General features: G+C 30.6%; 15 protein-coding genes and 2 long non-coding RNA genes across 30 annotated transcripts; 7 read left to right on the top strand and 10 right to left on the bottom strand.

Annotated features, from left to right (window-relative positions):
* The first annotated feature begins 3,045 nt into the window (after window positions 1-3,045).
* On the top strand, window positions 3,046-65,519 carry LOC145972882 (solute carrier family 7 member 14). 2 transcript variants are annotated; one of them, XR_014439305.1, is made up of 15 exons: window positions 3,046-4,000; window positions 33,987-34,134; window positions 37,872-38,025; window positions 42,738-42,968; window positions 51,506-51,714; window positions 58,651-58,822; window positions 60,008-60,191; window positions 60,680-60,804; window positions 61,246-61,499; window positions 61,930-62,172; window positions 62,490-62,634; window positions 62,933-63,026; window positions 63,143-63,270; window positions 63,443-64,131; window positions 64,542-65,519. XR_014439305.1 is itself a non-coding variant. In XM_083101907.1 (15 exons), the coding sequence occupies exons 3-15, from the start codon at window positions 33,991-33,993 to the stop codon at window positions 63,820-63,822; spliced, it is 2,463 nt and encodes an 820-aa protein (XP_082958033.1). In that variant the 5' UTR covers window positions 3,046-3,372; window positions 3,463-4,000; window positions 33,987-33,990; the 3' UTR covers window positions 63,823-65,519. The 2 variants fall into 2 exon arrangements, 1 of the variants encoding a protein (XP_082958033.1); XM_083101907.1 differs by having other exon boundaries at window positions 3,046-3,372; window positions 3,463-4,000; window positions 63,443-65,519.
* An 8,894-nt stretch (window positions 65,520-74,413) lies between these two features.
* Window positions 74,414-77,998, top strand: LOC145973352 (protein obstructor-E). Its single transcript, XM_083102644.1, has 4 exons — window positions 74,414-74,569; window positions 76,397-76,675; window positions 76,887-77,280; window positions 77,689-77,998. Exons 1-4 carry the CDS (start codon window positions 74,509-74,511, stop codon window positions 77,744-77,746), a joined length of 792 nt encoding a protein of 263 aa, XP_082958770.1. The 5' UTR covers window positions 74,414-74,508; the 3' UTR covers window positions 77,747-77,998.
* Window positions 77,999-78,626: 628 nt separating this feature from the next.
* LOC145973848 (uncharacterized) lies at window positions 78,627-134,876 on the bottom strand. 3 transcript variants are annotated; one of them, XM_083103448.1, is made up of 7 exons: window positions 133,864-134,876; window positions 113,135-113,195; window positions 88,141-88,202; window positions 87,895-88,018; window positions 86,851-87,019; window positions 84,566-85,256; window positions 78,627-84,323 (listed from the first exon to the last, which is right to left on the bottom strand). In XM_083103448.1, the coding sequence occupies exons 2-7, from the start codon at window positions 113,166-113,168 to the stop codon at window positions 80,307-80,309; spliced, it is 5,097 nt and encodes a 1,698-aa protein (XP_082959574.1). In that variant the 5' UTR covers window positions 113,169-113,195; window positions 133,864-134,876; the 3' UTR covers window positions 78,627-80,306. The 3 variants fall into 3 exon arrangements, with proteins under 3 accessions (XP_082959574.1, XP_082959575.1, XP_082959577.1); XM_083103449.1 differs by having other exon boundaries at window positions 86,851-87,007; window positions 133,864-134,875; XM_083103451.1 differs by lacking the exon at window positions 133,864-134,876 and adding an exon at window positions 131,701-131,738.
* Window positions 134,877-141,152: 6,276 nt separating this feature from the next.
* Window positions 141,153-143,272, bottom strand: LOC145973852 (protein Cryzl2). Its single transcript, XM_083103457.1, has 8 exons — window positions 142,905-143,272; window positions 142,540-142,773; window positions 142,268-142,459; window positions 142,000-142,181; window positions 141,797-141,885; window positions 141,594-141,720; window positions 141,389-141,518; window positions 141,153-141,329 (listed from the first exon to the last, which is right to left on the bottom strand). Exons 1-8 carry the CDS (start codon window positions 143,124-143,126, stop codon window positions 141,276-141,278), a joined length of 1,230 nt encoding a protein of 409 aa, XP_082959583.1. The 5' UTR covers window positions 143,127-143,272; the 3' UTR covers window positions 141,153-141,275.
* Window positions 143,273-143,964: 692 nt separating this feature from the next.
* LOC145973849 (nonsense-mediated mRNA decay factor SMG8) lies at window positions 143,965-148,678 on the top strand. Its single transcript, XM_083103452.1, has 15 exons — window positions 143,965-144,395; window positions 144,543-144,687; window positions 144,769-145,043; window positions 145,185-145,415; window positions 145,489-145,685; window positions 145,753-145,856; window positions 146,016-146,209; window positions 146,291-146,530; window positions 146,631-146,834; window positions 146,906-147,015; window positions 147,081-147,251; window positions 147,334-147,544; window positions 147,643-147,975; window positions 148,063-148,242; window positions 148,400-148,678. Exons 1-15 carry the CDS (start codon window positions 144,355-144,357, stop codon window positions 148,518-148,520), a joined length of 2,757 nt encoding a protein of 918 aa, XP_082959578.1. The 5' UTR covers window positions 143,965-144,354; the 3' UTR covers window positions 148,521-148,678.
* Window positions 145,925-149,269, bottom strand: LOC145973854 (uncharacterized). The gene is made up of 3 exons (XR_014439558.1): window positions 149,117-149,269; window positions 148,617-149,029; window positions 145,925-148,506 (listed from the first exon to the last, which is right to left on the bottom strand). It is a non-coding gene; the product is annotated as an uncharacterized LOC145973854 (long non-coding RNA).
* On the top strand, window positions 148,772-153,503 carry LOC145973850 (protein brambleberry). 3 transcript variants are annotated; one of them, XM_083103454.1, is made up of 9 exons: window positions 148,772-149,003; window positions 149,431-149,832; window positions 150,547-150,732; window positions 150,882-151,104; window positions 151,190-151,486; window positions 151,678-151,890; window positions 152,068-152,298; window positions 152,376-152,664; window positions 152,728-153,503. In XM_083103454.1, exons 2-9 carry the CDS (start codon window positions 149,452-149,454, stop codon window positions 152,870-152,872), a joined length of 1,965 nt encoding a protein of 654 aa, XP_082959580.1. In that variant the 5' UTR covers window positions 148,772-149,003; window positions 149,431-149,451; the 3' UTR covers window positions 152,873-153,503. The 3 variants fall into 3 exon arrangements, with proteins under 3 accessions (XP_082959580.1, XP_082959579.1, XP_082959581.1); XM_083103453.1 differs by having other exon boundaries at window positions 148,772-149,354; window positions 152,728-153,501; XM_083103455.1 differs by having other exon boundaries at window positions 148,782-148,864.
* A 1,105-nt stretch (window positions 153,504-154,608) lies between these two features.
* On the top strand, window positions 154,609-155,770 carry LOC145973853 (cytochrome c oxidase subunit 5B, mitochondrial). Its single transcript, XM_083103459.1, has 3 exons — window positions 154,609-154,792; window positions 155,006-155,076; window positions 155,381-155,770. The coding sequence occupies exons 1-3, from the start codon at window positions 154,711-154,713 to the stop codon at window positions 155,585-155,587; spliced, it is 360 nt and encodes a 119-aa protein (XP_082959585.1). The 5' UTR covers window positions 154,609-154,710; the 3' UTR covers window positions 155,588-155,770.
* Window positions 155,558-158,089, bottom strand: Uri (unconventional prefoldin RPB5 interactor). Its single transcript, XM_083103456.1, has 6 exons — window positions 157,840-158,089; window positions 157,480-157,729; window positions 157,248-157,397; window positions 157,015-157,162; window positions 156,237-156,936; window positions 155,558-156,161 (listed from the first exon to the last, which is right to left on the bottom strand). The coding sequence occupies exons 1-6, from the start codon at window positions 157,897-157,899 to the stop codon at window positions 156,042-156,044; spliced, it is 1,428 nt and encodes a 475-aa protein (XP_082959582.1). The 5' UTR covers window positions 157,900-158,089; the 3' UTR covers window positions 155,558-156,041.
* Window positions 158,090-158,714: 625 nt separating this feature from the next.
* On the bottom strand, window positions 158,715-161,918 carry LOC145973317 (beta-catenin-like protein 1). The gene is made up of 9 exons (XM_083102593.1): window positions 161,757-161,918; window positions 161,026-161,405; window positions 160,615-160,946; window positions 160,042-160,265; window positions 159,784-159,966; window positions 159,537-159,684; window positions 159,235-159,401; window positions 158,958-159,141; window positions 158,715-158,857 (listed from the first exon to the last, which is right to left on the bottom strand). Exons 1-9 carry the CDS (start codon window positions 161,784-161,786, stop codon window positions 158,769-158,771), a joined length of 1,737 nt encoding a protein of 578 aa, XP_082958719.1. The 5' UTR covers window positions 161,787-161,918; the 3' UTR covers window positions 158,715-158,768.
* Window positions 161,919-162,468: 550 nt separating this feature from the next.
* Window positions 162,469-165,120, bottom strand: LOC145973341 (transmembrane protein 185A). Of its 2 annotated transcripts, none has more exons than XM_083102618.1 (7): window positions 164,827-165,120; window positions 164,398-164,743; window positions 164,016-164,315; window positions 163,800-163,923; window positions 163,200-163,425; window positions 163,034-163,112; window positions 162,469-162,844 (listed from the first exon to the last, which is right to left on the bottom strand). In XM_083102618.1, exons 1-5 carry the CDS (start codon window positions 164,862-164,864, stop codon window positions 163,214-163,216), a joined length of 1,020 nt encoding a protein of 339 aa, XP_082958744.1. In that variant the 5' UTR covers window positions 164,865-165,120; the 3' UTR covers window positions 162,469-162,844; window positions 163,034-163,112; window positions 163,200-163,213. The 2 variants fall into 2 exon arrangements, with proteins under 2 accessions (XP_082958744.1, XP_082958745.1); XM_083102619.1 differs by having other exon boundaries at window positions 163,200-163,383.
* A 757-nt stretch (window positions 165,121-165,877) lies between these two features.
* On the bottom strand, window positions 165,878-172,241 carry LOC145972766 (G-protein coupled receptor Mth2-like). The gene is made up of 7 exons (XM_083101676.1): window positions 172,095-172,241; window positions 170,486-171,131; window positions 169,625-169,703; window positions 168,063-168,247; window positions 167,648-167,813; window positions 166,510-166,786; window positions 165,878-166,470 (listed from the first exon to the last, which is right to left on the bottom strand). Exons 1-6 carry the CDS (start codon window positions 172,239-172,241, stop codon window positions 166,567-166,569), a joined length of 1,443 nt encoding a protein of 480 aa, XP_082957802.1. The 3' UTR covers window positions 165,878-166,470; window positions 166,510-166,566.
* Window positions 172,242-173,838: 1,597 nt separating this feature from the next.
* Rps3a (ribosomal protein S3A) lies at window positions 173,839-176,534 on the top strand. The gene is made up of 5 exons (XM_083102849.1): window positions 173,839-173,958; window positions 174,703-174,806; window positions 174,993-175,315; window positions 175,768-175,929; window positions 176,325-176,534. Exons 1-5 carry the CDS (start codon window positions 173,897-173,899, stop codon window positions 176,475-176,477), a joined length of 804 nt encoding a protein of 267 aa, XP_082958975.1. The 5' UTR covers window positions 173,839-173,896; the 3' UTR covers window positions 176,478-176,534.
* On the bottom strand, window positions 176,325-185,811 carry LOC145973446 (putative fatty acyl-CoA reductase CG5065). The gene is made up of 9 exons (XM_083102832.1): window positions 185,671-185,811; window positions 182,897-183,145; window positions 180,005-180,168; window positions 179,594-179,729; window positions 177,920-178,119; window positions 177,537-177,786; window positions 177,254-177,444; window positions 176,928-177,185; window positions 176,325-176,858 (listed from the first exon to the last, which is right to left on the bottom strand). The coding sequence occupies exons 2-9, from the start codon at window positions 183,116-183,118 to the stop codon at window positions 176,723-176,725; spliced, it is 1,557 nt and encodes a 518-aa protein (XP_082958958.1). The 5' UTR covers window positions 183,119-183,145; window positions 185,671-185,811; the 3' UTR covers window positions 176,325-176,722.
* A 5,610-nt stretch (window positions 185,812-191,421) lies between these two features.
* On the bottom strand, window positions 191,422-206,144 carry LOC145973449 (putative fatty acyl-CoA reductase CG5065). 7 transcript variants are annotated; one of them, XM_083102846.1, is made up of 10 exons: window positions 204,005-204,139; window positions 202,940-203,118; window positions 202,410-202,867; window positions 201,505-201,705; window positions 197,421-197,660; window positions 195,065-195,329; window positions 194,067-194,369; window positions 193,139-193,346; window positions 192,754-193,063; window positions 191,422-191,509 (listed from the first exon to the last, which is right to left on the bottom strand). In XM_083102846.1, exons 4-9 carry the CDS (start codon window positions 201,691-201,693, stop codon window positions 192,763-192,765), a joined length of 1,506 nt encoding a protein of 501 aa, XP_082958972.1. In that variant the 5' UTR covers window positions 201,694-201,705; window positions 202,410-202,867; window positions 202,940-203,118; window positions 204,005-204,139; the 3' UTR covers window positions 191,422-191,509; window positions 192,754-192,762. The 7 variants fall into 7 exon arrangements, with proteins under 7 accessions (XP_082958972.1, XP_082958971.1, XP_082958970.1 ...); XM_083102845.1 differs by lacking the exon at window positions 191,422-191,509 and adding an exon at window positions 191,950-192,481; XM_083102844.1 differs by lacking the exons at window positions 191,422-191,509; window positions 204,005-204,139 and adding an exon at window positions 205,769-206,144 and having other exon boundaries at window positions 191,950-193,063.
* Window positions 203,381-204,726, top strand: LOC145973452 (uncharacterized). The gene is made up of 3 exons (XR_014439477.1): window positions 203,381-203,784; window positions 203,868-203,942; window positions 204,333-204,726. It is a non-coding gene; the product is annotated as an uncharacterized LOC145973452 (long non-coding RNA).
* Window positions 206,145-210,413: 4,269 nt separating the features above from the next.
* On the bottom strand, window positions 210,414-216,547 carry LOC145973448 (putative fatty acyl-CoA reductase CG8306). 2 transcript variants are annotated; one of them, XM_083102841.1, is made up of 8 exons: window positions 216,406-216,547; window positions 214,231-214,426; window positions 213,845-214,096; window positions 213,460-213,709; window positions 213,193-213,385; window positions 212,855-213,094; window positions 212,499-212,756; window positions 210,414-212,418 (listed from the first exon to the last, which is right to left on the bottom strand). In XM_083102841.1, exons 2-8 carry the CDS (start codon window positions 214,420-214,422, stop codon window positions 212,280-212,282), a joined length of 1,524 nt encoding a protein of 507 aa, XP_082958967.1. In that variant the 5' UTR covers window positions 214,423-214,426; window positions 216,406-216,547; the 3' UTR covers window positions 210,414-212,279. The 2 variants fall into 2 exon arrangements, with proteins under 2 accessions (XP_082958967.1, XP_082958966.1); XM_083102840.1 differs by having other exon boundaries at window positions 214,231-214,726; window positions 216,406-216,523.
* Window positions 216,548-226,594: the final 10,047 nt, after the last annotated feature.

The following is a 226,594-nucleotide window of genomic DNA, read 5'->3' as shown; positions in this document are numbered from 1 at the left end:
AGAGCCACTGGTTTTTAGAATTTATCATAGGGATGGTAAAAAAAAAAAACAACGCACGTTCTCGAGTATAATCAGAAAGAATTTTAATATTATAGGATCTAATGTATTCTTAATTAAAAATTAAGTAAAATAAATTCCTGCCAATATTACAAATATTTTTTACAGTAATTTTCATAAAAGTAAATTATCAAAATTAAAGAAAAAATATTTTCAGTAAAGAAAAGGAAATTGAAAGAGAAAGAATTATAACAAAAGATTAATTTTTAAATCAACTTTTCTCTATATTTAATATATTTTATACTTGCTTCGCGCAGGATTTTACTCGCGAAAGTAAAGGGAAGATTAGCGGAAAAAAGCATCGCGATGGATAAGAAACTGTCATTGCAGAGAAACGAATGCGTTTATGCGAATGTTGAGAGATCACCCGTTGCAGTAGCGGCCTGCGAGGGTGGTCTGACGTAACGCGTTACGTCAGATCGTGCTATAAAGTTCCAGAGGGATGATGGTGGCGTGCGTGGGGGTAGCTCACCACGAGAGGATCGACGGGGAGGGCAAGCACGTCAATAGGAGAGAATCCCTTGGACGCCGGGTAGGGAAACGAACCCTCAAGTGGGGGATAACTCGTAAAAGCTCGCGGCCATACATAAGGGCCGCAAGAGGGGTAATTGTCTTTCGATCCTCTCTCTTTCTCTCTTCCTCTTTCTTCTCCCTCTCCTCTATCTTTTCGAAATATGCGACTCTTCCGGAAATGCATGATTTCCGGGATCATGCATGAGTTCAGGCGATATATCGTTTCGAGGTCGCCTATGTTTAATTTTCCAAGAAAAGGTTACCTCCTCTCTCTTTAGCGCTTGTTATTTCTCCTAGTCGTATATACATCACTTAGAGTTAACGTCGGCTAAGAAGGGATAAAAATAGAAGGGGATAGAAACTTAGTTAGATTCCAAGTATTGTTTGCTGATATTTATGGAAATGACAGATCAATCTCGTAAAAATAAATTGCCATCAAAATCCATTTATCTAAAATTATTTTTTCTCCATATACCCAGCAAACACCAAGTAACATTTATATAACTGTTATGTAACAGTTATATTGTTGAGTGGGAAATTATAACTAACAGTTATATAACTGTTATTTGGTGTTTGCTGGGGTATAATCTATATATATAAATCTATAATAAAAAATATATAATCGGATATTAATATTATAGCGCATATTTTATTGATATAACTATAACATATAAATATAACATATAACATATAAAACGGCGTGATCGGTAATCGTTGAAAAGCCCACGTAGGATGCGCACCAGAACGGACTCCTAATTTTGTAACGTCCTGTGCCGATGTACACGTCACGTGACGCAACCACCCTCGCAACAGTTTCGATATACATGATTTAGTGGTGTGGCGCTTGCCACAGGATAGAGACCGGGTTCTGTCCATTCACCCATCAGACCCGTCGTGTCAGACACGTCGCTCTAGGCATCAGGCATTTAGATACCGTAAGTGGTTTGCGGCTACCATTGAGCTCGTACATTGGGCGTAGAAAGGAGGAGGGAAGAGGCCGGGAGTCACCCTATAATCGGACGCGACTATAAGAACGGGGATAATGAAACGGGTAGGGAAAATGGCGGGAGGAGAAAGGGTATTATTCTTTGTAGGGGTGGCATGGTCAGTGACGTACGACAATGTCGACGTTATCGTAGATCGACGAAAAAGAGGGAACGGCTGCAAAAAATTGCCGCATGAAACACGACAGTTACAAATTTCTACGACCTTTCGCACTAATAAGAATCACCGGTAATCCCTTTGCTTTTTTTGTAACGTTTCAATTAAACTCGATGCTATTTGAAATAAAATCATAAATTTCTATAATAATAGAATCATGTATAGATCAAATCGTTAGATTTTAGAAAATTTGTATTATGATATATATTTTAGGCAATAATCTCAAATTTTTATGGAATATGTAAATATACATATGTATGCATGTTACTGCATGTGTAATGTCTTGTGTAGAAATAAACTTAATATAATATAATATATATATATATATATATATATATATATATATATACATAATTTAACATAATATATACATAATATACATAATTTTTTGTAATATATATTGGTTAATTTAAGATTAATATATTAATTATTTAATTAATTATTTCATAAAAATATAAAAATTACTCATTTAATTACAATTTGTTGTAAAGCGATGTTTGCTTTGGCTACGTTACTGCGTTTTGCTTGATAAGGGTGGGTTGTCATAATCTCAATAGCGTCTCAAGCGGGTAATATTGGAAAACATCGAATAAAATCCGAATTCAATTCGAAAATTGTTTTTTTGACGCAATTTAAATTTATATTAAAAGAAATGTATAAAGATTAAAGGAGTACTTATCTCTCAAGAAGCATCTAATAACAATTATTGTTGACATTTTGATAATATGGAAAACCTCAAAATTACGCTACTGTGATTTCCCGAACGGAGAGTAAGGGTAATATATTAGGGGCGTCTTAATCGTGAAGGAACCTAATGGTTATGCAGCAAAGTTTATGAATTAAACTTTGTTAGATTGAATTTAGTAGTAGTTTATGTATATTATATTAACTAATACTGTATTTATAATATATTAATATATTAAGCAGTATTTCTTCATTTAACAAGTTCTTCATGAAATCTTTTCTTATTTCAAAAAAGATAATGCTTACGAGATGGCACACACATTCGCGAATACATAAATCTCATTAAATATCATTTTATATAAAATAAAGATAAAAAGTAAATATATTTCACATTTAGTAATAATAATTTTAATTATTTAGTAATAATAAATTTCACATTTTCTTAAAAAATTAATAAGATATATGATAATAAAAAGAGATAACACACATCTGGAGGGTCATTATGAAACCTAATCGCCCACGCTTAAGAGACGCCACTGTTTGGCGGGGTGTCGCGTCAAGGGCGAGCTCTACCACTGGTGGGGGTGCCTCTGGCTGGTAGGGGCGCGTCGCTGCCGACCGGGGCGCAAGAGGGTGGCGGCAGCATGAGAGGCAGAGAGTGTAACCCCACGGTCGCACCGCCACCCGTGCGTCGTCGTACTTAAAATGTGACTCGGGGTAGCATAGTCACGGGGATAGTCGTGCGAGAGTGTAGAAAGATTAGTCGTGGTTTGCACCGGGAGTACATATTAATGTCCGCATCTTAGTTTTAGACAAGAGTATAAAGATATAATAGTGAGTAAGATTTATCCGGGGACGTGCAACGGGGTCTCCGTCGAGAGGAAGACGGAGAGGGAAGAGGCATACAAGGGAGGAAAATCAAGCAACGAGACGGACGAATAATACGAGGACGGCTGGGTAAGAGATCAAACATCCTTGCGCCGGTCCAGTGATCTTGCATATTTCGGAGACCGCCGTTGCGAACAAATACATATCATTTTATCCTAGTTGCAGAGAGATAAAGAGATAGCGAACGAAAAGAGAGAGAGAGAGAGAGTGAGTGATTTGGTACCGAGAGGGCGGAGGACAAATCGAGAAAAAGATCAACGCGATCAACGAACGTTGTCGCGAACTTAATGAAGATACATGGAGAGAAAGATAGAGGAAGAGAGAGGAAGAAACATTGCGAATTCCATTGAGATGCTTATACAAAGATATATATAAATATATAAGTAGATAGATATATGTATACACATGCGCAACGCGAAACGTGTGAGTGTACTTGGCTTGAAGATCATCATCGTCGTCTCGTCGTCGAACGCGTCTCCTTCCGGCCCGAAGGTTCAGAATAGCAAGGATCGTTTAAGGGAATTCCGAAAGTGACTGGCGGAGACGCGCGAAAGGGATTCCCTTCCCGCGTCTGCGAGCAATTACACGCATCATCGTCGTTGTCATCATCGTCATCGTCGCCGTCGTGAACTGTGATTCTTTGTCAAGGGGTTTGGAACAGTGATCTGCAACGACGGGATAGATAGAGGCAAACGGGGTAAGTGATAGTCTATCTCATTTAATTCGTCTGTCTAGGCGTTTTGATTCGCGCGACACACGAAATGGAAGATTAATCGAATTGTAGACCGATTATATCGAAACCCATTGATAATCGGAAACCAATTTATAATGAATCAATTTGGCTGTTCATCCTAAACGTCAGCTTACATCTCTCATTTTTGGAGATTATTTAAATTTAATATCAAATTTAAAATACTTATAATTTGTGTAAATTGCATAATCGCCTATCCCTTTATCTTCTAGACAATTATCTTAAATATAATAATAATTAATATTATTATTATCTTTTCATACAATTGTATTAGATAAACTATATTATAAATTTTATATTTGTGAATTTTAATACATGTATAACTTATATTTTAATATTATATTGAAATATATTTATTCTTTATGTATATATATAACTTTATTAATCTTCTATAATTAGTTTTTAGGGTTTATTTGCAAAAAAAATTAAAACTTTATAAGCAACATTATTCCATTTAATATAATTAATATTAACAAGATTAAATGATTTCTTTGATTTTCTTTTTGCCATGAATTTGTTTAATCGATCGATTACAGATTTATACAAATATATTAATATTTTTAATTTATTGCATATTCTCTTTTTTCTACTCTATTTATTATATTTTTCGATCAAATCAAATCTTTTACAAGTCTAAAAATACCTGGATATTATTTTGTCGATATAATTATGACAAAAATACATTTTAAGATACAGTTTGTGCAATTAAGTATAAAAATATAAACGTTAAATTATCGATTTACCGATAAAATGTAAAAATGTGTCAGTAGGTTAACATAACTTTATACAACAATTAGGAATTTTAATCTTCTAAGTCTTCAATTATATTTGTATTTATTTATTTATTTTGTGTATATTTCGAATAACTTGCATATAGAATATTAATCTACAATACAAAATATTTTAAAGAATCCTTCCCACATATATACACTACAAAATTATTGTTAATAATTATAGATATTAATGTTATCGCTTAATATTGATTTTATCGTTTAATTTATTGAAGTGGGTAGTTCTCAAAATATTTGCGTACTAAATATTGATTCGCAATAAAACATTAAAATTCCTTGTTACTGTACAAAATTAGATCAAATACTGACACTTTATTATTTAAATCGATGAATCAAAATATAAAGTTATATTTTCTTACATTTAATCTCCAGAATTTATTATGTAAAATCTAATTCCATTATCCATCACAAAAACAGTATCCAATTACTTTTACGAATATAATTTGATTTGATAAATTAAAATAACATTAGAAGGAGAAGGGAAAATAGTACGACATAAAATTCTGTGATCGATTGGTCAAACAAATTTGTGGCACAATCGAAAAAACTGTTTTATTAAATTTCGCATTGTCCGCTGTGATAACTGGACACAGTAAAAATATCGGCAAATACGTAAAAATGTCTATAAAAGAAGTATAACGAATAATATTGTGCCTGCCAATACTCTTGTAAAGAAAACGGATAGACAGGCGCTCTAATGTCGTAAAGTATGCGAAAATATTCGAAATATAAATGCATATGTACAAGATGTCGCAGGTTTTCTTCAACTTTCGATTACAAATTATTTCATCGATTAAAAGTCATTTTATTTCAATTGAAATTTTTTCAACTAAAAAAATCTCCGCGTTACAAATTGAAAATGAGGGATTTTTTGCAAATTAACTTTCCATGATGCAATTAAATAACAAAACTTTCGTTTATTTAAATTTAAATGAACTTTGCTTTCTCAAACTATTAAATTTAAGTTTTTCGTTGTCAATATATTAATGTTAAATACGTACAGTAAATGGATTGCTTGGAATTTATCTTTAGAAATATAAATATCTTATCTTGTATTAAAAATAAATATAAAAATATTAAATTTAAACAGAAAATCTATGAATAAGATATAAATAAATGAGCATATGTTTTCCGCTTCTGCTCTTTTATTATTTTAAAGTACACAAGTATCGGCAGTGAATTTAAGTCTTCTTACGCATCTCTTGTTCTTATTTCCGCATCGAGAAAACTATTTCCCGATGTGGCTCGAGCATGTAGAGATTTTCATATCAGGAGGAGCCTGAAAATATCGGCTGCATGTGTACATGACGAGGCACCCTCACCTTTATCGCGGGATTCCATGCACGTCGCGATGTCGTTTGCGCGCGCGATTATGTTTTATATGATTCGTTCCTCCTCTCGACATGAGGAGAAAGTCGTTGATATTAGTAATCGCGTTAATGCAATATCGCAACAATACAATGAACGATATTTTCCTCGCGTTTTAAAAACGCATTTTGCTACATATCTATCGGATCGATCGCAACTCGACTGCGCTCGAGTTCGAATCCGAATATTCACAGGACGCGGAGCGTTAAATATTCCCTTTCGCGAATGCGAATCCGCGCGTCGCTTTTATGAAACTATGTGTGTTTCTGCACACATGTGTATATATGTGTGTGTTTGTGGTATTACGCAGGGTTTTAGCCGAGAAAACTCTAGATACACGAATAAATTATTCATCGTTTGCAACAGCGACGCGATATTTCTAACAACGCACGCGTGACACACTCTGTCTAAACATAGAAACATAACGGTATTGTGCAGAATTACTCGTATATGTGTGTTAATTTTCTCATGAATTCGATGAAAACTTTAATTTCAAATTTAGTATAAAATCGTGCAATTTATAAAACATAATATAATGTTCAATCCTTTTAAGTCTATGCAATTTAATTTTTTTTTAATTACATGCCATTGCTTGTTATAAACAAGCGTTATAAAATATTTATGCCAATTATATGCGTTGGATCTTTTCAATGATTCATACTTTATAGCGTTATAAAATATTTATGCCAATTATATGCGTTGGATCTACCGAATGTTTATGTTGTCACGCTTTTTGAAAATGTTTCTTTATTTTAAGTGGATATTGAATCAATATTATTGTTCTCGTAACTAAATATTTTACGCACACGCGTTATATAATTATATAATTATATAATTCTAAATGCATGACGGATAAGCGATGCGTGTGCTACATCCCAGCAGTTTAACAATGAAATGTTTAATAGCGCACCTGCAATTATATTAACATAGACGTCTGTCACCATTAAACGGTTTAATTTAAATTTATCGTTGGAGCATCGTTCGTTATTGTCGCACGAGTGAGTTAAGTATGTTGGCAATCGCAGAATCTCTACAACGAATCACTGATATAACGTTCCTATTAAACATGTAAGAGATTCCGTTATTATTTACAATTAATTTTTTTTCTTTCGTGGTTATACAGGGTGTCGGGGCAATCTCTTTCCAAAAAGAAGTTCTTGTAGCTTACCTCGAGAGCTTTTCAAAATACTATAATAAAGTATTTTTTCATTGAATACTTTTCGAGTTGTGAGGCTTGAAATAATTTCTTAATTTTACATAAACCATAAAATATCTAATAAAATATTCATTTTTCGATTATTTTACCTTAATACTTTTATGTACAAAATAATGAGAGGAATTAATTGATGTAAAGAAAACATAATTGTTTCGAAGAAAAAATATGTAATATGCAATTAACAATTACATATTTTTTTTCGAAACAATTATGTGTTTTCTTTACACCAATTGATTCCTTTCATTATTTTGTGCATAAAAGTACTAAGGTAAGATAATCGAAAAATGAATATTTTACTAGATATTTTATGGTTTATGTAAAAATTAAGAAATTATTTCAAGCCTCATAATTCGAAAAGTACTCGATGAAAAAATACTTTATTATAGTGTTTTGAAAAGCTTTCGAGATAAGCTACAAGAGTTTTTTTTGGGAAGAGATTATCCTGACACCCTGTATATCTCAAAATTAAGTATGACCTCGCTAATGATATCGAAACAATCATTTGAATGATGAAATCGAATTCTCTATGAATAATAATTTCAAAAAGAACAATGCGAACGGTAAAATCAAGATTTGATACTGTATGAAAGATTTTATGATAATATATCAATTTTCAAGCATTAGGGCTTGTTTACAAATTCTAGAAATTTCTATAAATTCTTATAAATTTCTTATAAATTAATCCTTAATTAATTCTTATAAATTAACATGTATATTAAAAATTTTATTACTGTATTATATATTACAACACTATTAAAATTGTACACGGATTTCAGATTCGCCAAAGTTTCGCAACTTAAACAAATAACGATATATAAACTCTTGATATCTCCTTCCTTCTATCCAAGTATAGTTTAAGTAGGCACGCTCGTAGTGCCTACGGGGTATTTACGGGTTATTTAGTTTCTGCAGTAGTTGCGATACGTCGAGACTCAGATGTGACGTGTTTCGTACTTGACCCAATTTCTTTCAGTTTGCGTTGACTTTAATTCGTGTTTATCTGAAAATAGCGCGTTTGATTAAAATAGGAAAGGTAGATGAGACAGTGATAACTCAATATCGAGAATTATTATGATTATATATCTGATTAATATAATAGAACATAAAGATACGTTTCTAGTTTATATCGTTCTTGTTCTTTTTGATATGTATCATTATTTGTCTGATAATTTGTGTGAAACAGTATTGAAAATGTTTAGCGAATTTTTCTGCGTTTAAAAATGGATATCATGTGCAGCAAAGAATATAATACTTCTTGTTAATTATAATCTTTAATTTTGAGTGCATAAATCTCTATCAGATTATACTATAAAAGTATAAAATTTGAATTGTTTCTAATTTAAAGCGAGATTTTTGTGTGAACATTATTAAATTATTTCACTCGACTAAAATTCTTGATCTAATTGTGGAAACAATTTCCAATCGTGAATTACGGTCTTGACCTTAATTGTTATTCGATTATTTATTTCATTTTGACAATTTATCATCAATTTAAGCGAAATAACCATTTTATCGTGAAATTGAATCAAGAATTCTGTAGATTTATAATGCTAATGTTTAAACAGAAAGATTTAAAAAACATCAAGATGCATTTAATTTTTTAAGTTTCTGAATTCTTGTGAAATATTTGAATAAATTTGAATAATTACATAGCAGTTTGATTTATTGTTTGTATTTTAATAGCGATCGCGATAAACCTCGTGATTGGTCCTCGCGATAGCATGCGTCTTTTAATAAAATTTCACGCGCTTCTATCGCGCGGCTATCTTTCGCGACTAGCGTTAACACGGATCGATCTCGTGAGTTCAGGGTTGCGTTGTAAGGTCTCTTTCTCGCCGAGAAAATCTGCAGCTATACATATATGTATATCGCGCTTAAGTGCTTTCCAGATTCTCTATTCGAGCTTTCGATTGCAATGATAATATAGGTGCAAGAATATCCGCGCCTACGTTATAATATACGAGATAATGTTCGTGTCGGACATTATTAACTGTCGTATCGAATCGATTAGCGATATTAATACGCTAATGCATAAGCCATACGAGGGAAATAACATGCGCGTACATGGAAATTTATGCAGGTTGTCGCATATTCATCCCTTCATCTGCAAAATAGTTAGCGCAGTGTCTTTTTGATTAACTTTGGAATTTGAAAATCCATTAAAATACATTAAAATATTTCTTAAACCTTGAATGAAGGATAAAGTTTCGCGCCATTTGCATTTCGAAATCTTAATTTATAATATCCCGGTATGTTTGATCTACTGATAATGATATTTCTATTCAGAAAAGCAAAGTCTATTCCCAGTATTCCTCGAAATAATTTTTTAATTTCTTCACGTACGTGTGCGCACTCCTCCCTCCACACACATGTGTTATTTTGCGATATCAAAGAATTGTGATAACGTGGAGAGGCCCAATAATGACGAGATAGAGATATTTGAGGGTGAATAACCGTAGAATATTTCGCTGCGACTATTGATTAGGTTGTTCTTGTATTACAGCGTTGTAACAGCATTATCATTCTGCGCTGTAATTGACGCCTGTAGTTCCTCACATCGTTAAACGTTTCACATTTGCATACCGGTTAGTTAAACGCGATAACACAGCCGTTCGCGTAGCCTTCTCTCCCTCTCGAAAATCAACAAGTTTGCGCGCGAATGGATATTTGACAGATTGGCGCCTTTTCCCTTTGTATATCTGCGTTAACCGGAGCGATGGCCGCGTCGTGGCATTTCATCGTTCATATTTGAAATTTCGAGGGCTCGAAAACGTACTGTGCCAATTGTTACGATGAAATACGCTCCATTACTAAATAGTCAATTAACCGTAAATTTGCAGAGAAGATAAAATGACCAAATATTATATATATACAGAGTGTATCTGAAATGATGCACTAAACTTTAGGATCGTATTCTAGAGGTCAAAATAAGACTTTTTTTCTTATGAACATGGGTCTGCAAATGAACCCCCTTCCGAGCTAAAATTCGAAAATGTGTGAAATTGACCAAACACCCGCAACGCAAATTTATTTATCTCTCAAGAGAGGGTGATAGATAACGCCAAAACCTTTCTTTTTTTTTCTGAAATACAGCCAATTTTTAATTTTTTCCCCAAACTTTAGGGGCCTCTAGCTCGGAGGGGAGTTCATTTGCGGACTCATGTTCATAGGAAAAAGAAGCCTTATTTTAACCTCTAGAATACGCTCCTAAAGTTTAATGCATCATTTCAGATACACCCTGTATATATATATATATATATATATATATATATCGTGTAACAAAGAATATGTGATGTATTTTTATATTAATCATGCAAAAAATTTGTTACATGCTGTAAATAACTTTTAAATAAAATATGTCTTTTCTCTCTCATAATAACAAGAATATATTCGAAATGTAAATTTTATTTGTGATATTTAGATATTCAACGCCACACGCTGATTATTTATATTTCACTCGAATTTATACTTATCGATCGATTTGAGTGAATAGAGTACATAATAATGGTTTTCCAGATATATCAATGCTTTCTGAAATAATTTTTTTTTCGTGATATATACGCTATTTAGTTCGCTTAGTAACCTATGCATGTTGAAAAGTAATGAATCCCGAGGTTAGAAGCTACCCAGCGGCATTTACTGTTCCTAATTGTTAATCACTCTGTAATCGTATATATACACGCTCTTATTATTTCTCTACTATCTGTCTCACTTGTTACGATCGAGAAACGAAGAACACTTGCAATATATGTATAAAAAGTCATTAATTATCAAGGTATATTAATTCATCAAGTCGTGAAACGAGTAGAAAGTATGTGTCAACGATGAATAAAGAGAAGAATTTTTATGATACATATAAAATAGATAATAAATATATAAAATTTTTATTCACGGTGCGCAAAGAAGATATCCTAACGAGAGAGAAATCATTTTATAAAAATATGAAATATACACACTGAAATGTACACTAAATTATCTGATTTACTTTAATAAGAGGTTTTTATCAAACATGCATTTTTTACACTACAATAAATCATGTATAAATTTTATTAATTGCTACATTATTTCTTTCTGGACAAATGCAATTTTCTAAGATTACATTAAAAAACAACATTCTATTTTTAACATACTTGTATTAGCTCTCACTTAAAATTACGATTTGAAATGCTTACTTGAAAATGTTTCAACTTTAAAGCGAATAACATTTTCAACGCATATTATATACAAACACCAAGTTTTTATATAATATTTGGCGATAAAATATATTTAAAATTCTCTAGTTACATATTCTAATTCATATCTTTAAGATATAATTTAAAATGCTGTTTATGTTTCATTCTTCGCTACAGCATCACTTATACTTCGGTAAATATTTGGCTCGAGAGGATAATGGATCTCGAAATCTTGATCCTTACATGAATTCCTTGTCTGTATAGTTTCATTAATTTCAACGCGTGACTTAAATTAATCGAATTTTTCTTAAAAGTACATCTTTCATGCGCCAGTCTTTCAAGAATCATTATACTATTGGAAAACAATTGTTCAATTATATTTCGTGCTTTTCACTTTTTGAATATTAGGAATCTCAGATTTAAAAGATTTACCTTTACGTATTTGTTACGGACAATATCCTCAACGAATCATGCTACAATCATAACTGCCATGCGTTGAGAAATCAATAGAAATACGGAGTATTCACTAATTAAATCATCTCTGGTGTATGCCCGACAAAACATTGATTGACGATTGGTAGTCTCGGTAGCGGATTAATTAAATTCCGTTGACGAGCGATAGCAATATACTTGTCATATTGCAAATAATACGTTTTACGATTAAAAGTGAGAAATATTGCAGAGACAATTTATCTGTTAATAATTGCTTCAACACTTTTTCATATTTCTTCAATTACTTCAATTACTCTTTCTCTCTTAATATAATTCAATTTCCAAATTTGACTTGGTATGTATGAATGTGATTTTTAACTAAAATTGATAAAAATTACATACATTAGATACATTTGGAGAGTTATTAAATTTTTTCTTATTTTTTGTTAAGCAATAATAAAAAACATTTTTACAAAATTATCATTAAAATACTATATTATACGCATAGAAGTAAATATCTGTCTTATTAAAAAAGACAGATGTTTGTGTAATTTGAAGGACACAGAATAATATAATGCAGAGATGTTCCTCTTGTCTCCTGATTTCGCGTGTTTATTTGTTCACGTTAAACAGCTTTAATGTAGCGAGTCAAAAGTCAAATTGATTTTCGCATTATTATGTTATTAAATATATATTATTAAATTATTTTCGCAAGAGTTAATGAGATTTTAATCGCTTATAAATATTCTATAGTACATATCCATTTAAAAATGTAAATTATTAATGCCATCTTGTTTTTATGTGTCTATTTATTGGATCGATCAATAGAATCGATATAAAGATAGTTAAAGAATAGCATTAATGTAAAGAAAACACAATCCAACATGTGTTTTCAATTAATAATTACTAAGTGATTACTTTATTTATATGTGCTTGCAGTTCGAAAGGATCAATTATTCAATTATATTAACTATAATTCAATAAATATGAATCAAAAACAAATGTAGATATTTTTAAATATATTTAATATATTTGAAATCTTGTAATTGAAAGCAGCAGAAATAACAACAGAAATAAATCCAATAATGATTAAACAATTTTTTAATAAAAACAATCGAATATTAATTTATTATCAATTTTTTCAAAATTTATTGTGTGTGTGTGTGTGTGTGTACACACACACACACACACACACACACACACACACACACACACACACACACACACATATATATATATATATATATATATATATATATATAAGTTATGTTTGTTAATATTCTATTTTAAATAAAATTATTGTTAAGAGAATTTAATTTCTTGATATGATTCTTATTCCCTTATTTTGTATTTATTTTATATATAATTTGTATATTATTTGTATGTTTGATTTTTTTCTAAATTTTTAAACTCTCTAAAATTCTATTTATATAATAATATTACATCTTATAGACAAGATATCGTAGTGACCGTGCGCGGGTATTAATGAATTAAACAAAAATACACACATGTATTTTTCCGGATGACAAATTGTACCTTATGTTGCTAGATGCTATTCCAATAAAATGTCTCTAATGTATTTACAAACAATATTAGTTGCTTCAATAATAAATTATTTATTATTGAAATATATATAATTATATATAATTCAATAATAAATTATGCAATAGTAAATAATTATATGTGGACAGATAGATATTTATAGTTGATCGACATCCCAAATATTCGTAATTAACATTGTTATTCAATGTAGCTTGAGAAAATATTAGTTAGGAATAATTGTTGAATTTTTCACTCGCAAATCTTGTATATATATATATAATTAAATTATTTTTTCGTAAAAATTAACAAGATTAATAAATTTATATATAAAGTTTTTTATATAATACATAAAAAAACTTTATATTAGCAATATATTTAAAAAAATATATATATAAATTTTAATATAAAAAAGTAATTGAAGATTGCTTTAAATTTTAAAAATCTATCAGCAGCTTAATACCACTCAAAGGAAAATAAATTTTTATCAATACAAAAAAAAATATCACGAATTGTTTTGAAAAATTAGTACATGGGGATAACGAGATTGTAAGATTATAAAATTATTCCTTTAAAATTGATCTTAAATTAGATATTAAATACGGTAACCTCATTAATAATGCTTTAAATGCGAGCTTTTTATCAAAGATCTGGTAAACTAAGAATCTCTCTCCTAAGGTATGATTAATTAACACCCGGAGGCTCTTCAGTCGATAACGAATTTTCCCTCGAGCTCAATTTGCTGGCACTGTGCTCTAACGGTACTTTACTCAAGACTTTGGTGCGTTTTTTTCGTAAGCATCTCTTTTTGTAGGGAAGAGTCGCACTATAAGGGGATTATATCAAACATTTCTTCTTTCGTAACGACCGATAAATATTTCGAATTAATCTTGTTTCCAGCGCGCAGATCTCTTTTTATTACACTACGCTATAAAAGATATTAAATTTATTTTTGTTAATCTTAATTTATATTCTTATTCCAAAAGTAAAATTATTTAATATAAATTGAATGTATTATAATTTTATCATTTTCTAATATAATTTTAAAAAATAATTATATTTTTATGCTGTCCATTAAATCTATTTTGTTTTAATAAAGATTTAAATTATGGTTACACAATATGAATAAAATAACAAAATAAAAAGGTGTTTAAAGTTTAAATTTTTTTCGAGAATTCTTGACTATCTTTCTGCAAATACTTGTAATTAGTTCGATTTTATGTGGAAATATTTATTCGAAAATTAAAAATAGCTATTTGACAGATTAATCAACTTAATAATTATTCACCTAATTAAATTTCTAATTGGATGAGATAAGTTATTTGTGAAAAATCTTGTTTACTTTATATTTATTTTTATCGTTTTTTATTTTTAATTTAAGTTTTAAATTATTTCTTCTGCAGATTTACTCATGTACATCATTTTTTACAAGATCGTGATTTTAATAATAATGATATTAATGATATAAATGCTCTAACTTTTGCATCACAAACATTATATGTATATAAAAAATTGACGTTAGAAATTAATTCCAAGTTTGATATCGATAAATTTAAAATTGACGTTGGAAATTAATTCCAAGCTTAATATCGATAAATAATGAATGAAAAAATATATTTATAGTAACTAGTATATAACGTTTGTGTTTCAGGCATTAAAACACATTTATACTATTATATAATATAATATATATCGAAAGTTTTTATGAAAACGCTAAATTCAAAACACGCACACATATATCCACTCTTTTACACAGTTTACATATAACAAGGTTATTCAATGAACGTAATGACTTTACATTTACAATAGAGCAACGACAATGATCTCATCAACAATAAAATCACTCCTGTCGACAATTTTAGTTAATTTTCTATTCGTGTGCATACTTTGTTGTTCCACTATGTACATGTAAAATGTTTTTTTAATCAAGCTGAACAATATCATTCATTATTTCTCTATCATTCATTAATCTTGCTTTGGAATAAATTATGAGATATATGCAATAATCACATATTGTTTATTTTCTTTTTTCATTTCATCTATTTATTTAAAAAAAAAGTTCGCACTTTTACTTATTTAAAATATCTTATCGCATATATGTATGAACTATTTTATATTAAATATTTTTTTAGAAATATTTTAATTTTTTTAAATGTTTATTTACTATAAAAATTTATTAAAATTGTTCATGTTTTGTTCCAGTCTCTTTCTAAGAATTCGTTCTAAGAATGTGAGACCGAAACAAAGGTTCGTCGTAAACAAGAAAATGTAAAAACTCATGTCTATCTACATACGACAAACATTCTGTTAATTGACGATTTATTAATTAATGTGTTTCGATATGGCTGCATGATTAAAAGCACAGACGCTTTGCAATGTATGTGTTTATGTTACTATACGTGTGTAATGCACACACTGTACTTTTATACGCGGACGGTACAAAGAGAAATGTTTGATGGATGTTTGGTATAATAATTTGATAGTGATTCGATGTAAGTATAATGTAATCACAATATTGATTTTATTATTTAACATACATTTTTAATTACATTATTACTACATAATTTATTTGCAATGCGTCAGTTATTCTTTTGTACATATTTAATAATATAATTTAATAACTATTATATTGATATATGTATATCGATATATATTATCAATATAACATGTAAAATATATATGCAATCATAAAAAAATATATTAGTGCAACAATAAAATTGATACGTAGAGAAGAAATATTTAATCTATTAAGATGATGATGCTTTTCTATTTCACAATATTTTGATGAAGAAAGGACAAAGAATATTTATAAGTTTAATAGTTGTGATTCATCTTTGTTTTAATTGCCGACATAAATTGACTCTTCTGCTCAACTTTAGAATTATTGAAAAAATTCTTAACACTCGAAAGAAAAATGTTAACGAGCGATCGGTCAGATATTTAACGAAACTAATTGATCGAAGAAAAGCCATTATATTCACTAATGATGATCACTCCCGTTCACAGCTGACCCGTTCAATTTGATTCTGCGTGTCTCGGAGCTACGTCCCGTGTTTTCCGCCTCGCTAATTATTATTGCTGATGAATGTGGACGCGCGATGCTGAAGAAACGAACCATGTTTTTTCTCTCACGATATGACATATTTTGATCTAAAGTGCAGCGAGAAAATCTCGAGTTTTTTATCATTTCAATTTTCACAATCGTATTGTGGGCATTAGATTGGCTTTTCTTTTCAAATGTGTTTTTATTATTAATAATTTTATTATTAATTTATTACTAAGTATTATTATTATTATTATTATTAATTTATTATTAATTTTCTTTTTAATTTTATCATTAATTAATAGTTTTTATTATTAATAATTATATATGCAAAAGTTCTTTTTCAAAAATTTCCGATACACAGTCTTTCCATAATTGAAATCAAGTCTATATATTTCATAATTTTTATCGGCAATAAAAGCTGCGTGGAGTAACTTGTATATTATTCACATTGTAAATTGAATCAGAATTGAAAAATATTAACTGCCTTCTATATTGCTCGAGATAAATAACTAATGGTAGCTTTATACAAAAACTCGGGAATGAACTTTCGGGTCGTACATCCATATCGTTATTTGTTCTCATTTACAATCTTTATAACTCTCCATATTTTCCCTCTTCCATTCTATTCACTCATTCCAATATCGATTATAAAGAACGAAACGCGATTATTTTCCACGCTCGCGGGATTATCGCTTCTTTTATTTCCCGTTTGCTCGCGTCAAAGTGAATTATTTCTCTAATTTTACCGCTCCCCGTAAAAGCGATCGTCATCGCGTTGCAAAACTCGCTCTAGAGCGTCGCAAATTGGACTCTCGCTGGTGAGAAACATAGAAAAGCCTCGGGAGAACCGGATTGCCGTCTGTTTCCGTGGCTTGTCGCTCGATTAATTGTTCAAAAGCGAATCAACCGGCAGGCGGGACTCGGGAAACGGTGAGCTCAAATCTGGGTCGAAACATCCGAGGTGAAAAGCCTAAGGGCGATCTCTAAACGGAGCTCTGCGGCTTCATGTCCCGACAGAACACGGATGTACAAGTTGCTACGAATCGCAATGGGATCAACACGTCCGTTCCGCAATTATTCCGTTATTCTCTCTGCGGTTTTCTCTCTTTGCAGCCCCTTTATTTTCCATTAACAGACCGAGAATGAGAGAAAGGGGGATATATTATTTTTCCGATATCTTTACATGGCTAACTAGAAATGCGATAATCCCGGCAAAAATGAATTTGCGCAAAAATTGAGCAAATCCGGGTCAAAGCTAGACTCGAATTCTATTTCTAGTAACGGACTAGGGTGCTTTATGTACCTTACGAGGGTAGTGTATGCGAAGTGATAATTTTAGAGGATGGTAGTGGAAATCGCCGTCGAATCGAGGTTGAATTCGAGCCGGCGAGGGTTCTATTTGCGATACGAGGCGGCAAGATGAAAAGAGCAGAAACGCGAGCTATGAAAGAATGACGAGGCTCGATCGGTCCGCGAACGACCGCGACGCTGATCGAAATGAGGTTGCCGAGTTTTATCCGTGTGCGCTTTTATAGCGAGAGGGACGAATAGAGTCCGCATCCCAGTGATTGCAATGATGATTGCGATGCGAGCTTCTTTCTATTGTGGAGTGCAACGATGCGTTTGCCTATCACAACCGCAGGAAATGAAATCGCCAATTTAATAAGCTCACTTTGCGTGAAATAAATCGTCTACGATAAGCACGAAACGTTGTAAGATGTATATCAGTGAATGCGTACAAGTCCTATTCTAAGATAAGCAATCCCATTTTTTACGGGCGTATTCTACTGATGATTTTTAGGCACAAATCTACAAATCTCGTCCTTGTTATTAGATGTCGTCGTTATCGAAGACAGATACGCTGTCGACGACGACAGCGAATGGATTAAGATTCCGATACGCCAGCCATTTCACGAATTCAATTCCCAACTCGCGATGAGGAGGAAGAGAAGCCGCCGTAAATATATTCGATTCCGACGCGTCACGAGCGAAAGGAAGACGGAAAGGAGAAGAACATGCCCGTGAATTTATTTCTTGCGCTCCGAAGACGGATAATACGTTTCGCGGTTGGCGCTCGGCCAACCCTTAATCGCACCCTCGTTCGCTCAGGCTTTGCGAGCCAATCTGAACCGACCTTCGCGGTGTAGTACGGATTGCGACCCCCTTATACACCACTGCGCTGACCCCGATTCGCCGCCAACGCTGAAGTTACACCTGGTTCGCGATATACAGTGATTTGTACGTACAAGCGACGTGTATCGTAAAAGAAGAAAAAAAGTATGGAGAAAAGGGGAGAAAAAGCATTCGATGAAATTCTACCTCTGATTGAAGTTACTATATTTTACGTCATACGTATTGTTTTAACATAAATTTTTATCGCTATATCTGATTAATATTGCTGCAGAATAAGAAAATTAATAATAATATTAAAAATAATATTAAAAATAATATTAATAATAATAAAATTAATAATGATATTAATAATAATATTAATAATAATATTATTATAATTAATAATACAAATATTATATTTGCAAAGATACAAGTTTGGAGAAGAAACATTTATCTAAATTGAAAATTTGATTGATTTAATTTAATTTTTATAATTCTACGCAGGACAAGAGAGAAGTCTCAAACTTTTTCTATCGTTATATATTTCTTTTCATATATCCATTCTAATACATTCTCTATGATGTATGAAATAGAAAACTGGCTTCAATATTGTCGAGAGGCATCATCTCTCCCCTAATATTCGAGTCACGTCGTCGCCTAGATATTTGCGGAATATTCAGCGAGTAGAAGCATAATTGCAATATCAAAAAATAAAAGAGATCTTCCTCGATATCTGCGAAAATAATTTAAACAAGCTAAAGAGCGTTGTGAAGTTAAAGAATGAAAGCTTTTTCGAACGTTAAATGATCCTGCTGAAGCTTTTTTTTTATCACGACCGATGTTATCTCGTTTTACAGACGTGCATAGTCAACATGCAAAGTAACGATCCGTGCCCTTTTTCGGAGAGAACACGGAGAAAACGATTACGTCCGCGTGCGGTCGGCAAAATGCCAAAGAGAACATGAATAAAGCGCTTCGCTCCTTTACATGACGCGTTACAGTAAAAAGTTAATGCGGGGCTTTGTTGCGGAAACAGTTTAGAAATTAGTAATTAGGTCTAGCCGAATATTTATTACAATGCGAGTGTCATTGCATTGTTCGCTTTCTGCAAAGTATTTTCACATAAAGATATCCATGTGCCAGTGGAATTTTTGCACGAATATTTGAAAAAAAATTCTCGCTAACAATTTTCTTTAACTTTTATATTGTGTTTTATATATGTAACTGTTATTTTAACGCGAGATCAACTTTTAAAAATATTTATGATTTGATTAAAAATAATAGTCATGTTGATCCTTAATTCTTAAAAATATACATGTGAATATATCCGTATTATAAAAATAAAATATATAATAATTTACGAAACAGTAAACGTAATATAAGAGTAGTTCTCTCGAAAAAATTTTTTCTCTAATTTTATATAATAATTTTTTCCACAGTAATAAAATATACAGATTATATATATGCATATATTCTTTTAATTTCAAATGCATTGTTTAAAGAGAACGGTGGAATCTATATATGTAAAATGCAACTACATTTAAAGATTGAATGCTCGTGAATTTTACTACGTGATTAAAAATTGCTTAAAAAATACTGACGTCAGAGAGATTTCATCATGTTCGCAATTTGTTACGATTTTTCGCCATAATTAGAACTGCTCCGGAAATGTGCAATGCCATTTGCGGATCTAAATACGTCTGTACTGCTGCAATATCGTTTTCTTCTAGCGGCGACCTCATTAAACGTGTAATAGGCTCTCGATACAAGTAGTAAGATTAAAGGTATCAAGGACACCCTAAAATTGTCGATCAACGCTGAGTCCATTAAACGCCTCGTAATGCACGGTATATACATATATTTTAAGATTTTATATTCAATCGAAGAAAAAAAATCGAGCGAGTAAATGTCGAACAGTTAAAGTTTCTTTATGTTTTCTTTTTCTTTTTAATTAAATATTTTAATTGTGAAACATTTTTCAATTATACACTTGTAACACGTTTTTATTTATAAAAGAGTAGCGTTAAATATAAAAAATGTAAATACTGAAATAGAGAACTGAAAAATTCTATAGTTTGACAATAATAACAAACATAAAAATAAAAGGACATGTTCAAAGGCAAATGTTATTGTCTCTAATGGAGAAATCAGAAAATTCTTTCAGTTGAAGTCTGTCTATCAAACAGTTAAGTCACTTTAAGAAGATGTATGATCTTTGTTAATTTTAAATTTTATAAAAAGTGAATATGTGTGCGATGAGATTAAATGTGGACGGAAAATACAACTCAAACATTGTTTATGCAGGTATGTATATTGGTATGTTTGTACATTGCGTTGTTTCGCAATGTATGTATATAGATGCGCATAAGAGATTTAATATTATCATTCGATTATACTCGTCCATTCATTATTTTTATACTCGTTCATTCATTATTCGATCACTTATGTGTATTTCAAGTTGAGATCTCATCTTTATTTCTCGCGCATGTCAAAATGTTTTACAAGAGATTTATTCGATTTTTTTTGCAAATATTTATCTCGAGTACGCGTTTACCCTGCATTGAAAGGGAAAATAGCAACACATGCTCTTCACAAACCCTCTTCCGCTTATATAACGTAGCAGGGAACATTCAGTTGTTGACGCGTACCTCTACGTGTTCCTCATTCAGTATATATGAATACGGAATAAGGTTTTTTTTTTAAATACAAATACTAGCTGTCGAATTGGATTGAGAACGCTGTTCTATTTTTAAGTTTCATGAGTAATCGAAAGGTTTATTTACGGATAAAAAATCCGTATTTGTAGAAGCAAATTATTACTTTAACCGAATTTAAATAATCAAATAATTAAATAATTTTTAAATGTATCACAAAATATATTACTTACTTCATTAAATTAATATAAATTTACAACAGATATTTGTGTAGCGTAGTTAAAAAATTATTCAAACAAAAGATAAAAGTTTTCTGATATTTATAAAACAAATAAGTAATTTTAATAACAAAAGATTATATACTTATAATATTCGTATAATATTATTATAAAACTATTTAATTAAAGAATGCTAAGAGAAAGCAATAGAAAAAAATCGATTGTTAGGTATTTTATATAATTCAAGTTACCTTCATAGTTCAAAGCATGCATGGTTAGAGAGAGGCTTTAAATTTTTAAACACGTACTTTGCTTCAGTAGAAGCGATTCCGCGCAAAGGGACATTCCATCCTAAATTTTCTTCATCGTAACTTGTGCACGAGCAGAAAATTTTTAAAACTGACACATCGGGGAATTATACAGCAGGGAATTATAAGACCTCCCAAAGGATCTTGTAAATTTGGTAATAATTCTATTTACACTTTCAAGGAGTAAATAAGTTTTTTAATATGTCAAACCAAACATAATCTTGGACAAAAATATCTAATATATTTTTAATATATTTTAATATATTTTTAATATTTATTATATTTTGAATAAGAAATAAATTACTAAATTGTAAACACATGTGATAAAATATATATATTATGAGTATCATAAAATTGTCGCGTAAAAATTTTTAGTTTTATAATTTTAATGGTAAATTCTTTGACGCGAGAGTAAAGTTACTTTTTTAATTTACATAAAAATTCAAGCATATGAGAATGTAGGACGACATTAATTAACGCGAACATAGTTTTTTCTATTTCTCTAGCATCTCGGTTCTCTTCGAGATAACCGCGTGTCTCTGTAAAAACATAATCCGAGCAAATAAACGAGATGGACAACGCGAGCTTTAAAGTCAGAAGACAATAGTGACGTAGTACAATTGCATTTTTTTTTAAGAAAGGCTCGTGTTTTTAAAGGTAATCGAAAGCATTTTAAGAGATAAGACAGAGAGAAGAATTCTGCTTCTTTTTCTTTAGCTCACGCGAAATAATGGAAAGTTTTTTGTAGCTCGTTCGCGGGAGGATACAATGACGTGAGCGGGCAGCAACAAAGGGTAACAATCGGGGTGGGTGGGATGAAGGAGAAAGAATTTCTAAGCTAGCACGCGAGTATTGTATAACTAATATCGGTCAGATATTACGAGGCTGGTATGCAATTTTATGAAAGATTTGACAGAAAATATTCCAGTATAATGTATATGTGTTTCAGAAATAAGGATCGCTTATTCATTGAAATTGAAATTGAAAAAACGCATTCAAACTGTCAAAAATGAAGATGAAAATCGCGTATAAAAAAATTTTTATTACAAATCTAAATTTATTCTATCGTACCGTTAAAGCCCTTTATTAGATGATTTTCAAATCAATTTCCAGCTTGTTATATATATCCTAGATCAATTTTCTCAGTATTTTAATTTACTTTGTAATCATAATAAAAGAAATCATAATAAATAAATTAACGAAATTTTTTATCACAATTCGTAATCTTGAAAAGCTTAGAGAACTTTGGAGAATTTACAATTAATGAATTAATTATAAATTTGTAAATATTATGTTCTATTTTTATATAACATATTATCATCGAAGAGGACGCTCACTTTACAAATAATATTCAAATCTTTTACTTTAAATGTTCTGAATTGAACATTTTTTTTACATGATTTAATATAAAAGTTTGAATTAAATTTCACTATATATTTTGATTTTGTCACGACACAGAATTATCTATGCACACAATCAAACGAGTGTCATTATTCTCTATTTTCTTCGTAATTTTCATTTCTGTGGGAAGCTTTTCATGCTGTCAGAGAGAAGACAGGAATATTTGATTGTTTGCATTGCGATGTACTTTGTGCAGATTAAAGAGCCGAAGAATTTGTGGCGCAATAAAACGAAAGAGTGAGAATACGAGAAATGGAAGAAAGCTCGAAGATCTTATTCGAAGAAACCGAGCATTTCGACCTGTTATTCAAAAGAACGTGCCAGTATTGACCGAGTGCCCTTATAGAGGATCTTCACGTTCCGCCGCAATGTCGGCCGTGTTCGTTTAATTATCTTCCGTAAGATTTTCCATGAGAACGATTTTCCACAAGAACGATTCCATTACGTTCGTCCGAGAACGATAATGCTCCCTTATTTTATCCGATGCGGTTGGACTGACTATTCATAACCCATTTTTTAACAAACTCAGTATTAATCTTACAAAAATCAAAATCATAAATTATACGCTAAAAAATATTAAGTCAACTTATTTTTATATTTATTCTGTATTGCATATAAAATATTTAAAATTACAAATATTTAATATTTATTTATTTAAAGAGAAATGCAAATTAATTCAGTAAATTAATGCTTTTATATTCTAGTTTTTCTTTCTAATCGCGAAAGAAAATTATAACAAAATGATTAAATTGAAATAATTTTTATCAATAAATTAAAAACAAAATAAGAAATGATTTTGTCATTTTCTTGATCATGTATCATTCTTCTTTTAAAAATCTTCTTTTATTAAAATGTGATTCCAATTTTTTTTGCCTTGATTCTAATTTTGTGTAGTTCTGGGTTAATAGCAAATTCGGTATGTATCATTGATGCGTTACATTCTCACATTATACGTATGTGATCATGGCATTTGCCGAATGGCGTGTTCGTTTTTATGTTCAGATACTATGAAGATGTGAAATTCTGCGTTCCCATAATGTGATTTATGCGTAACAATGGCAGCGATAAAATCTCTTTTATACGATTTATGCTCTTGTTACGAGCAATTTCACAGTAGGACGAATATTTTGCGAGTTGCGTAGCACATCAGCATGAATTACAACGAAACGAACACGATCTGCATTCGTGATAATTGAATCTAAATACCATGAGATCTCCATGTTGAAAGTTGCGAAGCAATCAAAATTTAAATTTGTACAAGTCTCGATTAAACAAAACATCGAATTGTGATTGAAATTGAAATCTTTCTGAGAAAATCGAAGCTGGCGTTGTTGTTAATTAACGTATGATCTAAGCAGTTATGTAATGATATCGAATTTTAGAAACAAAAGTTTAAAAAAAAAGACTGGTATAAGAAATAACGAGACATTGTCGAGGAAAAGAAAAGTTTCAGTTGTTAAAGTTATGAAGCGATACACAGTTCGAGTTAGAGGAACTTCCAATTATCATTCACCCTCGTAAAGTTAAGGGGACTTATTTTAATATGCTAACATATTGTACACATATCTTCTTCTTGAACATTCCAAACTTTAGTGCGATGAAAAGTTAATAATACGATGAATCTGTAGCCGAATCTCGTTATCGGCGCGTGTAATTTGGAGAACGATCACACCGTCGGCTAAAACTTTGCCAGTTTGGCAAATTTATCCGAGCGAACTGGCTGACGCCGCAAAGTTACCTGGCTAGATACTATATAAAGGTGTCTACAGTGCTCCATCTAAAGTACGACCGCGAATTAAGCGTTATTTGTATGCATAAATAGCGGAGAAAAAAAGTAAGAGAAAGAAGGAGAGGAAGAGAGAGGGAGAGAGAGAGAAAGAGAGAGAGGGAGATTATGTTACGTAGTGTATAATATATGTACATATATCTCGGCATCGTGTGTACGAAATTTACCAATTGTTTAATTATATATCAATTCACAGGAAATTTCACAAGTAGATTTAGTCGATTAAATAATGTATACACGAAGTAATCAAATATATGCATAAGAGAAATATATGATTATACCAATCGATAATTCTATAAAAATATAATATATGCATATAATTACAAGACAATAAAATGAAATATATATATATATATATATATATATATATATTATAAATTTATATATATATATATATATATATAAATTTATAAAATTATATATATACAATATATGTATATAATTTTATAATAAAAATTTTCCATCCATCTTTCTCTTTCTTTCTTCCTTTTTTTACATATTCAACTTTACATTCGGAAAATTAAAAATGGATATTGGATTGATATTTACGAGATTCATATCGATCAATATTAATTTTAAAAAAGTTTGGTTACTTTTCGTTGGCCTAAATAACGAGAACATTAAGGTCGTATGGAGCTGAACGTAAAACGCGAAGACAAATTGCCAGGAACGCCGTGTCTTTCGATATTCTCTTAAGAGAATATCCAGAATTCGAAGTAGACTGCCATCCGCACGAGTGAGCTATCGAACTATTAGGATGATGGGATACGATGCGCGTACACATCGACATTGACAAATTACATTGATACATCGTGTGGCATATTCGTGTGTTGATTTTCGAACGCATACAAAGATCGAGCAAATTGTTAACCAATAAATTTGCCAAACGTGTCACATTACAATCGGTTTGGGTTACTCTCACATTGACTCTTATGCATTTATAGAACACATTACATTGTTTTCAATTAGACTAATATTTTTGATAAAATGCAAATAAGTATCAATAGTCGAGTAAAAAATTAAAAATATCTTTTTTTTGTTTTTCCTACATTTTTAAATTTAATTTTAATTTTATGGAATTGAAAATTGAAAATTTGATAAATTTAATTTTGTCATGGCTGCATGATGTATTTTAATATTTATATTTATTACATATTTATTTTAATATCATTTTCTCTATCATCAATTTTTAATTAATATCATTTAATTATCATGTTCATTAATAATTAATTATAAGAGGCAAATAAGAGAACGAAATATCCGCAGATATAATAAAAATAATCATATTATATATCAAAGAGACAAATTTATCTAACTGTATGATGTTTAATCCTAAAATTTAATTTAAAGCTTGCTGTAAACGAGGATTTTTTCATTATTGTTTAACGGGAATTTTTAGAAGCGTGAAAATTTTCCGTTGGATTCCCTCGGTTTTGTATCTGCATATCGACCGAAACGCGGTTAAATTCCCGTTTATCCTTTTTGATAAACAGGCTTTGCCAACCGCATAGTCGTTAATATCGCTTTGAGTCGTTTTATTGCTTTCTGCGCGAATGATCAGAATCGATCGTTAACACGGAGACCGATTTCGTTGAAGTAACATTGCCGATCTACTTATATAATCATTCCCCTATTAAATGTTAATCATGCATATTAATGATTATTAATAACGACAGTAATAATCGTAGGTGTGATTATCTAAATAAAAAATCAAATCGCCTGAATCATTAAACGTATCCGGATAAATTTATTTTAGTCGGACATATAATGTACCTTTTCTTTGTGAAAACATTTCCATATTATTTTAAAAAGAGAATCTCTTAATGATTTTCTCTCTTTCTGCCCAATTATTTATATCTTTCATCTTTTATATAAACACAAATTATTAAGAATATTTAAATATAAACATAATCATGTTTTTGACAATATTTTAATTATACTTAGAAAAATGTGACTTACTCCAATTAATTGCAGATATTTTACTTTCAAATCGATAACAAAATAAAATTAAAATTATATGAAAAGGGAAATATATATGTATGTATAAATATTTTCAATATACATAGATATATATTGGAGAGTTAAATGTTATTAAAAGATTATATGCATATATTATAATGCAACATACACAACCGCGTCGGCTTTTTATAATTTTTATAATCATAAATTATAATTATATATAAATTAAATTATATCAGCTGCACTGAAGAAGTCTATGAATAATTTACTTTATATAGTTATATTGAATATGATTTATAATTTACAATGATATAATCACGATTGCACATATACATAGACATTAATTTTGCTTTAAATGATTTATGTGCTATTCATGGATATTTGATATTGTATATCGATTACAACAGAATCAAAGTGCTTTCGTAAACAAGCATATTGCAACTTGCAACGTGGCAATCTATTTCATCGAGATGCGGTTAGTAATCGAGATCATTGGTTCAGTCCTATTGTGTTCGGGAGAGGTCTTAGCTTTTAACGCGGTTATTTTAATATATACATACTATGCTCGCTTTCATTGGTTCCAAATAACTTTTTCTAGAGCCTGACATTTCAACGTTAAAGTCATCCCGACATGTTATTGATATCTAAGGAATCGGAGAAGATTGTACTAACGTCAGAAAAGGAAATGTCAGCATGTAAAATTCAATATCCAGAATCCAAAAATGCAAATGTGGATATTAGATTTTTTCCTTTCCGTATTGTAAATTTAAGAATAAGATGCTAATTTCTCTCCTGTTCGCAAAAATATGAAAAATGTGAGATTATTTCAAATAGATCGTTGAATTTGTTTACAAAGAAAGCAATACTATTCTTAGCTGTTTGTCATGCGTCACAAAATAATCTAATACTTTCTCTCTTTTCGTGCGTATCTCCAAACAGAAAGAGAGAGAAGGAAATAGATTCTTTATAACATACATTTTTCGTTCCATTGCAAGACCGATATAGGTAACGGCACAGATGAGATTCTTTATTGAATATCTGAATTCTCGAGAGACGCGTAAAGAGAAAAAGTTTAGTAATCGCGAAAAAGTTTGCGAGTTATCGGTACGACTGACTTTTGACAGTGCAGACGATTGCCGGCTGCAATCTCGCAAAATATGCCAGGCCACGTTGCGAATGAGGCAAATAAGAATTCTATGACAGAAAAAATTCGAGTGGCTTCCTTAGTAAAATTTCTCTTGCATATAGATTTTGCATGTGTAGGAATACGTGTATGTACGTGGGCGTGTTGGTATTGGCATTATGGTTGTTTTAATGGCATCGGGGATGTGAACATACCGCGAGGAAGGGATCGATAACCACAAAATCACCAGCTAGCGACCAGCCAGGGTATATAACCAGAGAGTTGAATTCCCTCTTTCATTCTACAAAGTATCTTCTTTCAGGTACAAAGTACAAACGACGTTGTAGTTATAAGGGATAATTTGATTTCGAAGTTAGTCTTATAGAAGGGAGGGTAGGAATTTATATTTAAGATGTGTTCGAGAAGAGAGAGAGAATCATCCCAGAACCGTCATTATACATAAATTTGATATATGTATATATATTTGCGAAATGTAATAAAAAATGAGAATGATTGAAATTTAATAAATATTATTGCTGATTCAACGTGTATATATACACACAGTAGAAAATAAAATGTTAATTTTAACATTTTTCACATGTCCTAGAAAGTCCACTCTAAATTTTAAGTTAAAATAACTCATTCGTCGTATGTCACTTATTGACAAACTAAAAATGTTAAATAATTGACACGATACTTTACATTTATTTTTGTTATTGTGCCTTTAAGTGTAATGTAAAAATAACATACAAATTAATTTAAAATTATATGAAAAAATAGTTACAATAACTCATAAGAATTGTAGGACATTAACATATAATAGTAATTATTTTAACTTAAATTATTTATAATAGAAACATTTGATTTTAGTAAATTTGATTATTTTGTATGTCAAAGTTCAAGATTATTTGAAGATTTACTTTAACTTTTCTTAAAATGTTAAACTGACTTTGAGACATGTTGATTGTTTAAAATGATTATGTTAAAAATACTCAAAATAATATTCCATTTCTAAGAGACGTATACAAAGTGTTAAGTTATAAAGTTGACATAAATGTAACACATGAAAATGTTATAAAAATAATAAAACATATAAATTGTATGTTAATTTTACATTAAAGTACTAATCAAAACGTGGTAACACAAGCAAATTTTAACATATGGACGCACAATTTTTTTACTGTGCATATATATAAAGTTAATTAAAGTTATTTAAATAGTACATAATTTCTAATCGTTGCTTGAAAAAATACAATGTGGAAATTGCCGGTTTATCTTATTAACAAAAAGTAAAAAGTTTAATAACATATTATCGCAATATATATATTGCAGATTGCATACATTATAATCCAAGTATCGATTCTTTCGTGAATGAACCAAGAATTTAGATTAAACGCATTTTAAATAAATTCCGCAGGATTCTATGAGTCTCTTCCTCTTTCACGGAGAATCGTAATTTCCTTCGGAAATTTCGGAATTAACTGACGTGCTGCGCAAAGTGTGAAAAGCTATTTAACACACACGAGAGAAAAATTTCTTCCTTTTGTTCAAAAGAAGCACAATATCACGATTCTTCCGCTATAGTTGAAAAAGGAACAAAGTATCGTAATAAAAAATGTTTCGACTTAAATAAAATTAATATACTAATAAAATTAATATATCTTATTAAGAACGATACACTCACAATTTATTGACGCGAAAATAATTAATCTCAACTTGGATGTTTCTATAATACTGTCGTTTCTTGCAAATCACGTATTGACATAAATATCGCGAGCGCGCAAAACCGATTATTTCTTAGATATATTTTCTTTCTTATCTCTGTAAATATTTTTGTTATGTTTACATTAAATTTCAAGTTTTGACAGAGGGAATTGATTATTTAAATGCACAATATCGTCTCACTTATAGCACATATCACAAGTAATAAATAAATAAAAATAAATAAATAATATTTTTTAATGCTAAGTAACATGCACTTTCTGTATTCGAATATTTGAAAGAAAATATTATCCTTGATAAAAATTCTCGTTGGTCGTGAAATTATTTTATCGCGTTTCAGCTTATGGCGTAATATAGATAGACATGAACTAAATTGTGGAGAGTAATCTTCATCGCGAGGATATCATTATTTCGTCCATTTACTAATGGCACGGCCATTAGTACTGCAGCCCCGATAATTACATTCCTAATAATCAATGTTCATTCATAAAAAGCCACAGTTATTGGCGTTTGCAGTCACTAGCTCGTCCGCAAAGTCTATCGCATTTCTCGGCATTTAATCGTTTATTCATTATTGTCTGCTGTATATTCCAAAAGCGATCATCCCATCGTGAGATTTATCGATTCGCTCGACAAATTTCGTTGCGATTCCTGTCGCCGACACGCGCATCGTAAATCATGTTAAAAGCGATCTGGCTTCCGGCATTTGATTCAGATTATTATCCCGAGCTCGTAGTGGCTTTCACCATTCTGCTCGATGCACGTATTCGAGATGGAAACGCAGAATTTTGGTAGTATAATCACGTAATAGCGCATTTTGCGAATAAATGGCACAAATCTAAATATCTTCTCGTTAAGAGGACTAAATTCGTATCGAGAGATATTTTGAAGGAAAAATCAATTTTATGTGAATTAGACGTGGAAAAAACTACGTTTTTCTGTAACATTAAGCTCACCTCTTCGGAAAGAAAGACAAAAACTGTAGCATTAATGGTAGAATTAACGATCGAAAACGCGAACGTGTTCCTTTTTCATCGCAAATGTCTCGACACGATATCCACGCGATAAGCAGGAACACGAGCACGCGTCGTTCTTAATTAAAAACTCGCGGTATCATGGAGAAAGATCGCATTACGACGAAACAGTATTATTTTCTGTCGTGGATATTGTAGGTTGCAATTTTCCTGTATAGACAGATTTCATTGAAATTCTTAAAATTATTAATGTTTATATGTATCGTATCATATAATATATTATTCCACGTTAATTAATCATAATATTTATACAGTATTGCAATATTAATTTTATAATGGATGTCCTTTACTAATAATACAGAAACTTTAATTTTTATTTGAAGTTGATGAATTTTTCAAAATGTATATTTTGCTGTTAAGAAATCGACTTGTACTAAAGCAAACTCTTTAGTACAATCGATTTTACAACGATGACAAAACCCAACAGAGAAGTGACGTAAAGGAATTGTTGATGTTCCCGACGCGAGATATATCACAAGTAGCATATAAAGAGTTAATTGCATTCTGCCACGTTAGTGCGATTATGCGGAATCCATAGGTCGATTTCGCGGCAAACTTCCAGAGCAAATCGCCCGTTTTTATTATTAAAAATTATTTTTCACGCATAATTTAAAGTAAAATGAAAAAGATTATTTTTAATTTTTTAAATATCATGGACCAATGTATTTCCACTATTATATTTTATTTTACAAATGGAGAGAAAGTTTGAATTTAGTTACTTTTTTTGTAGCTTACATTTGTCAGAATTTGTATAACGTGTGTCGCTGAAATTTCAATTCGACCGTAAAATAAATCTTGTTAGTACAATTTATATTTCTGCTGGGAAATTTCGCGCATTCGTCCAAAATAATACAGATTTCGTGACTCGTCAACATGACATGTCGCACGTGCTGCTTTCTCTCCTTGGTGGTTCTTGAGCAAAATTCTGGACATACCTCGGAAATCTATTATCGAGGAGCGAGTTTGCTTTCAATCTTTCGTCGCGTGTGTGCCGTCTGAATAATTTATTCCTTTTAATACACCGTGTCCCTCATCGTCCCATTCGCTCGTTTGGTGATTATCTCGGCTGTTCGTTATTTGCATAATCCGTCGCGAAAAGTGCATCGCGTCTGCATTACAAACGATGGCCAGATTGCCAGTAGCGCGACTCCTTTCGCTTTAATCGGACTCGAGAGAGTAATCGAGATGAGTAATCGTCCCAATATGTTCGCGATATCCCATTGGAATTATTCACAGGATATCTATTCCAATTCTATTTCCAATTCTATATATATATATATATATGCCATATACATCGATTTATGGAAATATTCCTTTTAAAATAATTTATTTGAATATCGATCTTTTTTTGTAAGTTTTTATCATTTGTTGCATCTTTTTTAATATCCTCTAGAATATTACAAAGCGCGCGCCATTTATTCCCTTCTGTTATAAATAATTATTTGAATTTTAAATTTAACTTTTCTATTTTTAACTTTATTTTTAACTTTATTTTTTTTACAAACTGAAAACTCGCGTGATTTGACAGTCGTAAATAACACGAGTAAAACAAGTTACAGCGCACAAACGAGACAGGAAAAGAGACACTTCGACATGCTTTTTTCAGAGGGAGAGAATATATTAGTACACAATTATATATATGAATTAATATTCCCCCCAAAAAAATAAAAATTAAATTTATTAGAGTTTTAAAGTTGATAGTAAAATTAGGTACATTATACTTTAAAATAGCTATTCTTTGATAAAAAAAATTGTTCTAAATTAAAATTTTAATAAATTTATTATAAATTTATTATAAAAATTATATATATTAATGACAAATAATCTGACTTTTGACAGTTTCGAATAATTAAAATTTTAATGTCGCGATTTTGAGAATTATTGAAAAATTTAATGCGGGGTGACAAGAGCATGCGTGACAATTTTCTATCTTCAGATAAACTCGCGTAAGAGCAACGCTAGAAGAACGTGCGAAAGCTACGACGTTGAGAAGCAGCGCTTCTTGACGGATAATAAATCAATAATTCGTGTACATATGCGACTTCCGACCGTGGGAATAAGCGAGCCGGAGAAAAGAGCATCGTGCACATATGTCACATGATATTTTTTTTCAGAGCTCGTTTGTCTCCGGAAAGGGACGATTTGCGTTCGATTATGCGACAGAGTTAGTCATTTTTTTGCGCCTTTCTTCCAAATCACTTCTATGCGGGAAGATGGATAGAATTCGCGACAATTCTTTTTATAGCGTTCGATTTTGCCAGATAGATATTTTTCACATAAGCCTTTAAAGTTATTCATATATTATCGTGGTAATTATTTCTCTTTCATCATGACAAATTGTATAATCTATTATGCTATTTTATTTTTTTTATAATATAAGTTGAAACGAATTTTATTCTTACTCACTTTTAAAATGCGAAATTTCTGGTTTCTTTATTTTCAATATACTCCATTAAAAATCAAAAGCAATAACCCGGAAGTTTTGATAAACAACATATGACTTGTTTCTATGCTTATTTATTTGATAACCTTTAAACTACTCTCCATAGCGGAAGCTATTTTTAATCTTGTAAAGGGATTATGTACAGACAGATATTATTAACCCTCCGCTGGAAATAACAGTCTTACATATCGTCGCCATTTTTAATTACTTTTTACGCATACGTATTATCCAATTTACATTTCTGATGTGTCTCTGCGGAAAATGCTATTATTTTCATCGTTGTGTATATTTATTTAATTTTTGTTTGACAAAAATTGAGATTATTTACACATTTACATGGATATTTATTCTTTAATTATTATTTCCTCTTTCATTTTATTAACAGTCAGCTGATAAACGCTCGAGTCTCATTTTATTATATTATTTGCGTTTTTTTTGCTGATGCGTTTTCCATGTTATATTTAATGTTTTATATACACATACACATACATATATACATTGCAACATACAGAATATTTGAAAAACATTAATCAAAAGTTCTTTATTATTGTAATATGCCCCCTATTTTGAGTGCATGAATAATTGATCTCTCTCGATTTAATTTGCAGAAAAATGAAGCTCGATCTGGACCGGGAGAAGGGCCTCGAGCTCTTTGGCAAGCTGATACGTACGAAAAACATCGAAAATCTGCAAGGTAATCAGTCCAAAACCGGTCCCGAGCCACTTCATCCAGCCGACTCCAAACAGAAATTACAGGTAACGACAATAATTGATGATATAATTTTTAAAAATTTTTGCAAAGATCTTACATCTTTTGGATTCTCACAGTAATAGTACAGATTTAGTAGGATGTATCTTAAATTGTGAGAAATTTTAACATTGACAGAACTTTTCCCATTTTTATTCACGGTATTGTTAGGTCAGTCATTTTGTTTCTTCCAATTGCTTGCCAGAATTGCCAGAGTTGAATGAGTAAAGGAAGCTAGTAGGGAGCTCAACGTGAGGAGAAAGGCAACTAAAAATAAATGTGTGGAGAGTTAGGTTTAATAGTAGGCATTTAACGGTGAGCATTGTTTCTAATTATCAATTAGAGTGACACGCTGACTATTAGAGCGGCGGAAATAAGAACTGGTTACGTGTACTTATTGATAGAAATTTACAAGAAAATTGTCATTAATCTGACAGAACGAAAAGGGAATTTCTGATAATATCACAATTATAGAAAAATGCTTGCACATAGAATTAAGAAGGAATAGAAATATCGTATGATTTGCTTGAAATTTTGTTTCTAGTGAAGCCTAAAGTTAAACTTAAAATACTTTTTTGTTTTGTTGAAATTGCCTAGGTAGCATATATTAAACTTGCGATATATTAAACTTGATAAATCACGCGTATATAAATTAATTTTTTCGCACTTTTACAAACTGGTGATTTGATCATTAGCAATGTTGAGTAATTTCTCAACGATTAATGCAAAATCCCTTCGTGTAGATATAATCAGGCGATTCGCATCGCGGTATTTCTGTTCGGCTTTCATAGTCTCGTCGCTAAAATAAATACAGTAAACTTTTGCATCTCTAACTATGGTACTGGCCGATGTTACAAAGCCATTATTTTGCATCGGTGGACGTTTCCAGCAGAAGGTACCGCAGTTGCAACGCACATAAACCGTCGCAAAGTTTCCCAATTGCCGATCCACTTTCTGTAGAAAAGTAGCACAAGCTCGATACACATACACAAGTAAGATCGTGGCTGTAGCTAAGGCGCAAATTTTATCTAATGCGAAAGCAGCACGCGAGAAATCCGAATGGAGGCTATCAAGCGACACAAGGGACAAGTGTAGTTCGTTACGCGATAGTCACTGAAAACGGAAAAGTATTTTGATCGACATTGCTTAAATCATTCCTTTGTTCCATGGAAAAAGATTTAATCGCAAACTTCAATAACTTAGTTGAATATTGCTGGAAAATGTATATTTTATTTCGTGGTAGAAAAAAGATTTGCCGAGAATATTTATTTTTCTTCGCGTAGTGACAAATTACGATGTGGATTTTGTCTGTATGCATTGTACATACATGCACAGATATTTTATCGATTTATATTAGATTTGTAAATATTCGTTGTGAAGTTACCCATGTTCATCGAATTAGACACATGTCGTGAATTTTATCCGAAAGTAAATAGATGTTAAAGTACGCGTACACTTTTTCACATTTTCGTCAAACTCATCATTCATTGCTTTCGCCAAAGTACACGCAATTTTAGAATTGTAAGCGTTGCGATCGAACGTGGTAAGCGACATTATGCATTTGGGACGATCTCTCGATTTCCCGCGTGGGGATTTCCGGTCCCGAGTTACTCTTCCAAATTCATTCATTATTTAGTATATTATATAGCTCGCTTCTAACGCGTAAAATACATGGAATTGCGCGCAGAGACGATAATTTAAATGTCCGCGCAGACGATAATATTATTATAATATTAATCCTCTATATACTTATAATCTCAACAAACTCAATTAATTATTTTCCAATTTTATATCTTAAATATTACTTGCCCAAGATAATGCAATTTAAAAAAAATACATATTGAATATAATTAATACTTCAAAAAATTATCTTTTAAAGATGCATCTTGAATTTTCGTACTTGATTCTATTTTTCACGTGTTTAACTTGCATTTGAAAAACTAGATTTTGCAATAAAGCTTATTTTAAAATATCGCTAATATTATCTCAGAGTTTTTCAATTTAAATAGAATTGAAGAATAAATGATCTGTCCTAGATTGGTTTTTCTAAAAACAGCAATATTTCTCGTAGACCTCAAAAATCCTATTAAAATTTCTGTAATTTCGTGCAAACGCATAAATCAGCGTCAATGTTGCGACATACTAATGCAGATACAAAGGTAATAATTCACGCGGGATTTGCATTAATTTACATCGTTGCATTTTTCCTATTTTGAATATGGCGACGATACATTTGGCGGATCAATGTCGGATACTTCGCAAAATTTGACATTGGTCGTGCAAAATGCATTTTCCATCATTATCACGCAATTACGTTTCTCTCTCTCTCTCAATAGAAATTGACTAATTATAATATTACACCGCGCAGATAATTCGATTTACTAGGCATTAGAGATTATGCAATTTTTGCAATTAATGTTGGTTCGATATACCATCTCTTTTTATTGTTATTTTTTATTTGTATTATTTTTTTGATTCAATAACTATTGTAAAAAATGTTATTATAGTGCAATTATATATAATTAAATATATGTGCTCAATGTAAAAAAGTTCTTAATTATAATTATAATCGAATTGACACAAGATTGCAAGATTTTTTAAAATAAATGCTTAAATATCGTAAAGTTACATGTATAATAAAATATATATCATAAAATAATATATACATGTAAAAATAATATATATAATAATATGAGAGAGAAAATATTCTTGAATTACATTGAAAATAAACGAAAAATTGTTCGAGCCTCGATTTCGGCCCGATTATTCATTTTATTACGACTACCAAAAATGTTAATAATATCATACGATGTGCGAAAGAAACTTCACGATTGCTTTATTTTTATCAGCACCAGCATTTTAGCCACTCTCATGATCAACGTGGGAAAGAACCCCTGGCACACTTGGAGGGTTTCGCGTTTATTAATAACTATCGGAGGAAAGTAGTAAAAATGGCACTGACATTCTAGAAAGAAGTCGAGTAGAAGATGCGACTGTTTTTACAAAGATGCGTACAAACATGAAATGCAACGAAAAGATATTTTGTCACACTTTCCTACAAAATAATTCGAAATCACGTCCCGCGCACCTTTTCCTATCGCGCTCGTTATATTATTTACCGTACTGTTGTATATGCTTGTGCTATTGATAATAGTAATTGACGATAATGCACGATATTAAATATCTTTTCGCAATGATTCACCGATTTTTAAAGGTGAAATAATCCGATAAAAATCGCACGTGTGTGAAGAATTTATTGTTTGAAATAAAAAATACGATCAAACAAAATTTCTCCCGGTTAATTATTTTTATTGTGAAAAAATTTAGAAAAAACAATTTTTACGTAGATATAATATTCAAATAAAACAGACCGAAATTGTTTTTTATTTAGGTTAACCGTTTTACAGAGAGAAAGAGAGAGAGAGAGAGAGAGAGAGAGAGAGAGAGAGATAAACCAACAAATTTATATATTTCAGTTTCTAATCTGTAAAAAATGAGTCATAAATGAGTTACAAATTGCAATTTTGTTTTGATGCAGTGAACTGTATTATTTTAAAAAGAAAATATGTTTATTTCAACTCAGTGAAGAGCTTATTTTAAATTTATATAATTAATAAGTAAATTGTAAGTCCGATTATTGGGACGATATTAATTGGAATTTATTTGAAATTATTTTCTGCCATTTATCATTGAAATTTGTTTAAAAATGCAAATTTCCTATACATTTTCCGGTTACTGTTTGCAGAAGTGCCTGACGACTCTGGACCTGACGTCTTTAGGAGTTGGCTCCTGCGTCGGGACAGGGATGTATCTTGTCGCAGGAATGGTGGCGCGCAGCGTTGCCGGACCTGGTGTCGTCATCTCATTCATTATCGCAGCCATTGCTTCCATTTTTTCCGGTGAGTGTATCAGTTTTAAAAGAAAATTGCTTCTCCGTCATTCGACACTTTTAACGAATGCACCGTGTGTGATTCGAAATGTATTAAAAGGTCACACTTGCTTATCGATTGTATTCGCATTTACACCCGTCCCGAATAGTTTGCAAAGTTAATATCAGTGTTATACTGGGGTTTATCGGAAACGAGATATCGTTGTGTTCTATTTAAATTACACAAGTCGTGATTTAATCGTTTCGCTAAGCATCGATTGACGATTTAATCAAAATTGTTCCTCGCGATTGTTTTTTCTCATGGGCTGATTATATCGATTTTCATGCGATCGTGGTGCAATAATAACGCCAATTCTGTATAGTCCACGCGAACGGAATACGAAAACAGGGATTTAATTTTGCTGCGATTCACAATCCTTGTGGTCGAAGAAACGATCGTGAGAAAAAGAGAGAAAAGGGTGGAAGTGGCCTTTATTCAACGGCAGTAAGGGGGTTGCGACTATTTTTACGAACAATCAATTTAACGATGGACAGCTACGTGTGCGCCAACTGTATCGTGTGGGTGTGATGTCAATGCTTCGACGGAGGCGGATAATATTCCTAACTAGACACGATGATGTATGACAGTTTAGGACTAGCAAATATTCAATCGAAAGATCTATCAAAATTAAATGAATCTACTCATCAATATATGTTAATATATAATTATGTCTTTTTTCTCTTTGTTCTTTTTTTCAGAATTACAATTAAATAATATGCACGCGTATATCTATATAATGTGTAAATTATAAGGATTGAGATTTGAAATCTTACGAAAAGACTCTCAAGCCCTCGAATTTCTATATTTTTTTGAAAGATATAAAATATATTTATAAAAAGTAAATATTATAAATATTAATTACATTTATAAAAAGTAAATATACAGTTCTTCTCTTGCTATTATAGTTTATATGTCATAAAATGGAAGAATAAAAGAACGATTTGAAAAATGATGTGAACGGAGTTAAGTCATTTTTCCGAAGAAAATTCAGTTATCTCTCGTAAAATGTGCAACACGTTTCTCGCAATTGTTAGTATACGACGGAGTGACGTTTTTGAGGATTTTCTTGCCGGGGAGCTTTTGTAAGAGATGCGATTTAGATAGCACGATAAGTCAGATACTTTTCTCATGCGTAGAATGCAGTACAAGAGAGAATAACTAATCTGTAGTGTGTGCATGACCAGAGATAAGAACCTTATTCTCTCCGTGAAAATATGGATTTCGGTGGTGGTATGTGATCTGGAAAGTTTGTCTTCCGCGCGACCATATATCATGATATAAATCTGTCGACTGTATAAAACCGCGTGCGAGAGGGTTTAAGTCGCAAACACATAATTCTCCAGAATTTCTCTCACGTCTTGAGCGTTTTCGATGTTATCAGATGCGCAATTGGAGCGTTATTATAGGAGGAAATTTTTCATCAAATCGAAATATTATTTAATAGAAAAACAAGTTAGAAATTGTTCAGATAAAAAATGTAATGCTTTTCCTCTCTTTCTCTTTCTCTTATCTTTAAAATTATCTTTAAAATTATCTTTAAAATTATCTTTAAAATTATATTTTATAATTTTAAATATAATTTTAAATTATAAATTAAATTATATATTAAATTATACATTAAATTATATATTAAATTACATATTAAATTATATATTAAATTATATATTAAATTATATATTAAATTATATATTAAATTATATTTTAAATTATATATTAATTTTTAAACATGTTTAAATATAAGAATCGAAAACTAATAGAATTTATATTCTCAATTGTACATTTATATTTTTAATTTTCCATAGAAACGCTCTTTTAGATATCGTGCAAACAATTAAAACTGAATTAACGATCTGTTTTACGAATAGCTTATTTTAACAAATACTTACGTTTCTTTATAGATACTGTTACAGGTATATAAGCACTTAAATGTTACGTCAGTTTATCGTTACAAGTATACTCGCGCGTTACCTTACTACTCGACACCGAATTCCGGCTATCGTATCGATAACAGTTTGTCGACTATTTGAATATCGATACTGGCGACTCGCACAAAGCGAGCGCCGAAAATATCCCATCAAATAAAACTTATGATTTATCGTACGCGATATGAGGTTCTAAACTGTAAATCACCGTAAACTGTTTCGTGTGTGCTGCAGGCTTGCTGTATTGCGAAATTGCGAATACAAATTTCAAGCCGGATACAAAGGCCGTATCTCAATCAGACTTGTGTTGCTCGTGTTGCTGGCAGTAGATCCTTTCATCGACTGCAATTTAATACCTTAGCTTACGCTCTTCATCATTTTACGTCAATATCCGCGTGTCTTGGAAGCTTTTTTTAAATTTATAAAGTAATTAGACCTAACTTATAATCAATACTTTTTGCCAAGGGATTTTAATGATGTTTTAACTGCATCTTTTATGAGGAAAAGAAACTTAAGAAGAAAAAAAAGTACAAGATATATACGTGGAATATATTATAATAAATTGAAAAGTGGGAAAGAAATATGACGCGTTTCAGTTATCATTTCGTTTGATTGCGGCCATCCTCTCGGCGGTAATTATCGATCTAACGGATAAAGCTCTAATTAACTCAGTATTCAGAGGAATACCGCTGCTGTGTGCGCGAATTAATGGCAGGATTAAAGCTAGGGCATGGCACGTCGTGGTGTTATTTAATTAATTCGTTGCATTGTTAATAAGCAATGCTACCAATGGCGGACATTACGCAGTAGCTGACCCGTAATAATCTCGAAATCAACGCTTTCATTAGATTCTAGATTCTAGATTCTCGCAAAAGGAATCCTCTCTTCTGATTTAAGAGCAAAAGCAATTGATGCAATTTAACGATAAACTATCGTGATTATTGTACGATTATTAATCCAATCTATCCAAATTTTTCTTTTTAAATCTCAATTATAGTTAGTTTTATTCCTCTACATTTTGATAATGAGTTTAATACGTATGAACATGAAATTTTTCAATATAAAAAAAGTTGCTTATATCAATCTTTTGTAAATAGCACAGTTTAATTTCTCTTTACAATAAATGAATATAAATGACATCTAATGATAAAAATATGAAATAAATGAACAATGAGAAATATAAACAAAAAGTTTTCAGATTATATTCTATTTTGTGCACATACAAGTATTTAAAAATATCAGGTGTGATTGATATAATTCGTGATCAATTTATATTTTTTATAATAATCTAATGCAGTTTTATTTTGTATTTTTGTATTTTTCTAAAAGCACATTTATTGTAGATTATTTACATTCATGTTATGTATATATTATATTTATTATAAAAATTAAATCGATATTTATAAATAAACTGGTCACGTTTTCTAAATCGTATCACCACAAATTAAGAGTTTATAAAAATTGTGGAAAAAATATAAAAAAAGCAAAAATTTATTATTACTAATTATTACTTAAAAATATGTTAATAATTATTACTGTATATTGAATATTTTCTTTCTTATCTGTGATTAAAAATATGATTTAATATGAAATATGCATTAATATTATAATATAAACATGTTATTTTTTAATTATTATATGTTAAGTGTTTTTTATTTATTCGTACTATATAAAAAGTCAAATCAATAATTTTGCAATTTCACAAGGGACTTTTTTTTCTTAGATTCGGCGATTTTATTTCAGTCTCTAGATCACAATAATATTACGCGACACATAAGTATTGAGCGTAGTATCAGTGGAGATTGGATTCTTTAATCTTGCTCTGCCGGCATCGTGTATGTCGTCAACTAGTAGAAGTAATAGCGGTAGTTGACAGATAAAACAATGTCAGAAATGCAAAATCGGGATACAATAGTACATTCGCCCGCTGAATATATCCGTTCTAGGTAACGTAGTAACAGTTTAACATTATTAAACTGTAAGGAGAGGAGAAGACAGGGAAAGAAAAAGAGAGAGACTCAGCGTTCATCTCTGAAAAGATGTAAGCGGACGTAAAGCAGATTATGACATTTATATAGACGCTCGCGGATTGGACATGGAGATTTATTCCGTGACGTAATTCGCATTGAAAGGTTGAACCGACATTTAATCAGTTGGTTACATGTTACCGAAGCATAATGATCATCTGTAATGAAAATAATAATACTCTATTGCAACGCAATGGAGGAAATACATTGCACCACGTAACCTACTTTTAGAAAAGCTTTCATAAAATTAACGAATTTAATACATTGATTATTATCATATATTATCATTATTATCATATATTGACTGTGTTCTAATTCATAAACTTTTGTGATCAATACCATTCACATTTGTTAAGATTTTTATTTAAAAGAAATCGTTTTACAGAAAATTTCTTAATCAACTGTTCAATTTTTTTATATTTTTATTATTTATTAAATTCATCGTTAAATATTTTTTATTTGACGTGAGTATGAAATTTATACAAGATGAGAGTCGGAATAATTTTTTCTTTAATAATTCTCGATAATATACTCTTGGGCAAAATTAACGCATAATTTTTTTTTCACTTTTTCTTTAAAAGCTGATATTTAAATTAGATATTTAAATTATATTAAAAGCTAATTTTAAATTTTAACGAAACATTTTAAAGAAAAAGTGAAACAAAATTATGTATTAATTTTGTCCAGGAGTATATTTGACGCTAATATTTCTCTTTGTTTGGTGTGATTACAGGGGCGTGTTACGCCGAGTTTGGAGTACGAGTGCCTCATACGACCGGCAGCGCTTATATGTACAGTTACGTGACAGTAGGCGAATTAATAGCATTCATTATTGGATGGAACATGGTGCTGGAGTACCTTATAGGTACGAGTGCGTGTGCGTGCGCCCTTAGCGCCTGTCTAGACGCATTGGCGAACGGTGCGATCTCCGAGGCGATAGCCAGCAGCGTCGGCACCATACTTGGTGAGTACCCTTTACACATATAAATCATCAATTCCTGTAATTAGAGGAAGGATTAGGATGATATAGATTCGTGTGATTTCACATTTTTTTTACATTTTGTCAAATATCTCTATTTCACTTTTATACTCTAGATTCGACATTTTTTCTCTGTATCGCATTGCTAAAGAAAGATTAAATATTTAGATTATTTTTATTATTATTATACAATCACACAACACACTGGATAATAAAAATGACAATTTTGGTTAAATATTCAAAGTACGTGAGGGATTCAAGCTATAATTCTCGGAATATTCTATATACATTCACCTTGGTCTCGGACGTTTCTTCGCGCGTCAGTAAACCTTAAAGTTTTCCTACCAGTCGCTCGTAAAAGCGTGAAACGACGAGTTGTATTCGTTGGCATCGTCGTTGAGGGCGACGTTGTAGAAATTTACGAGCAAATATCCGTTTTTTCTTTATATTTTTTTTTGTCAACTCCCGTCGCCGGGCTCCCTTGTTCTCTGGCTTAATCGCAAAACGTTCTCCATGTGTCTCTTACAATATGATGAAAAAAAAACGGTAACTGAAAATAGCGAAAAGGCAAAAACGATTTTGGCACTTGATGGATGTCGCGCGTGAAATTACATCAGTTACAAAATTTCCACGCAACTTTAATTGGCGAAATATAAAAAAAAAACGTGTTAGGTGTTAGTAGCAAAATTCGCGTTTTTAAATTTTTAAATTTTTAAATTTTTAAGTTTTTCAATTTTTTGATATTAAGTCAAGAGTATAGATTAATTCTATAAAATAATAAGGTTCGATATATCTTTGATTCTTGAAGATGCCAAATGGTTGAATGATTAAAGCGAATTGTTTCTATACTATTGACTTATTTTTTTTAGAAGAGGGGTACATCAAAAGTAAAGTTTTCCATTAATCTCTCGCTGATTTTCGTCGGATAAAGGACGCTAGTTTGAGAGCAAAAAGTTGCTCGCTAGACAAACATAATACGCTCGTTTGGGAATGTCAACATTACCGGGGTGTAAATTCGAGAAAAATCCCTACGTTCGATCCAATTTTCTTTAATTAAATTAATTTATTGACGTGATCAGGCTTTTTGCTGACGTACAAAAAGGAAGGAATATTAATAATAGCCGCGTTGGATATCATGTTTTTCCTTGTCAGCGGAGTATATCCGGGAATCGTTTTTTTAATTTTTTAACGACAAACGAAGATGATTTTTTGCAAAAAAATTTTGAAATTTCCGTGAATCTTTAATATAAGGCCTTCAATATTAAATATTTAAAAAGGCCATTCACACCCGCACATATAAATTTAACTGTTTTTATTATTTAATCACAATGAAAAGTTTATTTTGCAAAAATTTATTCTGATGAAAAAAAGGTCGAAGAGAATCTATTAGCGAGATTAAGATCAAGGATCCTGGGACACCCTTCAAAAAACTTCCATTAATTTACGACACGCGAAACGCCGCTGGCGAAACGAATTGATCGCGCATACGAGCGCGAATTGTAGACCATTTAATGAGGGTAATTCTCGTTATACGGTCGTTTTATGAATATTTCGCAGTCGGCGGCGCTTAGCAACGACATTAAGCAAATGTTCTCTAATGTGAACGTTGATGTTGACGAAGATATATTGAAAAAACGCCGTGAGCACTTTACGATTTTTAACTGTGGCGTTTCTAGTGAAGAAACTTTACTATTATATATTTTAAAAACAGCTAGATATATTTGGAAATAATTTCCACATAAAAATAAGAAAATTTATTATAATGTAATATAATAAAATATAATATAATAATAAATATACATAATACAATAATAATAATAAATATACATAATACGATATTTTAAAATTCCCTTTACATACATAAAAACTACTCTTTATGTGTCACAGCTGATAAATATGTATTATATATTATAATATGGCATACGTAAAATTTATTCAGGGATTTCTCTAATTAAATGTGAATGTAAATTATGGCAAAATTAATATTGGCGCGCAAGAGAGAGAGAAATTAATATCGTAGAAAACTCCTTTTTGCACAATATCCAGCGAATTTTCTCTGTGCTGCAATTCTTTCGGAATTTCTCGATGTCTGAATCTTTTTCCGCGGCATTGTTAGAGAGGAATCCGACGTTAGAATTCGTCTCTCATTAGAAGAGAATGATTCAAGAGCGAGACGTGAGTGATTTTTCATGTTACGACGTTTTCTGCTTGAATCAACCTTTTTCTGTCAGTCAATTTTACGAGTAATTCACGTGGGATCTTCTCCGTTCGTTCTTGCCAGTTTCTTCGTAGTTGTATTTTCGAACACAGAATATTGTATTGAATACATTCTATCCTATCGATTTTACTTTTGTCGTAAGTTGATACTTTTATTACCCCAATCATTAAATAAAGTATAGTATAATTATATTGAATAGAAATATTTTAATTGCATCACATTTTCTTGTATATCTATAATTCTTGTATAATTTTATGGTAAATTCGTTAACTCGTCCAATTAGAAATCTCGTCAAAAAGCTCAATAATAATTGATATGATTTTAGTGTTACTGAAATTAATTAATTACCAAAATTATTAAAATGCAAATAAGATAAAGATTATTCATTGCTTTGTTTGATGTGAATAAATATTACATAAATATTAAGCATCATATACACACATCATTTTTTATTACATTCATAATTGTTATTAGTATTATACAATATTATAATATCGAGCATAATGTAACTTTTTCGTTATAACATTTTCGTGCAGTGTGTTTCACGTGTAATAACGATATAGTAATAAATTTAAACTTTTGACAGTTTTTAATCAGAAAATCTAATAAATACAAATAATTTCGTATCAATTATATTATCGTATATTGTCGTTATTAATTAAATAATTTCGTGTCAATTATATTACATTATCGCATATTATCGTTATTAATTAACGTCTATTTTACAATTACTGCTTGTAAAAAGAAAAATTTAATTAAACGAGACTTTTTTATGCATGACATTGCATTTTTTCTCACACGATGTATTTTTCACGCAATCAAAGAAGTTTATATAGTTCGCATAAGAGTGAACTTTTATAATATTAACGCATGTTATGAAAACACCACGTGTCCCATAAATCTCGTTTGCATTTTAAAAACTCATAAGAATAAGGTAGTCGAGTTTCATTGCCTTTTTAATGCATGTAGCACGTGAAAAATGTTAATATTGACACAGTTCATAAATTTTGTTAAGCGCTTTTATATCTTGCGAAAGAATATGCGCTTTCAGAATTTGCTAGAGGTACGGAAATATATCGAACATTGAATCTCTCTCTCTCTTTTTCTCTATACTCGATTTGATTATATATATGTAAACATATATTACATATATATAGCTACATGTTTATGCATACGAAGAAGGAAATTTTTATAAATTTGTAAAAGAAGCACGGAGTAATATTAGATACTTTGAATGAAATTTTAACAATCAGTTTATAAGTTGCATAAAAAATTAATAAACAAACTATGCATGAAATTTCTCTGTTCCAGATATTAATATTAAGAATATATTAATATTAAGAATTAATATTAAGAATATAATAAAGAAATATAAAACGTTATAAAAGATATATTAAAATATATTAAAAATAATTCAGATATTAAAGAAAAGTAATAATATCAATAGTATCTCTTGTCCGAAAAATTAATTTTATTGTATACAAAAATTATATTATTTTAATGGTTCGATATAAAAAAGTACTGCATTCTTTTATCAGTTTCTTTGTACGATGTCGCGGTAGCAAGGCAAAATTTCACTGTCAGTAGAAGAAGAATGTATTCGCGGCGACGCGACGTCCGCAAAACTAGTCAACCTTAATTAACTTTTTCTCTCGCGTCGCGTCGGAATTTGCAGATGAGCTTGCAACCCGGCCAGCTGCAAATAATTGCGACATGCGCGAATGTAGATAATTGCTCAAATCGAATATGTTGCTCGCGTGTGCAAAATTTGTTTCTCGGTCGGATTAATTTTGCCGAATATTTATGACGCCGTAAAAGTTGATCGAGATCTTGATGGAATTGATGCAGATAAAAATGCAATTGACTTGATTGAAATAATGCAACAAATTCGATTCAATTATCTTTTTAAATAACATTTTACACAAATATAAACAATACTTGAAAATGTAACAAGAGGCTCTTTTAATGTTTTGCATTTTCTAAAAATCTTTCAAATTATTGCAAATTTTTGATACAATAGGATTAAAATCCCCCTTTATCCAAAACGCTTTTCTATGGGATTTCAGTTGATCTCGATGCTTTTCCGAGGTTTATTCCTCGAACACACTAATCCTCACGATTTCGCCAATCACGAATTTTGTACCTAATCCGCTGACAACCATTCTCTGTCGATTATGTATACCTGTCACGTGTAATTCGCACGTTCCGTGCGTAAGTTACGCATCTCCCTACATACGGTTTGCGATCGCTATACACGTTGCATATGAAAGGGAAGGATACACGGGGGAAAGGGAGAGTGCATGGATCTGGAGAAACGTCGAGCACGAGAGGAAGAGGGTGAAACGATGGAGTTGCGGTGGAGGAGAGTTTGAGGGGCTAGAAAGAGAGGTGGTAGGAAGGAGGAGGAAGAAGGACAAAAGGTTGGGAGGGTGCGAGAGGGGCGCTTGCGCGGATGAGACTAGGTCTGGCACCTGTGGACCTCATCGATCCGAACCGGTTCGCGAACCACACACAACGACTCCCTTTAACTTGTCCACCTGGATATCGCGGCCGAGCCTTTCCGTTCACGTTATCATTGTAATTTCTTCGGTCGGTTCGCATCGCGACCGCGTTGTTTTTCAAGATGTAAGCCTATCCTTAAGATCCAGATAATCGTTTTATTCGCTTTTATCAGCAAAATAACTAGCTTGAATTGTTCAATTTTCCAGACTTTTCAATACATGTTATAATTTCTATCTTTAAATAATTGCAAGTAACGTGATGTAACAAATTTTAAATTTGAGGTAAAAAAGCTCGTGATTGTAAAGAAACAATATCATTACGATATAAAAAGATGTATGTTCTATGTATTTGTAAGGAAACAATATTACTAGGATATATCTTAATAGTATTGTTTCTTTATAAATATATAGAGCGTACATCTTTTTATCTCTTTGTAGAAAAGAAATTGAAAGTTTACAATCGATGCATGCGCTTTCCGTAATGAACGATTCGTTTCGTTCCTCATTTCCTTTATCTCGCTTTATATACTTGTAGTACTCGCAGAATAAATTTTGCGAGAACAGGATCCGCACAGATCCTTGGATAACGTAGATTTTACAAGAGGAATAGTATGAGGTACATGCTTGAACACAACACTGCCTCATAAAATTATTCCACTGACGTTGTTCTCGCGATCGTTAACTGGTAGTTAGGGAGAATACTTAATCAGGATTCTAGTTTCAGCGCGGCTTATGCACTACGACGTTGTTGTAGATAACGGTATCATTGAACTTATTCAACAATGCGGTCATGCTTATATGACATCGCTCACAAATCATAGATGAGGAACGTTATATTTGCGTGACAATTCAGGAAACATTCAGTATAATGAGAGAGAGAGAGAGAGAGGAAGGGGGAGGAGGAGAAATTACGTCTATATTTTCTGATATTAATTGTAACTTAATAAAATAAGAAAAATAAACGTCGAGATATATTAAGACTGAAAATATATACAGGGTGTCAGAGCAATCTCTTCCCAAAAAAAGCTCTTGTAGCTTATCTCGAGAGCTTTTCAAAACACTACAACAAAGTATTTTTTCATCGAGTACTTTTCCAGTTATGAGGCTTGAAATAATTTTTTAATTTTTACATAAACAATAATATCTAATAAAATATTCATTTTTCGATTATCTTATCTTAATATTTTTATGTACAAAATAATGAGAGAAATTAATTGGTGTAAGGAAAACACATAATTGTTTCAAAGAAAAAATATGTAATTTGCAATTAACAATTACGTATTTTTTTTTTCAAAACAATTATGTGTTTCCTTTATACCAATTGATTCCTTTCATTATTTTGTACATAAAAGTATTAAGGTAAGATGATCGAAAAATGAATATTTTACTAGATATTTTATGGTTTATGTAAAAATTAAGAGATTATTTCAAGCCTCATAACTCGAAAAGTACTCGATGAAAAAATACTTTATTACAGTATTGTGAAAAGCTCTCGAGGTAAGCTACAAGTTTTTTTTTTAGGAAGAGATTGCCCTCACAACCTGTATATGGAAAAATATTTTCTCGCAATATATGGCTTCTACTGGCGATTCTTTATTATAAAAAACAATTTCGCTATGAATGTATATTTCTCCATATAATCTTTACTGTTAAAACAGCGACATGCAATTTTATTTTATCTATTTTGTTATCGATCGAATACGGAAACCATGTTTTACAACGTTGCTTGATATCGAGGATCGAGATATAAACAATGCATTCGATTCCAAGGAGATAGAGCTTAAAGCCATTGTCCATTGCCAATTGCGCTCGTAATCAGCATTCTTTAACGTATTTAACGTTTTTATTTCACTTTTTTTATATCGTTTACCATAGGCTTAGAATAGAGATCCGTCCCTGAAAGTTTAAGAACATGTCTGACTAATAAATACTCGTATATTTTGTCGATTGAAATTTCATGAAGCACAATGGGCATCAGATTGCGATGGCAAGCATGCGATTTGCTTTGATGAACAGCGTTACAAAGCTTTTTCCAACTTCTGTAAACCTCGCAATTCTCTGTAAAGCATTCCTTGATATTCGATGTGTCGGTTTTCTCTTCGATTCGACTTTCTCAATATAGCTCAAAGTTCATCCCATTATAAGTTGTATCATTTCAACTTTAATCTCTTTCAAACTCTGTTATCTGTTGTATTTATATATAACGTGACATTTAATCTAATATTAGTAATTATTTAAATATTTCGAGTAGAAAAATCACATCTTATGTTAGAGACAAAAACAAATTTGCCATGTATTTATTAATAAATTTTTAATTAATTTAAATTTCTGTGTCAATCTTTCGACCAACGTATTGCTCCAAACAGTTGTAATTAAACGCAAACGTGCACCTTTGTGCAGACACGGAAATTGAATAGATCGCTTGAACGATCAAAACCGTTTGAATCGTCGAAAATTACCTCTTTCGCATACAACTTGTACAGTAGTACACGACCTATACAATGATGTTGTAAAGAACACGATTGAACAACAGAACTGGGGAATTCAAAATCAAACCTTCTTTGTATTAATAATTATCGTAGAGAAGAATTAGATTGCGATAACAGGTTATTTCGCACCACGATAAAGAAAGATTTGAATGGAAGCCAGTCAGAGAGTCTGTCGATATAAATTATTAATCAGCAATCTCTCAAATTTATCTTAAAAAAACTCTAGCAAAATTGTTTTCTGCTGTTTTAAATAATAACGCAATCTTTATTCATTGCGAAGTAACGTTATCCCTTCTGCAACAATTCAAGACTCTTATAGTATGCCGGAAATACCCTCGACGTTGTTTGTTTTCTTTGCCAGAGATAGGTAGATAGAAATTGGCAGACATTTATACTGTAAGTAAATTCTGAGAGAATTTTAAATTTATAGTCTCGCAGAGATTAAATTTCTATCAATTTCTTTGAATTCGCTGATTTTTCTGCAGAATTGAATACTTTCTCTCTAATGCTTGAATAAAATAGCGAGCTTTTCGTGTATTCGGAAAAAGCACTATTACTTTTCCGAGAATCATCCGATTATCTCCAACCATATGAATTATGTCATTTTTTGCTTGTCGGAAAATTTCCGCGTTGGCATTCCTCTTTCATCTTTCACAGAAATATCATGCTCGAGCGAAAGTATAGGGGAAAAGGTTCGAGTAACTTGAGTAAGAATTTAGATATACATCTTTTTCCACGGGTTTGTTGGACTAAAATGTAACAAGAATAAAGATTTTTGCTCGTTAAACATTTTGTAAAGTGAGATTGGTACTTGAGATAATTGTTTTAATTGAAACTTTCACGTATTCACGTATCTATGACGAGTATTGAAAAAAATTAACGATCCATTAATTTAACACCATTAATTTTATCTGTTAAGTGGTTGAACAGAATTTTGTGCGAAATATTAAAAATGTGCGAGAAAATGTGTAGCATTCGATATTATATACGGAATAGGTATTTTTTATTCTGAATTCGCGGAAAAAATTACATTATATTAATAGCTTGTTAAAAAGTTGAGTTGCAAATCGCTAGCTAACAGCGATAGAATAAATTAAAAAACATTCAACTCAATTAAATTTAATTAACAAAGTGTATACGAGGCATTTATTTAAAAAACAAAATTAAATTTAAGGCATTTATTTAAAAAAACAATAGCGTTTTTCTGATATTCTGCTTTTGCATTTCTTTTTCTGCCTTTCTGAATTATCATATATCCATTTATATCTAATATTTAATATATATAAATTTTGCTCAAGCTTTAAATTGTTCTAGGACGGCCGCCAGATTTTCTCGCGTTCGTCATCACGATACTTATGATGCTGCTAATGGCGGCGGGTGTGAAGAAGTCTCTGGTGTTCAATAATGTATTGAATGCCATCAATCTCGCCGTATGGGTCTTCGTTATGGCGGCGGGCTTGTTTTACGTGGATTCTAACAATTGGTCCGAGCACAAAGGTTTTCTTCCCTACGGCTGGAGCGGGGTAAGTGCAGCATATATGGTAGAAAAGCATTTTTGGCGTAGCGTCTCGAAAAATTTTAAAATTAATAATTAGGCAATAATATAAATCGATAAGCAAAAGAATGAAAAAATTCAGAGAAATACGAAAAACGTCGGTTTGAAAATTCAATTGCGAGAATCACTTAAAATTTGAAAATTTCCGCTTCCTGACAAAATATATATAATATACCTCGCTTATTCGCTTTACAAATTCCATACAAATAATTTCAAAGGATAGTTAAACAATGGCGATTCGCGGTATTAACGTCAGCAGGCTTTATCGCACGGTTCTCATGGTTGACTAAAGAAAAAAAGCAACGAGAGGCTTCTGGAGACAGGATGAAAAAGCTCTCTCGTTTGAAGCCCTCTCGACGTGTCTTTTTCCAGCTGCTCTCATAGATCTGACCACTCGCATTTGTGCAAGCGATAGATAAGCTCGATATTTTAATGTTTATAATTAAGAAATTAAAAGCTTCAGAATTAAAAATATATTTTCACATACATGATAACAGTAAATTAATTAATAAATTAAAAGGAAAAACTCGTTACATTAAAAAAAATATATAGTTCTAAAATTCTACATCGAACACAAAAGAAAGAATATTAAATTTTATAAAACATTTAGATAGTTGTTAAAAAATTTCTTTAGCATATTATGTATGGAGCATTATTTTTTTGACAATATATTGGTGTGTCTTTAGCTACAATTATGTAAATAATTGAAACAATATTGAACAGAAAATTAAAAGAAAAAGTTAATAATGATTTTCACACTAAAATAGATTCAAATGATGCACAACAAATCTTTTAAAATTACAAATTCAATAAGAGGCTACATCTGTATGCAGATATTATTAAAATCTTTCGGATTCACGCTTTTTTTAGGCCATTAAATTAATTTAGCCATTTAAATCACTGCATTCGGTCGAGAATTTTTCGCCCGCGGCTTATAGTGAAATAATGACAAACTTGTTGCACCGAGTCCAGCTGACAAATGTACCGAAAGACAACAGACAAAGACAAGACATCGCGAGAAAAGGGAGAAAATGTGCGTATGACATGAAAATTGACATGAATAAAACTTGATGCGATAGTCAATCAATAGTGCAAGGTAATCCTGAGATATCGGACACCGTTTGAATAACTATCGAAGAGATATAGAGAAGAATAGGACCGGGAAGAAAAATGAGGGTCTGCACATATACTAGTGTTTCTGAACCCGTTCGTGTTTGCGGAGAATGTAAGAGTCATCTACGGGATCATTTGCCCAGCAGAGGAATCAGATTTAATTTACCGCAATTTAGTATAAAATGATATTACAAAATTACAATAATTAATTCTAGCATATTTATTCTCTCATATTAAATTATTTATATAATAAAAGATAAAATATATAATATAATAAAATATATAAAATATACATACAAAATAAAATATAAAATATATAATAAAATATATATGTATGTGATATCAAGAGGATACATCTAGATTCGTTTTTAGAGAAAGAGAGAGAGAAAAGAGAGGGAGGGAAGAGAGACAGATGAAAAAACATTGTTTTGATATTATTAATTGAAAATATAAAATCAGAACACATGCGACTTTTCCTTTCAATCAAATTCATTGTTTGTAGTGCGGTAAAAAATAACTCTCGTATCGTGGACACGATTGAAAAATTGCGCAGATGAAGTAAACGCATAAATCATTAACGATGCATTCACTACGGTATTGTATGATGAAAAACGCGCACTCAGCGAGGGTGCTAGTCCCCGCTGAGCTATTCCCGTTTTGCTGCATCAAGAATAATAATTCGTGCTCCCTCGTGATCCCAAGGGAAATAAATTAAAAATCTGTCCAAACCAGAATGCGCCTGTAAAAACAGATCTGACGATATGTTTCGTTCCGAATGATTTTCTTTCTCTGTTATTAGCGTTATTATTGAAGAAAATTCCATGTATTTTGCAATTGCGGCTTTTTGCAAGTTTGCAGCAGAACTTTAATTTACAATTGTTCGTCTCGTCATGTTATAACAATATTATGAATTTCAAACTAAAATGTTTGTTATAAGATATTATTTTGTTTTTTTATTTCTTATTTATCCTCAGAATGTTTTCGAATCTTTAAAATTTACTTAAATTATCTTTCATTAAATTATCTCTCTTTTAATTTTATTTGAATGATAATTATTTATGTATTATTAAAACGATAAACTCTATTTATATATTTGAATTTTTAATTTATTTATATATATTTTACATTTTCATATTTTACACTTTATTATTTTCGCAAAATACATGAATATTAACAAGGTTTGCTTATTAAATCTGCTTATATGTATAATGGATATTATATGAAATATTGCACATTGCAATACTCTTGTTTGACAATATATTTTTTTCTTAGCGAAATATAACAACGGCAGTTTTATTGTCGACTTTTTTTTATGATCGATTATAACGGACGCTATAGAATTTATTGTAGAACGACGTTGTTTACAATAACGTGCGATGCTGCTTATGATAAACGTGTATTGTGTATATTCGTGCGCGATATTGATGCCACGTCCATTTTTACGCGCGCTTCGAGTAGCAGACAAACCGCAACGCGCCATTATTCCGCATAGGACAAATTGAGCTTCTTTTTTTTGTTGTATTCTGCCTTGTCAACGATCGCCATATGATACGCTGGTACAGCGTCGAATTAAAATGAACGGTGATTCTAGTGCAATCACACACACAACGAGGCTACAAATTCATTTATTCTATAAAAGAGCTGTGAAGTATTCTTTTTGAGTTTTATTGATAAATATGTTGAAAATCGGATGGACTTAATGATGTTCCATTGCGAGATTTGTAAAACAAAACCTAATTTGCCATTTACCAAATCGACAATTTTTACAACGTGACATTATGAAGAAAATATAGATGCACTTTAACATATTCTCTTCTCTAAATTGAATCGATAAATTTTATTCGGTATGTTTGCACTAGAATCTACTCTCTGGACAAATATTGAATCAGTTTTATACAATGATTTGCATTTGCATTTTGCTTTCATTACTTCATTGTTTTTGCACGTGTGTATATCATGCATAGCCGTGTAATTTAATAATAATTATATCTTTATCCATTTGAGTTTAAAATGCGACTCGTGCAGAAAGAAGCAAAATCCTTGACTTTTACAGATTGCAATACCTCGTGTCGCAGATATTCGCAAAATATCCCATTCATGATAAATCAGGCTGACTGCCACGACCGTTTAATCTTGCGATCGTATAACTGGCGACACGAAACGTCGTCGAAATTAATGACTTGCAATTCTTCGCGAGATACATGACGGAGTCTCTTCCTCCAAGTATATACATACATATTATACATTTATATGTTTATATATAATCTCTTTAGTCATTTGACAAATTTTTGTGAATCTTACAGAATTACCATAGCAATACCATTGCATTTATGCGCGCATTTTGGAATTTGCTTATTTAAAGTAAAACAAAATAATTTATATGAAACACACGCATAAAAACATTTTACATGTGTTTACATACATTTACATAAATTCATTTTACATTCACATTTACGTAAACATTTTGTAGCAAATATAGTCAAAAAAATGAACATGAAGAATTAGAAATTATTATGATACGATTTGTTAAAAATTTGTTGTTTGTAAATTGTGACTCCTAGTTTTTACCATCGCGTTTACCCTTCGTCAAATATTAGCAGAGAATCATCAGCTCGGATTAATCAGCTGGATTTCCGAAAGGTGCAGGGATCCGTCCCCATCGTCTGGAAACGGAGACCTTTCCAGAATCTCCTCAAGCAGAGGAGGGTGCCGGGTTTCAGGGAGATATAGACAGTCTATTGCCGGGAAAACTCGGGTTTCTTTGCGACCACGCTCCCTAACCCCTTGCCGTCTATTAAAGTTGGTCGGTCGCGTATCACGTACACCCTCAATTTGAACATTTCCGCCCCAGATCGTGGCGAAATTTCACGATATGGCTATATGCATGAAAGTTTTAGAATATGTACGGAAGATGTATTGCGAGAATGTGAAAAGAAGAGAAATCTCCTTAAAGGCACGACGGATTTCATGAAGGAGATTTCTGCTCCTTTAATATACAACGCTTGGCAAATGTACCAACCACGCATATTACATATTTCCTGTGACATGTAAACGTGCTTGCAAATATATTTGTCGATTATGTAAAATGTAACGCGATAATTGTTCAAAATCACGCATTGGTATTTCTTAAATAAGATACTTTAAATAGTTACATTACACTTTTATTCAGAATTAATGGTGCAGAATTAGAGATTACGGTTTATTGAATGAAGTGCGTATAAATATAACGAGTGCAAGTTGCGCATTTAAAATTTATTTTAGAAAAATATTAGACGCAAAATGTATTTCTAATTTGCTCAACCGCATCTTTCAATGTCAATCTTTATTTTTCATTACGCGACGTTTAATCCCTTTCGTATTTTGCTCTTTTCTCACTCTTGTGTCAGAATGCGCTTGTTTATTGTTGGTTGCGGTTCTGTTGATCTTTAAATGCTCCATTTGCGGACGCAATTCTCGTCGAAACCCGAGAATAAATCAGGCGAAATGCAATACGCAAGGATGCACCAGCTTTCCGGTGTTGGATCTTTCCTCTCTCTCTCTCTCTCTCTCTCTCTCTAAAGATTTATCCTTTTCCTTCCGGTATAATCTATGTTTCCAATTGAGATTTTCAAGAGAAATGTAGAGTTTCTCGAAAATGGCTCATCCTTTTTATCTATAAATGTCCTGCGATTTATATATAATAATAGCCGCATTTGCTGTTGAAAACTGGATGATCTTTCATCTATCAAAATTTTCTCAGACGTCAGTTTTTGCAGTTTTTTCTGAGAAGATCAATATTAGACATAAGGATATATAGGATATTTTTCAAAAAAGTGCACATGCACAAATATTAGCGCTGACTTTATTCTCACAAATATTTTGATAAAAAATTCTAATTAAATTCCTGATAAAAACTGTACATGAGATAAAGACAATTAAGATTAAAATTATTTCCCCGATCATACATAACAATGCGTCTCATTATAATATTTTTTAATTTACTTTATGTCTAATTAACATTTAAAACAAAGTGTAACTTAAGAAATTATTCCGTGATGATGTAGAAAAAGTGATTAATTTTGTCTTCTCTCTCACTTTTATTTCTCGCAACTGAAAAAGATATTGCAGTTTTTAAAAACTACAAATTACAATTATGCCTCATAAAGTGAAATTACAAAAAGTAAGTACAGTTTTTTTTTTATCATTATATCATACAAAGGGTAAATATATTTATAAATAGAAATACCAAAATGTGTGTTTAATTGCAATGAATGTTGTAATTAAATACGTGGGTGAAATAAATATTCCGTCATAATTTAATACTTAAAGATAGTCAAGAAAAAACTCTGTGTAATATAAGGATAAAAGGGTAACGTATGCAAGAGCCAAAATAGGGTCAGCTGTCTTGCTGAAAGATTCATGATCTATCTTAGAAGCCTTTTCTCCCGTGTCCTCTTTCAAGGCATTCTACACCTTTACCGTTCATCTATCGCTTTATAAAAATCCAGTTATCCTAGGCTCTTCCCCCTTTTTGCCTTATAAAAATAGAAAATATCTTTTACTCGGGTAATTAAGTGAAAACGCAAAAGTAACAGCGGGGGCAATTTTCAAGAGTTCGAGAAGAAAAGTTTGCGGAACGTCGTTATGTAATTTCCTTTGTTTGTCTAGAAACTTATAGAAACTTTCGCATAATAATAATAATACCTTTCAAGCATTACTTGGCATACCGTTTTTGCCGATGGATTGCGCTTTTGCGTACCGCACCGCGAGCAATTTCTTTACTTGGCTAATGGAATTCCAGACTAAGAAACACAGGAATTTTAGTATTACTAAAGCATTTGAATGCTCTATTTGCGTAGGTTCACGCCAAAGATCTTTGATCGCAATTTAACTGTGCTTTTGTACAGCACGTGGGCGACAGGGAAACGAAATGTTGGTTATACAACGCCCACCTCTCGTGAAAATTCACAGCGATCTCTGAAACCTCACTGAACCTGCAATCTCCCACGCTCTGTTGGCCAAGATATAAATTTCAGCTTTTTCACTAGTAATCTTCTTTTTTCTTGCTTTCTCTTTTCTCTTGATTTGGAATAATTTAATCAACTTGTCTTTAACGTTGTGATGACATTAGCAATAATTTACGAATCCTTTTATTCATTTTCCTCGAGAGTATGCATCAAGACATAAATAGGTGAATAAATTCTTTTAGATGATCGATTTTTATGCACTGATTATTTAAGCAACATCTTCCCTTTCTTACTTTTTTTTTCGATAGCAGAATTTATTAAAAATTCATAAGCGTGTCGAACAGACACTTTAAATATGTAAATATTTTAATATCTAATACTATTTTAATACTGAGAAAGAGATCGTTTGTAGTAAATCTGGGAAAAGCAGAGAATGCTGATGATAACTGCGAAACAATTCATTCCGAGAAATTAACCGCGTTTATTGATTTCCGGTTAATTATTTTATGTACGCAAACATAAAATAAACGCTATTTTTAAATCGGATAAATCGACGCAAATATTAAATCTTTAATACTAAGTAAACTTTACACAATTTATAATAAAATATCTAAAATGTAATAGCGTTTTTATCTAAAAACCTAGTTTTATTTGACTACGATTTTTATTCAGATTTTGTGATTTATTTTATTTTTAGATCTTTTTTTATTTATTTTATTTTTTCTTTTTTTACTTTATTTATCTCATTTTGAAATCTAATCAGTCTCCATTAGAATAACATTTTAATCAATTTATCACATAATAAATTTTAACTAAATGAAAAATCATATCTCTTTTTTCTTCAGGTTTTCACCGGCGCAGCGACGTGTTTTTATGCCTTCATAGGCTTTGACATAATAGCCACTACTGGTGAGGAAGCGACAAATCCGAAGAAGAGTATCCCGCTCGCCATAGTCTCATCATTGATCATAATTCTCATTGCTTACGTTACCAGTAGCATGGTACTGACACTGATTGGTGAGTAGGCCGTTAAATAATACATAACACTGTTAACATTTCAATTGACATGTGTATTTAGACGATTCGTCCTTGCAAATGCGATAATAAGCCGCCTTTTGTCGAGTAAAATGCATGTGGGATGTTTGGAAAAACATAGAAAGCCTGGAACTCTCAGAGATTTTTTTTGTACCTAGAAAAATTAAAAAATTCTTGAAATTTTTTAAAAATTATAATTTGATAATTTTGCTTTTATTTATCAATCAGCAATTCATTGATAAATCAGGTTATGAATTTGAAATATAATATAATATAATAATATGATAATATATTAAATAATATAATATAATAATATATTAAATATAATATAATAAATATATATATATTTATATATTCATTATATGGAATACAGTACAAGTATAATACAATACAATACACAGTACAAAATGCAGTACATATTCTTTATTGTATTTTTTTAATGATAAAAGAATGAAAAATGTTTATCTCATACAAAACCTATTCACTTTTATTCAATACATTTGCAAATCTAGTACCTGAAAGTACGTAGCTCTGTGTTTTTGCTTCGTACGAGTAAAAAAACATTAGAAAAGATATATAGTAACTTATTTTAAAAAGATACACTAAAGAATGTTTAACATATTCTCTTTAATTCTCTGGAATTTTGAAAAATGTCTGAAATATCAGAGAATTTTCAAGGAATTTTTTAATAAGATTGAATATAGACATCCTGGTATATTTTTGATATTATTTGTGACTTTGAATAATTATTGCTTTAGAATTATTTTAATCACTTTCAATATTTCGTATTCTCTTATATTTCTAATTCTTATACTCGCAAAACGAGAGTCATGGTTTCATCTCTTGGATTTTATAATCGTAGGGGCATTCAATAAAATAAAAGATGTTAAAGTTATTACAAACGAAATTTACTAAAGTTGTGATTATCAAATATGTACTATTTTTATATTTTACATAAAATGGTTATTATTAATATTTTTTATTAATATACTTACTAATTTAATTATTATAATTATTAATATATTATAATTATTAATATAATTTATTTTTATTATTAATATTTTTTAACTGAAATTTCTAGAAATAAATTTATATGATACCGTTTTATGAAACGAAAAGTAAGTTATCAAAATATTTTCCGACATGTTCGACTTGTTCGTGTTTCAGTTCCATACGACCAGGTCGACCAGGATTCAGCGTTGGTGGAGATGTTCGGTCAAGTCGGGGCCTACAAGTGCAAGTACATTGTCGCAGTCGGTGCATTGGCGGGCCTGACGGTCTCCATGTTTGGCAGCATGTTTCCAATGCCTAGGATAGTCTACGCCATGGCTCAGGATGGCCTTATATTTCGGTAATGATTTAAACGTAAATATTGTCGCTTATGTTAAAAATAATATGATTCTTATCGCAAATATAATGAACATAATATAAATCGGAATTATCAAAATATTAACGCAATAATAAACTTTATCTAATGTAAATAAAATTGCAATATAATTTAAACCAATCCATATCGTCGATATAATTTATTTATTTAATATGTTATGAAAATCCATTATATAAAAAAGAAAATAAAAGGCTATTAAAATAGCATAAGAACATCAAAAAAAGAATACAAATAAAAGTAATAAAATAGAATGAAAATAACTTCGATTAAATTAAATTAAAAAAAATATACAAATAAAAATTTAATTGGACATATCGAACGGATTGTTTCAAAATATCTTTAATGAGAATAGGATGATTCATTGTCACATGATTTAAGAGAATGACAATATAATTAATAGACTTATGTAAATTTTTTTAGAGTGATTTTAATGAGAATATTTTTTTACGTAGGAGCCTCAGCCATGTTTGGCCCGCGACGGGCACTCCCGCATTCGCGACTCTAACTTCCGGCATATGCGCCGCTTTTGCTGCGCTGTTAATTCAGTTGGAAGTGTTGGTAGAAATGATGTCGATCGGTAAGATATAATTCAAAATAATTTTTTAATGTCTAACCGAATGAAAAACATTTTTAATACTTTAATATTTTTAATATCGTAAAATTCTTTGAAATATAAAGTGACAAAATATTTCTTGCATGATCTCATCAAACTAAAATTGATTATTATTGATTCATTTTATTATCGATTAATAAAGATAAATCTGTTAATGGCTGTTTAAAAAGCTTAACATTCTCCAAATATAATAAATATATTAGAAATTCATAATACTTTGAAAGATTTTTATTTTAAAAGATATATGTTATACACACTTATACTTATATTTCAATTACAGTAAATGTTAGAGTTTCCTTTGAAATATTGTCTATCAAATTTCCAGCTCAAGTTTCAAGTATTCCCTTGCTAAGAGAAAAGAAAATATTATTTCAATGTTTAGATCATTCACGGCTTATATTTCAGGTACGTTGCTAGCGTACACCCTAGTGTCCACCTGCGTGCTGATACTGCGATATCAGCCACACTCGACCAATCTGGTCGAGTTGCTGCCGCAGAGCCTGAGAACCCCGTGTCGATCGCCTACGAAGGAGACGCAAGGGAACGGTCAAGTATCTTATGGCAAGGAGCTCAGGCCCGATCAGCTTACGACCGCGTTGAATTCGGTCCAAACGACCCAGTCGGAGCTCACTACCACCAACAACGGACAACGTATCACGGTAAGACGTGCTTGGTGTACCACGAACATCTCCCGTGTGATTAAAGAAGAAATTCCAGCTCAACGAAAAATTTCTCCAGTCTTATATTTCTCTCCTTTAGTTTCTATGGATTTGCGTTCTCTGACGATTTAAAAATGTGCATCGGTTCACTTCTATTCTTGATTATTTTCGAGCAATTGCTCCTGAGAGATCTCCCTTTTTCCAATTTTTTAAAATATCCTTTCTTTTCTTTGCACATACATTTTTTTCTTTTTTTTATATATTCATACAGCAAAATTTTTTCTTAAATAAGAGTGGGGCGATTTTATTAAAAATTTTATTTAAAATTTTCAAGATGATGACACTTTTCTCTTTCAATAGTGCAATATCGACCTCGGAGGAAATTATATAGTAAGAATGAGAGTGATCCGAATCTGCATTATTATTACAGGTGCGACGTGTAAGAAGGTGCAATAGCTCGTCGCCGGATTCGGACGACACGTACGGCGGTGAGGAGGACGATGTAGGACTAGGTAAGGACGACCAGTATCTCGTGAGCGACAGGACGGAAAATAAATTCTACGGCAGCGTGCATGCGGCCGCAGCAGCCTCGAGTTGCGGTAGCACTCATCAGTATCCCGGAAACACGCCGATCATAGGACCACCGTTGAATTATCTACAGCGTCGGCTGCAGGTAGGATCGAAATCCAATTGTTAGGCAAAACAAAAATCCTTAGTGATAAAACTCGGAGAGAATATTTTAACTCTTTTCTCTTAAACGTAAATAGAGCTTCTGATACACATTTGAAGAAAATTCTAACTTAAAACTCGCTAAAATAAATAATTTTGATGCTTATGATATATTTTATATCCCTCAATTTTTTAAATATTATTTTGTACGGCTCTAATTTTGTCATATAAACAAGTCGCACGTGAACTATTGTTTGTATAATGTAGATTAGATTATAATAGTTAATTATTTTAAAACTAATAAGTCATGACGCTTCGTAGGCGGCGCAATATCTTTGTCCTGCTATATTTCCATGGGTAGACAGAGGTCCTGCGACAGAAGCGTCAGGGCGTTATGTCATGAAGCTTGTTGGGATCTTATACTTATTGATCCTTATCTTTGACTTGATTATCGTTTGTGGGATGGGTAAGAAATTTACACTCTATATATATGTATAATATATTTATTTATCATGAAATGGATCGAAGTCTTAATTTCAATTTCCATATAAATTTTAATATAATAAAGGGAGAAGGAAAGAAAGATAAATACATATATATATATTTTTTTCATATTTTATCTTGCATTATCAAAAAAATATAGATAATTTTAAAATAATATTAAATGAGGAATCTTAAAAGTTTTTTAAACATTTGATCAATTTCACGAATCAGTATAAATATATTATTGTTTAATTTCATATTTTTTCTCTTTTTTCTTTCAGGTAATATGGGAACATTCTTAACGATACTACTATTCCTCTTTCTCTTTGCCATAATCGGTATACTTCTCGCCATCAGTAGAAAGCCGCAAAATAGGTAAGATTATTAATTCGTAATCTCATATAATTCGCATGATCATAAAGTCTAGCTAAGCGTGAAATAATTTAACGAACTACGTATAATTAATTCCCGGCATTTCTTTCTTGTTTTAGAAGTAGCGTAATGTTTATGACTCCGGGCTTACCTTTCGTCCCCGCGATCGCCGTTACCGTCAACATTTATCTCATTTTCAAGCTCAACATCCTCACTTTAGTCAGATTTACGGTCTGGATGACTCTAGGTACAAAAAAAAATTATATCTTGCTCTTCTAAAATATAAAATTTTATACAAATTATATAGAAAGTTATTTATGAAGAAGAATACAAGTCGATTTTATTATTAATCTTGGATAGCTTAAATAGACGATTATACATTTCGCCAATTAATTAAAATCGCTTCTAACTGTCATCAGGTTTTATCATGTACTTCAATTACGGCATTAAGCACAGTAGTCTGGAGGAGGCCAACGCTTCGGAGAATGTCGACGACATCGTAGTCAGTGGCACGGCCGGCAATATCGAGCTAACCGTCACCGATCACCATCGGCAAGCGCAAAAGCAGTATACGCCAGATCGTAGCATCTACGAGAGTCAACAGTTGGACGCGTTTGGCCAGCCAGTGTTCGGCAGCACGAACTTTGGCGGCACGCCAAACCAGCAGCAGCAGCAGCAGCAACATATTGGAGGCTATCAACAGAAGCAAACGGCGAGCGGCCACCGCATCGACCAAACTGCGTCGACGACGACGACCTTGTTCATCGATCAGGAGAGCTTCCCCACTTGGGAAGATTGAGGAGCGTCGTACGAGCGATGCCGAGCGGATATTAATGTATACATAACACACGAATAGGAAAAAAGAGAGAGGGAGAAAGGTATTATTACACAACGCCTGATAAGCACGTTTGCGCGCGTGATTGGCATCGGATGATGATCACCGGTGACACTAGACCCTCCGGAGATTGCGATGATTTTGGATTCGAACTTTGACGACTGCGCGAGATCTTCTTGGAACGCGACGATCATCTTTCAGCAAATGATCATCGAGAGTCGCATGCGCTTACAATATGGATAGAAAAATTCATCTAGAATGCGTCTTCTAAAGGTATTTAGAAACATGACACATTGGTTATTGTTGACTAATTAATATTTAATAGATTTTTGAATTTAAAAATTTGAAATATTAATCTAATAATGAAGAAATCGTTAAATTTTTTGGAATTTCCTTAGTTTTTTCAATCACAGAGATGTCTTGATGAGAGACAAATTTATATAAATATTCGAATTTGTTGGAAATATTTAATATAATTATATGTTGACTACAATAAGTTGGACTTTGATCGATTTGTTCAAGTTTAATCATTTGTTCTTTTCAAAATATGCGTGATATGATTATTGGGAAGATTTGATCGATCAGTCGAGACTAAAATCCGCGATACTCTGAGGGTCGGACTTGTTGACTACTATTTGGGACGAATGTAGCAAATAATTTTGCGGCAATATTTATTATTCTAGTTGTATAGTACCGTCGTTGCAGGCGAGGAGGAGGAGGAGAAAAAGGGGAAAGGGGAACGCGACATACCAAAAGATTAAAGATTAGAGGGATGAGAGAGAGAGAGAGAGGAATAGAGAGGAAGATGAAGAGACCATTACCATTAATAGTATAAGGCAAAACTTGTGTTTTCCAAGAGAGCGTTCTATAACTGCTAACATAAGTTCAAATTTATCGCTAGTCCGAAGCGAATGCGAGATGAGAATGACAGTGTTGTCGGAGTGAAAGGGTGACCGAAAGATATGAGAGAATGAGAAAAAAGATCAAATGAGAGACAAAATAAAACAAAGGAGAATAAAGCGTGCTTGAAAGAATGATGAGAGAGCATGTCCGAGCGAATCCGTAGAAGAGAACACTTTAATTGAACAAATAAGAAAAAAAAAACAGAAACGTCACACATCTCTTGCCTAACTTTAGTCTTTCCCTTAAAAAAAAAAAAAAACAAGTTTAGTCTAACATATTATAATCGTATACCCCTAAGCTTACTACATACTTACATACGTCTTACCTCGAGTAAATCCTTTGATTATTAATTTACACACAATTTGTATAAATTATCTAGGACTTAAGCGCTCGTCGCCTCCCAACGGATGAAGGATTTAAATTGATATTAACTCGGTTTTGACGGGCTCACTGCAAGAAAAATAGACCTATTAAAAAAATTGATAGAAATAATGAAATTATAATCTAATTCTATTTATCATTCTTTGCCCCATTTTTTAAACAAAAGAGAATATGAAATAAAAAAAAATTGCTTCAAAGATTAAAAAATAAAAATATCAATTCCGAGAAAATAATAAAAATGAGATTTAGAGAGATAGTTCAGTTATCAGATATGTTCAGTTTTACAGAGATTAAATCTATTTTGAATTAATTTTTTTAATATGTCTGTTTCTTGTGGAAAAGCGGACGGACGGGAGACGAGTCGAGAAAGAGAGAAAGAGAGAGAGAGAAAGAAAGAAAGAGAGAGAGTGAGAGAAAGAGAGAGAGAGAGAGAGAAATAAAATTTCATTTTCGTGTACATATCTTCGGTGTTTCGAGACAAACCGTTTCTCCGTACGTACGTGCACAAGTCCGTTGTGCTTCTCTGTCCGCTAGTGTGTTCCGCGCGATGAATCGAGAATCGCCTTCGATACTAATTAAAGTCGGGAAGATGCGCGCCCGTGTCTCCGATTCGAGCAGATTGCTTATTCATACTATGAGTGCCGGGCTAATTAGTTTCGAGATAATACGAGAATAAATCATATGACGTAATTATCCTCTCGTGCTTATTCTGTCTAATTAACACTTATCGTGCAGATATTAATCCTGCAATTTAATTCATGAACCAATCGTGAACAAAGCAAACCGAGATTCAGAAAGGCACAAAAGATGCGACACGCGATTGCGATAAAACGCTGGGAAAGCTATAATGGAACACTTATCGATCTGCGATATTGCGGAACAATCGAATAATGCGACCGGAAGATGCATAAGATTGGTTACCGAGAATTTATCACCAAGGACAAAGCGTGCTGTTGTATAGTTTGAGTCACGCACGGTGTAATAGCGGACGTTTTAATTTTTAATCTATTCTGGTAGTATAGTTTAATTGATAATTTTTAAGAATTTTTTTTTAAAGAATATTAATTATAAATAATTTTATAATAATAAATTGATTTTCTGACGTTTTACATATATTTTTATTAATATTTAAACTCTGTATGTAGCGTGTTTAAAAACAACAATGCGACATGCTTCTCGTATAATTGTCCAAAATGAAAAAAAACTCGGTTTAGTTTCATATTCTCTAGAATATTTTTTCGGAATGCTAAACTTAACTAGAATTTAAAAAGTTAATATTTAATATTTTTCTGACCTTCAAGAAATAAACAAATTTTAGCAAAAATTAAAATATCTAATTTCAAAATGACACTATTTTAATTTTTTCTAAAATTAGGTTCAGAGTCCTAAAAATACATCCTACGAAATAAAACTAGATTGAGTTTTTTCATTTCAGATAATTACACGAGGAGTAGCATGTCAATCATTAACCCATGCGTTTTTAAACATGCTATGCGCTCGTGAGGTTCGTATTGAACAAAAAAAAGCTAAATATCTAAAATTAAAAAATACTGACATATTATTTAAATATCAATAAAAACATATATAAAGTGCCAAGATCAATTTCTAATATTCTTCAAAAACAAAATTTCTAAAAATCATCATGTTAGAATAGAGCTCTTTATTATGACACAAATTACTTTAATCTCAAGATTGTTTCTATCCCTCTTTCCCCTCGAAATGTATAAAGCTATTATATATTGTACGTAGGGAATATTTTCATGTTATTATCGCTTTTCTCTCGTCATTTTTTCTTCTTTGCTCGTAACGGAGACACATGTTGTGCATACTATTCGACATTCGATCGTGCATCTTCCAGAAGAGCATCGCGACGTCGATTGCTCGAACGGGCGAAGGTCGTTGGCAGGTACGACGACTACTCCCCCGCTTTCGCGAAACTGCATTTCTTCTCGTGTCTGTATTTACTTTTTGTCCAGCTGCTCCCAACCACTTTACTACTTCGTTGGGACGCATCGTCCGGCCGTGCGTGGAAATCGCAAATCCCGCGATTCGGCTCTCGAGTGTCGTCCGACACTCTCCGCGTCCCTTTCCCACGTGAACGGAATTCGACGATAAGGCGACGATAGCAGGATCGATCGCTTTAAACGAAATTGCTTCGAGGAGAAACACTGTGATTGAATAGAAATTATCGCGCGTTTAATCGATCGTTTAATGAAATATCGATGGGTCCGATTAAGAGAAAATTGATCATTGTTTATCGTTATAAGGATTATTCTTACGAGAAATAATATTAATTAAATTACGATACAGTATAAGATATCATTTAGCGATCGACAGAAAAGAAATAAGAGTTTACTTGCTCGAGATGTGTTTAATGTGCGTTGAAAAACATTTCTATTATACATGCAATATTTTTCTTTCGTAATAATCAAAACTGCTCTATTGTAATTCTTCGCGTACATTTCGGTCTTTGTAGTAGGAGCAAATTCTAAGGTCGATCGTTCGCCCTGATTCCCTCTTGTGCTCGCGCGTGAATCCGTCAACGGGACCGATTAGGACCGTGATTAATTTCGCTTGCGAGTGAGAAAAGTATATATATTATTACGTATTCTGTGATCGAAATCTCTAACGACAACGGCGAACGTCGATCGTTTCAGGCGTAAAATTGATTCGAGGATCAAAAAAGAAGTGGTACTCGACATGCTACAGGGGCAGGTCGAAAGCTCGCGCGAGTCTCGCTTTTTTATTCTCTACATATTGATCGACGTGATCCTTTCACATATCAGTCTTTATCCGCGACGCGGGAAAGTCGCGGAAATGTTGCGTGATTATATACAGTTAGCCTGCGCTGCATAGAGCGTACGACGTGATATATGTTCCAATATATACGTAGAATACTTTCTATACACACGAGACTGTTCGATTTTTTAGGTAACGGTAATATACATACACACATATCAAAGATATGGCCGCGCAAATTCACGCTCACGCTCCTAATTACAATTTTCATCAATTCGAACATCCATTTTTTTCTCGCTCTTTGTTTCAATTCAACTGATTGTGAGACTCGAGAGGCCCTTTTTAGTCGAATAGAATTTTAATGTAAGAGCTATCAAGATATTCGATATGCAAGAATTATAAAAAAAATTGCAATTAATTAAAGAATCATTGGATGAAAAAATTTCATTGCAAACGGAGCGCCGACGTGAATTTCGCGTTTGCAATGCAATTTACAATGCATGTTCCTTTTCTTTTTATCTTGATCCTCCACCCCTGTAATAATGTCGCGGATATCTTAGGGAATTGTTTTATTTACACGCTGGGTCTACGTCACCGTGATATGATTTTATGAGAAAACTGGACTCCTTACGAATACGATTTACGATGTACTTATATGCGGCACTTTCTCCGAAAGCAAAGCACAAATTCGTGCCGCTTGATCGTTATATATATATTTAAACATATATGTATATCTATACCTTGTATTATATGCATGATGAAAAATATTACTAAGCAATCTTGAGCATTCTCGAAATAAAATTAGCAATCAATACGAGCAATGGAATCGAATGTGTTGGCATTCTCTTGTCCACGGTGACGTAACATGTGTCGCGTGTTGGAAGTTTATTCTGTGAAAGAATAGTGCCTGTACACATCTCTCTCCAGATGTTAGACGAAACGTTAGAAATCCCTTCCTTGAAATGGACAAGAAAATGTGGCGATCGAAATGGCGTACTTAATGAAGGAGCTAATAAAGTCTCATTTTTATGAAAATTGATTTCATCTCGTATAGATAAATTATTGTTATGTCATTAAATAGCGATGAATAAGCGTTTAACAAAGATGGTCCATAAACGCGTGATCTTGCAGTGATGTTTTAAAAACGCGGCGCATGAGTCAATTTTTACATTAAGCTGTAAAAGTGACCTCATATTAAATTATAAAACTAAGAATTATTACGGGAATCTCACTTAGAAGATATAATAGATTACAGTTTACGAGAATTACATTCTGGGACATATGAGAAAATATATGGACATCAAGCGATTCCTATCCTAAATATTTAAATAAGTTGAGAAGTTATAATTTTGCAAATTCTTTTTCGACTTGGAAAAGATTTTAAATTGAACTTTAAAATCAGTTACGTTGCAGCATATAATATGGCTTCCTTATATTTAGCCCGTTAATTCAAGTAAGCTATCTATGCAAATAATGTTATTAGTAAACAGATTATATATTTCGATATACAGAGTGTCCCAGACTTAGCGGATCAGCCGTTAATGGTAGATTCCTGAGTTTATTTGGAAACAAAAATCTTAATACCAAAATGTTGAGGAAGATGTAGTTTCGGCGCTACAAAAGATTAAAGATTACCAATCGGCGCGTTACGTTCTCCTGTGCTCAGAGACATAGCGCATCAAGGGGCCCACGTATAGCGCGATAATATTGATATCGATAGAGAGATCAATATAAAATAAAAAATAGGATTCTGCAATGAGCGCGATTGTGTTTTCGATGCGACAGTAGTCAGTAGTTTGAACATTTTTATGAAGTCTTTCTCAACATTTTGGTATTAGAATTTTCGTCTCCAAATGATCTCAGGAATCTGCTATTAACGGCTGATTCGTTAAATCTGGGACATCCTGTGTATGTTCCGGGAAGAGAGTAAAACCACGTCCGAGCAAAACGATAAAGAGAACGCGATATTTTACTCTTTGCTCTTTTAATTAGTCCTTTGAATTCTTAGATAGGAGAAAATGGCCTATTGCACAGAGTGATGAAACAATGTCGGCCGAGGTACAAACTATAAAGTAAAATTTAAGTCACAGAGAACCCTCTGCTGCGTTGAAACGAAAGCGATCTGAATGAATTGAAGCTCGAAAGATGTCTACTAAGAATCTTTGAAAAAAGTCAAGATATCTTTCGTCGAGTTGTTGTTCTAAAATCTATATAATTTAATCTGACGAAGCATGTTTTATTTAAAAATTTAGCAGATCAGAGAGATTTGCTCGTTTATCCACGTACCTTAAAATAGTAATTCACTGCAGAATACCTTGAGAGTTCAGATGGCTGTAAGTTGAAAGTATTAGCTTCTACGAGAAGACATGACGCGGAGAAATATCGCACTTTCAATAGAAGGAAACTGTGTCACTTTTCAGTTACGAAGAAGTGATTTTACGAATTGATACTATATATCGAATATGTAACATTGAGCAATAATGTTGTAGTTTAAAACGATTCCTTTCCTCTTCCCCTCTTTAAATTGCAACTCGTGAAAAATAAATTCGCGACAATTCTTTTTTTCCATTGCAAGTGTGATATATAATGAAGGATAGAATAAGCAATCGATGGCTAAGAAAAGTTTATTTTCAGGCCATAATAGCGAGCGTGTGCTCGATGTAAATGTACGAATGCAGAGCCAAAGGACAAGTACGTCTTGTAGAAACGAAAAGAACGCTGAGAATGAGAGAAATTGTTAAGAGCCACATAAACATACCTGTAACAAAACTGATTCAAAATAGAAATACAATAGAATAATACTTCTACAAAGCATACAACGGCGCAGCAATAACAAATTTAGCGCAAGTGATATTTACGTTATATATATTTTTCTCTTTGCTCTTGTCTAAAATTCCTACTCTGTGACTTAACAAACTGCACATTTCATTTTTGACACTTCAAATAACAGTGTAATGAAATCCGCTATAGATTCTGCGTTCTGGAAGCTGCATCCAGCATTGCGCGTCAATCATATCTTTGATTAAATAATGATATTATGAAAAAAAAACGGACATTATATCGATATTAAAAATTAACTCGTAGCGATTTTAATCTACATAAGTAATTTGCGACAGCGCGTAACACACTTTGCAAATTCTACGAGTCGCTTGTTACGCGAAACTTACAAAAGTGCATTGTTCCTCGCGTGAAGGCGCGAATGATCCGGGAAGGTTCGAGATTATAAGCTCGGCGAGACGGCGACTTATACAGGGTGTCAGGGTAATCTCTTTCTAAAAAAAAGCTCTTGTAATTTACCTCGAGAGCTCTTCAAAACACTGTAATAAAGTATTTTTTCATCGAATACTTTTCGAGTTATGAGGCTTGAAATAATCTCTTAATTTTATAAACCATAAAATATCTAGTAAAATATTCATTTTTCGATTATCTTACCTTAATACTTTTATGTATAAAATAATGAGAGGAATCAATTGGTGTAAAGAAAACACATAATTGTTTCGAAGAAAAAATATGTAATTTGCAATTAACAATTACATATTTTCTTTTCGAAACAATTATATTTTCTTTACACCAATTGATTCCTCTCATTATTTTGTACATAAAAGTATTAAGGTAAGATAATCGAAAAATGAATATTTTACTAGATATTTTATGGTTTATGTAAAAATGAAGAAATTATTTCAAGCCTCATAACTCGAAAAGTACTCGACGAAAAAATACTTTATTATAGTGTTTTGAAAAGCTCTCGAGGTAAGCTACAAGTGCTTTTTTTTGGAAAGAGATTGTCCTGACACTCTGTACATGTACATCGTCGAAAGGTGGAAATGCGAAAGCGTTCTTTGATGTCGGAAATTTCGTTGAGCGTCATCTTTCTCGCTATTTTGCCGAGAAAATACCAGAAAAGAGTTTTGTTGTCCTTAAGAAAAGCAGAGAGAACGAGGTAGAAAGAGAAAATGAAAGAGAGAATGTGAAAAAGAGAAAGAAAGAAAGAGAAAGAGAGAGAAAGTATGCGAGTGTGAATGATGTATGATATACTTTGTGCATGATGATACACTTTGTTTCTCTCGGGACGGTCGGGTGGAGGGCACTCGAGGTATCTCGGGAAGATATATGCGCACGAGAAGGACAGAATTTTTTCCATGTAATATATATACCCTTACGTAACTATATACGTTGTTTAATATTGATAAGGATCAAAAATAAAAGTGATTATTCAAAAGCTAAAACGCCCGATTATATTGGACATTACATTTCCTACATATACGTGTATGTGTAAGTCGAGACAAACAAGCATGTTTAAAATATAATTATTCCCGAGCCTCGTCATCACAAAGGTAAATTATTATTTACTCGAATCAAACAGATCTGCATACTTTTCGTATCTTTTTTTTTATTATTTCTTGTCTACGATCTTATGGTGTATGTGAAATTTAATTTCTATTAATTAATTTATTTTTAATAATAATTTTCTACGTGAAGTATAAATAACTTTGTGATATAATGAGTATAAAATTACAAATAGAAAAATTAATATTATGAACCTATAATATATAAAACTGCAATTAAAGTGAAAACTTTAATTTCAACACCAAAAGGCAAGTAAATCTATCTATATTTTTTAGATTACTATCAAACAGAAACAAAGTATTTTTTTTAATTAACTAAAAGAATTATCGTGTAGTTTTTAAAAAGGATCGTGAAAAGTTCAATACGTATCTTCCAAATAAGAAAATAAGTAGATAAAGAATTAATTGATGAATATTATAAAAAATATGTATTGATCAATATAATATAATGTTTTTTTGATCTTTTTAATTTTTAGGTGAGTATAAAAGAAAAACAAATATAAGAAGAAAAAAAAGAATGTGACGGATAGAAGAAGCCCTTTCCTCTGCAGCGCGGACAATGCGAAGTAGTAGTGACCTTTCATTGTCAGACTGTCTAGACGCGTCCAGTCAGTAGTTACGCACCCTCATTAGACAGACGATGTTTCTGACGCTGCAAGTGATAATGATGATCAGACGTCGATCTTTGTATTTATCGATTAGTAATTTTTATCTTTATATTCAATATATAATTCTCTCGTTACTGAAATTTCTGACTCATCTGACTCTAATGTCTCTTATGTTGCAACATACGGAACTATCGATATGGCACGTGTTGTGACATGTAAAATATTCGGGGAATTGTCGCCGCTATTTCCGTGGCGTAATCAGACGTTGGCTGTTTTTGCGAGGTAAGACACTTGATGTCTACGATGTTCCACGAGGTAACTCGCTCTCGTCCACACGAGGAAAATGTCAAGGCTCCATTCTACGAAACGAGATAATTCTTTCCTCTAACACGCGAACATTCATGCGGCGCGTCCTGTCCGCTTTTTTAGTGAAAAACGAAAATGAAAAATTAGAATGATTAGAAAGGAAAAAAGATTATATCATGTTTGTTTAAAAAATAAAATTTTATTTGTTTCTTCTCTCTAAGGAAATAAAGATTTATAGACTTGAAATCCGTGATTGCGTCATTTACAAAAATATTTTGTCAAATATTTCGTTTTTAATTTTGTATTTAATTTGGTTAAAAATTTATAGATTTGAAATACGTGATTGTCATTAAAAAAAATATTTTGTCAAAACTACATTTTTGGTGACTAAATAATTGTAATAAATGTTTCTCAATCATGTCACACATTAATCTTATACTAAAATTAAATAGAGTTTCTATATCTTTTCTGTAATATAAAAATTGCTATAGAATGTAACAAAAGAGTTTCTTGTGTCAAGTACACATTAATTTTACATTAGTCTCATTGGACGATAACAATATACCGAATAATTTTTTATGCAAATTAAATATACGCACCAATTTATGCAATTAATACTTTGTATGAATTATGCAAAAATACTACAGTGCGCATAAATACACATCTAAATGCAACGCACATTATAGTCTGCTCTTTGTTAGGAGAGTGACTCTCGACCTGCAATTGCCATCCTCGTGCGAGAAGACGAACAAGGCTAACTGTAAATGGCATTTCTGACATTCATATAAATCCATCATCGCAAGCCGGTGACACGCAACATCTTTTAATAATAGAATATTTACGCTATAAAATACAACATTGGCTATTAATTTATGGTTATTATTAAAAATGACAATATTTAGGACATCTTCGCAAGATGCTTCTTTACATTACATGAAAAATATATATAAACTGATTTTTTATACTGAAGAGTATTAATAATTTTTATTTTAATTTAATTTTGAATAATAAAAATATATATAATTAATTCTTTTATTTCCGCATTAATAGCTAATATTGTTTTTTAACTGCGCATTATATGCGAGTTAAAATAGGCTGCTGAATGAATGAAACTTAGAATGGGACGATTAATTTTTTCAGCTGTGATGTGTCACGTGATTGAAGGTCTTTGAGAGAAGGGCGGGACGATTACTTGTTACGGTCAGCGTTCCGCTAACGAGAAGACGACTTATGCGCGCGAGAGGCCATCCTCTCCCGCTTCTCATCCGAAGATGATAAAAGCATGTTAGGAGGTAGCAGCTCGTCGTAGTCCATCTTTCGGGATCGACCCAGGAGGAACGTGAAACGCATGAATTCAATAACCGACGATGGCCTCGAGACCGATCGTCCATCTGCTAATCGCCTGCGGCATTTTCATCGTGACTACATGTGAGTAAAAAAAAAATTACCCTCTCGTGTTCTTTAACACGGAGAAAGTGAATTCATGTCCTAGTCGACACAGAAGAAGCATCTGTGCTCTTTTTCCAATTATCATTTTAATTCCGCAGTGAAATGTTATGCAATGATACAAGTGACGACGTTTTCTATTATATGTAGTTATTCGTGTAATAAATCGCTTCTTTTTATACAAATTTATTTATATATATGACACAAATTTTAGATACCTTTGATTTTTTCTTTTCTATTAATGAATGATACCATCGTTGAAGATAATAATATCAGGCTGTAAGATTCTTTCAATAGGTCACGATAAATTAAAGCATTGTTTTTAAAGGATTAAATTTTTACACCAAATTGTAATAAATATTCAAACATAATTTCTAGTAATCAAGTATACTAAAATGATAAAAGTATGTAATACAGTGTTTTTTAATTTGCAACTAGCTATTAATATGATTTATCACAGTTTATTAATTAAACATATTTTAACGGTGAATGTTACAGATTTTTCTATCTCAAAAATTATAAAAAAATATATGTATATATTTTTATATAATATATATTTATATATATTTTAAAAAAATATATATAATATATATTTTTAAAACATATATGTGTATTATAATGTTTTAAATAATTACGCTATGCAATTCAAACAAGTTTAATAAGATTGGCTAAGAGCCAAAATGTTTAGGAAAATTCGTGTATGCTCATTCTTATGAATGCAAACGCGTCCTGAATAGTATTTTGGAGCCATGCGATCACAGGTATGCTCAGTCACGAACTGGTGATTTGTATGCGATGTGCTTGCACATTGTTAAAAAAATGAATTTTTTAAGCTTAAAGCTAGACAAGCATGAATACTCTACTATCACGTGGATAAATTTGTACAGCTATATCGAGGACAGTTTGCTCTTAATAAATAAAAATTGTACGCGTTACGTTGTAAGCCCTAGAGAAGAATATTTTTTTATTTTGTTTCTACGAACGTGAAATAAAATGATTAACTTCAACCAGTAAAATTCTTTTTGTCCTCGGCAGACTAAAGGAATCCCCGATAGACGAACTGTTTAATGTTCGTGCTCGTCGGTTTAACGACGGATAATCGAATTTGTAATCAACGGAACTTTCTCCCATTGTTTGCGTTCACGTACCTTGTGCAATTTCTGCCCCGGGAAACATTTCTCGGGAATGCCTGACAGTTTTCGTGCACGAAACTATTGTCGTTGTTTCTCGACCTTTCGTGATATCCTGAGGCTAATATCGAGCTCTCTTTCTAGCTTGGAATATATCGTTTTAATTTTTTATTGGACAATGTCATAAAGAAAGCTTCCCAAATTATCTAATCAATTTTAGTTGTAACGAGAACGTGCAATTTTACTTTTATATTTCTTCTTAAAAAATTTTTGCTTAATTTCTAAAAAGTATTTTTGACTCAATCTTGCCTGCGGCAAAATCGGTTACGAGCAGCACGCAGACATTGCGTAAGCGATGCGCAGGTAACGCTAATGTATGCACATCACACACACACATACACGGCTTCATAGAGGTCGAGTGCTGGCTATCGCCGAACTTTCGCCATCGTGCGATAATCGCATCTTGCCGCGTTACTGAACACGACCCATTAATACTTTCTGGACGAACTCGTTTGACGAGTTTTATGCGCAATATTGGTTGCCGTTTAAATCAGAGTCTTGAGATTTTGATAGTTGAAACAAGTAGATGCTCAACCATGATATAAAAAAATATCTTAGTCTTATTTAAGATAAGAATTTATGCGCGAAATTTTTCTACGAAAGATTTATCGTATTTCAGCGCTCAATCAAACTCCCAGGTTCTCGAATCAGCTGTTTAATAATCAGCTGAATCGCAACCAACAGCAATTTTCGCCGAAAGGTGATATATCTGCATCTTGTCCAGAGAGGAACGGTCGTTATCCAGTACCAAATCAATGCGACGCTTATATCGAGTGTATCAATGGAGTTGCCGAAGAAAAGTTATGTCCTGAGGGCTTATATTTCAATCCTGAGGCTCGCTTCAACTACCCCTGCGGATATCCCATTGACGTAGATTGCACGGGCAGGCCAAATTTGCGTGAGTTACTTACTATTACAATATCAATCTTTCATTCAATCTTTAATTTGTAATTATTTTGTGTGATAAAAATATTGCATTATTAAATTTTAATTCACAAAGTTCGATTCTTTCAAAACTATTGAAGCTTTATTAAATTAAAGATTTCACATAAATCACTCGCATTGAAATGCCATTAAATGATAAAATTTGATTGTTGAATTTCTTTCAGAGAAGGCAAGTCCGACCGAGGATTGTCCCCATCAATACGGTTACTTCAAGATCGGCGATCATCAAAATTGCGGTCAATTTATGAATTGCGTGGACGGCCGGGGTTATGTCTTTGATTGTCCGGAAGGTCTGGCCTTCAATCCGGAATCGTATCGATGTGACTGGCCAGATCAGGTGTCGGATTGCGACGCCGAGGCCTTCCTTGGCTTTCGCTGTCCGGAGGTGAAAAATAGCCCATTCCTGGACGCCGAGATTAAGTTATACCGCAGTACCGTCGACTGTCATCACTATTACATTTGCGTGAACGGCCGTCCACGATTACAGAATTGTGGCACGGGGAATGCCTTTAACGAGCTCATCGATACCTGCGATGCCGCAGAAAATGTCACTGGCTGGTGAGTGATATTTAAGAACATGTGAATAAAATGTCAGTATTGTTTTTCATTTATGAATTCTTTCACTAAAAGAAGAAAGAAGATATAAATTATTATTATCCTATTTATTAGATTGACATAAAAAATAAAATTTAAGTTATACTTTTAAGTGATACAAAATATTCCAAGAAATATTTAAAAAATGTTCATATGGAAGATATATATATTATTATCTTTTATATAATTATCTAATTTATTATCACGTATAAAACATTTATATGTTTCGAAATATTTTAATATTATAATGATTGTACACTTTTTCGAGAATAATCTGCGTGTAAGGTTGCTGACATTTATTTTAATTAATAATACGCAATTTGTGGTTTAAAGTAAACCTAAAAATTTTTTAAGTTAATATGCTTTTTTTAGTGAACACGAAGCGATAGCAAAAACTACTCCCACATATGGACAAGCGAGGCTTTTTTAAATTCAAGTCGAATGAAAAGTAAAAACAATGATAATAATTCCAAAAGAACAGTAATCAAGAGCTGCAAGAATAATAAGGTGTATATCAAATTTCAATATGTAATACGATATATTTTAATACAAGAAAATTGCATGGTTAATGCAAATGATTGCATATATTATCGTATATATTAAAAATGCATTATACTAATGGAGGATATATATAAAAGATTCAATTACAATTTATAATAAGTATATTCGTACAAATCATATATTATATATGAGTTGATGCCATAAATAATGTATATATTAATGTATAAATCTCGTTTCCTCTTTTAAGTATATGTATTTAATGTAGAATTGTAAAATTCTTAATAAAAATGTAAAAATAAATATTCCTCCATCCCTCCTTTCTGCATGTCAATAAATAGTTTTTGCATAAGATTATTTTTTATGAAATGTAATATTACATATTACATAGTTACATACATAATATTAAAATTTTGAATTTAGTGCTTTGGCGAAATTAAATATTTTAATATAAATTTTATTGAATTCGACACATTTTTAACAATTATAGATAAAATCTAATACACTTTAAGATTATTTTCTATTTTCAAAACAAATCGTATCAAATTTTATGATATATTTAACAATTAAAAAAATAAATAACGTCAGATTGAGTTCCTTCTTTTCGAAATAATAAACTTTTGTGTATATGGAAAAAAAGAAGTTTACAGAAAATGCTTTAATCTTTGGACTTTAATAGAATATTATTTTTTGAGAAAATATTCGATAAAAATAAATCGAAAGGATATTAGGAAATTTTTCTCTAATTCATATACAGGAAAAAGGAAGCACAGTTTGGATTGATGAAAGAATGAATATCATAGGCACATGTGTGCGTATAGAATATACAATTATTATTGACATAGTACAATTGCTTAGAAAATATAATAGCTATAGTTTTTTTTTCGAATATTATACGTCATTGCGTGCACGCGCAATATGTACATATGTGAAAATTATCAACGAGTTACACACTCATTTTAGCGACACGTACGAATTTCCTAGACTCTATCTAAATCGCTAGATAGTCCCGAAATGAAAAACAGAATCCGCAAAAATATATATCTTTATATAATATATATTTATCTACGGTACTCTGTGTGACTCGTTTTCACTTGTAATTAAAGCGCATTAATTAATAGTAGGAAATTATAAAAACATGAACGAAAGATTACGCGAATTTTTTGTGTAATCAGCTTTTTTTATGATACATACCGAACAATAAAAATGAATATTAGTGAACATACGCATACTTAAATATTGCAAACTATAAGTTCGCAATCTTTCTTTCTTCGACTTTCTTACATGTAACATTGTAACGCATTTGTTAAATCGACTACGTCTTGCACGCTCGTTACTTCAAAATATCTACGTTATATCGAGCTAAATTCACATCTAAAAGATGCTTGAGCAACGATGTTACGTCTTATTGCACTTTTTTGGTACTACGAGAAATTGATTCGAGGAATTGATACAAGTAGAACAAACAAGATGAGCGTTTACATCCACGATATTTTATTCATAGGCACATTTTACTACGCGCGATGATTAAAATAATATTATTTATATATAAAATTTTATGAAAAAAAATTTCTTATCAAAACGCGTCGCGTTAATTGCATATATAAAATAAAATTTTATATAAAATAGATTATATAAAAATAATTTTATATAAAATTTATATAAAATTTTTTATATAAATACTTATCAAAGATGAGTGATATTCGGTGTGAAAATATTTTAATTAAAAATATTTTCATACATTTTTAAGCGCATACCACACATTCTAACGTGCGAGGTATCATTGATTCATGACAAGAATTGGTGGTCCGAGACCAGGAGATGCAGAGGGTATATTTTATCAAAAATATATCTAATATTTTTTTTATCTCGATATCGAATAAAATTATTCCTTTGATCAAGAAAAAAGCAGTTGTTTCCGGAAAAATATAAATATTGCGCTACGAGCGAGGTGCTAAGAGTAACGAGAGTAATCGTGGCGTAGTTTTTTCGGCAATATTCGGCAACGTATTTAAAAATTCACGCGTTATTGAATCAGTCGCGCGAAGGATTAAAAAACTACTTTACGATCGCGCGATCGCGTCTTCGCTTAAAGTCTCTCTCGCGCCTCGAGAACAACCGTAGGAACCGATTCTTCGCTCTTTGACTTAACATTAACAGTGCCGTGCAATTGTTTCAGGTGCACGCACGAAATTCGCACCGCATCAGCTGCATCGACGATGTGCTTCCTCGTTTCTCACTTGATCCGATCAGCGATCGCGGGCCGATTGAATCGACATTAACTTTAATAAGTGTGAATCCAGCGCGAGGCGCTATGGCAATAGGGCTTAGGAGAAGAGAAGGGCCCTCTTCTTTGGGGCATGCTTACGTGTATTGCGCGTTAAAAAAAAAAGAGTTATAAATATACTACGTAGAGTCCTATGGAGGATTCACGAATTACCAAAATCAACAAAGTCGAGCGTCGAGGAAACACGGCGGAAAGGGAAACGCTCTCACCAGGATCGATTCCGGCACTTCCGATTGCGCACGTCGTGACGGCAGCTCTGCGTCTCCTCGTCGAATGCCGTGCCTTCCTCGCATACGAACCGGAAGTCTAGCACCTGCCGCGAGGTGAAGCCGGGCGAGCAATAGTGAAACAGTCGACAGTCCCTGGCATCGCCGTAGAAGCGATACATCTCCTTCTCCAGGCAATTGAAGCTCGCATACTTCCGCGAGCTGGAGAATTTTCGGTTACTCGATCGAGGAATCAAGGATTCCGTCGTCGCCACAGGATCGGCGTCTTCAGTTTTCAGCTGGACGGTGATCGAAGTCGAAATCGTCGAAGTTGGAATCGTCGAAACTGACGTCGGATGTTCGGAAGGAGTTTCTGTAACATACTGTTGATGGTCTTTGCCGGCTGTCGTCGTGATCTCCACATCTTCTTCAGGGTATATGTCGGTACTCGTCTCTTTGTATTCGGTGTATGATTTTTCAAGGGGCAATGTTGTCAGGGGCAGCGAGGTCGTCGCGGAGATATCGATCTTCTCTGTAGTTTCCTGCGGCTCAGTTTTCACTTTTATCGTTGTCTGCTCGATAGGAGACGCAAGGGTAGTCAGTCTAGACAAGAGATAGAGGGTGGAAGTCTCGATCTCTCTTGTTGCATCGACATGCTTTGAAGAGTTGACGGGGGAATTTTGCTCGGTTGGGCTTGGAAATTGATCTTCCTTGTTTGTCCGATCGGTCTTCGCCGAAGAATCAATAGAAACAGGATCGTTCGCCTCCAGCTTACTCTCGAGAACATTTTCCTCGCTTCTACCAGACTCCGTTGTCATTGCTGCCATCGTCATTGTTGTCACGTCATTGGGTTCTGTCGTAGCTTCCGTCGATTTTTCTGTATTTAATTTTTCCGCAATCGAAGCGCTGGTAGTAATAGTAGGTTTACGCGTCAGAGTGAGTTTCCTAATCACCGGCTTCGGCGCCAGGTCGTTATAGGACTTGGGCGGTTTCGCCGGTTTCGGGTTAAATAAGCCCATCCTCGATTTAATTACGACCGGAACAGGAGTCGTCGTAGGAGGAGTGTAAGCGTAAATCCTCCTGTTCCCGACGGGTTTGAAAAGTTTCGGCGATGTGGGACGAGTGGTAGTAGTCGTCGGTCGAGGAGTAGTCGTAGTCGTAGTCGTAGTCGTAGTTGTAGATGTGGTTGCAATCGTACTCGTCGATGGCATCGTTGTAGTAGACACTGTTGTGCTCGATGCTGTTGTAGTAGTTGACAAAGTCGTAGTCAAACTTGCAACTTTTTCGAGACCTGCAACTTCCGTGACATTTTCTTCAGGTTCCGTCTGTGTTTCTGCTTCGTCATCGATCTGATGTGTTTCGAAATCATTTTTCTCAACTTTCTGTTCCGTAAAATCATTCGATTTAGTCGTAGTTTCCATTTCTCTGTAATTTTCCGGCTCGTAATTGTCATCAATATAATCATGCGAATTGTCTACAATTCCTTCCCTTTCGAATTCCTTCGTTCCCTTCGTCGTCTTCGTATCGTCGTCTCTATCATCCGTCCTCGGTAATTCGTCCGTGAATTTTAAGATGCCTTCAGTGCTGCCTTGGGTGTCTTCAGTCGAATCCATAACGTCCTCCTGAGAATCGGTGTATTCCTCGGAACTCGTGTAATCAATAGACATTGTATATTCCTCGGTGTTTTCCAGTCCTTTGTAATCTTCTTCGGTGCTGGTATCGCGCGAATTTTCCGCAGACAATTCTATTGTATCCGGATACTCGTTTGAATCTTCGTAATTTGTCTCTTGATTATATTTCACAGTCGAATGTGTCTCTTCGTCCAAATCATCAGTGCTCGTCTTCTCGCTTGAGTCTTCGTGATAAGACAGCTCTTCTTGTCCCGAATCGTTCTCGCGAGAAATCACGGTTTCGCTGGAGGAAATCTTGTTAGGTGTCTCTTCGGAGCTCATTTCGAACTCTCTCTCTTTTGTATTCGCGTTGAACTCGTCTTCATCCAAAGTTTCGTATTCTCTTGAGAAAAATTCTTCATTGGACTTTTCCTCTTCAGAAACGTGAGTAATTTCCGTCGATTCCGTTTCCATTGCGCTTTGCGGATTCTCGGTAAAGTTTGTGTCTTCTAAAATAGCATATTCAGTTTTCTGCTCTGCTTCTACCGATTGATTTAGAGCATCTAAATCTTTCGCGCTCGTTTCCACAATTTGATGATCGAACGATCGCTCAATCTCTTTACCTTTTCCGACGTCGTTATTTTTGCTGTCTTGCAAGCTTTTCGAGTACGCGTTGCGTTGATCAATCGTTCTCGTATCGATTTCTTTAAAAGTTTGCGATTCTGGCTCTTCAAAAATGTGGCTATCGATTTGCTCCGCAACTTTCGTCTCGAAAAGTGCGACAGATGGGGTAGTAGATGTGGTAGTAATAATACTAGCAATAGTAGTAGTAGTCGTTTCATCCATTTCGTCTTTCTGTTGAATCGTCTCTGTCAGTTCGATATTGTTCGTTTTTTGCTGCTTTATTTTCGAAGATATGCGTCTTCTTGAGGTTCTCGCTCGAGAAACCTTTCTTCTCGGACCGGACTTTCTTTCTCTAGAATCCTTAGCATTTTTTCGCTCAATTGTTTCTTGTGGAACTCTCAGTTGTTTCTCTTGGTCGGTTATGAAATCCGTTCGTTTCTCCGATTCATCTTTTGTCAAGTGTCTTGTCAGCTGTTCGTTATGTATGACTTTTTTGTCAATCCCCGATATATCACGCAAGTCAGATTTACTTTCCTCTTCAATAATAATCTCGACAGGAGCGTCAGTCTTGGACATCTGGACGAAATCAGAATTCGTAGTTTTTACTTTAAAGTCATTATCGGAATCAAGTATTATTACGTCTATATCATCCTTGAAAGATTTGTTTTCTTCAGAACGAGCGGTTGTAAGTTCAACGTTAGCTTCGAATTTTAATTTGTAGTCCGATTCTGATGTATTTTTAATATGTTTTTTCTTGTCTGATAATTTTTCAGCATCAGCCTCGACATTTGAAGACAAATCTTCGTGACTCGATTTTGTATCCTCTTGTTCCTCATCTTCTTCTTTATCAAACGCTAAATGTTTCGAAGCGTCTGTCTTTAAATCTTCTAAAACGTCCACTTTTTCTATCGCGATATCTTTCGTCCGTTGTGCAGATTTCGCGTCGAGAATCTCGCTATCTTTCGCGACGTGTTTAGCAGTATTTCCAATTTCATCAGCAATATTGCGAAAAGCATCCTCGTCCGCCTCGTCGCTGAATAGGATATCTCTAAACTTCATCAGATTCTCCCTAATAGCTCGGAAATCTCCGATCTCGACACGTGTATCTTCCACGTTCGTCGCTTCATCCTCGTTCCGACGCGATTCACTCCTTCGTATCGCTTTAAAATCCCCATCTTGACTATTCGCGCCGTTGATCAAATGATAGAGCTGACCGTGAGATCGTTTCCTACGCGAGAGTCGTATCTTGTCTATCGCGCTTCTCGCGACCTGCCGATTCTTGGGTATTTTCGGAACATCGTGGTAAAACGGATCGAAGGACTCGTCGCCCTCCTTGTAATCGTCGTAACTGGCCGGTATCGTCGGCAACGGCAACGTCACCAATTGCGTGGTGTTTAAAGGCCTACCGGACTCGTCGCTCACGCTTGCCTTTGCTGTGACAATCACCCGCGATTGCGACGGCAACAGCGGCGACGGATTCTGCACAATTCTCTGAATATCCGCTGGTGGTAGATTTATAGTGATCTGATGGGGCTTGAGCTGCGGTACCGTCACGCCTGGCGAATTCACCCGGTGAATGCCCCGTTGGGTAACCGACTGCGAGGGTTTCGGCGAAGGTCTCGGCGTCGGATAAAACGATCTGACAGTCGTCTCGATAGTCGTTGGAGATGTTGGCAAAAAATTGTCGGATATCCTCTGCTGCTGCGACGTTTGACTCATCTTCGTCTGCGTACGAGACGACTCTTGCAAGCTTGGAACCGGAGATATCGTCAACTTGGATACCTGAAATAAGAGGTGAAACGAATTTTTTTCTCCATTTCTCTCTCTCTTTTTGATAATTTCATTAAAAGTTCTTTATTGAAGTATACATTGCCTTCGTATTACGTTAAGTAAATTATATAAATTCATTTATATCGTAAATGTACATCTCATTTAAGAATATTTTTATCGAAATTTAAGTTAAAAAATCTTACTGAAATTCAAATCAAAAAATCAAATGCAAAAATTAAAGAGAATTATTGCACCTTTCCCTTATTAGTCGGTTGTATCGCCTCCAGTAACCCTATACTTTCGCGATCATCCTCGTCGCGATAGTCTGCGGTCTCACGCGGATTATTGCTGTGCACGGTGAACTCGGTGGTGCTCGCAATGCCGTGATTATGAAAGATAGGGTTGATCAAGGCCGGGCTGTTAGCATTACTGTTGAGCAGAGTTTGTATCGTAGCGGAAGACGTATGGTACAGCGGCGTCACGGTCGATGCTTCGTTGTGTTGAATGATCTGCGGTGGCGGACCCACCGTCGAGGTGTATCTGATCTGCGCGTGGATCTGCGGAGACGATGTCGTCGAGCTGACGGCGCCCTGACTGCTAAACAGCTGATATGACGTAGCCTGATTGTTGACGCGCTCGCCGCCGTTGTGGAAGATGTACTGATGATGGTAGCCGCCGTTCTTGTCATCGTACAGCGACTTGGACTGACTTGTATGGACCTGGGGGAACGGCGGTTGGGGCTGATAGTGCTGCGGATAACCAGCCGGATGTTGGAAGGAACCGCTCGCGACGGTGGTGGATGATGGCTTGCTGGACCGAGACGTAGTCATGGGGCTGGGGGTAGTCGAGGTTGTGCTGGGTCGCGCCGAGGTCGTTCGTGGCTGATGATCCTCCGCTGGGTGATCCGTAAGAACGTCCTCGCCGTCATCATCGTTCTCATGAAGGCTGCGAGTGGAGAAGAGAAGTAAAAGAGTAGTCCATAAGAAGCTTAACCAGTTGTTACAGGAAATTCAACCGTGAGACTTGTAGGCTGCGGTTTCAAGTGTCCAGAAACGTGGATAAAGCTTGAAATTATCAGAGAACAAATTCCCGACGTCGATAGCAAGAGAGCCGCGTCAGAATGTCGCGGTGAGCAGAAATCCCAAACGCATTCCTGAACCAGTCGCACGCTCGTGTTCGGGAATAGCGCGAGATAGCTGCTTCCAGGTAACGACCGTTGTTAATCGGACGACACTGACGGATGATAATAACGACATTAACCGTATAAGGTCGCAGACGGAGAAGCGGGGTAAGGAGAGTCGCGCGGGAAACGAGATTTACTTTGGCTAAAAATAGACGGCCGTCAATGACTAAGCAGCCGCGTCGTCGAACGGAGCGTATAAATTTCGTCGCCGTGACAGTTCATCGTTACAATTTTTTATCCGCGAATACATGCATGCACTATCGTCCAGTCGACGCGAGAGGAGAGGACTCTGGCACATTCCTGAGATACCGGCCGCGAGTGAAGGAAAGCCAGTTGAAGTATTTATGGATGCCCAAGTATCTACGGGCATGCCTTTTATAGCCCGCAATTTTGCGCTGTACGTCCGACTCGTCTAAGGTATAAGGCACTTAGGGAAAAATGCATACGCGAGTTGCACGAATTGAAAATATGCGACTTAAAGGCTGAAGGGGACTTTGAAAGCGTGCCGTATGTTTTTTTTTCATCGCAACATTATGCGATTATATCTCTAGGCGTTGCTTCGGATACGTTGCATAAACGAAACGAAGCGAGAAAAATGTAGCAACGAAAGCCAAGCGAGGATTTTTGAAATTTGACTTGATATTACATCACACGTACAGGATGTTCGGTAACATTTGCGCGAATTCAATTTTGAAATGTATTGATAAATTTAAAATTGATTTTTCTCTTCCTTTTTTTTAAAAAGAATTTCTTTTCGATAACTTATATTTTAATTAATAATTATTTAATTAATAATTATATATATTATAATTAATAATAATTATACATTTCTTAATAATTATATATTTCTAAAAAATTAAAAATTATATATTAGCCTTAATAATTATATATTTCTAAAAAAATTAAAAAAATTAAATTTAAAACAAAATTTTTAGACTTAAATTTGGAATAGTGAAATTTCGTTATTTGTTTATATCCAATAAATTTATATAGTTTTAATTACATATATTCATTCATACATTTTACAAGTTATAAATTAAACGAGATATATTCGGTGTATCTATCATTCTACGAGTGAGCTGTAGTGATATTAGAATACTTTATATGTGACCGGCAAAGCAATCAAAGTGTGCAATAATTTATTTCATTCGATAGTTTCTGCTCGCAGCGACTTGCGAAATCGGAAAATCGATTAGAACGACTAGTTTGGAGAGCATATCACTGATATTATTTTTCGCGAATCGCCGAATTGTCATTAACCCTGTGTCACCTGATCGATAATTTATCTTGTCATTGATTTGCCGGAAAACTTGATTTATAAAGTAGAAAGAGCGAGATTGCAACATGGATTTTTACCTGAGCGTCACGGCGTTATTGCCATAGAGCTCCAGATTCAGATTGTAGAATCGCTCGCTCTTACTGCAATCGACTTCGTCGACTCTCTCGCAGACTCTGGTTTCCTGGTCGAAGACGGTCCCATTCAGACAGAGGAACTTTATATCCATGATCTCGTCTGAAACCAGATCTCACGGTGAAGAAGAGGGTATCATTATTTGGGGATACTCTGGGCTCTCTAGAACGCGTTCGTTGGGTTAAAATTTCACCGAGACACTTGTATTTTATTATTCGTTTCTTGATCATTAGTTAAAAGAAAGGTACCGTACTTTCGAGCGCGATTTTTCGCGTTAAAATTGCACATTCGAGTTTCTACTAAGAATACAATAAACTATCTTTGAAGAAACGCGTGTCTTGTTCATCTCAAAGATATTTGACAAAACTATATTGATCGAACTTCCAGACAAAATTATACACGTCGCGCTCACCTCGCGATCCAGTCCATAAAATCCATCTTATACAGGTAATTATGCAAATCGTTTTATATGTCAAGCGTTCACGATATCACGACGAATGATCATAGTCGGCTCCTTCTGCATCTCCGGTTGAGAGTCGATCCAGACTTGTCGCGGACACAGATCCGGTATATTAGAATTAGAAGCGGTAATTAATAGTGGTGCGAATCTATTTAAGGCCGTCACGCATATCGATGATAAGTAGATCATTTCGACAAGTCCGGCCGAAGGTCCCGTCCAAGTTTCGTAATCAATCGGGAGATCGTTTTACAACGAGAATGTCACGGTCGCCGAGGAACGTTTACTGACCTAAGCCGAGAGTCTGGCTTTGACTCGTCACGAGAAGTCGTTCGCGAATACAATCTCGAGAATTCAATTCTCGTTAACTGGAATTAACGTTCGTTACTTTTCTGCCGAAAAAGCGGAGAATTTATAATTATATATAATTTAAAGCATTTAAAAGGAACATTTTTCTATTATTGAGGTTTTTATTTTATAGATTTTGATTTTTATATTTGAGAATTTCGTAATCTTTGTAATGCAAAGTTACCTTTCTGACCGATGGTGCAGACGTGAAACATTTGACAGCCCGCCTCGACATCCGCGTAATATCCACCAATCACCTTTCCTTGACACGAGAAGTTCGTCTCCGGTAGGTTGTCGAAGTCCAGATACTTGAAAAATAAAAAATCCGGCGAGTTAGCGAAAAGAAAAATCAGATTTTCATTGCGACGAGTCAAGAAAAGTTTAAATAAATGATTTTAATTTCATTTAAATGAGTTTCGTAGACACTTACGCCAGGTTCCCCCGCGCTGCATAATAAACGGCCATGATGGAGATTAAGGATCGACACGAAAACTGAAAAACAAAGAAAAAAAGAAATATGAGGGAACAGAAATTTTCATTATGCGATTATTTAAGTAAAAATTTAAGTAAAAATTATTAGATTTAAGTAAAAATTATATTATAAATTTAAGTAGAAATTATATTTAAGTAAAAATAATTTTAAGTAAAAAATCCAAAATATTAGAAATATTAGAAATATTTAGAATTCCTTTGAATACTCGTTCAAAGTGAATTTTATCTTTCAACTAATAGATTGAATAAGGAAAAAAATTTCGCACACATTGTTCTAATCCAACATAGCTTTTACAAAATTTAACGTTTTAAAATTTTATGAAAAATAGCAATACATTTCTATTTTTATATTGTTAGAGTATCATATTTATATATTTCTTCAGAGCTTGATTCTCGCTTAAAGTATGTTCTCTTGTGCTATTGGAGACATTTAAATCCAATACATAATATTCGTGTTATTATATATCGATGAAATAATAAAAGAAAAATTATTTTTTCTAAAAGATAAAATCCTGCTCGCCACCGACCTATTCGGTGCAGCAGTAATTTATGCAGTTGTGCAATCGTAGGTCCAGGGTCCCCTGTGAACCCCGGTTGCATTAGTTGCGACTATAATTATGTACAACTATCGTCACGCATCGACGATAGGTTAATGCTCCAGAAATTCGAGTTTATAATTTCGATCGACTTATATATAACTCATGTATAACATAATTCTGCGTAAATGTAACGTTACGTAAACGCGATTAGAGTAAAGAAAAAAATTACATCAAGTCAGACATAGATTAATGAGATACGGTTAAATGGATATTAATTAAGATGAGTTTAAAATTAAGCTGAATCTAAAAAAGCTGCAGAAATAACAATAATTGCATTTAAAAGCAAATCTATTTTGTATTATATAGATAATAAAATTTCTTTCTTGGTTCTCTATTGAATATTAGAGAAGCTTCGTGAAAAGAATAACAAATTAAAATATAATCAAAAAGTAATAAGATACTAGAATAGACGACTTTCACCTCGCTTATCTAACACGCGCCACAGACAGGTGTTAATTGTTACCGTCAGATTAAATTATATTCGTCACGCTGACTCTGTCCCGTGCTCAATTATAGTTCGCTAATAATTTTCTTTGGTTATTCAAATTGCAATCGGTATTTTTTATCAATAAGCATTTATATAACGCGACTGTATAATTGATTTATGGAGCATAACGCTTCATTAATAACGCTTCGATGCAAAAGTATAGTATATTAAAGATTTATAAATATACATATACGATGATATCTCAGATAGATAATTAGTTTTATTTTCTAGAAACATATATTAAATATTTAAAACACAAAATAAAATAAAATAAAATATTAAAATAATAAAATAATAAAATAATAAAATATTAAATAATTATTTAGTCAGATATTAAATAATTATTTAAATACTACTGTCCATTTTTTAAAATGCAGATTTGCTTATAAATAGGATATCCCCCTCGATCATTTCAATTATATCATGTTTATATCATAGTTAATATCATAGTTTGTCAATTATTTCTGAACGTTTAGCTTCGTCTACTCCACAATTTGACTAGGAAGTTTTATCTTATAGCACATAAATCGCACCTGTTTGCGCTGTCATGCTTGATAACACGCTTGATCGGGATATGTCGCAGCCGTTTCTGTCAAATGGAGAGTCGAGGACTATCCGGACTCGATAACTTACGAGCGACTTTTAATTTCCATATGTGCAAAGACGAACAGACCTTTCACCGAGTGGCGCTTGTAAAATATATACCCACGTGCTCCAGCGCGAGATTGTAAAATCGTTCGATCTCGATACATTCGATGATGTAATAATTTCAATAAAAAGGCGAAAGGAAATGAGAGAGAGGGAGAGAAAGAGAGAAAGAGATGATGTAAGTCGGCGTGAAACAAAAACAACTGCACGATAGTTAAAGTACTCTCTCATCGGATGTTTCGCCAATTATTTTTTACATATGCTGACCTTTCGTTCGACGATGTCTGACCGCGACGTCATGCGACGTTAGTTTCCATCAGTTTCACCGCGGCCAGCGTCGTTAATAATGCTGCATAGCTTTCTCGAGGTGAAAGAATATTTATCTTCGTCGATGTCATCCGAATCGGGAGTATGATAATGAAGACATTTGATGATTTCATAAAACGTAGACCATTTTTGCGATTGATATTCTTCAATGATTGCTTGACATATCCTGCTCATGTATATCGCAGCGAATAATTTGTCTTACAGAATGAGTAGAACTCTCTTTCTCGATGTAAATTCTATTCTCACTGATTATTTTATATCAAACTCGGCGCTAAATAAAATTGTTATGCTTGGATCGTAAAAATTTATAGACTTTTTAAATGGTTCGACTAACACTACATGTTTATGTATTGCAGAGATAAAGTCTACGGACTTCCGGATGCTGAGAATGAAAGGGATATATGGATCGATCCATGTAAACGCGTCTCGTATATAAGAAGCTAAAAAGGGAAAGGAGGAAGAAATGGAAAGCGCGATCGTGGCGCACACACGTCAGGATTCCATGCTAGAAACCGAAATTTCATAAATAATTCCTGGGGCATACCGCGCTCGGCCGACTGTGACGAAGTTCTTTGAAACTCCTCTCTGATTTTTCTGCTCTAATCTGGTTGGTCGTCCATGGACATTTGCTTTCATTGATCGCGAACAACTCGATATTCTACGCTTGCTGCACGAAAGATCGCGAGTCTCTCCTCATTTCATTTTGCGCCACTTGGCATTCGAAAAAGTTTAAACGTTTAAGTCATTACGATCATGATTTCATAATCTGCCGGTATTTTGAATTGGTGTCAAGGAATTTTTGCCCACGAATGTTTGCGCAATATATTAATATTGCAAATTAATAACTTAATTTAAGTATGAAAAAAGATTTGTTACGATTTCAAAAAACAAAAGAAAATAAGTGATTCCATCTTTTATTTACATTATTTTCAATTTGAGAAGAATATATACATATATATAAATTAAAAATAATTGTAATAAAATATAAAAATATTTCACGTGAGAGAGAGAGAATATTAATCTGTCAAGGAATTTTTGCCGAATGTGCTCTACATTAAATATTGCAAATTAATAATTTAAGTATGAAAAAAGGAAGAGAATTTATTATAAATTCACAAAGCAAAAGAGAGAGTCAATCTTTTATTTATTACAAAAACACATAATTGTTTAAAAAAATATGTAATTGTTAATTGCAAATTACATATTTTTTCTTCGAAACAATTATGTGTTTTTTTACACCAATCGATTCCTCTCATTATTTTGTATATAAAAGTATTAAGGTAAGATAATCGAAAAATGAATATTTTACTAGATATTTTATGGTGTAAAATTAAGAGATCATTTCTCAAGCCTCATAACTCGAAAAGTACTCGATGAAAAAATACTTTATTATAGTGTTTTGAAAAGCTCTCGAGGTAAGCTACAAGAACTTTTTTGGGAAGAGATTGTTCTGACACCTTGTATATATATATTGTTTTCAGATTAAAAATAATCTAAATAAAAGATGGAAGAGATGGATAAATTATATAAATAATTGGAGTAAAATATAAAAATATTCGACGAGAGGATATTAATCCTTATAAGAGGACATTAATCCTATTTGAAAAGGCCAGGTATAAATAAAAGCAATTTGTTATGATTTATGTGTCTGCAATATATATCGCGATGTCGTATTATATCAATCACAATATGGAACTCGTATAATATAATTACACACACATATTTTTAGAACAATTTATTTTTCCACAAGGGCATACAAAGTGACGTATTTATTCCACCGTTGCGATCGACGTGATCGTTAATCATCATCATCGGTTATTTCTCGATGCCGTGGCTGGAAAACCGATGCTGTGGTACGATGTAAGCACGCGGTAGAAGCGCACGTGGCGCATTACATCGCGGCGCACGGTAATAATAATCACTTCAGCTTTCGTTTATCGCAATTTTCGCTTAATGGCATACACTGGCTACGGCGACCGAGGGGAAACGATTCCGTTGTAATGCATAGTTGCTGTGGCACCATCGTGTAACGTCGTATAGCAGATGTAAAAGTCCAGATACGTATGCATCAAAGCGGGAGCTTGCTTGCTTTTTTTTCTCACCACATAAGGTATGCACAGACGTGCACTGCGTAGAGGCGTAATTCCCGAAGAAGAAGCGCGTTGAAGCCAGGTGATATAACCCTTAGCGCGTAATACCTGTGTGAATCTCGTGACATTTAGATCTCTGCCAGAGCTTGGCCGGCTCGTTACTCGTCTTCGCGTGCGCGCGCGGACTCTTGACAATCTCTCTCTCTCTCTCTCTCTTTCTCTCCCCGCGATTTCGTCAATAAATTATCTTCGTATCATTTATCCACGCGCAGAGTGATCTCGATGAGTGGACCGTTTCATAAGCCCATCAGATGACGCGAGAACGGATGAGCACAATGTTTCTATCTTTATGACGTTTGATTATCTGTGATTCATGCCGAGTGTGCAATGTGTTAATTAAATAAAATAGCGATCATTTGAATATTTCAAAGACGTTGCAAAAGTATCAAAGGGCAATTAAAAAGTGTGGGAATCTATTTTTTTCTCTCTTCTAAATTGGTAAGATTCAATATCTTTTAATATTACGAAGAGTTTATCTTATTATGAATATACACATATTTGATAAAATTATTATGCATTTCGCATAATTAATCAACCAGATGTTTTAATGAAAATAACAATTTGTTATTTTTGCTTAAAAATAAATAAAAAAAATATTCATATTGTCTGTACAGGAGAACACATGGTGAGATAAATTTCTCAGATAACTAGAGAGACTAATACTCGATTTATTGTTGTTGCAGCGCGCATATCGCGATCGTGTTAGACAAAGCATTAAGTCATAAGGTTACCTTCGCGAACAACTTAATTAATATCGACCACCGCGGATCTGCGAGGAATCGAAAGTAAGCGTGCTCGAAATGAACCGATCGAATATTGAGAAACGATTCCGCGAATCGAGGAGCTCCTTTTGTTGGTGCCGATAATAATCGGGTGACTCCACGCGATAAATGCAGATTTATACGCTCTCATTCGCGGCTAATTAACGGTTAATCAATGGCCGGGTCGCGAGATTCATTTCGCCCGCGAGCTTCCGCAACCCTGTCCCGGTATAGTAATTAATTTCGCTCTTTCCGCGAATATTAAATGCGCCTTCATGGGAATAAATCGCGAATGCGTCCTCAGCATCGTCGACGAATATTGCAGACCATTCCTGTGAATGTTAATAATAATCTGATTTTCCATTCTTTTTTTTCGCACGCTTGGAAAGAGATAAAGAAACGTTAACTTTGTGATAGGCGTCTTTACAAGCAAATTTTATTTATAGTGACAGAAAATAATTTTTATCAAGCCTTTTACGTTCGCGCATTATTAAATTATTTATGAAAAATTCAAATTATAAGAATATTTTTAAATTAAAATTAAAATTTATTTTAATCTAAATTTATAGTTTATCCCAATTTTTAATATATATCAATATTTTTTAATTAATATAAATAAAATTTTTAAATTTTTTATTTATATATATAATAATAATAATATTATAATAATAATATAATAATAATAATATATATAATAATAATAATAATATTATAATAATTATAATATTATATATCAAAATTTTAAATTTAATCAAAACAGAGGTGGTATTTTACATAATAATATTTCAACTCGCATTCATGTCTTGTTCAACTTTGTAATTGTGATAGATAACTGAAGCTTCGAATGTATACGCGATGCGTCTCGATTCCTCCGCCTCTCCTTCTCGAAGGAAGACATCCAAAGTACCGATTATCGCAACCTAACCGTTCTTGCCATTACCGTGATATTACCGTTACAGTAGCGTCACTCCAAGGCAGGTTACTCCATCGGGCAGGAGCATTGCTCAATTCCCTCCGGCAGCTCATCTCGGAGCCGCAGTTTTCCTTCTCGCGATCCCTCGACCAAGCCGTATATTATACTTTTCACGCGCGCGGAAACCATTCTTTACGCTGATTACTGTGATTGCGAATGAAAGAAAATCAAATTATTATCCCGAACGCGCGGCCAATTATACGAGCATCTTACTACCCTGTCATCTCGTTTCTATTTCGGCAATATTCCGTAATACTTGATATTATACGAAAATGATTAAGAGCCTCGCGCATAAGTTGATATTGCGCTTCATTAATTAGTACTTGGTTGCAATTAGACTTAAAAGCGAACAGTTCGAACGCAGCAGTTACTCTCGGTTGCATCTGTAAATAGAAAAAAAATTTTTTTTTCTTTATAAAATATGAATTTTTACGAAAAAAACACAAGCCTCATTGTTGAGTTATTTATTTTCAATATTTGTTTTCTATTAGGAAAAAAACGGTTTTTATCTTTACTTACATCTATTAAGCTTAAATATTACGCCATGTAATTTATTTAACTTCGTGTAATTAAATAGTTTGATTTATATCTCTAATGAACTTAAAAGATTTTTAAAAATATTTAAAATATATATTTAAAACATATATATATATTTTTTTTCTTTTTATTATTTTTTATTATTTTTTTCGCAATCAAAATTTAATAACGTTACATAACAATGCTTATCTCTATATTTATCCATTTATAACTCATTCGCTCCAGTCGCGATGTAAGCGTTTCTACACGTATCTACACGATCTCTGGCCACCTTGAGGATGACACGGACGAGGAAGCACCGTGATATGACCCCCGCGATTTTATTACAACCCGAAAGGGCACATCGATGTATTATGAAATCGCGTAAAAAGAGCACCTTTCACCTTCCGAGAGCTTATAGATCGTCTTTATGTCGATACGTCCGTGCCTCCTCAGTAATTTACAATGTGTATCGACGTTCACAAAATTAGATATTTTCTCGTGTACAATAGTGCATCATCGATCTTTTTAATCGGGTTTCGAATTTTGTTAAATAATTAATTAAATACCGAATGCAAAATTCATTGGAACAAAATTTATATTGGATTTTGACCGAGTACAATATTATTTCGAATAAATTTATATGGATTTTGATGGATACAATATTATTTTAAAATCTTGTTATCGGAAGATTTAATTTCAAAATTTCAAGAATCGTGCAGAAAAGAGCAGCAATCAATGGAATTTATATGAAGTTCAATATTATATTGTAGACTTCGATGGGAATATTACTGAATTATGCGATAATATTTATTATTGGAATCCAATTATTCCATCATTTCGTACATATGTGAACACAAGTATTTTATTACAAATTACATTATTAATGAATAATTTGACGCAATTTTATTACAGTTTTGCTGTCTGTATACGTCACGATATTATGCCAATTCCATCAATGATCCGTATGATGAGTATTCATTACGCGAGAAAGTATTTGAAAAACTGATCCGGGAAATTGCGGATTGAATAATTACAGCCGGAGCAGCTTCGTGGATGATGCACTTCTTACGAAGAGATCAGTGCTCGAGATGCATAATTTTGAAATGTTTCAGATTTGACAAGAAAGGAGAAAATAATCATAATACATTTCATATGAATTTAATTGAATCAAGAAGATAAAGAAGATTAAGAAAAAGGATAATGCATAATCTATACATGTTAAAAAAATATCTTCAAATTTCAAATGTCTAAATTACTTATTTCTTTACGTCGCAATTGCTTTGTACAACATCCGTAGGTAAAGTGTTTAACAGATGTATAAAGTATATCTTGCTGAAAACGATTTTAAACTATATTTTGCAACGATGCTCTTTATTCCAACGAAATAAACGATTATATTTGCAATATAAAATAGTCTTAATACAAATAAAGACTTTCTGAAAATAATGAGAAAGACTTTATTGCAGTGTTAAAATTTCTAACATAGTTGAATGCACAAAGGAAGGCTCTTGTACCCGGAAGCTGTTGAAATTGGAAATCACCGCGAAGGCGTCCTAGACGAAATCGTTTATCCAATTAAGATGTTAATAAAGGCTGTCGAAGATTGCTTCATTTCCTCGTGAGTTGCTCACTAGTTGCTGTTACTTTTTATTTGCAGAATATTATAACATCATGGAAATTATTTGTTTCAAACGAACAAAAAATTTCTCTATTAATAACAAAAAATAGTAGATATAATAAATATCAAATAAAAATATAGTAATAATTTGTAAAAAGTATATATGCACATATAATTACATATATGATGTAAAATAAATATTTAAAATACATAGCATATCTAAAAAATTGAGACCTATCCATATGGATCAAGTTGTATTTTAATGACTTATTTAATTCGTTATCTAAGAATATTGCCTGAAAAAGTTACAAATCATTCATCAGGGAGTAAAAATGAAAAAAGACTAAAACAAAATTGGGATGAAAATAAAAATGAAAGTGAACCGTCTGCAAAATGGATCATTACAAAATCGAAGCGTGATAGTAAAGAAATAGGAAGGTCACGGATTAATTTACTTTCTACTTGTCATCTTGAAATAGTACGCGGTTAGTCCTCATGAAGATAGATCATTTCTTTCTTTTCGAAATAAAATTCGTAATAAAAGTCGAGTTATTTTAAAAGATTACGAGATTTAATGTGACAAGAAATTAAGATTTCTTCAGATACATATATTTAATCCAAAACAATCTACAGATGCAAGTAATATCATCATTTATTTATCTGCTCGATTCGAAATTGATTTTCTCGGAAATTCAAATATTATTATAAATCAAATATACATATAACATGCCACGCGCAAAAAATACCTCAACACATATTTGAAGTTCTTTTAACGTAAAATTTTTTAACGTAATTTTTCTTTATTATATATATATTTTAAAATTATTTTTTCATCTTTGTTCCATAATCTTTCATAAAAGAACAACTTATACGTATGATAAGTGTTCACTTGTCGTATCTTGTTTAAGGAATTTCCAAGCATTTCTACGGACACGTCATCGGATTGCGCCGCTTACAATCACCTAATGCAGCGAGGAAATTCGAAGGAAGAAAGGAAGCAGTTAGTTTCTTTAGCGAGATAAACGAGCTGGTATTAAGATCGAAAAAAGAAAATAACTCTTGCACAATTGTACATTTGTAAACTTATGCTGTTTACAATCTCGTAGATGAAAATCTGACTGAAAAATAAATAAGTTTCGCGATATGATGGGGAAAAATCACATTGTGTCATCTCATGTCAATGTTAATGCGTTTACGATTGGAACATTGGAATTTCAATCTACACACGTATATGCGAGGAATGCAAGTATCAAAGAAAATAAGATAAATGGACAAGTTTCAACATCGTCGTATGCACAAAACGATGGAACAAAAATTTTCTTGTAAAGAAACTCATATAAGTTTGTCTGATGAGATTGTAATATGAAGAAAAAAGTAAGATTTTATCGTATCATCGTGAATAAAAAATATTTCTATTTCTTTATAAAGCAATAATTAAAAAAAATAATACATTTAGTTTGAAATAACAATTATTATAAAATTTATTATTTATTATTTTTATTATTGCAATGCAAAAAATGCAGTGTTTCTTCAGATTTACGATCTTGTTTGACACATCTTAGGCCTTTTGTCAATTTCATATATGAAGCAGCAGAGAAACGAAGAAAGAAGATAATAAAGTTCCACGCGCGTGCATTAATTGAAATTATTGATCATTGTACGATCACACTCGAAATTTCTCACGATCATGCTCGGCCAAATATATCGATGATAAATCGCGTCGAGTAATAATAACAACTTGACAGAAAAATTTCATGGGGATCGCTCCTAAATACAATATTGTAACTTGCATAATTCCGTAATCGTTGACCTCCGCATTGACTGCAACTCGCAAGAGTGTCAGGAGTAAATGGACGATAAGATTACATACACATACTTTTCTCATAATGTCAAGGTTCAATTATATTTACAAGGCGAACATTCAGATTCGATAATAATAAGCCATACCGTTGCACGTGAATTTGCAAACTCGTATTCGGCCTTAAACTCGAGGTAACGGGATGTATCATTCATCATGTCTCGTAGTATGCTAACAGAATTAAAAGACATAATTTGATATTTTTTTAAAACTTTTTTATTAATATTTTATTAACTTTTTATTAATTTTTTACTTATATAAATCCATTTTTTTCTTTAAACAGCTTTAGTTTTCTTAAGAGTGCATTTTTCTTTTCAAAAATAGTCAACAAGATTCCAAATGTTAATACGGCGCCATCAAATTCTTCTCGAGAGAAGTGCTTTCTTTAGCTTCTAGAGCGTGTCAAATAAAAAGCTATTAACAGGAAGAAAAAGTCAAAAGAAGTAGCCACGAGCAGAAATGACTTCTGTGTGTGAATCAACTCCTGGCATTTAAAGAACTAAGCTTATATAGTTAAAGGAAGAGAGAGGAGGATCGCGGATGAAGAAGAAAATCAGAAGAGGTCACGGCGGTCCAATCGCTTAAATATTTATGAGAACGTTCTCCATTCGAGACGAGAGCCTAAGCAGCACCACCCGAATTCTTGTCCTTTGTAAACTTTCTCCCGAACACCTTATGAGCCCCTTCTCTATTCCTTCCACTTTTCCCCTTTGCCTTGATGACAGGAAATTAAAATATTTAAAGACGCGTTAATGTTTCCTCTAATTTTATTGAGATGTCTTATGAGTTTTTCGTGGGATAAATGCAAGAATGCATTTTAAATAGCATAAAATTAAATTAAACACATTAGCAAAAGCAAAAAGTGTAATTCATTTTTTATAATAGAGTATAACTCATTGCTTGATAATAGAAATATTTTGAGCAAAATCTATTTTGTTGCGAATGACATTAAAAAAATATAAATGAAAAAAGTCGTCCTCTCTCTTTCGCACTCCTTGTCCTTTTTACGAGACATTGTCTTCTATAAATAAGATCACGTTAGCATAATTATGCGCCCGAACAATCAAGTCGGAATGTTCCTTGAATGGAGACGATGTCAATCCAGGTCAAATGACGTTTATCTAGCATAAACGAGATGAGACGAGCACAATAAAAGAATATTTCGAACCGCACGTGTTTTAAAAAAAAATTTTTAAATAAGAAAAATGAAAAAAAAAGAAGAAATATAAAGCAAGCAAAGTATTCTCGCTATAACCGAGAAGATTTTGACGTCGAAATAATGATCACGATTTTATACAATATTCTTCTAACACTCAATACTTGCTTGTGGATCTAAATCCATAAAAAATAATTAGCTCGGGAGTAATCCATCTTATACACGTTCTTACTTGCGTATAATGCACATGTTTGGTTTGCACGGCGAATATTTCTCATTTGCTGATTTATCGTTGATTTAAAGCGCAACTTCCGACTCGCGGAAATAAATATACCGTCAGATTTTTACTCGACCGTGTATAATCATCATTAAAATTCTCCTTCGAATCATTCAATCTGTTATAGAGGAAAGAAATTAAAAAAGCTGACAACGCAAATGCTTATGATAACTATTTTCGCCATTTTGGAGGGATAAATCGACTCCTACGATAATTACAGAGAGAAAAATGTAGAAGACGGATATGTGAATTAGATGGATTATCTCTCGGCGCGTCCGCGCTTTCTTGGACACTTTGCAATTTGTTTCGCGCGGTGCTTCATTTTTGCACAAATTAAGACCTAATGATTCACAATCGCGAGGCGACGATAGTCATCCGTGTAAAAAAAAAGGAAAAAAAAACACACGTTCCGCTTCCCGATCGATCAAACATACGTCGCGGGAAGTGATATCGCCACCGTGTTGCATAGGGGAAACACGTTGCATATCACCGATTGCATTCGTGCGAATCCTGCGTAACACTTTCTAGAGTCGATATTACCCGGCTCACCCGGACGTTATATACCCGCGAGAGACGTTGGAATAAATAGAACTCGAATGTAACAAAATGTCCCGGTCACTTGAGTTACTAGCGTGACGGCGACTCTCAATTACGCGACTGTGCCAATGCACTTCTGTCGTTTCCAGTTCATTTCTCGCCGGCACGAAACTAAAATTGCACTCGTTTTTGATTCCTTTAAAACGAGACTTTTCTTACGCAAGAGGCGACAAGTTGATTTATTAATAAAAACTATTTGTAAAAATTTTTTAAAATATCAAATATCATTGTTGACATTATCAGAACTTAATTGGAGCAAGCAAACTTGGCTCTATTTTGCAACGGCAATTTTTTTCGATCTGATTCTTAAGTGGAGAGAAATCTTAGATCACACGCACACGTGCAATGTATCACGTTTGAGAGCGTACGTGCAACGCGAGAACGAAGTCATTGCTATTCGAGATGGAGAGGGAAGGAAACGGAAGTCCTCTATTATCCCCAAGACATCGGATATACTCGGATCGTAGGATATTCTGTTTCAAATGCCGACACGCTACTACGAATACGAAAAGTCCTTTTGTGTACCTTTGATTTCGCCTCGAAAATGTAACGAACAAATTCGGTATAATAAGCACTCGTTATATAAATGGCTAATATTTTAAGGGACGATAGGTAAATAATAACATTCAATTAAATCTTCACTAAACAATGCACCAAAATTTTTATTTTTTTAACAAAGCAATTTTAAAAAATATAATTATATTGCCCTTTTTGAAAATTATTATTAATCATATTATGATTACTACATAAGTGCATGTGTGTTCAAATTTATATACGATAAAATCTCTCATATTTTTTCATCATCACTAGAATATTATAGCACGAGCCATTTATTTTATTGCCATATTTACAAATAATAATTATTTCTCTAAATAATAATTATTTCTCTAAGTAATAATTATTTCTCTAAGTAATAATTATTTCTCTAAGTAATAATTATTTCTCTAAGTAATAATTATTTCTCTAAATAATAATTATTTCTCCAATAATACTTAACAAATATATTTCGATATTTGCAATTTTTCATCGATCTAAATTTAATTTACTATTCACTAGGTGAATAATAAATTTATGGGATCACGCAATAAAAGACGCGAATCGCAGGATCGAGTGATTAACGTAATAAAAGTTACGTTATATATTAATCGTTTAAATAATAAATACTATGTAATTTTAAAAATATAGGCTATTACATGTGTATAGCATTTTATAGCATATAAAATATTTCGGCAACAAATTAATTATGTTTGGCCTTGGCATCGTATAACGCGCTATTATTTACATATGACGCGACCTTGTTATCATTCGCTCGGCACTCGAGTATACTTTCTCTCTTTAAAATCTTTCTCTTTCTCAAATATATTTCGATACTTCAAATTTTTCACCGATCTAAATGTAATTTGCTATTCGAATGAGAATACAGTAAGATAGGGATCACAATCGAGGATTAACATAACGAGAAGTTTCATTGTTAATTTGCTTTAAATATTATAATTAATTGGTTAATTCCCAATAAATAACACTTGATTGTATCGCATGATTTTTTATCAAAGTATTTAATTCGCGCGATTTATTTATTCCACGTAAAAATATATGATGTCAAATAGTTATCAAAGCGACAAAAAGAAAAGAAAATTAAAATTTAATAAAACTTACTTTATAATTGATTTATATAATAACTTTGTTACAATCCTTATCAAAATTTATCCATTTAATTTATTGCATTTCGTTCGACAGCGACGATTTATAATAAAATATTGTTGACTTTTCCGACAGGCACGTGACGATACAAACGTCTCATTCAATGACTGATGAAATGAATGACATATGAGGTTGCGTCTTCCGAGAAAACCCATTCAACGCGTTACTGTTGGATAAACAATCGTGTGCAAAATGCGTCAATTGCATATGCAAATACCCCGCCATTTTGTCAAGACGTAGACGCGGTGATTAATCTTCATCTGGTGAGAAAAATCACCCGATTATTTGCCTCTCGAGTTATTATCGTGTGACATTAATCGCGAAATCTTGTAAAAACACTCGGGAATTATTGATCGTGACAACTGCACAATGAAAACACAATTGTCAAAATATTAACATCGATTCGCATAAATTTTAATCCAAAATATTCCATGGAAAAAATTTTATCGATAGTCTGACTTGTTAAAATGCAAAATATCATTTTTAAAATTTATTCAGTAATTATAAATATATGCTTATCCTCATTATTTAATTCCATGATAATGTAATATGTAACATATGCAACGAGCGCCCAATAAATCGACATACGTGAAAGTCGCGCGACTGCTCCGAGTCATACATTTCGATTTGCTTTAATTACGAAAAGTTATGTGAAATCGATCGTTTCTATAAGCAAGCAGTGCGCGAAAAGCCGGTCGCGAGAGTTTATCTTATAGTAGAGGAAGTGGATTTTTATAACTGCATACACTCTAGACACTCCCTTTCGACGGAATGTCCTTCGCATCGTATCTGTCATTGTTCCTCGCGCTACTTCTTGACCGTTCATTTCTTCGATCATCATTACACGCTGCATTATAAAGCGCATTATAAAGAACAGATTAAAAATGATGGGAATAATAAAACAAAATATTGAGGCAAAATTTATTCAAAATTTATTCAAATTATTTTACAATACTTTTATAATTATTTACATTACTTTATTACATTATTTTATCATTATTTTACAATTATATTAATTTTATTTGATTATTTTATTAATTTTATTTTAATTTTATTAATTTTTGCTGCAGTAATCTCAGTTGCTTGATATCGATTGTTTGATATGATAGCTCTTCAAAATGATTCTTCTTGCATAGTACATGTTGTTTTAACAAGTCTATAACATGCGGAAATTATTTTTCCTATTCTGCTTCTTCGTATGTTAATCGATAAACTCGGAAAGAACGGAATTTATAGTGAAATAAAATCTGTTACGAAGGAACACGGTAATTTAGGCTCGCGAAAGGTTAATGCGCCTTTTAAGGAAACGGTTCGTTCGCGAGGAAACGAGAAAACGAGCGTGATACGCACGTGGTGCGGTATGCACGTGGTAGTGCAATTTTCATTGTAATCGATGTATTTTTCCCCGCATTTCACGCGGCTTCGACTGACTCCTTTACACATCGCATGCTCTATAAAGGGAAACCCTTCCATTAACCGCATGTCAACGCGCCGTGCAAATAGTTCTCAGGAAATAGCGTGAAAACGACGTTATTTTAACCGGTGAATTGCGAAATTTTGCTGATATCGCACAAAAATACGCCGTTGTCGCGCGTGTTGCAAAAAAATACACGAGATTAAGCTGTAAAAAAACGTGAAAGGCGAGGCTAACACACATGGGCGTTTTCTGTCAATTTTTAATTTTCACTTTCGTTTTAAATTCACGCGGTTTTCTTTCATCTTCTCTCTCGTTACAATCATCGTATTTCTCGCGTAAAAGAGATTTCTCGCGCGTATTAATTCACGAAGTGTGTCTCATTTCTTAAACTTCAAGTAGCATGCAATTTCCATAAATGAGAGCGACAGATCGAGAGATCTTTTTTCACGATTCTTTTTAAACATTACTTCGTAAATATATGAAAAATATTAAGTGATTTTTTTATAAAATTTATACATACACTGAGTCGTTTTATCATCCTTTTTTTTATTTTTTTGAAGTCAAATCTGACTCTATATCGCATCCTTTATTAAAATCGATAATAATCGTCTGGTAGTTTTCACGGCACCGATCATGAGATGAAAAACAAAGACTACCTGTTTCCGTGAAAGAAAAAAAAAGAGAGCAACTAATAATAAGCGGCGAAATTGTGCATGAAAGAAGACTCTATTGTCTTTCTTTCGGGCATTATGCATTAATTAGAATTGTTCATGCTTCAAAAGGGGATATTAATTGGATAGTCTTCTTTCCCGGGACTATTGATACGTGACGCCATATATTTCACTTTTTATGAATTCAGTTTTGCACACACAATAAAAATTTGCATAGCTTCTTATTGTTCGTGTGTGTTTCGTCGAGAATTTCCCATAGATGGTACACTTATCCGAATGATCAATTTGCGTTTAGAAATCTGAAATGTATTCGATGGAAAGCGTATAAAATCTTTAAAAGCGAATATTTTCCTTCCAAGAGAAATTTTAAAAAGTAATATATGAATTATTAATTCATTTCTTTATTCAGGATTTTATAGCCTGTCAATCACTAGATGTTATGAGTGAAACAATTTTTAAAAACTACATACATTTAGAGAAATAAAGTAAAATATACAACAATATACAGGGTGTCAGGGCAATCTCTTCCCCAAAAAAAGCACTTCTAGCTTACCTCGAGAGCTTTTTAAAACACTATAATAAAGTATTTTTTCATCGAGTACTTTTCGAGTTATGAGGCTTGAAATAATTTCTTCATTTTTACATAAACCATAAAATATCTAGTAAAATATTCATTTTTCGATTATCTTATCTTTATACTTTTATGTACAAAATAATGAGAGGAATCAATTGGTGTAAGGAAAATACATAATTGCTTCGAAGAAAAAATATGTAATTTGTAATTAACAATTACATATTTTTTTTCGAACAATTATGTATTTTCCTTACACTAATTGATTCCTCTCATTATTTCGTACATAAAAGTATTAAGGTAAGATAATCGAAAAATGAATATTTTACTAAATATTTTATGGTTTATGTAAAATTAAGAGATTATTTACAAGTACTCGACAAGTACTCGACAAGTACTCGACAAGTACTCGATGAAAAAATACTTTATTATAGTGTTTTGAAAAGCTCTAGAGATAAGCTACAAGAACATTTTTTGGGAAGAGATTGACCTGATACACCCTGTATACACGCATCATTTAGTAATCATATTGAAGCCTCGAAAGAATTGATTAAAAGTAGAATTTTTAGATCGTGTGTAATAGTTGAAATCTCGCGGTGATATAAGCGCTAGGCAATTAGTCAAATATGCTAAAAAATGTCTCGGAATTTCAATGGAAGTATAAATAACGGCCGCAGGATATTACAAACCGGCCAGTGTGACCGGAATGCAAAAATTGAAATTAATCTCCCGGTAATGGCGCGCGCGCGCGCGCAAGACAAGGACGCGTTTAAGGCGCAACTTTTCCCTGGTTATAATAACGAGAGCCCGGGAGTCAATAACATTACGTTACAAGGAGAAAAACGTGAAAAGAAATAGCCTTTCCGCGGTTGTGGTTTCGCGCATGTAAGTGCACAGGGATAAAAATACAATCTCGAAATGCGCGTGTGAGGGCAACGACCTTTTCCTCTCGCTATCGAAAGCATAGATTAAGAATGAACGGATATCCGAACTTTGATAAAGCTTCCAAATCGAATTGCAATAATGATGAGTATATAACTGCAAACTTCGTTAATTTTTTTCAGATGTAATAATAATAAAATTAAAAACCACTTTTATTAGAATTCAGTAGATAATTTCTTCCTGCTTAAAATTGAACTTTTCTATAAAAATTATATTATACATAACGAATATTTTTTTTTTATTAATAATTGCCGCTTTATTTAACAGTTTTGTCTCTCCTCTCTGCAATTATATTGCATCGCTGTTGCATCGAGAAGCGATGAGAGAAATTTTGAAGGGAAAGGCGGGAAAGAGAAAAGGTCGCTGCATGCAAAGTTCGAAGCCTCGGTGAAAGAAGCTACATTGTATTGCCGTGTCGACGGATATTAATTATAATCAACAGGAGAAGACGGACGCGCAGCATTTCCGTTCATGCAGCTTCCTGCAGCGCTCCCAGCTTGAGAATAGAGAGAGAGAGAGGATGGAAATTTATTAAATAGTTCGTGAAATCGCGTGATTATAAATTCTCAATTCCAGTTTAAAAAATAATATAAATAACTCTTTGTAAAATTTTCAAGTCTCAATTATTTCAAAAATTATTTTATTTAAGCTTTTATTTTCCTATTTTTAAATAAAAATTCGGTTGTAATTTCTTTTTACCGCATGTCAATTGATTATAGAAAATATTAAAAAGGAAATTAATTTTACAAGATTAGATATTTAATTTTTAAAATCAGAGATTAATTGTTCATTTTTCGTAATTTCCTAGATTTAAATTCTCCGCCTGTTTGTTCGAAAAATCGCTGAAAAGAATACCTGACGAAGAAGATGCATGCTCATATCTAGTCGACACATGTGCACGCAGATAGATATCCGTAGTTAGTTATAGATATCCCGAGCCATATTGAGGATACCATGCGACGTGATTGACATTCAAGAAAGGAGAAGTTCATTCTCTTTCTTTCGTGGAAAAATATTTTTTTCTAAATATTTTTTCTAAATATTTTTTTGTCGCTTATAAACTTATAAGTGTCTTGAGAAAGACAGCTAGTCATCAATTGTTTCCTAAAAATGATACATTATTACGAATTATATTTAATAAATTTTAATTTAAAAAACTAAGCCAAGCGCACACGCATTTTATTCGAACAGATTATTATAGATATTTATGCTTTGCTACCTAATATTTGCAATAATGAGATGTGTAACGTTAAAAAATTTTTTATTGGCGAATATAAGAGAAACTCTTTCACCACAATTATTATTTCGCAAAGATACCTGGGCGTTGCTACCGCAACCTAAGAACGCGTTTTACGGATTGAGTCGATTGACCTACATTTAAGAAAAGAAAGTATAGTGGACGAAGGTGTCGGGAAACATTTCATTTATATACATTTGTATCGCTCAACTTTGTTATACATATTCATTATCTAACTTTATCTTTAGTATCAGTTTTCGCAGTTTGAAATCATAAATTATATCTATCAATAAATTCATTATTTATATACATTATTTATATAAAAATCATTATTTATATACAGATACTTATTTAAAAGATCGATAAAAGCGAGAGTTTTCGCGACTATTTTCTTTTGACTAGAGTTGTAAAAGGTTTTCTCGTACGAGAAATATTTCTATAAGATTTTCGATTTTGTTTAGCACTGTTCCACATCTCCATAATTTCGACAAATTATTTTCTTTCTTTAAATCGAATTAAAAAAAAATTATTTTGCAATAACCGTCGGTTTAAAATTTGCTTTAAATCATTCATGTTATATGATTCATATTAGTCTTAAAAGACATTTTATTTTGAATATATTTTTTCTATGAAAGTAAGGGATTCAGTATTTATACGATATCGATAAAATATTTTTATAATGCTTCAAGTGAATTTGAATAATTAAAACACAAGTTTATATTCTTTATCTTTCTTTTATTCTAAATATATCAGCTGCTTGAATATTTGTCCACTTAAAACCACTTCAAATTCTAATCAAATTCTGATTAATTTAATTATCTTAATGAATTTAATTAAAATTGCGTGCCGCTAAAAAATATTTTTAACTTCTTACATGACAACTGTAAATTACTAAGCTAAACTTGAACTGGTAAAATGAATTACTAAAACGAATATAATGCAAAATATTCATTTCGAATAGTGCATCATCGATCACTTTTAGTCTCTCGATTTTAAACCTTGTCCGAGATAAGAGGCTGCCGAAAAGTGCGTGAGCGACAGTATACGATAATTGTCCGACCACGTGACAGAGTGAAATTAAGATCGTGACTGACTAATGTGTGCTTACGTGACATCGGCACCAAGAGAGACACGCTTCGAAAGGTCTAACCGCATCCTTGCGCCGGAGTTACGCGATTACGTAAGAAGAAAAGTGAGACACCGAAAGAGAGAGGGAGAGGAAAAGAGGGAGAGGAACATTACGAGAGAAAGAGAAAGAGAAAAAGAAAAATAAGTTCGAGAAAATATGTATCAACGCGATCAGACGATAACTCGTATCAATGTAACCATGTTGGCTCTCGATTTTTGCAGATCTATCCGGTGCCTGTTACGAGAATGCATTGCATACACATTCCATAAAAAAAGATAATATTACGACATTAGTAAAGTAATAATTATTCACCATTACATGCCATTAAAATTCGCGACTTATAAATTTAATGTCTCTTTATTTAACATCTATTTAATTTTATTTCTCTCTGCGAATAATAAAATTAAATTAAATTAAATAAAGTAAAATTTTAATAATAAAATTAAATAAAGTAAAATTTTTATAAAAATAACGAGACGATTGTATGAAGTAAAAAATTATGTATACATTTTCGAAATTACGTATATATTTCAATTGAACGTTTCTTATTTGAATGTGACGCTAATTCAGGTACAACGACAATCGTTGTGTTCGAATCAGATGTCTGCGTTCACAGAATGAATGTGAATTTTCAATTATTGCGTATTGCAATCCGATCGAACATGAACGAAGTGAAAGCCAATCATTTGCATTGTACGTCAAATGAAAAAAGTATTGAAGATTGCACAGAATTACATAAAAAAGAAATTCATCTTCGCATCATTGTAGTAACACGTAAACTTATATTCGCGCGATTAACTGACAGGAGATAGAAGCCTTAAGATTAGAGATGTAAAGAAATCTTTTCTTTTTTCATTGAAAAGAAAAAACAAATTTTATTTTTTTTAATATAATATTATTTTTCTTCATATTTTTTGTTAATATTGTATAATAAAAAAAATTAAAATTCTTACGATATTAATTTATCTTTTTTAGAAAGTAATTTTAATGAATTAATGAGACTTTTGCGACAAATTAAACACATCAAACACATGAATAATTTTCGAATAATTTTCAGTTAGATGTATAACAAATGTTTTCTTATTACATCTAATTAAAAATTATATCGTGTTTGATATCGTGGTTGATTCGTAAAAATTTCATTAATCTATTAAAATAATTTAAAAAAAAAATTACTTAAAAATATCAGAGCTTTAATTTTTTATCATATTAAAATAGTCTAAAATATATTTTTAAAAATTATCAAATATGGTTTTATATCTACGATAAAAATAATTCATTCAAATTCAATGTTTATTTGTTTTTAGAAAATTTAACTAATTAAAAATAGTAATTACATAACATTACTATATAACCAATTGGCATGCGATCTACATTTAAAATAATGATTAGTTTAATCTAAAAAATCGAAAGAAATGAAAATAATTAATTTGCAATAATCAAAATATATATAAAGATGTTAAATATTTACAAAAAAAGCAAAATTTAAAAAATAAAACATTTTCTCTCTTTCTTTTTTATATTTATATTTCTACTGAAGATTAATTATTTTTCCTACCTCTTCACCTTCTAATCTAACTGTTACATAATTGCATAAGTAATAAGGAATAATATCAATGAGAAATGACATAAGCGCGTCACGGGGCTTCCAGAAGAAGACTAAACAACTTTCATTAAATGGCATTTTATTAAACGATTACTTCAAATTTTATTGTACTGGTATAAAAACTGGTAAAATAAAATTTCAATTGTCAAGAAATAATGTTTTTTACTAGATTAATATTGTCGCTGTATAATAAAATACGTCACATAACGGAATCGTAAATGATTTTGCTGGCGCAAATACTTTGCGTGTTTTCCGCATTTATTTTCTATTTATTTTCGCGATGCGAGTTACCAATATGCTTCACAGTAAACGGCAACTTTCTTCGTACCTGCGGGCAAACGAGTTTCCATCAACGAACGCCCTCGCAGGTGTTAAACGCAAGAATGATTGGGTAGCGATCGATCTCCGTCTACGAGATGAGCAACCGGCTGTGTCTTTTCTCGCCAACTATTTGACCTCCTTAACTTGGTATGTTTTAACTTAAAGTAAAGATTGAGAGAAGTGCGTGGCCTGTCTCTCTCCTCTTTTTATCTTGCCGCCGTCTTTTGCGTGGGCTGAAAATGCAAAACGACTTTTTGCGTGAACCATCTCTTTCATATCTTTGTATAATACTTTTCGCGTTTCTCCGATAGATGAACTCCACGTTTATTGCCCATTTCTTCTCGTCCCATTTCATTTTTATATTTATTATAATCGATTTGTGACCTCGTGAGGTTTTTCTTGCCATGTATGTGTTTAATATTTAGAGATCATTTGCAAAATTTCGACTATATTTAATTAATACGATACTACAATTGAGAAATGTGCAAGTAAAATTGTATATTTTTAAGTCTCTTCCGCAATTCGAAAGTACTGGAATACATGGGAAACTTGGATCAATTATAAATCTGAAATTTTATGCAACGACTCGGTGTAAAATGTCGGAAAATATGCGGAAAGGGGAAATTAAATAACGCATACATATTAATTAAAGAAAAACATAAATGAAATTTACGGAGATAATGATATATTTTGCCTGCTTTTCTGCAAATTTATCTGTGTAATGCGATTGAATCATAATCACGTAACAGAAAGAATTTCGCTGTTTCAAAACATAATTTCTCTTTATAAATTTTTCCCTAAATTTTAATAAATTACATATGATTTTTAGATTAACTGCATTAAAGAATAAAATGTTTCTAAAACATTTGAATAAAAACTAAAAATGATTTTTCTACTATTTGATTTTTAATTATCTCTTTTTACCTCTCTCTCTTTTAGTAAGATTAAAGTTAAGATTTGTCAAACAAAGTTGCATGGCGTCTTAGCGGACGGAAGTTCGTAAATTGTCAAAGAAAATTTTCCTGTAGGAGAAGCGAGCTACAATAAAACGCACAAACAAGTGGATGATGCTCGGACATCCCACGTGTTTCGACCGCGATGCATACGTTTCTTGCATGGATATCCCACGAGGCCGCATTCCGTCGTCGTCGGGGTTTCAATAGACAGTATCTTTTATGCGGAACGTGTAGAATCGTACATATATCTGCTCGATGCGTCATACAGCCGACTCGTCTCGATTATTACGAGCCCATATTAGCAAAATGTAGGCGTTTGATTCCAACCTTTATTTATCTAGCATCAAGAAGAATTTAGGAAGAATTAAATGACCGTCTCTATAACGCCAAGTCTATGATTAATTTAACGATACGTAGGACAAATCAAGAGATTTTTTTCACGATTACAAGTAATAAATTATCATTTATGAAATATAGAAGAAGACTTAAATATAATTTCATTTTTATACAAAAATTATATTATAAAATTAATTAATAAATATTAAAAATTATATTAGTTTTAAATATAATTTCATTTTTATATAAAAATTATATTTTTTCAACGAATTCAAAATAATAGCTTGTCTTCAAAAGAAGAATTCATTGCATTATTTTGTATTTTTAAAAATTCTATTAATTATGCTTTCAAAATGTCTATCTCATTCTGCCCTGCAGATACGCGACGTGTGAAAACATGTGGGATTTCCATTTTATACTTCGTGGTCTCAGCTGGCAATCTGATGAGGCGCTTATACGATTTATACAAAATGCCTGTGGTATGTCGTATTATCTTTTTGTCCTCTGACTCTCGGTATTGATTGCCGTGCGTTCCTTTACTATAATCCTCGCATAAATTTACACGTTCAACTATACTCTTACCTTAACGTGATTTCGCTACGACAGCTATTGCTCAGCCCTTGAAAATTATTTCGTCGTATAAGACTTCTTTTGCTTAAGTCAACGTAAATCAGAGTCTATATTACACGTTGGGGAGAAGAAAATGACTGAATTTGTATCTTATGATTCGTCGGCAAGCGATAAAATCGCAAACTTTGCGATGAGTATCGATGAGCTCCGTATTGAGTTTCAATTTCCTTCACGAAGATCAATTTCACGATCTGGATTCCTGAACAAACACTTTTTATTTATATATCTTTATGATATTAATATTCACATTTCTCGAGTGTCTATTCAAATCTTATAAAAAAATTCCTTACAAATTTCCTTTTAAATATTTTTGTTCAAAATTTAGCAAATTCGAAAGATTATTTTAAATTTTTTTATACAACTTTCTAAAATAAATTTCACTATGACATTCACTACGAAAGAAAAATATAAAACCTCTTAAGTTTTAAATTTGTGAAGATATTATTGAAAAAAAAATAACATTCTTAAGATTTTTCACTTGCATAATATTTTCATTTTTTATTATTATAAATTACAATAAAAAATATATACTGCATATTCAATATTTTGTTAAGATATAATATATAAATAAAGATAAATAGATATTTATAAGTTATTTTAAACACACATAATTTACTTGCAATATAAATGCAAAATTATTAAAGAGAAATTTTTTTTTTTAATTTCGCGAGTTTCAATAAAATTCCATGAGGATTCTCTGATTTTTCCAAATACAAAAAAATCCAATACAAAAAGAATTCCAGGTTTTTCATATTTTTCCAGGGAACGAATACCCTGTTGTCTTGCGCGAGGAGATTCATTCGCGATTCTCGCGGTGTTTCACATTGCTCTTCCCCTCTCGTGATTCATTCGCGATTCCCGAACCGTACCAGCCGATTACTCTAGCTGCCTGTTTACGTTCACGTAGGAAACACCTTGGTCTCGGCACGAAAACCCAGTTAGCGAGTTGGGCGTTTCTCGAGGACGATTGTCGATCACGAGTTAATCCGCGCTAAGTTAATCCTCGGAAACGACGGAGACTGATTTTATCGTGGGACGCGCCGAGTTTTATGCATCCTGCCCCCGCGAAGGATGACCGGGAAAAATGTCGTCTGCATACGAATACGAGGGTGAGTCAAGTGTAAGTGGTAAAGTCAACTAATAAAGTTGCAAAGTGTGGAAGCGAAAAATTAGTGACAAATAATTTAATCTCCTAACTAAATATTATTTCATCCTATATTTTAATTATATTTCATCGATATTTTGCCTAAGAGGATATTTTGAAAAAATATTTTATATTTTTAATAAACTCTACATCTCTATTTCTTTCTTTATACTCAATAAATTTATATTCATAAATGTACAAAAGTTGGATAATAAATAAAGTTTGCGTTTTATTCATTATTATTCCAATATCAATTTATTCGCTCATTAATTTAATTCATAGAGAGAACTGCAAAACTTACCCTGCAGCAAAAATCCATGCAGCGCGAGGTTCATGGCTACAATATGATTGATTTCTTCAGCCTGAAAGAAAAAAGAATAGATAGAATTAATTTTCTTGAAATAGTTCTTAAAGAAAGAATTAGAGATTAAATATTTTATAAATATTAAATATTTATGAACATGAAGTACAAAAAATTAATTAGCCGTATAATTTAATTACTCTGCCTATAAATTACATTGAGTTATTTAATACATTTATAAATATTAAGTAGAATGCGAGAATATATACATTTATATTTTTAATAATACATAATGAATAAATAAGATCTTTTCGTAAATGAAAAGAGAAAATATCCGATACATTGAGCATAAGGTTGGAAATAAAAGACGAAATAAAAGTCAACGACAAAACGCTAATGTCGTTCTAGCAATTTACTCTTAGAGGATAATAACATAATAACGAGCTACGCTAATTGCTACTAAATCGCTCGGAGGCGTAAAAGAATAACTGAGGCAAATAAACTCTTCCCGCCGGAGACTCTTTGTGTGCTCTTGCGGACGGTCAGTAGCTTCAAAGGATGTGTGACAACTCCACCAACATGGTTGGTGTGTCAATATTTGTCTGGAAGCTTCGCTGAAACGAAAGGAAATGCCGCAGTCTGATATCTCGATGCCGCATATATCGATCGAAAATACCCCCTAGTATTAATTAATTATCTGCCTACTAATTAAGTGTAAGTTGAGCAATTTTTTGCGGCGAACGAAAGTCCTTGGAGATATAGTCGGAAACGCAATTAAAAAACCATTCGACTAATGCCCTGTAGGTCTCATAATTTTATTGGAATCAAACGATAATTTGATTAATTCTTTTTAACTTTATAAATATTTATTGCATTACAACACAAGCAAGTTAATTTGCATTTAATATTAAAATTAATATTAAAATTGCCCCAAACAAAAAGACATTTTTCAAATTAAATCTATTTATTCTCGAGCTTTATGTCTTCTTATTTATTTAGCAATTAAAAATTTGAAAGAAGCGCGACAATCATTAAATTCAAGTCAGATAGCTTCGATATCGTCAAAAAAAATTGTCCGTCCACGTGTTGGATTTCTATTTGCACTGTCCTATTTTGTTGATTCCGTCATTTCGTACGTGCAACAAATGAAGAGTAAGATCGCGCGTGCATACGGAAGAAAGTCCATCGGAACAATGGCCGTTCGCATTGCAGAAAATAATTCAGGTCAAGCGTGTTATAACGGTAGTTTTATCCATCGTCGAAGAAACAGCCGTACGGATTTCTGGCGACCTGAATTATTTGCGAACGCACTAATTACATAGTCGAAAAACGCATGTTACTTACTCGAGAAAGCGAGGGAAAATTATTATCCGGATCCTACGGATCGGTGAGTACCTTGCCGAAGATCCACTCGAACGTTAATAACTTTTCTCGTTCTATGAAAATTTTTAACAGCAATTAAGATATTCGTTTCATTGCGCAACATAACTTTCTCTTTGTTCATTCGTTACTTTTAGACCAGCGCGTGCACGCGCGATTGCTCTTCTAATTATTTTCATTAAGATCGCTTGATTTAGATATGTCAATTCTTCGTAGAAAAAATATTAATAATGTAACATGTTAGTTTTTAAGCATGATTTATGGTTTATTATTATAGACACCACGGATATTTATTTGAATTTATAACTATTTTTTTTTATGTATAATCATTTTTTATATAATAGTAAAGTGCATCTATTATGTATAATCATTTTTTTATGTAATTAATAAAGTACAGAGATAAAAATAAATTTTTATTTTAAAATTGCTAATTTTTTATTATTGAAACAAGTAAGAGAGCGTCAAAATTTATTTATAACGTATGTAATGTTTGGTCTATTCGTTCGCAATTAAAATTATCAAAATTATCAAAAAACAAAATCAGGAATTATCTAGAACAAAATATAATATTCATTTGGAGCGAACAATATATGGGAATTGCCTACAATTCTTGCAAACATTTCAATAAGAACATTTTTTTTAATTATTTCATAAAGTTTATCATGAATAAGTTATTGAATAATATATTGAAAGAGAACTGTTTATTAAATCGTATTAATGCTTTCTTGTTTCTAGCTTCATATCCATATATATGACATGTATATTTTCTTTATTTCACTTTCATAAAAATGATTTTAATTTCTTATTTATGAATCTTTTCTATTATACATGTATAAGCCTCTGTAGAAATTATCTTAATTCTCTTTGCTATTTTTTTTAAACATTTCTCAATATATCAAAATAACTTTAAAAAATCTAAATCTCTCGAAAGTGTTTCTTACATATATAAATCATAATAATTCTTGCAAATTAGTCAGAATGAATCAAAATTTTCAAAACTTTCACGATAAATATTAATTTAAGCATCTATATAAATATCTATATAAATCATCTTGGCGTGTTTTGATAGGAGTGGAATCTAATATTTCACTGCTAGAAAATAAAAATATTTAAATTAGAGAAAAAAAAGAAGAGAGAATTAAGTAATATTTAAATTTTACTTTTATAAGTTTTCTACACTTGTCTCTCATTTTCTACATAATTTCAGATATCACGTTTTTTGAAAGATATTAATACTTTTGAGACATTTTCTGATGTAGAAAATTCAAATAGCTTCAAGGTCGAATTGCACAAGCGCGCAGCTGCGGCGCACTTTTTACGCTGTGCGCTTTATTGCAATGTAAAAGTAGCGTGACGTTTATCAGATGCCCATTTATCATAACGAATCGTGGCCGTCATTCGATAAATGGAGTCGATAACATAGTTGCAATCGGTGCACTTCTTCGATATGTTTTACGTGGCAGTAATGAATGACGGTGCGATTCAATCATTCTCGAACTGAGATTTATTCACTCAGCCTTCCTTCGCGAAGGCGTACGTATTACAGTTTGTTGGTCGACTCGAGATATTCATTTAGCCGTTTAAACTCTACCCGTATGGTATGTACGCGATCATTAAATCGGAAAAAATAGCGAGGCTCATCATGCTCTTGCTCTACGATCGACCGGTTGAGAACGCACCTCTTGGAGTAAATCAATCACGTTATAGCGGTGCTATAAACATACGTGGATCGAAAATATTAATAATACTATCAGGTTCTTTGCTTACGATTTTCCACTCATCGTGATTACATGCATGATTTTCTGCAAACAATGCATAGCAAATCAACTTTTTCTCTTTTTAATTACTTATTTATTTAAATAAAAATATGTCGAATTTTTAACTCTCTCTTATGTCATTTTTTTTTCAACAACAAACTGTCATGTGTAAATAATATATACGGTGTGTCATTACATGCGATGCGCGTGCTATTTACGTGCGATTCATAAAAAGCGTTTCTGTTCAGTTTAGGTGCACTTTCCTCTCGCGATTCCTAAGAGAGACGATATATTTTCACCTTACGTAAAATCGGCACATCGGCCCTCGGCACATGGCTCTCGTTTCCACAGCGAGAACGAGACTTTCCCCGATTCCGTATCGCGCGATATGCATGTATGCATATCGAGGAGACGATCGGCCGCACCTTTAGTCAGACCGGATTTCGCGGCCGATTCATGATCAATTGCACCGGATCGACTGCCCACAAATATACGTCTTATTACTTAATATTCGTCTATTTAGAGTATATACCTCGGAATTCTCGAAGTTTAAAAAATTACTATTTCCCTGCTGTGATAAAATCTGATTTTTTGATGAAGAGAAAATTCAAAATTTACTAAATGACGTCATTTTATGAATTTTCAATTTTTTTAGAATCCAAGATATGTCCGTTTTATTAAGTAAAATCCTTTCTATTTCTTTCGCTTCAGATCTTGAATTGAGCAACTTTGCACACTGCAAAACAATTTTTTTTGGGAGCGTCTTCATCTTTGTTTTATATTCTTTAAATTAATTGATTTTTTAAGCAATTTATATTTTAATTATAATTATATATTCAATATACAGGGCAATCTTTCCCCCAAAAAAGCACTTGTAGCTTACCTCGAGAGCTTTTCAAAACACTATAATAAAGTATTTTTTCATTGAGTATTTTTCGAATTATGAGGCTTGAAATAATCTCTTAATTTTACATAAACCATAAAAAATATCCAGTAAAATATTCATTTTTCGATTATCTTATCTTAATCCTTTTATGTACAAAATAATGAGAGGAATCAATTGGTATAAAGAAAATACATAATTGTTTCGAAAAAAAAATGTAATTGTTAATTGCAAATTACATATTTTTTCTTCGAAACAATTATGTGTTTTCTTTACACCAATTGATTCCTCTCATTATTTTGTACATAAAAGTATTAAGATAAGATAATCGAAAAATGAATATTTTACTAGATATTTTATGGTTTATGTAAAATTAAGAGATTATTTCATAACTCGAAAAGTACTCAATGAAAAAATACTTTATTATAGTGTTTTGAAAAGCTCTCGAGATAAGCTTTTTTTTGGGAAGAGATTGCCCTAAACACCCTGCATATGTAATAAATGTACAAAATTTAGAATCAATAGTTAAAAAAAAAAGAAAAAAGAAAGAATCGTAAAAATCCTTTCAGGCCAAAAGAGAAAAGTCCCTTAATTTTGCATTACCACTTGCACTCGCAATTAAATAAAATTTTTAATCCATTTATTTATAATTTATAATATATAATAAAGAATTTTCCATAAAATATATAATATACAATAGAATAAATATATAATAGAATGATACTAGTTCACACACAAGATGAGATAATTCGCTGCATGAAAAAAATAAACGACGAAAACTATAACTTTTATCATTAGTTAAGCACTAAGATGTTAGGAAGCTAACCATTCCCTTGTTTCTAATTAGTAGTCTTCAATCTGTCGATTCTAATTTTACGCAGAAGAAAGCGAATTCGAAATCGCCCGCAATGTCGCGTTCTGCATACATTAAAATCGCAGATTCCATCTTTTCTCCGAGAGTAGAAAATTCAAGTGCTTAGATACAGCGAAATATTCTCGCTATATAAAATAAGAAAAAAATATCGCATAATTGATTTTGGATGAATTTATGTTCAGCAAAAATCTCATCAACCTCTTATGGGAATGAATGCAATATGAAAAGTGAAAGAAAATGCGAAGAGGCTAACGTGATTCGATTTACGACAATGCAATTATCTTTTATCGCATGTGCACGCTTATTCTTCACGTTAGTGAATTGCATTTACCATTTACGTCGTCGGAATAGTATTGCTTTTAAGATACTTTACATTCTCCTAAATCGCATTGGGATGAAAACGAAACCGCTCGGTTTACCTACGGAATGTCACGATCGGAATAAATTATTCCTCCCCGATTCCTCGACATGAGGAAGACTTGGTCGATCTCAAAGAAATGTCGAGCTAATGATCATTACCCGCCAAGTGATGCTTTTTTTGTAAATCTCTAATAATTTTTTAAGACAATTAATTATTACTATTAATATTATTATTATTAATAATTAATTTATTAAAAAATATAATGTTTTATTAGATGGATATATTAATATTTGTATTAATTATTGTGAAAATTTTAATATTTGTAAAGAAATAAACAAAGTGCAGAAATAAAAGAAGTTTTTATCAAGAAAGCTGAAAAATAAAAAATAACTGGAATATAGTGTTGAGATTAATTAAAAATGTAAAAATTTTTTTTTTTTCTAGTAAGATATGAAAAGATGATAGGAATTATTATAGAGATATATGAAGTATTGATTTTTTGTAATAATCTTATATAAAATATACTGCATAACGCATGTATATATCTCTCAAATTTCTCAAAGATCTCCATATGCTAATTCATTGACGAGACAATTGTTGTAGATCGAATCGATCCTTCAATCATGTTACTTCCATCATCAGATTACGATAGAGAGTTCAAAGCGTCCTCATTACCCGACTTTGATTGCAACTCAGTCCGCACTGATCGAGACAATATCGCCGAGGCAAATCAAACCCCAAATAATAATGACAATAATTCTCCGATTACATAAACGAACGCCGCGAAACAATGTAGTCTTTCACGCGGCAATTTTATCGGGGGATTATTCGCTGGCCGTGACAGCTTGGATTAAGACAGAGTTGGATTGCGCATTCATCGCAAGCCCGAACGAGAAAACGAGAAGAAGACGATTCCTCGTGAGTGCATCCTGAACTTTCTAAACTGATTCGATCATTTATTCCCTTTTGCACGCTTCTTTCTACGATTCGACTCCACATATCGAGATAAAAATCGAGGAATAGCGTTTCTTTGATAAGAAAATAATTAGGTATTTTTTCGATTAGAAAATAATTAATAAGGAATAATTAAAGATTAAAAGCAATGTGTATAAAATATAAAAAAGCATGTATTGTGCGGATTTAAATATATAATAAATCGAAAATATTATATATTGTTCCGGCCAGCAATATCCCCAAAAAAATGGATTTCACTGTCTTCTGGCGATTTACTTGGACGATTACGCGTTTCGGCATTACATAGGATCGATTTCCAATTACACTTCAATTTCCGCGTTTCGGATCGCCCGGAAATTCGACCGGAGATTCGCGTGTCGATCGTATCCGATACTCGATGTGATCTGGACCTGGTACTTTATCCCTTTTCTGGATTAGCGGGAAGTTACGAATTTCCTATCGAGATAACGGCCGAGATTTAGATGCACGATTTAACTTCCTCAAAGAATCGGATGTGTGAATTCTGGGATGTATTCAAAAGCCATCTGATACGCAGTGTATCCTTTTGTGAACAATCACACGTAAAGGAAAGATGGTAATTAATCAGGCAATTTGACTTCGTTGTAAGATATATAAATTTAATTATTAATAATTATTTATACTAAAAATTAATAATATATTTTAATAAGTATTTAATTATTTATAATATTTTAATTTTTATAATATTTTATTTAATTTTAATCTTACGTTATTATTAATTTATATTTCTCTAATTTTTTTTAAGTTATTAATAATTTATTTGAATATTAATAATTTATTTTACATTAATGTTTAATAATATGATTATATAGATATATAAGTAATAAATGTTTATTAAATATTTAATATTTAATTTATGATATATAATATTATTAATATTTAAATAATTATTTATTGATAATATTGATTACTAAATTTCATTAATTTTTATTTTTTCTCATTTTTTTTCCATTCACATATTTTATTTTTTAAAACTTATAATTTACATTTTTATTCAAAAATTTACTTTAACCTATAAAATAATTGTGAGTAAATAGTTGTGTGAGAGGTGCACGCTCGCAATAACCCTGGTACTTGATTGCATCCTTTTCATCGCGGCTCTACGAAAGAGATTTACGATATCCTCATGCGAAACCGGCGGCCGAAACTGCGGAGAATCGCCGTACGCGATTCTCCGCCTCCGCGGGAATTAATACCGAACTTTCCTACGGTCTTTACGTAAGGGCCCAATTATACGGTTCCCCCTCCGCCACGATCGGCTCTCGTCAGTGTAAGATAATGAGTGGTTACGCAATATTTCGGGCGCGATAAATCGCGCTTGGAGCTACGACCAATATAACAAAACGGGAATCATATTTTCCGCCGGCTCCTAAAAATTGCTCGGCTCTTTCCTTTCCGCGTACGCGTTCTGGCTTTAACTGCGTTAACGACCGCATTTAACGGATGCAACATACGTGCCGGTGCTGTATCTCCCGAGAAAATCTCACCGTCGCGGCAGCGGAGAGAATCGTGATTTATCCGTGGATCCATAAATCAAGCGCTGCTCCAGATCCCGGATAATGATGATTCTAGTCTTAGATGAATGGACAAGAAAAAAGATCATGAAAAATCCTCCAGGTCAATCACCGTCCTTAATTATGTTACTGTAAATAACGACTCACGAGGACTCCAAATTAGCATTTATAATTATATATCCTATGTTTAATATTATCTGTATTGATGTGTATAAATATCTGTATTGATTTTAAATTTCGCTGCATATAATGATTATAAATCACCATTATACTAGAGATGTAAATAGAAAAAAAAACTAAATTTTTTTCTCATACTGTTCTTCTATATTTGCGAAAAAAGCAAGTTCTTTTTTCAAAATTTTATTTATTTCACTTATTTATTTTATTTTTAATATCTTTACTATCATTAAAGAATACTAATCTCTTACAATCTTCTTTTGTCCATTTGCAATTCACAAATATAAACATCTTATTTAAAAAACTAATCTTTTTATTTTTTATTTGAACTTTTTGAAAACAATTTTAATAAATTAATAAGATTTTCAAAATCTTAAAATACCAAACATGACATAATTCGGATGATTTTTTCAATTAAATGTATAATAAAAATTTTCTTTATGTATTTATTTCTGAAAAATGTTCGAATCATGTCGTGCTTGTTGTAATTTGCGCAAAAATCTCATTAATTTGTTAAAATTTCTTACGAAAAAAGATAAATTAAAGAAACATAAGAATTTTATTTTTTTTATTCAACAAAAAATATGAAGAAAAATAATATTAGAAAAACAATGAAAAAAGTCAAATATGTTTTCTTTCTATTAAAATTTTTTACATCTCTAATTGCACCAATCTTTGAAAATAACGTGTAGTGTCATTTTTCTCGTTATTTCGATATTTTTAATGTCTCTGGAGAAAATTTGAAATAAATGAAAATATTGTAGCGCCACGCGTGAAAGATCATTTCTTCGCAAACGTGGCGTTTTCATGGTTGACCGATCAAATCGATCTCCAATATTATATCGCAATGGAGTACCAAGTCGGTGCTATCGATATAGCTACGTACATTCTCTCTAAACGTTCACCGTCCCGTTAACCGATTGTATTTGCTCTTTTTTTGCGGCTTCCGCGTGGCCGTAACGAGCTATGTCATTCGCTATATTAAAACGTTCCCGCGGTCGACAGTAGCCACCGACCAAAGATCTTTGCCCGTCACAATGCACGATAAATAGCGCGACATCCTTTTTTATTAACCGTTACGTGAAATGCATCTTAACGCAAGATCGTCATTATGTCATTTTATTCGCAAGGATTTTATTATTTTGAGACTACTTTCGTAAGAAAAAAGAGATCTTTGATATAAAAAAAGTCGATTAAAATATATCAATTCTATTAATCCAAAGTTTTTATTGAAACTTATTAACATATAAATTAAAAATTTATTAACATATATTTTCATCTCTTCTCATTTTTTAATTCATATATTTCCATCTCTTTTCATCTTTCTCCAAAAAACAGATTTAAAAGGATTTATTTCCCCTATTTATTACTATTGGCGAGATTATTAGTCCGACCAATAAATGATATGCTGTACAATAAAATTATTTCGGCAAAAAAAATCATGAAATATAATGTAGGCGCAAATGTTTCATATAAAAAATCTAATTTATATTGATGCCTTGACATTATCTCGCAATTTACACCATTGCTTGAAAGAGACTGCTAAAGTAGAAATGTCATTGTGTGGTTAATATATCTTTTCGCATTTACGTATAAAATATACATATCTGCATCATTCATATCTGCTTCATTCTCTAAACCACAAACGGGACATTTATCCCGCTAAGTCCGTGACAGTGATTACCTTAGTATCAAGGCCCAGGTGGATGAGATAATAACAGAAATATTGCATGTACACAACATGAGGGATACTTTCAAAAATTTCTATCATAATACGAAACAAAAATATATAATCTATGTCATAATTATATATAGATTAATTATAGTACTGCTCAAAAGTATTGCATTACTTATAAAAGCAGGGAAATTGTTACTTTAATGAACAAAAACCTGTATAAATATTATCAAGTTATATTTTATTATTATTTCATATAATTTTTAATATAAAAATATAATGCTTTAAAAATTAAAAATTAAAATTAAAAATATAAAAATTAAATAAAATGTAAAATAAAAAAAATAAATATTAAATAAAATATAAAAGTCATAATAAGTAATAGCAGAAATATTAAATTTTTAATTCTTCAAAATAACCTTTCTTTGCTTCCAATGCTACGCATACGAGTACACTTAGCATTCTTGACGATAATTTCTCTAAAATTGTTACCAATATTTGATTTCAATATGCTTGCAAATACCTCCACGATTTTTGATTAATAAGTCTCATTTTTCAAACGCCACTATCTAGTTCATCTCACAAATTCATTAAAGTAACAACTTTCCTATTTCTTTAAGTGATGCAATACTTTTGATCGGTACTGTATCTCTAGAATTATTTTATTGTACTGATTAAATCCAGCATGCCATATGGCTTAATTTATTATCATAGCATATTTTTGCCGTGGAATTTCTGCGCTATGAATAGATAATGAATGCATAACGAGAAACTTTCGCGATTCGCAGAATCTAAACGCCCTTCGAGCGGATCGCAATGAAATGGCGAAGGGGTTGAAGTCGATGCGGGAAAGTAACCGACACGGCGAGTCCTTTTATTACGTCATTACACCTACACCGCATATGTGACGTAAACGAATCGTGTGCATATTAATCTGCATTTTTACGGCGCGTTTCCTTCTCCGTTCAGACGCACTCTAAACGCTGGAGAATTTATCATAACCGCCTTCACTATTCGCCGATTATATCATTGGGAAATCGGCGGAACGAAGCCATAATGAAAGTACGACAGCCCGTCGCGGAAATATTTGCAGCGCTAATAATCGCGCCGATAATCCGCCCGTCAGACCATAAACAACGTGGGATGAATAAAATAGAACGGATGAAGATGTCGCATTATGCAAATTTGCTAATGACAGTAATTACGTTGACAGAGTTCACGTAATGATGCGATTATCATCCGCCCTCGATGAATCGGCGCCAATTCGTCTCTAAACAATCGACGTTTCTTTCCGTAGAGAATCTACAGGGTAGACAAAATAATGTGAATACCTGAAAAATAAATACTATATTTGTTTATTAATAAGATATTGGGCCATCATTTGTCTTTAATATAGCTTTAATTCTCCTTGGAATAAAATCATGCAATTTTTGAATAGTCTCTAGTAGAATATTGTCCCATTCTTCTCTCAAATAATGTCATTTTTCATGATAATAACATACACACAGCTAGAAAAATTCAATCTTGATTGGAGCATCAAAATGAATTTCTTCTCTAGTCAGTACAATTATCCAATTTAAATATCATCGAACCACTATGAACAATTTTGGAAAAGAAAGTGAGAAGCAGATTTCCTACTCCAACATCTCTAAAGCAATTGACAAATATTTTGATAAAAGAATGGGACAAAATATTCCTGAAGATTATTCAAAAATTTCATAATTTTATTCCAAGAAGAATTGAAGCTCTATTAAAGGCAAATGGTGGTCTAACATTTTATTAATAAACAAATAAATTGTATTTTTCTATGAAATTACAAGAAGCAAAAGAGAAGAAGCAAAAAAAAAACAGAATAAAAAAGTTCATATATCATCAAGTTTTTCAGCAGCATCAAGTATCGTCTGAATAATTGACTGTTCATGCTCCAACAATGATACTACAGTAACATTAGCATTGCTTTATTCTCTTTCTATTTTCAACTGGCAATTATCGTGACGTTAAATCGAATCCATTTCTTCCTTGGACGTTGCTTGACGTCGAAAATAATTTGACATTATCCAATGACCCGGCGGCCTACACGACGATGACCACGACCATTCGAAGATCGCAATCGTCAGCGTGAAAGTAAAAAAGTACCGTTACGTTATCGATCGTACTCTGCACCTCGCTATCTCATTATCCTTATTATATGCTATCCCAACAATTTATCGTCGTCGTACACAAATCACCGGCGAATGAGTAAAGTACGATCGAGAGAGATTCATGAAACTCTACGAGAAAGAAAGCCGAATTTAATGACCGTTAAACTATGGATGAATACTTCCTTCATACATGGCCATAATTATCTGCACCGACTTTAAAGTGAAGAATACATTTCCATGTACATTATATTTTTCTTTTTCTCTTACACACACACATATACAGGGTGTCCCAGACTTAACGAATCAGTCGTTAATGGTAGATTCCTGAGATCATTTGGAAACGAAAATCTTAATACCAAAATGTTGAGAAAGATGTAGTTTCGGCGCTACAAAAGATTAAAGATTACCAATCGGCGCGTTACGTTCTCCTGTGCTCAGGGACATAGCACATCAAGGGGCCCGCGTACAGCGCGATATCAATATCGATAGAGAGATCAATATAAAATAAAAAATAGGATTCTGCAGTGAACGCGATTGTGTCTTCGATGCGACAGTAGTCAGTAGTTTGAACATTTTTATGAAGTCTTCCTCAACATTTTGGTATTAGAATTTTCGTCTCCAAATGATCTCAGGAATCTGCTATTAATGGCTGATTCGCTAAGTTTGGGACACCCTGTATATATATATATATATATATATATATATATATATATATATGATTTATGTATTAAAATTATATTTCTCGTGTAAAAATTAATGTTGCGCGAATATAAATCTCTCCTGATCATACATCGCATTAACAATATTTATAAAAAATGGTAGCAAAGCGAATGAGACAACTTTTTAGCAGGTGTGAGCAGAAATTTAAAGCGTATTTAGAATATATAATTTCGATAAAATAAGCTATTTAGATAATCGCCGTAAAATATACTTAGAAAACATAATGATAGATCTATGCCATATCAAGCGGGCCAGCGTGACGAAAGCTAAACGTGCGAAGAAAGTGTATGGGCATATTTTAACGTGCACAGTTGTCTCTAGAACCAACGGTCCATTTATGTTTATCAGATCTGATCTCGTATCGGTCGATCACGCGAAACTAGGAGTCTTTCGAAACGCGAATGTTTAACGTAGCGAATAAAAAATAAAAAATTCAACATAATTATTTATTCCTTAAGGGACGAGTTTTTTTTAAGATTTCTTATCTATTATAAATATTTGCTTAAATTATGATGTGTGATTAAAAGTTTTTTCACAATATTTTTAGAAAAATATAACAGTTTAATCTTGCTAATTTAATACCTTAAACATTTCTTTAGCAAGAATAATTTTTAATATATTTTTTTACTTAATTTATAAGTTAAAAATATCTAATTCAGATTCTTCTTAATATTATGTAGTAGAATATTAATTTTAGAGTGTCTATTATACATACATTTTATACACATTGAATAAAGTTTCATAAATGTATAATTTGTTAAAGAAAGAAAGGATCTTGAAAACTTTTAATCTAGTTTGAGATGATCTAGATAAGGAAGCTCCGAATAAAGCACGTCAGGACTAAATAGTTACGCTAGATTATTCGGTACATTTTGCAATAGGGTCAAACTCGTTGCGAAAGCAACAACTCATCAATGGCATCTATCTGTCGCATGTCCTTCGTTTATTCGCGCCACACGTAACGATGCACGCATAAATCTTTAATTCCGCGACAGCCGTTAAATTGCAAAATGTAATCAAAGAACCGACGTGCCGATTGGTACATTAAAAATAATTTTTATTGAAAAATAAATTTTAAAGTCTGCATTAAAAATACAGAATAAGGAGACGGCTTTGTACAGAAAAAGCTTCATTCGCAAGCTGCAAAGATTAATTAATAAAAGAATAGAAAAAGATTCTAGGATAAAATTCTCGGATAATTCATAAATTTTCTAATTTATGAATTAATTTATAAACTTTCGTTTCGACACTATGGTCAGAAAGTTGTAATTGACAGTTTTTTTCACGATATAATAAATATTTCTTATTTTTTAATGCTTTTTCTGTTAGAATTCTTCAAAGTTACATTAAGGTTTCATGTATTTTTTTCTTTATTCTCTATTAAATTTAAAATATAGATGTTTTAAAGTTTCAACATTTTATAAAATTATATTGCTGCACCTCAGCAATAATGATAGAAAAGAGTGAGATCGATGGAATGCTATAATTAAAACGAAATATGACAGCTTGTGAGATCACACTTGAAGATAATGTGTTGGTCTCAACAATAGTCCGTTGCACATTATGTCCAGAGCGCAAACAACGCGATAGAGTTAATAGAGTGATAGCAGCCAAGTAGATAGGAAAATCGCGAATGCTATGTAACGTTCTTTTCGTAATACGGCACACTCGAGAAAGGATTAACAATACATTTCGCGCGTGGGTAGTGTCGCAAAGGCGCTCTTGCGTAACGCGGTATCGATTATCGTTAGAGAGTTATCGATTGTGCACCGATCAATTGATAAAAACCGCGAGCAAAAGGGAGAAATGGTCCGGAGAGAGAGAGAAAAACGAAAGGAAGTTAACTGAGTTTTTACGGCTCGGAAGAGAGATTGTCGTTCGATTTGCAAGGGAAGATATCTCTCATTTTTTTATTCATGCGCTATTTGTTTCCCGCATTATAAGAAAATGGAATAAAGTGAATTTTATCAATGACAAAAAATTCATATCAGAAATTTATATCAGATTTATATCATATTTATATCAGATCAATTTATATCAGTAGATTCGATAGATTTAAAAAAAAATTAGAATGTAAGTAAATTAGAGTATAAATACATATAACAAAAAGAGAGTGTAAAGAATAAAAAATATATATTTGTCTGTAAAAGAACTATGATGTCACAAATGGTGTTTAGAAAAGTTTTGTAAAAAAAAATTGAAAAGAACAGGCGAAAAGTTTCTCTCTTCGAAAAATTAAGCGATATTTATAAATCTTAAAGAAAATCAGTGCGAAATTTAATTCGCGCAAAACGTCTTTATGAACACTTTCCCCATCGCGGCCGCGAAATTCCTGCGCGATGCGTTACACAAGTTTTAAAAAGCGGCATTTTATTGCGAGGCTCGGTGCAAAATGAGATTTGCGAAATTAGGGCGAGTGCATGATCCTATAGTATTCGCGTCGCTTTCCTGATACATCTTAATCGGATACGCAATTATCGATTCGTCATACCATTCCTTTGAGATGTATTACATAAATCGAATCTCGTGCAAAAACGTTTCTATATGTATGTATCTTAAACACCCGTTCTTGCCACATTAGTTCTTTCTCTTTGTTTTTGAAAAAAATATTTGATTCTACGCAAAAAATTCGACAACGAGAAACTCATAGATTCATTACTTTTAACTTTAAAATAAAAATAGAAAAACTAATTTTTGATGTTTTATATATACAGAGTGTCAGGGCAATCTCCTCCCAAAAAAAACCTCTTGTAGCTTACCTCGAGAGCTTTTCAAAACACTATAATAAAATATTTTTTCATCGAGTACTTTTCGAGTTATGAGGCTTGAAATAATTTCTTAATTTTTACATAAACCATAAAATATCTAGTAAAATATTCATTTTTCGATTATCTTACCTTGATACTTTTATGTACAAAATAATGAGAGGAATCAATTGGTGTAAAGAAAACACATAATTGTTCGAAAAAAAATATGTAATTGTTAATTGCAAATTACATATTTTTTCTTCGAAGCAATTATGTGTTTATGTGTTCGAAGCTTATTATAGTATTTTGAAAAGCTCTCGAGGTAAGCTACAAGAGCTTTTTTGGGAGGAGATTGCCCTGACACCTATATATCTTATACATTTTTCCTGTATCAATAGGAAAATATTGGCAGTTATTAACGGTTTAGATTAAAAATTTAAATATCGTATTGGGAAAATAGAATCAATTCAAGTATTGCCCGGCCAAGCAGATATGGCCAGAGGTGGTCAGTTGCGTCAATAAAAAAAAATAGCCAAGCGGTAATAGTTGCAAGGACGGAACCGGCTTTCGTTTTAGAGATAAGCGGTCTTTTAAAGCCATCGAAATTCTTCAAAAAAATTACATTAATCACATATGTAACAAGCGCTGAAATTGTTATATAAATCGGTCAACTGTTTAAATATTAAAGCGCAAAGGCGCAGTTTCGTTTCACTGGAATAAAAAAATGGAAAAAATATGATGTCCACAATTATTCAAAAGTATAATATTTTGATGACGTTTGAGTGATTGACGTGAAAGAGATAAAAAATGCAATCAATCGCAAGATTGGGAAAATAGATTTACCGGCACAATAATATGATTGACCAGTCTAATTTATACGAGAAAACGATATAAACAGCGGAATAAATAATATATAAAGAAAGAAAAGTTCTTCTTCTTATTTTGACTTTTACTTCTCTTATACTTTTAATCGGTTCGAGCGAAACGAGCAGAGAGGACGAGATGACTCATTGATTCTTTCTATCGATTATTGCGACCGTCAAGATTACGGCAAGAAATTGCCTATAAATCTGCGCACGCTTCTTCGACCTAGATCGCGAAATATCTTATTCAAACACGACAGGAAATCCTGCTACTGTGAAACGGATATTTCTCTCTGTCGAGAATTCCTCGTAGGAATGCGATACATCGTCGCTCATGAGAGTTAAACAACGATAATTCGCGGTTTTATAAAAGTCTGAAAGAAAGCGTGTAATAACAGTTTCACGTATAATTGCGATTATAATTTGCGACGTAGAACATATTCTTATCCACCTTATCGGTAATTTAACTTATTTCTTTAATTAACTGAATCGTTTTCGTTACAGCTGTTTCTCTGCATCGCATGCACGGCCAAAGATCCCTATCTGTCTTATATTTATGAAAAATATATTACACGTATTTCTTTGATCACTGTAAGTGCAATAAATACCCAGAATGACTGAAACTACTCGCGTGGTTGAGTAGAAAGAAGAGAGATTTTCTCTCTTGGAAATTCCGTATCGGAATCACGCGGAGATGGAATAGAAATTGTATAGATGCAGTATGCGTAGAGTATCTCGTGTAGGGGAGTGCGTGATGCGTAGCACGTGTGCGAATGAAAGTGAGAGAGTTTCCTGCGGCGCTTCAGGAAACGTCAGAATCGATCAACAAGATTCGACAAACAAAGCTAAATATATTGAATCGCGGAAGCGATCTTCGCGATTTTCAATTAGCGACAAAATAAACTCGCGCAAATTTTCGCGTAAATTTTTATTAACGATTAAACGCTCGATGCATTGAAAATAAATAAGAAAATTTATTTCCCTTAATTTTTAAAAAACAAACTTTATATATATCATATGAAGTATCGCGAAATTCGACGCATCTGAAATATTAGCGATATAACGAAAGGAAGTGGCAAAAATTAAAAATCGAAAGCCAAACATCAAAATGACTAGTGTACTAGATTATGCTAATCGGAACGTATGCTAATTAAGAGATATCGATTAAACGATGTTAAAGTAAGAGTAGGTAATCTTAAGGCGAAAGTAAAACTCGTAGAAATATATGTTAAAGGATCTTGAAGAGGATATAAGCGAATATTTTTCAACCTGAATTAATAAACCTAATATTTATTAAATTGTTCCTGAACTGTTATTAATTCCAAGCTTAATCGTGTCGATGATATTTCAATCGCGCTTTTCCTATTCAGAATAAAAATTTGATTGCGGACAGAAAAAGAGAGAAAGAGAGAAAAACATGGAACGCGAACGGATTAAATCATTTAAGATCAGTTCGACACAAAACTTGGCGATTTGGGCCACTGCCTATCATCTACACATAACTGCGACGATAAATGCGGTGAGTTTCTCGCGTCCGTCGATTTTCTCGCTCTACAGACGATGGGAAGAAAAGATTAATGTCTCTAACTGCGGAAAATTGGCGAATACAGAGAAAACGATCGGGTACAATAACATGTTAATTTGCATCTTTCTTTAATCGTATTTTTTGACATTTTTTATGGTGTTTCAAGAATTTACTTTGTCAATAATTAAGCAATAATTTCGTTTAACTTATCAATATTTATCAATAATATTCTCTATCATAAAAAATCAAATGAAAATGATATACATATTGACAAATAATATACAAAAATTAATAAATATAAGACTCGAAATATAAAATTAAAAAACCAGTTATAATGGCAATACGAGTCTAGTGTCGATGTTATAACACATTTATTTATATTACAATCAAATAAATATTGATATTAAAGCATACAAAGAGAGGATAGCGAACGTTTCGACCCTATTTTTGGGTCATCTTCAGCGCGAAAGTATATAATAAAAGATAATATAATAACAATGTGTTTTATATCGGAGTCTGTTACAAAGGTTGCTGTTTAAAGCGATAATAAATGTCTCGGTATCTCATTATCTTGACGATGCCTACGTAAAAACAAAGGACAAAAGTAAAATAAGTTAAATAAATAATGTAATTAATATGAACAAAGAAAGAAAAAGTACTAAATTAAACATGAAATTATGAGATTGGAATGTTAATTTATTAAAAATGATCTAAATATAAACTGAACATAAAGTCAAAGAAATAAATAAATAAGTTATAAATAAGTTAAATAAATAATATGACTAATATGAACATAGAAAGAAAAAAGTACTAAGAATTACATGAAAATTACGAGATTGAAATTATTTTAATGTCAATTTATTAAAAATGATCTAAATAAACTGAACATATAGTCAAGAAATAAAAATTAAAAGGTTAAACAGATAAGAAGTTAAAACTACGGAAATAAGACTTACTTCCAGGCATCGAAGATAATGACGCGCCGAGGAGATGAATAAAGACAACTTAACATCTGCGAAGACAAAGATCGACTCGTCTTTAACGGATAAATGTGACTTATATATAAACGGTAAAGAGAGTCAAATAATGTATAAATGTACACATACGCAAAGTCGCAGACCTATTTGTTATGATAGAAACTGTGTTAAATTTTTGGCAAGTTGTTGACAATATTTAAATAAATTTCTGGTAAACGTTCAGTATCCGTTTGCAAATTGAGACCATTTCTTTGCCTCTTGATATATAGCATTTCGGAGATCAATCTTTTACTCAAATATAATACATTTAATGTATGACAAATATACAGGGTGAATTTTAATGGTTGTGTCAATCTTTTTATCATGCGGGAGATTACTGATCGCAATTTTAATAAATTGATCGATACATAGATGTCAGTTAATTGGATCTACCGTATCGAAGGCCGAAATATAATGTGTACAATTAAAGTAAGTGAAAAGCTGAAATTATATAGTATGGATATATTATTATTGTTAAAGCTACGCACTTATTATTATTATTATTATTATTATTATTATTATTATTATTATTATTATTATTAAATATAAATATTATTATATTTATTATTATTATTATTATTATTATTAAAGCTACGTATACATATTTAATATATTAAAGCAGTAAGAATACATATTTAAAAATTCAGTTCAAATTTAACACTTTAACGTTTTATGTAAAACTTTATTTCAAATTCCGCATTTATTTTTATGATAAAAATTTTTATTATTGTTATACGCTAAAGGTATGTAGTATTTCTGCCGTCTTGAAATAAAATCACACAATTGTTCCACAAGAAATACATTCTTATGAAACAATTGCGTAATTTTATTTTAAGAAGGAAGAAAATTTTTTGCTGCATATTTTTAGCATATAAAACAATAAAAATTTATCATAAAAATAAATGCGGAATTTGAAATAAAGTTTTACATAAAACGTTAAAGTGTTAAATTTGAATTGAATTTTTAAATATGTATTTCTTCCGCTTTAATATACCGAATATGTATAATAATAAATCCCTAATTTAATCACAGTAAAATAATAATAATAATAATAATAAATATAATAACATATATATTTAATAATAATAATAATAAATGCGTAGCTTTAATAATAATAATAAATCCACACTACATAATTTCAGCTTTTAACTTGCTTTAATTGTACACATTATATTTCGGCCTTCGTTACGGTCAATTCAATTAACTGACATCTATGTATCAATCAATTTATTAAAATTGTGATCGGTAATCTCCCGTATGATAAAAAGATTGACACAACCATTAAAACTCACCCTGTATAATACATTTAATGTATGACAAATAATATATTTTAAAATAATATATTTTAAAATAATATATTATAATATATTTATAATATATTTTATGATATATTTTAAACGAGAAAACTATAAAAAAAAATTGTACGTGCCGCAAAAAATAGAAGAAAGAATTTATGCATTCATGAAGTGATGCTGAGGATTTTGCATGTACAAGGAACAAGCAATGAATGAAGAATGAAAAAAAAAGTAACAGTGTGATTTAAATTTTTCGGAGCAGTTATAGGCGCGCGTCTATAGTTGTGTACAGTGAAAGCCGATATTTCGAGTCGAAGAAAAATAGGAGGAACTGGTTGAAATCAGTTTACGTCTAGGTGACGGGCCGTACATAATGTTGCATATGCAACCCGTCGTTATGTAATATATATATATGTGTGTGTGTGTCGCCGATATACTTGGCTAAAAAATATAATCTTCCAAAGAGTACAAATACAATCAACGTCGATTCTAGCATGATTAATGAAGAATCGAATTATGATCATTTGTAGATAGAAGATGATTCTATTTCTCATCTTTCAGAGTTTGAAATATTGCTTCTTCCAAAACGACAGGTGTACTTTGTATGCTCTCTTAATTGTTAGAAAACACAATTCATCATAAATTCCCGTCTTTCAATAATCCCCTCAAATTTTTCAATAATCGCAATTCAAAGGAAAATTTGTTTGATCCGTATTTTTGAATTTATTAATTTGTTTTCTACCAAAATAATCCATTTAATTAATTATTTTCTAAGAATCTCAGATAAGAAGGACAACAAATGGCTAACCTGTATAGTTCGGCGGCCAGTAACTGTCCTCGCAATCGATCTTCGATCGTCTCACGTTCGATGATCCAGAGGATCTTTCGTTCTTGCGGCAATCTCTCTTCAGGCAAGTTCTTCCTTGCAGCCTCTTCAGGAGGATCTAGCGGTCCCCGCGAACACGTGTGTCTTCGCGCATGTTAATGCACGCGGACGATCGCACGCGCCGAGAATCATGCTGTCCTGAGAAAACGCGAGCCTCTCATCGTCAGGCAGGTCGCTGACGACGCTCGATCATCGATTCCGTCGTCGCGAATCGATCCACCGAAAAACCGAAAGATACACAGCAAGCACACTTTCTCTTGCCAGTTGCACACCACGCACACGCTCGCGAAATCGGCGGCTTCCTCGAGACTTTGCTAGATCAAGCGAAGAGGGAGTAGCTCGCCACGTGCCGCGGAAACTGGGGATATGTCTTCTCGCGAGAGTATCGGAATTCGATGGGAATATAAATTATTATGTAAATTATTGCGTAATACAAAAAATGTTGGAAAAAGCCTCGACTTTTTGCTGCAGTGTTTCCGGAAACTAATATAATCTAGATTATTTTAAAAAAATTTTTTCCTTGTTTCAAAGTCCGTTTACAATACTTTCGTTATAAACATTTTACACATGTAATTTATATTCTTGTCAAACTACGAATTTCGAATTTTACGACCTGATTTTTTTCGAATTGTTTTATGAAGTAGAATTTAAATTTAATGTTTATATATCGCGACGCGAAATTTTTTGGAGCACTCCGTCGAATTCTTTTTTCTTTGTGTTTTTACACCAATCACTCACCAGGATCTAAGGCACCGACGGACTATCCTGGGATTAATGTCGGATTCAGTCAACCTCGCTCTGTGGAAGCGATCGTCAGACTAAAGTCGTCGCACCGCTTGTAAGAGTACGTGCATGGGTTTCTTATCCCTTCTGTTAGCACAAGATATCCCCTCTTTCTTTCTCTTCTTTCGTACATCGGAATCTTGGCTCTTCCGATATCGTGATTTGTTTATCGACTAGATAAACAAAATCCTGGAAGGACATAATTTTCTTCATTAATTTAAAAAAATATATATCTGAATTTTTTCTATACAAAGTAAAATATCTTGCAAAAATTAGATTATGTTTTTTGAAATTAGATCTTATTTAACGAAAGAACGTTGTCTTCTTTTGATACGTAAACATTTTATATCAACTTTAATATTTTGTTTTAATTCAAATTTCATCACACAAATTTTATTTTTATTTTTATGCGCGAATGTAAAGCATAAATCATTTACGAGACATTGCTGTGCATAATAATTATGTCTAACGAAAGAAGATAAAACCGTCGCATAATCGTTTCAAAGGTAAAGTTGAAAATGCCAAATATTAACATCACTTTCGATAAATCTTGCCGAAATTGCACGCTCATTCCCAACAATCTTAATCACCATTCTGTCGACGCCGAAGAAAAATGCAGCAGAAAAACAGACAATTCTCTCGCATTCATTCATTTAATCATTTTGTAATATTGTGATTAATTCATAATAATTTCTTCAAAATTCTATCTCTTACAAATTCGGTCTACTTTAAAGAATCAAAAAAATCGATTTTTTTATATTTGATTTTTTTTATATCTGAAGAATATGTCTTTCAAATTTTATTGAAAAATTCGCAAAACTGACAGAGTTATAAGACTTTAAATAGCATTTTAAAAAACTAATATTAATATTTTTTTTATTATACTTTTAAGAAATGAAAAAATTTCAGCAAAATTGAAATATCTAATTTTAAAATGATATTACTTTGTCATGTTTCACAATTTTTTAAATAAAATTAGATTCAATATTTAAAAGACATCCTACGAAATATAAAATAAAATTATATATAGACCAAGTTTCTTCACTTCAGAGACTTCATTACACAAGGAGCATTATGTCACATCATCGAACATTTTTTATGCATTTTTTAACACGTTTCACGCAGAGGCTGATATTGACCAAAAAAGGCTAAGAATTCAAAATTTAAAAATATTGACATACTGTTTAAGCATCATTTAAACATCAATAGAAATATATGTAAAAAAAACGCCAAAGAGATAAATTTCTAATATTCTTCAAATTTATAAAAATCATCAATTTTTCATATTGCTACAGTAAACTGTCTCTTTAACAGTAACTGTAATCTTTAACAGAACATTAAGTAATTATTATATATGTCATGATCTGTATATAGCATATATATAAATTCTTATATACGACTTCAAGATAAATTAACGAAAAAATACATGTCAACTTTTAGCGCATCATTGCATTATTTTTAAATATAATCAATTTAATAATTCCAATAATAATTTTTAAGAAATTACAAGATGTTTTCGATATTGATTGCAGGAGTTGTTTCCATTATCGGTTTTTGATGCAGAAAAGGCATTAACGAAAAGTCGAGCAGTTACGAGCAAGTACGAGCTGAATTCGAAGGATCAGACAGAAGGTAGGTAAGTGAATTGTCGCGAAGGTCGCCCAGCTCACTTTTCCCCTGCACTTTTCTTGGTTGTTCTCGACTCCTTGCAAACCTTTTACTCTTGTCTGTCCGTCTGTTACATTTCATTGCATTGAATCGTTTCTATAAAAATACCTTAATTAATTTAATTTTGTTTTTAAATTTTACTTTTATTTTTTATTTTAATTTTTTTCCTAATAAAATTTGCATATGTTCCATTCATTATCGGATTTTTGCAAGAAAATCTCTTTTTTTTTTTATTAAGCTTCTTTATTTATATATCCCTGCTTTTTTTCAAATGTAGAATTTATATCAAATGTTAAATTTAAATGAAACATTGTCTTGATACGAATTTATCTCATTATCAGACGTCGCAAATCTAGACAACGACGGAGTTGCAAAATATTTTTTATCAGGGCGCTCTTGAGATTTATAGATCTCAACGCAACAATATTCGTTAATCGGCACGAATCTGTCAGCACGTCGCCAATCTTTCGTATTGTAAGCACAGAAAATCACGTCGCAGTGTTAAACCCTGGCAACCGCTTCGCAGAGAAAGGCGGCCACCCACCGGCTTACACAACTGCTTTGCTCCAGTTATTAGTATGTGACTCTTTTGCCGGTTGGGCGACCTGACGAACCGTGACGTGCGACAGGATTGTCATTTACGTCTCTCAAAAAAAAAAAAAAAAAAAATTCAAAGCTGAATAAAGCACGGGGTAAAATCCTTGCTGCGACTCTCAATCGAATTTTTTGTCCTTTTCCGTGATTGCGTCGCAAGCAATAAGAATTGTGCAAATATTTCTCTAGAAATATAATAACTAAAAGTATCTCCCATTTCCTCTTTTGTTACAAATATAAATTGATATAAAAGTAATCGAAAAGCGTAAAAACGAACTCGTTTATTATTCGTTATATAGAAATAATTGATTGATTGCAAGCATTAGAGAGTAATTTCATTTCTTTGATTAGTTCGTAAAACTGTTTCGATTCTTTCGGAACTATCACGTTTACGTTAAATATAAGGAATAATTAATGATATTAGACAGATCATAATTTTACTTGTCAAATCTCCAATTTATCGCAACGATAATGTATCCTAACAAGATCGTTATTCATTATACACTTGCGAAACTTGTTCCAGAAACAGTTTAAAGAGTAGCAATAGATCCTCGAATGTCTTACTCGATTGTGATCGAAATGATCTACAATAGCGAGTATTATGACATGGCGTACCTACCTGATACTTTTTTGGCATAATTGTCCGTTGTATGTAATATTCCTCTCAAGAAACAACTCTATTCCTTTCTTTTTCTAGGCTTTCATTAATTTAGACTTAATTTTGACACAATGCAAATTGATTTATTAGTCGCAAATTATATATTTATATATTTCAAACTTGATTTCCTATCTTTAGAAATAGCGTATCTCAGAAATAGTGAAATATATTTCTTTCTTTCAACCTGATTTATCACTTACATTTTTAATGTCGTGATTTATGATTTCAAAAAATTCAACAATGTTAGCATCGAAGATTAGCGATAGAATAGCTTAAAATTTTTTAATTTTAGTCATATACATTTTTTTATTCATGTAATTTATGCGATGAAATAGAGATAAAATGAAATGATAAAATGAAATAGATAAATTATATAGAGAATATTCTTTCTGTATCCTAAAAATAAAACAATAATTAGGATAAAGATACTTCTTTCTCTCTTGGTGTCTTCTATAAGAAAATCACTGAACATGCCGTACGCGAAAGTCTTGCAAAAATGGTAATTTTTTTGCGCAAAATGACATAAATCTTCTTTCAATTTAAGCTGCTTTAATATATCATTTGCGTTTAGCATAATGTTTATATAACGCGATTTTTTGGTTTCTTACATTCTAATGCGAAAATTATCGTTTAATATCATTAAAAGAGAAGAGAAGTCATATTCAGTACAAAAAATCCGTCATCTTCATTATATCCTCCTATTAGTCGCTAAATGACATCTCATTATTATTGTATTCTAGAGCCATTCATATCATACATTTCACAATATTTTATATACATTCTGTATTCGTTAATGATTAAACAATTTATTGTGAAAGATGAATGATTTTCGTAAAATTATGAATTTCGAATTTGCGAAATTGACAGTTTATGTAATTATTGAATATCCTTGTCTCTTTATTTTTCCAGTATAAAGAAAATAACTTATAATTATTATTTTTTTGTCTCTAAATATAAAAGTATATTTATGAATGTATTTATCTTCTTATAAAAATAGATTAATTACATACGAGAAATAAATGACGTGAATTAGATGATTCAAATATGTGTTTAAAGATGGATGAAATTGCTCACGATCACATTTCGCAAACTAAAAGATCCTTTTTACGAAAGATATCTGTATTTTTACACCTGTGCAACCTCTGAATACATCATTTATCCATCATAGTTATCATGATTCTTGCGAATTGTTTTTAAAGTCACGTATGTGTTTAGATGTGCATCTGCGTAATCAGCAGAAAGATGATATAGAGAATACGAAAAGTATTACGTATTGTAAACTTAAACGAAAGTATCTCGCAAAATTCATGTAATATCTCTCGCTAACTAGTCGTATGCAATTTTTCTATGAGCGTTCGTTACCTGTGAAATCTGCGACATCTGGCAAGCATATAGCATCGTGATATCATCTGTATCGTATATCACTAGTTAAAACATCCGTCTCTCTAGAGTACGTGATGTACGTCCAAGTCGAATAAAATCTGTGGAAAGAAATTTGTCTTATGTCATTATAAAATATCTTATTATAGACATATATTATTAATACAAGATTCTCTCTCGAAAATTCTAGGTTGAGTCAAATTTAAAGTAAGGAAGATTATATTAAATATTTGAAAAATATAAATTAATTTGAAGTAAATATTTTTCTTAGCAAAAATAATCATTAAGAAGAATCATTATCTATCATAATACTTTCTAATTTATAATATTACATATTTTTCTAGAAAAGAAAAATATACAATAAAATCCGCTTGAAATGAATTTAAAAAATCTGATTTTGTATGTGTACGTACGTCATATGTGTATTTTCTTTCTTGTCATGTGTATACTTATTTCATTAGAAATGATTGTCAATCATTAATTACGTGAAAATTGTAAGCGCTTCGATTTTTATTTTCAAAAAAGATAAAGCTCAAATTTAATAAAAAAAAGTCCATAATTATAGAAAATGTAACAAAGATAAAAATTATATTCTTTAATATAAATATCTATTAATCCTTATATATGTATATGTATATATATGAGTGCGCCACGTTTCTCCAGCCTTGGAATTCGAACAGGACGTGAACGATCAATGACAATCAATTTTCCTTGATTCCACGTCGACATTATGTCGTGTCAATTTGCTCCAAGGTTTAGGGAGAAAACACATTTACATATAAGGAGCCTGGTGCTCGCAATATCCAGAGATAGACTGGACAATTGGATTTGAAAATCGCGCTGACAGAACGCCTACGATTAATTAAGAGAAGGCTACCTTGAACTCGAACCACTTTTATGATTAACGACGTAAAACCGTTCTAATTGGCCTTCACCGTTAGTCGGTACAAAGCGTTAATAACATTTGGAATGCGCCTGCTGTTCATCATATATGAATTTGCAATATGCGTCTGCAATGTACATTCAAATTAATATAAATAATCAAGATCAAAATAATAAAAAACCATGATGAAAAATGAAAAAAACGTCAATTTTGTAAATTCTTTTACAAGAGGAATTTGAGATAAATATTGAGAAAATAGTTTACAATTTATTTAATTAAGTTGAAAAAATTATACATATGTAATATCTTTCAATTAATATCAAAATGAATTTCAAATATCTTTCAATTAATATCAAATAAATCCCAATTATTTTAATATTAATTTTTACAATATGAAATGTACATTTGTGTGTGGATTTACAATATCTTCAATAATATTTGTATAATAATCAATTATATTCCAATAATTAAGTTTAAACAAAAGAATGATTGATAATTATATACATCGGATGTATTTAAAATAATTTTAATTATTTAAAATAATTTTACTGTCGCGTTTTGTCACATTTATAAGTAATGCGCAGTGACAGGTTTTGATCATTATGATATCCTTCACATGATGTAGAAAGTCTAGACACAATGTAATTATTTTGAAACACTATATTCTGTATATCTCAGACGGATATTAATACCAAGTCAGGACACATCTGTGTAGTTTAGAATATTTACATCATATCGTGTTCCTAAGTCACTAGCTAATCAGCACTTTTAACTAACTGTTTATGCCTAATGTCGAAGTCTAAAAGAAATACCCTCGGAGATTAAAAATGATGGATAAGAACTTGTTGATCGATCTGCGTCTTCTGTACAATTGCTCATTTTCACATAATCTACACGCTGAATATCTTTTCATATCAATACAAAAGTGGCTTAAAAACTAAAACAACATTGAGCAATTGAAAGATCGCGAAGATCTATTTTTTTATAATATATTATGTGCATATATATATATATATATATATATATATATATATATATATATATATATATATATATATAAAATTATATCAAATATTAAAAAGTTTTTAAATAATTTTTCATATAAACAAGTAGTGAATCATTCTTTAGCTAAAATTGGAAAAAAATTGCAATCTTGTAAGAGATTTTAATAATTACTGCCAACTATAATGTAGAGTGGGACGACCTGCAAAAACTAGCTTTTGTTTGCTGAATATAATACACGAGTTAGAAAAGAAAATTTTATTAATGAAATCTTAATAACTTAACCATATTAATATTTTTCCATTTATATAATAACATTTACCCTAATATAATGTATAAAATATATATCACTACATATAAATTTATTTATTTCGTCACTTTTACTGCATCAGCTTCCTTGTTCCTGATGTCGATTACAACCTGTGAATTTTATACTTATAACATTGTAACAAAAAACTCGAATCTTATCTATTACTTACTTTTCCTGGAGATTTATTTTCAGAAACAAACTGCAAAGCATCATTGATTTTATGCAAGCCAACAATTAACGAGCAAGATGGTGTAATAAGCCCTTCTTCAAGGAATTGTAAAACTTCATCTCCTGCTTGACTAATTTTAAAGTAAACAAAATAATTAAATTTTTATTTATATAAAAGGAATAGAAACTATAAACATATAGCATACCGATATACGTCAGGCTTTCTCTTTCTGTATTCTGCGAGATTAAAACCGGTAACGCTGAAGGAACCTTTTTGCGCCTCCGAATGAACATTCGTCATAGTTGTCGCTGTGCCAGCTATGATTATGCGCCCTTCATGACAGAGGCTACAAGTGAGTGAACCGTCCAATGTTGATTATGACTATTTCAAGAAAATAGAGATTTATACCTTCGCGAGACAAATGATGCACCACCACAGCGAAATTGTCATCGCGCAGCAAATCCTTTAGTGTTGCATCTTTGTAGACATTGGTAAAGCTAAAAATATTACATGTCTCACTAGTGTATCTTACCTGATGTGGAAATCCAGAAAAGCAACTTTTCTCTACACCCAAAAATCTATTTCTATTGGCAGATTTCTTTGAAACTTACCAATCCAACACTTTCTTGAAATATTCTCCATCTACATCGTCAAAAATAGCTTTGATGTCTCGTTCGGCAGCAATTTCCTCTATTTGCTTTAATAACTTCTTATCTTTGTATTTAAGGGATGCAAATGCTCCTTTCTTTCGAGCCAAATCTGCTCCATCTTCAGTCGCACATACCCCAATGACCTATGTAAAAATAATATATCATATATAAAGCCTAATTATGAAATAAATTGTAACTATCACAATCATAAAATGAATTATAATTATACCTTTGCTCTAAAGACATTTGTCGCAAGATCTATTGCTGCAAGGCTAATACCGCTTATACCAACATTTATTAAGATCATATCATCTTCATCTATACTGACTTTTCTCTCTAGCGCAACCAGAGCAGTAATATAGTTGTCTAAAATGCTCGCAGCATCTACAGAATTTATCACAGAGGGTACTTTCCATATATCCTAAATAAGATAAGTATTGTTATTAACAATATTGTGTTAAGTACTCAAGAAAAGAAATCCATATTTTAAACACATCTTACTCCAATCTCTGCCAGACATTTCTCGGCCAAACCTCCATATCTTTCCTTGTTAAGAGCAATGACTTTATCACCAATTTTGTAGCCATTCTTCTCTGCTTCTGTACCAACTTCAACCAGTTTTCCAACAACTTCATAACCCAGGATTGTTGGTAATTTAGGCTCAAATGTATACAAATTTTTACTGAGCAGTGTATCGGAAGTGTTTAAAGCGCAATAATGAACATCAATGAGAACCTGTGGAAATAAATTGAGATTATCATTGATATATTCTTTTGATATTATATATTTATATATATATATATATTTATAAATATAAACGATAAATTGCACTTAATTCTGCAATAATTCTTTTTTCTTCTACTTACTTCATTCGCTTGTACGTTTTTTGGTGACTCCAGACTCTCTATAACGAGAGGACTGGAGAAATCTTTTAATAATGCAGCTTGAATTTTTCCCGGCTGCGAAACCGGAGCGACATTTTTCGCATTTTCTTCGATAGCAACACTGCTGAATTTTGTAGCGATGATTCGCGGTGACAAGCTACTTCTACATAATTTTATAAAAAATCGATGTCCTATCGATGTCATATTAAAGATATATAATTAATTGGACGTCGTAATCATTGCAAAAATTTCAATATGTTTCAGCGCTTTTAAATAATAACACACCTTTATAAAAATTTCAAAGCGCACTAACAAATTGTAAGAATCAAACAGTCTGATATCTAGAACTTAGAACTAGAAGATAAACCTAGAAGGTAAACAAACTCATTTATGCGAGGGTACATTCGAAAATATTACTGGGGTAAAGTAGAATTTAATTAACCAATCAGGACAAAAGATCTCTTTCCGATTGATCAAATCAATATTTCCATGAGTAGAATTTTCGAACAGATTCCAGGAGAAAGAATAACATGTTTGTAACATTAAATACTATATATTAAATATATATGACATTAACCTGATAAATAAATACGATAAACATATTTATTAATCATGTAGATTAAATAAATTTTAATTTAAATATAATTTTTATATTTTAGTATAATTATTATGTAACAAACTTTTGTATTTTTTCTTATTAAAATAATATTAAAATATGTATTTTTATATAAAATTTTGTATAAAAATACATTTTTATATCTTTATATTTTTATATAAAATTTTTATATAAAAATTTTATACAAAAAATTAAGTCTGCAGATACAACACAAATTAAATTTTGTCACTATTTATAAATTACATTTCATTTACCTTATAGAAAGTTTTCCACACATTAACTTTCCTTCATTATTTATAATATTTCTTTTAATAAAATTTATTCACACTTCTTTACTTCAAGAAAATATATACATGACTGATTGCGAATTATAATACCGTCTGCTAGTGTTTACGTAATTACGCATGTGCGAGATTTGTCCCTCTATGGCTGCGTTCGTTTTGACGCTTTTAGGTGAAAGCATCGCTCTATCTTCGTTTAATTCATTTATTCGATGTGCAATAAAGACAGAATGATTACACACGTGAGCGTGCAAAGCGAATATTAGCCCGTATTAGACTTGACAGAAAAAATCCTGTGATTATGATGTAAATAATTCGCAGATACTTGTGCACAAATTTTCTCAGAAAAAAAAACAATATAAATCAACAGATTATAGGATGTGCAAGAATAAGAAAACAATCGTTTTTATGTAAATAAAATTCTTTAAATGAATTTTGAGAATAAAATTAAACCTTTGTATAATTTCTCTCTGGTATATCGATAAATTGGGGGAATATTTATTGAAAAAAATAAAAATATATAAACCAATTCATAATGCGACCGCATAAGTTTAAACTTCCTTGTGATGTGGACAGGTAAAGAATTATTCATAAAGAATAATGTTGAATATTAATAGTAACACAATTTTGTTATTTAAGATTATTATCTAAATTTTATATTCTTATTTTATAAATATTTATGCGATATTCTGTTAATCTTTTTATATAACATTGATTTTATAGTTTTCCGTACACTGATCAAAAAGTTGTTATTGTCTCGGTGTTTGGCAAGTCTCAATATCAAGCTAAAGGATGCAAGATGGAAATGCTCAGTTCCATACTCCAGTTAAATCATATGGATGAACCAGAGATTGATAAAGATTCTTGGGTGAGATATCTTTTTTTGAATAACTGGAATCTTGGTGATTAGCAAACAGTATCTTGATTCTATTTTTTTTTTGCTTATTAGTGTGAAATTGAAGGGTATTATAATCCTCGTGAGAAGACAGTTTTCTTGCATTTGAGAGGATTCTTGGATACTCATACACTTTTAACCGAATATGACAAGTTCACAGAGAAACAGAATTGCAAGGATTTTCTCAGTGTATGGGCGCATATGAGAGATAAATATGCAAGAGCGCTTCTAGTGCTGTTTCATATATCTCATGTGATTATACTTACTCATCCAACACACACTTTTGATTACAGTTATGTAAATCTTTTTCGTGCTATGGATATAGTCAGGTTAGCATCAGTTTTATTTTTTGAGCACAGGTCATATATTTGATTTATATATTATTAAAAATATTGATATGCAGATATATAAATTAAATTTAGTTGATTTGGATTTTTTTGTAATAAAATAATGTAACATTTTCATGATAGGCAAAAGATTTCTCCACAACTTTCTGATGTGTTGAACTCAATTCATAATCTACCTAAAGATTGGATTGCAAATGTCAGACCATGCTCACCACGAGTATTATTTTATTTTGAAACCTGTCCTACAGCATTCCAAAATCCAGATAATGATGCCAATATTAAAAAGTTAGAACATTCTCTTGAAGATCAAATTTACCATATGTTGAGGAAAAATAGAATTGTTACCAATATCAGGTACATAAAATTTAGCATATCAAATCTTATTAAAACTTAAGAAAACATCAAAATCATTTTTCTTTGTTTTTAGCTCAAACTCTTTGTTTGCGATACCAGCTAATCAGGAATTTGTGTATGTGCATACCGGAAATATAGATTCAAGAGATATGTTGGGTTACATGGCAAGAAAATTAATGCAAAGCTGTAAAATCAGTTCCGGTGGTACAACATCTAGAAGTCTTGCCAGTTTAGATTCAAATAGTATCATAACAGATGATACTGGGACTGGTAAGATGAATAAAAATGAAATAAAAATTGTGCTACATATATAAAGATCATTTTCATACATTTACAGAATCTCACTCGTTTAAACTGTTTTTGCAACAACACATAAACTTGGCTTTTGCAAAAGGATTTGACGACAACGTCGGTCGACACTCTATACCAGCTTATTTTGAAGTGTGTTATTAGCAATTAATTTAATCATTAATTTAATTTCAAATCAATATAATGATATAAATTTAATATAATTAATATTGAGATCAATATTTATTGAATAATATTAATATTAGATCAAACTTTTATTGGATTATTTTTAAAAATGAATGATATTTACAGATACCAAATTTAAATATATTTTGTCAAGTAGCAAACAAGGTATTTGATTATTTTATTCATGAAACTGACAAAGAATTGTCAACACTTCATAATTTATTAGATACAGATGTGAAATTCAGTAAAAGTCGATGTAGCAAAGTACTTCCAAGAGCTTTACAAGCATATCAGGAGAACTTGCCACAGCATTACACAAGGTTGAAAATTACTTGGGATAATTGCTATTAAAATAAAATTATATTTTAACTAATTATATTTTAAAATGATGTGTTTTTTAGAGCGTATCACGAATCGAAATTAGCGCATGCAATGGCAGTTTTCGAGATGCACGCTCGCGGTCCTTTATTCGAAGAGTTTAGTGAGAAATTACAGGCCGAATGTGACAAACATTGGCGTGCTGGTAGACAAATGTGCGAAGTATTGTCACTCACTGGTCATCCTTGTACAAATCCTATTCACAGAGGTGGTAGTGAAGGTGCTGGAGGCGGAGAACAAACTGAACCTAGAGAAGACGATAGGTAGATATCTCTATGAGAAAGAAAGATCGTGTATTATATACATTTCTATAAATTGTTTATATTTATTAATTATCAAATTTTTCCTTTCAATTACTTTCAGCGAATTACCTACTAGAGAACATTGCAGTGGAGTTAGATATGTGTGTGCTTGCAATTGTGGTCGAATTCAAAACTCCAGAGAAGATCCTTTCAGTCTAAGACAGGCCAACCACGACTATTTTCAAATGTTAGCGAAACAATGCGGATGCGCACAATTGGAGAGTATACAATTCCCCGTGTTTCAACCTAGCACACACAACTATAGGTAGAATTATATTTTAGAGATGCCTTTCAATAAAAAGAGAAAATAGACAATGTACATTTTTTTCTTTTCAGGGCAGCGCAATTATTTTCAGCGACAAAACGCCACGATTCCTTTAGTCGCAATGGATCTTCTACACCACAAGAAGATACACAAGCTTGTAGTTTAGGAGATAGTTTGAATGGCAAGTAATATTGGATGCGATAAATATTTTCTCTTAGCAAGATTTTAATTGATTAATTTCTCTAGGAAACAATACAGATGGAATTACAGATTATGGTAGCGGTGGTCAATCCTCGATGACGAGTGATCCGATTGGAGAGGATATTCCCAGATTGAGCGGCAAAACAAGTCTTACACCGAGTGATTCGCATAAAGTCATTATAGAAGTAACTGACAGCGACGCGGAAAACTCTAAAGGTATTCTATCGCATTATTTTTTACGTTCGTTAAATTTGCGCGATTAAATGCGAGATGTACAATAAATACACGTTCTTTACAGACAAATCTTTAGTCAGGCAACCATCAACAACAGAATACTTGCCTGGAATGTTACACACCGAATCACCATCGGGCTTGCTACCGCAATTTTCTAGCTGGTCCCTGATATGTCTGGGACCGAGTAGCCTTTATTCTCACAATTTGGGATTGCAGCATCAAACCGGGATATTTCCTACCTCCGCGTTTCTACTTCCATGGGATGTGACTGTCAGGTGAAGAAAAAAATGTCCCATATCTATTACATTGATGAAGTTGTCGTTTCCAACTCTTTAAGAAACAAATTTAAAGAAGAAAATATATTGTATCATAGATTGGAGCATCAAAAGGAGCGTAGTAGCTCCTTGTGGCCTACGGTGGGATTTACAGGATCTGATCATGGGATTCATGGAGGCTATTGTCCGCGGGGAGGCAAAAATTTCCAAAATATTAATACCGTTCGTGGTCGTAAATCTAAGGGTGGTAAAGAATTTGTGGTAAAGATATTTGTCGGCGTGGAATACGAATGTCCACGTGGGCACAGATTCATGGCATCCGCGCCCGACAAGGTACTAAAGACCACTGGAAATGGAATAGTGAAAGACAGCGGAAATAAAGTGACGTCCAGCACGGCTGACATGCCACTCTACTTTGCGTGCCCTTGCAGGTCCGTAGAATTTTATTATCTCGAACCCATTTTTTAATATAAAATTCATAAATTTATTCATCGGATAAATATATTTTTCATTTTTAGGCAAACGAAAGTATTGATCGCTCAATTGATGAGAATCCATGTGGTGACACCTAAAGCCCCAGTACATGTCACATTGAACCCCAGGGTTCAACCTGGTCCCCCACCTTGCCCGATATTCGTCACCGGGTGCGAAGAACCGATCAAACTATCACAAAGTGCATACTGGATTTTAAGATTGCCGTATCCTTTTTTTAAAAATTTGTTTTACACGTTAACATTCTTAAAATTATCGAGAATCTTTTTTTTAATTATATATGAGCAATTTATTTTCTTACTTAACTTTTCTTTTTCCATTCAAATATTTATCACGTCATTTTTTTCTTAATAAATATCAAAGTTACGTGTACATGGGTGAGAAAGGACCATATTTACCACCTAAGGAGCCAGTAGCTGCGTCTCATGGGCGCTTGTTAGCCGGGATGTACGGTATAAGCGAAGTTATGCCTGAAAAAAAATAAAGACTGTGATATAGAATTTTTTTTGTAAAAAACATTTGTCTAGTTTGACAAATGTTCAGTTATCGTTTTATTTGTGTATAATTCGAATTATTTTACCTTTATGAATTTTCAAGAATTTGTATTCATAGAAAATAAAATGCCCGCGCATTCGAACCTTATCTTGATTTGACGTTGTACGATCCTGTGCGATGATTCGTCGTTTTTAAAATTCCAAGTGATCACGTGCAAGTCACTCGCGTTTGCGATTGGCTTGCAACTTGAATTTACAAAAACATTTCTGTCTTCGAACGCAACGTTAATTCGCCTTCTAATTATAAATGAAACATAATCTTTAAACCAGATAGGTAATGAAAAATAGATAAAAATAAATATATCGTAGAGAATATTTTACGGGGTCCCTCAAGTGGCGGATCGTCGATCAACGAAAGGCCGTGCACTCAAACGACACAACCGTTAAAACACATGGGTGAAAACAGGTGACAGGTGTGTGCTTGTCATCGCGTTTGAATCTGAGAAAAGGGTTAATTTTGTTGGTTCGTATCTCGCTGACGCGATGTAAAACGATCGAGTGAAAAAGCTGCTGAATATCTGCTTACTCGACATTGTTTTACGACAAATTTATAATAACTGCGATGCAAATCACAGCCTCGAACGATCCAATTGGTGTTATCTATTTTTAGTTGTGGTTTGCGTGTATTTTGTACCGTCACCTTTTGAGCGGACTCGAATACTAATAATATGCAATAAGTGAGAAGAGAAAAAATAACCTATGTTTATGAATGGATTTATCTTTTGATTATTTTTGAACAAATCATTTTATAATTTCTGATACTTGTATGTATCTTTCATGAATCGTTTAATATGAAACAAAGTTATATTCAATGATTATTGCCTTTATTTTTGTTTTTAGGCAGCGAATTAATTAGACACAATGGAGTTGAAAGTGGATTGCAGGCTCTTATTGTTGATACTCTTTGTGTCGTTTAATTGTAAACTTGGGAGTGCATCTATACTGGATTGGATATGGGGAAAAACAGATGATAAAACTGTTTCAGTCGCTGATAGTGTACCTTTGATCTCGATTCCTTACGAGTCGATGACAGAAGATGAAAAGTTCCTCCAACAGGCTGCCAAGTTAACAGATGTTAAGGTTTCTTCTCCATTGGAAATCTGTCAACATAAAGTTATTATGAAAATCAGAACCTCGTGTTCCGATATGTCAGAAGAAGAGCTCGCAAAGCTGAGTGTAAATCTTCTAAATTGCCAATCAGCAGTTGAAGGCAGAAAGATCTTTCCCTGCACTGAAGAAATGGTATATAATCGATACAATATATTTTCTTTGCATAAATGAAAACTTTTTGTTATTTTTGTTATTATATCAATCTTGTTAATCAAAATATCAACTAAGCATTCCATTAATCATTTAAAATCTATTTGAATAATAATAAAATTGACAATTGCATTTTTGAATTATTAACTTCATTAATTTTATTATATTTTCAATGTATAATTTAATGCTTTGTATACCAAATTTAAAAAAAAATTTAAAAAATGCAATTTTGAGAGGACATTTATGCAACAGAATTATTTTAACGATATAGACTTATCTATTAAAATTTTTTATTTATTAATAATATATAAAAGAATCGATTTATGTTATTCAAAACATACAAGATAGCTGCAGAATATCCATATCCTTTGACACAAATTGAAGGGGTAAATTCCATGCCTGTTCAAACCTGCACATTTCCCCCTCCTTTTACTTTTGAAGACCTCCCCAGAGTTTTCAGTCATACAGTGCATTATACTAGTGTATCTAATGTTACTCTATTAGTAGATGTTTTAATATAATACTAAAGAATATTTAAGAATATTTAGTGAAAATTTAAATTAAAAAAAAATTAAGTAGAATGAATAATTAGAAATAATTGCTAAGATAATGTTATAAAAAAAGTGCACTGTTGAAGTATGTGCAAGAAAATCATATAATTTATAGTAAGTATAAAATATAATTTCTATTTTTTAGCCTCTTCAACAGTGTACAACAAATATGGATGCTGATATGTGGAATGCGTATCATTTAATGAGTAATAGAGCAAGAGCAGTTTGTTACGCAGCTCGAAATACACAATTTCGTGCTCTTACAGAGTTAACTGTCAACAAACTGATGCAATCTGCGCATTCTCAAATTGAAGCATTGAAATCTTTGAGGGTATCTGTATTCATATATTCCTATATTCCTGCATGAATCATACAATAAAATAAAAGTCATTAAAAATAAATATATTTCTTTACTATATATAAATTTATATATTTATTTTTAATGAAAATTTTATTTTATTTATTGTATGATTTATACAGGAAAGTCAAGATCATCTGCAAGAACAGACAACAAAAGCTCTATCATCATTATCCAAAGGAAACGAAGCACTCTTGGAACAACAACAATACTTGAAGGACGCTCAAGTGACAGCTCACAATCTTGTAACATCAAATCTGAGAGAATTAAATAACGAAAAAGCATTAATACGATCTGGGCATACTCAGCTCGCAATCATGGCAGAAGATATAAAAGATAAATTAGGTACTACATATTTTTCATATGTATGTTATTTTTACTCTTTTTATTATTGTATAGACTTTCTAAATTTATTTAATATATCCTTCAGAAAAGGCGCAAAAAGAGCTTGAGCAACAAGCTACTGAGCGTGGTGCAAATCATCAAGAAGTGTTGCAAGACTTGATCAGTATACAAGAGCAAATGCAATCAATTTGGGAAAAAATTGAAAGTAGCACTGATCGTATATTAGATCAACATGAGAAAACCTTGGAGAATTACGAGCAGACGATGCAGAAACTTACACAAATTAATAATACTATTCAATATATTTGGAATCTCACGAATATTATGCGCACAGAAATAGACCAAAAGTTGGGATGGATTACCGATTATATTGACGACACTGGTACATTATTATACAAGATATATTTATTATATACAAGAATACAGTCTGTTTTAATTGCATAAGAAAATTTTGTTAGATTAATTAAATTAAGTAAATTTTTTTTATATTATATTTAAAAAATTTTACTTTGTGATATAAATTTGATATAAAATCGAAATATGCATCGATAATTCAAGTTTTCATATTTTTAGGTGAACAAGTGCAAAGAATCTTTCGTATAGTTTCACATATCGCATATATATTAGTGGCGATGATAATCGCTGCATTTTTACAAGCACCATTTTTAACCAGAGTTAGTATTTTGGGTATAGTGCCAGTGAATCTCATTACTTACTTGAAACATGGAATGGAAGCTTCTCTAGATTTTACATCTATGACAGTGTTAATATTTGTAATCACTGGAAGTAAGTATTGTGCAAAATATGCATTAAAACAATACATGATATTAATATTATAGTTATATATATATATATATATATATATATATATATATATATAAATATATTATAGTTATAATATTATAGTTATAATATAATAATTCAATATAAATTGACTTATATTTGATATATTTTTTAATGCAGTGTATTTTGTAATGCTGGGAATACAACGTATGTTTGGACCAAACGGTTCAGAAGCAAAGACAGAACCAGCTAAGCCAGTCTGTCAAAATAAACATTTGAATGGAAATGCACATAAATACACATTAACATCGTATTTCAATTCCATAGCAAAGACGCGATTGCATGAAGAATTAATGAAAAAAATGCGGAATCTCTATAATTTCTTCATTTTACAAATAAGCTACTGTAAAGGTACTTTCCCGATTTGACATAAAAACTGTCTGAAAGAAATCATCAAGTGACAATTCTTGATAATAATCATTTTTCAGAAAAAATTAATGACTTGATACATTTGATCGGTTCTTGGAACAATCGGCGCAACTTAAACACGCACGAGGAACTCTCCTGTTCATATCAACCATTGAAAAGAAATCGTGAGGATGTGTACAACTACAAACGGGAATTTTCGAATATTTCAGACGATGAGATGCAATATGATTATTCTTCCAACATGACGCATTCGTCACATGAGAACTATTATAATGATATTAATGATATAACGGACGCGTCCGAATTGAAACATCGTAGTTATAATATGAACACAGTGCGATCTAAAAGGTATATGTAACATCGCTAGAATGATTGATAATTCGTAAAATGACCAAACAAATATGATTCTAGTGTCACCCCATTAGGTTTTTCGAAAATGGTTTGTATGGCAATAACAAGAAACGGCAAAAGATGTCGAGTGTTTGCTTCACCCGGCCAATGTTACTGCCATCATCATTCTACTGGCACATCTATTGTCAATGGTCATCTTGATTGAATTCTGTAAATAGTTAAATCCTGTTAACAAGAGTTAAAGTAATAATCTGAGTTTTTAGGGCATAATATATGTAGCTTTATTTATTTTATCTATCTCTCTATTTTATTTAATAACAATTAATGCAACTGATGATAAAAGATTTGACAATTGTAATAGAGTTGATAATTTACGAGAATTTTTAGATAATTATTTATAATGTATAATAATTTATAATTAATAAAAACTTGATTATTGATTTAATTATAAAAAAAATAATAGGTTCATAAAAAAATTCAATAAAAATTTGATAATCGAGAGATTAAATCAAATTGAAGTTATTTATGTATGTAATTTAGCTAATCCCTTATTTAAATCAAATTTTATCTTATTTAAATAGCCATTTATTTAAATAAAATTTTTTCTATGAATTCATTATTTCTTTTATAAATAGATCAATATAAATACTTCCTTGTTACATATTGTATATTATACTATAAACAAAGATTTATTAAAAATTTTACAATAATTATAAATATCAATTTTTACAATCGTTACTTCGATCATCAGTTTTGTTGTCTACTATTGATACAGATTGAATAATTTGTGTACATTTTATAATTTTGTAAAACTTTATAATAATACAACAATGTCTCAATAATACTAAATAATGTCTCATTAATCTTGATACTAGATACTGATTTCAGATGTATATATCTTGATATAATGTTAATATTATACAAATATTTATATATAGATGATTTGCATAATTTATATTATTTGATCATACAATTTAAATGTTTTATTTTAAAATATACTTACACAAGTTATAAAATTTTTAATTACACATATGTCATAGCAATGTTTCTTAACAATAAGTAATTTTATATTTAGTAATAATATATATTTAGTAATATATATTTAAAAATATATTTTCCTGCTTTCATGTAAAATAGTAGGTAATAGCAATAGTTACGAGTTCTATTTAAATATTATAAGTGACAATATATTTGATAATACTTGATATAGTGGAACATATAATTTATTATTTCATAAAGATGTATTTTAAAGTACAAATTTATGGTATAAATAATCTTATAAAACTTGTACAAAATTGTGTATAAAAATATAAACTGTTGTTTTTCTACAATTGTATATATATTTCAATGCAAAAATCCATTTAATTCTGAAATATTACAAGAATATTTCTTCATTCATAAATGTCTTATTGTGCGATGCAAATAGCTCGTCAGTTTTAAAAAGCTCTCCCACTACTAATTATGTAGATTGCAATAATTGATGGTGTAATTAAATATCATGAATCATTCATTTAATGTAGGAGAGTCAATTTAAATATTAATAAATATCTCGACGTGGTTTGAGTAAAAAAGTATGTTGTTTGTTCTCTAAAAATTACAAGTTTAAAGTACTAGAGATAAATAATATTAATTATCTATACTCTCTTGTTTTATCAAATGTAATATAAAATTTATTATTAATATTTGTAAGTTAGAAAATATTAATATTTATTTAATATAATTTATAATTTAATATATAAATTATATATAAATGTAATGTGTATATATATATATATATATATATATATATATATATATATATAATAGATTAATAATATTATACATATTATATTGATAACATCTCTATATATTATCAATTTTTGATATATATATTACAAAAGTTGTAACACGCAAAAAGGGAGATTGTAGCGCTGCGCGCGCGCTATTCCGTTCCTGAGCACGGCAATCTCTGCGCATCGTTCTATTCGTGACTAAAAATAAGGACTTAACCCAACCGGGCCGAGGGACGAATAGCGTGTGACATCTGCTTCTACAGCCTGAGAAATGGCGTGGTTATGTGCCCGTAGCGTGCTCCAAACGTGTCGACGGCCGATCTCCTACAGCCTCGCGTGTTCCCAAAAGAAATGTAATTATCTCACGTAAAACGTCCCCGAATATACGGGATGTCTTCGACACACGTTTCTTGATTTTACATACATTGGAGACGTACTCCATATTACGTAATGTATTTTTCGTCCGCCTGATCGATTTTCATCTTCCTCTCGACTATGTCCGAAATATTTTGACACGGAGAAAATTCGCCCCAATTCATACATTGTACGTTTTCTTTTCTCGACAGTCGCCAATTCCCTTGATCATGCCACTGGTTTGGAGAAGAGGGAGATGCTCGCCCGTTTAGCCGGTAACGAAGTAAGTTGTGACGTTTTTCTGCAACTTTGGAAACATTTCTATCGCGATCCTGACGTGCTAGTGTTATAATTTAATATATCACAATCGACATGTATCTCTTTATCTTCTTACGAAAGAAGATTCTTTTATATGTGTATATTTATTTTTATATCATAGACTTGTATTTTATTTTATAAGTTTGCATTTTTTACTTTTTATATCCATACTTTTACGTAGAGATCACTGTGATAAATAATATTAATATTAATAGTGTATATTTTGTAAAAGAAAAAATGATATATTTTATTAATTTGCTTCTCTCTAGGATCCCTATAATTTGACTATAAAACGACGACCAGACAGTACAAAGGAGAATCCTAATATAGTCTACAGTGCATTTGAGAGTCGTATAATGGGATGCATTTGTGACGAGGATGCATTGCACGTAAATTGGATGTGGCTGCATCAGGGTCCTCCACGTCGCTGTGAGTGTGGCCATTGGTTTAAGCTGGTCGAGAAAGCACCTGTATAATACAATTAAGGGTGAACTAGTGGATTGTTTTCAACATAGAATTAATATTATATTAGAAAGTAATTACATCTATTTTCATTTATTACCATATTCTCCCTATGTATCCTGCCCAAAAAAAAAAAAATAAATTTCATTGTATGGGAACTGCAAAAATAAAGAAATATATTGTAAATATTATGTATATATATCATAGTTTTTCATTCTGTTGTTAAAGTTCATGACTCTTTCTATTACTTTCTCTTAAAGTATAAATTATACTTTTTAAAAAGATTGTAATTGTATACGTGGAATAGATTGTGATCTTCATGAACTGTTTCATGTGGAAAGTTTTTTGTTTTCAAAATAAATTTTCCATACAACTGGGACATTTTATGAACACAGTCTTAGAAAATATATATTTATTTATAAGTTATGTACAAACAAAATTCTAACTTATAATAAACATATTCACACATCACTTCTTTTTTCCAGCTCGCCCCAGTTTAAATCTACTTACAACTTTCTTTTCATCTTTTTTTTCTAAACTATTATTCATTGGCGATATTTTATTTTCTTGGACTTTTTCTTTGATTACCTACAAAATATATCTATTAGTATATACAATTATTTATTTCCAGTGTGTTAGTACTATTAAATTACTTCTACTTACGGAATTGTAGATAGAATGTTTAACATGTTCGACTTCATTTTCTGTATCAGTACTACTTTCTTCATTCAAAAGAGGAGCAATTTGATTAGGAATCATATCATTTGGAGATCTTTTCAAAATAGATTTGGGAGCACTAAACATTTTATAAATATCTATTGGGCTTTGTATTTCTGTATTATTTGATGCAGATATATTTGGAATATGGGATGAATGTGAAAACTCAATCCTGATAATATCATCTTCATTTTCAGAATCATCATCATGTGTTTTATCCTGTTTTGAAATAAAACAGGATTTTTCACTAGGTATTAATATTTCCTCTTCATTTTCTGCATTTTTCGTAATATATGGTTCAACAAATGATACTCTTCCTGTTTTCTTTGCATTTGTGGCTTTGGATATATTCTCTTTAGATTCAGATGAATGATTGTTTTTTAATTCCTCCTGACTAGAATTTACAGTGAGATCAAGATGTTCATTTGTTTTAACATTTGTATCAAGAATTTTATCTTGAATTGTATCAACACTGACATCTGATGTATTATATGTAATTTTGCTTGTTTGGATATCTTTCAATTTTTGTAATTCTTCTTCAATTGTTTCTGTAATTTCGTCAGAATCAGATGAATCCTCTTCTGATTCATCATAGACTTCTCCTTCTTTCAAATCACCATAAACATCTTCTTGTTCAGCTTCCAGTCTGCATAAAATTTTAAATATAATAATTTTATTCTAATTACAATCACCAATAAGTTTTAACTTTAAAAATTAGAGTAACCTGCATATTTCATCTTTTAATTCTTCTTCCAATTCTAATTCATCTAATCTATTAAAAAGATCTTCTTCGGTGCAAATATTAGTCTTTTCTTTTTCCCTCAACTGTGCTAATTTTTCACGATATTCCTTTTCACGCTGCCTATGTTGTACTACAATTAAATATACTTTGTTTCTAGCAGCTGGTATAATAAATAGAAATATATTTAAAAGAATAAGTATGATACAAATATTTACTCTTCCATTCATCAAGTTTGTCCTCATTCCAATGTTCCAATATGTCTTTTCTACCTTCTTCTCCAAAAATATCATGTTTTAATGGGAGATATTGTCTCATTTCATACAAGTTTCTTTCAGCTTCTAAGTCTTTCAACATTTTATCTGCCCCTATGAAATAAGAAAATACAATGTATAATAAATATATTTAATATAAAATAATGAAACAAAAATACATATATAAAATTTATACATGCTATCCTCCTTTTGCACAATGAAATTGCCTGTGATGCGCTATATTTTGCAAAATATCCATCTCCCAAATAAACCAAAATTTCGTTAGTATGAATTAATTTTCCTTTCATTAATGCTCGCTTGCCAATAGGCACCATACAATTTTCCGAGACAGATAGTGGATATACTTCAAGTCCTTCTATTACTTTCTTGTATGTGTTTCTATAATCATTCCATGTATTCATTTGATTCTCATTTTGTTCAAGTTCCTATATACATAAATCAATTATTGATTTTTAGATTGTAATTAGTATAATTTAAACAAAAATTATCATTATACAATATATATGTACAATTTGAATGAAAAGTAAAATTATACCTGCGCAAACACATTATTTAATAATGTTCGTTGATAATTTTTCATTTGTTCAGGTTCCATTGTTGCATTATTAGCTACAATGTTATACGTTGTAGATATATATTAGAAATGCAAATATGAAAGATACAATATAAAAAATATATTCGTAAAAATATACACGTGTGTTAATCAATTTTTTTCTCTCTGACATACACAGATTATGCGGTCGTCAAAAGCCTTTTACAGAAAAGAGAAACGCTCAGAGAGGTATTTCTATCCTTTATGCGCATGCGCATTGAAGCTTTATGAAAGAGACGTCGAAAACGTTTTCATTTTGGCGGGAAAAATTAACGCGCAAAAAGAGCGGAAATTGAGAATTATTATACAAATGCAAAAATATATATTTTTTAAATTGTAATATATATATATATATATATATATATTACAACTTAAAAAATATATATTTTTGCATTTATATAATAATTCTCAATTTCCGCTCTTTTTGCGCGTTAATTTTTCCCGCCAAAATGAAAACGTTTTCGACGTCTCTTTCATACTTTGAAATACAAATAAATACATAAACACAGTAGTATATATATATATATATATACATATATATACTACTGTGTTTATGTATTTACTTGTATTTCAAAGTTTGTTATAATTTTTTGACATTATTTTTATGCAAACAAAAAGTAAAATATATTTTCATTATACACTTAATACGCATAAAATTGATTTCGTTCGGATTTTGAAAAGATGTATTTGTATCATTTTTTGGCTAAACCTCAATTAATAGCACTGTCTTAACATCTATCTACAGATTTGTGTACTCATAATATCAGTTCTTTATTATATTATACATTACATAACAATATAAAGTTATTAAATCTTACTATGATTTATAAGGATATATTTGACATCAATATACATATCATAGAAAATACATATCAAAATTTGTCAATTAATTGTAAGATATGTTGTTGCTCTGCTTCTTTCCATTCTGTATCACCAGCATCTCCTAAGTTACCAGCATATTCTGTTTTTTAAATGAAAAATATATATTATGTATATTATTTTTTTTAGTACAGATTTATAATTTAATCTATGAAATTTTAAATAAGATATACACAATTTACCTCTCATAATATGTCGTATTGTTTTAAGAGATGCTCTTCTCTGTGCCAAGATTCTTGTTACTCGTTGTTTGACTGCAGGTGGGCAGCCAGTGCAAGCTTCTAAAAGTACATAATCTACTAATTGCAATATAAATAATCCTCCATCTAATCTTCTTAAATAAGATTCTTCTTCATCTTCATCCTCCTTGTAATAAATAAGAGAACATATAAATTTTCAATTTTTTGTTATTAGATATTTAGATATATATTTCTGATTGTTCTGATTATGGATATCTACCTTTCCATTCTTTTCTACTTCCTCTACTTTTTCAAGATATTTGAAATGTAATTCCATTAATCGATCTACTTTCTCATAATCATTCTCTGTAAATTTACTAAGTAGTCTTTGACGCTGTTGTCCTTTGCAATTTCTCAGCATACTTGCTATGATGGAAACTACATGTTCTGCAAAATTACTTAGTATTTTCATGGTTCAGTTTTAAAAACTTTTAAATAACATTATAATATTATAATAGATATAAATTACACACACAAAATTAGAAATCGCCCTATGTATATTTCTAATTTTAATTTGTGTACCTTCATGTTCTTCTGCAGTAAGCATCTTTTTTCTATTTTTTGTTGGAGTTTTCATAAACAGGGGAAATATTGTTCTTAATCCAAGAATATCTACAAATTTGCTACAATTATCTTTTCCATCTGGACCATTCATAGCATGATCTAAAACCTATATTAATAATAATAATAATAATTAATAACAATAATAATAATTAATAATAATAATTTATATTGGTTTGATTATTTATTTTGCTATAAATATATTTACTTTAAGAGATCCATTCCGTGACATTTTCTTTTCTCGCAACATTAAATTCATAAGTTGAAGACCTTCACCACGTAGAAATCTATCGCGATTGACAGTAGCCATTAAACTTGAACATAAAACATTAAATAAATTTTCCATCATCTCTTGTTCCTCTGCAGTCTGTGGATCATGTCTCTTATAATACTGCAAATCCAATTTTAAAATGATTAAACTAGGTATGTATGTAATTATAAAGTTTATGAAAATATAAATGCATACAGCTAATTGTTGTAATAAAACATCAATTCCATCTAAGTCACCCAAAAGAAGTCTATTATCTGGTGTATGCTGCAAAAGTATAGACAAGAGTTCACTAGCATAAAGCTTGTTTGGATCAAAAGGTGTTTTTGTTTTAATTCGACGCAATAACCATTGCATTAAACCTTGTTTTCCTGCATCTGCACACAAATCTGGTCTAAACTCCAGGAGATTCTCAAAAATAGCTAAAAAGTCAAAATTATTTTTTTTATAGTGACATTTTTAATATAAATTTTTTATCAATATATTAATCATGTTTTCAAAATAGTTTATAAAATATTTGAAAATTTGATTAGCAAGTATTAATGTATATGTTATAATAAAATGCTTGAAATAGGCTGAGAATACGTATAAATGGAAGCAAGAGAAATATAGATTCTATATACTTAATATTAATATTTTCTAAAGTATTTTTAAAATATATACAATCAATGTATATTGATTAAAAGTTTTATTAAAAATCACTTTTTGTGAAGAAAAATAATTCAATAATATACTTTTTATAACATGATATTTTTTCCCTTAAATAATTACCAAGTGTATTAAAAACACCATCACTTTCTTCTTTCACTGTCTCATCAAGTCTTTCAAGATTTTGTACTAGAAGAGCGCAAACTTGTTGTTCCAATAAAGCATCAATGAGTGTATCTGCACCTTCTTGACTCTCGTGCAATATATCTACATCAGTCAATTCTTGCAGAAGATCTACTACACCAACTGCTATGTCAGTATTTTCATGAGATAATAACTCAAGTAAAGAAGGCACAGCGCCTAATTCTACCATCAATTGATACAAATCTGGATTAGTTGCTACAATATGCAACTCTTGCAAAGTTTCATGCAATTCCACCTCAGATTCCATAAATCTGTAAAATCCCATAGCTTAGAGAAATAATTATATTTTAAGAATTCTGTGTTTCAAAATACTAACTTATATATACATACTTCTCTGGTTGATCTGGGAATTTAACTCTCATTTCCTGGTTTCGAAGACCTCTCTTCTCAAATAAAAGAATCATACGTTTAAGCGTCGCCTCATCCAATGCTTCAACCTCGGGTGCCTCAGTTTCTACATATTTTAATATATCTTGTTTCTCCTTCTCCGTCAGTTGCGGTTCTATCACATCATGAGTTGATGAGGGTTCGGCAGATCTGATAGGTGTGGGAGGTTCGCTCTCCCTGGATGATATTACTTCAACTTCTTTTTGTTGCCGTTGACGTGCATGGTATGGAGTTTTTATTACTCTTTTTGGTTTTTTCGGATTTTCCCATTCATCCTCATCATCCTCTTCTCCTGCTGCTGGCCGTTTTGGTGTATTTGGAGGCTACATATATTATTATCACATGATGTATTTAATTGTATTCATATTGTTGTAATAAAGAAATAACAAGGAATTTAATAAATATATATATAGTTAGTATAATGTATAGTTTACAAACATTTTTTTTATTAAATTCCTCTTTTGCTTCACACACACACACACATATATATATATTTTTTTTTATGAGGTGTTTAATTTCATGGTTTTTTTGACACTTTCTGTTTATGAAATCAATATTCCTTCACTCATTTTTTATATGAAAATATATGAAAATGTGAGGTTAAATTAAATAGTGTACATATAGTAGTTTGACATAATAGAAATAAATCTTTACTCGAAAATTTTAATACATACTTTATAAGATAACAGTTCTCCGATATCCATCTGTCCAGCGCAGATTGTTTAAAAATTATGAGCAAAAAATGTAAATAATTTGAATTGAAAACAATCTTATATCATTGATATTCCAATGATGTGATAGTGTATGTAATGGGCTTTTGCGTTCTTGACTGATTGTGAACTATTGTCCAATGTGTGACATATATATGTGTGATATCCAATAGGAGGATTTATTTTCTAGTGAAAATGTCGTTAGTTATAGCTCGTTTATTTCTATTGGATATCAAACTGTTGTATGTACATCGCAGTGTGAAATTCATAAATTTTCCATATGAGAAAGAAATTAGCCATAATATACTAAATAAAATATTTTTCACAAATTACACATAACTTTCAAGCTTTGATTATATAAGTTTTAACTTTGATTATATTTGGCTTATATAGTGTCAAAACTTTCAAAAATATTTAAATATTACATTGAACAAAAAATTTAATGTATTTTTGTTCATAGCATTTATAATATCTGCAGTAAAAAGTTGTTGAACAAAATTACATATATATATTAATAATGAAAGAAATTATATATAGTTTATATATATATTATATTACAAATATGTATATATTCTGAGATAACAAATATATATATATATATATACATACATATTTTATATTACCTCAGATATTAGATAATAGTGTAACTACAATTAATTAATCATTGCTACTGATATCAAAAAATAGAAACTTTATTAGATTATATCTTTAAATGTTATATATATATCTTATTATATATAACATGTTTTACTAGTATTTATCTACCACAATGCGGTAGATCCATATTTAATGTCTATCATACATGATGTTATTGTGATATAACAGTCTGTACATTATTTCTACATTATAATATAATAAATGATTGGGCATTCAATATTACAATATCCAGCAACATTAACAGTAACATGGCTTTTCTAGATTTATCCAGCTCTTTTTACAATTTCTTAATTTTTTTTTTGTCGTTCTGCTATCCTAGAGATACGAAGTGTTCAGTCTTGTATTCCAGCCAACATATACATCCATTTAATTATAATCTCTTGACTTAATAAGGCCTAGAATAAAGTACATGTAAGCACAATAGCTATATTTTCTATTATTCTATATTTAGAATTTTTCTTTCCATAATTTTTCATGAAATATATATATATACATGTATCACATTAAGAAAATTATATACTTTTTTGTTTTATTGTAAAATATATTTTGAATTATATATTTTATATATGTATTTAAATGTATACCTGACTATTTTATATCAGATATTTGGCCTCTATATAAGTCAATCGCATTAAAAATAATATTTAAATATACAAGTTAACCCTGCAAAATATAAGAATAAAAAATATATATTACATTGCAAAATATATAAGCCATATAGTATAGTTCTTAAATCTCTGTGATGAATACCTGCTTTGAGCCACTCAGTCAGGCATGTCTATAGAGATTATAGGCACAACAGGTTTCATTAGGTCGATTTTCTTAATAAGTTTTTCACTCTTTTCCGTGATCATTGGCTCAGATGGCGGTTGATCTCGTTCATCCCTTGGTTGATATGAAATATTACCATATTCTTGGAGCAATGGACATAAACCTAGTAGGAAGTGACAAAAGTCTTTTCTGATACCAAACCACCCTGGACAAAAATTCCATCATTCTTATATCCTAATTAAAATTAATCATAAAAAGAGATATGTATGTTTTACATAAAAAAGAAAAAAGTTAGGACTTATAAAATATTTATTAAATCGAGTAAAAAAAATATGTCTAATAAATATAAGACAAAAAATCAACTATATCAGAATTAAAATTGAACAAGATTGAATTTTTAGATCAATATTCATCACATATTTTTTACTCGATTTAGTGTATATTTATCTTAAGTTTTTAAGTCCTTTTTTTAACATTTTATATGTATATGTGTGCATTTATATGTAATATTTTAAAAATAATAATATATCATTCTAAGGAATATTATTAAATAACAAAGTCTACAAGATTGTGTCTTACATCTATTTCCACCTTTTGCACCAAAAGACATAAAAATAAGAGTTATATGTGATACAAGGAGTGGCATTGCCACTGTTGTATAATTTATTGAAATATCTCCATCCAATTTATTTGCTAATAGTACCTAAAGCAGGGAATAATAAATAAATAAATAATACAAAAGAAAAAAGAATATGATCTATTTAAGTAAATAGATAAAAAGATGCGTAGTTATACCTGGAACACCAAAATGGGAACGACGAGAAATGTATATGCTAACGCCGAATTCAAGGAGGTCCGCCTCTGACGAGCATTGATCTGTGGTGTTCTTAATAAAACAGCAGCAAATACTATTGCATATAAAACAGCTACTAAGGATAAACAAAGGAGTGCCCATACTGGCACAAACACAACTTCCCAACTCCATGTTATAAAACCATCCAATCTCAAGGCCAGAAAAATAAATTGCAATACATTTACTGCACAGAATAATTCGAGCTCAAACGATCGATCGTGTTTGACAGCCCAGATACAAACCTAAATCACAATAAAGTATTGTCAGAAGACAGTTTAAATAATTATACAAATTGTTGACAGTTTTGAAAGGTATATTACTTACCGCAATAGATACTATTGAGATGAATATCAAGGGTATAAATACAAGTATCCATAAGTGTCTTTCTGATTCTAACTTGTCACATACCAACAATTCAAACATTAATAGAATTAAATGTAATGCCAGGGTAATGAGCATCGCTTTATAATGTACATAGGCATCTCCTTCCAATCTTGCATGCGGATGTCTCCACCAAACATAACTTCCAATTATAGCTCCCAAAATTACCATGCTTTTCCAAAACCATATCGGGCTAAATATTGACCAGTAACTCCATTCTATGAAGCCATCCAATCGAAGAGCAAATAGAGATGTAAATATCATTAAACAGGAATGTACCAGAAATTTACTGGAATTAAAAATTAACATCGTATATTTATATTTATTAATATACTTGAAATCATGTATTATATCGAATAATGTAAAAGTTACCTTGGATTGAAGTCTTGAAAAAGTGTTTGCAAATTCATAATTATCGGAGCGATTATGTAGGCCAATTAATCGAAGAGGATCTTTATATGATTTGTCGAATAGAGATACATGCTACAATAAAAGCATGCGATTTCATTTACCACGGATATTACTACGAAAAAACGCAAGCGTCAGCTCCTGCATCTGCATTCAGAAAAATAATAAGTTACAATCCCTCGCAACCAAAATTTCGAACATACTGAACAATATTGAAAGATAGCGACTGAAACAGCTAATAATTATCGGTTGTTTCGGTTTCCCTTACCATTTCACTCTCTTTCTCTTTCTCTCTTTCTCATTCTCTTTTTTCCTCTCTCATATTTCACTATATATAACAATATAATGTTTCAAAATTTACTCCTTGGAATGGAATAGCGTTTGACTGACCAATCAGAACAAAGAAACTTTTGTTTCTTCCGTCCTAATTGGTCGAATCGAACACTACTCTACTGTAAGGAAAATTTTCGAACGCAACTTTCCAACAAGAAACACTGGATTTAAAAAGTTTTCTATTCAATAGCCAATCGCGTGACTTGTGTTTTTTACTCCTAGAATAATTAGTTAATAAAAATTGTGTAAGGAAATGCATGTATTTTATATATCTCTGCTTTTTTAAAAAAATCTACTATACTTTTCATTTCCCTAAAATATCCTAAAAGAAAACAAAATTCCCAAAGTCCAAAATTTAGGGGAAAATTTTCTAATGTGGCAACACTACAATGTCACAGACATGCGCTTTATGGAATTCAGCTCATTACAAAGAAAGGAAGAGAGATAGAAAAAAGAAGCTGCTAATCAGCTGATATATGAAAATATGAAAATTTTTTACATTTAGAACGAAACGAAAAAATATATGTTTCATATATTAATTAAACATATATTATTCTTTTAAAAATATATATTTTAAGTTTTTTCCACAATCATATCAAATTATCGATTATATTATATAAATGTACATAAATTAATAATATTCATAAATTATTAATATTCAAGTCAAATATACAATTATATGTTAGATTTTATTACATATTAATTTATTACATAATAATTTTAATATTAAAATATAATAATAAAAAGAAAATTTATAGTATTACTTAAACTTTATAGTAATATATATAATATTTGCTTTTATTGTTTGTGTGATATAATTTCCTGATATCTATTTATAATATGGAAAATAAAATAAAATAAAAATTAGGTATAAATTAATATAAATATAATAGTCTTTAAACTGTAAAAAAAGATTGAAAAAAGATTTAAATATATTTTAAATAAAGTTTGAAGATTTGAAGAATAAAAATTAGTGAAAAGAAAAATAATGAACAATAGAAAAAAGATAAACATTGTTATGTAAAATCAGAGATATCATTTTTCCGCGTTTCAAACAAAGAAATTATTATAAAAACAATACAAAATTAATCTTTGATTGGAAAATTAAATTATATGACATCACAGTTAATCGTTATAGTTAATCACCAATTTTTGTTTTATATATGATAAAATCTTTTTATTTGTGCAACACTAAAAGTCAGCTTCATTGGAACAATTCTTCGCACGTTCACGTGAACAAAAGGATTGATTTTTTTTTTGTAGGATCATCACTACCTAACATTAATGGTACTAATGTATAAGGATCATCACTACCTAACATTAATGGTACTAATGTATAAGCTTTGACAATCATTGTTCATCATCAAGTTTCTAGGAAGTTTCTAGTTTTTGGCAACCAAATCGCTTCAGCAACAATCGCTTAATCTTTTTCTTCCACACGAAAATTATAAAAATTATGAGACCCTGCAGGACATTTATCAAATCAGTAAGATACCAGACGTACTGCGGCACACTGTCGAACAGCCATGACACTATTTCCATAGACCAACTTATACCCATCACGATAAACAACTTTAAATACAAATTGAACCTGCGAATGAATATATTTATTTATATATTTTTACGATTATGACGATTTATTATTATAATCATTATATATATATATATGTATATATATATATCTACGATTATTAAAAAAACGTTTAATTAAATTGGTTTAATTAGATTGCTATGGTCGAAAACTAGAAATATTTAACTTTTAGGTCTTTAAAGATAAATATTTTTGAACATCTGTAATTATCTTATTTTTAAATATTTTTTAAGTAATAATAATAAATTAATAAAATCAATTTACAAAAAAATAGATCAAAATTTGAAAAGAGAAACAGATAATTTTTCTTAGAAAATAATTTTTCTAAGAGAAACAGATAATGTTTCTTAAGAAATTTTTAAGAAATATTACTTCAATATATAAAACAGGTAAGATAATGGGCTAATATAAGTCAAGATGCAAATAATTGCCTTCAAAAATTTAATTATTCATAATTCTATTTAAAATGAAATTTTTTGAAGACAATTGTTTGCATCTGTTGTTTACTCTAACTCTTTTTAATCTTACTCGTTTTATATCGTTTTAAAATCTTATTCTATTTGTCTTTATATAATTCTTACTTTGAAATAAGAGCAAAATAGGAATATTTATTATAATTTTATTCGTGCAAATCATAGATTATTTACACAAATATCATTGGTCATTTTCTGAGAATCACAAATTGTAAAAGACTGTATTTCATAAGAAAGTTGATTAAAAATAATTATGTTGTTAGAAACGAGGACGGATTAATATTATGCACATTAAAAACCTGTTGTAAATAGATACTAGAATATATTTCGTTATCAAGATAAAAAAGAATTATCAACAATAATAGTGCAAAAAGGCTTAAATACGAACCATTGCTTATTTTCATTATGACGCCGATTTTCCAAACCTCTCAGATGATGAGCCGTGTCTTTTCTGTGGTCCACGATTTTCAATGCTGTAGAGATGAATAAACAAATGTTGCAAACAACAGTAATACCCATAGGTCCGTAAAAGTATAGTGCTATCGCTGGTTTTGCTAAAACAGAAAATAAATTTGTCATTATATATTCGAATAAATGCCTGTAGAAGGATGTAAATAAGGATATTTTTAAAGAAGTAATATTTTTATAATTATCTATATGTATATTTATATACTATTATAAAACATATATTTCAGATTTGTAGATTTATAGTTTTATTATATTTTATAATGAAAGTATTTAATCGCGTATAGCTTTAATGCATATAACTGAAATGTGCAATAATAAAGTTGATATCCACGTACTAGATAACCAACAACTTCTGATGCCTAATTCCGGTCGGATAAGATTTCTCGGCACGCTGGGAACGAAATCCATGATACCACAAATAATAGTGAGGATGGATGCACTTCCCCATGCGTAGATCGAATATATTATGAATTTCTTTCTCTCTCGTTGCTTCACGTTTCCTTGTGACGAGCGGAATCTTCTGTGAAAACACAGTTTACATTCAAATTTAGTAACAATAAGTAAGACAAAGTTTATAATAATCATGAAAATATTGAAATAATTATCGCTTTTAGATGACTCGAGGATATACATTCTCGAAAATATAAAGTGTAGCTCTGAATTTTTGATTGAAACATTCTATCTAATCGTATAAATGGCATGTAATCGATGCAAAATAAAATACATTAAACATATATATTATCATTTGAAATTTAATATATTATTTGTTCTATTTATTAAAAAAACATTATTAAAAAACAAGGGATTATCTAAGATTACTTTATCTGAAAAATATTATAAATAAAAATATGTGTAAAAAATTATATATTATTATAAAGTATTTTTTCCCGGATCTATAAAAGAGTTATCAAATGATAGTTCAAAATTGGTAATTATCGTTAATAAATACATACATCAAGGCCCAGTTCCACAACTTACTTTAATCGAAGTTTAACTCGTTAAAGGAGAATTTACATTGCGTCCAATGTCCGATGTATGACGTCCGATTAGATACAGTGGGCTTTGGGCGCAATGTAAATCCTCCTTTAACGAGCTAAACTTCGGTTAAAGTAAGTTGTGGAACTGGGCCTAAATTAAATTATGTTAAATTAAACGAGTAATGATTCGCGTGAAGATCGTGAAAATATATGCATAATTATGTGCACGTAAAGACAGATTCAACGCATGCATTTTGATCTATCTTGCATATTATGATATTTTTTTCTGTAATTGATTACAAGAAAACGCATAGCATATTACGCACACAGATAGTCGTTGCATCATAAAATAATTACGACGTAAGCTTAATAATAACAAATCAATTTGCATAATATGAAAGGAATAACGATATAATATTGTCATGTCCTGAAATTTTATTGATACGCCAGAGATAAAAAATTTAAATTTTCTTTTTATATCCTATGTGAATAAGAAAAAGGGAAAACATCCGCGCGTTGTATATTGCAATCGAGGACACATCAATGATTTCACATATCCGTGAGATAATTTCATTAAAATCATCACCAACATAGATAATAATTATAATATTTATGTACATATACATGTGTATCAACTCTTTTTGAAGTTTATTCAAAAAATATGTTATTTTTTGCAACGTTTGAGTAACATTAAAATATATGTATAAGATTAATAAATGAATAAGATTGATTGGAAATAATTACGTGTAACATTGTTGCTGTTGTGTATTTTTGTTATTTTTGTAACGACGTTAAAAATTTGGTCCATAACGAAAAAAGTGACTTCGACACTCGAATCTTCGAGATATTTTAATTTATGTTCATGATTATATATAGCACATTTTAAAAATAAGAGAACACTTCTTTTTGTATTCGCTTACCTAAATGTCCACCAAATGTCGAAGCACATCACATTTAGCCAGAAGAAGCTCGCCAAAAATGAGAAATAACTGATGAAGGCTGAAATAAACAACAACAAACGTCGAATAAACAGCGTATCAATTACCAATGTATTAAAACACTGTAATAAGATTAATGATTTCTGCTTATACATATATCAATGGAAAAAATAGATTTACGTCATCGTTTTGCATTGCAAATTTATAGCAAAAAAAGCAATATAAAATTTATAACAAAAAACAATAAAATAAATACTAATACATCAAACTAAACCACATTTCGATTTAAGTTAAAAAGGCCCAGTCTCCTGGCGTGGATCGTACATGATCAGCCAAAATAGTTCAGATATTACATTGTCGCATATTTCATGCAATGATGTTACTGTTATCGTCATCTCTATTAAGTTTACTACGAAGTTCCTATTCGGATTATATCAAGTTGTGTCATGCGATGTAGAATTGTTCTTGAAACACCGTATATTTATATTTAATTATATGTATATGGACTTTTCTTCCCGGATATAGCAAAGTATTCCCAGTAAACACCAAGTAACAGTTATATAACTTATTTATAATTAGTTATAATTATTATTATAATTTCCTACTCAACAATATAACTGTTACATGTTATATAACTGTTATGTGTTAAATAACAATTATATTGTTGAGTAGGAAATTTAAATAACAATTATATTGTTGAGTAGGAAATTATAACTAACAATTATATAACTGTTACTTGGTGTTTGCTGGGTTGATTTCATTTTAGAATAACACGACGATTTCCTTTGCATTAAAGCAACATAGCACAAATGAAGAAGAAAAGTACATGCTCTGTAGATATACCGAGTACGATGCAGGTGCTAGATACAATATGATGCGATATTAGCACCTGCATTCCCAATGTGCTATAAGCTGTTGCCAAACAACAGATGTATCCGCGCAACGTTAAACCGTGCAAATTTCTCAGCTCAGGCAATAACCAGTAGACGATGTATGTGGCAATCAGAAACGGCACAGACACAAGCATTCCGCTGTAGAAAAAGATCATCATCACTTTTTTGTCGTCATTATCATCTTTGAACATGCAGACGAACGCCAAGTACTCTCGATACTCGGTGCTGTTTATCCGGGCTAAGCAATATTGACGGTAGTCGAGAATAGGTTTCTTCAGGTTTTTGGGTTGCCATAAAGAGCCATTCGACATGAGATACCATTTGTCGTTCTCGTAAGTGTGCGAATCCAAAAAATACCGATGTCCGCCAGCGCAGGGATTCCATATCACAAAGTTAAAGTACTTGTCGCTCATGCTAATATTTTCCAGAACAAGATTGATGTCGTAGACCGCCGGCAGCTGCACCATCTCCTCTGTCTCGTTTGTCGTAATTTCTATACAACCATGTGCTTTTGTGAGGAAAGTGCCAACGCGACAGCATAGTGACACACGAGACTTTCCAGAATTGTCATTTATTTGATCGCCATCGGTCGTTGTCTAGAAGTAAAAAGGAGAAACGAAGACAAACGATGTCAATCGTAATGAATATATTGTGCAGAAAGAAATCAAATGTCAATTTTTAAATTTCTATGTTGTAATATATTATTGAACATGCATTAACGTAAAAAAAATCAACTTAAAAACCAATAATTAGAACCCAATTATATTAAATTAGAAATCAATTATCATATTCATGTCGAAAAACAGTATTATGTTTAGTTCAATCTTATAATATACATATTGAATTATATTTTCTTTTCTGTAAAATGTATCGAAAACATTATATATTTTGATTCTTTGCTATACATCAGCAAATTGAAAATTAAATATGTTATACTAGATGAGTCGAAGATTTTTTTAGTAAAAAATGGTAGTAGTATCTCAAGTATATTCCATAAAAAAATTTGAAAACATTTTGAAAATTTTTTTCAGCCGGTTTCTTTGGAAAAAATATTTTCCTAATTTTTTTTAAACATCGTACCATTAAATTCCATAATATATTTTCTTTCGTTAAAATCGGTTCATCCATTGGGGAGAAAATTCGTTTCTTCGATTTTCAATTTAATTCCCATACAAAATGTTTTTCAGATATAATATTTTGCAAAATTCATTTTTACTCACTGCCAACTTATGGTAAAAATCTTAACGAGATTCGTGCGAGGGTATCACACAGTATATTTATCCTGCTATACCCTTTAAATTTGTCAAAATTGTAAAACATGGGAGGCATTTTAGAATTTGTATGCGACATCAGAAAATATGAAATGATTATTTTTATTTTTGTATTTGAAAAAAATTATTTTTTATTCAATTATGTTTTATATCAGTCACATCATTCGCAAAATATAAATATTAAGAATCGTTATATGTTAGACACATGTAAATTAACAAACGGACACAAATTAGCTTTGTTGATAAATTCTAAGTACAAGTATAATTAAATTTGAAATTACTCTCTACCTCTATATAAACACGAGGAGTGGTAAAATTTTTTTCCCATAATCTTTCTAACTCTTCTTTTATTGCTTGATCGCTCTGAGAAGAAGAGAGAGAGATTAGGATCGTGAGACACACAAAGAACAAAACCATTCTGAGATACCGTTTCATTGCATACTAATTATTGAAACTAAACTCTAAATTATTGTTGTCGCTGCCACTCCCAGCGTTATCATTGCACGGAAGTTTATTTATAAAAGTGGAAATGGCAAAAGAGAGAAGAGAAATTATATGATTCATATGATGATTCTATTGAGAATACACTCACGCAACCAACACATTTCTCTTAGGACCGAAATAATAATTTTAAAATGTATAGTTAATCTTATGTCATTTAGAATATTATAATACTGATCTCGTTATTTTATTAGTTCTGCTATTGTATAAATTATTAAACTGAAAATAAGCTTAATCGCATCAATAAAAATGATAAAAAAGTGTGCAAATTAATATATTTACTTAATTAATATATTCTAAAACATAGCGTAAATATATAACAGCATTTTTGATGTGAATATAATGGTTGAAATATAATGGTTCAATTTATAATATATTGAATGACAAATAATTATATATATATAGAAGCATGCAACAAAATATTTATTTAATAAATATTAATTTAATAAAAATATTAATTTATAAATATTAAAAAATTAGTTGCTTAAAAATAAATATGAGATCAGTGCAATTGCTACGCTATATAATATGTATACTATCAATTTATAATTAACGCTAAAAACAATTTAGAATTCCATTAAATCGCATAATGCATTTAATACAGTTCCAAGAAGGGGGGAAGGAGTTCATATACAATCAAATATAAATAGATTATATAATTGTATGTAAAATATACTTATATATACATTTTCTTTCTCTTGTACAATCTCTATTCTTATGTAATGAAGGAAAAATAATTGAAAAATAATTAAAGAATAAATTTTGTAGCATTTTTTTTAAAAAGCAAAATTTAAAAAGTTAAAAAAGATTGAGTTTTTAGTTGTTATTAGACAATATAGTAGCTATAAAAATGTAATTTCTTTTACTTCTACAAATTATTTTTCTAAAAAAACGATACAAAATTTATTCTTTTAATTATTTTTCGTTTATTACATATAAATAAAGATTGTATAGGAGAAAGAAAACATATTAAATATTGATTATTTTGCTGTTAATATATTATAGTTAGTAATATTAATTCTGTTCTGTATTAATTATTACTATTTCTTTTATTGTTTATTTATTCTATTTTGCATATTTACAGCTTTTAATGTGCATCCACTCGCAAGAATTCTCTACAAGATTTTTAAACAACGCATGCGCAAAGAAACAGAGAGAATGTCGCAATTTCACTATACGATAATCAATCGATTGATCGACTTGTCCATAAAAGAGAAGAGTTAATTAGCTACAGCTGACACAGTAGCGAGTGGAAATAATTATTTGCAGTAAAATATTCATTATAAATTTTATTCATTGTATATTTACTGGAAGTGCAATTTTGTCTTTTTATCGCATTGAACCAAGCTGTCAATTGACATTTATTTTTAAGGGAAAAATTGCTACGAATATTTTATGTAAAAATTGATTTATATTAATTATATTTTGTCATGTATTTTTTTTAAATAAAAATATATAAAATTATATAAAAATATAATTTAAGTCAAAAAAGTTCGAAAATGAATTGAGTAGTAATTTCCGCTTTCACACTCGGTAGGTTAGGTTAGCAGTTTCCGCTTTATGTTCCTTTTCGCTTCTGACTTGGAATCATGGCAGTGGGCAAGAATAAGGGTCTTTCGAAAGGCGGCAAAAAGGGAGTTAAGAAGAAGATGTGAGTGAAATATATTGCAATTTAAATATAGCTAATTATCTCATATATGCGAAATATTTTTCATCAAATTATCGTTTGGCAAGATTCCCTTGGTTATGTCGGATCCTTGGACAGGCTATCGCCAACAATGTGTACTGTTAAAACGATGATTATATTGTACATCATTTTTATTTCGGACGATCGTATCAATATATGATTATAAAACATATGTCCTAAATATTTTTGAAATATTGTTGCTGTCCGTTTTTGTGTGAAAGTGTCACTATCTTAAGACGGTTGATGCATGTAATATGTGATCACGCGTGCTCTATAAAACTTAACCTAATTCATTTTTAGTCTTGCCATTATATTTTGTCATGTATTTTCATCTGAAAGTGTCGAAAAATCGCTAAAGACAAAATCGGTTGATGGCGCGTTAAATATCATAATAAAAAAAAAATCTTTATTTTATTTAACTTGTGCGACACAATTTATGCAGATGTGAAACTATACTATACAGGGTATCGATTGTGTAACTTTTTCTAAAGTGAAAACGTGAAAAGTGAAAAATTTCCGCCAATCACGCATTGATTTTAAAATGAAATCGATGTGTGATTGGAAGAAATTCTTCACTTTTCACGTTTTCACTTTAGAAAAAGTTACACAATCGATACTCAGACCACATATACAATGCATACAAAAAAATCTTACCATTGCATTGTATGTTACATGTGCTTCTCTTCTTATGTAGCGTTATTATTTCAGCGTTGATCCTTTCACTCGCAAAGACTGGTATGATGTCAAGGCTCCGTCTATGTTTGCCAATCGGCAAGTTGGAAAAACCCTTGTCAATAGGACTCAGGGAACAAGTAAATTTTTCTTCTTATACTATTGTGTAACTAATATAAGCTAAAAATTCTTTTCTCTATTAATTACTTGGTTTGTTACTCGCATTTGCTTCTGATTTTTCTTTTTATTTTGTTTTTAACATTTTATATATATATAAAACTCAATATATAATAACATAATATTCAATAAAATATTTAATTTGACAGAGATTGCATCTGAGGGATTAAAGTTCCGAGTGTTTGAAGTATCCCTGGCTGATTTACAAAGTGATCAAGATGCAGAGAGATCGTTCCGAAAATTTAGATTGATTGCTGAGGATGTCCAAGGCCGTAATGTATTGACCAATTTCCATGGAATGGACTTGACAACGGATAAGCTTCGATCAATGGTGAAAAAATGGCAGACTCTGATTGAGGCTAATGTAGATGTGAAAACTACAGACGGCTATCTGCTCAGAGTTTTCTGCATTGGTTTCACAAACAAAGATCAGCTAAGCACGAGGAAGACGTGTTATGCTCAACATGCGCAGGTTTGTACTCAATTGTTTGTCATGCATTATACGCAATTCTATTGTCTATCCCAATTTTTAATATTGTGAAAGACAGAAACATTGCGTACATTAACGCAGTTACTTACCACACTACTTCCATGTGAGTAAGTAGTGATATATAAACATGCTACATGATATTTTGATGTATTAATAAATTCCTTCTTAATATAAATATTCAAATGTTTTTGATACTTACTGATGTTCAAAGAATTTTTTCTAATCTTGTAAGATTTAAAATTATATATATATACATAATATTATTATATAAAATTTAAAATCTTATTTCTAATTGATTTAAATCAGTAGAAATGCTAATTGTGAATTGGATTTCTTTTAGTGAGAATATATTCATTTAATACTAATTTTTAGTTGCACGTTTTTTCTCCTTTCTCTTAATTTTCTATCTTATTTATTGACATGATTCAATTTAGGTTAAAAAAATCAGACAGAAAATGGTTGAAACTATTACGGAAGATGTTACTAAGACCGATTTAAAAGGCGTGGTTAGCAAATTACTTCCGGATGCTACAGCTAAAGACATAGAGAAAGCTTCGCAGGGTATTTATCCTCTGCACGACGTTTACATTCGTAAAGTGAGTAGTAATATTTACACTTTTAATGTTTTTTCACGATGCTTTAATATGTAAATCCTTTCGTTATGACAATATTCAGTCGAGAAGCGCTTACAGATGTAATGAAAGTATATATTAATGATTAATGAAAGTGTTTATAAACAAAAGTTTTTATAAAATCAAGAAATATCTGTAAAGATGTAAATGTAAGTTTAATAACGCCACATCAACTAAAAACAAGTGGCTATAAAATATATCTATCACATTGAAAAATGTGTGTTGATGTGATAGATGTATTCTACAGCCACTTGTTATGCAAGCGCTCAGCAGCAGACGACTAAGTCATCTTTGGTAATGAAAGGATTAATGATACATGATTATTCTTGTTAAACATTAATGAGTTATAATTTTATCAGGTGAAAGTATTGAAGAAACCGCGCTTCGAACTCAGCAAGTTGTTAGAATTGCACGGAGATGGAGGTGGTAACAAGAGTGAAGAAACTGGTGATAGTGGTTCTAAGGTTGATAGACCAGAAGGCTACGAACCACCAGTACAAGAATCTGTTTAAAGATGAGTGTACAATCTTTCATAAAAATAAAAACCACATTTGATATGGTGTAAATAATGTCTTTATTCACTTTTTATTTTGTTCATATCTAAGGAACACAGCTATAGTTTGCATATGCTGTGAAGTTATATATTTAATCATTTCATTAATATTAAATCATAGTTTAATTTGATCAATATAATAGATATAATCTTTGCATGCAATAGATGAAAAAAATGTTTTTGATTTAATTAAATCATAAAACATTACTCCATTAACATTTTTGTAATATATGTTACACTACCTGTGAGCAGTGTTCTAAAACTTTCACTCCAGGATGCCAATACATATATAAGGAGCAGGAAGAGAAAGAATTTTGTAAATACATCCACCCAATACATACTGTGACAAAAGAAAGAAAAAATGTCAAATTGTTTATGTAAGAAAAAAAATATGCGGCTTCAAACTTACACTCTCAAATGTCGGCGAGCGGCTGGTAGAGTGTCTGGAGTTTCCTTTAATATGTAAATTCTTGCAGCTCGGATGCAAGCTTCAAAGTACTCGTCTTTGTCCATGTCATCGCCGTGCACTTGATATTTTTTATATTCTGTGCTATTCATTTTTTTTCTCGCAGTGAGAACAGATGAATTATCAAAGTCCCACTGTCTATTGGCATAATATTCGAAGACCTCGAAACCTTTAGTTATACGGCGTTGTACACGACACAGACTGCATGTAAATAAAATGAACAAGCGTATTATAAGTATTTCTTACACATTGTTTCAGTGATAACTTACATTGGTTTGTAGCCCAACAAAAAGAGAAGTGTGTCAATAATATAAGCTGGAATCAAATGAAACAATATGACACAGATATTATGTAGAAGTCGTGATTTCTTCATACTGCCACCTGGATACCACAAGATTCCGTTTAAAGGTACTCGTTCCGTTATCTTTCGACCGCGTTCTATTATTTCTGTCCAGGGAACCTGTAAACCGTGAAAAGAAATATCGAAGATCTTGTTTAAACATCGTCAGAGGATGCGTACAGACAAAGCGCATCGTACAGCGATTTATGTACCTTGAATTCGCTACTACTTGTAAGATTATAAACCCGTTGCTCATCCTTGAAACAAATAAAATTGCACGTGCAAAGAAGAATAGCATTGATCGCGATATCGGCGGGAAGATAATCGGCGTAACCATTTTCATTACAGTACATCGTTCTGATTACTCCCTTCCCAGCACCGATCAAAAGACCGGTTGGTCCATTGATATTGTCCGTCCAACCGGGAAGCGGATCCTTCCAGATAGGAATAACTACACTTGGCCTGACGGTCGACAAATCAATAAATCACAATGAATATTTGATGTGCGTGTATGTGTCGTTCTAATATATCTACATATTCACACATGTGTTTGTTCTAATAAATCTAAATGCGAGATATTTTTCGAGTCAGATACCTCAAAATTATCGACGGTATATATGGCATAGATTCTTCGACGAGACCTTCTGCTAAGGCTTTTGTGAAAGCATATGTATTAGGTAGCTTGCCCAGAATCTTGTCAGTCATAGCCTCGACTACATCATCATCCATCCATTCGACGCATTTAATTACTTTATGAGGATCCGCTGGCGGAGGATAGGTTTTCTCGTATAAAATCTATCAAAATCGGTTGTTTTAATTTATTATTATTATTTTTTAATAGCTTCTGTGTCTGTGTGTATGTGTATATGAACAGAACATTTTGTAACAGATAGAACCCGGAAATTTAAGAAAATTACCAGGAGTTTTAAGAAAATAAATCGAAAAGATAGGACAAGTTTTTCATATAAACTTAAACAAATTATTTGCAAATTTTACGCATTTGTTTGACGAAATTGATCATTATATACAAATAATTAAAATGAAAACTAATGTTCTGCTGTTTGAATATTTTGCTTATTGGAATATCAACGATTACGAAATCGACTCTAATAATGATTGGCGGCAGAAACATTATCCACATGCAAGAATTATGGCCCATGTATTCTCGATTGCTCTATGTAATGATAGAAACTGAAAGTTCATATTAATAAAAATAAGCTAATAAAATTGACAAACAAAATTAAAGGAATAATGTGGTTTATACGATAATAATCAAAATTTATACAAAAGGTTAATAGAACCACAAGCGTTGAAATAGGGCGCAAATTAAGTTATAAGCAATACATTAATTATCCATAAAATATGTTTGATCAAATTACATTTTAAATTAATTACATTATAAGGACATAAGATGTTTTGATTCTCTCCGGATCCTTTTCATTATGGCAAGCCATGTAATAACGGTTCAAAAGAATATATCAAATCAATACAATGTTAAAAATATAAAAAAGAATATATAAACTACATATATAAAAAATAAAATATATAAAAAAATATAAATATATAAAAAAATACATAAATATATAAACATCAAAATTGAGTCGCAGCACGCAAACTCAGATCGGAGCTAAGAGGAAAAAGATGCGATAAAAACTTGTAGGGCGGTAGACCGTTCAGAGTGTGCGGTAAATAATGTTTATGTAATAAGCTCTGATGGGATGAGAAGAAGCCAAAATTAATTGTAAATGATTTTTTCCTAATATAGCAGCAACATCACGGACAAATGAAGAAGCAGCTGAGCAAAGATGAGTAAAAATTGCAAAGATCCTTGAGGGAATAGCGATAAAAAAATGAGAAATTATTTTGCATATTTTGGCGAAATATAAACCGGTATGTCACATGTTGTGCGTAACTGAGCAAATGGCGCAATATAAAGATAATAAAATTGATAAAAAATCCTACTATTATATAAATACAAACGTGTGCAGAGATATTCAAGCGCACGAATCTATTTGATAAATATTGAGTTTTTTTTTTTTTCGAAAGCGAAGTCTTTTAAAAAATTTTATTCTATATTTTCAACTTGTTTTTTTATCATCTTTTAAAATATCCTATATATATATATATATATATATATATATATATATATATATATATTGTTTTTTTATCATCTTTTAAAATATCCTATATATATATATACATTCATTATGCATGCATAGAGAGGAAGGGGAGAGAGGTGAAATGAAAGAAGGAAAAACTAGATACATACCTTTTCTTCCAGATGGCAATATGCTGTACTGATATGAACAAACAAAAGTAAATTCTTCATTTCCTTAGCCAGTTCTATCATCTGTTTTGTACCACGTGCATTTAGCAGTACGGCTTTCTTCAACAATTCGTCGAATCTGCACGACGGATGAAAAACTTACATACACAGAGAAATCCGTATGTTCGTGGATGAAATAATGAAATTAATTATAAATATATGAAAATCATTATATTAACAGATGTTAAATGATATTAAATGATGCGAGAAAAACACTTTGCTTATTTTTGAAACTGAGAGAGAAACGAAGTTTCGACATTTTGGCAGTATCTATTGCCGAAGATATATTGATAAATATTAAGAGCATTGAATTTTTCCGAGAGCAGCGATATATCTTTTTCTCGTCTTCGTTACCTGACGGTAGCTGCTCCGTGATACACGATTTCGATATTCTCGCAGAGCATTTTTCTATCCTCCGGGGATAATCCGAGTCCTGGCAGTGATACGTCTCCGCTTACGACCGTTATTGCTTTTTGAAGCGCCAACAGCCCCCTTTCAGCTTTGACTTTTTCGAAAAGCTGTAATTTAAATTTAAAAAAAAGTCATCTACTGTTTGTCGATTATATAGGAATAGTGTAAAATAAAGAAACTGTGAGTAGAAGGAATATAAAGATCGCTATGAGTAGAGAATATGTGTGAAGATTGCTTTATATTATTATGATTCATCGGCACGTATAAAAATGAGTTGATCCTTGATTCTATTTTTATTGAAATTCAATATAATGAGATTTTTTTCTTTTCCGTGATAATAACATAGAGTCTAAAATTGTGTGATGGATCTCATCTCGGTGTAATTTATCCATTTAAATCACTGTTGCATAACTTCTTTTCCTCAAGTTAATCCGAAGTTTCAAATAATAAGGAAATAAATATTTAAAACAAGCAAAAGTATCTTTCATAAAAATATTTTTTATACTTTACATAACTATTTTTGCTGAATTATCGTATGTTTATATATGTGTGTGTACTATATTAAAGTGTGTATTATATTAAAAAGTTTTTTATTATTTTAAATCTCACTAAAATGATCGTTTGTAATAATCATTTGTAATAAAATTAAATAGGTGTAAATAGATGTAAATAGATGCAATTAAATTCCAGCAAATAGATGTATTTTTTTCTTCAGAAACTATTGTGCGATATTTCACTGATTGCAATTATTTTATGTATAATGTCCATTTCTACCAATGTAGATTAATTTTAATTTCCGTTTAGTTTACTTTTTGTTTCTTTCTAATTTTTAAAATTAGAATAAGATGAAAAGCAAGTTAAACCAAGATTAAAATTAATCTACATTGGTAGAAATGAACATAAGACTGTTACAACAATTTCTTTGTTAATTAAACATTATCAGGATGTTCTGGAAAAACATGAAAAACCTGAATTTCTCAGAGAATTCTTTTGGAATTTTATGGGATATCAAAATTTAAAAAAAATTCTCTTTTTAATAATTTTGTTCTCATATTGTAAATAGAATTAGACCTTCTATAGTCGATCACCTTGACAAGAAACAAGTAAGAATCATCTCTCTTCTAGAAAGTTTAAGTCATTATGATTCGAGTTGAGTAATCTTTCGATCCAATTAAATGTTTCTTTTTTGTTTTGTTTCTTTTATATATTTCCTTTGTTCTCATCTATCTTTAAAACCGATGCTCTTTATTTTATCGCGTTATCAAGTCCTCATATTGCATATTCTTTGCTTTGTCGCGGTCCTCTCTTTTGCACATCTTATAGTTATAATAAATCGTCGATCGATACGAATAAAAATGCTCTTTCATCTTTATTTATTTTTTCTCGTATTATTTCATTTTTTAAATGATTTTTATATGATACATTGATTTCAGAAATTTATATGTGTGTGTGGTTTTATTTTCTAACTCTAAAGAATGTAATTTAGAAAAAAATAAATCCAAAATAATCTTAAAAATAATAAAAAATTGTATTATTTTATTATTAAGAACCCTTTTTGAAAATCTAATTCTAATCGCGGTAAACTACTCTACATATGAAATGTTAATAAGTCGACAAGTCAAGTGAATTATACATTTATATATCTATTTATAATATATATATATATATATATATATATATATATATATATATATATTCAATGTCTTATAATAAAATATTGAATATGTAGTATATATTCTTTATTGTAATTTTTAATGATAAAAGACTGAAAATGTTGTGCAAGTGTAAACTGTTCATTTTATCAAAACTATTCAGCTTTTCTAGTACATTTACAAATTTAGCACTTGAAATTGAAGAGACTATATTTTTCCTTCTTATGTGTGAAAAGCATTAGAAAATACGTGCAATAAAAAATTTATTTCAGAAAATTGCATCAAAAATCTTTAAAATATTCTCGTTACCTGGAATTTGGAACAAAAATATCTGGAAGATCAAGGAATTTTTAACAAGACTTGAGACACCCTGTTAACGCCATAAGTTTATATATAACTTTAGTTTATAAGCCTCAAGATGATGTGAGGAGAGAATTGAATTAAAGTAGTAATTTAATATCATGAGACTCGAGCCTTTTTCTGACGAAATAGATATTAAAAAATTCATAGTTCTAATGAATTCAAATATCTTAGATGCACACGTGTATACGTGTGACGTAGCATGTTTACGGTGTTGCGTTAAAATTCGAAAGGCATGATATAACAGCATGAAACGCGCAATACATCGTACTTTCACCGGTAAGAGCGCAGTTTGTACTAATATAATCACCATCTTCTCGCTATATTTTTCGACAAGGCCTTGACTTGGTTTCTTTCGTCACGTAGAACGACAGATCGCAATGTGGTCGGCGATCCGGTAAGCGCGCTTTCACCGGCAAATTTATCCGCGAGAAATATCCGAAACGTGCGCGTGCGAGGAAAAAGAGAGACTTAAACTCGCGGCACCTCACGTTATCCGTTCTAAGGCAATGATGCAACTTGCAACGCATATAGTAATAGAGTCATAGTTAGGCACTTTCTCTTTTTTCGATGCTCTCGAGGAACCAAAGCGATACGGAAGTCCGATGGCAGCCATCGAATTTCGTTTTTGCAAAAATTCCTCTAGAATAGCGACATATCCTTCTCGTCTTACCGTGCAATTATTTATTAATAAATTCAAAAATTTATTAATTATTAATTTATTAATAATTAAAAATTTATTAATAAATTAATAATTCTTTTTCTATTTTGCGCGTTTCACGTGTTTAGAAAAAGCGAAAATATGATGACAATTAAAGTTTACCGGAGAGTTGAGTATCTCGAGCAATCGTTGTTTAGGATCCTTGCCCTTCTTCAATCTGATAAGCATGTAAATTTGCGCTATTTCAGGCAGGCATCGCAGAAATTTCTCGAGCAACACTTTTCCTACGAATCCCGTGCCACCTGTTACCATAATCTTGCGACCAGCGAAAGTCTCGACTATCCTGTCCGGCGCATCGGCGCTATCGTCTTTGCCCGGTTCCATTGTGATCAAAGGAATAGGGATAATATCCTAAAAAAAGAGAAATAAAAATATATTATTTTTAGAAAATTAATTTTTTAAAAATCAATTTTCTAAAAGATATTTAAAATTTAAATAAATATAAGAGAGGAATAAGGCACTAAGAGCCAGCGCAGATTTTTTTGCACGTATATTATGTAATGATTGATAAGTTTACAAATCATGCACTATTTCTTCGATTAGATAAAAGATATTTGTTTTTATAAAATGTGCAACACAGATGATATCTTCCACATCGCAAGATCTTACGCCAGACATGTGACTAGGTCTCTAGATGAAGCAAATAATCACTATTCACGTTGCGGAAAGCATTAATAAGGTACATATATTGCGCGATGCATAATTATACATTATGACGAGCGCATTTGTCTCATCACTAGAACAATTAAATGTTGCTCAGATAAATGAGCAATATTTGAAAACGGACAAAATGGATGTCAGTGATTAAAATTGAATCGTTATTGTAATCGTTATCGTTAATCGTATTGAATATTTATGGTTCGCCGATCAAACAATGGTAATTATTTTAAGTAGCACAGAAAAGCAATCTTCCTAAGGTTAGTATTGAATGATAATATACGCACATCCTGTACAAAGGTTATTTAGTTCTCAATTACTTCTCTACTATAAAAAATAATATGCGCTTCTTTTCACAATAAAATCAAATCTAGAAATATAAGTAATTAATAAGTTTCTCATTATCATTTTGCGTAAGATAGAAGAAAACATTCAGTATCATACGAGTGTTATATAACGCAAATAAAATTAAAAGATTTAATTTTCTTACATTTAAACATAGGAGAGAAATTTTTTTAAGATATTATCAAATTATTTTATCTCTATACATTTTGTGAATATTAGAAAAAAGATAAGCACAGCTCTCTCTCAGGAAGGAATTAGAAATTTCAATTATTAAATATTTTTATTTATTGATGTTTTTAATTGTATTGACTATTCCAGAGCAATACAATTAATAATGTAAATTTGCGCTACATTCATAGATATCAGCGTAATGAGATTTCTATCTATGTAGGAATTATTTTCTCTTTGCTGTATACATTATTTGAAATATTTTTCATTATGTGAATAAATTATGGCATAAACATTGCATTATACAATACAATTGTAAATTACAAAATACATTATAAAATACAATATCAGATATATTGTTAAGTTAAATTAGAATATACGGTACTGGCCATAAGTGTATTACCTTTATGTTTTTTTGAAGATAACTTAATTCAAAGCGCATATATTTAATTAATTTTTTTTAAATTGCTGTTTTCATTATTGAACGAAAAGTCTATTGCTCAGTAACCTGTATACCTACTATTCAAATATATGTGACTAGATAAAAATATATTCACTTTGAATTAAGTTATCCTGAAAAAACATAAAGATGATATATTTTTGGTCGGTACTGTATATTCTAATTTAATTTAATGGTATATCTTTAAATGTTTGTATTTTTCTTTATTAATGAGAATTTCACATGCTTAATATCATAGGGATTTTGGTGAATATATTAATGGTAAATATATTTTAAGAGAGAAACATGTTTTTTTTTTAAGAAAGAGTTGTCGCTTCTCTATCTCTAGTCGGATTTTGACTTTATCATATTTCACACTTTCGAAACTATAAAAAATAAAAAATTAAAGTAAAAACAATTTTACAAACTCCAAGATAAAAAGTCTGAAAACTTGAAAAGCAGAAAGACCGATTAATGGGCTACCGCGATGAGTGCATTTGTTCGCACATTTATCAATTATATTATAATATCATACCATTAAAAGAAATACACAGAGAAAAATGTATACTGTATTCAAGTAAATATTATTTATTTTAAGTATATCAAAAGTTTGTATATCCGCAAATATATCACAAGTTCACCACAAGCATTAAATTTAATTGAATATATTCTGATTTTTAGTAAGTGCAGTATTTTAGTCAAGAATATTAAATTAAAACAAAAATTTGGTTTGCTTACTACATAGAGTTGGCGTAAAGTAAGTTTGATTTTTTTTTTATACAATTTTACAATATTCTTGAAGAGAAAATAAATTCTTCTCTTGAGTACATGATAGTGAGATTTTCTAACACTTGTGATGAGTATATTTTAAGACTATTATCAAGAATATATTCTTTGTTGAAGAAAACTATTACTTAAGAAAAGAAAAATAAACTGAGTAATCGTTTTTCTTGGCAGTAGAATGATATTTTTCTCTGTGTAGAATAGACATAAAAAATAAATTTTTCGTAAAATCTATAATTATCTCTAATTATTCAACTTTAATTTAGCGTGTGCGTTAAAAACTGATCGTAAAAATATATTCCTCTAAAATAAAATAATTGCTCGGTTTATTTGCAATAATTTCTTTCTTTGTCACACTTCTTATAATTTTCGGTCAAAACAAACACATCGACGATCCAAATACACACATTTACACTCGCAAAATCGAAAGACGAAAAGCGGGATTTTTGTCGAGCTTTTACCGCGACACTTTTGTTACACTTACCGCGAGAGGAAAACGATCGGCGGACACGGATGTCGGACGAATGCGACGTGAGACCGTTCGTGAGTACGTCTAGGTCGTGCACGCGGCCTCGGACCCAGACTCAGTCGGATGGTGAACCAGTCGTCATAGATTGAGAAAGTGTGTAATACACCTCGATTCGACTTGCTGTTTTCGCATTCTTCCGTAACGAATCGCACATGCGCACGTTTTACTTGTAAGCCTAATCTTATATAACGTGACGAATACGCGCCTTTACGATTCGCATGTTCCTCTTGTAATTAGCTTTTGGCGAAGCAAATTGATCGACGTTGAGTGAAATTATTATTGCTCACTTGACATTTTGCGCAAGCAATAACCCATACAGCACAGAATATTGCAGCAATATTATTATTATTGTTGTAACATTGCAACAACATTGCAATATTGCCGCGATATTGCTGCAATGTTCTGTGCTGTATGGGAATAGTTTCGGTATATATATATTTTTTTCTATGACTAATATCTCTGTGCTCTACTTAGTTTACACTTGAACAATTTTTTTCAGTTATCGTTTCACGAAAATTGACAAATTTAATTTAAAAAAAATGTGTATTTAGCAGAATAATATATTTTATTATTTTATTATTAACTTATTTATTATTATATTATTAGCTGTTTATATCAGCTGTTTATATTATTAGCTATATTATAGCTGTTTTTATCAGCTCTACGTCATTCTATTAAAAGATCTCGCATTTTTTACTAGATTTATAATATAATTAAGTTTGGATTATCTTCGTGGAATAGAAACGAAGAAAAACATAATACGTGTTTCAAGTAAAAAATGTTTTTCATTTACCGTAGTGAATCACTGTTTTTTTATGCATCTCTGTCTGTGTGTGTATGATGCTTTTTTTACTCTATAACAGCAAGAAATTTTGTATAATATATGAATCTGCAGCGAGCACAAAAAGAAGAAAAATATATCTTTATATTCTTAAAAAATAACTATATTTCCTTTACATCAATGAATTCCTTAATTTGTGTAGAAATGTATTGAGGCAAGGCAATCGAGAAATTAATACACAAAATATACAAATGTACAAAATATATATTTCGTAATTTATATAACATTACATCGAATTAAAGTAAATAAAATAATCTTGTAAACTTTAATTTAATTTTTAGTCACCTTACTTTTCAAACTTTTTACGCCGAATATTGCGAGAAATCCATTTATATAAAAAATTAAAATAATTCCATTTAAAAAAATTAGATTGATTTTTTTACATGTATTTTTACATTTACTTTACATGTTTTTGAAAAATAACTTTGCTTAAAATTCAAGATTATCCATTTTTTCTTGCAAAACTAAAAATTTTGTGAAATATTTTGTATATATTGTCAAATTTCGGAGGAAACCTTTAATAACTTTATATGAAACATCTTCTGGATATATTAAATACTATTGGGATTTCCCGAAATTAATCATATCTTTAAGTATTAATCACTTTAAGCGATTTTACGAAAATGTTATTGAAAAAAGCGCAAAAAACCATGTTGTTCAAAAATATTACATTTAATACTACAATAAAATGAGATAAATCCAATTAAATTTGCATGATTTCGTAAAGCAACAGAATTACGAATCAGAAACTATTTTGAAATTGTATTTAAGTGAAATTCCTCTCTCCCTCTCTTTTTCTTTTTCGCTTATACATAGATGTGACGCTATTGTATATAAGATCATTTTAAAGATATTTGTGTTAAACTTTTATCACATCTTTTTTTCTATTTCTCTTTTCTTTTCATGCGTAATTTACATTTGAAAATAAATACATGACCTATTACAAAAGTTGTTTTACGAGAGACCTCGCGACAGTAATAAACGCTAGTTATTTATGTTGTGACGTGTGTATCGTTTTCCTTTAAACAAATACGTGTGAAAAGTGAAAATCCCGTTAAGTATGTGTCAGTTGAAAAATATTACGTAGAACGATTTCTTTAGTACGCGTAACAAAGATTACGTGAGTAGAATATAGCAATGTCATTTTTGACTTATATAATAAATTTATCTCAAAAAGAAACTATCAAAGAAAAAATAATTATAGAAAAAAGTTATGGAAAATCGATATTTATTTCTATTTTAGAAATGATAAAAAATACAATGTTTTAATTTCTCAGAATTTACCCGCTTATAGTTAATTAATTTATAGCATTTTTAAAAATAAATTGATAATTTTGAAAATAAACTTATTTAGGTTATACATTTACATAATATATCGACTTGTTTTTAAAGCTTAAAAGTTTTTATTTTCGCAAATTACATAATCCAGCAATAAGTAACGATGAGTATTTTTATGTTAATATACGTATATATATTACATTAACATTATGTTACTTTGTGCAGTTGTAAATTTCTAAATGTTTTATATTTATGTATTTTTATCTCCATTATTTCTCTCATAATACAACTAGAGAAATCGCGAAATTAAGATGTCTAGGTAAACTAATACTAATAATCTTGAAGTTTGTCACGTCGATATAGCTTACCATTTTTTTCTCTGAAGTGTCAATTCAATGAGAATGAGTAAATACTATTAGCTGATTAGGTCTGTATTTGTTCCTTCTACATTGCGTTGCAAAAATATCATTAAAAATTGTAAACTGAAGAGATAGGAAAATTTTTTAAATACGTCTACTTCTATAAATAAATAAGTGGAAAATGTAATTTTTTTATTTTCAATTTTACAATTGCAATTGTGCTATAATTATAATTTTTATAATTAATAAATTGTTTTTATTTAAAAATAAAGATTAATATATAGATATATCGCATTATATATTTTTATAATAAAATAATTGATTTAAATTTTTGCGATTAAATTAATATATAAATAAAAACATAATATTTTTAATAGATATGTGATATATTTTTATTGTTGTATAATTTTTATTGATGATGTATTTTTAAATTTATATATATATATATATATATATATATATATATATATATTTGTATATCTATAATCTATAAGTTTACAAATACTTACAACCAGGGTTGAGAAGTAACGCGTTACTTGTAACGCCATTACCGTTATAGTTACTTTTTTTTGGTAACGGACTGGTAACGGCGTTACATTTTTTTTTCTGTAACTATAACGATAACGTAGTCACATTTTTTTAGTAACGATAACGAATTTAACAGTTACTTTTACCGTTACTTTTCATATTTTGAAAATACTTATGACATCGTATTTCTGTCATATTCAATTTTTAGTCATCGACCGACATTCATATAAAATTCGATAATATTTCGGATGAAATTTATTGCTCTGAGAGGTGTCTGTGAAGCTGACACGACAATCTACGAATTTCAAAAAAATACTAAGAGTTCTGATAGCACTTTTCATAGTTCTACAGTTCCTGATAAAAATTAAAGAGTTCCGCATTCCTTATACTGAAAAGTCGAAATCGAAAAAATGTCGTGCTAACTTTGCGAATCTAGCACGACACTTTTCCCTCTAAAGAACCAAAACGCGTTGAAAATTATTACTTTAGCAAGAGTTCCCAATAATTCTGCTATAGTTCAGCCTATATATGCAATTCCAGACCGATATTTCAATAATTAATAATTTTTTATGAATTTTTAATGTCTTCCAACAACCTCCCCAGTGAGAAATGATAAGTCGAATAGACGTCTAAGACGTTTAATAGATGTCCAATAGACGTTTATTAGACATCTTAGACGTCTAATAAACGTCTATCCGACTTGTCATTTCTCTTTGGGTCATGAGCATCAGCGATCCCAAAAACCCATATATACAGTTTTCAGTCCAGATTTTCGGGTTTATAGTTCAAAGTTTACAGGTTTAATGTGAATGCTCATGCGTTGTTGGGCTATAACGGCGCAGGGTTTGGAATTCATCATGTCATCTTAAAATGGCCGTAACTCTGCAAGGAAAAATCGTAGATGACCATTCGACAGCTCATTTTGAAGGGAAAGAGTAGTACTAAATGATGCAATTAGAAGAAAAGAGCTAAAAAATTTTGTGCGTCCTGTACATAACCTCAAAAGTAGCCCAAAAAGCCATTTTTCGAGTATATAACCTCAAATATCTCAAAATCCTGACGTGATGGGCCAATTCTGACCTCGGATTCGGATTCTACGCAGAAAATTACTTCGGAAATGACCCCCAGCTGCCCAACAACAATCATGACCCCATTTTTTGTAGACCTGTGTTATTTATAAAATAGTAAACGATCGGAATGATCTAAATGTCATGCTGATCTAAATGTCATACTGGTCAAGAACATTAAAATTCGTAGATTGTCGTGCCAGCTTCACAGCCACCTCTGGAGCGATTAATGATATCATTGGTCAATCACAGTTATTTCAGTCGTCTGAGGAATGGATGTGATCGGCTAGCTTTTAAGTTTGACGTAATATCGGACGAGAGCACAAAAAGAATGCAAATTTAGCTGTATTTATAAATTTAATGAAAATTAAAATTTTTTTATTTACATGTGAAGTTACATGTTAAGTGCTTTAAAATCTATATCTCTTTAAATTTTTTACGGTTTTGTAAATTTAAAATAAAGAATTTTGCTTTTATATTAAAAATTTTAATAAAAAATATTACCAAAGTAAATTTTTTATTTAATTCTATCTTGTTTTAACATTAAAAGTAATGGGAAAAGTAACGAATCGTTATTTTTGAAGTAACGGTAACGCTAACTAGTTACTTTTAAAAATAAGTAACTAATAACGGTAACGAGTTACTTTTTTTACTCGGTAACGAGTAACGGTAACGAGTTACTTTTAAAAAGTAACTTTCCCATCCCTGCTTACAACACACTTCAAGTTTTTTTATAATATTTTTATAATATTTTTATTTGTATTAAAACAGAAAAATAAAAGAGAATAGTCAAGAAGAAATTATATTGTTAATGTCAAATATTAAATATTTTAATATTGCATAAGGATTAATTAGGACATTAACATGAAAGCATCAAATATAACAGTGATTATAAGCATCATAAATTAAAGTTAGATATTAGCATCAAATAGAATTTGCACGTGACCGATTATGCATTGTTAGACGTAAACTAATATATCTTGTGGTTTATACATTGTGGTTTAACTAAACATTTTGCCGAAGTGTCAATTGAAGTAAAATAAACAAATATTATTAGCCGACAATCAAAATATAAATGATTAACTTATAAAGTTTAATAGAAAATGAGAAAGTAATAACACATGTATAATTATTGCTCAAAATTAATCACACGTACATTCTATTATGTTTTGCATAGACATAATTTAGCTATTATCGAAAATACAGAATTAAATTTTTTAATTTGTATTTTTATTATATCTTAATTTCGTTTAAAAAGATTCGATATTGAAATCTTCTTGTTGCGAATATCATTCTCGATAGGTGATGTAAAATATACACAATATCTTTGTGTAGAAAAATTAAGTAATTACACAATACACATACCTAATATATGTAAGTAATTATATTATTGCGAGAGAGAGAAATATCTTTAAAATATTAAAGTATCTTATAAAAGTAGAGAACTAGTACAAAAATATTTTATTATATATTATTATTTTAAGTATTTAAAAATAAAAACTTGAAATATTTTATGCGTTACATTATACGATAATTTAGAATCCATATTTTACATAAAGAAAACTAAAATTGCTATTCAAATGATGATGCGCGCATGAGATTCCATGATTTTTCTAATTCAATTTAAAAGAAGAATCTATATCTGAACTATAAGGCATTAATATTAAGTCTTGTCGTTGCTCGTTTTGATTATAATCTTACAATTAGATCCGCTACACAATCTGTGAATAAAAAATTGCATGTATATTAATTAATCTGATATATGTTTAAGCAGTATCTAGATTGTAATGAAGCAATGTATACATGTAATTTTCGAAAGTAATGTTATCGTACTTCGTAATTAGCTAGATCTATTGCTTAAACGCGTGATGAATGAAACGTAGTCTTTTCAAACCGCTCACGTGCAGCCAGCCTTAGTAATTTTGATCATTAAGTAAAAAACATATATACTTACTTCTCCCAAGACTGAAAAATCTATTACGTTTATTTAAAAGAATAAATCGAAAAGGAAAGAAAGAGAGAGAGAAAAGGAGAGAGAAATTGTTATACATTTTAATGTCGTCCATTGAAGGTACCCGCTTGGAAATATTTTAATATATTTTTCAATTTTTGTATTAAATTGTAAATGTAAGGAAAATCAAACTATATAAGATATTAAAGCGTCTTAATAGTTTAGTTTTTAATCTTTGTAGTTATTATAATGTTATCATACTCTTAACGTAATGAAAAAACTATAATAAAAGTTTGCAAATATTGGCACGTTTTTTCATTAATGCAACTTAGTATAAAACTAGTATAAAATGGCATCTCTTATTTACGTAATACAGCGAGATACGATCAATTGAACGTAGTTATATAGGAAAAAAGCTTTAAAAATAATTAAATTATATACAGTTAAATTATAATAAAGGAAGAGATTGAAAATAAAATTTTACAGTAATATCGAAAACTGAAAATAAGATATTTGCTTTCTACGTGACAGTTTTGATTCTATTTTATATGACATAAAACACTTTACATATATTCGGCGAATCCAAAAATTATCATTTGATTTTTTTTCATATAACTACGTTACAATTGTTTACAATTATGGTTCAATTATAGATAAATATATTCTGAAGTAGAAACAAAAGATATAAAATATATATACAAAATTGTTTACAACTTTTAAATCTCACAGACGTATATAAGGCCTAAAATAAAAAAATAATTTATATAAATATAAATTTTTGTTTCCGAAATACAAATGGCGTAAAGTTATTCGCGTCACTGTGTGAAAATCAGAACTGATTTAATTCAATAAAATTTTCCTTTTGCATATAAATAAAACGTTTATTTCAGAAACCTTTATAAATGTTTACCTCTACATTTATCTCTACAATTTTATTCTGATTTTCATATAGTACACACACATGTATATTTATATAATAACTATATAGCTATTCGACATAAGTAAGTTTCATACTTTATATATTCAGTCATTCGTCTTGACTAGCATTGCTATAATAGGCTTAGCGGAAATGATCCAGGTATACATTATCCAAGCAACGAAAATTCCGAGCATTATTTTGAGCAAACAGTCGGCAAAATAAAGAAACTTGAAGACCCGTCTTGCACGAGATAACGTCGAAGGATCGTCCTTCAAAAAATATTGTCTTATGCCTAAGATATATGTCAACAAATATTCGTTCCAAGAGATAAGCTTCGTATCCATGAAAAATGTTTCTCTGTCCGAAGGACACAGTCGATGCTGCAAATCGCGCAAATTGTCGTGGCTGTAATTAAATTAAATCCATAATGTAAAAAGTAAGTCCTGACTAAATTTTAATAAAATCGCTAGCTTTTCTCACCGAAAATTCCATTCCTTCATGGTATAATATTGAAGCAGTTCCAATCCAGTGTTCACTTTATTTTGTACTCGTATCATGAAAGGCTTATTCCCGGTAATAATAAGTAAGGTATCTAATAGATACGCGGGCATAGTATGCAGCCATAGAACGGCAAACCAGTGTAAAATTTTTGAGGATGTCATTCTTCCACCGGGATACCATAATGGTTCTGAAAAAAACGTAACGTTACATATATTAGATTTATCTTGCAAAATTTCATATCGTCGAAAAACTCTCTAGTAAACACTATTTGTTGCAATAATATAATATGAAAATAACAAATAATATAATGCAAATCATTTATATAATATAAATACAATATATCATAGGTATTATTTTGCAACATTATAATAGTAATGTAACAGAATATTATTGTTATATTATACTGTTATATATGTGTTTCTTCACATGCGAAACCAAACTTATAACTAATTCATATACAATTTTTTATCATGAAATAAAGTTTATAAAAGACAAGTACTAACATAAAATCTAAAATATATCTTTTTTTATCAGTTTAATTTCCAATACAATTTCAACAAGGAATTTAGAATAAAATAGATTATAATTTGAAATTGGGCAGATAAATGAAAAATAGAGTCCATTTAGTGTCTGTTTGAAACAAAAAAAATTGAAAACCGAATTTTATAAATTAAATACATATAATTTATTTTATTTATTTATTACCAACTCTATATGAATCAATTTTATGTAGATTAGAACTACGATGTAACAACATATATTACATGTCACATTTATGAATGGAAACACAATTAACTAGTAACTTATCGATAATATTTGTGAATATAATTTCTAGTATTTTGTTTTATTGCTTTTATAATTTTAATTTTAATATAATAGTTTACTAGACTGGTTTAATATTCCTTACGCGAGAACGGATTTTCGTATATGTGTTTTCTTCCTATTTCTACAGCATCGCCCCAAGAAATTGAATTTTCCTGGTTAGCTGTGGCATTTAGGAATATTGGCTTAGTAGACTTTTCCAATCCGACTTGCCAAGCCAGAGCGATTGTCGCATTTATGGCCATATCGCAAGGTATTATATTGGCCAAATAATTCGCGTTGCAGAGCATGGATCGTATAACTCCTTTACCCGCGCCGACCATTAATCCGGTCGGACCGTTCATATTGTCCACCCAACCGGGTGCTGGTTCCTTCCAAGACGCTGCCACTTAAATACAAGTACAATCAGAACATCATATAATTGTCAATATTATTATATATATATATATATATATATATATATATATATATATAATAGTTATAATATATTATAATTATTAGTAATATATCGGAATGTGATTTCAAATGATTTCTTATGAAATAATATGTTGAAATATTTCTTAGCATTATTATTTCTTAAATGCTTTTTATAAAAGTTTATATTTTTCAAAAATATTGAAATAAGAAGAGAATAATACCTTTCTCCTCTTTGTTATAAGAATTCACATAATTTATAATAATATCGTGACTTTTATGTCGATAAATTTATTTCAACAGCAATTAACAAAAAAAATATGTGAATAAAAATATAAAAATAATACTCTATTAAAAAAATAAAAATGATTTTGGCACATATTATAAATTTGATTAATATTTTCAATAATTTTCTATTATTTTTCTATTAATTTTAAATAAAATTTAAAATTTTTTATGCTAAGATGATGCTATATTATAATAGTTTATGCGTGACTTCTTATTAAGGATATTATAATTTGTCCTGACTATTCAATAATAATATAATGTTTTTATTATTAATTTTAATCAAATTAATATTTTCTTGTAATAAGAAACTCTTTATTTTTCATGATCTTATTTTATATAATAAATACAGATTTCGAAAACATGTTAGGAAGAATTTCTTACCTATCGAGGGACGTAAAATTCCTACGGGCAGTCTACATTTCGACAAGAAATCTTCGCCGAGTGCCTTGGTATAGGCGTACGTGTTAGGTTGATCACCCAACAGTTGTGGTCTCATTTCGTCTAATGCTTGATCTGTTAGCGTATTAACCATATTAATAACAACTTCTGCTGAAACATTAGTTTGATAAGCGCGTTCTTCCAGTACCGATTCGCCGCATTGAGAAAAAGCAGTTGAAACGTGAATGAATGATTCGAGTAGAGGCATCTGAAAAATACATAATGCTTTATTTTACTACATTTTCTAGTATTAAATATTTCTAGTATCGAATAAAGACTTTTACTTTTAATTTAGGAGCAGATACTAAAACCATAAGTCTCCTAGAATCTTTATTTCTGAGCATTAAATATTGCGCTTTATCAGAACTGAAGAATGGATTCCGTCTGTTTAGTCAATTACTCATCAGAAGCTCATAATTCGTGTATATTTGTTATCCATTAATATTAAATTTTAAATTTTTAAAATTAGAATTTCTTTTTCTTACGACAATCTTTAACGTTTTTATAATTTAAATAACAATTATTATAATAAACAAAAATAAAATGTTATTATACGTGTTATTATAAACTCAACAAATTTGTATATAATAATTTATAATAACTCGCAATTTTTTTCACTAGTTTCTGCCGTTTCTTGAGTATGATGATTTTGGTTACCAATTTTTTAGATCTTAATATTCGTCTATGTTATAAGAAGATCATTTATTTAAACAATATTATGAATATCGTCTGACATAATTGGATCTTTAATAAATATCTATGAATATAAATTCCTATATGGAACTTTTATGTAGAGCTACAAACACAAAAAAGTAAATATCGATTTTTCACTTTCTTTAATCATTTAACGGGGACATTTTGGATCGAAAAAAATTGATTTTTTAAAAACTATTTGCTTGAAGAGTAAGATTTTACAAAAATATTCCTAAAATATTTAATTTTAATGAAGGGTTTTCGAAAGATTTATAAAATTGAACATACAACGTATGTATGTTAATTTATAAATACTTATTTTTTTTAAGAACAAACGTTAAGGTTACATCTTAACATCAATCTCTCTTTGTAAACATTCTTATATGCGTGCATTTTTACGTGCCTGAATATTTTTGAATAGTAAAGAAACGATTAGTATGCTTTCATGTTCTAAAAATAGGTAGCTTTAATAAGTAGCCAACAAAATGTTAAAGAAAAAAGAAATTCAACTCAAAAATGAAGAGAAAAAATGACTTTTTATAACAAGAGATTTATACAGTTCGATTATCATTTTTTAAATCTGTTTAAAAATAAATAAACTATGATTTAATCGTTTAAAAAAATTATAATTTTATCAAAAATTAGGTAAATTAAAATCGTCAAAGAACTGACTTTAATATTTAAATTATAATTACTATTTAGAAAAAGTTTATTTATCACAAAATATCAGTCAAAATGCAATTGTATAAAAAAAAAGAGAATAAAATTATTCGGATATATTACGATTGTAAAAAAAGAAACGTAACGATAAGTAGTTTTGTCGTATGACTTTGCAATTGCCTCTTAACAAAAAATTGTTGACAAAGAGGGAAATATGCTTTTTAGCTACAGATAGAATATACTTTTTAGCTAAAATAGCAAATTAACAACAAAAGCTATAATTCAATCTCTTTTTCATTTATTTGTAATTTATCCTAATATAATCTTACTTTAAACCTTTCTCAATCCGCAAGTATATAGGTATATTTTTTCGTTATAAATAAGAGCGACAAAAAGACTACTATTTAAAGATACGAAATTGCAACGATATAGTATTACGCGTAATATACCACTATAATTTTCACTTCAGTACTACCAAGTAAAATTTCTTATTCTAGCAAGAAATAAAATTTTAATCTTATTCGCTTAATTAATGTTTGTGGACACAATTTTTGCATAATAAATAACGAAGAAAATTCAATCTATGTGATTATACCGGTTTGCACTTACACATAGATATACTAATTATAAATAAAAATTGCATATCACCTATCTTAATCGGTGTTCATTTCAGAAAGAGAGCGCAGTGTTTCTCAAGGACGTGTGATCTGTCTCTCTTTAACTCAACTGTAGATGGAGATACATAAATAGAAAAGGTTACCGTCAAAGCTTTCTATTGATCGTCTCTTAATTGGAATGCGTAGTTTATAGATTGCATTCTGACAAATAGTTGGCAATATTAAAAAATTATTTTGATATTATGACGTCATATTAATCGTACTCTGCCAGTTAAAACGTGGACTTGCAATGTTTATGACACATATATAAATTTATAGCGAGCATTCACCTGTTTTGCTAGCGCCACAATGTTTATAGTGCCCACAGTATTAGTCTTGACTGCAATTTTCAACGATAGATCGAACCTGACATTAGCAGCCATGTTGAAGACGACAGAAACTTTGCTCGTGAGACGTTCCTTGTCTGTCTCGGATAAAGAGAGTCCGTCTACGATCATATCACCATTGATTGGTATCAATTTCTTTAGTCGTTCTGGATATTGTTCTCTGAGGATCCTAAACGGCTCTTGCTGCAAATATAATTTCCATTAGTCTCTAAAGTCTTTTTTCTTTTTCTAAAAGATACTTCCACACATTTATACAGTTCTTCAATATGATCTAAAATTCTTTAAACTTTTTATAAATATATCCTGAATTTTCTTAATTTTTAAAAAACTCTTTAGAAACAATTTTATTGGAACTCTTAGGGAATATTTCAATTTTTATGTGATATTACAGAAAATGTAATTTTAATTGTATACAATAGATTTATAATTGTACAATAGAAAAAAAATAAAAATAGATAATTTTTGATAAAACACACTTTTTTTACAAAATATACATTAGGGTTTCGAAGACTTAATGCTTTATGATTTTTTTAATAATTATTATACAAAATATTAATAAAAACTTTATCACATTAAAAGCGTTATAAAGATCAAAATAAGAAAAAAAAATTTATATAAATATATATTCAAAAACTTTTCTTTGTATTGAGTTAAAATCTAAAAATTCACAAAGAAAATCAAAACTTGCTCGTATTCTTTAAATTTAAAATATATCAATAAAAGTGTGAAAATTGTGATATAAGTATATTATTTTTGGAATTTTTAAACGTTCGAGTTCGGCAAAATATTAAAAACCTGATATAGATAATAGAGGAGGACATTTTACATTTACGTTTTTTGTGAAAAATCTTGTGAAAAATTAATAAAAGCAAAGCACGCTTCTCACAAGGACTTTAAGCAAACCGCTAGAACTCTTATTGTGCCATTAAATCATTAAAGTTGCACTGAGATTAAGCGATTTCTATCAAATGTAATTTCGATAGAGAATTATATCTTAACTGCCAGAGAGTTACGTCGATACAATGATTACGGAAATTATTAAAAATCATCACTTGTAGACATGTCTTGCTACACGAAAGAAATTAATTTGTGTCTTTCCAAGGATGAAATTTGTCCATATTATACAGTGCACTCGGTGATTCCTGATCATTGGCAAGAAAGACTCTATTGAGTGTCCTGCAAGACTATCCTTTTCCCACTGCATATTTTTTCTTTTCTGGAATTTACTTAAGTAAACATTTGAAATAAATAAACATTTAGAACAACTTTTTAAATAAATTAAATGAATATTTAAAAAGTAAAAGTTACACCACAACATCGGACAAATTGTTTGCAATATTTTGTAATATTAATAATAATATTAGATAGATGTTTGCAATTTCAAAAGAGGCGAATTACTATACGAAGTTCGATAAAATATATTTCGAAATATATTTAATATACATTATGCTTCTTTCGTATTGTAAATTTTTATTTTTTTTTATATCTATTTAAAACTGCTAAAAGCACTGTCTCAAAAATGATTCATATTTTCAGAAAAAAGTGTGTAAAAGAAATAGTTATAAAAAAAAATAATAAAAAACTTAATATGACATATGATGTGTTATTGTTTATTGCTAAGGTTTTCAAAAGTGTAATTAATTAAGACAGAGAATGAAATATTTAGTCATCCTTCTTAAGAAAAAAGAAAAAATCTTGGTCAATATTTTTCGCATAAATCAGCTAATTATAAAAAACTAATTCATCATCAGTTGACGTTAAAAAGATCATTTTTGCTGGCTATATCTCATTATATATGCATGTATGTGTGTGTAATGTACATATATAAAATTGACTATTCCAAGTCACAATTAACAGACACTTGATCATGAATCGTATTCGATAGATGAATAGGTCGAAGTGATTGGTGCAAACAGATTTACGAGCATAATAAGCTGTTTTTATAATTGTTTCACTTCTTTTCCAAATGATAATAACAATAATAACCGTTTAGCATAGCTCTATATGATTAGCTCTTTTGTTCACGAAACAATCCGATGAAAAATCCACGATGGAAAAATACAATGACGTATTGGAAACGATTACTTTCCAATATCTTCTAGAAAACGAATTATAATGTAGTGTCTCAGAAACATTTTCCGATTTTCCGACGCGCATTCACATGATTCAAGGATAAAATTGCTTAGCAAATCTTTACACATCGAAAGTTTTGAAAGTCTTTTGAAACACTCGGAAATATGATGAAGTAATTTGAAAATTTCTGAAGGAGTGATTGATGTCAAGGCAATTCGCGATGATTCAATTCATCTAAATCATCTAATTCATCGAATATAATATAATTATTCTAAGCATATATCGATTATTGTCGACTTCCGCGTGCACGTTTATTAAAATTTAAGAATATTTATATTTTCTGTAAACAATGCGATCCACTATGTATTATTGGAATAAATTATGGACCAGCTGTAGACACATGATAAAATAAAAAGTTCAATGAACAAGAGATAAAGACAAAAAAAATAATGAAATATCGATTATGCTATGCATTGTTTTCCTATACTTTGTGGTACGATCAGATTATTCAATTGCCACATCGCTAATATTAATGCCTTTCGTTATTCTTCATAAAAAGCGTGACTCTATTAAAATTTAAAAAAGCAATTGCATTCTATTCGCCGCGTGTGATGTCGTAATATTCGACATCTTCAGCGGATGAAGTCGTTATGAAAGCTATAATATAATGCGTGAAAAGAAAAATTAGAATTATAATAAATCGTTGGTTCGAGGGAATAATGTCAGGAAAGGTCTATTGCGTGTCTATTGCATGTTGTTTCATCATTGATCGAAGTTATTTTAACGACAACGCATTTGCCAAAGAGATCGTAATGCGGTCCGTTCTATTAGCCACCTTGACGCATATATTTGTGCGTATGCACATTTACGTTGAAGTGTTTTCGCTTACACTGATAATTCAATGCTATGTGTTTGTTTTGCTCATACCAATAGATAAACGAATAATATAAAATAACAAAAGCTTTGCGTAATGTATTAATGCAAGGTACATTGCGTTTATTCTCAGGATTTTAATTTTCCGAAAGTCAATTTCTTTTCTTCAATTACAATACTATCTTACTTTGGATTAACTGCAACTCGCATTTTGGAGATATAAATAGATAATACAATGAGAACTCTTGTGTTGTGTGATTAAATTTAAGTAGCTTTTATTTTAGCATATTTTTTTCGAAGATTTAATATATATATAATATATCGAAATTCAATAAGGATAACAGAATGTACATAAGCTTTATAGCAATTCTTTCACTTAGATATTTGTTTAAGATATTATCAAATTAATTTCCAAAAAATTTATAAAAAATTTATAAAAATGTATCAAAAGAAAATATAGAAAATTTAAAGATTTATAATGCGTAAACGATATTTAAATAAATAATTAACATATCTCTGTAAATTATTATTTTTAAATCTTTAATTAATCGTTCGAATATAGCTATAAGAGACAGATTTCCTTTCTATAAAAATTTGATTTTAAATGCTATTATGTTACTATTAAAAACGAATTAATTTGTTAATTAATTAATTTGTAAATTAATTAATTTGTAAGATAATTAGAAATAATTGTACATGAGTAACAAAAAAATGGATGGATGTAATTAATTAAATTAATGTTAAATACTTAAGCAATTAATTTGAATAATGAAAGAAATGCAGAAGATAATTTGTATCATTTGTATTATGTTATGTAAATTTATGTTCATGCATTTGCAGTTCATAATCAGTATAGTCGTGTATAGTATCTAGATCATGTTTTAAATTCCAATCATGCATAATAGGTCGCAAATGAATGTATAATAATTATAAATTTCATATGTAATGACAATTAGGTTTATTTTTAAATAAAATTGCAGCACTCTTTTCCTTGTATTTCCAAATAACCTCTTTTATCTATTCATTTTATTTTCTCCCTCTTTTTCTTTTTCTAAATAAATAATTAAGCTCATTACGATACCTGTAATATGAGATGAAACCTTGCTTGCGAGTCAATGCCTTTCTTTCTTCTGATTAATAAAAAGATATCACCAATATCGGGGCAGCTAAGTAGTAGTTTCGAGATTAAAACTTTTCCCATGAATCCGGTGCCTCCTGTGATGAGGATATTTTTCTTGGAAAACCAGTCGGGTATCGATTTTGTGGCCATTTTTCGAGAAAGCTGAAAGAGATGTAAACCAACTATTTATACGTCAGAAAAAGGAAGGAAAAAATCGATAAAAAATTATGGCTTGCATTCTTTGAAATCTTACTTATTTATAATTTTAGTTTTAAGAATTTGTATGGAATTCTTTACTTCTCTCTTACTCTTTATTTTATAAGATGTTATTTATGTTATATTTTTATTTGTAATTATCTAAGAAAATTCGCAGCTTGAAGCGAACATTTATATATATGTATATGGTTTCATTATAGTTCTATTTTATTAATATTCGACATAATGATTATCTCTTTCTTTCTTTTTCTGAACACATTTCTAATTAGTTTTTATGATTGATAAAAATATTCATTTCTACTTATCAATCAAATTCATTAATCGTAAATATGTATAACCCGCCCCATTTGGAGAATTTCAGTCACAATGTATCAATTATATATTTAATTATTTAACTTAAATTATTATAAAAACTAAGATAAGACAAGCAAATATTATTATTATGGAGGAAAATAAAAAAGAAACTAAGCAGAAAAAAACGTAGCAGCAATTACACAAAGTCACATATATCATCAGATGCTTGTAAAAAATTGCAACTTGTAAAATTGCAATTGTTTTATTTTCTCTAATTCTTTAGAATAATACTACTCGAATTATTAAATATGTTCGTTGGCTTTGGTGTATTTATATGTCTCGATATACATACTTACTATATCGAGCGTATCTTAGAAAATTCGAAAAGATTTTCAGCAAGACCAGGCGGGGAGAACAACTCAACGATCCGAATTTTTTAAATATTTTACACTGAAAGAGCGAACACCATTGGGAAGATTTAAATACCACTTGGAAGAGAATTTTGTCTTATTGTTCCATATCGTAAGAACTGCTAGAACAGACTGAATGCTAATACGACAAGACAAGCTTTATCCTTGTTATACGGCTGATGGCGTGGTCATTCCTGAGACTTTCTTGTAATTTTGCCTTCGTCCAGAATAGGTCCGGTAGATTCGAGGGCGGTAGCGAGTTCTCTCAGGGTCTCGCAAATTTCCTCTTACTTCCCTCTCCTCCTTCGTACAATTTAGCGATGGGAGTGAGTCACATTCCTCTCAATCACCTCGTATGAAGAGACTTCACTTTTTCTTACTTACTTATTTAAGTAAATAGTTTTCTGGAAATTTCAAGATTATGCAGCGAATCACTTAGTATTCGAGTCCACTTTAACGTTGAAAATACAATGCACCTTCATTCATATTTATATATGGAAATAATTTTGGATTCGAGTTGAGATTTATGACATCACTACTCATCGGCAGTAAAAAGAACAATGAATTCTTTCGGGCCTTCCCAATGATTCCCCGCGACCTTGGGAGTATGCTTGGTACACAAATAGCGGCCAACCAAGATGTTGTTCTTTGATTTCTGCAATAAAGAAGATTTTTTTATCTCATAAACCTTCTTCGGACATTAAACTTATATATTTAAGATATATTCATATAATCGGATGTTACGTTATATATATATATATATATATATAAGTCTCATTAGTTCGATCACACAATTTGTTCGAATCTTTTGTGTCCGAAAGTTAATTTGTAATAAAAAAATAGTTTATATATATATATATATATAATGAGACTTTCGATTTAGTTTTAATGACATCCCAGTGAGCATTATTGAGAGGAAGAAGTCTTTAAGAGGACTTTCTAAAGACTTCATTAATTTCTCTCAAAAATGATATCAATAAGTTATCTTTTTTGCAAGATATCTTTGAAAAGACCTCTTTAAGAGGAATTTTTCAAAATCTCATTTATTTCTCTTGGAAATGATATCAATAAATGTATCTATTTGCAAACTGTCTTTTAAAAGAGCTCTTTATGATATCTATTTATAGATGGCTCTAGAGTCTTAGAAGGAAGAGCTCTTTAAGAGGTCTTTTCAAATATCTCATTAATTTCTCTTGAAAATGTTATCAGTAAATAATCATTTCGCAAGATGTTTCTCAAAAACCACATAACCTATAATCAATCTACCGAATGTGAATGGACCAGAGAGATTATTTATTATATTGTGGAGAAAAAGATTTGTGTGAGTCAAGAAATTGACAAAAATAGAAGATGCGGAACAGCATGTGAGAAATGCATTAAAACTAATCGTAACTGATCTTTTAGCCTACAAACTGTCATGGACAGGACAGAAAAACACGATTGAAACAAGATGCATGAAATTTGTTGACGTTATTATCGGTATGATCTTATTGTCTCAAACTTTTAAATTAGTCCGAATTATATACATTACAAACACATACGATAATACATCACTAATAACGACTTGAACCTGATTTTTCAAGACTGGCATCTAATGCTCTAGAATTTTAACAGAAACACTCAGTAAACATTGTAGAGCATTGGCATAAAATTTACATATATTTAATGATACTATACACATGCAGCAGGAGCATATTATTCTGTACACTGACTAATATGAATAACAAAATAACTGAATCAATGAATATATATATATATATATATATTCGTGCAGAGTAACATGCTCTTGGTGCATCACAAAATATATGTAAATTTTACATATGTAAATTTTTTTATTACGAAATTATAATTAATAAATATTTTTTTCAGAAGTAATCATCAGTGTTAGTGGGAAAAGTATTTCATCGCATAAAATTCAAGCTGTAATTAAGAACTGGCTACAGCATGCTGGAGATCGAATAAGTCAAACTATGAAACGACATGAAAAAAAGAAATGAAATTTTTTGAAATATTATAATTATATTGATTTTTATTTTGGATTTTTCTTTAAGCTTTATATTGATTTTTTTTTATTTTGGATTTTTCTTTAAGCTTTCAGCTTATAATAGAATTTTATTTTTTAAATATGTGCAATAATCTTTTTCTTTATTTTGGTTTGTAACAGAACTTTATTTTTTACATATGGCAATAAAATATGTATAAGAATGCAATAATTTTAAATAATTTTAAGTATATAATAAGAAAAATACAATTTTTTTATGTTTACAAAAACAAAATAAAAGTATATTTTTATACATGAAAGAAAAAAAATAATATATACCACATAATTTCTAATGTTTGTATAAAATGTATAAATTATATATTTATCATAAAAGAGTTGTGTATATATATATATATATATATATATATATATATATATATATATATATATATATATATATATATATATATATATATATATATATATTATTGAGTATATTCTTTCAAATAATAAAATATGTAAAAATATTATAAATAAAAAATTCCTAAGCCATATCTGACTACGCATTGAAGATTAAGATTCAAGATTAAAGTTGAAATTAAAGTCCATATCAGATTACGCCTACGCATTGAAAATTTAAGATTAAAGTTGAAATTTGACTAATCAGGACAAAGAAACTTTAGTTCCTTTTGTTCTGATTTGTCAAATTCCAATCTTTAATCTTAAATTTTCAATGCGTAGGCATAATCTGATATGGACTTTACCCAATAAACACATGATGGAATATTAAACATTTATTAAACGTAAAGTTAGTATAAATGTGGTATAAGTATATCAGATAAACGTTTTAATTTTTATGGTTTTTATACAATCGTATAATATATGATAATGATATCCGTTTTTATTACATTTGCATAAAACAAAACGGACTTTATGCGTTAAAAAATATTATATAAGAATACGAAAAGAAACGTTTAGTTTCTAGAATGTATCTGCGTCTATTTTATTTCTTAAAATCGTATATTTATGTAATCGAAGAAACGTTTATTGAAAACGTATATAATTTATGAGAAAAATCTCATTTATAAATGTTTACAAAATTCTATTCTATAAATGGTATAATCTAAGTCTTAAAAACGTTAATAAATTGTTGCACGAATAATATATACACACCTGATTTTACAACTAAAATATTATACGACTAATAAACATATTTTATTATTATACCCTGGCGAAAATAAGAAACTTTATAAAGCGTTAACAACCGTTGAGTGAGGGTTTTCTGAGAGTTTATATGCTTTTCAAACTTTGTAAGAGCACTTACATAACGCTGTTGGGTTTTGAATGCTTATCAAACGCTGCAGTGTTGCAATTTTTGTTCTACAAACTCTTTATATAATGTTACATGAAAGTTTTGCAATGCTGAGGTAACATTTTTCAGAGTACGTTCAGTAAACGTTGATACATCCTCGTGTACAGAGTTTACTCAGACTTTTCAAACGTTTACGATTACGCTATAACGTACAAACGTTTTTTAAACGCTGCAGTGTTGCAATTTTTGTTCTACAAACTCTTTACTAATCGTTTTTAAACTCTCGACGAACTTCCACAAACGTTCATGTAAACGCCAAACAAACGTCTCATTTTTGCCAGGGTATATATTTGACCATATTTTGAGTTAAATATATATAATAATAAAATGTTTATTAGTCGTATAATATTTTAGTTGTAAAATCAGGTGTGTATATATTATTCGTGCAACAATTTATTAACGTTTTTAAGACTTAGATTATACCATTTATAGAATAAAATTTTGTAAACATTTATAAATGAGATTTTTCTCATAAATTATATACGTTTTCAATAAACGTTTCTTCGATTACATAAATATACGATTTTAAGAAATAAAATAGACGCAGATACATTCTAGAAATTAAACGTTTCTTTTCGTATTCTTATATAATATTTTTCAACGCATAAAGTCCGTTTTGTTTTATGCAAATGTAATAAAAACGGATATCATTATCATATATTATACGATTGTATAAAAACCATAAAAATTAAAACGTTTATTTGATATACTTAGGCCCAGTTCCACAACTCGAGTTAACCCGAGTTTAATACGTTAAACTGGGTCCTGATTGGTACATTCGCCACTTAAACTCAGGTTAACTGGATTGTGGAACTGGGCCTTATACCAAATTTATACTAACTTTACGTTTAATAAATGTTTAATATTCCATCATGTGTTTATTGGATAAATCTATCACATTTAGACCTCCCGTAAATACTTGATTTAAACGTATAATATACCATCATGTGTTTATTGGGTAATAGTAACATTTTCTTAACATTTAAAAGGAGTCATTTTGCAGTACTCTTTTAGATGACATTTATAAGAAGTCATGCTACAGTATTCTTTTAGATGTCATGTATATGAAGTCTTTTTTTCCTCTAAAATCGACGCATTAGAGGACTTACTGATATCATTATGTTATCATTCAGATGGCGTTTTCAGACGTCCAACGTTATAAAACAAAACGTTTTAGTTTTGTTTTTTGGCTATTTACTTAATTATATATAAATTGATTTATAAATATATTTTTAAAAAATTTGCATTATTTTAGAGCCAAGATTATTTGGATTATATAATCTTTCGAAAATATATTTTTTTCAATAATAACATATATAAAATTCTTCTCTATATATTAATATATAGAAAACATTAATTAATAAATATATTAATATATAGAAAAAATTAATTAATCACCAATGCACAATTGTTATTTTTTATAACATTTTTCCTGCATTGATAAAAAATATTTTTTTTATCAATGCAGGAAAAATGTTATAAAAATAGATAACTAATTGAGATTAGTATCCTGAGTAAAATTTACATGTTCATAACCATGATTTGCGTACATAATTTATGTACACGCACCGGCAGGAATGGTGTCCCGGTATGTATGCGTGGACGGCCGACGTCATACGCACACGCGCGAAGCGCGCACGTACGCGAGCCAAGAATTTATTCATTAAATTTTATCTTTTTATATAATTTAATTATTATTTAATTTAATAGAATGAATGCCGACCTTTAGTGCACGCGATTAAGCCGCATTTCTTAAAGAAAGAAAAGAAAAGTACGCATATCGATACTGGAGCGCAAGACACGTATAGAAATAGCGCGGTGTCCCGCGGTATATAGCTGTCTCGCTCGCACTCTCTCGTTCGAGCGTCGAGCGAGAGAGACGGCTATCGGACACCTCTAACTCGGTATCACGTCTTATAGTGCTTTCTCTCTCGCTCTTGTGCCGTGCGCGAAGGACGCAACATCGGAATGCCCCCCACTACTCTACCCCCACTTTTTCTCTCGCTGCCCGGCTCGCGTACATGCGCGCTTCGCTTGTATGAGTGTGACGTCAGTGAGCGTCACACAAGCATACCGGGATACCATTCCTGCCGGTGCGTGTACACATCCTATGCATATGATGTACATATCACTTTATTGGTATTTCTCCATAGTTTAATAGATATTTTCTTATTTTAAATTTTTTACTGGTTTTTAATTCATTAGATATGATATATGTCTCTATATAAATTCTGCTGTATTTATTATGAAGGTAATAAATGTTATGATATTCCACATAAAAAACGATTAACCGTGAGACTATGTTCACATAGTCATATACATCGAGGCATTTTTTTGAAATTCTGATTCCAAAAGAGAGAATTTGCTCTTTCGATCAAAATATATCTATTGTAGCTATAAGTAAAAAATCTAACATCACACAATTGCGAACAGAATTTGAATAAAATTGCTACAGTTAATCCCGAAATTTCAAAATTTACTACATAAAAAGTGACGATTTTTGTTTTAGACTTTAATCTTTATTTTTCAGTGTCTCAGCGTTGTGCATATCTTCTTTCAATATAATAAAAGTTAATCTGCTCAAGAATTAGTTTACTGTGTATATGACACTTGCATTTTTATTGTGTGTTGCATATATTGTGATGTATAAATTATGAGAGAGAGATCATTTTTTATTTGTTTGTGCGTTTATCTTTTTAACAGCTTTTTTCCATAAAACAGGAATATCAAGGAACCGAGATGAAAGATATTACTGATATATGTCTTTTACATGTTAAAGTTATTGATAAAATCTGGCGAAAACTTCTTTTTAACTGCTTTACATTGGCAAAAAAATAAATGTATATATCCTTCTAGGAAATGGATTCTTATAACAATTTTTCAAGATTTAAACTTATTTTTTAATCCATTAGTATTTTAATTTATATACATTAGTATATTTTACCAATTTATATCCATTGAATATAAATTATTAAAACTGAATGTATATGAGAAAATTAATTTATATTTAAATGCAATTTATTTCTGATAAAAAAAAAACACGTGATTTTATGTCATCTCACGATATCTCTTTCGTATAATCATTATAATAGCAAATGCTCTCAAACAAGTCATAGTTGTACGTGTACGTTTTACAATCAGATGCATTAAAAAGGAAAAAAAAAGAAGAAAAAAGGCGTTAATTTATATATAATAGATATCGAACTTGTTTTATTCTACATAATTTATTATTGTTTGGATTTAAAACTTGTAAAATAATCTAGTTTGATCTTAATCAAAGTGCAATAAAAAAGTTTTCTTAATGAAAAACTAAAGTTCTACTATTGACGTAATACCAAGGCACAAATAATTCATTTAAATATTTTTTCTTGTTTTATCAAAGATGCAATTTCCATATAATTTTTAAATTACACAAATTATTATAGGAAATATATTTATTCATATATGTATGTAAAAAAATTTTTTAAGAACTCGGTTAAAAAGCAAATTTTATATAATAATAGATTACAGGATTTGTGAGAATCATAATTTTGATTAAAATAATATACACGGTGAGTCATTTTAATCTATAATCCCAATTATCTCGTTGGCAAAGCATGACAGAGAAAAAATTTTCCCACAAAAGTTGTTTGTCTCTTTGGGGGCCATAAGATGGCACCATTGGTTTGACCTTGAAGAGTCATTTGAAGGTCACGTGAAGGTCACCTTCAATTTCTTAAATGGAACCTACATTTTCTCATTACATATTCTTGTAGCTTATCTCGAGAGCTTTCCAAAACACTATAATTAAGTATTTTCCCCTCAAGTACTTATTGAGTTATGAGGCTTGAAATAATTTCTTAATTTTACATAAACCGTAAAATATCTTGTAAAATATTCATTTTTCGATTATCTTACCTTAATATTTTTATGTACAAAATAATGAGAGGAATCAATTGGTGTAAAGAAAACACATAGTTGTTTTTAAGAAAAAATATGGAATTGTTAATTGCAAATTACATATTTTTTCTTCAAAACAACTATGTTTTCTTTACACCAGTTGATTCCTCTCATTATTTTGTACGTAAAAGTATTAAAGTAAGATAATCGAAAAATGAATATTTTACAAGATATTTTACGGTTTATGTAAAATTAAGAAATTATTTCAAGCCTCATAACTCAATAAGTACTTGAGGGAAAAATACTTAATTATAGTGTTTTGGAAAGCTCTCGAGATAAGCTACAAGAATATGTAATGAGAAAATGTAGGTTTCATTTAAGAAATTGAAGGTGATCTTCACGTGACCTTCAAATGACTCTTCAAGGTCAAACCAATGGTGCCATCTTATGGTCCCCAAAGAAACAAACAACTTTTGTGGAAAAATTTTTTCTCTGTCATGCTTTGCCAACGAGATAATTGGGATTATAGATTAAAATGACTCACCGTGTATATATTTTGATGATCTCTCTCTCTCTCTCTCTCTCTCTCTCTCTCCCTCTCTCTCTATTGTAAAAAATCAATATCTGAAATACTTTAAGAAAATATCACAACACAATCTTGCAGAGTGAGACAAATAGAGAGAATTGGTTATGAAAAATGAGTCGAAAAGTTCTAAACTATTTTTTCTGTGATGTTTAATGAAAAAAGAAATTTCACATTCAATCAGAATTGTTCCTTAGACGGACATATATTCGCGAATTACGTACGAATAATGTGTAGTCACGTGGTTCATGGAAATATTCATCTAATAAATTATCAACGCCAATATTGGCGACCCAACATCCAACATGCGTCTATGTAGAAAGCACACGATAGGATTTATCTCTTTATGTTACGTATATGACAAGAAATTCTTAACAAAAGAAAATTTAATCATACTATTTTGAAAAAGCATTTTGACATCAACTATAAGAAAATGCAATAAAAAATGGAGATTTTTATAAAAAAAGCTCAGATTTAGCTTCACATTTTGATAAAGCGATTCGAAATCACAAAATAATACTTTAATTATTCGACCATTCCACCATTTAAAGTTGGATTATCTATAACTTTTATTTGAAATATTTTTCTGGCAAGTACTTTCGGAAATATTCGGCTGTTCTGGACTTTAATCGTGTATTGATACATATACGCACACACACTCACACGCACGCACGCACATATGAATAACGCAAATAAAATGCTACAATATTGTAAACAATTTAAATATTTTTTGATAAATATCTATGATATCCATCACCATTATTTACTGCATTAAAAGTATAAAAAATATATACTTAAATGGTGCTAAAATATATGGTAATGTAATAAGTTGATGATAATATACTTTAAAATTCTAAAAAGATTAAGGAGCGAAGCATCTTATATGTATATCAATGTTAGCTTGAAGAGCTAATATTAATATTATACATAGATACTTGATTATATATCTTGTTCATGTTATAATAGATTTTCATTGTTATTATAAGATAAAACTGGATATTATTGCTCTATAAACTATTTCATCATCTTTCTGATCAGTTAAAATTAAACATTGAATAATAAAATAAAAATATATTTATGAATTAAAAAAGAAATATATAATTTTAAATAATTTTTTAATATAAAAATACTTGTCCTTAAAATAGCATGAACCCATGATCCTACGAAAATTAATAAAGAGTTATATAATATAATAAATAAATAACTGGGGGCAAGAAATTAATAAAGAGTTATATAATATAGTATAATAAATAACTGGAAAAAAGCTTATGATAATTTATGATCAAACATAAGGAAAAGGAAAGATACTTAGCATATGCCACATATCATATGGGAGTATTAATGAGTGAAATTTTTTGCTGCTTGCGTTTCATCAGTAGTTTATGTATATAAGTATTTTATAAAAAATGTTTCAATATATTTTACTATTCGACTTCAGAAGTACCATTACATTTTATTCGAAGGAATAATCACAACATTGAACAATACTGAACTTTGTGTAACATAAACATTTATTATAAATATTTCAATTCTTCCGAATTTAATGAATATCTTTTTAATTTAAATTGTTTTGAATATTTCAGATGTTTTCGCTCCTTAAACTTCTATAAAGCAACTCCTTTAATATTATTAATATCATGTTTATGTAAATAAATCGACGTTTCCAAATATTATCCAGCTCTATCTCTTCTAAATAATCTATAATGTAACGGCACATAGTATTATCGATATGCTCCTAAGCAATATGCGAATTAAATCAATTTTAAGTGTTCTAAATATTTATAAAGAGAGAGAGCATATCTAAAGTTTAAATATAAAATGCAAAAACATTTGATAATTGTACTAAATATATAAAAAGACAGGATATTTATATAAAAATTTATATAATGATAATATTTATGTGCTTCTGTTTGCGTAAATAAATTGTATATTAATTATATATTAATATTATATTCGATATTATTCGTTTACTCAACTGAAATGGGCTTATTTAAATGTTGCTTATAATTGATCAAAGAGTAAATATGTTATTGGTACAATTAAACCAGTTTTTGTCCATGTTGAAGCAAACAAAATTTTAACCAACCACCAGATCAGACCTAATAGAGCAGCTTGCAAACCCAAATGAGCAATCATCAATCTGGAACATAAATGCATGTTTATATAATAACTAATATTTGTTAATCCTGCTTAAGAAAAATGTTTTATATATTTGCTTACATTTTATCCTTAGAACGTGCATTCGGCAAAGATTTCGGCGACTCATTATGAAGATATAATCTAACACCTTGTATCAAATCCACAATGTAGTCTTTCCAGATCAATGATTTGATGTCTAATGTAAATAATTTTTGATCATCTGGAGATAATGATTCATGCAATTGTAACATACGTGGATTATTAAATCTCCATTCTTGGAAAATAAATTTCTCAAGACGTCCTAACGATTTGTTAACATTTGTATGTAAACGAACCAAACTAAAAAACATAATAAATATTATAATTAAATTAAAAAGAATTTTATAACAAGATATATTTATATGATATATAACTGTTCATTTCAAAATAAAACTTACATCGGACGACCTCCACATAATCGTGTAATTGTATCCAAAATATAAGCAGGAATAAAATGAACAAAGATGGCCGAAATTTTAAACAGGAAAAGCGATGGTAAAAATTTGAGATATGGATACCAAACAGCACTTCGTAATGGATATTTATGTAAATACTTGTTAAGTTCCTCATTAACATTTTGCCATTTGAAAGCATTGCAGGTACTAGATGTACAGTGATATACCTTTAATCCTTTGTCGCTAAAATTATACATTATTTCCGAAATAATTATTAACATTAAATAAAATCACACTATATTTTCGTAAAAAATGCATAAAATTTTTGTATTTAGAATTACCTATCCCGATCAACACTATAAGCTGCAACAATAAGATTATTCACTACTATATCTACTGGAATGTAATCATAAACAAGATTTTCTGCAATTGGCAATCTTCTTACAATACCCTTACTAGCACCCATTAAGAAACCTTGTGGTCCATTTTTCGATATTGTCCATCCTGGAACTGGTTCTTGCCATGCTCCTATTACTAAATATATAAAATAAGATTTAAGATTATAATATGAATAATAATATATGTTGGATAAGCAAGCATAAACTTACTCATCGAAGGGCGTACAATAGATGCTGGAATTCCTCCATTTAGCACTTCATGTTCAGCCAAATGTTTAGTGAATGTATAAGGATTTGGATGATCTTTTAATATCTCTGGTGTTTTTGCATCTAAGGCAGCTGTATCCAATGACTTAACCAATTTCAAAAATGTATTTACATCTGCAGGCACAGGGTATATTATCTCATCAACATCATATAATGTTGAATTAACATATGCGCTAGAGACATGAACCAGCACCTAAATATTAAATATTAAATATAATAAAAGTTATAAGATAAATTGGTAAAATAAATTGAAAAAAAATATATATATAAAGCAATATGCAATTTTTCTGCAAAATATATCTTTGTCCACTGTAAATATTACATTCACCTTAAAGTTCTTAATTTCCTGGCAAAGTTCAACAATTCTACGAGTTCCTAACAAATTAATATTTGTCGTATTCTTCAGATCGGCTTCAAAGTCTAATGTAGCAGCAGAATGAAAAACAATTTGTACATTATTTATCAAAGTTGTTCGATCTTCCAACGACAATCCTAAATTTTCTTCGCCAACATCTCCGTTAACTGCGATTAGTTTCTTAAACAAATCAGTTTGCTTTTCCTCCCTCATTCTATTAAAGACCTATACAAAAAAGTTACAATTAAAATACAAAGAATAATAAATGAAATATAAACATAGTATTGAGTAAAAATGAAAAATAAAAAAAAAAATAAAAAATGAAAAGACCTGAGTTTGACATCTTATATGGTAATTACCGAATTCTTCGTCAATTCCTCCAGTCTTTCCGTGATTTCCTTTCCCTTTTTTGGTCGTATTAGCAGATAAATATTTTTGATACCGTGGCAGCATCTCAGGAGTTTTTCTATTAAGCAGATACCGACGAATCCGGTGCCACCAGTAATAAATACGCTCTTGCCATTATAGAAATCCGTTACGTGTGATGCCATTGCTCTGTAACGGTATTTCTCGATGAATGTAAATGACACTTTTTGCTGGAAAACGCCTAAATTGCCACGTGGATGCTCGATAACGAAGCTGTAACCGGTACAAGCGATTCGCTCGAAGTTGCTTGATGGTCGTCAGATCATGAACATATATTTCCCCCACCAAATGAGAAACGAACGCTATTACTACGTATATATATATGAATATAGCAACCAAATAGTAGCTACAATGGCCGCATTCAGCAGACTCAACAGTTGGGCAACATTACTAGATTTTCCGATGTAATTCGACGCTGATTGGTCGGACCTGAAAGTAGAAACCAATCATGTTCGATTGCTACTTAGCGGTTGAGTCCGCTGAATGCGGCCAATACTTAGACCGTGTGTTTCGCGTATGCGTGACGTATCATTAACGTGCTTGGTTGAGTAAGAAATGTCATTAATCGCCCGCGCAAAATTTCTAATTGTAAATAATCTGTTGTAGAAATTTTGCCGTTTAATTGCTTTTTTTCATCTTTGAAAATCCATTAATAAATATACATTTAGGTCCATATTCTGAATCCTCTTTTATTGATAAAAGTGCCTTTAAAAGTGGCTTATAAGCCTTCTGATTGGCTGTAAGCCACTTTTAGAGGCACTTTTATCGATAAAAGAGGATCCAGAATATGGATCTTATTCTCTACTCACTCTACATGTATAATCTACCTTTATTGCCCACTTAGATCCACTAGAATTTTTGGCCCATATTCTGAATCCTCTTTTATCGATAAAAGTGCCTCTAAAAGTGGCATATAAGCCTTCTGATTGGTTACAGGCCGCTTTTAGGAGCACTTTTATCGATAAAAGAGGATTCAGAATATGGGCCTTTGTGTTTTGTATCTACATTACTGTATTAACTATCCAGGGCTGCGTTCGGAAACATCACCCGAGTGCCCCCGGGTATCATTTTATCCTTGTTGTTCACCGAATGTTAAACAAGGATAAAATGATATCCGGGTACACTCGGGTGATGTTTCCGAACGCAGCCCAGAGGTGGGAAGTAACGCGTTAGGCTGCGTTCGGAAACATCACCCGAGTGCCCCGGGTCATTTTATCTTTGTTGTTCACCGAATGTTAAACAAGGATGTTAACGTCGTTACCGTTACCGTTACTTTTTTTCGATAACGATCGTTACTTTTTTCTGTTTATAACGGTAAAGCGTCGTCTACAATGGGAATAATATCGGTGGAGTAAGGCGTAAGATTAGGAGTAAGAGAATGGTTTTTTTCCATTTCGCTTTACTACACCGATAAAACTGTCTTACTTCCTACGAAATGTATATAATAAGATGTCAGAGTAGGAAGTAAGACAGTTTTATCGGTGTAGTAAGGCGAAATGGAAAAAAGCCATTCGCTTACTCCTAATCTTACGCCTTACTCCACCGATATTACTCCCATTGTAGACGACGCTTTACGGTAACGTCGTTACATTTTTACAGTAACGATAACGAATTTAACCGTTACTTTTATCGTTACTTTAATTTTGTAATCCTGATAGTATCCCCTTAGTAATTGAAAAATCTATTCTTATTACAAAACAGTTTGCAAATATTTTGGAAAATTATATACATGCATGATGTTTTTCTCTGTATTCATAAATCTAAAATTTCTAAATTACAATAAATGAAAAATTGAATATGAAGAACATCAATGATGGAATAATTTGTAATTATCGAATATATAAAAGTAATAATTATATTTTAAAATCAACTATATATAATAAATACTATAAAATAATAATTATATTTTAAAATAAATTAATTTAATTTTTGTATTATAAAAAGTAACGAAAAAGTAACGAATCGTTACTTTTTTAGTAACGGTAACGGTATAACGAGTTACTTTTCAAAATTAGTAACGAGTAACGGTAACGCGTTACTTTTTTGAAGTAACGTTCCCAACTCTGTAACTATCACTCCACGCAAAAGAAATCCAGAGTCCTACTCACAGTTAATTATCAGACGCCTTTCGATGATATTCGTGAATACTTGGGCCCATATTCTGAATCCTCTTTTATCGATAAAAGTGCCTCTAAAAGTGGCATATAAGCCTTCTGATTGGCTACAGGCCGCTTTTAGGAGCACTTTTATCGATAAAAGAGGATTCAGAATATGGGCCTTGGTGAATGTTGAATGCTACTAGGAAGAGTTGCACGGTGTCAAAGTGGGGAGTCCACGTTTTACCAGCCAGCAACATTGAAACGAGTAACACGGAAGTCATTTATGTAGCGTGTTAATTGCGTTCCGCTGCTGTTACGTTTCAAAATTTTCTCCTTAGAGTAGAGTAGCATTTAAATTGACCAATCAGGATAAAAAAATTTCTCTTCCTGATCGATCGATCGAATACTATTCTAAGGGGAGTAAATTTTAAAATGTTCACAATTATGAGTAAATATGCAGAGAAATTGTATATTCATTAATAAAGTATGTAATAAAATAAAACGTAACACATATACCCAGCAAATACCAAGTAACATTTATATAATTGTTTGTTGTAATTTCCTACACAACAATATAACTGTTACATGTTATGTAACTCATAACATGTAACAGTTATATTGTTGAGTAGGTAATTATAACTAACAATTATATAACTGTTATTTAGTGTTTGCTGGGTACACATATTAAAAGTATTAAACTTATATACATTGAAATATAATAATTACCATAATAATTATATATGAAATATCGATATACATATATGTATTTATACTTATATTTAATTGAGAGAACCTACATCAAAAGCATTTGGCCTATTGAAAACCCTGGCAAAAATGAGACGTTTGTTTGGCGTTTACATGAACGTTTGTGGAAGTTCGTCGAGAGTTTAAAAACGATTAGTAAAGAGTTTGTAGAACAAAAATTGCAACACTGCAGCGTTTAAAAGACGTTTGTACGTTATAGCGTAATCGTAAACGTTTGAAAAGTCTGAGTAAACTCTGTACACGAAGATGTATCAACGTTTACTGAACGTACTCTGAAAAATGTTACCTCAGCATTGCAAAACTTTCATGTAACATTATATAAAGAGTTTGTAGAACAAAAATTGCAACACTGCAGCGTTTGATAAGCATTCAAAACCCAACAGCGTTATGTAAGTGCTCTTACAAAGTTTGAAAAGCATATAAACTCTCAGAAAACCCTCACTCAACGGTTGTTAACGCTTTATAAAGTTTCTTATTTTCGCCAGGGAATAAGAAGATTCTTTTTAAGTCTTCTTTTTAAATTCTTTACGTAGAATATAAACAAGTTTATCTTTTGCGGCACATAAGCCTGCAAAAAGTGGTTTCCTCAAGTAGTTCTACGTAAAAAACAGAGAATGTATTGATGCAACATAGCTCAAAGTACATATTCAGATTAACTTTACTTACATCGTAATATTTGCGTGTATAATATAGCAAGTTTTGCGCGGTTTCACAACGTTCGACAATAAGAATGCAGGGCAAATCAATTTTTCCGTCAATACATCCTTTATTATAATTCTTTTTACATACGATGTAAAAGATATATGTATAAATGCCTTAATTTTCATTTGTATGCTATAATAAACGCATAGTAACTTGATTATCCTTGTTTTGTTAAATCATGAAAATTGTGATAAAATGTGTATAATACGATAATACAGTACATAATATGTTATACTACTTTGTTTAAGATCTCTCAGTTAAATGCAAAATAACTCCGATTGCAGTCAGACACTTTCCATTTAATAGCGAAGAATTAAACTTTCGTGATGAAACAATGTAGCAATAATTGCACGTGTCGTGCGGTTTCAGACACAAAGTGGTAGATGAGTTATATTTTAGTAATAGATGAGTTATTATACGATGCAATAGCATCACGTCAAATACAATAAAAAATAATTGATGTGCATATATTGATTGCGCATACTCAAGAAACATATCATCAAAACATATCATTCAAATTAAAGTAGCCATTAAAAAAATTAAAATTATCTGAATATTTCAAATGTATTTTCAATTAAAATATATCTAGAATTATATATAAAGCTATAATAAAAAATTTAAAATATATCTAAAATTATATATAAAGCTATAATAAAAAATTTAATGGCATCTTTCTTACATAATGTTCATTTAAGTTTTCAATCGATTCGAATCAAAGTGATGCATTCATAAAATTTCGAGATTTAATTCATTCTAAAAGCGATAATTTCTCTTATCTTATTTCATTCAAACTCATATTTTTTCTTTCAAGGTATCACTAATGTAAGAGATATAACAGAATGGGGTGAGTAAACACTCACATATACACATATATACATATCTATTGAATAACAGTAGCTGTCGTTCTAAAAATAACTTGCAAAAGAATATAACGAAAGATGTAATCACTTCTTGTTACACACATTAAAATATTTAACAAAATAAAACACATACATACGTAAAGAATGATTACATCTAATAATAGTGTTAAATATTGAGTAGTACTAATTGTAACCTTATGTCGTTAATATATTCCAATCTTCTCAAATCAATTCAAACAAAAGTTATTTATGATTTCAATTAAGTTATTAGAATGTGTAATGTACCTGTATAATCTTGCGTCAATTATAAATTGATAACATATATGATTAATTTTTTAAATAGTTCATTTTTAACATTGTTTAATAGTTTGTTATTTGTTTAAATTTCCTTATTTGATACATACACACATAAGTTGGATATTCTTTATAAAATACTTGGCGCGTGTATTTTTGATCTATTTTCATAAATTTTTTTTAAAGATTTAAATAATATGAAAAATAATCAACTACTATTAAGATAGCATAATCAAAATTTAAATTGAGAAAGAAAGACACAAGTATAATGTCAGTAGTTTAGGGTCGATTTGACATTTGAGCTGAGCAGTTACCTATTAAATCGAATTGAAAGTCGAGATACTGCAAAATCGATTTATTATTTTTGAATGTTTCGTAATAGCTGGGATTATCTATATATATAGCTAAACTAACGTTGAAAATGTTGAAATTTTGATTGAATTGATATCGAAATGATATAAATTGGTAATAATTTTCGACTGTTATTTTGATGCAATTTTAATGTTTAATCAATCAATTAACTACCTATGTCGAACTTATTTTCTCTGAAAAATACAAAACATATATATATTAAAATATTTATAAGAAATTTAAATTTAAATACAATAATAGTAGAAACACATATATATATATATATATATATATATATATACACGTATCTTTCAAACTGAAATAAACTGAAATAAAAATTAAATATCAGATAATAAAAATTAGAAACTAAGTATTATGGATTATAATTTATTTCAAGGTAAGACATTGTGAATCATTTTTTGTGTATATCTTTGCTTCAAAGTCCACATTGCCTCTGATAAAATAAACTGTAATGCATACACGATATTTAGTTTTTAGTTTTTAATATGTGGTATTTAATTTTTATTTCAATTTATAATTAAAAAGATATCCATTGCGTTTTTATTACTATTGTATTTACATGTATCAAATTTCTTATAAATGTTAATATATTTAATATATTTTTAATATATTTGTTTTATTTTCTTTTAAATAAATTCGATATAATTAATTTTGGTTCAACATTAAAATTATGTCAAAATAATAATCGAAGATTCGTTGAAAATTTGTAATTTTGATGTCAGTTCAATTAAATTCCAATTTTATTTCAATATTTAATTTTTGATGTCAATTTGGCGTCACATCAACTCTATATTTTGACTGGGGATTAAATAATGATGATGCTTCTATTGAGAAGTGTCTAAAAGCATAGATGAAATTACAATGATGAAATGATTCTTAAAAAATAATATTGTTACATTTATATATAAACTGTTAATTATAATTATAACTTTATTTTGGAATATATATATACATGTACTGTATTAATTTGTTTTTTTTACTAAAATATATTTTATTAATTTGTTAATATATTTATTCATATTAAATTTTTAATTAAGTATATTGTATAAATTTTCTCTTATTAAAATTTGAACGCGAAATATACAAACAATATAATGAGGTATCATTATCGATGAGATATACTATTAAAAAGAGAGTTTTACCTCAATCTTTGTCGATAATAAAATAATGGTTTTATAAAATAAAAATGTTTTTATTCATTATACTTGGAACTATATAAAAGACATGTTTTTTAATGATAAAATAATAAATGAATAAATTAAAATATTTTTGAATGATTAAAATATTTCGTATATCTTTGATCTCAATACTACTCACACAGCATATTACATTTATAAAAGATGTTTTTCTAAGTTATTTTTTCGACAAAACGAAAAGATGTCTATAAAGTCTATACACATAACATACAGGGTGTCCCGAAACTAACGCTTGATATTTTAAAGGCAGATTCTCTGGCCAATTTAAAAACGATTTTTCCTCAGCGAAAATGTCGAGGGAGATCATTATTTTTTGCATATTCCCAATTTTTGTCATCATGTATCTTTCTCTAACTAAGCCTTAAATTAAAATTCTATTAAAGTAAACTCTACCTAAAATTAACTAAAGAATGTGACTTTATTAATATTTTATTCCCATAAGCCTTAGTTTGCGAAAAACCCTTTATTTTCAAATATTATAACTCGAAAACTATTAGTGTCGCGACATTTTCGCTGAGGAAAAATCGTTTTTAAATTGGCCAGAGAATCTGCCTTTAAAATATCAAGCGTTAGTTTCGGGACACCCTGTATAAAAGACATAATGGGGTATAATAATTTAAAAAGATATAATGTTTCTTTGCTTGCCACTTTGCGATGAGCCACTCTTAACTTAATTCGTATTCAATATTTATTAATATGAAATGTATATAAAGAACTAGTATTAGTATACGATCTCTAAAGTGTATTATTTCCCTTTTAAAAGCAGTACCGTCAGAAAGAGAACGCTGCTCACACGTACACAATCAGAGAGCCCACGTACATGTGCTACGCAGAGCGATCCTCTTCCTGGCATCACTGTTTATTAGTTTAATTTCTAACAAATTGAATTTAAAATAATTTATTTAATAACTTGGATTCCTTGTTGGGATTAAGAATATTAAAGTTTATTTAAAATTAAACGGATAAATGAAAAATAGTCCATTTATTGCGTGTATTTCCATTGCCGAGTGTATATAATTTATAGATGTCCATGAATCAAGTCATCTTTTAGTCATCATATGGACAAGACTAAAAAATCATTCAATTCGGGTCATGAGACATGCCTTTTAGCTATCTTTCCGTGCCTAACGATGTTAGTAATAGATGTTTGTGACAAAAATAGTTTAAATTTGGACGACTTGATACTGTGTGGGTAACTTTATGGAAGTAGGGTAACTTGAAAAAATTTGCTGCGCGTTACTGTAGGTAAGTAAGTCTTTGCATTGTCGATAATAAAACACAGATTTTTTATGCAATAAAGAGTTTTATTATTCTTGAAATAGCTTCATAAAAAATGTTTATATTTCTAAAAATAAAGTAATAACTGAATAAATTAAAATATTTGCATGATAAGATAACTCTTAATATTAATATTCAATACTGTCGGAACGATTGGTAATGTGATTTTTCTTTAATTATCCCCTTATATCGAGTTTATTTGATAGTCACGAAAATTTATTTATAGTTGGTCGTTTTCAATAATAATCTGATTGATGATGCAAATTATCCCTGGCGAAAATAAATATCGGAGCGTAAGTCGAATGTAAGGACCCACACAGCACATGATATCATTTGAATATTCTATACTCATACTGTAAATATACGTTACAGATGTAATATACTGAGAATAATCCCATAACATCTCTTGTTGTATATTATTTTTCATATATTCTCAGAATATACTTTGAATATCTCGTATTAGTATATTCTTTCTCGTATATTTTCAGAATACTCTATAATATTGCATGGGTTTCTTCATTTTGCCGCTACGCGCGCCACCAAACTCGTACTTAATTTTTGATGAAATGGACATAAAGGACTGGTACTAACATGAATTCCAAAGTTTCTTCTTTTTTCTTTTTAGTCAGTTTAATTTATAATAAACTGACTTAATTTAAAGTAATTTGTCTAATAATCTGGATTCCTTGTTGGAATTCAGAATATTAAACAGATTATTTGAAATTAAAATGAGAAGTAATCCATTTACTGCATTTATTAAGGTATTTCATCTATTACCGAGTGTACTTACATAATTGTACATAGATTATCGAGATCAATATTTCAAGGAGAATCATTTAATAAACACTAATAGGTGTTTTTCAAACGTTTTATATTCATCTATTAGAAATAACATTTTTGTCTGAAGTTTTGTTTATAAAGTAAATAATTTCACATTTTTATTTATTTTTTACATCACGAAGAATCTATTTTTTATTCTACATATAGTCCAACTGTCTTCTATATTCATATATAATTTATTAATGTAAAAATATGCTTAAAATATTCTAAAAATATACTCATAATACACCAAGAAATATTCTGAGTATATACTGAGTAGGTTTCTAAGGCAGACATAGGAACATCCTCCGTACATTCTCAAAATATCATAGTATGTATATCGAATATTAGTGGGATATACACAATCTACGTTTGCGATATACTGAGTACATACTCAGGATCTACCTGTGCTGTATGGGGAAAGAGTAACAGAAGTGTAAACGAAGCTTCTAGGAGGCGTTCTTCTAAATGAAGCGTTAACACTTCGTTTACGTTTCATTGTTTCAATTTACGCCTCCTAGAAGCTTCGTTTACACTTCTGTTACTCTTTCCTTACATTCGACTTACGTTCCGATAATTATTTTCGCCAGGGATTGACAACTTTTGATAAATTTTTATAACAGAAAAAAAATCTGAAGATTGAGAGTTGGATGGAGATTAAATAAACGAGCAATATATTATAAAAGTATAACAGCGAATAAAAGAATGAAATAGAATTAATTTGTTTTCTTATCAAATAATTATATACATATACAGAGTGTCCCAAAAGTCCCGGAACGGTCAAATATTTCATAAACTATACACTTTAGAAAGAAATGTTTCAGACAAAAGTTGTATGGCTTAAAGGGGGCCATCAGATGGTGGCAATGATTTGATCTTTTAGAGTCATTTGAAGGTCACGTGAAGGTCACCGTCAATTTTTTAAAGGAAACTCTCTATTTTTATTGCATATTCTTGTAGCTTATCTCGAGGGCTTTCCAAAACACTATAATAAAATATTTTTTCCTCAAGTACTTTTTGAGTTATAAGGCTTGAAATCATTTCTTAATTTTACATAAACCGTAAAATATTTATTTTTCGATTACCTCACCTTGATACTTTTATGTACAAAATAATGAGAGGAATTAATTGGTGTAAAGAAAACACATAGTTGTTTCGAAAAAAAAAATGTAATTTGCAATTAACAATTACATATTTTTTTTTAAAAATAACTATGTGTTTTCTTTACACCAATTGATTCCTCTCATTATTTTGTACATAAAAGTATTAAGGTGAGGTAATCGAAAAATAAATATTTTACAAGATATTTTACGGTTTATGTAAAATTAAGAAATGATTTCAAGCCTTATAACTCAAAAAGTACTTGAAGGAAAAATATTTTATTATAGTGTTTTGGAAAGCCCTCGAGATAAGCTACAAGAATATGCAATAAAAAACAGGAGGTTCCATTTAAGAAATTGACGGTGACCTTCACGTGACCTTCAAATGACTCTCCAAGGTCAAACCAATGACACCATCTTATGGTCCCCTTCAAGCCATACAACTTTTGTCTGAAACATTTCTAAAATGCATAGTTTATGAAATATTCGACCGTTCCGGGACTTTTGGGACACCCTGTATAAACTTTTTTATAAAATTACTTATTAAATAATATCTTTTTATTGATATTTGTTAATGATTTTACGTTCATTTTTTTAATCTGAACGTGGCTTGACATTTGTTACGATGCCATCAACTGACAATGACAAATAGTGCGAGATATCTTTGTAAAAAGAAATAGGAAAAGTCAAAAAGTTTTCTTTTTAAACAGATGTTAATGCATTTTACACTGTTGGAAGGAAAAATAAAATTTAGATTTTAATTTTTGTTTTCTAATATAATAATGAATATAATAATGATTGAAAATATGAAATTTTTCTTGATGATAATCAATATAATAATCGAAAATAGTAAATTTAATAGCTAACACAATAAATTTGTTATGCTTGAAATATAATTATAATATATTCTTTAATCTATTTTAATTTTTTATCTGTTATACTCGAAATAATAAATTATCTTTCGTTTTATTTTGATTTTTATTGATTAATAAAATAGGTTTATTTTATTAATATATTTTATCTTGCCCAATAAATTAGAGTCAAATTGAAATTAATAAATACCAGAATACGGGAATACAGAATAAATACCAGAAATACCTGGAATACAGACTTAATATTAGAAGCAATATTTTGCAAAATAATGATATTCGTAGCATCTTAAGAAAAAGTTAGTATTCTATAATAAATGTGTTTGCAGAATTAGTTCACCGCATATAACTGAAGACAAATCTAAAAAGGACATGATTTTATGTTGACTCTTTTAATTTTCATGAAATAAAGTAAACTAAAAATCCAAATATCTTGAAACATTTATGTATATGTTTGACGTGAAATAGTTCCAATCTTTGGTGACATTGAATATTCAAATTTTCAAACATACGTAAAAACCGGATATGTTCAAAAGCGCGGAAATATTTAAAAATATTCCTTTGTGAATTTATTATCGATGCATTGATGTAATTACGAAGAGTTTTTTTATGAAATGACAAATTCTCGCTTCCCACTTTTCTTTTGTTTCACTTAAAAATCGTTATTTTCAGTTATAATTTTGCTCCAACTAAATGACATACAAGAATATAAAAGCCGATGTATGTGTCACTCTCCGTTTTACACATTTTTGAAACTTTTCGCATTGTGCTTTTTTTGTACGCAATGTTTGAATTATGCAAAAAGGGAAAAGAAGAATTGAAATTATACATATATACATATATGTATAATGTAGAAAGCATGAATTGTGGGTGTGCTATAGATTTAAAAATAAATTTTATTCATAAAACTATATTATTATCGGTAAATCTTTCTTGTAAACTATATAATAGTCTAAAACGCGTAAACAATATAAACTATATTAACTATATAAACTACATAAACTATAATAACTATATTAACTATATATAACTATATATTAACTATATAAACTATATAAACTATATTAAATGTATTATTTATGTCATTTTATTGTTAATATACTTAACCGTCTATTTTTTTCTTATGTATATAATATTTATTTTATTTTTACAAAATTTAATTTTAAATCTTCTATAGAGAGATTTTTTGTGGCACAATAAGATATTAAACTTGTATCATTATATTTAAATCATATTATATTTAAATCATGTCATCATCAATATAGATATAGACTAATTATAGTTTACGAATAAGATTTACCGGTAATGATATAATTTTACAGACAAGATTTATTTTGAAATATATGATACATGATACAGTCATGCTCTCTGCATTTTATATTACTTCGAATTTTTTTTCCCTTTTGCTGCATAATTCAAGCATTGTTTTACATATTATGCAAAAAAAAAAAGTCACGCTGTCAAAAAAGTTTCAAAAATTTGTAAAAAAATGACATGCTTTTTATTCTTGTATATATTAATTGGAGCAAGAATATAATTGAAAAAAGATTTATAGGAGAAACAGGAGAGAATTTTAATATTTTATGGTGCCACGAACAATTTCAATAAAATTGAACAAACTGGATAAACTGATAAAAAAAGAAAATAATACATATTATTATTATATTACATAAATATTAGATTATATATATTAATATTATATATATTAATTCATTATATATATTAATTCTATTTTATAATAAAATTCCCAGTAAACAAAAAAAGTACATAATAGTAATGTAAGAGTAATATAACACCAATATTATAATTTCCAATGTAACTACAATGTAACTATAATGTAACACGCCTGTACATAATAGTTACATTGTTGAGTGGGAAATTACAACATTAATGTTATATTACTGTTACTTTTTTGTGTGTTTACTGGGTTACTATTTTTCTTG

Source organism: Camponotus vicinus, unplaced genomic scaffold (genome assembly GCF_025532165.1).
Source record: "Camponotus vicinus isolate PSW18456_S1 unplaced genomic scaffold, iyCamVici1.0 SCAF_6, whole genome shotgun sequence".
Lineage (NCBI taxonomy): Eukaryota > Metazoa > Arthropoda > Insecta > Hymenoptera > Formicidae > Camponotus > Camponotus vicinus.
Note: the sequence above shows the minus strand (reverse complement) of the source record. Positions and strands in the feature narration are given on the sequence as shown.

What these genes read in the sequence shown, in the direction of transcription:
- LOC145973446 (XM_083102832.1), bottom strand. Translation starts at nt 183,118, where the DNA reads ATGGAACCGGGCAAAGACGATAGCGCCGATGCGCCGGACAGGATAGTC. An exon ending in ATTGCCATCTGGAAGAAAAG is followed by an intron (nt 178,120 to 179,593) that starts GTATGTATCTAG and finishes CGATTTTGATAG; the next exon opens with ATTTTATACGAGAAAACCTA. An exon ending in CAAGTAGTAGCGAATTCAAG is followed by an intron (nt 177,445 to 177,536) that starts GTACATAAATCG and finishes CACGGTTTACAG; the next exon opens with GTTCCCTGGACAGAAATAAT.
- LOC145973449 (XM_083102844.1), bottom strand. Translation starts at nt 201,693, where the DNA reads ATGGCCACAAAATCGATACCCGACTGGTTTTCCAAGAAAAATATCCTC. An exon ending in GGTTTCATCTCATATTACAG is followed by an intron (nt 197,661 to 201,504) that starts GTATCGTAATGA and finishes TTATATTTGCAG; the next exon opens with CAAGAGCCGTTTAGGATCCT. An exon ending in ATGAAGGAATGGAATTTTCG is followed by an intron (nt 193,064 to 193,138) that starts GTGAGAAAAGCT and finishes ATTTAATTACAG; the next exon opens with CCACGACAATTTGCGCGATT.
- LOC145972882 (XM_083101907.1), top strand. Translation starts at nt 33,991, where the DNA reads ATGAAGCTCGATCTGGACCGGGAGAAGGGCCTCGAGCTCTTTGGCAAG. An exon ending in CATTGCTTCCATTTTTTCCG is followed by an intron (nt 38,026 to 42,737) that starts GTGAGTGTATCA and finishes GTGTGATTACAG; the next exon opens with GGGCGTGTTACGCCGAGTTT. An exon ending in CATGGTACTGACACTGATTG is followed by an intron (nt 58,823 to 60,007) that starts GTGAGTAGGCCG and finishes TTCGTGTTTCAG; the next exon opens with TTCCATACGACCAGGTCGAC.
- Rps3a (XM_083102849.1), top strand. Translation starts at nt 173,897, where the DNA reads ATGGCAGTGGGCAAGAATAAGGGTCTTTCGAAAGGCGGCAAAAAGGGA. An exon ending in AAGGGAGTTAAGAAGAAGAT is followed by an intron (nt 173,959 to 174,702) that starts GTGAGTGAAATA and finishes TTATTATTTCAG; the next exon opens with CGTTGATCCTTTCACTCGCA. An exon ending in GTTATGCTCAACATGCGCAG is followed by an intron (nt 175,316 to 175,767) that starts GTTTGTACTCAA and finishes GATTCAATTTAG; the next exon opens with GTTAAAAAAATCAGACAGAA.
- LOC145973848 (XM_083103448.1), bottom strand. Translation starts at nt 113,168, where the DNA reads ATGAACCTCGCGCTGCATGGATTTTTGCTGCAGG. An exon ending in GCAGCGCGGGGGAACCTGGC is followed by an intron (nt 88,019 to 88,140) that starts GTAAGTGTCTAC and finishes TTATTTTTCAAG; the next exon opens with TATCTGGACTTCGACAACCT. An exon ending in AATAACGCCGTGACGCTCAG is followed by an intron (nt 85,257 to 86,850) that starts GTAAAAATCCAT and finishes CTCCACTCGCAG; the next exon opens with CCTTCATGAGAACGATGATG.
- LOC145973852 (XM_083103457.1), bottom strand. Translation starts at nt 143,126, where the DNA reads ATGACATCGATAGGACATCGATTTTTTATAAAATTATGTAGAAGTAGC. An exon ending in AAAACGTACAAGCGAATGAA is followed by an intron (nt 142,774 to 142,904) that starts GTAAGTAGAAGA and finishes TTATTTCCACAG; the next exon opens with GTTCTCATTGATGTTCATTA. An exon ending in AATGTCTGGCAGAGATTGGA is followed by an intron (nt 142,460 to 142,539) that starts GTAAGATGTGTT and finishes TATCTTATTTAG; the next exon opens with GATATATGGAAAGTACCCTC.
- LOC145973352 (XM_083102644.1), top strand. Translation starts at nt 74,509, where the DNA reads ATGGCCTCGAGACCGATCGTCCATCTGCTAATCGCCTGCGGCATTTTC. An exon ending in CACGGGCAGGCCAAATTTGC is followed by an intron (nt 76,676 to 76,886) that starts GTGAGTTACTTA and finishes AATTTCTTTCAG; the next exon opens with AGAAGGCAAGTCCGACCGAG. An exon ending in GCAGAAAATGTCACTGGCTG is followed by an intron (nt 77,281 to 77,688) that starts GTGAGTGATATT and finishes TGCTTTTTTTAG; the next exon opens with TGAACACGAAGCGATAGCAA.
- LOC145973448 (XM_083102841.1), bottom strand. Translation starts at nt 214,422, where the DNA reads ATGGCATCACACGTAACGGATTTCTATAATGGCAAGAGCGTATTTATT. An exon ending in AGGAAATTAAGAACTTTAAG is followed by an intron (nt 213,710 to 213,844) that starts GTGAATGTAATA and finishes TTTAATATTTAG; the next exon opens with GTGCTGGTTCATGTCTCTAG. An exon ending in TATTGTACGCCCTTCGATGA is followed by an intron (nt 213,386 to 213,459) that starts GTAAGTTTATGC and finishes TTATATATTTAG; the next exon opens with TAATAGGAGCATGGCAAGAA.
- LOC145973849 (XM_083103452.1), top strand. Translation starts at nt 144,355, where the DNA reads ATGCGACCGCATAAGTTTAAACTTCCTTGTGATGTGGACAG. An exon ending in AGAATTGTTACCAATATCAG is followed by an intron (nt 145,416 to 145,488) that starts GTACATAAAATT and finishes CTTTGTTTTTAG; the next exon opens with CTCAAACTCTTTGTTTGCGA. An exon ending in CCATGGGATGTGACTGTCAG is followed by an intron (nt 147,545 to 147,642) that starts GTGAAGAAAAAA and finishes ATTGTATCATAG; the next exon opens with ATTGGAGCATCAAAAGGAGC.
- LOC145972766 (XM_083101676.1), bottom strand. Translation starts at nt 172,241, where the DNA reads ATGAAACGGTATCTCAGAATGGTTTTGTTCTTTGTGTGTCTCACGATC. An exon ending in CAGAAGTTGTTGGTTATCTA is followed by an intron (nt 167,814 to 168,062) that starts GTACGTGGATAT and finishes TTTCTGTTTTAG; the next exon opens with CAAAACCAGCGATAGCACTA. An exon ending in CATAATGAAAATAAGCAATG is followed by an intron (nt 166,787 to 167,647) that starts GTTCGTATTTAA and finishes ATTCATTCGCAG; the next exon opens with GTTCAATTTGTATTTAAAGT.
- Uri (XM_083103456.1), bottom strand. Translation starts at nt 157,899, where the DNA reads ATGGAACCTGAACAAATGAAAAATTATCAACGAACATTATTAAATAAT. An exon ending in CAAACTTGATGAATGGAAGA is followed by an intron (nt 157,163 to 157,247) that starts GTAAATATTTGT and finishes ATTTAATTGTAG; the next exon opens with TACAACATAGGCAGCGTGAA. An exon ending in TTAAAAGATGAAATATGCAG is followed by an intron (nt 156,937 to 157,014) that starts GTTACTCTAATT and finishes AATTTTATGCAG; the next exon opens with ACTGGAAGCTGAACAAGAAG.
- LOC145973853 (XM_083103459.1), top strand. Translation starts at nt 154,711, where the DNA reads ATGGCGTGGTTATGTGCCCGTAGCGTGCTCCAAACGTGTCGACGGCCG. An exon ending in CGCGTGTTCCCAAAAGAAAT is followed by an intron (nt 154,793 to 155,005) that starts GTAATTATCTCA and finishes TTTTCTCGACAG; the next exon opens with TCGCCAATTCCCTTGATCAT. An exon ending in CCCGTTTAGCCGGTAACGAA is followed by an intron (nt 155,077 to 155,380) that starts GTAAGTTGTGAC and finishes GCTTCTCTCTAG; the next exon opens with GATCCCTATAATTTGACTAT.
- LOC145973341 (XM_083102618.1), bottom strand. Translation starts at nt 164,864, where the DNA reads ATGAATTTGCAAACACTTTTTCAAGACTTCAATCCAAG. An exon ending in TTTCAAGACTTCAATCCAAG is followed by an intron (nt 164,744 to 164,826) that starts GTAACTTTTACA and finishes TTTTAATTCCAG; the next exon opens with TAAATTTCTGGTACATTCCT. An exon ending in TGCAAAAGGTGGAAATAGAT is followed by an intron (nt 163,426 to 163,799) that starts GTAAGACACAAT and finishes ATTTTTGTCCAG; the next exon opens with GGTGGTTTGGTATCAGAAAA.
- LOC145973850 (XM_083103454.1), top strand. Translation starts at nt 149,452, where the DNA reads ATGGAGTTGAAAGTGGATTGCAGGCTCTTATTGTTGATACTCTTTGTG. An exon ending in CGATTATATTGACGACACTG is followed by an intron (nt 151,487 to 151,677) that starts GTACATTATTAT and finishes TCATATTTTTAG; the next exon opens with GTGAACAAGTGCAAAGAATC. An exon ending in AATATTTGTAATCACTGGAA is followed by an intron (nt 151,891 to 152,067) that starts GTAAGTATTGTG and finishes TTTTTAATGCAG; the next exon opens with TGTATTTTGTAATGCTGGGA.
- LOC145973317 (XM_083102593.1), bottom strand. Translation starts at nt 161,786, where the DNA reads ATGGATATCGGAGAACTGTTATCTTATAAA. An exon ending in TTCCCAGATCAACCAGAGAA is followed by an intron (nt 160,947 to 161,025) that starts GTATGTATATAT and finishes GGGATTTTACAG; the next exon opens with ATTTATGGAATCTGAGGTGG. An exon ending in TTTTATTACAACAATTAGCT is followed by an intron (nt 159,967 to 160,041) that starts GTATGCATTTAT and finishes TTGGATTTGCAG; the next exon opens with TATTATAAGAGACATGATCC.